The 277,174-nt window shown below is 41.3% G+C and overlaps 3 protein-coding genes across 6 annotated transcripts; 1 reads left to right on the forward strand and 2 right to left on the reverse strand.

Annotated features, from left to right (window-relative positions):
- The first annotated feature begins 24,212 nt into the window (after nt 1–24,212).
- Nucleotides 24,213–163,475, forward strand: MAN1A2 (mannosidase alpha class 1A member 2). 2 transcript variants are annotated; one of them, XM_061454184.1, is made up of 13 exons: nt 24,213–24,757; nt 54,668–54,923; nt 72,565–72,661; nt 88,840–88,958; nt 91,544–91,624; nt 115,770–115,864; nt 118,443–118,566; nt 118,987–119,080; nt 135,346–135,461; nt 140,420–140,639; nt 147,131–147,303; nt 155,086–155,201; nt 158,952–163,475. In XM_061454184.1, the coding sequence occupies exons 1-13, from the start codon at nt 24,450–24,452 to the stop codon at nt 159,082–159,084; spliced, it is 1,932 nt and encodes a 643-aa protein (XP_061310168.1). In that variant the 5' UTR covers nt 24,213–24,449; the 3' UTR covers nt 159,085–163,475. The 2 variants fall into 2 exon arrangements, with proteins under 2 accessions (XP_061310168.1, XP_061310169.1); XM_061454185.1 differs by lacking the exons at nt 24,213–24,757; nt 54,668–54,923 and adding an exon at nt 70,943–71,063.
- Nucleotides 163,476–172,693: 9,218 nt separating this feature from the next.
- LOC133269648 (3 beta-hydroxysteroid dehydrogenase/Delta 5-->4-isomerase-like) lies at nt 172,694–181,967 on the reverse strand. Of its 2 annotated transcripts, none has more exons than XM_061454186.1 (4): nt 181,901–181,967; nt 181,419–181,641; nt 178,133–178,297; nt 172,694–174,666 (listed from the first exon to the last, which is right to left on the reverse strand). In XM_061454186.1, exons 2-4 carry the CDS (start codon nt 181,570–181,572, stop codon nt 173,852–173,854), a joined length of 1,134 nt encoding a protein of 377 aa, XP_061310170.1. In that variant the 5' UTR covers nt 181,573–181,641; nt 181,901–181,967; the 3' UTR covers nt 172,694–173,851. The 2 variants fall into 2 exon arrangements, with proteins under 2 accessions (XP_061310170.1, XP_061310171.1); XM_061454187.1 differs by having other exon boundaries at nt 181,906–181,933.
- Nucleotides 181,968–186,513: 4,546 nt separating this feature from the next.
- On the reverse strand, nt 186,514–196,194 carry HAO2 (hydroxyacid oxidase 2). Of its 2 annotated transcripts, XM_061454189.1 has the most exons (9): nt 196,060–196,133; nt 195,611–195,946; nt 194,284–194,335; nt 193,257–193,408; nt 192,180–192,463; nt 191,591–191,806; nt 189,704–189,862; nt 187,980–188,049; nt 186,514–186,685 (listed from the first exon to the last, which is right to left on the reverse strand). In XM_061454189.1, the coding sequence occupies exons 2-9, from the start codon at nt 195,672–195,674 to the stop codon at nt 186,630–186,632; spliced, it is 1,053 nt and encodes a 350-aa protein (XP_061310173.1). In that variant the 5' UTR covers nt 195,675–195,946; nt 196,060–196,133; the 3' UTR covers nt 186,514–186,629. The 2 variants fall into 2 exon arrangements, with proteins under 2 accessions (XP_061310173.1, XP_061310172.1); XM_061454188.1 differs by lacking the exon at nt 195,611–195,946 and having other exon boundaries at nt 194,284–194,436; nt 196,060–196,194.
- Between the last annotated feature and the right edge of the window lie 80,980 nt (nt 196,195–277,174).

Consider the following 277,174-nt stretch of genomic DNA (forward strand, 5'->3'; position numbering starts at 1 on the left):
TTCCTCCTTTCCCAGTGCTTGCACTTGCCTCAAGTTTCGTCAAACAAACTTGCCAGTAGGGGAGTAGCAATTGCCAGATTCAGTTCTCACCAGGCCACTCTGCCTTGTTTGACTTTGCAGAGAAATAGAGGAGTGCACCCCTGCTCCAGACAGGTGATGGAACCAGACGATCTCAAGATCCTTTCCAACCCTAACTATTCAATGATTCTATGATTCTATGTCAGTTCATTATCAGACCTGTAAGTTGGTGGAGTTTCCTCAAGAGTCACTGTACAGAAGAGGGAATCCAAATGCCCACTCCCTCTTCTGAGCCTCCTACTTCTGCACAGGACACTTTGCCTGGAAATGGCAGCATGGCTACACAATGCAGTACAGGCATAACCTCAAATGGCAGTATCAAGGACACCTCTGATGGCAAGATATGTACTGTACACAAAACCATGAATCTGTAGTTGATTCCTAACTTATACCCAAACAATCCTAATAAGGATTAGCAGCCAAACAATACCTTTTATTTTCAGTCCCCAGGTATTATAACCTTTTTTTCAGTAAGTGTCTTTCAAAATCAGGTGGGCATGCGCCACAAACGTCATACTGCTTCTTAAACAGGAGGATCACTGAGCAGGAGCTTCTTTTTCTTGCAATAAATTAATCTCAATTATTAAATGAAGATGTGATATTCAGAAGTGCAGTTAAATAAGCCTCCTGCTCTCAGTTCAGTGCAAAAATCACTCTGGGGACACATACTGGGTTTCTCATAGTACTTCTCATGGCACGTTGATTTACAAAGCTAAGGAAAAGGTTTTGCCTCCTAGTTTTCAGTCCCTCCCTTCAACCACAATCATTACAACAGTTGGAAGGAAGGACCTGATTCTCCTATTTACTGGTGTAAATTAAGAGCACCATCCTTATAACGTGCATAATAGGAAAATGTCCTGCAGGTTCACTTTGGTCCTTTTGCCCAGTTTCTGATTATAAATGTCTTGCTCCAGTAATTCAGGAAATAATTGTGTCGATGCTACTACAGAATGGGCTCTGGCTCTTTCTGGTATAGATTGGTCAGCTTGCTCCAGGGAATAAGGGATGTGTGTGGAGCTGGTACAATTAGCAGCTGTGACTCAAATGCAATAGAGATCAGCTGTGGAGTCACTTTACTAAAAGCAACCACATTTTTACAAACGTATGCTCCTACTCGTTTATAGGAGCATGACAAACGCTTACCTCTGAAACTGCTCAGATTATTATTAGATAAATAAAGAAACAAACTCATTCAATATAAAGCAGTATCACAATTCTAAAGTATAACAAATAAGCAGTACCTTATTTCTTTCTCCAGGCTTCCCGTCTCAGAGGCAGCAAAATACTCTAATACGGATCTTGACAACAGAAATGTTCATTCTTTCCTCTGTCCTCAGTGCCTGTCCTCCACCATAAGCACAATGCCCAAAACACAGAAAAATAAACCCTTTCCTATCACAAATACGTGTGTGCTGCTTAAAGCAAGCACCCTGTGGTCAAAAGAAGCTTCCTCTTTTTAACTTAAAATTCCCCTTCTTTCAAAGTACATTGAATTCTCCCACAAGTGCCAGTGTTAATCACAGTGTCCCTGAGCTACTGTAGAGCCCTAGTCTTCAAGAAAACTTTTGCGTGGATTTTGCCTGAAGGAAATAACCCTTTTTGAATAAAGTTTACATTTCATGGCTGGCAAATTCCATTCACTTTTGTTTGCTTAAATAGGTCTTATATTAATAGAATGGGAAATAGATTTCTCGGCGAGGACGGAAGTTTCTCAACACAATTAGACAAAACTGTCTATCCTTCCCCAATACTCTGCTGCTGAGAGTCACCAAGTTAATTTAAGATTTGATGACACAATGAATGGATTGTTATAGGAGAACAGTGGTATCAGGACCTATTCCATAACATTTATGGGAAATCAGAGAAAATGAAGGCCATACCTTTACCACAGCTGCCAAGCTTGCCATGTTCTAATTGATTTTTCTGTATGACTAAGTTGTGCTTTTGTGTTTGACTATTCGTATGTATAATTCTGTGATAGATTGGTAACTTCATTTTTCTGTACTGCTAACTCATTTACATGGAATTTGATTTCTCCTGTAACCTCATTTTGATTCTGCCAGCTTAGTAACACTTGCAACTTTCTTAGCCATTAAGATCTAAGTTGGCTTATGAGCATGCAGTGAGCCTCACAAAAGCTCAGCTTAATGACTGCAGTTGTACTTGCCAGATGTAGATCAAACATTATTCACACCTAAGCCTTTTTTTACTGAATCACAGTTTATATATGGCATTCAAAAAGGGCTGTATGGGAACAAAAATCCATCCTGTATCTATTGCTCATTAAACATTATTAGAGATGAATTCCAAATCACTTTCTATACATGACTTTCTTTGCCCAGGACAGACTACTCAACAGCTCTGATTAAAAATAGAGAAGTAGGCTGTTAGGAGTGAAAAAGGGGAAGTATTTTTCTCCAGTCTCTAGCAATCAGAGAACTATAATTTGCATTTAACTCAAGTTTCCTGTGAAAGCAGCCAAAAGAATAATTTCTTCAACTAGGCTGATTAAAACCTAATTGGATCTAATTTAAGTGTTTTCCAAACAAGTTCAGCAAAAATCTCAAACCAAGGAGCTTTTACAGGCTTCAGGTTTTGTACTTGCTTACAACTTAGCCTTGTAGTTAACAAGAAAAACAGGAGGTGCCTAGAATTTTCAGAGATGATGGAGTATCTTCCCCCCACTCTAAGACGTCATCAAAAGTAACGGTGGATAAGACCTAAACATTGTACTGGAAATAATCAGATTGGAAATGCTACATCTTCTTTGTCTTTCTGCCTGCAGAGTATCACCATTTATACTCAAAGTCACATGAATTTGCTGAGTTCAGTTTTCACCTGTTCAAACAACAGCCAGCCAGGCTGATTGCAGTTGGATGAGGAGATAGTGTCCTTTGTAAGAGACTGAGTGACTTGTGGTACAGTGGGTGGGATTTGCTTCCTTGCTTATGGTGAAAGCTTTGCTATGCATTTATTGGTTAGCTTTACCTGTACTGTTATTGATTATAAGAGATATCTGATGCTGAAAGCTCAGCTTGCAATGTATTGTTTGTGATTCTCTCTAAAAAACTTGCTGAGTGGCATATTAAATAGGAACCCAATGTGGTTACATTGGAAGAGAATTTATAAAGTTTGGAGCAAGACACAGAGACAGTGTCTAGGCAAGGAAAGAGAAACTAGATCAGGCTTTAATTGAACATATGAAAATTACATCAGAAGACCACAGAGAGGCAGGGATTTTGTAGAATTGCATTAAGAGTTAGCAGTAGATCAGAAGGTTTTTAAGAAGAGGTTAGTGAGAACACGAAGAGGGTTAGTGATAAAAAAACTACAGTAGATCATGAAGAAAAGGTAAGCAATTATTCAGACTCAGGCTTAAGAGTGAATATTCGTCAACAGTTCAGTCATCTTTTGTTGTCTGTTGCTGAAGGAAAAACCCTTGAAATTGCAGAAACAATGTGAAGACACCAAGTAAGGATTGAAAACAGATCTCCACGTTAGTGTACATAGAACCGCATTCTTTGTTGAAATAGGTCACACTGAACATTGTATTGCTAATGCAGCACAGCCCCAAAAGCTGAGAGGTATCTGGAAAGATGTTTCCTTGGAGCCCAGATTCCAGCTCTGAAGAGTTTTTCCCTGGAGATATGTAGCAGCAAGGATAAGATGCTATGAACTTCACAGAGCCTTGCTGAAATTCCCAATGTGCAGCAGGGATGCAGGTTAAAATGATTTGCCAATCTGGAGCTGTTTGTGATACTGCAAAACACGTTACGGTAAGATGATATGCAAGAGATTAACTGAAGCGTATGTGGACATCTGCCTGCCCCCCACAGCATGGGTGCGAATGCTGTGAGCAGCTCAGCCTGCATCCCCCATGCTCAGCAGATGTACCAAGTTGACACAGGTACTACTTGCCAGATTAGTGTTAGAAGCAGATTTTACTTATAGTAGGCAGACATTTTGTAGATGCTCGCCAGAGTCTGAAAAGCATGGGATAAAATGGTCAAAGGCAAGAAATCTGGTGTACTGAATCATGTGAGGCTGTGGAGAGGTTTTCTCAGTAAGCTGGTATTTGGTTTCACTGAGAAGGAGGTAATGAAAGTGATTAAGTGCTGCCTTCCTTAGGAACCCCAGAAAGCTTCCAGAGGAACTGTGTGATCCATTGCCTGAGGCTGAAGTACCCACCTGGGAGACAGGTGAGAAATCATGAGCAGCCCAGATCTGGGGTGATGGCACCTATAAGCAGGAAGAACAACTCAGTTTACAGTGAGAGAACCCCCTCAGCCCTATGGAGGTCCTCAGTTTTCTGTTAAAGCCAAAAGGGGTGCTAGGACACTCTCCATTAGCACCAGTATATTAAATGCTGATGCAGAAATGATGCTCAACTGATTAAAAGCAAGATGAGCTCCAGAAAAAGGTGTGTTGCAGTAAACAACAGGGAAGTACTCAAGGTACTGTTAGGAGATATTCTGAGACTCTGGAAGTATGATTATGAAATCGTTTCAGCATAGTCCCTCTGGAGTCTTTGGGTACCACTAAGGACAAAGCCTCTGCTAAGTGGCCTGTGGGTACAAAAAGATTGGGAAGCCAAACTGTATTTTTTATACTGCCTGAGTCACAGCTCATGCCGAAAAATGAAAACAACTCTGGCATAGAGTATTTCCCAAATGGGTCATACAGGGCAAATTTCAATATCTAGGAAAGGTGGTAACACATTCTTCGCTATAAATTAGTAAGACAAGTTCTGTAAACAGAGAAGTATATTTTATTAGATCCAAATATTGGTGGAAAAAAGAGGAAGCGCTTGAAAAGGCTTGAAAAAGGCCTTACATCCTGCTTTCTTTTTCCTGTTACATGAGTTGCTCCAATAGCAAACATCATCTCTACAAATTTTGCTTCACTTAGACTCTCCTGGCTACAGCAAGACTGCTTTTCATGCCCACATCCAGAAAACAGGAGATGCTAAACACAGAGTTTGCACAATTCATGGGGAGAATGCAGTTCTGCAGAATGGAGATGCTGGCAACCAGCACACTGATGAAGGAGCCACATACATGTGTCTATGGGAGAATCTGGCTTTCTTATTCTGTGCTAATAGGTAACTACTTTCCCTCAGGATTCACAAATATTAAAAGACTAGATTGAAGTAGAGGAAAAAAATTACATAAAGAACAAAGAATGTGATGTTTTCATCGAAAAAAATTTTTACCCTTTAGGGGGTACTGTACTGACATATGGTAACTACTTTTGCTACTTTTTCTTGGAAACCCATAAATAAAGCTTTATATATGAAAACTAATTTTTAGAAAAAAAACCAGATTCATGTGACATTTCAAATGGTGAACTGCAGTAAAACTGGAAGAGATGTTCTGGAAAGAGATTTAACGTGACAAATTATTGAATAATGTAATTAAAATGAAAATTACAGGAAAAATAAAACATGCAGAATTTAACTCAAAGTACAAATACAGTACTATATAAATGCACATTAACAGAAAAAGCTGCTTCTGCTAATAATCATCTTCATCACCTCCTTTTAAAAAGCAGCATGCATCACTCCACCAGAAGAGTGCAAGCAAATCCTCTTTCTTTTGTTTAGGAACCAGGCCACTCAATCAGGACACAGGAGGCCCAGGTTCATGGTTCACATGAGAAAATTCTGATTTATTCACACTGCAGGACTACTTCATGTACAAGGCTGAAGGCTGCCCTGGAGTAGGACCAAAAACTTTCAAATCAGTTCAACTTTACACAAAAGAATTACCAGGTCTCTGGGTCAGAGAACTCTAAGGAGCAGAATGGCCTCCATTTTCCAGTGCTTCGTTTGGGACATGGGAGCTCTGGATTAATTTTGTTGCTCCCAGGACTGTATTAAGAGTATTTTGTTAAATATTACTATGCCAAATGCATTGGCAGTGGCTTGGGACTGAGAAAAGAAGACCAGGAATGACATCTTCTGTGACAGTGGTAAAGCAGCATTTCCTCTTTCTACTTCAGTTTCAGAAGCTGTCTACAGAGGTGTTCCATAACATGAGAGACATCTCACAGGTAAGACTGGGAATTGTCCTGCACCCTCTCCACCTCTGAATGAGGGCTCTAACCAGCTGTAAAAATAGTCCCAATCTAATAGGCAGAGAGAGACATCATCCTTGTAACCACACTTCAAAGCACCCACAATCCAGTTTTCTGCAGACTGATTCAATAAATGTGTTCTGAGACAACTGACTGTGTCAAGTCCATCAAACAAGACGAAAGAGAGATAAGGCTTTCTCCTGAGCCTTGGCTAGGACTGGGTCTCGCTAGGGCCTGAATTAGTAAACACTCTCTGAACATCTCAGATTTTGTCTCTAGGAAACCTGAAACCTTGGAGACCAATACAACTTGGGTAAGTACAGCCGAAAAGGGGCTTCATGTTTGTCAGTCTGTGTTTGGATGACTTCAATCCAGCCCAGGAGCCATCTTAGGTACTGAGAAACTTTGGTGGATTTAGCCCTAACCAGGCAGACTTTTCCTTCCTCTCATGGCCAGGGGCAGCTCCTCTGGTTAGGTCTGTGGTCTCTGGGGATTACCAATGCCTGCTGAAAATACCATCCCACATCTTCTCACCTCAGAGCATGGCAAAAACTTCTGGAGATTAAAGGAAATCTCATAGAAGGTACCTACTGTAGTTCCTAGGAAAACAGGAATGTCCAGCAGTGCCTGGGAAAACAGAGATTTAAAACTCTACTTATCCCAGGGCCCATTTCAGCAAGTCCTAACAGCTGTTCAGGAATGAGAGCTGCATTAGTGCTGAGGCACACCCTGTTTAGATTCAGATTCAGATTCAGAGAAAGTAGTTGCTGTTATGGGGCAGGGGAACTACATCTAAACTTCAGTCCTCAAGGTTGTTTAATTGGCTGTGTCCTACAGGATGTTCCAGTTAAACAGGGAGCAAGGTTTCTTTAACATACAATGCCCGAGTTTTGTGAAATGAAGTTTAAAGTATCAAGTGCACTTGGAGAGGATTTCTTTCTCATTGCTTCTTGTTTAGCAACTTGTTTAAACAAAATGTGATTCTTTGATGTGATACAAAGGAATTAAATACATAAAATTTGAATTCAGGCAATGAAATTACACTTAACCCTGTATATATGCTGAGGTAGTGAAGTGTTCCTGCCCATGCATCCTATAGACTCACTCTTTTTCTATATTATGCTAACTGGAAGAATTATGGCGAGTCCTCCAACTAAACATATGAAATAGAAAAATGTCTGCAAATGAAAGAATATGACTGTGGTCTGTTCTGCAGTGCAAGTGCACTGGCTGGAGATGTTATCAAAAGAGAATTGGCACGTGAAACAAAAGATTTTGCTCTTAAAGGGTTTGATTTTACATGTAACTTAAACTTGTTGCTGAAAAACAGAAATAATCACATAAGATGTTAAGATGACAATTTACAGTCACTTTTGTGTGGGTTTTCTTACAGGTATTGAGAATTACTAGTTTCTCTTTGAAGCCATCACTTGGAGGCAGCAGTGAAATAATAAACCCCTTTTAAAAGAAACTTGGGTATTTAAACCTCTCTTTCCATACTTTCCTATGCTATGCTCTGCTAATGCTGAGCATAGCATAGGAAAGTATTTGCTTAACTGAATTTCTCATTATTGGAACTAAAGACAATTCTTTTGCTGGGGTGACCTTCCTCTAGCTAGGGTGAACAAAATTACTTTACTTCCCTGACACTTACTGCTGATAGGAACAAGAATGATTGAAGAATCATTGAGAGAGTACAAAATACTGACAGGCTCACTGGGAGCATCAATGAAGTCAGAGAACACATTGGTGAATTAGGTCATCAATGAAACTGAGCAGGCAGAGGAAATGATAGAAACAGACATCATCTTCATCAACTCACTTCTATCCTATGTGGGATTTGATAAAAGAGCTGTGCAGTAATTAATCTCTTTCTCATCCTGAAAGCTTCCTATGTTGAGACCCTTCTATCTTTGTTGTAAAAGAGGGTGACAGTATGCAGCTGCCAGCACAAGAGTTCAGTTTTCAGGGTTTGACATGGGGCTAAATTGAGGATAATCCCCTGAATTCAAAGTGGACAGCAAAAGGAGAGGAAACAGCATATTTCAGAGACGCAAGATGGGACATCCTTCAGTGCATTTAGGGAGTTACAGAGAAAGAATGATCCCATCCATAAGAGTAAATAGCACAGGTAATTTCCTCTTGGACTATCAAGATGCACACTACTGCTGTCCTGAGGCTAATCCAAAGCAGACAACAGCTCAAGACTCTGCAAACTAGCGTATAGATAGCTTGCCTACTGGTGAGTTATTTTTGAAACCTTTAGAATCTGTGATTAAGCATGCGTTCACGGTAGCTTGTACGCAGCCAAACACGTAGAAATTGCTGTCTTCAATCATATTGCATTGTGAGGGTTGGAAACGGTGTTTGGAGAATATTAGCTTGCCAAAATGGGAAACAGGGTTTTAAGCCATTTTGAATGAAACGAGAGCAATTAGGTTGAATAATGGAAAATTGCAGAAGTTGCTCAATAAACAGCAATTTTGGAAAGTCTAGCAGCTGCCTCAAAGATACTGAAAGAAGCTTGTCATATTACCACTATTATGGATTTTTAAGGCTCAGACAGGTAATTTCACAATCTGAATCCCACTTGTGTTCATCTGAAATGCAGTTGTTGACTTCATACCGTATCTTAATATATTAATTCACTTTATTCCAGTTGCAATGTTAATTTGAGCATTATCTTGCTTGATTTTATTTAGCTTAGTGGGAAACACTGTTTTATTAGGATATGAATGCATTTTAAGTTTGTTTGTTTATTAATAGGTAATCATCCTTATAAGAGGCTCTTAGGCGTAGGGTTTATCGTCCTTTCAGCAATGAAGTAAGGTTACAAAAGCTATAGTCACTCTGCTGCTAAATATTTGCCTCTATCTCTTGGTGTGTATTCATGTTCTTCACAGTCCATTATACACTTCTTACTTTATCTTTTAAGACCATTACCATTACCTTAGATGACTATACATACCTTTGTGTGAGTGTGTACTATATTAACAGTTAACAGTATATTACATGAACCAGGAAAAAAAATCTAGTAATTTCTAATGATACATAACTTCAGAGGCTTGACGGACTGTTTGTATAGTTATGGCCCCTTAAAAATCTATTCGGTCCACAGTGCAGTTCCTATAATGTTCATCATTAGGATCTACTCTTCAAAACACTGTAACTTCTAGAACTCAGAATACTTCACCTTGAAAGTGCATTACATCTAACAGCCAAAGTATTTTCAAATTTTCTTCAAGGTTATTTAATGTACTTCTGTTATCTCATTGCAGTTCTGGCAAATTCTAGTGAAAAGCTGTGGAGTTTATTAGCAATATTCTGAAATACTTAGTCCATCACAATGTGCAAAAAAGGGATTATATAATCCGCAAACTATGTTTTTTTAATACTTACGAGATTTGCATTTATATTGCAAAAGCAAGTGCTTCAAAGCTCAGAAATCCCCACACACATCATACCTGCCTTGCCCAGTGCATTTGTTTATATAGGCCTGAAGGAGCAATGGACCAAAACCAGTATTGTGCAAGAATGGTATCATCAAAACCTCTTAACTGAGACAGATGTATCTGCCTGTGTGCAGTACCATTCAAACACCTCCTTTAATGCATTATTTCAGCTATGTACTATTTTTATCCTACAAAAAGACATGAGCAGCATTAGAGTACTTCGTTACTGTGGCATACTAACATTTGAAATAAGACATGTTTTGAAAGACTTTGTTTTTATGAAGCATTGGGTTGCAGTCTGGTGGGGAAAAGACCTGAAGAAATAGAACAGCCTTAATAAAAAGACATTTTAATGTCACTGACATTATCAATGATATTCACCTGCTCAAACATTAACGATGTGATTGTTAACTCCTCTGGTTATGATGTGATTAAGAAGGATAGAGAGGAAAAAAAGGAATCTTAGAGGTAGAACTATAAAGGGAAGATAAAATTACCTTGGTTTAGGGTAAGACTGTAGAGTGTAGAACCATGAATAATTTAGATTGGAATGGATCTCTGGGGATCACCTAGGAGAACATTCCTGCTCAAAGCCAGTTTAATTAGCTCAGGTTGCTCAGGGCCATGTCAGTTGGGTCTTGAACAACCTCCTGGGAAGGAATCCTGTAACCTCTGTGGAGAACCTCTTCCACTATCTGACCACTTTCAGGGTAAAAAAAAACCAACCTCAAACCAAACCAAACCAAACCATAAAATTCTGATGTATAATTGGAATTTCTCATGTTCTCAATTGTGTCTTCCGCTTCTTATGTTACTGCTGTGCACCTGCAAGAGGAGAGAAATCAGAAGTCAAGATTCACGAATGCCCAGAGAACAGTGTACCAACTAGCACTGTCTAAGAAAATACAACTGAGGTAGGAGGGTGGAAGGAGAGAATAAGAGGAATATGAAAAGGGCCAACCTTTTAGCTTTGAAGGGTTAGAAAACTAGCAATTCCACTGATGAGAAACCTAAGCAGGTTTCTCTAATGGACAGAATTCAACCCGCACTGTTATGGGGAAATTAAAAACTGGAAGATTTGCAGTTATCAATCAAGCCTCAAGAGAGTTTCTTGGTTTTGTTCAGGGAATTCTTCAGAATTCAGAGAGAAACAGAATTTCTGGTTCTTTGTGGCCAGAAGGGACCTCCCTGTTCACCTAGGCTGACCCTCCCTGTGAGGAGGCTGGATAATGTTTTCTCAGAAGTAGATCAAAGACCGTCTTTTAAAATGAGATCTAATGTTGTCTTTTGCATTCAAAGGGATGGTGACCTAACCACTTTGTTCCAAAAAGTCTGTAAAATGTCACTTACATAACTTAAAAGCCTTACCAGCATAAGGGAAATGTTTTGGATTTCTCTACAAGGAATAAAGATGAAAGTTGCTGGATGAGAAGCTGGTGGCTGCCAAGAAAGCATTGTTCATGGCCCAATTATATGTAGCATGGCCAAGCACACGAAAGTCCCAAACACAGACAGCCTCAAAAGCTTTCATTCTCAAGAAAGTCACAGGCAGAATCAGTTCAGGAAATATATCTGGGCAGAACAATGTAAATGGAAGATGGTGGCTTTTGAGGAGGGTTTATTAACTATCCAAAACTCACTGTCAAAGGAAAGAATATTGCTTGTACCATTTTCAGTTGCTATGTGAAAGCCGTGATTAGAAATAAATAATTTATAACAATAGAAAAAATGGAAATAGGTGGTAGGAACAATGAACGAGGAGCTACAAGTCCTGGAAAATTGATATGGGAAGATAAGACTTCCAAAGAAGAAGGTGTCCGGCTGGAAGGTGAAAGGACAATATTAAGTCATTTAAGAAAAGTAGTATTAAAAAAAAAAAACCCTGAACATAAACCACCAGAAATAATTGCCCATAGCTAGATGAAGCAGATAAAATTGCTTCTAACGGTGTAGAAAAGACACAACACTATTTTCTTTACTATATTTGGAAGAAAGCAGTGTGATAAATACATGTCGGATCAGACCAGTGAACTAGTTTCTGACCCAGAAATTACTGAAGTTGATCAGTGGCTGCTAACATTGTTAAATCTGCAGGCCCAAACTGTTTGCTGCTAAGTCACAAAAGAATTGGCCAACTGGACTTCTGCATCTCTGATAATTTGTAACAGATCTTGGAATGATGGAAGAACCCCAGAAAATCAAGTCTCAGTGATAAAACTGTGTCCATATCCAAAGAGAATGAGAATTATGCCACTAATTATAAGTTAGTTAGCCTGATTCAGTCACGGTAAAATAAGGGAAAAGTGGTTAAGGGATTAGCTGAGAAAGGCCTGAAGGGGAGGATTATAATTAATGTCAGTCAGCATATTTTAAGGGAAATTAGTCAGATGAAAGTTGTGCTGGGAAGACAGCAAATTACACTGATAAAGACAACAATGTGGATACAGTATATATGGCTGTTTATAGGGCAGTTGATTTAGTACCTCCACTACACTGATCAAAAAATTTGCACAGAGCAATGAGAAGAGAGCCCACATTAACTGGATTAACTGGCTAAATGACAGCTCCCAGTATCTATTTGCAATGCAGAACCTGTGGCTGGGCAATTGTGTTTTATTACTTGGAAGTGAGTATCAGCGGGCAGTGGGCTCCTCAGGTGGTGTATGGTGTGGGTTCCTTTCAATCTGCTTTTTGGCAGCCACGCTGTGACTAAGCACATGCCAGTAGGTGGGTTTGGGCTCAACAGAACCACATTGTGGTGCAGCTCCAAGTGTGCTGTGAGTAACTGTGAAGAGCCCGAGGTCTCCCACTGTGATAGCTCTAGCTCAAAGCCATACATAAAATGGTCCGCAGCTTCCCCTGGATGTTTGTGAAAGAAAACGTCCCCTTTCTTGGCAAAAGAGTGGAAGACTTTGGCTGATAGTCCATGCTCACGGACAAGCTTAGAGAAACCTGTGTAAATCAGGACAGAGGATCTGATCTAAACATGAGGTGTTTTTTCTTGGCTGGGAAAGCCATCTTTAATGCTCCCTGGCTGCAGCACAAATGCCCTGACTGCATACGTTTAGTAAGACATTTTCAAAGTCTCATCCCTTAATTAAGTCACAACTTTATTTTCAACTCGTTCAAGTTTGAGACACTTTGGAGATAAGAGTGTAACAAAGCAGGAATTCCCCCTGATTTCCTGATGAAAGAGGACAATGCTGGTTTTGCTTAAACTTAACAGAAGAAAATTCAGTAACTGGATAAACCAGGCACGGGAAATTTTTGTCAGAAGACAATTATGAGTAATTACAAACCAGGGATTAAAATTCAAACCCTTACGCAGCCTAACCAAAACGAGCATTATTGATTTGATGAAACTATATTGTTCCTGATGTATCTTTTGTTTAATCTCAACTTTTCAACCTTTTTTTTTTTTTCTTTCTGCCCCAAAAAAGGTCAGTGTAGGCACATACTTCTCTGCTTCCCGTAACTTGTGTCCTGAAGCACTGAGCAAAAGCAGACTAAGGGGTATTTTGGAAGGATTTTTCAGAATGAATCTTGGGTGCTTTCTTCTTAGGTGCATTTCTCTTTTAGTGATGATAAAGAAGTCCCACAGTGGAACATTTATTCTGACCTGTGGGCAATGTACCATTGGTTGTTGCCTGAAGACTGATGAAGCTGCTAGCATATGAAATGCTAGTTGTTGGCCATACTGACATAAAAGGCATTTGTAGTTTTTTAAGAGCTATCATTAACCATGCCTCGTGTCAGGGAGTACAGAGTGCAGAGGTGCCAGCACATTTCTAAGAAGGAGATGGCAGAAAGGGAAGTGGGAGTAAAGAATTATGTGTGTGACTGGCTGTGTTGCTATTTGATGCTGTGTCCTGGAGGCAGAGTGGGCTGGTGAAACAGGTAATGAGGATCAACAGGCAAGTGAAGATGAGAAGCTGAGCTGTGGATTTGGAGGGTAACTTTCACAATGCATATGCCTTTGGGAGAGGTGTGGAAGGTGAAAATAGGTTGCTTGCCCTAACTTTTCATTCCTTTGCTTCCTAGGATCCATGCCAAGACTATTATGTACCTGTGTACCTTAAAATTATTTTTAAAGTGCAACAAATTAGTTTCCTAATACATTTTAATTGTTAAACAATGTCTGTGAGGTATATAAAGTTGCAGTTGCTGACAGAGAACATCTAAGATTTATGTGCTGTCACCAACTGTATATGAAGTAACATTTGAACAAAAATGAATAGCTATATATATAAATGAATAACTATATATATAAAATAGTATATACATATAAATAATATATATTATATATATTAAATATATAATAGCTATATATATAAAACAGATGCTAGAAGACTTTAATCATAGAATCATAGACTGGTTTGGATTGGAAAGGATCTTAAGATCATCCAGTTTCAACTGCCTGCCATGGGCAGGGATGCCTCACACTAGACCATGTCACCCAAGACTGTCCAACCTGGCCTTGAATAATGCCAGGGATGGGGCAGCCACAGCTTCTCTGGGCAACCCATTCCAGTGCCTCCCCACCCTCACAGTAAAGAACTTCTTCCTCATAGCTAACCTAAACTTCCCCTGTTGAAGTTTGAACCCATTGCCCTTTTACTATCACTACAGTATGTCTTCATGAACTAGTTGGGTTCATTACTACAACTGCTGGGCTTTTCCTTTGCATTCAAACATTTTCTATTACAACTGCCAGCTGCTGTTTTGCTGACATTGTTTGGCATGTTTATTTCCTTTTCTATTTTATTTTCTCTAATCCTTACTGAACTTGTTTAAACTGGGTTGCTTAGTATCATGTAATCTGTGCCTTTTAAAGGTGTTTGGGATTTTACTTCAGTGGTCTTTCAGGTATTCCTTTCTTTAATGAATCACAGCTTTTCTTATCATTAATGAATAGTCCTGAATTAGAAAAAAAACCAAACCTAACCACCAAAAAACCCCCACAAACCAACTCTACCAACCAACAAAACAACCCCACAACAAACAGCAGAACTCTTCAGCGTGGGGGGGAAACTAATCCCTTTTTTTTTCTAACTCCTACTAAGAAAATAGGTAGCATTTCTTCATATGGACATAATGTTCTTCCTACTTTTGCGTTAGCATTTCAGAACAATGTTCCCCTTTATCTGCCTACACAAAACACAGCCAGTACTCCCCAGAACAGTGGGATTACTTCAGTTGTCGTCCTTTTTACTAGTCCTAATGATTTTCAGGTACAACAGAAAGTGCTGGTTGAATCTGAACTTTTGCAAGATTTTGTCAGCATCTCTCCTAATTTTTAAATTTGCCAGGTTATTCTGACAGTGTCACTCAGAGACTTTGCAATTCTGGTTTTATGATTTTTTTTATTTACTGACATTAGTAATTTTCATCCAACATCTTAGAAACATTGAATTATTTAGGTTGGAAAAAAACCCCAAACATCTACATGTCTTTTAAATACCTCCAGGGATGGTGACTCCACCACTGCCCTGGGCAGCCTTTTCCAATGCCTGACTACTCTTTTGGTGAAGAAATTTCTCCTAATCTCCAGTCTAAATCTCCTCTGGCACAGCTTGAGACCGATTCCTCTCATCCTGTCTCTTGCTTCTTGGGAGAAGGGACCAAACCCACCTCACTGCAACCTCCTTTTAGGTAACTGTAGAAAGTGATAAGGTCCCTCCGAGCCTTCTCTTCTCCAGACTAAACCCATCTAGGTCCCTCAGCCATTCTTCATCACACTTGGATTCCAGACCCTTCACGAGCTCCATTGCCCTTCTCTGGACCTGCTCCAGCACCTCAATGTCTCGTAGTGAAGGGCCCAGAACTGAACACGGGATTCGAGCTGCGGCCTCACCAGTGCCCGGTGCAGGGCACAAGCACTTCCCTGGCCCTGCTGCCACACTGGTGCTGATACAGGCAGGATGCTGTTGGCTGCTTTGGCCACCTGGGCACACTGTTGGCTCATATTAAGCCAGCTGCCAACCAACACCCCAGGTCCTTTTCCACCAAGCAGCTTTCCAGCCACTCTTCCCCAAGCCTGTAGCATCACATAGGGCTGTTGTGACCCAAGTGGAGGATCCAGCATAATTTTCCCCTGCTTTATTCTTTTTTTCTGTATTTACTAGGCCTTGTGATTTTCACTTTAAGGACTCCATTAACCTGCCAGCGGTTATTTTACTATCAGATGGAAAATGAAACTTCCATTGCAGAAGGGAATTTCCAATTTAAAGGGAGGCTGGATAGGCTTTCTGAGGCATGAAAGGACTAGCTATAAAACTCTGAAGGTGTTCAGGTAAGGTTAGCAGATTTTTATTCATGCTTGAGAGAGAAGGGATGAAGCTGGCTTCATTCTTCCTGAGGGGAGAGGGCTTGGTGTTCTTAGCTGTCAGAGGGTGTGCACATGAGCGTGTTTTTCTGGAAGGGAAGAGACTCTATAATGATGGTGAAAACAGATATATAATCATATATACAGTAGAGCAGAAGTTCCCAGTCTAATCTCTGTTGGCATATCCATAAGCAGTGAAAACACAGGTCACCTCGATCAGTAAAGGCAGCAGATGAAGAACCTTTCTCCCTCACATGTTGTAACATGCTGCGATTTCCCCAGAGAAGTTCTGTATTGGTAATCCAGAATTTCAGCCTTGGTGGAACTGGAGGATTTTAAGTGTATCTAGTAGATCCAGGTGGCTGCAAGTTTCCCGCATAGCTGCTCCAGCTGGACAGCTGTATGCCTAGAAGTCACAATGGTTTCAAACACGCACCTCACACAGTTGCTGCACACCCATCGAGTAGAGCCAATGCCATGAGGATGCACTGGACTCAATTACCTGCCTGCTATTCAGTCAGTTAAGCCTGACCAGCAGTTCCAGCAAATGCTGGGTTCATTGTGTATGCATGACTTTGATTCATACTTTAAATTTAATAAATGCAGCATCATCTAAAAAGCTCGGCCTTACTACTCACACATGCCTAAGTACATCTGAAAAAACCCTGACCAGCGTGGAAAAATACTCAGCCTCTCATGGCAGAGCTGTAATACAGGTAGGGATCTGCTGGGATTTGTGTCTAGAAAGCCTCATGCAGTGGGACAGGGGAGGGTATTAGAAGGTGTGTAAGGCATGACCTAGCTACTAACTAAAGGCACTTCGGAGACACCACGTAGGGCCTTTACTGGATAAATTTCCATTGCAGCATCTGCAGGGAAGCCTTGCAGTGCTAGCCTCATGTTTGGGTATGTGTAATTACAGACCCAAGCACAAACTCAGCTCAGAGACTGTGGGAAGGAAGAACAGTGGTGACCTGAGGGCTGGGTGGCTTTAGATGTCTTGGAGGGAATGATGGGGGAGAGGGAGAAAGTATTAGATAAGTGAGGGAGAAGATCACTGAAAAGCGTAATGGGAAGACTGATAAATCAAGAGAAGGTCTTGTATTTGGGTGATGAATATTATCTCCCATGGAAAGCAGTTCTGCTGGCTTGGCTTCCAACCTGCACAGAGGTGGAACGGAAATTCTTGTCTTACTGTTGCCAGTCCTGATAGGCACCCTGATGGCTTCACAAGGTAACAAGGATTAACACAATGCTTAGGACACAGCAATGCAGCTTTCCCTACTGCACATGTCAGTCTGCAGTTAAGTAGATAAACACAGGCTAGACAACAGAATGCCAGGAATTTATTGGCTGAGCATAGCATCCATGCAACAAGGTCAGGAATTTGCCCATGGTAGCTAATGTGCCTGTGATCTGGCTTTTTTGATTCATTTGGAACAAGGGAGCATTGGTACATGAATGTCATACAGTCCATGGCGTATCATGCTAAATGGCAGCTACTGTGTCTGGTCAATTTGCCTTGATGCTTTTAACTCCATCCTCAAGCTTGAGCTAGCCTACAAGATCCTGGGTATAATGGGAATATAGGTATAGCATGGGAGAGCTTCTGTTTGTGCAGAGCTTTTCTTCCCTCCAGACATATGGCTGGGCTAATGAAAGGAGCGGCTAATATGAGAGCTGGCTCTGTTATATACCACATCTGTGAATATACCACATCAAGTGGTATATTCTCCTTTAACAGCAGAATTCTTCACTGACTGTGCATGGACCAAGTCTAATTCAGCAGTGTGAGTTGAATGAAAATATTTTACCTGAAGATTATGCTTCCAAAGGACTGGCTTATCAGCTTGTTGTAGTTCTAAGGCTGTTTAGACTTGAATGTCCACCTTTCTTTCTTGGGTTTTTTGTTTTTTTTTCTCTTTCTAAAGAGAAACATCTTTCAAATGCTCTTCTAGCGTGGAATGAAGATAATACAGAACTATCAACAATGCAATGATAAAATGCCAAATGGCAATATATGCAAGCGCTGTTCAGTTTCTACGTATTTGTGACTGATTTTCTTATAATAAAACCCCATTTTTTAATATCTTTCAATATACAGATACAGAATAAAATCACTTGAAAGCAAAGAATAAAACTGGATCTCGACAAAACATGGAGTTAGTGAAATGGTGACAGACAGACCCTGCTGGGAAGGAGAAGATGACTGAACACGACTGGGAAAAGTTAGTGAGTTTGCAATTATAAAGCATGTGGCTTTGTAATTTCTAACCCTCAGTTCTGCAAAGTAATCAGTGAAGTTGGACCCATATGTCTGCAGGGAGGCTCACTGAGACAGGCATAAAGATCTGTGTAGAGGAACACGGACATGCAGATATTCCAAACCATAGCTGTAAGGAAGCAAATGTCTCTTCTAGCCAGAGTTTAATTTGCCCTCTTCAGAATGGAAGAAGACTTCACTATGAAATATGGAGGTGATTTGCTTGATTTCCTGTAGTGGTTACCAGACTGGAAGTTTAAGGAAAACATGAGCCTTTCAAACATTGATCGATGTGCCACTGTTACGTGCTGTCCATCCCGTGGCAATGGGTGACACGTTTTTAAATTACGTTTCTAAGAGGACTCTGACTTGTTTTTTATAATGTTGAACATCTTTATCTTGATTCGTTTCTGTAATAAATGTTTGGCAATGGGAAGCTATAATTTATTTACTTAGAAATTTCTCATCTCCATTATCATAAAGATGTCTCAGCAATTCTATTTTTAGTATTGCACAAATGGGGCATAAATCCTGTTTTTCTTTTAAAGCAGATTGTCCTTGGATGCAAAACATCAAATGTATGAGATCTGTGTCCATCTGAATTGATTTTTATTTCCAGGAACAACCTCAGTCATCAAGTCTCATCATATGCAAACCCAGACCACCATGCAGATGATATATTTAACTTGTTACACAATCTCTTCCATACATTTAACAGATTCCAGTGATTTCAGTATGGTCCTCCCAGCATACGCTATAGGCAACTATTTGATCTCAAGGTCGTAAAGTCATGAAGCTCTTAGCCTTTATTTCTGAGCATCTTCAGAAAACTTGTTTTCACTTTCTCAGCTAAAGAATGACAGTGCTGCTGCTGATCCTACTACACACTCATAGATCTCACATTTTCTTTTACAATCTGATATTTACGCCCGTTTTGTGTCTCTGTACAGAAGCTGCCATGAGTAAGTTCAGTTTTCATATGTGCAAATTTACTGGTATAGTCTAATACTCTTTCATGGTTCCCAAATTCCTTTTTGATGTGCAAGTCCTTTCACGCCTTAGGGAAGCACACAAGAAAGCATGGAAGTACTTCAAATATTAATAAACAGGTGCTGGAGGCTGGTATTATAGGCCAACTGGATGTAGGAGGAGGTGGTGTCTTAGTGATGAATCAGAAATGCTAGGGCAGGGGGAAGGCACATCAGGAAAGGTTGGGATGATGCAAAGTTTGAAGTGACACAGCAAGGGCAATTGCACCCAAAAGGTTATCTGTCCAGAATCACTTTGAATAGACTTGAAAGGTGCAAGACTGCCTTTGTGAGAACCCACAGATAAGGAAGCAGGACAATGCCTATGTGGAATAGTTTGGCTGAAGTAATGGCTAGGAAAGTACATATCTTTGATATGATATACAGAAGAAACTCAACAAGGTGTGATGTCAGAACTGGATGTGGGGATGTAAGGAGAGTAAAGAGTGTGAGACCATGCATAGGATCACCTTGCTATAGCTGCACTGAGGATGAGCAAGGCTAGTTTTCCTCATAAAGATCTAAATTAAAGGATTATTTGGAATAAAATGGGATCTAGAGAAGTTGACTTTTGAGTTGTCCACATAGAAATGATATTAAAATACATGTTTACCTACATTCAGCAAAACAGGGAAGAGGTATATAGAGCAGGGAAATGGGCCAAAGACTGAAGTCTTGTGACAAAGCTTGGCTGGGGTGGAGTCTTTTCCAAAGAAGTAATGATTGGAGAGATAGGATAAGAAACATGGAGACAATCACAGGAGCAATGAGAGACTAGATTTCACAAAGAGTATTCTCATGGCACTGCAGTCACCATTAGCTTCAAGAGATGTTAATGGTGTTTTGAGTTGCATCAGACTTTCCATGGAACCTGGGAGCCAGAGGAAAGACTGGAAAGTGTTTAGGAGAAAATTGAAGAAAAGGCTTTACAAATAATGATTGCAATTGACCTGATGCCCAGATTGTGATGCTAGAAGGGAGCACTGCAGTCATTTCAAGAAGAGGGAAATAATAGATGGATATGGATCTGTACTTCAACAGGACTTACTTTGTCTACCTTTGAAAGATGTGAACTACCCTAATGACTTTCAAAATGTTGGTTTGTAGAAATACAGTGACTTTAGTGCTGATGATCAAGCACTTCTGCACCTCGAGCTCCCATTTACATTAGTAGTTAATCAAAGACAAGGCAGGAAATACAGAAAGTTCCTGATTCTTGTGAAAACCCTTACGTTTCATCACAGGACACTTCTGAGAATGTTCGGGGCACCTCTGAGAAAGCACTAATAGATGCAGAATCTATATAGTGTAGCACAGGCCCACAGAAACAACTAATTCAATATAGTTCTATATTTAATGTGGTTCAGCTACAGAGCAACAACACTGCAGTGTGGAAAATCACTGGCAGACTTACAGGGATATGCATATTACCCAGTATGACAGAACCAAAGGATGAAAAATTAGTCTTGGACTTTGGTAAAGAGTAGGGAAGTCAAAACAAGCACAAAACTGAAGAAATACAAAACTTCATCATGGTTTAGACACGGATGCTTTAGAATTTGGAAAGGTCATCATAAACTACAAAACCTACAGAAATGTCACTTCCTTGCAATGAGCTAAACACAAAGATACATTTTTAAAAAGAAATTGGAAGCTTCTGCTCAGTCTTTTAAAGCAAAAGAAAAACTAGCAGCTGGCAGAGAAGAGTGAAGCAAAGGGCAAAAAGACTGAAGAACAAAAGTCTTCATGGACTGATCTTTTTTTCTTTTTTTTTTTTCATTGTGTGAAAGCAATTTAACAAGTGAAGACTTGAACATATTTGAAGATATTTTACTTTACCAGATCAAAACTATAAGGCAGCTGAAATGGCCAACAGACCAGTTGAAGCCTGTTGGTCCTGAGTAACAACATGAAATGTTAGGTTTAGTTGCTGTACTGGTTTGAGTGCACTGTAGCATCATTGATAATACAGTTTCAGATACATCCTCTCTTTGGTATCTTTGCTTCACACTGGCTTTTTGGTTTCTATTACCTTATGGCAGAGTTTCTCACTTTATTCTGATTTTTACTAGTGCAAGACCAGTGAGCAGGGCAGGGTCCAGCTACCTGCTGCATAGCATTATCATGGCCCTATTTGTAATAAAACAGGGAAGAGGAAGCAAAAACCTAAGCTGATGAAAGAGTTCAGCTGGCTGGACAGATGGGAAAGGCTATTTTCTCTGGTATGTTCAGCAAAAAGATCCAGCAAGGTGTGATTCATAGCTTGGATATGAGTACCGTATGTAGCATGTGATCAAAGAGAAAGTTAATCTCTTATAGAATACAGTTTCCTTCACCTTGATCAGTTAACTTCAGATAACCTGACTGACTCTAACAGTTTGTTAATCTGGAATTTTTTGCCCCACCCAGACCTGTGCCACTACATTGACCATCAGAGTGCTTTACTAGCTCAGCTGCTTTCCTTCCTTGGAACCCTCCCAAATTAGCCTCTCTTGAGGGCTTAATTTCCATAGTACACCATACTCAGACCAGAAGCGGAGCACTAACCTTCATTAATTCAGCATGTCCAGCTGGACTTGAGATGTTTTTTTCACAGGCCAGCATAATTCCCCTCAGATTCAAAACACTTAAAGGAATGTGTAAGACTGATAACAGACCTAAAGGCCTGGTATTACCGTTACCAAACCTGCTCTGGTCAGATACCAGCAGCTGCTGGGACTGCAATCAAGGGCACCCCACTCATGGGCATTGGTAGCATTAATGGCAGCCACTTTTGTCTCTGTGGCAGCTGTCTGCCTGCAGGACACATGCCTCGATGTCTTCTCTTCCACTTTCTTCGTGTATTCACACCTCTAGACTGGATTCCTCACCCTTCTGGAATGTGGCTGGGACATTCATCACAGGGAGCTGCTGCCTGCTGCCTGAATTCAGTTCTCATCCTATGACTCCTGCCACAGTCTGGGAACACTGTCTTGCCCCTTGGAAGTCCTCTCCATGCTCAGCAGGCTGAACTGACCTGTCCTTTCCCCTGCCTTTATGTTTACTTGGCTGGGATTCAGTCTTGTCTGCCAGGTTTGCTAAACACTCTGCTCTCCATAATCTAGGAGTACTCAAGGCTCCAGTAGTATCTTTAACAGGTGAAAAACACCCTGCTCTGAGAAGAGTTGCAGGTGTAACTTGTCTCCCAAACTTATTTTCTGCTTTTGTTCTTTTAACTCCTCTGAACCTAGTTCCTGCAGCTACCTTGACCAGGCCTTTACTAAACCTTTCCTTTCGCTTTTGCATGAAACACTTACAGACTGAGGAACTCCGCCTTGTGCATGTGTGCAGGCATCAACCATGACTGAGCAGGGTAAAAAGATCACATTTAATATTTGTAAGGGGTAATTCAGATACGTTTTCATAGAATTATAGAATGGGTTTGGGTTGGAAGGGACCTTAAGATCATCCAGTTCCAACCTCCCTGTCATGGGCAGGGACACCTCACACTAAACCATGTCGCCCAAGGCTCTGTCCAACCTGGCCTTGAACACTGCCAAGGGTGGAGCAGCCACAGCTTCTCTGGGCAAACTCTGCCAGCACCTCACCACCCTCACAGGGAAGAATTTCTTCCTTATATCTAACCTGAAGTTCCCCTGTTTCAGTTTGAACCCATCACCCCTTGTCCTATCACTACAGTCCCTGATGAAGATTCCCTTTTCAGCACCCTTGCAGGCCCCCTTCAGATATTGGGAGGCTGCTCTGATGTCTCCACTCAGGTTTTCTCCAGGTTGAACAGCCCCAACATTCTTAAGCTGTCTTTGTATGGGAGGTATTTTCTGCTTCCAACTCCATCTACACCCCTTCTTATGGCACTTCCGCGTTAACATCATCATCCCACAGGTTCAAAGCGGCTTGAGAAGCTGGGGAGCTCCCACGGTTGAGGTCACTAAAGCTGACTCTGCTGTAGTACCTCAGCTGTCCTAGGGCATTGCCCCTGGCAGTGTGCTCTGACTCCCCTCAGGTATACCAAAACAACCACACCGGGGAAGGCACAGCCTGATGCCTCCGTGGGGTATCAGGGTACATGCTCACACCAGAGCTGCGTGCTGCTCCCTTGCGACGTGTCTCTCCTGTCAGAGACAAACATCACTCCCTCATTGGGCCCTATCTTGCGAAGTCCCCGGGACGATTACGCGGACCCGCGCTACGCGAGTTGGGCGCGATGTTTTCCAAGGAACACCTCGACTTTTGCTCCCAGACTTTGGTTCCCTCACAGGGGTCGAAGACCCGGCTGAGAGCGCGGCCAAAAGCGACACCGGCCAGGCCGCAGCGGTGCGGCGAGACACCGCTTCCCGCAGGGGGCAACAGCGAACCGTCGGGGAACGGAGGGATAGGGACGGGACAAAAAGGAAGGCCAGACCCGGCGGTACCCTTCCTCCAGCACCCCGTCCCTGCCCGAGCCCCTGCCCGAGCCCCTGCCCCTGCCCCTGCCCCTGCCCCTGCCCCTGCCCCTGCCCCTGCCCCTGCCCCAGCCCCGCCCGCACAGCCTGCCAGACCCGCCCCTGGTCCCTCCTCCTACCGAGGAGGCATGGCTCCCTTGGCACCGGCTTCCCGGAGACCTCGCTTTGTGCACGGCGCCTGCGCAGCCGCCACCGGCGCGCCTGCGCCGTAAGTGCGGGCAGAGGGTCCGGAGTGGAATTGCGGTGGCCGTTACTGGCGGCGTTCGCAGCGGGGCGGCGCGGTGGGGATGAGCCTCCGCCCGGCCCGGCTCAGGGGACGCGGGCGGAGGGACGCCGCGGGCCAGGCCGGGCCTCCAGCAGCCTGCTGCTGTTCGCCACTGCCGTCCCGCAGTCGAACGGCTGCGGAGCTCGAGGAGCGCCGCTGACCGAAGCCGCCCGCTCGGGCCCTACCGGGCCCGGGGCGAGGGAGGGAGGGAGGGAAGGAGGGACACGCAGGTAGTGGGGCGGCCGCGCCCCAGCCCGAGCTCCTCGGAAGGCGGGGGGAGCGGTTGGGGCGGCCCGGCCTCTCTTTCCTCCGGTCCCGTCTCCTCCCCTTCGTTCCCCCGCTCGCTGGTTAGGCAGGCGAGGGAGTGCGCGGCCCGGCGCCCTCGGAGAGGATGGTGAAGCCGCCCGCAGCTCCCGCGCCGGGCCGGGAGGCGGCCGAGCCGAGCCGGGCCCGCGCCGCCGGGGCGCTCCGCAGAGGCTAAGGGATGAGCCGTACCCCGCGGGGTGGGCGCTAGCGGAAGGATGACCACTCCCGCCTTGCTGCCGCTCTCCGGGCGGAGGCTGCCCCCTCTGAACCTGGGCGCCTCCGCCTTCCCGCACCACAGGGCTACCTTGAGACTCTCCGAAAAATTTATCCTGCTCCTGATTCTTAGTGCCTTCATCACCCTGTGCTTCGGGGCTTTCTTCTTCCTCCCCGACTCCTCGAAGCACAAGCGCTTTGACCTGGGCTTGGAGGATGTGCTCATTCCTCACGTGGACACCAGCAAAGGGGGCAAGAACCTCGGCGGCTTCCTCATTCACGGGCAAGAGCACGACGAGCACCGGCACAGGTAAGAGCCTGGCTTGCCGGTGGAGACAGAGCGGGCTCCCCTTGGGAGCGGAACCAGGTGGAAGGGAGATCCCTTGAAAAAAGTCCTTCCCGGATCCCTGTCGCTCCTTTCCCTGACGTGCTTCTGTCGTCCTAACGAGTGTCAACTTCTGGGCTCTAGCTTTGTGTCCTCCAGCTGCCATATGTAGCTGTGGTTTCGTGTTTTCTTTACCACTGTGAATTTAACCTCCCGGCTAAAGAGGGCTGGGAGGATAAAATACTGGTTTGTTTTCTCACCCTAGCCAATTCCCAGGGTCAGTCGTGGGAAGAAGGGGGTTAAGTTATGGCATTTGTGGAGGCAGTATATATGACTGAAAAACCGCCGCATCTTTTCTATAGATGTTATGTGCTTACTTAAAACCAGCTGCTTGTTGCTGAATAGTGTAGCAAGAACTTTGATGTGACAGACTTCATGCTGTGACCCTGAGGCTGTCAGCTTGTGATGTGCAGGACACAGAACTAGTGTAGATGGCTCGGTCCCCTTTTCTGTCCCTTAAAATCACTGTTATAACGCTATATCCAGACAGCTGGAGACGCCGGTGTCTGAGTTTCCATAACTGTGTTTGCCAGTGTGAAGAAATTGAAGGTAATGAAGAGTAAGAAGGGTAAATGTCATGCTGCTGATAGCTTTTTGGGCTGCCTAAAGCTTTGTGCAGCACAAGCCTCTAAATGTTAAAGGCAAAGTTGTGTGAAGTTAAGCCTTCAACTCTCATTTTTTAAATCTGTTTTATACATTGTCTCCTTCCAATGTACATGAGGATGTAGATGCCCTGCAGTCTCCTCAATTTATCAGATTTTTTTTTTTAAAAACACAAGATTATCTGTAAAATAAAAATTGAGCAGACTTGCTTCTTTAATGATGTGTCAAGCAGCTGCTCTTTATATTAACTTACTTTAAACGCTTAAATCCTACCATAGTGCATGGGTCATAGTGAAGCTGACTGATCTCTCTTCACTGTCCAAGATGTGAAAATGTGATCATTATGGGTGATAAAATATAAGCTCTTCATACTCAAATTAGTAATACAGTGAAATTTAAAGAAAGGTGGCTTATGCTGATGGCATTTCCTTTGAGAACAGTTTAAAACATATCCTGTTGACTTAATTATTTAAAGGTTATCTGTGCTAGATTAAAAGGAGAGGGTGTAAGTGCCTCTCTGCTCATCTGTTATGAGTTATAAAGACTACCTGAATACTGTGGTATTTTTTCTTAAGGCATCTTTGCTGTTGGATGCCTTGTGATACTTATGAGCTCTTTCTCCCTAACTGAAGGGGTATGGATGCTTAATATTTAACAAGAACTTCTTTTGTCTATGGCATTAATTGCTTGTGCGGTTAAATGTTGCACAAAACATAGGTTTAGGGACTCTCTAATGTGCTCTTGAAGTTCTCATTCTTTTTTTTTTTTTGATGATCTGAATTCTTAGCTCCCCCCATCACTGTGGTACATGCATTCAAAATCAGGTTCTAAAGTAGAAGACAGGTGCAACAAAAGAAGGAAGAGTTCAGAAATGTTCAGAACTCCAGCTGTGACTGTTCTACCTTGTTGCTCAGTAGGTGGGCCACAGAAAATGAAGTTTACCGATACCGATAGTTCTGGAGTGATGCTCTTGATTAACCCACTTACATGTGTCCTTTTCGGGTTTCCTCTTTAAGTATAATTACTGGGGCTACAGCTTTAGTAGTGATATGCATGCTATTTTTCTGTCATACATGGATAACCAGTAACTTGCAACTGTTGGAGCTAAATGTGTTTTGCTTGTTTGGGATCTGCTCTTAAACAAAGTGGTTATCCTGTCATCAGTTAACTCTCCTGTGGTCCCTCCATTAACTATGAATGTGTGTACCTTCCCCTACCCCACCACCTAAAATTGCCCCTCTCATGTACAGTTTTTTGTTTTGTTTTTTTAATTTGAGCAAAAATAGATACTATTCCTGTTGTTTGAGCCCTGCAGACCACTGGGTTACTCCAGGGAAGTCTTAACTACTAAAAAAAGCCTGCTTGTAAGACACTTGTGTGAATGTCATGTTAATCAATGTGAACCCAGGTGTTGTGCTTTGTTTCTGGAGCAGCTTTTTTGGCTTATTACCACATAGTCTTATCAACAGGCCATTTGCTAGCTTTGAGATGATGCAGTGACTGTTTTACATAAAGGAAAATACGAATTGCCATTTTCATTGTTGAGTTCCTACTCCTGGGTTGTAGGGACATTGACAGACAGTATTTTGAGAAAGTATAGGGTCTTCAGTAGTGAATTCTAGGTTGTTACCTCAGTTTGAGAAGGGAAAAATATTCAGATTACCATCAAGGAGCAAAGTCAAGTGTCAATTTAAGTGTTGTTTTTTGAATGGCACTGAGGAGATACAGTACATAAGATCAAGAGAAATTAACCTACTGTGAATACAAAGAATAATGTGGTCTAAGATCTGTACCGTGATGTTGGATTGACAAACTGTATTTACAAGAATTGTAGACTTCAGAAGAAATTGGATTGAAGGTCATTCATATGAAGTATACACTTGATCATGAAATGACAGGTATTGATTTAGTGACTGGAGGAAAGTGTTTTCTTCTGTGAATGCTGGTTTTGACCTCTATCAGATTATTTAAACCCACATACCATTATTGTGTTGCTCCCTTGGTATATAGGCTATAATAATTTAATGCTTATTTTCTCCTACCCCTCAAATTTTGAGCTTAGTAGGCTATTGGAGCATATTCGTGTTTCTGTCTTCTAGCAAAATACAGCAATGATATAGGTAGAGGATTGTCATGCAGCTGTGATTTACTGTTGGGTGCACAAGCAATGTTTCTCACTGGATGTTTTCTGTATTCCTCACATTGCTTTCCCACCTCTTTTCCTAGGCCCCCTTGGCATTCTTGAGTGTTTTTATAATTATTGTTAGCTCTTGGCAACATTAACTTTGCATCTGCCATTAAGCTGTTGTTTTTTACTGTTCTTGTCCTTCTTTACTTCTCACCTTCCAGGCATCAAAAGGCAGGGAGATCCCACTCTCTTCCTGATAAAGTATTCTTTCAAGGATTACAGTGTCCTTGTCCATCATCCAAAGAAAAACAGCTTTCTTGTAAGAAGGTGGTTAAAATCTGGAATAAAACTGCAGTTTATATTTTGGGAAATGAATGGGCAGCAGTGCAAGTTAATACTCATTTTTAGCTGTTTCTTTCATGGGTAAGCTCTTCATTTACGCTTGCAGGATAATGGGGAATGGGTTAGTAATGTTGGGGAGGTGTACCACAAAATTTTGCCTCTGGGGAGAAAGTGGAAGAGACTAGTCCAGGACTTGTGAAGATGCGTGCATATACATGCTTTTTAAAAATCTATTGCACTTCCAGAAGATGAATTTCTCTTCATTTCAAATAGGATATTTCAGATATTCTGGAATGAGAGCGGCACAGTTTCGAAGACGCATCTTGCCAGGCAAACTTATGCATCACTCAAAATTTGTTACGCTGTTTCAGATAACTGTTACTTCTCAAAACATCTGCATCTCCCCTGCTGCACAGAAACATTTCAGGTGTTTCTCACTGCCCAGTTATTTTCCAGCTCTCTCTATGTTTTATTCTTCCGTGCCAGGTCTGAAGGATAGCTTTGGAAGGAGAACAATATATTCTTACGGTTTCTTGGCATCTAGTGTAAACGAGTGAGGATGTAGATGCTCTGTAATCTTCTCAGTTCATCAGATCTTATTTAAGAAATAAGATTATCTGCAAAATGAAAATTGAGAAGACTGGCTTCTTTAATGATATATCAAGCAGCTGCTCTTTATATTACTTGTCAAAAGTTAAGATCATTCCTGTGGTAAAAGTACATTAATCTTAGAGGCAACATAATTTTATGAGCTCAAAGCTGCAATGCCACTTTTTAACAGCACTTGGACTACTGTTGTGCCACCAATTCAGTCCTTAAGAATTTGCAGAGCTGTATCTTCAGCTGCTAAATTCCTCTGTATTCCTTTAAGTTATATCTCCTGCTTAAGCTTAAAAACAGCCCCCAGACTAACCCTCATCTCGTCGCATTGATAGCAGGTGCTGCTAATACAACTGGCCACCTCGACTGCCTTGGCCTCTATGTGTGAGTATGTATATATCAGTGTGAATCATGCCATTGACTTTGTTTCTGTGAAGTTAAGGAATATTGGCTCCTGTGTTATGCAGAGATAACTGCCAAGCAGTTTGATAATGTCCAGTTTTGGGTCAGCAGCGCTATGGCAGTAGACTAAAAGTGCTCTTACCTCTGTTGCTTAATACATGTTTGTCTCTACAGCAGTAGCAGCTGCTGTCTCTACTCTTAAGAGGTGAGGTGAAAGTAACAAAAATGATTCTCAAGAGCTTTCAGTTTTAATTTCTTCTTTTAAATCCTGTATTTATTTATTTCAAAGAAACATGAAAGACTTTATATGCTTCTTTTGAATACCTTTATCTTCTCTGGTCTATGACTTAATTAGCCATAGTAGAAATGGGAAGCAGAGATAATTTAACCTCTTACTCAGTGGGATCAGTGTCTCCTGTTATCCTCTGCCATGCCATCAAGTATAAAAGTGCATAAAACTCTGCCCTTCCTTTCCCACCTTTACTTGAGGCACAGCTCATTAGTGTAATTAAGACTATTTGCTATTCTGAGACTATTAAGACTACTTGCTATTTGTGATTCTAAGAACCTAGGTCTTTTCTGCTGAAAAATCAGGAGCCACTTTAGTGGCTGGGCCCCAGCTCCTACTCTATCCAATTTTTCATTGCATGAAATTGAGCCTGTCTTCAAAGTAGACTTCACAGTCTGTCTCTGGGCTCTGAGTTTAAGCTGAGGTGCCTGACGTGGAAGCAAGAGGTTTTTAGGGTCAACATGCATAAGATGCAGGTCCTCATGGTGAACTGAAATGGGCACGTATGGAGCTGAAATGGGCAGGTGTAGTATGCGCCAAGTCAGGGTTCAGAAATATCTGGTATGTCTAGGGCAAAGAAGATGTAGCTATTTGGTGCTGGTCTTCAACTGTTGAAGCTATTTCAAGAGCACTGCCCATCTCTATCTGAAGACTTTTCTCAGTTGGAGTTTTTAATAGCCACATGCCATTCTCTGTTCTGGAGCTCTCCATTCTTTTTGAGAAGAGGCTTGAAAAGTTATGCTGGTCCTTGAAGATTAATGGGAGTTTGTTTGCTCTCTATTTCTTCAGGAGTCCCCACGTTATACCCTTAAACTCAATTTGAATCTCTCCCAGAGTTGTATTGGACTGTGGGAGAGGTACCCTCTTATATTATTTCTAAGATTCTGCTGAAATGTGTTGTGTTGTAGGCTGAGAAATGCCTCCATCTTCAAATTGCAAAATGCAAATTCTAGACCATCTGTCTAGATGTCCTCCTTCCTCCCCCCCATCTGCTGAACAGCCTACATCATATGTAGAATACTGCTTGTTTCAAGTTATCTTGTTGCACTCCAGTTTGTCAAAGTATTTCCTGTATTATGAAAGAGAGGAGTTGAGAGCTGGTGCTCTCCATTTCTTATCCTTTCCAGTTAAAAATAATAAGGAAAAGTTTTAACTTGTTTTTCTGCATGATCTACGCTTTGTCTACATGCTGGAAAACAATCAGGCGTGGGAAAACTGCAGGAAGTCTGCTGGCTGGATTTAGTCCAGCTTCTGGTGGGTGGGAGGCAGTAGCACTTTGGTTCATTTGGAGTTTTGTAGATTAAAATCTCAAAAGAACTTTAGCATAAATGTGGGTTGCTTAATGATGGTAGCAGTGTAGGCAATAGTAAGCATCATGGCTAGTTGTGGGCATATTGCGCTGTAAGAGTTCCCACATCTTCTGATGTTCTCAATTTCCTCTAGTAAATACAAACATATTGATCCTACTCAGCTAGTTCTGAGTTAAGGGGTTTTTTGCTTTCTGATGTATGTAAAACTATGAAGTATGTAAAACTAATTGCAAGTTAGTGATATAATGTGTGTGTGTACGTGTTTTCATAACAATTGAACTGAGACTGAATATGGGCAAAGAGGAAAAGTTTTGTAACACTTCTCTTCTTATGTTCTTCCCTAAGATGCCTGTAAAGTCCACTTTAAGTATGGTTGAGTGTTGAGTCTGGGTGGATGGGTAGGCAGCTGTTTCTCACAGTAGTTATTCAGGCTATCAAAGTAGGAATTTGAGGGTATATGTTTGGATGCAGCATGTGAGATTTGTTCTTTCCCCTCCATTTCCAGTTGCAAGCGCTAGTGGGGACTGTCATCTCTCCTGATTCAGTAACTACATGATCACTTTGTTACTAACATTGAGAGTTTTGTTGCAAGTTAACAGTTTGGAGAGAGGAGTGTGTGAGGCCAGCAGGGTAGTAAGGGGGATGTCATGGTTTAAGCACTTTTCCCTTGCTGCCCGAAACCTTGAAATAAAAAGTCTGAGGGCTCCAGGTGTTCTGTATGATTCTAACTTTTCCAAAATACCTGCATTTATAGTGTATTTACCTTTTATTTAATCAATATGAATTCTGCTGTTTGTCTTCAAATTCAACAAATAGATTTTACTTTATTAACCTAATGCATTGAGAGTGCACACATTCATCAGGAGCAAATATTGGGAAAAGCTTTGAGAACTGCTAAGTTCTTGTCATATGTTTGCTTATAAAATTTGTAACCTTTGGTTCCTTTTGTCTTTATGTTGTCTGATCTAGTGTCCTCCACAGAGTAAATTATGTATCTTCATCTAATCTCTCAAAGATATGGAGGTTCTGTGCCATTATTTAGTGTTTGAAGAACTTGGAAATAACTGGTATTCTCAAAAATGCCTGGTAACTTCCATTGTGTGGTACCTGGTAGCCCAACCAGGTACACTGGTGTTTTTAAAACAGAACTTGAAAAAAAAAAATGAGAAAAGTTCTAGGCTATTTGTTAACCTTATTTTCTAAGAGGCTGCTTTTTAAAGGTAACTTCAGCCTTGTCTCCTAAGCCAGCAAAGTTTGTGTCTGTGCCTTATGTTTGCTTGCAGTGCTCACTGACCCTGTTCTGTTCTGTATTCCTTCTTTCTCCCCCATAACATCTATCAGCAGTAAAGGGTAATATGTCAAAATAAGTATGTTTCTGTATCTTGTGCATATCTCAGTGCTGGGTGAAAGAGAAAGACCTTAATTAGGGACAATGCTGAAGGAGGGATCACAGCTATGAGCCCAGGATACTTAGTCTGCTGCTTGGTCAATCTGCACAAGAGCTGCTCTGAACCAGCTACAGCATGCGTCCTCTGTTCTTCACTGATTGCTGGAGAAGGGTGATCAGAAATTAATGATGTGGCAGGGAACTGCTGGGTTTGATGGGATGCCAGTAGTAATGGGTGGATTACTGAGGTGGTAGGGCTCATTGGCACAGAAAGCTAAAGGCTGTTAACATATGAAGTATGGGGCTGCGTTAGTTCTGCTAACTTTGCATAAGTGTTGAATCATGGGATTTATTTGTCCAAATGTTGAATCATATGTATGACTCTCTTGCTGCCTTTATTTATGGTTTTTTAATATGATGCAAACCCATGAACTGGATCACCTTACGTATGTCATTTGGCGTTTGTTTTGTTCATGTTTTATGTTTTATTTACTTGTTAGTCACCTCTTAAACCACCAGAGGATTTTGTAAATGCTTCCCCAACTCCTTTCTGCTGTTGAGGCTTGCAGCGGCAGGTAGCTATTTTGTATGATTCTTTTTGAGAGAGCAAGTTGAAGGTTTTCATTTGGCTTAAAGTTATGTATAATCAGTATGGCATGAGCAAAATCTCAGCTTTGAGGGAGCTCATAAGATGAAAGTATTTTCTTGCTGTATAAAGATTTAAAGAGCTCTTAAATGAGATTACTTTGTGTCTATTAACACCAGCATGTAGAAATGGCAATTTTCACATTTAATGTGTGCTGGTAGTAACTTGGAAGGCTTTTGTAAGATGACATTCATTTCTGCTGAGGTTTAGCACTGTTTGTAGGCCAGCAAGGCATTTGAAGTTTGCACAGGCAAGCTGTATTAAGTAGTTTCTGTCTCCCAGTAATTTTCTTATCATTTTTCTGTGGACCTGCTGACGTGTTCTGAGTGTACAGTCAGGCCACTTACGAGCAGGTGACTTCCAGTGGTAGATCAAACTAATCCCTTTTATTTTTTGTTGGATCAAACTGAATGTGCTCACAAAGGGTAAGAAAAACATCTTGTCCGTGTGAGTGGCATATCCCTTAAATCCTTTGGTGTGATGGGGAAGATCATACCTGCCATCTTGCTCTGAATATCCTGCCAGATCAGTAAACTTGTGCTGAATACACTGGTTTGTGCTTGTGGTTTACGTTTGTTGGCTGGTAAGAATAGCTTTCAGCATGCACTGTCTTCTCAGCTGATTTTTCTGGATGTGGTGCCATCATTACAAATGTGTTGCATTTTTAAGTGCTGTTTACTATTTTCCCTGTTCAAGTTAGGGGATCGGCTTTTGCTTCAGAACACTTGCATCCTTTCTGATGTATATATAAACAAAATCATAATCCATAGCTGACTTTCTGGTCCATAGACTTCCTGCTTGTTTTCATTACTTTTATGAAATAAAATTTGCCCTATGCTTTAAAAAAAAACCTTGGAGAAAATTCTGTGACTCTCTGGGCTTATTTGAGATGGCACAAGTAGTGGCAAATATGCTTTTCAGAGAAGAGGGGAGTTATTTTTCTGTGTAAGATACAATATTCTCCCTTTCCTCCACCCCCCAAAGAAAAAGAAAATTCAGTCCTGAAAACATAGAAGTGTGAATTAGTTTGACTAAGAACCATGTTTTAGTGACCTTTTAAATCTCTTGTTAATCAGGTTTATCTTGGAAACACTAAAGACTGTTTAATTCTAAACTTAATAATCACAGATGATGCAAGCATGTGTCTGTTTTCCCAGTGCTGTAATCACACATCTTTAGTTCCAAAAGGCATCTGTTCTGCTGCTGTAGGCTTCTATTTGAGTGGAGAGTGCTCTCCAAGTTAGAGTAACACATGTATTGAATTGAATTCTCAATTGAAATATACAGTGCTCTGGAGAAGACAATACTGCAGAGGGGCAGGTGAGTTCTTCTGCGTCATGGATTTCTGATGTTATAAAGCATATTCAAGGAATTCAGCTTTCTACTTTTGTAACTAATTCCACCTTCTAGAAACAGTGGAATCCATGGCAATTAAAGTATTGGTGGGTCTGTGAAACAGCTATTTTCCAGTAAAAAGGAAAAAATCAAAACAAATGGAAAACAGTGCTAAGAATTAAAACATATGTTTGACTTTAGTTTTAGGACTGTATCTTGTACATTATTTTAACCTGTTGTTACTCTGGACTGTTAAAACTGATGTATGTACTTCAAAACTGTCAAGTTGGATCAATGAATTATTATACTTGTTAAACTGGTTCAAGTCAGTGCAGTTCATAGAGTATGAACGTTATACATGCCTATTTCTATGTGAAATTAATTACTAGTTCACATCCCAGATGATGAAAGGGAACTTAACTGCACTACTATAACTGTCACCCTGATAACTGAGAAATGTTTGTTTTGTACAATATCTGCAGACTTTCTCACTGGACTGACACCTGTGGAAGGATAACAAGGTATCTGTATATAGGACATCTATAAACTGTTCAGTGAAGTGGATAATCAGTTGCCCCTACTGTCATTCCATTGCTTGCAGATGAAACTTTAAAACCAGTGAGGTAACTGATATTCTACTGGAAATTTTTGTGAACAACTTGTTATGAAATTGGTTTAGTTTTTTCTTGTTGTAATGTTGGTGAGCACAACACTTGGGAATCATTCGTAGTCATTCAAAGTTGTATTGGTAACCAAAGGAAGCTGTTTTTATAAAATTGCCACCACAACTCACCAAAAAATGCTACCTAAAACCAAACAAAAAAACTTCCCATCAACTCGTCATTCTTGGTGTTACTTAATGTAAAAAAGAACAACAAAAAAACAGGGATGGGAAAGAACCTAGAATCTTTCTGGCTGGCTTTTACTCAGTCCTGCGCTAGCATTGCAACGTTTGACAGCGGCTAGCTGGCCAGAGTAGGCAATGGGAACAGTTTATTGACTAATGGAGTCAGATGCCTAATGGTGACTTTGTTCTTGTATAGTGTTGTGAAACAGCAGAATTTTTGAGATCATGTTACTACCGCTACATATGAAACCCAGGTCTTTGTTTTCTCTGGGCTTTTTTTTTTTATGCATCTGTAGTTTTTGATAGGTTTATTTTGGTTTCTATAAATCACTTGAGCACTAATTTTATTCAGCTGGATATGCTATTGCTGTTTGCTTGATACCCCCACTCCCCTCTTTAGATATATTTTTTTTCTCAGAGTAGCATCTGGCTGTCGCACTACAGTGGGACTAGATCATCCAGTCTACTGCTATTACAAAGAAAAATGAGGCTTGACATATTCATGTCAATTTGGCAAGATGCCTGAATCGTTATGCTCAATGAAATATGTGACGTTTCTAGTGGTAATGTAACCTGCAGGAGCACTTGCAGGAGAAACTTCAGGCGCTGCAAAGTAAATGCAACCTTTCGTTTGGACGGGGAGGTTTAGATGGTGATACAAGTCACCTGGTCAATCCGGAGCATGAGATTGCAGTTTAGTAGAATCGTAGAACAGTTTGGGTATGGAAGGACCTTAAGATAATCTAGTTCTAACCCCCTGCCATGGATAAGGACACCTCACACTAGACCATGTCCCCTGAGGCTCTGTCCAGTCTGGCCTTGAATACTGACAGGGATGGAACATTCACAACTTCCTTGGGCAGCCTGTATCAGTGCCTCACCACCCTCACAGTGAAGAACTTCTTCCTTATAGCTAACCTGAACTTCCCCTGTTTCAGTGAGAACCTATGACCCCTTGTCCTGTCACTGCAGTCCCTAATGAAGAGTCCCACTCCAGCATCCTTGTAGGCCCCCTTCAGATACTGGAAAGGCTGCTCTAATGTCTCTTCTCCAGGCTCAACAGCCCCAGTGTTCTCAGCCTGTGCTCCAGCCCCCCGCTCATCCTCATGGCCTCCTCTGGACTTGCTCCAACAGTTTTTTCAACACTTTTCATGGTCTAGAATTTGCTGGTTGTGATCCTGGGAGAATTTCAAATGCCTTTTGAGTTTAAAAGGAAAAAAAGTCTCAAGGAAATATCTGTGGAACTTCCTTTCGTTCAGTAACAAGTTAACAAACCAACAAGAAGCTTTATCTCCGAAGCTGCATGTATAGTTTTTGAGTAAGTTGCATTTACTTACTCTTCTTTGGTTCCCTAGCAGGTTTGTTTTGAACCTTCAAGGGTTCATAGTATGGAACTTTTAGAAAAAAGCAAACCAAGTAATATTGTGTAATGTTCTAGTAACTATAGAACATGTGAAAGTATAAAACAATGAAAATATCCCTTAAATTTCATACTTCACACATTCATTTTTCTATCTGACTTCTGTTACTAAGAAGAAACTCTGGAACCTCTGCAGACCAAATAGAGTTCTTCCAAGCTGCCTTGAAAAGTTGCCTTAAACTGTGTCAACCATAACCTTGCCTCACCACCTTTCAGGTGGGTTCAGTAATGCTTAAAATAGAATGCCCTTTGCAAATTAGAAAGCTTTATATTTACATCAAAGTGTTCAAAGCCGTTTGTGGTGGATGGTTTTTGGTTTTATGTTTTATTTTTAGTTTCTTCTCTAGCTCTCCTTTTTGTAAAATTGGTTAGTTATTTATAGCAATTTGACCCTACAGTTTTCAGTTCAGTGCTCAGCAGTTGAAATAAAGCAGAGCTGTAAAGGTGGCAAGTGCTGTCCAATTGTGACATCTAAATCTGCATCACCATCTTCTCTTCTGTGTGGAGACTAGAAAGCTGATGGGGAAGGAAAATATAGGAGGAGTTGGATGGAAGTGTAACCTCGAAGTTTTTCTTTTGTTCCTTTATGTCATGCTGTTCTTCAGATCACTGATAACTGTTGCCTCAACCTTTCTCCCACAAAGGTTAGGTGTGGTCCCAAGACACATTGTGCTGGTGGGTGGCTCATATTGCTTCATCTTCTTTTAACCCATTAAGAATGATTGATTGAATTTTAAGAAGTGAGAGTAAATAGAAGCCTCCATGAAACTTCAGTCCTCAAGAAGGAAAGCTATTTTAGGTTTTGACAGCTGTCTTAAATACCATGTTTTGTGTTCTTTATTTCTTCTTCCATCCCTTCTCTCTGGAATCCAAAATTGTAATAACTGAAGGTGTCATAATGTTTATAGGGGAGGGAGTTAAGCTTCCTTTTCCTAGTCTGTGTGCCTGATTTTGTGGTACCTTTACTTTAGGTTTGGAAAAAACTTCCAACTAATATTAACTTCTATGCATGACAACAGCTGCAAGGATGTGACCTTTTGCCACAGCATTAATCTTCAGAAATAGAGTCTTTCTATATGAAATTGCTGTGGGTATGTGTTTGGCATCCTCTAGCATACAGGGAGGTTCTTCAAGCAGGAAAACCACAGCAATTACTTGCTGGCTTGTGCAGAGCCTAGCCAGTTAGGCTATTTACTGTGGATTAATGTGTTTACCAGCTTAGTGAGTCCTTGGTGGCCTGAAAGGTAAAAGGTAGGAAAACATTTGATTCTTGGAGTGGATTGATTCTTGATCTTACTGAGTTAGCATATTACAACTCAACTGCTTTTTTTCTCAGATTTTATGCCTTTTTGATTTGCTCATGAATTAATATCTCAGCAATTTTACTCTTTTTTTTTCTTGCCTTTTGTGGCTTACGAGATTATCCTCTTGTAACGTAACAGTTTGGCTTTGGAGCTGAGCCTGAGCTCACATTGGACTTTGCGTCATAAAGAGTTGGAGCTCCTGGTTTATCTTGGGGCTGCATGCTTGTTTACTCTGGACCAATGTGTTTGAAAGTATTAGTTCTGAACTTCTCAAAATAAACGTGATTTTGTTGCCTACAGGCAGTGAAAGAAAAAGTTGTGCGTTGTTTTCTAGTTCCAGAGTTTCCATTAGTCAGGTGAACAATGACGTCTTGTTTGACTCATCTCTTTATTAATTATATACTGTTATAACATATTTGTTAAGGAAGTTGCCTCTTTTTCATGAAGAGGTAAGGAAGTTACCATAATAATTTGAGCTAATGAAACAGATTTTAATTTAATCTTAGAGGAATCAAACATATGACTGCAGCTGTCCCTGGGCTGCATTTTATTGCTGGGAATTCAGAAAGTTGACAACAGTGGTGGTAGACAAGGAAGAAATTAGACTTTACATGTTGGGTGTATATGTGATTGTATTAAGTAAATTAACAGAGACAGATAATATTGTTTACTATATGCTGCTCATAAAGCTATCTGAAAAATCTGAGATTCTGTTGAAGAAAATTCAGAGATCAGATTGCTGAGACATTTTATATCCCCACCTCTTCTATTATTTTAGATGCAGGTTTTGGGTTGCTGCATTTCATGTATTTTCTGGTCATGTCAAGAGTAGTTTGTCTCCAGCTCATCTGTTGTTGCATACATCTTAAAGCCTGAATATGTAATCTGTAAAAGATTTTAATATTAAAGTATTTCACCGATACTGGAAATGGCATTCATAGCTATTAATCAACATCGCGTTGCTTTACTTTAATGTGTTCGTTTTATTATAGGTTTATGAAAAACATCCATGATAGCTCTGGATGTATATACTAGATGCTCTACTATACTAGAGTCTTAGATGTATGTAATACTGAAACTTTACTTATTTGCTATATTTTGTTTCACTTGTACCCTGACAATATTTCTATTGCAGATGTATATGAAAAAAGATTCGCTTAGCAGTTCCTGAAGAATGCCAAGTCATCTTTAGCTGACTTCATTGCAATGTATAAGAGCAGTTTACACATCACAATTTCCTCTTTTATACTTTTTCTTGCATTCTGTTGTGTTTTCCATCATGATGCTAACATTCTTACCTTGTTTGTGAATCAGTCATTCCTTAGACTAGGTGCTGAATTTTTCTAACCTAGCTGGCTATCAACAGTATTGTTTTCCCAGTGGGAAAGAAGTTGCAGTTGGGAAGGTGTCTTTCACAGAGGAGTATCACTCATATTCTCTGCAGCTTGCTTATATACGAGGAAAGTCCACTGCGCAATATATGGCAATGATAGCTGCATCCTTGTAGATATTCAGAAGCTGTATGGACATGGTCCTGAGCAACTGGTTTTAGGTGGCCCTGCTTGAGCAGGGGGGTTGGACCAGATGACCTCCAGAGGTCCCTTCCCTCTTCACCCTTTCTGTGATTCTGTGACAGCGGCTATATTCTCTTCTGATGTGCAAAAATCTGCTTTCCATATTCATAAATGTACTGAGCAGCGTGAGCCTTGCATTGTTACGTGTTTTGGGTGAAGTTACTAATCCAGTATTGCTTTTTTTTCCTGGCCTTTTTTAAAAGGGAAAAAAAGCCCTGAACACCAAATTATCTGCCTCTTGAAGCAAAACTGTGTAGTTTATAAGCAGGGTGGGTTATTTAATGTGGAAACTTCTTAAAAGCACCTACCTTAAAAGGAAGGCTAAATAATTTGTCGCACTGTTGTCTTTCATCCTCTGCTTTATCGACAAGATTAAAGAACTCTGGGAATAAAGAGATACAGTTTTGCTCTGTTGTGCAGTGCAGGTTAGACCACATGTCATGATTTCCAGGTATTTTGTTGTGCTATCTTTAGTTACTATTTTGGCTGATTTTGCCAAGCAGTGGGATATAAAGCTTTGCTGCTCATTACTTGTTGCCGGTCCTAGTGGTGCTGTGTGAGAGAAGACTTTTATAGAGTATTTCTGTTTTAATTAATATTGCTGTTAAAAATATATCCACACTGCAATCCATGTCCTCTTGTATGAAATCCTTTTGAATCGCAGTATAAGTGCTATATGTATTTGTTTTTTTCCCCTGAAATAAGTAAGGACTGTGCTTAACAGAACAATGACTGCAGCTCCTGCCCTGCCAGGGATTATCTCACAGCACATCACAAAATAACTTCTGAAAGTGATTTTTATTCTGAGACTGAGTTCAAATTAGTTTTTTCCCCCTGCTATTGCCCTGTAATTCTTCCAGTTTTTGTGAAGCAGGCCTATGTTTTAAACTGCTACCACATGGAAGGACAGGAGCACTGCTGGCTATTGTGGTCCTGCTGATCCTGCAATATAAGGTGCTCATCTGTGTCTTTCAGACAAATCAAATGCTGCTCCTGTGCCATAGTAAAGCTGACTAGCACTGATGCTGTATTAGACAGGAGGGTTGTGCATAACTGTTTCTTGGTAGTGAGAGGAGCAAGTCAAGAGAAATTGCTGTAGATCTGTGTTTGGACTAAGCTGCACACCCCTAGTAGTATTGTTTCCCTATAGTGAAGAGATTGTATCAGTATCATATGGTAGATCCCAGGGTTTTACCCCTCTTCATTTTCAAGCCCTTTGCCATACATTTTAGTGCATGGCTTATGGTACTATGAGTGTTAACTACTATTTTTAAATGCATTGATAGGCAGGTATCAGGTTTTGCCATATAGCTATATGGTAACCGTTATAGGTGGAACGGGAAGATGAATCTGAGAGTCCGTGTGAATTTCCAAGATGGTATTTTAAGCAGTGTTGCTTCTGGGATGTGCAAAGCAGCTCTGGCTGGGGGAGTAAAATAGCATTAGGGAAATGTGGTAGCATGTGTCAACAGAACATCTGTGTGAGGGTAGTCGCTTCCTTACAGCTCTGTAGGCCCTGCCAGAGGGTTTCCTGTGCAGAGAAGTCTAGTACCATCTGCTTACCTGAAAGTTTGCCATCTCTGAGTCTACATTATCTGATATTTGCTACTTTCGCTTTGTGATGGCCTTTATCTCTTTATGTGTATTTTTGCTGTCGACTTATTTTATATGTGAACAATTGAGAACTTCTAGACTAAGATCAGACTAATACAATGCTTGTTGCTTTAACTAGCTAATTTTGTCCAGCTGTTTTTCTTCAGGTGGTGAGAGTCTGGGGTTTACTGCAGGATATCAGGCTGCTGAGAAGACTTGTGGTATAAAAGGAGGGAGCTACCATGCTTACTGAGTTGCCCCTTCTTAGCACAGACATCAGGAAGAGGACATTGCTTCAGTTAATATAATTCTCTTTTTTCCAGTGTAGGAGGTGGGCAAAAGGAAAGAAGTACCTGATAAGGAACAGGAACCTGGATGGGGAATTTAAGCCAGGGGAGGCAGAGAGCCTTGGTAGTGGTGAAGAGAAGCAATTAATTTCATTCTTTGAAAGCTGAAGATGGGAACTGCACTCAGAGCAAATTAAAAGGGGTTGGATGACTGTGAAAAGAGTGCCTTTTGCTTTCTTCCCTTTTTCCCTAAGAACAAGATTGATGTTGTCGTGAGGCATAAGAGGAGGTGGGTATTGGCTGAGTGAGATATCAAAAGCTAATCAGTGGCCTTGGGGAAAGGAGATATTTGAAGCAATTTGGTGCTCACTAAGGCATAAATAAAATTTAGGGTGGTAGGGAGTGATTTTTTACTTAATGGAGGAAGCAATATCATTGGGATAGACTAGAGAAGAGGAAATCACGTGGCTGAGTAAGGGGATAGGGGTGATGTTAAAGGAGGGAATAACTAGTTAATGGCCATGTGAGTCTGTGCAGAAAACATGCTCCTTATAGCTTGGGCTCTAATTTAACATCCCTGAACGTGCAGGTCTATAACACTAGAAGCTCATGCTCTGTTCTGCTGTGTCCCCAGCCACTTAATTTTGCTTATATCCTTGCCCCAACAGCAGCCTTTGGGCAGTCAGCCAGTTAGGAGACCTGATTTGGCCTGAAATGGTCAGTGATTGTTCAGCAGGCTCAGCTTACTGCTGGCTGACTGGCTTGTTGCCTGATCTCCAGAGTACTGGCATAAGGAGTAAGAGAGCTTGCTTTTGTAGGGTGACTAAAGCCCTGAAACCGAGTGATTTGCCACAGAGATGGTGACCCACACAAGAAATATAGAGTCATCCTTTATTCTGTAAACCAGTATTCGAACTATTATTGTTATTGTTATTAATGCTGCACTCATATACAACCAATCTTCAGCCTAATAAATCAGCAGTGTGTGTGGACATACAGCATCCTTCACATGGTGGTTGTCTTGTTTCTACAGAACCATTCATTTTTTAGGCATCAGTGACTTGTTGCAGCAACACCAGGGAAGCTGTGTTCCTGTGCACTATCTGACTGGTGATCAGGAAAGGGGACCCATGCTGATGGTGAGCAACTCTTACACATCTAGGTATATTCTCTTACCAGTCCACACAGGTGGACTTCTGTATCTCGGGTGTACAGTGAAGACAGTGTCATCTCTCTGACTGGAAGTCGCGTCTACAGATGGGTCTCCTCTGAGTTTGTCAGAGGAACTTCCCAAAGCTTAACCTGCCATGGCCTGTGCTTCTGTTGGTGATCTTTGCTCAAGGTGCTGTGTGCGTTGTCTGCTCAGTCCATTTATTTCACTGTGATTTTGGCCAGTAGTTCTTAGTTCTGCTATTCTACTGTTGGCTTTGACCTTGGTGCTCTACAGTTAGTTTCATTTTTTGTTATACAAGTCACTTTAAAGCTACCATTTACACATTGGTCTCTGGCAGATTCTGTTAAGGGAAGACTGTGTGGACTCAACTGTAGAGGGAAGAGTGCTCCTGCTTCTTTACCAGTGTTAGCTTTGGCTGTCATCTGACCTCACCATCAGCTAAGTCAGGGAGATAACTATGCAAAAAAGCCAACTGCAGAACAAACAAACACCAAGGGAGTGTTACCAGTCCTCAGATAGCTTGCTGTGGTAAGACACTCAATCAGGTCACCAGCCACTGACAAGTGGCAGAGCTGGTGCAGGCTGGAGTGGGAGCTTTCACTTGGCTGTAGCTAGGTATTAATCAGCTTAAATATAATGTGGAACTATAGCTGGAGTCTCTTTTTTCCACTCTGTCAAGGTTTGTTTTTGTTTTTTTTTTTTCCTCTGTTGTTGACCTACATAGTAACTGATAGAGGCTGACAGCCTCCTGCTATTAGCTCAATTGGTGAAGCCTCATATGGATGTCAAGCACCAGACTTACTATTTTGAATCACCAGGATGTTAAAACGATTGTCATATTTTTTTAGTGATTTCTGCTTCTTAGTTTCCTCAAAAAAACAGACTCTACCCTCAAACACACTTCTATAGAGCAAATGTTTTCTGGCACCCTTTTTTTTTTCTTTAGTGTTTCTAGCTCCGTTAAGGTTACTTACGTGACCCTTTTAAAACTCAGCTCAGTATTACCACTTGCAGTTGGTATTTAACTTTATTTTTTCCTGATCGTTGTTATTTGAATCTAAAGAAAACTTTCAAGCCCTGTTTTTAACAAAATAAAGTCAAGCTCATGATATAAATTGGGTTAATAGAGGTGTTTGCTTGTTAACTGTGTTGCTTGAAAAGTTTTCTTGTTCTGTTTTATGGTTCACTTGGTCTACAAGAGTAGACCAGGAGTTATCTTCTTTCTATTACTGTTCTTGCTGGACTTGCACATTTAGTGTGGTTTTTTTGGGCAAATTCTTTTCAACTATGTCCCCTCTTGTCCTTCATTCTAGAACAAGCTTATAATGTCTATGTGGAATGTCACAGAAGTGTCATGTCTACCACATATGAAGAGTGAGGCTATACTGGTATATTAAATGTTTAATACGTATATATTTAGTGCTTCTATTGCAAGGCATTAATGCAGCTTTCTCTGTGATGTTCTTGCATAGTGATTTCAGCAAGCCTTTGATATCTGCTGGAGGAAAGTTTTCAAGCTGTATCTTGTGAAGTTAAACAGGTAAAATCCTGTTTCTCTTTTGCTTAAATGTTCTCTCATATGTTGATGTTCCTGTATCTTGGGTGAAATGTTAGGAAACTCTTCATAGCTTGCTAGTCAGACTATACCACGTGATTTGTTATTAGGTTAGACTACCTGATGAAGAGCATGCTATAATCCATAGATGTGCTAAGAAATTCCTTTTCTTTGCCATTTAGGTGTGCAGAAGTAAAAGGAATTTCTTGGCTGGCTATTACTCCTATCTTTTTCAGTTTCTGGAGGCTATTAGGGTCCTTTCAGTCACTCCTGAAGATTTCCTGCATACCTCCAGAAACTTTTTTTTTCTCCTCTGGGAATGCGAAGAGGGGGATTTGTAATTCTGGGGGCAAAGATCAGAAAAGAAGGGAGAGCAGGGGTGCTGTGTGTAATGCAGGTTTATGATTGGTGTTCATTTGTTGTTGCTTCCTTCTGGTTTCTGCTCCCATCTGCTCCCAGAAGTAGTGCTGAAGATGGAATGCAAACTTCCTTAGAGCATACACTGAAACAGTTTCTGATGTTGTGCACAAATGGACCCATGACTCATTTTCTTGGGGTAAAAAATTATGTAAGAACTATATATTTAAAAAAAAACAATCCTTTTCACTCCAGAGAATGTTAAAATGTTAAGTACTGTAGGAAGTGATAGTTCTTCATTTGCACATACAACTTGAATGTGGCTTTTCGTGTGTTCAGAAGGGTGAGAATTACGGTGTAGCAGAAACCAGTAACATTCTTGGTTTTCAAGTGTTTGAGTCTAAAATTAGTCTCTTAAGTCTGGCTAATTTTAGGGTTTAATATTGGGCAGCTTAAGTAGGATTGTGATTTTTTTCTGGGAAAAGTTGCTATCAAAGCAAGTTTGTTTTATCATTGTAAAAAAATTAGCGTTTACAACTAGTTTATTTTCCTTTATTCTATGAAAAAGTCAAAAACTTCTGTAAAAATGGTAGCATGATGGACTCTGAGAAAGATAGGAGCTTTGAGTGGTATGGAAAATACAGGAATGCTTCAGACTGCAGCAATTTTTGCAATATAGGCCAAATAATTTTTTCCTTTCTGGCTTGTGTTGCTGGGTTTGTGTGGTGGTTTGGTTGTAGTAGTTGTGTATTTTCCTTCCTATTGGAAACTTAGGGCTTGGCAGTAGTAGTAGACTAGCCATAAAATAATATTGAAGAGTTTGCTGTATAGTGGAAGTGCTCTGGTTTTTGCATTTCTGTTTGAGCACATGCTTCAGTATCTGATTCATGCCATCAGCATCAGCAGGATTGCATTGTCCTATATATAAATGTGCTTATTTGTAGAAGTCCCTCCTTTAATAGGAAGCAGAGATGACAAATTGCTCTGGCATGAGAACCCAGTTCATTGCTTTCTCAGTATCACAGGACCAGCTAATATATTATTCTGTCTTGATCAAAATGTTTTTTATATCAGTGAATAATACAGTATGCAAGATGTTTGTCCATCCTTGGACTTGACTTGACTGTACATTTCTGTATATGTGTCTAAACTTGTACAGTATCAGTGTTTCCAGCAACTGAAGAGTGGTTGATAGTAGAAAATTCTGTATTTTGACATGGCTAATTGTAGTAGGCTTCTGCAGTTTTCAGTTAAAATTGTCTTGCTGGTTTTTGGTACTGTTGGAATCCTGCATCAAAATAAACTCTTCATTTCCATATGGGGAGTTTTATCCTACCCAATTCTCCTGACTAATTCTAATTCCTATTGTCGTACTCTATATGTATTTTCCAGTCTTGCTGCTTGTAAAGTTCTTCTGCCTTTATTACTTCAAAAAATGATCATAAACCTAAATCGGTCTTGGGGGGATACTCACTGGAAAGGAAGATCTGATGCTGTAGTCAGTTTGCTGCTGGGAGACAGGAAGCTATTTGAAATCCTTTTACACAGGGCAGGTGGCAACATTCTTATTCAGCTTTCTTGATAAGCATGAAGAGATCCTAAACATCATGAACTTTTACTAAGATTTTTAGCTTTTCAGTGTCCTTTTTTAGAATGGATTAATATTTTTCTCTCTAATTTAGCATGGTAAATGCTTTGAAAATCAGATTTAAGACCTTGTTCTGCAGAGGCTTAATATTCTGCACAACAGTATTAGCTGTAGCTGTTAAATGACGTTTCTTTAATCAGCAAAAATTATGAAATAATACCTGTTTTTGATTTTGTTAGTTCCTTGAGGCAAATGTAACTGTACTCTTTTATAGCATAGAAGCAGAAAGGATCTAAATGAGATGTATTTGACAGAGCTGTAGTGATTGAAAAATCTATGTTGTTGAACTTTATGCATTTGTCACTTTTCCTAAAAAGTGGTTTTTGTACCCAAATGACATTAAGACACTAAAAACTGAATGAGTTCGATTGCATGTAGTTGAAAACTTCTGTAAAGTGTTAGACGTAATTTATAGCATTTATTTGTTCCTCACTAATGAAAGCTGCATTCACTGCTGTTGTAGTCTTAAAAAAATTATCCTATTTCTTTCTGAGATAGTCGATCTGATTCTTCTAAAAAGTCCTTTTTGACTAATATTATGTAACTACAAAACTAAGAAAGCTCATATAAGCTGAAAATGCTTGTCTAGTGACACTTCTTAGTGCTGACAGATGCCTGGCTTCTATTATATATATGTATAAACATCTACTTTTCTTCAATAGTAAAACTTAAGCTGACTTTACCAGCTATAACAGTGCTTTCAGGTCCCAAGAAAGCCACTGACTTGAGCTTGGCTCCCTCCTCCTTTTTCTGTTGATGTTTGGGATTACATGGCTGCTGAAGGTGGGTGAGGAACCTTTGATTATGGTCATAGCACTTGACAGAATCTCAAGATAAATTTTCCCAGTTCTTCAATTCTTATCATATTAACATTCATAACATAGGAAGCAAATAATTCCCAAAGGATGACCTCTTGCCTGCATGTATTATTATTTGTTTGGATTTTGTTTAAATTCAAAAGTTATACATATTCCTGCTCGTGGCAGGGGGTTCGAACTGGGTGATCTTTAAGATCCCTTCCAACCCAAACCAGTCTGGAATATTCCACATAGGGTAATGGAATCTGTACTGTTTTATTCTTAACTGAAAGGTATGTTTTGTACTTTTTATTATCATTATGAAAGAAAGTGAGGGATGTCTTATGTGTTAGTGTATTTTACTAATGAAGTATTTAATTGGGTGTTGTTACCTTTATAATTTATGAAGATTCTCTCTATGTTCAAAAAACCTTATAAAAGATGCCTAGCAATAGTAAGGATTTTTTCTGCTTTCAGTTTCACAGAGGACTTGCTCTTCATGCATAAGGGATGTGCTTCAACTCTCCATACCCTTTTGCACTTTCTGTGTGCCCATTCAATCTCTGCTTCTGAAATTCTTGCTAAATGTATTCCCCAAGGGTTTTGTTTGTCCTTCTTCCAGAGTTGCTTCCAAAGATCCTGCCTCAATTACAAGACAAAGGAAAGCAGTTGGGTAGACACAGACCCAAGAAGTAGCAATCAGCATTGGCCTTCAGTGATCAGCATGGAAAACCATGAGTTTATGCATCCAGAAGTGGCTGTGTTTTCTTTCTGTTGTGCCTAAAAAATACATGTAATGAATTACAAACTTTGCAGGAAAAAATGCAGAAAGGAAATGTAAAGATGCAAGTAGTTCTGTGGACTGTCATCCTAACGGAGTTGTTGGGTGAACAGAATAAGATCTCAGGGCCTTTAGCTGTATCGGTTAAAAAAAACCCTGCATTAAATATAAATGGAAACGGAGTAGGAAAAGTTAGGTGTAGTCAGGTTTTAGGAAATGGGAAGAATGCCCAGACACTGGCAATCTGGGCAATGGAGAATTTTCCACTGCTGAACAAAAGATGTGGGAGGAAGATTAACAGTAAGTCACAGTTCATTTGGCTTGAAGGTTGACATGCAGCTACAAAGAAATGTCAAGAGACTGAGGTTTTGGTTTAGACAAGAGAGCAGATGTGAAACAGCACTTGTCAGGCCACACCTGGAATATTGAGTTCAGCTTTGGTCCTTGCTCTACAAAAAAGATGTGGACAGACTGAGATGGTCCAGAAAAGGGCCACAAAGGTGACTAAAGGACTAGGAAGCCTGCCAGATGAGGAAAGGCTGAGAGAGCTGTGTTTGTTTGTTCAGCCTTGAGAAAAGAAGACTCGGGGTGACCTTACTACCATGTTCCAGTATTTAAAGAGTGGATACAAAAAAGATGGAGATGTGGAGTCACATGGGGAAATGGACATGGGTTACTCCTGGGGAGATAGCAACTGGGCACAAGAGGAAAATTTTTCACAATGAGAGCAATCAGCCATTGGAATAAACTCCCCAGGGAAGGGGTGGATTTCCCAACACTGGACACTAAAATTCGGCTGGACAGTGCTGGGACATCTAGTCTAGGTCATGCTTTGCCTAGGAACATTGGACCAGATGATTCTTGAGGCCCCTTCTAATCTGATATTTTATGATTCTGTGATCTGTGAATTTCCATCATAGAGATGAGAGTTTGAGAGCAGTGATGAAGGTGGCTGAAGGCTAGGATTCTTGGTCTAAGATTTTGCTGCAGAAGAGATCAATCAGGGACATCATTATTGCACTGAAGTGGAAGGAAGTTTAGTTTGGAGGAGGTCTGTATGAAATTTAAGAGGGTGCATTTAGGAGTAAAACAGAGTGCCTGTGTCAGCAAGTTAATTCTCTCCTCTGTAGCATGGTCTAAAGAAGTTTAATGATGGGAAGCGAGGAGGGCTGGCATCCAAACTGGAAGCCATGCCTTTGTAGAAGACCAAGGAAGCAAGCTAGCGGAGCTTAAGCTGGTACAAGTAATAGTAAAGGAAGGCAGGAAATAGGAATGTGAAGATCAAGGGAAAGTGTGACAGCAAGAGGAAAATTTCCGATACTGGTTGGAGAGGAGTAAGAGGACTTGAATGAGGACTCTGTCTCATGTTCCTTGTATTTAAGAAGCCATACTGATGTCATATGCAAATGTAACCACTTCCTAGAAACAAATTCTCCTGTCACCTTTGTCTGAAAGAAGCCACTCGAGGAATTTGCAATTCAGGTTTATTTTCTGGGCAGTGAGGGGCATTACATATTTCTCCAGTGTCCTTGTGTTATATACTCTATATACTAGGAGAATATGATGGGATTGTGATGTGTGGATGTTACAAAATCGTGTATGCTGCAAGATTGGAGGGAGAAGCAACTTTTGTAGTTGACATGTGAAATGGTTTTTAGGCACTGACTCTACATTTTTTGGGGTGTTGAGTTTTTTGTTGGTTGGGTTTTTTTTTTGTAGTATTAGTGCCTACCTTTATTTCACTCTGTCTCTAAAAGTAGCCTCTGGTTGAAGTTTAAATTTGAGAAAATTCAGAATTTCCACAAAGGGCTTTATTTCTAGATGACAGACTTACACAAACACTTATGTGCTTTAACAGTTCTTGTCTATCTGCTGAAAATCCAAATAATACACTGGGGGTCCTTTCACTCTGGTGACCAAGTGCTCTGCTTTTTCATATGAGAGAGCAGTTACTGGTGGCCAGTTTTCTTGCCTCCATGCTAATTTTTGTTTCCTTTTTTGATCTCAAATCTCACGAAGTAATCTGAAAGCGTTTTGGGTTGTTTTACTTTTCTTGCTATTTATTTCTGAAGAGCCTGCTGTGTCACAGCAGATAGGAGACACGTTAAAAATCATTGTCCTGACAAGTGAGGCTTTAGTAGCCTTTAAGTTCATAAGGCTCGCTACTGCGTGCGTGATTAAAGCACATGAAGTTTTGGTTAGTGATTTGGTTATCAAGCATTATCATTTGTGGTCTTCTTTGAATGGCATTTAGACAGCTTTGGAATGTTATGTGCATAGTTCTTCTGCATAAGCAGCTGCAATGGTTATTTACAGGGTTTCTTTTAAAAAATCTTGAACGTGTTTCTAGTTTTGGATTCTCATTTAAGTCTATTTATGGTTCCTGCTGGCAAAAGAGAGTCTAATCGCAGATTTGTTTAACAATACTGCTTGTTTTAAAGTAGCTACTGCTGTTGTTTTATGGTACTTGAACCTTTCTGTCTTTTGAGACTTCAGAGTAAAGTGGGGGGGAAGGGGGGGCACTAGAAGGAAGCAGCAGCTTTCTGTTAGGTAAGGGATTTTGAAGATTTACTCAAAATACTCTATATCATAAGAGTTTGCTTATGTAGCCTAGAGGCGGGGTTGGGGTGGGTAGTTGAATAGGGAAACTGTTTGACAGATTTGGGTATATGTGTTTATGCTGGGATTCTTTCCAATCTTACATTTTTAGATGGATCCTTTCTGAGGTTGCCTTTCTTTCACTCTTGAGTATTTGAATGTGGTGCTATCTACATGCATTAAACTGTTGCTGACTCTTTCTTATGCTAGATGGGCAGCTTGTTGGTGGTTGGTTATGACTTGGGGGGATGTCCGCTGCTCACACATTTTCAATCTTCTAATTCTTTTTATTCTGTATTTTCAATAGTCTGTATTTTATTCTGTATTTCAGAACTACTTTCTTAGTTTTTGTTGCTTAAGAACTCTGAAGAAACATGAGTGGTGGGTGGCAGCGCTGAGGTGATGGCGGCACCCGCCATCTTGTGGGGTGGATAGGCTGGTGGAAGAGGTGGGATGTGGAGCTGCCGAGGCCACCTCCAGGGCAGCGCTCTTCCCATGGAGGCAAGAGCGGATGGTGTTGTCCTACCGTGGGGCTTCAGGCAAGCCCTACGAGGAAGGCAATCCTTTTGGCAGCGTCCGGGCAGAACCGTGCTCTGTCATCGCTGTGTAACAAGATCCCACCTTTCCATACTTGCAGGCAGTCATTTTCACCAGGAATGCCCTTCCTGCCAGAGGTAAAGTGCTGCTTTTCCACCAGGGAGCTGGCACCCTCAGCCCTTGCTCGTGCTAAGCCCAGAAGGTGGAAGAGAAGCTGCATGGAGACCTCAGAGCAGCCCTTCAGTATCTGAAGGGGGCCTACAAGGATGCTGGAGAGGGACTCTTCATTAGGTACTGTAGTGATAGGACAAGGGGTGATGGGTTCAAACTTAAACAGGGGAAGTTTAGATTGGATATAAGGAGGAAATTCTTTACTGTAAGGGTGGTGAGGCACTGGAATGGGTTGCCCAGGGAAGTTGTGAATGCTCCATCCCTGTCTGCTCAAAGACATAGTGTTGGGTGACATGGTTTAGTGTGAGGTGTCCCTGCCCATGGCAGGGGGTTGGAACAAGATGATCTTGAGGTCCTTTCCAACCGAAACCATTCTATGATTCTTTATACTTGAATATATTTGATAAAATATGTCTTCAGCTGGAATGTAGAATATGACATCTCCTGTAGTTCATGCTGTCTGTCTCTGGTAATTGCACAGAGGATATTTCTGCAGAAGCTCTTGGACAATCTCCTGTAAACTTCCTCAAATACCTGTTGACCTTTCTATTCATCTTACTGTTTTCTCATGTTTGTCTCAAAATGTCACTTCCTGGAAGACTTGGAGCTGCTCATACAATTAGTACTAGAGTTTTTCATCTCTATTGAGTCTCGGTGTATTTTCTTGAAATACTTAGTTCTGCTGAGTGACTGAAGGCAAGTAGGCCATCATTCAAATCTCCTTAATGACTCTAATTGTATTATAGTGCTGTAGAAATCGGCAGCTTTTTTATGTTTCTATAGCGGATCCTGCAGTGTAAATAGACATGAGTTGAAAACTTGTTTTCCTATTTATGGCTGTTTCATGCAGTTTGAATCTAGAAATAGATGAAGATGGCAGAGTGATAGAGCTTTTATTATTACTGTTGTATGCAGCACCTGGGACTGAAAATATAAAGAAAAGGTAAAGGCAAAATATTCATTGCACTTGATCTTGAAGGTGTGCAAAGCAGATCACTTTAGTGAGTCAGACTCACTATAACTACACATATGTAATGAATCTCTTTCATATTTCTGGGGACATGCATGTGAACCAGGGGTTTTACCAAGCCCTTTTCAATTTATGAGTAAAGCATGCTCATTGTAAAGCATCATCTCCAAATTCAGTTGATGTGGATATACCTATACCTTGAACATCTTTTTCTTAAGGTCTGAGATAGGCTGTTATCCTGTTTTTCTAAAAATTCTTTCTTTTGGAGGAAGAATTTCAATATTTATTAACAAAATGGTAGATCTGGTCAGAAGGTAAAGACTGACGCTTGCAGGAACTCTTTTGAAAATAAGAACCATACCTCCAAAGTACATTATCCCCACACTGAAATATTTCTGATTCTTAAATGTTCAGCAGTGCTTCGTATTTCTCATCCTCTGTAAGCCATCTCTTTGGCTCCTGCACAGCCTGCTGCCTCTTGATTCTGGGGAATGATGTGTCTCGTTCTGGCAACCTCATTCTCATTCTCTTTAGCTGCATCTTACGCAAAGCCCTCTGCTAGTGTTGAAAAGCTTTCCAGACTACACATTTCATGCTTTCAAGTCTTTTGCTTGATAGGAAATTTCAGCTGCTTTCGTTACAGAATTGAGCACTTTACTGCCACAGCGAGTGTAACTTCTGCAAAAATACAAGGAAGCTTATTTTCTCCTGTGAGTCATAGTAGAAGTAAAAGTTATCTTAAATATTACTCGTATTATCTCTCTTTAGAAGAGATAGTTGTTTCTTTGCTCTACAGTTGAGGGAGAGAAGCACTGCTACTGCTCAACAATATTAATGAGTTTGGATTTGATAGTCAAAGTTGAGGAGCACAGTCCTTTGTTTTTTGTTTGGGAGAAATGTGGATGTGCTGTGCGCCATGTTGAGAAAAGTGGCTGAGGAACTTCAGTTTCAAAGCCTTTCAGTCAGTCTGTCTGTCTGTTAAAAAGTTGCATTGTATTTCTAGTACGGAAATATTGAAAGGTAATAATGCTGCTATAACCTCTTAAAATTCAAACCTAATAGCACTTCAGAAAGATGGAAGGGCTAATAAAACATTCTGTGTAACAGCGCATTTTGCTGAGACCATTTATGTTGCGGTACTGTGGCTTTCCCCCTGCATGCTAAGCGCATTGACCTGTAAACTGGGAAGTTATTTTCTGAATGATGACAAGTGATACCAGTTTTGTCAACTTGAGAATAAAATGTGTGCCTAAGTGTCTTGGAGCTTTTGAGCCCAAGCTAAAGAATGGGGAAAAGAGTGTATAAATTTTACCTTAAAAATATACTGCATGTCCATGAGATAGCAGTCAGGGTTGGTGCGCTGGGGGTTTGAACTGTGAATATTTGGAACTGAAAGCTTGATTTATTGCATTTTGACTTAAAATCAGCTCTCCCTTGGCAGAAGACTGTAAGTCATAAACCTTGCACAAAATGAATCAGTCTGGTGGGATTGCTCTGATACAATAGTATCATAACTCTCTGCAAGCTATTCATTATTAGCTTTGTTCTTTGACCTTCTTTTTGTAAAGGTGAAGCAGTGCTTGTAAATGACGTTATATGATCTTGATCTGTGAGATTAATAAATCCAGTTCTGCTATACTTGCAAAGCTCAGTAAAATCTGTCCGTGTCCCCAAACAATCCAACGCAGCAGCCCAGCAAGCTTCTTAATATTGATTTCAGTCTCTGGAAGCATTAGCAGTTCACCACAGACTTTGACAACAAAATGAGGAATATATTATATAATATAAATTGGGATATTTTCCCTACAAAATTTGTTAAAAATATTTGACAATATTTGGTTAACAGTTATCAATCTTGGGTTGTTTTTCTTTTTTTTCTGTAAACTTTTGGATTGGCTTTTAATTGCAGTTGGTCTGGATGATCACTGGAGGTCCCTTCCAACTGAACTTCTCTAATTCTCACATATCAAATGGTGGTTTCTCTTCATTGGTATGTTTTCAGTATACTGGAAAAAAACCCCATGCAATGTGGGTCAAGTGATTCCTCCTGAAAGCAGTTAGGCTAAGCTTGATATTTATTACATGGCTTGCTGCTTGACTGCCTTTCTTTCCATTATCCACCGACTCCTCCCTAATGCTTTTTGAGGAAAAGGTATTTTTGCCTGGGGGAGGAACTGGGAGGGAGTGTGGGTGGTTTTGTTGTGTTTTTTTTGTTGTTGTTGGTTTTTTTTGTTTGTTTTTAACTAGTGCTTGTTTTAAATCCTTACAACTATTCTGGCTTACATTAGTCACTAAGCAACTTGATATTTTAAAGAAGCTTGAAAAGGTTAGGTTATATTGAGAGTCTGATGTGTAGCTTCCTGATGCCTTGAAATATTTTGAGACTGGAATGAGCCATTTTTGTCTCTTGTTTAACCCAGGCTCTAAAACAGTAAGCTTCATTTTGCATGTGAATCTCGAAATCTTTACTGATCATTAAAGATCGTGATAGAAGATTGTGCTTTTAGAACCAAGATGATGTTGGTTTTGTTGACAGTGAGTTTCAAAACCATGCTTTACTGAAAGCTCTTATGTTCCTAAATAGCTTTATAATTAACTCTGTGTTTAATGTGTGAGGTTTATGGACGCACTGATTGGAGCAATGAATTCTGAATTCAAGATAAAACATGCTGTGGTGGAGTTTGCAGCTCTTGCAGCTCCCAACTTATTGGCAGTAAAAGGAGTGGCTGTGAATCTTTTCTTTTAAATGGTGGTTACTGCAGATCTTGAAAAGTTGTGTACAATGTATTTATTGTGCACAAGACTAGGAAGAGCCCTTCTGATCTTCTTTCTTAAACTGAATGATTGCTAGATGTGCCTCTGCACACATCTGTAGTTGAATTACAGGGTGTAGGGCTTTTTCTCTCTAAATTCTTGAGTAGGTAAGCAAAGGTGCTTGCAGATAAAACCCAATGATACATCTTTCCACAATAACGTTGCTGGTGTGTGCCCTGTTCTTCTGGAGTTCATGGCAAAAGGACTGGAGGATTCTGAACAAGCATAATAAAGTAAACTTGTCTGAGTCATTGGAATTACTTGGAGTAAAGCGGCTTGGATGTGGGTTCTGTTTTGAAGCTGCGTTTTGTTTATAAGCAGTGTGGTTTTTATTAATGAGATGCTGACTAATATTTGTGTCTCTAGAGAAGAAGAGGAACGTCTGAGAAATAAGATCCGAGCAGATCATGAAAAGGCACTGGAAGAGGCTAAGGAGAAATTGAAGAAATCACGTGATGAGATTCAAGCTGAGATTCAGACAGAAAAGAACAAAGTAGTGCAAGAGTTGAAAAAGAAAGACAGCAAGCCACTGCCCCCCGTTCCTTTACCAAATCTTATAGGGATAAACAGTGGAGAACCAGCAGACCCGGATATCCGAGAGAAGAGGAACAAAATTAAAGAGGTAAAGATGATGATGATGTGGTTCTACCTGTTCTTGTATCTGATAGCAGTTATTTATACACTGTTCAGTTGCTGTTATGATTTATATTAAAAATGGGACTACAAAATCTTTTTGAATAAACAATAAGCTAAAAGTGCACATAAAGTATTAATGAACATCAGCATTATTGCATGTGTTTAGTTGCATGTTGGGGTGTTAATATTTCACTGGAGAACAACTTAAAAGTTATTTTAAGGGTTTATTAAACTTATTGGTATGGGTTCAAAGCGGGTTTGTCATTAACACACAAAACAGCAACAACTACATCTTTAAAGCAGAGACTGACTTTGTCAGATTCCAGTCAAAGGAAGAGATATGTTAGTGCGGCACAAGATACTTTAAAATGTTGAAAAAAGTGGATTGAAAATATAAGGGAAAATAAAGACCTGCTCCTAAATTTGCAAATTACTGAGTTATGACATGCTTTTCAAAATAAGATTTAAATGGGTCTAAAACCTGGGATTTCATTTAAGTAGATTGCCTTGTTTACCTGTAAAACATTCAAACTAAGATGCTGGCTTAGGCTTTTGGTTCTGTGGCAGATTATCTGGTGGAATTGCTGTTTCTGGTCTCACTCTTCCACTCCTGGTTGGCAGTGAGACTCATTGTCCTCTTTTGTACTGGCAATGCCAATTTCCTGTTATTAATGCCAGGCATTTTCTGAGTTTGTACTTCTAACAGGGATGTCAGGAACATTGTACAGCAGGTTTTTTTGTTTGTTTGATTGTTTTGTTTTTTTTTTGTCCCTGCAATCTTATTAGTTTTACGCCTAAAAAATTGGGTTCAGGCCAGAGATAGACAAGCCTGGGGTCTGTCACTAGAGAACACCCACGACCACAGCACTTGGCAGTTCCAGCAGCTTGATCTTTTATTGTAATCTATATTAGCTCATAAAATTAAACAAAAATAGGTCATTCATACCTGTCCTTGTAATAGGGAGAAGTTGCAGCTGGAGAGAATGCCATGCTGTGGGTAGATCACCCAAGTTGGTATTTTACTTTTGACTATTAATGATGACTAGATGAAATCCATCCTTACCAAATAACAAACAACTGCCTACGATAAGAGTGATGCATCATAGAGCTGTATCACTACTTGAATCTCTCAAGTAGCAAATCCTTCCCAGAAGGCATGCTTATTCTGTTTAGCAAAAGCACTTCTGACTGAGAAGTTGTATGTGATATTGGACCCCCTTGACCCTGCTTGGTTAGGGCTTTTCTCCAAAGTATGGCATTGAACTGTGGATTTCAAAAGGCTCTGCTGCTTTTCGAAACTGTGTCCTGTGAGAATATATAGAGGGTCTTGCTTTTCAAACTGTCTTGTGTAGGGTGAAGGTGAGCAGTGAATGGTATGGTCATGTAGTTGTGCAAGCTTCTTAATTTTAGCTGCTGATTACTGTATGTACGTACATTTGAGTGTGGCACTGATAGATTTAATGGGTGCAATAAAACTGAGTTGACCAAGTAATGTGAAAGTACTGAGTTCAGGTTCGGAAGAAATAATCAACTGAATTTCCTAGAGATCAAGCCTGGATTTGGAGGTAGGGTTGAGAATTAGCATTTGCATTTCTGATGTGGATTGGTCAGAATATAGACTGAGAGGAGATGGGGAGCTACTGGTTAATACAGAATGGCAATTTTCTTGGCAACATAACTATGAAGTTTAATAGCTCTTGCTGATCTAAACCTGAGAGTATAGCAATTTGTGAGTAAGGAATCCAGGGTAGTCTGTGAGTAAGGATAACCAGGTAGTAGTTCTGGTGATCCTTAGCTGCAGTTGCCACAAATCTCATGCTGTAAAAGGCTTACTTTTTTTGGCCTACATGTGAGTCATTTTGATAAGCTGGGTTTTTTATTGTGTAACTCATTGATGGCTCCTATTGTGACTTCTAACGTGTAGCTTTACATACACCAGATTTTTATGGGACTGTACATTAGGCGGGTACTTCAGTTAAGATAATTCTACATTTGTACTGATGAGTCTTCAGTAGTGTGACCACAATGCTTGAACAGTCCAGGATCACACTAGCACAATGGAAATTTGTCTTTGTTGTGTGAATTGCCTTCATTGAGTCAGTCTTGGTAGTACTGTACCTACCTACCAAGGGATCTCAAGAATTATTAATCTTTTTTGATGCAGGGCAGCAGCTTCTCAAATCTACAGCTAGATGTGTGAAGGTGCAGAATACAGGAGTGGAAGGTGTGCTAGTGAGAATGGACAAATGATAATGCTGAAGAACCTATTGTTCATACATTGTCATTTTTGTTTGGCCTCTGGCTCTGCTTTTGGATTTTGGCATCTGCTGTGTTGCAATGAATAGAGCAATGTCTGAGATAAATGTACATCTACAGTGTCATATGAAGAATATTTTGCCCAAAATCTGTTTTTGACAATATCAGGTATATCACAGAAGGCTGCAGGAATTCCAGAGATGCAAAGTGCATTTTAAAATATGTTACGACCATCACTGAGGTCTTCTGTCACTGTATTTTGTAACCAGTATAGAATAATATAAATAGTTTTTGTAGATAAGATAGACTTAGCAAAGGCAGAACAAGTTCTGGGAGACAGTATCTCTAACATAGGTCTACACCTTCCATATGTAACATTTCTGACATGCAAGACATAGTGATTTTGGATTGAGACCAGAAAAGTAGTACAGGGAAACTTCTAGCTCTTTGAAGGCTGCATAAATGGCTTCAGAACTGCAGGTGGTCCTGAGAAGGCATTTGGCTCATGCCTTGGTTGGCTTCTAAGTGTTCTGATGAAGTTGAGGAACTTGCTTTAGGCTGTTTAAATTGGAGAAAAAAAAAAAAATTAATTTATACAGCCTACTTTGACTAATATCAAGCAGTGGAAAAACTACAGAGGATTGGGTTGACTGTTGGGGATAGTTTGTAACATGCACATGGGCCTTTACAGTCGGGAGAAAACTGGAAAATATTCAAACAGGAAACCAGTTTCTGTACATTTTTACAGAAAATTTGTTGCTATTTTTTTCTTTCCAAAGCCCAACTTGGAAAAGTCCCTTTTTAACAGACCTCTGTATAAGAAGCAGTTTTGCAGCAGCTGAATATTTTAAAAGTGCATACTATGATTATTTTTTTAAAGTGCTTATAAAAGTTAAAAAAGAAAAATTGTAACGCTACTTGAGAGCTTTGTAAAGTGTTTGAAAGCTTTCTATAAGAAGAATGTTTACTGAACACAAAGAGGGGTGTTTATAAGCATCTTATGCTTATAGAATAAATCAGGAGCAGAATCTGCATGTCCTGTTTTTTGTCTTTTGGTTCTGATGTTTATATCTAGTATTACATTATTCTCAATTGTAGCTCATTCACAGTTTTGTGTAATTCATCTATATAATCATCTAGATCATCTAGTTCCAACCCCCCTGCCATGGGCAGGGACACCTCACACTAAACCATCTCACCCAAGGCTTCATCCAACCCGACCTTGAACGCTGCCAGGGATGGAGCATTCACAACCTGCCTGGGCAACCCATTCCAGTGCCTCTCCACCCTAACAGGAAAGAATTTCCTTCTTATATCCAATCTAAACTTCCCCTGTTTAAGTTTGAACCCGTTACCCCTTGTCCTGTCACTACAGTCCCTAATGAAGAGTCCCCCCCCAGCATCCCTATAGCCCCCCCTTCAGATACTGGAAGGCTGCTCTGAGGTCTCCACGCAGCCTTTTCCAGGCTGAACAGCCCCAACTTTCTCAGCCTGTCTTCATACGGGAGGTGCTCCAGTCCCCTGATCATCCCCATGGCCCTTCTCTGGACTTGTTCCAACAGTTCCATGTCCTTTTGATGTTGAGGACGCCAGAACTGCACACAATACTCCAGGGGAGGTCTCACAAGAGCAGAGTAGAGGGGCAGGATCACCTCCTTTGACCTGCTGGTCACGCTCCTTTTGATGCAGCCCAGGATACACTTGGCTTTCTGGGCTGCAAGCACCCACTGCCGGCTCATGTTCATTTTCTCATCAACCAGCACCCCCAAGTCCTTCTCCGCAGGTCTGCTCTGAATCTCTTCTCTGCCCAACCTGTAGCTGTGCCTGGGATTGCTCCGACCCAGCTGTAGGGCCTTGCACTTGGCCTGGTTAAACTTCATGAGGTTGGCATCAGCCCACCTCACAAGCATGTCAAGGTCCCTCTGGATGGCATTCCTTCCCTCCAGCATATCAGCTGAACCACACAGCTTGGTGTCATCGGCAAACTTGCTGAGGGCTCACTCAATCCCACTGTCCCTGTCAGAGACGAAGATGTTGAGCAAGACCAGTCCCAACACCGATCCCTGAGGGACACCACTCGTTGCTGGTCTCCAGCCGGACATGAAGCCATTGACCACAACTCTTTGTGTGCGGCCATCCAGCCAGTTCTTTATCCACCGAGTGGTCCATCCATCACATTGATGTCTCTCCAATTTAGAGACAAGGATGTCGTGTGGGACAGTATTGAACGCTTTGCACAAGTCCAGGTAGATGACATCAACTGCTCTACCCCTGTCCATCAGTTCCGTAGCCCCATCATAGAAGGCCACCAAATCCATCAGGCAGGACTACCCCTCAGTGAAGCCATGCTGGCTGTCAGCAAGCATCTTTGTTGTTTTTCATGTGCCTTGGCATGCCTTCCAGGAGAATCTTCTCCAAGATGTTGCCAGGCACAGAGGTGAGACTGACTGGTCTGTAATTCCCCGGGGCATCCATTTTCCCCTTCTTGAAAATGAGGGTTATATTTCCCTTTTTCCAGTCATCAGGAACTTCACCTGACTGCCAGGATTTTTCCAGTATGATGGCCAGCGGCTTAGCAACTTCATTCACCAGCTCCTTCAGGACCCATGGATGGATTTCATCAGGTCCCATTGACTTGTGTTCAGGCTTTTAAGATGGTCTCGAACCAGATCCTCTCCTACAGTGGGCCCAAGGTCTTAATTCTCACAGTCCCTGCATCTGCCTTCCAAGATCTGGGTGGTACAGTCAGAGCTTCTGCCGGTGAAGACCGAGGCAAAGAAGTCATTCAGAACCTCAGCCTTCTCCAAATCCTGTGTAGCCAGTTCTCCCGAGAGCTTCCAGAGGCAGCCTACGTTGTCCCTAGTCTGTCTTTTATTCACTGCGTACCTATAGAATCCCTTCCTGTTATCCTTAACATCCCTACCCAAGTTTAATTCTAACTGGGCCTTAGCTTTCCTAACCTGGTCCCTAGCTTCCCGAACAACATCCCTGTACTCTTCCCAGGCCGCCTGCCCTTGCTTCCACCTTTTATAAGCCTCTTTTTTCATTTGAATTTTCCTCAGCAGCTCCTTATCCATCCAAGGAGGTTTCCTGGCCCTCCTGCTGCACTTCCTTCTAGTTAGGTTGCAAATCCTTGAATATCAACCAGTGGGCTATGTCCCATGGAACCTTACTAAGCAGGCTTCTGAAGAGGGCGAAGTCTGCTCTTTTGAAGTCCAGGGCAGTGAGCTTGCTGCACGCTCTTCTCACTTTCCTGAGGATCTCAAATTCGACCATCTCCTGATCGCTGCATCTAAGGCTGCGCTGGAGCATCACATTTCTAACAAGCCCTTCCCTGTTGGTGAGCACGAGGTCAAGCACGGCACCTCTCCTTGTCAGCTCCTCTGTTACTTGCAGAAGGAAGTTGTCTTCCACACAATCGAGGAACCTCCTGGATTGCTTGTGCCGGGCCGTACCATCCTTCCAACAGATGTCAGGGTGGTTGAAGTCACCCATGAGAACAAGGGCCTGTGAGCGTGAGGCTTTTCCTATCTGTCTATAGAGTGCTTCATCCACAGGTTCTTCTTGATCAGGTGGTCTGTAACAGATCCCCCCAATAATGTCCCCCATAGCTGTTTTCCCTTTAACCCTGACCCACAAACTCTCTGTTAACTGATCACCTGTCCCCAGACAGTTCCATATTCTCCAGCCTATCCCTAACATAAAGGGCAACTCCCCCTCCCCACCTGCCAGGCCTGTCCTTCCTAAAGAGCCTATAACCTTCCATTCCAACACTGCAGTCATAAGAGCCATCCCACCATGTTTCTGTGATGCCTATTATATCATACCCCCGTAGATGTGCACACATCTCTAATTCCTCTTGTTTGTTCCCCACGCTACGGGCATTTGTATAAAGGCATCTGAGCCGAGCTCTAAATGAAACCGGCTCATTGGCTGGGGCGGCTGGAATATATCTACATTGCTCAGAGCGTTTATTATAGGTGCTGGCAACTGACTGGGTGTGTTGGGATGGAATGATGCTCCCCTCCCCCAGCACATCTAGTTCAAAGCCTCCTTGACCAGTCTGGCAAGCCTCCTACCAAAACTGCTTTTTCCCTTTTTTATCAACCAGCTCCACCAGCCCCCAGTAGACCTGGCCTACAAACCTGGGTCCCGTGTTCAAGACACCCACCCCCCTGATGATGACACCACCCTTTTAACCATTTATTAACCTGGCCAATCCTCCTAGCTTTTTTTTAGGTCCTCCCCTGTATCCTGAGAATTGACAAAAAGACTCTCTGAGCTCTAGAGCCCCTAACCACCTCTCCCAGGGCTCTGTAGTCCTTCTTTATGTTCCCCAGGCTACTACTATCTATATCCCTAGCACCCACATGTGTCACTAGAAGTGGGTGAAGTTTTGCATATGTACTCACTACAGATTTCTGGGTATGATTGTGAGGGACCTGGGGGCCTGGGTAGTGGTTTCCTTGGTCTTGCCAGTAAGGGGAAAGGGTGTGAGGAAGAGGATACTGGCAGTGCACATCAGCAGTTGGTTATTGAGTCAGTGGTGTTACCAGGGCCTTGGGTTCTGCTGCCATGGGATGCTGTTTTCTGTCTGGGAGAGAGGATCCACCTCACTAAGGCAGGACAAAGGCATCTTTGCCAGCAGGATGGCTGACCTTGTAAGGAGGTCTTTGAACCAGGAATGATGGGGAGGGAGAGAGTAATTAGCAGCATTGTGGGGAAGTGACTGACAGGGTGGATGAGCAAAGGGCCTGCAGTGATTTGACAGACAGGGATCACAATGTCAGCAAAATCGGGATTAAGCAGGGTCACCTAGTATTTGCATATGAGCAAGGGAAGTGCCTACTAGGGACCATTATGGAGAAATCCCCAGAACCATTTCTGGAAATCTGGGTAATGCTAGGGTACCTCTTTGAAATGCATATACAATAATGGATGAGGCATGGGGAATAAGCATGATGAGTCAGGGATCTGTGCGCAGTTGCAGAGCTGGGATCTTGCTGGGAGATGTGGAGATGGATGGAGATGTGGTGGGATGACTTGCATGACTGGAAGGTTGCACTGGAGGAGACTCTACTCTCTTGTTTTCCTGGCCTGCTGTAAAGTTCTCTTTTATGTGAGAGGACTGCTTGGAGCTCTGTCTGTGGATGGATGGTGAGCCAAGCGAGATCTTATGGGTAAATATTAAAAAGCAGGCTTTTATGGGTGACATGGTAGTGTGTGTCTGTTGTAGACTGCCTGACCAGGAATAACAAGTAGATGGGGTGCTGTACAGACAGATTGGAGCAGCATCATGTTTGCAGGCCCTGGTCTTTATGTGGGAGCTTCAACTTGGTATCTGCTGGAGATACAGCAAGCCATAAGCAATCCAAGAGTATTCTGGCATGCATTTGTAACAGCTTAGTCCTCCAAATGATATTACAGCCAGTGAGGAGAGGTGCTCTGCTAAACCTCAGGCTCACAAGGAAGGAGGGGCTTGTTGGGAATGTTAAGTTCAAAGAGTTCAAAGGCAGCCTTGGCTGCAGGGATGATGAGATAGTGGAGTTCAGAATCCTGAAAGTAGGGAGAAGGGCAAAAAGTAAGCTCACAATCCTTAACTTCAGGAGAGTGGGCTTTGGCCTTTTCAAAGATAGGCTTTGTATAATTCCTTGGAATAACGCCCTGGAGGGAAGAAGGGCCCAGGAAAGCTGGTTAATATTGAAGGATCACTTCCACCAAGCTTAAAAGTTGTCCATCCCAATGAGCAGGAATTCTGGTAAAACTGCCAGGAACTCTCTTAAAACTCAAATATGTAACGGAAACATAAAGAAGGTGGAAACAGGGACAGTTTGCCTGGGAGGAATATAGAGACACTGTCTAAGCTTGCAGAGAGGGGGTTAAGGAAAGCCAAAGTCTAATTACAAGTGAACCTGGCAAGGGATGTCAAAGGCAAGGTAAAGGGCTTTTATAAGTACACAGGTGACAAAAGGAAGATTAAAGAACATGTGGGCCTGCCACTGAATGAGGCAAAGGACCTGGTGACAGCAGACATGGAAGAAGCTGAGGTTCTCTTTTGCCTCAGTCTGAATTGGTAAGACTGGCCTTCAGGAATCCTAGGCCCTGGTGACCCCTGGGAAATCTGGAGCAAGAAAGACATGTACCCCTAATGGAAGAGAATTGACTGAAGAAATACGTAAGCAAACTGTAGGTACAGAAGTCTGCGGGCATTATGGGGTGTACCCAGGAGTGCTGAGGGAGCTGGCTGATGTCATTGTGAGACCTTTGTAATCTTTGGATGATCCTAGTGATGGGGAGAAGTGGCTGAAGACTGGAGGAAAGCCAATATCCTTCCTGTCTTCAAGAAGGAGGATACAGGGAAATAAAGGTTGGGCAGTTTTACCTCAATCCATGGGAAGGCTATAGGGCAGCTAATCCTGGAAATAACTCTCAGGCCCATAAAAAAGAAGGTGATTGGGAGTAGTCAGCATGGATTGGCAAAGGTGAAATCATGGTTAGCCCTTTTCATGAGCTTGTACAGTTAAATGACAGGCTTAATAAAGGAATGGTGAGCAGTGGATATTGTCTTCCTAGACTTTGGTAAGGCTTCTGTAACTATGTTACTTTCTGTAACTCCCGTAAAATCCTCACAGAGAAGCTGATGAAGTATGAGTTGAATAAGCAGACAGTATGGTGGGTTGAAAACTGGTGAATGGCTGGGCCCAGAGGGTGGTGATTAATTACTTGAAGTCTATTTGGAGGCTGGTAACTAGTGGTGTATCCCCGGGGGTTGATACTGGGTCCAGTCTTATTCAATATCTTTGTTAATAAACAGAATATACCCTCAGCAAGTTTGCTGAAGGCAGAACTGGGAGGAGTAGCTAATATGTCTGCATGTTAAATGCTGCCCTTCTCAGTGAATAAAGGGTTGGATTATAACAACCTTCTCTGGGGTACTGACTTGTGAATCTGTGTCTGTCTACCTTATCTGGCCATAGGTATTTTTTTTCTACCCTCCCTGTAGATCCCATAGAAGTCCCAGGTATCCGATTCCCCCAACTCTGTAGTCAGGTTTAATGAGAGAATAGATACAAATTCAAATGCTACTGCAGATGTATATGGCAAAAGATATATGTTCAGACAGCAAGATTTCATAAGCCTCATTCTCTTCAGAAATCAGGTTAAAACCAGTAAGTGTCCTTTTACCTGTGTTACGTTTTGTGTGCTTACTGAGAAAAGGGCTGTGCAGAAGAAATACTTAGTCATGTAGAGGTCTTTTTGTGCTGTGTAGTTCCTCTTTTCATAGTTACTATTCATTTATGTTGTGGTAATTGCAGTGTTTCTGACCTAGCCAAGTAGGCTGCCTTCTGGGACTGGAGGACCTTTTGCAGTATCCCAGACCAATCCAGAACAATTTTGTTATTGCTGACACTTTATGCTCTTTTCATTTACTTGATCAAACTTACTTGGATTGCTAGTTGGTTAGGACATCAACTTTTAGTAATACATGTCTATTGTGTTAAGAGTTTTACACTGTGTTTTGTAGCTCACTGCTCCTGGTACTGATCCCAATAGAAATGAAGCTCAGTAAGTAGTATGACCTATATTTTTCAGTATTTAAGATAACATACCCTGTTGTGTGTGTTTGTATAAAATATACACACACATATTTTGTGTCTAAGTGTGTGTTTGTATAAAATATACACACACATATTTTGTGTCTAAGTGTGTGTGTGTATATGTAAGTGTTTGGTTCTATACATACAGATACATAGGTATACATATCTATACATATATGCACACATTGTTTGTTAGGTGGTTTTATTTGCACTCTTTGAATTCTCTATGTTCTGGATTCTCAAATGTAATTCACCATGTTCACAGCTGCCAAGTTGGCTTTAAGTAAGTTTCCTTACACTTTCTTTAATGCTTATTTTTCTTATTTTTACCATGAGTAAAATGTCTGTAACGTAAGGATGGACTCCCTTTGATCAAGCCTGTTGGAAAATTAATTTTCAATGGATACAATAGAATGAAAATTGTACAGTTACCACTCTAGCCAGTCCAGGAAAGTTAGGAATAGATCTGCAGAAAGTTGTGAGCTAGCATGTTGGCATGATTGTGTAAAGAACTCACTTTACATTTATAAATCTTCAATTTTTGTCTATGAGAAACTTTGTAGCTTAGCATATTCATTTTGTTTGAACTGAAGAATGAAAATAAACCTCCTATTGTGGATGGGGCAGTATTCCAGCTGCACATTCGGATAGATTGCTTTGGTTACTAACTTAAAATGTGCTGCTAATGAGGAATGCAGGTTTGTATTTGGGGATATTTAAAATACGAGCCAGTTTACTCAAGTTGTAGGAATTACTGAATTCTCTGGCACTTGTGCATTCTTGGAAGCATGTTATAAATTCAGGAAGGTCTTCCTTATTAAAGATAGCTTTTTTCCAGACTATTGTGAGAAGAAGCTGTCTTTCAGCAATGAACTAGCACATTTGCAATATTTAAAATTCATAATTGTAAAATAAAGTCAAGAATACAAGGAAATATTTCAAGGGAGTTGGAACTTAGATGATCTTTAAAGTCCTTTCCTGCACTACCTATTCTGTGCTTCTGTTTCATTTCCCTGATAAAATAAAGAAAAATGAGCAAAACCCCAGGTAAATGACTTCTCTTCAGAACTGGGTAAATCCAATAGGTGCTGTGATATCTGATTTGACCTTGCTACAGAAATGTTAGTAGCAAAAATAATGAATTATGGCTAGATGGAAGAGCACTGTATATTAAATTATACAAGATCTATTACACAAGTGACAATGTTTTTTTGCAGCTGTGGAAATCTTGATGGGAAAGCAAGAACATTGTCTTAAATACAATAAAAAAAATCTACTTGTTAGTTATAGTTAAATAATTTCTGCTGCAGTACCCTCCATTTTCCCACAATTCCATGGAATATATGGCAGCGTGTCCTTTAACATATTTTTTCGATGATGTTACATCTCAGAGTTGCTGATAGTAATAATGTCATTGATACACAATGAGCTACTTGTAGCTGATGAGTAACCTCATATGGTGTGTTCCTTTAAGACATAGACAATACTGTAATACCTGAAACTTGAAACAGTTTACTCTTAGTTTGCGCTGAGATGTGAATTCTTGATTTGCACTCGTAGCACCTATTCTTACTTTCTGCTTTGTTACCAGAGGACTAGAAGGTGACTAACAAGACATCAGTTTTTTTAAAGGGGTTCAAGGGGAGATTAAAGAACTACAGATCCCTATGCCTGATGAATGAGCTGCAGATTAACAGAAACTAGAACAGGGAATAGGGTTGTTGAGCACAGAGATACGTAAGATGTTTTTAATGATGTCATGATGCACAAAGCTTTAGAAGAGCCCCGAAAGAGTCATCAAGCATGTAGACAAGGGGAGATATGGTTATATATATAACTTTTAAAAGCATACTTGGCAAGGTTCATCGCTAACAACAGCTGAACTAAGCAGCCATGAGGTGGAGGATTGCATCCCTGCCTGGAGAAATTGCCTAGAAGGCAGGAACTGCAGAGTACAGTTAAATGGTGCTGGAGACCACAGAGGATGTGTGTTGGGGATCCATGCTCTATATCAGACAAATTGATTTGTAAGTGGATAAATAGTGGTATGGTCAACTTTTGCTGCCAACATGTAGATTTGGAGAAAAAAAACAGGAGAACTGCAGAAAAATCTCATGGGACTGAATTATTATCTCCCCTTTTATTTCTCAGCTGAATGTAAAATGATACATATTTGGGCTGGAGAGGGAGGAAATTCCAATGTTATGCTTAATGTGAAAAGCTGTGAGGTGACTTATTACCACTTGAGAATGAGAGCTTGTGTTTATAATAGCTCTTTGGAAATGTCACTGTAATGCTTAATAGCAGACAAAAATTCAAATATTCAGTATTTTAGGAAAAGAGAAGAAAACAGGCAAGGTTCTTGCTGTAGCGTGTGAAACTAAGGTTCTTCTGCATCTTGCATGCTTTCATGTAGTTCTAGTCTCTCAGCTTCAGAAAGGACACAGTAAAACTGGCAGAGGTACCCGGATAAGCTGATGATGATGTTTAGATTGATGCCTAAGAAGGCAGGGACTGGAAGAAGGCAGGACTTGGAAGAAGGCAGGACTGGAAGAAAGGAGCTGCTTTCTGCTGGCTGATATGCAGTTCTGGTTGTTTACAAAGATGATCTGGGAGCTTTCTGAGCACCACAGGATCAGTCAAAACCATGAGTACCTGTATCTCTTGAAACGGTGAGAACATGCAAAGTTGGAAAAAGCACTTGGCTTTCTTGTACAAACTTGAGCAGTTGGTTCACTGCTGTAAGATCTCCAAGTTTTAGCTCTTTACATCTCCTGTTCCAGTTCCCACCGGCCTGAGAGTTCCATCAGGCATCTTAGACTTCAAGTATTTCCTGCCAACAAAAAAGGACAAGCTTCCCATTTTGTACACATTTGGTAACCAATTTTATTTTAGCAATTGATTTGTTACCAGGTTCATCAGTAAAAAAAAACCCTCAGCTTTCTGTGCCTGTTAGGAACATGTTCCAAATAGACTTTTTCATTGCAGTGTTCAGAAATGCATGAAGGAGTTATAGACTGATGCCTGAAATAATTTCTCTTTAGGTAGAGATTTGTGGCTCCCAAAAGAATAATATAACCTGTATGATTTTTCTAGGTTTCTTCATAAATGTGAGTACCTATACAAGGAAAAGGTCATTCTTTAATGTCCAAAAAATATTCTCTGCAAACAGTAGGAAAGTAGTTATTAATTTTTAATCTGCCAGTTGAGCAGTGATATTGTCTAGCAAGTCCTGGGTTAATTTTAAAACGGAATTTGAAGGTGGCTAATATAAATCTCTTGAAATCCTACCCTTGACCAGAAGACATTCCTTTGGAAGCAAACTCTATTTGCTGTCTCTTATGCACATTCCTGATGGAAGGGCAGGAAGAGGGTAAGCTTCTCGTTTCTAGGCACAACCAGTATATATTGCAATTTGCCAGTAAATTGTTTCCTTTGCTTATTTTTCAGGACTCTTATTTTCTGTTTGCTATGTGTCTGCCCTTTTTTGAGGAGTGGAAAGGGGCTTTTGAACCAGTCTTTGGTTTGAATTACTAACATGCTGTTGTAGTGATAGAACTCCCTTACTAAAGTCTCTTTCCAATTGCTGTAACCTCCTTTTACTGTTGCGATTATGATTTTGTCAAAGGCATCATTACTGCTCTGTCTCTATAAAAAAACTGATTTCCTAGTGACTACAGATCATCAGATCCTATGAACGTGTTCTGAAGTTAGTAAAAGCACCTAGATAATTGTGTACCTACAAAAGTGGTTTCATTTGGCATGCCCTGCTTCTTGCCATTTTGGCTTGCTTTCAGCAGAGTCCAAATTCATCTTTTTGTTGAACTATCAAGTTGCACATGCAACAACATCTTGCTGGCTGTTGTATGTGGTGCATCCCAATAAACATTTTCAAGGCTGTTATTCACTGGACCTATCCTGTATTTTGCTTTCAAAAGCAAAATCTGGCATGAAAAGCGTCGATAAAAAGTTCATCACTAAAATTATTTGTTCTCTGGTGGACAGATTGGAAGATCTTTATGTGATATGCCATCAAGCTCCAAGCACTCACTTTGACAGACTGCTGTTAGGTATGGAAATTTCAGTTACAGAAATCTCTGCTTTGCCTTTTTCATAATTATTGATCCATGCTTGAGCCAGCTTGTTATTCCCAATCTGCTGAGTTTAAGATGCCTCTGCATGGGTTCTTTAAGGGTTGGGGGTGGTTTTTTGCAAGTATTTTTGCTTTCTTTCTATTATCATTAATGCTGATGTTCCAGTCAGTTTCGAAGGCCTGTCTGTCTCCTCTTAAAGACCAGTTGTCTTTTTTTTTTTTGAGGAAAAGCCTATCTATACCTGCAGCTCTTCTTCAGCATTTCCACCCTTCACTATGCAAACGCTACCTGGCACATTCACAGAGAGAATCCTGTTTTTTCAGATCAGTAGTTCACGTTGCTTGTACTTCCTGACCTAAAGTGGCATCCTCTGTTCAATTGTTAACTGGCAGGTGCATTTATCATATTTTATCTCTCAAAAGCTTCTGTGTGCACAGCTGCTCCCAGTAGTATAGATGCTGTACCTATAGTGTATCGTGCTACCAGCTCCAGCAGTAACAGAAATCTCCATGTTGTTATAAGATCTCTTGGCAGGTCATCCTTACAAACACAAGAGCTGTGGGGTTTCTCACTTGCATGTAGCGTGCAATCATTTGCTAACATGATGCCCTAAAGTCTGCTTACTTGGTGCTGATGAGCTCTGTCCCAGAGTAATATCCAGTGTTCATCTGGAAAAAAATCAGTTGACAAGTTAGTATAGTGAAGTCAAAATATTCTTGAAGAGTTATAACACCATGTTCTTTGTACACCGCTTGGGGGAGACAGATGGGACAGGACAGAACATTTGTCTGTGTTTATCAAAGTAGCTTAATCTCAAAAAGCGATTTCCTATCTTAGAACCTTAGATGATGCAGTCACCTGGGTCAGTCTCTTATGTTCAGCAGTTTCTGGTCTCAGCAGTGTGTTCTTAAGTTACTTCTGCATTCATGAATCTGATGAAATTGACTCCTTTACAGTTTCTATCTTAATGGAATTTAACCTTAGGATAAATTTTCTCATAATGATATAGAAACAGACTGTGATTTAGTCTGTTTTAGCCCTTTGTCATTTCCATACTTTTCTTGGGTTTTCTCAGAACTAAATAGTCTGTAATAAAATCTGTACCTTCCTCCCAGAAGCAAACTGGGACAGTAAAATATTCCACAGTTAACATTCTCCCATGAGGAAACAAGTTGTTGTTCTTATTTTGGACTTAACTAGTTTTGGTTTATAGTGGAGTTTGCCAACACTTTGAGATTTTTAAAGAGATAAAATGTCAGTGGTCATTTGGTTATTCTTCATGAAATATCTGACACATCCAGAGGTCTCAGAAGCCCGGTTTCCCTTTTGTGGAAGCAAGTTGGTTAGATCTGCCATGTCATGGGCACCTTGTTGTGTAGAGCCGTTACCAAACTCATATAGAGCACAGAAGTCAGTAATTCTTTAGTTTCACCATCTAATACCTTCTAAAACTGTAGGTCTGTGTTTTCCCAAGTGGAGTTTTTAAGACTTAAAAGTGGACTGGCAAACTGTGAGTTAGAGCAGAACACTTCATGGAGGTCTTGAGTGTCCCATTCTGACTGGGTAAAACCTTGAGTAGCCCAGTCTGATCCCATAGCTGATCCTGCTTTGCGTAGGAGGTTAAATGGAAGACATCCTGAGGTCCTTTCCTGCCGAATGAGGCTGTGATTCTTGATTCTATGATCTTAAATTGATAAACAATACGATATAAAAATGTGTAGGTTGATTCTGGATAAGGTTAGCAAGAGATCTTGGAGGAACTTCTGCCTGTGATCAGGCTTTTATTGCATTTGTCACTCTCTAGTTTTGTTACCTGTCAAGAGAGGATCATTTTACCCGAGTCATCTCGAAGTTCTAATAGCTATTAACTGGTCACTTTGATACATGCTTTGTAAACAGTAAGGAATTTGTGAATGCTAATGAAATGGCTTTTCTTTCCTTTTTTTAGTATAATATTTGCATCCTCTTTTTCTTACATTGCAGGTTGATGACACTAAAAGAAACAATACCGTTTTATTGCCTAATCAGGTGTCAGAATCTTTTAGTGCAAATACAGAAAGCAACACGTGAGCTGACTTTGACAAGCAGTAGGAGTGGGACCTCTGGCATCTTGAGAGGGACATCTGTGCCTAGGTTGATGTCGGTTTAACACAGGAGTGCTCCCCAGCTGCTAGGCCTGTGCGTATACCTTTGCTGTGGTTCACATTTATTGTCTGGGCATGAGTTAACTGAGCCATGGGAAATTTAGAGGGGGTTTATGGTCAAAGGAATTACAGCTGTGTAGGTTGGGCAGGGATCTCTTGATAGCTGCAGGGAGACAGGGCATGTCTCAGCATGCAGTTTAGGTGCAGTTTGATGCTGACTTCCACTATATCCTGAACTCAGTAAGAGAACTGTGTCTATGTGAGGGAGTGCGGCTAAGGCAGCTGGCTGCACTGGACTTTTTAGCCAGCACTTCCTTATTCCCTCCTGTTTTCTATGAGCACGGTGACCCTGTGGTTAAAATAAGGAAGCTACAGTCTTGTAAATTGGAGAAAACTTTACTTGCCCTGATATAATCAGCTTCTTAAAAGGGTTAGTGTTGGTCTGTTAGTTATATTAGCATAGTTTCTCATCTTAAGAGATTATTTCTTAAGCTTGTGGAAATTGTGATTTAAGTCCTATACATATTCTTGGGTTTTTTGTTGATATTAACAATGTTTTAATACCATTTTGAAGCAGTAATGTAAAAAGTATGTTGAACATTGTGGATACAGCCACATGGCTGCTGTTTTAGAACTGGTTTATGACCAACTGTTCTTGTGTCTGGGGCAGTGTCTTTTGGAGTCTTTCTGTTACTTGCTTTGATCTGTTTAGGTAATCGATAATTTTATTTTTATTTTAATTGTATTTGCTTTGCAATTTGGTAGCCACTGAAATTCTGCTGTAACCAGCAAGCAAGAACTTTGAAAAGCTTTAGCAAATCCATAAAAGCACTTCTTAGCAGCCTATGTGCACAACTAGTGCTCGTGGGTCACGAAGACCTTTTATTTCTTAGATTTAACTTGCTTGCTAGGTGATGGCAACATCTGTTACAAAGAGTTGAGAATGTTTTGTGGAGTAAATATTGACAGCTTTATACTGCTTTGTTCATTATGCTTCCTAAAGAACAAAGCTTCTTGCATTTCTTTTGGTAGAGGCTGTAAGACAGTGTATCTTTGTCAAGTAAGTGTTGCTAATAAAAAAAATGTATTATGCCTTTTGCAAAATTATGTGGTTATACTTGGATGCACCAGTGTAAATAACTCCCTCATATGCTTCAGATATTGGTAGCTATTTTTTCCTTTTGGTTAGTGTCTTAGATGTTAGCCAGTACTTTCTGCCAGTACTTTCCACCAGTTCCTGATGCCTGAATTCTTAAATGTTTGTGTGTATATTTAAGGAAAAGAAAGAAAGAACAAGAAAAGTACCTAATACAGAACCTAATTAGGTTCTGTAGCTTGAGTCAAATAGACGTTGTTTCCAAATTTATTCATGCTGTATAATCTGATTTCTGTAACAGATGGAAATAGCAGCAAAGTAATTATCAGTGTGCTGGGATAACTGTGAAAGATAAAGTCTCAAGGAGTAAAATACTGTATTTGTACAAAGTAATTTTATAATGTAATCAAATCCTTTTTTTTTCCCCCCCATCTCTTAGATGATGAAGCATGCCTGGGACAATTATAGGCAGTATGGATGGGGACATAATGAGCTCAAACCAATTGCCCGGAAAGGACATTCCACCAACATATTTGGTAGGCTGTTTTCTGGTTTGGTGGGGAGTTTGGGGATTTTCTTTTGTTTGGTAGTTTGCTTTTTGGTTTTAACATTTCTGTCCACGCCACCCTCTTTGGAAGTCAACCCAGACTTCCTAACAAATTCGATTTTTAATATAAATCTTTTGAAGTGTGCATGGTAGAAGTGTATTGCTTATTTCAGGGATACTTCAGTGAATTACTTCACTAAACTCTCTTTTGGGGTTTAATATGTTCATATTGTTGCCAAAGCTAAACTGTGTCTGTCCGTTTATGAATATAAATGATTTTTTTTTTAACAACCTCATCTTACCTAGGTCTTTGTGTTTAATTCCATGAGAATGTGGTTCAAGACAAAATGCTTCTGCAAGATGCCAAAGCACTGCTAGGACCTACGTGAAATTTAAAGCAGCTTTTAAAACAAGATCTTGATAAAGTGGTGGTGACATTGTTACTTGATGTGTGACTTGTTCCTGAACCTGTAGACTGGAATGAAGGTGGGGGGGGGGGAAGGCATTCAAAATATAGAATTTTGATGATAAGGGCAAGTTTTGAAAACCTGCCCTCAAATAACTCCCTTCCCTCCAGCTCTCTGGTGTGCAGAAGCCTATTTAAATCCATAGGAGAATAATCTTAGCTGCTCTACTAACCCTACCTGTGGTAAGGACTGTTCACCTTTACTGCAAGCAAAGCCCTTAGATCCTGGTATTGACTGCATTTCGTCAGGTACTGGAACCTGGTTTCTTACACTTCAGTATGATGTGAAAGCTGATATTGTTAAACTTCTTTATATTTCTTTATAAAGACAATGACTGGGTCTGGGGGAAGATGATTAAGTTAGCGTGCTCAGGAGAAAATAAAGCATCTGTACTGGACAAGGAGTTTGAAGAGTGAAATTGAGAGTTGAAGATGTAGTCAGCACTGAGTGTAGCATAAGGAGAGAGTGTGAGGCTGAAGGGGTACTGGAGTTACAGGCTTCTGCCATGATGGTCAGAAGGAGATTTTAGATTCCCAGCAAGTATTATGTAGTAATTCTTAAGTATTTTCTCTTTGCTGCCTTTCACATTGGCACTGCTTTCATTTCTATTAGAAAAATCTCTTCTGAAGATCCTTGTGACTTAATTGTATGCTATCTTTAATTTATGGCTTTCTTTTATATTATAGGTCTGACAGTGTTCGCCTCTATGATCATGTAGCCTTTGCTGTTGAATTTACATGTAACTCTGTTGCTTTATGTGCCAAGTATAATTTTAGATCAGCCTTAACTTGTAACCTGGACTCTCTATGAAGTTAGGGTTTTCTCTTTATATGGCAGGAAAACATTTTTCCAATGTTTGTTTTTATTGTGACTAGCACAATATTTTGAAGCAATTTTGAATTACAATATAACTCTAGCCTTTTCTTTCCATTCCTTCTCTGATTGCTTCTCATGTGTCTCCTAATGAGTCTGGAGGATTTCTAATTTATTTTTTTTTTTTATCCCCTCTTTGGAATGTTTTTTCTTGGAATTTTGGCGTTGCTGCCTGAAAGAAATTGCAGTCTTCCTCCACATTTAACTTCTGTGATTCTCTTATCCTAGCTGACTCTAGCTGCAAATTCCCCAGGTGTTTGTCCTCTTAAAATCCAGATGCTATTTTGTACCATTTCATTTTTAGCCAGTCATGTCATGATTGCTCTGTTCAGGGCTATTTCATATGTAAAGCTTTCCTGAAATATATAGTCTTCAATATATACCAGGTCTAGAAATAGAATCAGCTATTGTTGATTTTGGTGGGTGGTTGGTGAGAAGGAGGTGGGGGTGAAAATTGGTCTTTGTAATGAGGAATGTTTAGGTTGGTAAAGTACTATCAATAACAATACAATTTCTGTTGCCCATAATGACACCACTCCTAGTGGTATTTGCCTTTATAGAAGCATTACATAATTCTTTTTTAAATCTGATGCTATTTTTAATAAGAAGCTGCTCAGCAAAACCTGTTTTTATTATTCACCTCAAAGATGATTTGCCCCAAACTATTTTCTGCTATTACTTCAGTCTGTTATACTTCCATTGCAATTCACAGCACGTCTGCTAGTTTCAGCATGGAGATGGTATCGTCTGTTGACACTGGAACCCTCTGCATTAATCTTTAGGAAATAGGGTTTACTGATAACTCTCAAGTGAGGTAAACAAGATTCAATTTAGAAGGCAAATAAGCCATTAATCTTCCCTGTAGGACTTTTCTTTCCCTCTAGAACAGTGTATATCTATGTCTATGCCAAGAGGAACATCAGTGTTCCAAACATTGCAAGATCTAGCAGGGCTCAGACTGGAATCAAAGAAGGGGAGAGAATGTGGCCTGCTTTGCTGTCAGAAATCTTAGTTTTAAGTCCCTAAAAAAATAAGGAAGGGGGGTAAACGTTAAAGCAAGCTGCTCTGTGCCACACTGAAGCATGCCAGTGGCCGCCCCAATGACTAGTTTCATGTAGCTAATAAAACCTGCTGGGTTTGCTTTAGGTAAGCTACAACTAGAAACTCTCACCAGTCTTTTTGAGATGTTGGACCAGGTGACTGTAATTTGTGAAGTCAAGCCTGCTAAGCATGTTGCCTAGCAAACTGCAGTCAGTAGTTAAATCATAATGTACCCTTCAACTGCTGGATCACAGCGTAAATAGCATGGTGCTGCTTTGAGAAAGTATGACTGGAAATTGGTGGGCTTTTAAAGATAGTTACATTTATTTAGATGACCTATAAAACAAACCTTTGTAGGTTCTGTGTTGGTGAAAACAGGGAATTTGCTCCTATTTTTTGTGAAAGTTGCCTCTTTTTGAAAGTGTTGGTAATCCCAAGATTAGTTATTTCTTCCTTCCCTATACATAGAATACAAAAGGCAAGTAGGAAGTGTAACAGAGAGCTCTAATTTTTCTTTCAAGTTAAAATTTTATTTGCAGGTCTGCTGTTGGCTGTAGCAGCTAAGCTAAAAATCCAACCCCAACAAAACCCCATACAGAAAACCCAACCAACCAAAAACCAGGTTAACTTCTTTGTTGGGCTGCTTAAATTGCTAGAATAATTTGATGACAGCCTCGGGGTATTATTGCAGAGGTGGGGTTGTAGAGCATCTGGGTCAAGTTCTCATTAGAAAAGGAAGGGTGAAGAGAAAAGGCTGATAGAATCTGATGCATGTAAGATAATGAGCAAGCATGGCAAACACTGTGCTTACTCCAGAAGATTTTCTGGGTTTAGCAAGAATCAGGGTAGTCAATACTATTGTTGGATTCTCTTTCTGTAATGAAATCTGAATAGATTTGCTTTGGAGGATCAGAGTAGCCATCTGAAACAGAAAGATGATTTGTCCCTGCACTTGTTTGGTGACCCTTAGGTGAACATCTTATACTTCAATATCTTACGAAGTAAGTACTGTAGCACAAGCTTTGAGGATGGTTTCTTGTAAGTTAAATAGCACAGCTTGTACTAGTGGGTTGGTATCAGTCTTCAATGTTTTATTTCTCTTAAACAGTGTTAATTTGAGAAACTGAATGACTTTAAGGAACAAAAAAGAGAGACCACAATCCTTGGGCAACTCAGAACATTGTCCTCAACAAAACTAGTAATTTTTTGGGCTGTCATCTTACCTGATGCTTTCTGAAATGAGAGTTCTGGAATTTGTGCTGTGTTTTTGTTTTGGTTGGTTGGGTGTTTTTTTTTCTTTTAATGTTAACTGTCTGAGAATAAAGTCAAGATGTGCAGTTTGTCAGGTAATAAGTGCATGACAAAGTGGTGATATACACTTTTGCTTAAACTGTAGACTTCCCATATTACTAGCAGTGCATTTCTAAACCTCACATTTGGATGTATTCTGTCTAGAGATGAGTTGCATAAGATGATCTGATAATGTATACATACATAAACAGATACATGTCTAGATACGTTTTGAAGGGTGTGAAGAGATCTTCAGTTGAATGATGTAGATACTTGCATACATAAGACATGCCTGTTCTCATGCACCAAAGATTTAATGAAATTATTCTTTTGTATTTTGTCACTTTCTCATACATCTCTAGTGCTGTCATGCCTCTCCTGTTCTCTCATCTCGCGTAGCATGCAAATGGTCAGTTTAAGCTGAGATGTCTTCCCGCTCTGTCTTGGGATCATGTCTTCTAAGAAGAGAGAACTGTCAATGAAGTCACATTGTGGTTGCATTTGTATTATGTAGTAGAGCCTTAAGGCTGCAGTGCAGTGCCATATCTCTTCCTGAACGTATGACCAAATAAAGTTTGTTCGTTCTGTTATGAGGGATTTTTGTCTGTTACGTTCTATGTCAATGTGATGTGCTGCTGCTTTACACGTATGGAAAGATGAACTTTTAAGGTGTATGTTGATTAACAGGAAAGATGTGTTCAAGGGAACAACTCAATAATTCAGCTGGGGTAGCTAGTGAGCCGAGTTGGTTTTTAACTTGAAAATACACTACTTGGTTCCTACCATGTTGTTCAGTGCATCCTATTGCCTGTCTTGCTGCTCAGCCTGGCTCAGCCTTTTGCTACCAGTGCTGCTTTTAAACCCCCAGGACACAGGAGAAAGTTGATGAGCCAGCTGCCAACTGCCCACTGCTGCAGTATGGGAAGCTCTTGCTGCAGAACTTTGTGTTGCTTAGCAATGGAGATCTGACAGTGTATTTCTCCACTGTGCTGGGGAGCAGGAGCAGCATTACTCCCAAGCCCTGTGGGGAAAATGCATTTGTCAGGCTGCAAGGGTGGGAGGCTGTTGCGAGAAGGAACTGAGTCGAGCAACAGATTCTGTTTTCCCAATACCTTTTGCAAGTACAGTATAGCTTGGGAGATTAATGGCATTTCTTTATCCAGACTGTGGTCTAGAAAAAAAAGAGGTAGGCCATTATTTTGTAAGCACTACAAGAAATTGCTGTGACAGATTATTAATGACCTTGGGAATTTTTTATTAGATACTTTTGTCATCTGTCATTGTAACAGTTATTGGGCTGCCCAAGCTGCTCTGACAATGTCATCAACAGCAGAGAAGTTGTCATCTGATTAGCTTCATTTCCTTTTGAAGCACACATAATTGAGTGTCAGGGTTGTCAGGCTTTGTGGGTCTTTTGTTTTTCTGGGGTTTTTTAGTTGCCAATGACCTGCCAATAAATTTGGAAACATGATGGAGGCAAACACTCTCACTGGGATGAAACCAGATGATGTACCCTAAAGACTGAGGGACAGGCTCTTGAAAATACAGCTAAAAACTTCTTGTGTCTTCTCATTGTAAAATCCTAATAAAGAGACAGGAGAAACAACTTCTGCTCAACATCCTCTTTCTGTGCATGGGTTCAGTCTCTGAATCCATGAAGAGGATAAATGACAACAAAAAAGGAATGCAAACAAATATGTTCTTGACTTCTTGTTTTGATGGGAAAAAAAACCCACCCCAACAACCCAACTCACTTGCTGGACAGTAGTTTTCATCTAAACTGTGTGTGCCGAAGTGTTCTAGCCATTCTTGCCTTTTTTCTGGGGCAAATGAAAGGGGAAAGAAAATCCTTTCATGCTAACTAATGAAGTGAGGTAATTTAATCAGCCCCGTTTCTGTACTTCAGGTTCTGTTCACCTTTAAAGTAGATGAAACCAGCCTTAGGACAGGCCTATACAGCTGTGTCCTCTGCAAAATCAGTGATGTGTGACTGCACTGAGACCATGTCGACTATTACATGTACATTGAACGTGTATTTTTTTGTTTTGGCCAATGACACAAAGTTTGGGAAGATAAGATTTTAGGAAAGAACTCTCAGGAGCTTCTGGCCAAATTTGGAGTTAGAACAATGTTCTGATACCTCGAGAAAAGTTCTTTAGGGTTGGACAAAGGATGAAACATGATCATTACTTGTTGCTCACGGCAGGTATCTAAGGAAGAAATATTAGAGTAGGAAAAGCCTGCAGTTAAGTGAGCGTTTTTCAGGGCACTTTTCAGGTTTACAGAAATTTGTGCAGTGTTAGTGCTTTTGTGGTCAGAGGCAGCAAGTTTTATTTACTCCTATAGTTTATTTTTCCATTATTTTGTCCAGTCTGGTTTTGAGTCTGAATTTTAGAGCACCTGCCGTATCCCATTACGAGTGGTTCCATAGGTTGATTCTGTATTGTGTAGTCAACTTGTTAGTTTTGATGTCTGCTCGCTGCCCAAGGTGACTAGTTTTGGTACTGGAAAAAAAATAGACCCATTATACATCTCTTCCTTGCCATTCATGAGTTAGAACTGCCTATGCCCTCACATGATTGCCTGTCTTACATGGAGAGTCTTGGTCTGTTAAATAATTTCTCATACATCTGTGTTTTCATACTTTATACATTATCACCTTTCTTTGTATCTTTTCAAGTTTGATTTTTTTCTCTTTTTTTCTTTGAGAGGATGACTAAAACTTTGTTCTGTTTCTTGTTTTGTTCACAGATTCTTTTGTAATTGTATTTTGCATCTTTCAGGGTCCTTATGGTGTCTAGAATCTCACACTAAGTTGTTTTTTCTGCAGTAGCATTCCTTTTCAAAGTTCTCATCTGAATTATTTATAAATATGGTTTATAAATGTTTCCAAATAAGCATGTGCCCAACAATTCATCTCTGCAGGATGCCACTGGTGCTCTTCCCTTACAATGAGAATTGGCTGCCTCCACTTATCCTGTTTCCTGTCTTTTAAGCAATTATTTGTCTGAGAATGTGATTTTTCTCTTACCCTGTGGCAAGTTAGTTTTCTCAAGAACCTTTGTTAAGGTATATTCTCACATACCTTCTGTATGTGTTCTCAGTCCTTATGCAAGTTCACTTCTTAAAAAGACTGTAATATTGGTGCTAAGATATGACTTCCCTTTACAAAATTCCTGACTTTTCTTCAGTTGATCCTATTTCAAGCTGTCCTCTGCTGCTGCTAATAGTTTTTTGTAAACTAGCAAGCTATTATTTCACTGACATAGATGTCATGGTTATTCATAATATGGTTGTTCTCTAAAACTTGCAAATGTGTGCAGGCAGAATGCAGCGTGGCTGTCTGTTTCCTCTGTTTTACAGTACTGGTGCCATAGACAAAGACAACTGTGTTAGCTAAGAATATTGTTTGCATGGTACTGCTATCCATCAAACTGTTACAAGTGTGCCTATGCGTATCAGGAAAATTCACCATAAGCAGCTGTTGCCTTCTGTTCTTTTTAATAATGCAATGTTCCCACTGAATTCTTCTCATCCAGTTTCTATTATCTCATGTACAACACATTTAGGTCAGTTGTGCTCAGTGGCTTTCTTATGTATTTCTGAACTGGTGTTTAATCTTGTGGCATTATTAAACACACCTCATTTCTGTAACCTGTCTTATAGTCAGGTAAATATCTATGTCAAATGGTAATGAAGAAATTAAGTCAGAGTTCAAGGCTCAGGCTCAATTTGAGAATTTGTATTCTCTCTAAAGGCATCCTTTCCTGTTTTTCTCTTACAAACCGGATGCTTTGCTCTGAGTTTAAAAAAAAAAAGTATTTGTTTCCCATTGGGAATCTTTAGACTTGTGTTTGTTTTGATTTGGGAATTATTTAGGTTGTGGAATGCTTTTTCCAAGTTCAAAATTGTTTCCTATCATTTGGAATTAAGAACAGGGGTTTTGATAAGGAAATGAAACTAAGGCTGTGCTGTCTGTTTTGGACTGTGTTAAAATATTAAGTAAACAGGCATGACAGCTAAAGAAGGATTAGCATACTGAGTTCCAAACCTAAATATACTAAGGACAACTCCATGGGCATGTGTGCAAGTGGGAGGCAGATGCAAGTAGTCTTTCCTATCAGATGAAGCCAGCAGATGTATGAGGCAGCTGTAATTCAGAAACAGTTCAACCACATGAGTGCAGCGCCGTGCTTGTGCCTAACACACCAATATTTTCGCTCAAATTTTGCACCATTCTAATGAAGTTTTATGGCTTCCATACTGGAATCGGCTCCCTTTCAGCTGTCTTAAAGAAAATTTAGAATGTGGTTCGGACCAAAATGTGTGGAAGTATCCCAAGCTGTTATCTAAAGATAGAAAAGCTTATGTGACACGGCTGTTAGAGGTGTGGGGTTTGTGATGCTTTTCCTACTGCCTAGCTGACAAAGTAGTTTAGCTTACAGTTATCTGTAAGAAATTGTATCTTTACTGTCTTGGAAAATCAGTACTCAGCTTGCTTCATACATAAGATTTCTGCACTCAGGCCACATAACTCTGCTTGAGTCCAGATAACATCTCGCTCTCATATTTACTGTCAAATATTAACCTTGCTTTGCATGCTGCTGGGTTTAGCTGACTGCTGCCTGTATTTAGGTTCTACATACCTTTGAGCCATCATTCACAGATACTCTTCCCATCAGTCTTCCACTTCCTGATTTCGCAAAATGGAGTGGCTCCAGATATGTGTATTTGGCTAGTTTTGATTGCTTCATGGGTGTAGCCAATTGCCATCACCATGTAGTTCTCACTTGTTATTCTTGCCTCCCTTCTGATACGCTTCTGTTCCCTCCTTTGTACTCAATTTAATGCCATCTCCTCTCCCTCATTCCTTTCCTACTCTGAAGGTTATTCTAATCTTTCTCTCATGACATTGTAGCCTTTCAGTTAATATTAGGTGTTAACCACTAACTCGGATCGTAGTTTCAGCATTAATCGCAATTATGGCTTGCACACAGTCCTCCTATCTACTATAATTCAGTTTTGTGGTTGTGCTTAAAACCAAAATAAGAAAAATACGGAGAAGACAACTGAGTGGAAATGTATAAAATCGAAACTGTCTGGAATTAGTATGTTAAGCCCTTCTGTGTAAGATTTAGTTGGAGAGCAAAGTGAAGCAGTCAAGTGAGGAATAGAGAAGGGGAAGGTTTACTGTAGTATAAATACTAAGAGTTTTTTGGGTCTTAAGGATGTAGCTGTTTAAGCAGCAGTTTGTTGTTAATAACATCTACCTGCAGATCCACTTCTTTAACAGAGACTGGCATACACTTTGGTGCTTCACTTCCATTACTTCCTCATTTATAAAATTAAGGCAAGCATTGCAGTTGATTATTTAATGTCATTTACATGCTAAAATACTGTCTGGTACAAAAGATTAAGAACTCCTTTTCATATTGTCTATTATCAGTAATTTAACAGAACTCGGCAATCAACATGCTTAGGTTTTTGTTCTGCTTTTTCAATTAGTCTAAAATGTTAAAGGTGATTGGTTTCTTCATGGGTACTTAAAGGCCTATTCATTGCATTTTATAGCCGAGCTGAAATACAGTGCGGTTTTATACGCAATGCATAGTTTCATTGACTAATTTTGAGGCACTTGTTTTCACAGTGTAATTAAACTCTTGTTCAAAAATTCATTTTCTTAAATGTTACCTTGTTCTTTGAGTCATTAAGACACTTTACAAGTGGTATGCTGCAGTACTGGCAGTTTTATTGCCAGAGCTTCATTGAATATGCAGAAAACTGGGTTGATAATTGTTTGCATTTAATTTTCATGTTGCATATTTTCCTACCACATCTGTAATTGTCTATCACATTAAGAAATCCTGTTGCTACAGTCTGAAAACTTGAATTCTGTGAATCTTTTTGAGTAGCAATTGCAATATTTTTCCTACATCAGTACAGTCTTGCCCAGTCTGCATTTTTCAGGCATTCTGAAGCTGGGCAGGCAGGAATATCAATAACAAGAATATTTATTTCTTTAAGAGTGTAATAACTCTGTACTTAATGTGAGGCTGAGTTTATCAAGGAAGCATTTTCACTCTGTTGCTAAGGATTAAAACACCTGTGTGAAAAATAACTGATCTTTTTAGGTTCAAAGTGTGCCAGGGTATGCTACTTTCATGAGGCTTTACATCTCCTATTCAGTTTCTCGAATCATGGTGGTGAAACAGGGGAGGAGCTGCTCTATGCTTGGGCTCATCCATTGTTGGGTTGCTCTGGCAGTAGTGCTGGATCACTGTCTGGTTCAGAACAGAGCAGAAATTCAGCTTAGGAATTAAGTCTAATTATCACTTGGCACTTTGTTCCTCTTAGATTCCTTTTGCAGAGGAATCTTCTTTCCACCTCCAGTTAATGAGCCCAGTAATCAAAGGTGTTTTGAACCAGTAGGAATAGGTTCTGCTTTGTGTAAATGATGTCAGTCCAGGGTCCTGAAAAAGAGAGAGTGGCTGAGATAATACTATTTCTTGTACACAAGGTCTGTTTGTATCTTATGGTTCTGTCCATCAGTATGATCATCCCATTGGCTGTGCTGTTTTAAGAGTGAAAGTGATTTCCTTACATGCAGATCTCTAGTCTCTATGCATAACTAACTATGGAGTCCAGCTTTCTTATGAAGAGAAGCTGGCTTTCTAGAGTGTAAAATAACTTATTTCCATAGCAAGGATTGCAACAGGCTTCTTACTATTTGTATGATATAGAGGCAGTTGCCTCTGTATCAGTCCAAATGCTTTTACTACACCCAACTTCTTGTTTTTACTCAAGCAGTCTCGGCAATTCCCTTAGGTTTCTTCAAAACATAGCTGCTGGGGTATCCATAGGCTGTCCTTATAAACTAGAATAACGGTCTCTTAGATTCCTCTGTGATTTTTGTCACTGGTTGAGGAAATAGTCAAACCCTACCTTGATTGTAAACAAACTGATGACCATACCACTTCAGGATCTTTAATCTGTCTTTTCTGCTTAGTAATAGAATATTTCCTTTTTGGTCACTGCATAAGGGAGAAGGGTAAGAATGGCTACGTGCACCTATTAGACCTATTGTATATGACTTCCCTTGGAGGCAGAGTGGCCTCATGGTAACTTTCCACTTCAGGCTGGTTGCCTTGACTTTGTAGTATCCCTGCTGTGACCTAGTGTGCATTTTGGTAATTAGAGATCCATTTGAACAGGCTGAATTTCCTTTGGGTTTGTTATTCCTCTAACTCATCTTTGGGTAGATGCCAATTGTGTTGTAAGACACTAACACACTTGTAACACAAGAGTTTTGAAGTACAGACAGATGGTGAAAGGGAAAGAAGGAGAATTTTCTCCCCAGTGAGAGAGGGGAGAGAATAGGAAAAGCAAAAGCAAGAAAGCCTACACACTGAGGAAAAGGTACTTTGCTAAGTGAAGGAAAGGGGTGAGAGGGGGAAAGTAATGCAAAGGCACTCACTCGCCACCTACCACAAGCAGTATGAAAACCCAAATGGTCCTTGACGAATGGCTGCGTGCCAGACTGTCCCCTGCTCTGCCAAAACTCTGGTGTGTTATCAACACTGGTTTAGTCATGAATCCAAAACACGACACCATATGTTCTGCTGTGAAGAAAAATAACTATATCCCAACCAGACCCAGCACACGTGCTCAGCCTTCAATTCAGGCTAAAGAAAGCCTCCATGGAAATGCTTTTTTGGAAGAAGTAATGAACTTGTCTGTGGTATATACCTGTTGAAGAAAGGAAGAGATATGGGATATGCATGAAGACATGCTGAGAAAGTTGGGGCTGTTCAGCCTGGAGAAGAGAAGCTGCTCAGAGACCTCAGAGCAGCTTCCAGTATCTCAAGGGGGCTTGTAAGGATGCTGAAGGGGGGGGAGCTCTTCATCAGAGACTGCAGCAATAGGACAAGGGGAAATGGGTTTAAACTAAAACAGGGGAAGTTGAGGTTAGATATGAGGAAGAAGTTCTTTACTGTGAGGGTGGTGAGGCACTGGAATGGGTTGCCCAGAGAAGCTGTGGCTGCCCCATCCCCGGCAGTGTTCAAGGTCAGGTTAGACAGAGCCTTGGGTGACATGGTCTAGCATGAAGCATCCCTGTCCATGGCAGAGGATTGGAACTGGATGATCTTAAGGTCCTTTCCAACCCAAACCATTATGTAATTCAGTGTGTCAAATATGGAAATTTCTGTGAAACACCTATTTGATGATTCCTCAGAATGCATGACCTCAGTTTGCTGGTATAGAATTTTAATTTGTCGTCTAGTTCCTTATTTGCATAATGTGTCTGTGTCTCAGATTTTCATGGTCTTCTCTGGTCATAATTGATCTGTACTAGTTCACCTATTTTCTATGGCACCTCAGTGCTCATAGCCTCTTCTGCTTCCATATAATAAGTATCAGACTATTTAAATCTCTATACTTACGGTACAATGGAAATGGGCTATTTATTTTCTTCATATTCCTTTAGTCATGGAACACATCACAATGAATTGTCTCCCTGTACTTTGATAGTCTCTTGTGAGACTTTAAGATGGTATAAATAAACCAGTTCTTCATCTAGTATGTTAGCATACTGAAAGAATTTTAGATAGGAAAACAATTTTTCTTTCAATGTCCCTGCTATTTGCACTTAATCATATGATTTGTTAGATATTTCAGACTGTAGATTTATGTGCTATCAAGTGAGTGTATTATTGGTCTAATCCCAGGAAACTGAAGTCTACCTAAATATAAATCTGAATTACTATTTTGCAGTCCTTTGGAATAATACTTTTGCTTAATGAAAGTGTGCACGATTTTGTTAATAGTTCAGCTATTTCGCTGCTAAATGCCTTCCATTAGCTCATGATGGATGTTCTGTTTTATTTAGAAGAATGAGCGTTGCATTCGTTAGGCAAACTTCATTAAATTTGGAGCTCAATCAACTAGAACTATAATTTTATAAAGAGGAAACTTCCTAATCTGACATTTGTAAAACTGAGCCCTTTTGGAATCAGTTATTACCTTATTCAACGTGACCAACTGAGCCTTTGTATTGAGCAGAGGCAGACCCTGGGAGGTGTGCCTTCTGCTAGGAGAAGTGTTATTTTCTGTTATAATTTAATTGTTTTATAGCCTTTTTCACCCCAATGAGACATCTGCTCTTTCTGTATTCAGAGCAATAATAGATCAGACTGGTTGAGGTGGTAGTAAGCAGTGAATAGTATTATCTCATTGTTCAGAATTACTTCATGACTTATAAATGACACTTTCTGCAGTTTAAGTCCAGGAAGACTTTCCTCTTCTCTTTTAAGGCAAAATTAGTGAATCTTAGTATGGTTATGAAAGGGAAAAACCCATACTCTATTATGAATGGAAAATGATTTCTCTTTGTGACTTTAGACTGAATGGTTTGTACCAACATCAGGAGGAGGAAGTACAGCTGCCTATCCGTTGTAGCCTATTTTCCCTGTAGCATCACATGTGACTCTAATGCAGGCCAGTGGTCACTGAACACTTGCTGTTTCTTCCTGCTTTAGTTTTTGCTATCAGTGCAGTGCATTTTTAAGATGGAGTGAGACAGCAATGACAACATCGCTTCCTGTTCTGGTTAAGTCGTGGATCTCAGCAGATACAGGTGGATTTCATGGAAGCCGTTATTTAGAAACAAATTAAACCTGACATCCTCTTTACATTGTCTTCCAAGAGTGAAGCTGAGAGCAACTCATTAATTTTACTCTCTAACCCTACCTTGTGTAGCCTGCAAATGGCTGTAAATTATACCTATCTTGTAACATAGGCCAGCCAAGGTGTTACTTGCATTGACTACTATTGCCTTATGTCCTCCATTCTTGTAAGCACAAGACTTCTGGGTATGAACTCTGCATTTTGGATTCTTCTCCCTCAGTGTCCAGAGGAGGGAATTAGCTTGCTTTGTGCTGCCTGATTGGCACTAAAGGAAGAAGACTGGGTAGACAGTCTGTTGCAAAATACTGGCTTGTCATCTCTTGGCCCTTTGGAAATGTGTTCAGCCCAAAAGGTTTAAAACCCAAAGATTTGTTCTGAGTCTTCCTCAAGGAAGACGGGCTGGTGTGCAGTTAAAAAGGAAAACCAAAGCAAATTTTTTTTAAATAGTCTACTTATGAGTAAGAACTAAGAAAAAATAATTTATTGTAGGTTATGATATAAATGCAATCCTTAGGAGACCATGGTAGGAAATAGTTGAGCTCTTGCATGGAGTCTAGAAACTAAAACCATACTGATCTGCATTTCAGAAACAGGCACCCATCGCTGCTCGCGTAAGAAGTGTGAGTGAGTAGAAGGGGCTTTGTTCACACGCACGTGTTTTGTTGAATGTTTGTGGGTCTAGGAAAGATGGACATAAAAGATGAGAGAGAGGGGCAAAAAGGCATCATCCAGGAGAGCCTGAAAAAAATATTGGAGTGTAGCCCAGACAAAATCTTAGAATATGTATCTATGCCTTTAATTGACTCTTAGGGACAAAAAATGCTGAGCAAGTCTGTTTTGCTCTACTGGACTGAAGGGGCAATGACACACCAGTCCATGCCATGCAGCATATTCTCTACACCCCATGCTAGATGTCAAATATAAGAGTTTACCGATGTGTTTATAAGTGTGTTTAATTCAAAAAGATTTTATTTTTTGAAACTATTACACGAGGAGCTTTCAGGATTATCCCTATTTGTTGAAACACCTTGTGTATTTGGAAATTACTAATATCGGTGTGACTCAAATAAAGGGACAGAAATTGCTTTGAGTGCCATAGCAGTATAACACACTCCAGCTCCAGGTCAAAAATGCCTTGTTGGCTAATACTGAGGTTAGTCATTGTGTCATGGTCTGATTTGTGTATTTAAAGTGTTTAATTAAATAACTGTCACATTAATACTTATGAAAAGGTGCAGTTAAATGCATGCTGTAGCTCTGCTCAAAGCAACCTCCGCTTCAGCACAAGCAGTAGAATTTGTCATTTGGACGAAGGCATTCAACCTTACAGTACTTACCCCACCACGCTGAATTCATTTCCTGAGAGTTATAGGTATGCCTGGTGGCCAATTTGTGGAAGAATGTGTGTTTAATCTTGTGAAAGGTAGTGTATCCTGTTCTATACTTGAATATTCTTAACAAACACCATGACTTTAGGCTTTCCATATCTAGTTTAATTTAAAACATATGCATGGCTGTTTCTGAAGACATTAGTTGGTGATTACTTTGTTACAGAGGCTGCTTAATTTTTACTATTCAGGGAAAGAAATCCCTGAAAATGAAGTTAAGCTTGCATGTAAGTGTCATTTAGGTGTGTGAAAAGAAATACAGTGGGGGTGATGGCTTCAGTTATTGTTATGCTTGAGGAGAAAAAAATACCTCTAAACATGTAAAAACCAGAAATGAATGAATAGAAACAAGAACCAGGAACACTGCACTATAGAGATTTCGCTATGGATGAAAAGCACATTAAAAAAAAAAAATTGGCTTGACTCGCTAGGAGACTACTGACATTAAATTGCTAATCATGAAGTTATTGTACTGTTTTATAGAATACTGGTGTGAACAGTAAAATTTGGCTACTTTTAGTGCATAGGGAGTTTCATACATACCATGAAAATAAATGCAAAAAATTGTATTTTTTGCTTTCCTCTAGAAACGAAGACCTCTGCCTACTACAGGCAACAGCTTAAGCTGAGATGGACTAGGGAGGTCAAGGCCAAAGCAGGCAGTAGCTCACCACCTCCTCATTTTGTCTCTTTTGCACAAACTGATGAGTCACTCATCAATCCTCTGGAAATTGCTGCTGTTTCAATTGAACAGTATTTTAGAGTAAAGCACCATTGATTTTTATTTGGCTTTAAATGCTACACTTTAAATGGTGGCAGTTGAGGAATCCATCAGCATCTCATAGTGTGGGTCCTTTGCAGGCAATGGTGCGAACATTTTGGAGCTTTGGCTTTATCAGTCAAGGCAGCTCTGGGTGTCCGTGCTCATCAGCCCATGCTTTAGTGACTAGGTAGCTTCTATAATTACTGTTTCAGTAGTCAGTGTTGGGAAGTGCAAGGCATTACTGCAAGTACTGGTTGCTTTATCTTGTGTGTGCTTGCCTTCTTTTTTTTTAAACACTTCTGTCCTAGAATTCCTGATAGCTTTTTGAAGCTGGATGTCTTTCTGTCCTTTTTTTGTGGCAAAGTAGGTGCTTATGGTCAGGTTAGGAAAGCAGATGAGGTGGTTTGGGTTTTTTTTTCTGTCTTTAGTTGTCTTTTTGTCCCCAGAAGCCAAACTGTGCCAGAGGACTTGATGTTTTGGAAGAGAAGTGTTATCCTCCTATGTAACTGCTAATTCCGTGCTTGTTTTGATTGTTCTTTGTGCTGTCATCTTTGTTGTAACTTTGCTTTACTACCGCTTGGGTTATTTTCTCATGCTTGTGAAGTTTAGGAAAAGTAATAAAATAATCACTTGTAATAGGAATCCTTCTTTTTGTGTGCAGGAAACTCACAAATGGGTGCTACCATAGTAGATGCATTGGATACTCTTTATATCATGGGGCTTCACGATGAATTCAGAGAAGGACAAGAGTGGATTGACAAAAACCTTGATTTCAGTGTGGTAAGTAGAGCTGTCCTTAATACTTCCCTGGTCTTTTTCACAGTGTTCCACTTCAGGGGGAGACAGAAGAGGTCTTTCAGCTGGAACTTAAAAAACTTGGGATTCAAAGTATCAGTGTAAGCTTTAGGGAAGTTCCCTGTTTGCAACATCCCAACCCTTTCACACTTTAAATTGTAAGCAAAGATATAGCTATATATTGTATTTCCAAAGGCCAACCTATAATTGGAAAGTGGAAGGGAGGGGAAGTGGTCAGTGAGAACCAACAAGGTGTCACAAATGAAGGCAGAAATGAGGCTTTACTAGGTCATAGTAGTTGGAAGTAACTGAGCTTTAAAAGACAATTTCCTCCCAAACCATAGTGTATAAATTGCCTAACAGTAAAATCTCTTCTTCTTTCGTGTCCTTAAGATGTTTTAACATGAAGAATGCCATCTGGATCATCATAGTTTGCCTGTTCTGAATCTATAAAAAAAAATTCCCAGTTGATCATACAGTAATTTTTTGTGTGTGTGGAGTTGGGAAGTGTTAAAATGGAAAAAAATGGCTCTATTTTATCCTTCTCAGTTCCTGTTACTGATTCAGGGACTTTCACCTGATTGTGGTGCAATTTGTATTTCAATCCTTGTACTTTTCCTGGACAATTACTGGACATTCCAATAATGCACAAAATGAAATGTAGGGATACAGTCAGAATTGAGCAGATGCTTCCTGTTGGGTTTATGCTATATCTTATGTTTCAGAAATTATTTATTTGGGTGTTTTCTTTTTGTTTTATGCATTGACTCTCTGGCAAACATTAAAGAAATTCTACTCTGCTTTTTGCAGTTAATGCCAGATAATTATTTAGTCTAAAACTGAAGATCTTATGTATCAGAGAACATAGACATAATGGTACTGTTATGAGGGTAACCTAAATTACTTCCATAACTTTTGTCTGATGTAAGGTTGTATCAATATAAACTGCAGAAATTCCCATAAAATCATAGATTCCCAAACTGGTTTGGGTTGGAAGAGACCTTTAAAGACCATCTAGTTCCAAACACCTGCCATGGGCAGGGACACCCTTCACTAGACCAGGAAGGTTGTCCTCAAAGTAGGTTTAGAATCAGACTGTGTATTCCAAGAATCTAAAGTTCAATGACAGCTTTCTATGTATCAGAGAACACTTCTCTGTGTTAATGACTTGTATACATCAGATTTGAGTAATTTCCTTACATGGCTTGAAGTTTATAAATAAATATATGTTTGTTGCTCTTGAATTCTTTTACTAGGAAAAATAAATCTTTTTTCACTCTACCCTGTACTATTGCTTCTGTGATTCATGACCTTCATAGGTATTAAATGGAATAATATGCTGCACTGTTGATACTTTTCTTGAGTCACCTATATGTGAATAAAACTGTTTTTTTTACTAAAAATCTGTATTTTGGAGTATTTCAAACTTCGGACTTCTAGTCATCAGTGCTATTTGAGGAACCTTTTAGAGTATTCATAGAATCTTTCTGAAATACATAACGTGCAAAGCACATTTATTTTGGATACAAGCAAAATGCACAACTTCAGGTGCCATAGAAATAGTGTGAAGGGAAAGATATACCCATAAGTTCGAACTGTGTGCTAACAGATGGGTCAACTTGTACATTGTATATTGTAGTGACTTTTCTGGATGAGAGAAGTCTCCCTTATCTCAAAATCTTCTAAGATAACTGCATTTCTGTGTTTAATGGCTTGAATTAGAAGTTTATGAAGGAGGCAAATAGGGTGTATGCAGACAAAGGAGTGAATGGGGTGCAGAGGGAGGCAGAAAGATGTAAGAACAAGCTAGTTCCTCTTAAATTTTCAGTGGTTCAAATGAGTCACAAGATACTGGTGAATTTAGCCCAATGATATTAATGTGGAGGAAGGCAGTAAAATGGTTTATTCTCTTGAGTTTCTCGGTGGTGTTGCAGTACTATGTGTCATATCGTTAAATACGTAAATGCTATTCCTAGACAGAGGCTATGTTAAAATAGAGCTCTAAATTTAAGATTGTACGCTCATAATTCAGGTTAAGAAAGTGCATTACAGGAATTACCTAATTATTATTTAGCTTTATCCTGTAAACCCAGAAAATTTGGTGTTAGAGAATCATAGAACAGTTTAAGTTGGAAGATGCCTTCAAATCTCATCTAGCCCAAACCCACTGCAATGAGGAGGGCCATCTTCAGCTAGATCAGGTTGCCCAGAACCACATCCAGCCTGGCCTTGAACATCTCCAGGGATGGCAGTGGTATGCTTAAATGTAAGAGAAAAGATGCTGTATTATGGAAATATGCAGGTCTTTTCTTCCTTCCCACTATTCCCAAACAACTTTAATTGCACTTTGTGGTGATGATAAGGTTAGAGAGCAGGAGAAAAACTAGTCTGATTTTTAAAAATCAGTTGAGGTTGTAATTAGAATTATCATTTGGTGTCCTGAAGATGTGCATGGGAAGTTCAGTATGAATCTAGATACTGAAATACAAACGCAGCCTCTGCTTTGACGGTTATTTTCCCATTGCTGATTAGGGAGTTGGTTAAATGTTGACTCTTTCTTTCTGTTCTAGAATTCTGAAGTATCTGTTTTTGAGGTCAATATTCGCTTCATTGGCGGTCTTCTAGCAGCATACTACCTTTCAGGACAAGAGGTAAGAAGACTTGAATGTATCTGTCAAATTTAATGTATTCTAGCAAATGTTGCATAGGAAGAATGTTTTAGACTCTTGGCTTCTCAGTAGTTTGCAAACTAATTTTACAGCAGTAAGTTGTCTAAAGTAACCAAATTCTTAGAGTATGGGAACTTTGAAGCTTGTTTCTGTGCTGGTTTCGGCCAGTTTAAGACCATTTCATTAGAGCTTTGAAATGCTTCTTTTATCAAGATGTTTTCAAAAGATATATCCACTCAAGTAAAACTGAAATGTCAAGTCGCTAGCTTCTTATGCCAATAATTCGGTTTGATATTCTGTAATTCCAGGATGGTAGAAATAACAGTTTTGTCACTTGTCCTGCAAGGCTGTAGGTTTACTTCACAAAAGAGCTTACAATCTTACCATTTTCTCAGGGACAAACTGAGAAACATCAAGCCAATTTTATCTCACTTTTGAAACTTGTATTAAAAAAGATTGGATACTTCTACTTCTGAGTACTTATTCAAAGACATGCTTAGATTGAAGGTTGCCTATACCCAAAGACCTGCAACTATGGACTTCTTTGGTCCAGCAGTAACATTGCTGTGACCTCTTCACATACTTTAATGTTAAAGGCTGGAGCTCGATCCATGCTATAGATTAAGTCATAGGTTTTTTGATGTCTTTTGATATGTTACCTATGTCTTTGATTTGTTTGGGTTTATCTTTTATTTTTGATGGCCCTTCTAAAGCCTAAAATGTCAGGCTTCCAGACATACTTCATAGCTTAAGGTTTAATGCACTTTCAGGTGTTTGTATCATAGAATCATAGTGGTTTATGTTGAAAGGGATGTAAAATATCCTCTAGTTCCAGTCCCCTGCCATGGGCAGGGACACCTTCCACTAGACCAGGTTGCTCCAAACCCCATCCAACCTGGCCTTGAACACTGCAAGGGATGGGGCAGCCACAGCTTCTCTGGGCACCCTGTGCCAGCGCCTCACCACCCTCACAGTAAGAGTATGTGTCTTTGCAACTTTTTTAGGGGAGTACCTTATACGTATCAGCAAATTCAAGGGATTTTAAGCCCACAGCTCTAAAGATAACCAGGAGAAAACCCCATATATGTTGGCTCTTTATATCTTTGGCATCATTCTGGGATCTGTGAATTTTCTGTAATAGGAGTGTTTTCTCTTTGAAAGAACAGCTTAGTGGCAAAGCAAAAAAACCACTGTATATGTTAAAAGAAATTGCTAGTTTATTTTTCATCAAGTCCTACCTGCTTCACCTTCTTTACTGTCAACACTCTTCAAGCCCCCCACCTGCAGTGGGATCAACTGCTAGCAGTCCTTTCTGCTAGTGATTGGTGTGGTCTGTTACAGGAGGCCCAAAGGGAAGGAGAAGCACATAATTTTGCCCTTCTCTCTCCTTTGTAGCAACTGAAGAGCTGACCTTGCGTTGATGACAGTGAGCCTTTCTCTGCCTCCAGAGTCTGCCAGGTTTAGGTCTTTCTCTGGAGTTTGCTCATAGCTCAGTAAGGGTTTTACCTTCATGGAGTGATCCTATTCCTCAGTCTTTTAAGCTGTTGCTGTTGCACCTCTTCAAGGAGGCAGTCATTGTAGCAGCTATTGCTCATTTCAGAGTAGTGGTGAGATTTAAGTCCTGTTACTTTACACTTCTGTCCTAACAAGAGGCGGCGTAAATATCACTGAATGATCAACCCAGATATTAACTTGAGGCAGCTTCTGAATTTTGTCAAGGGCAGCATTATTAACCTACAAGTTTCCTTTTGAAGGCCCTCAGAATATAGCTTTCTTATGCTCCCAGACATAAGAAAGGGGAAAAGTTTGTGTGTTTCTTTAGCAAAGAAGTCTCACAAGAGTGGTCAGACCTGTATGTGTTTTTCAACTTCTGCATGGGAGCAGCTTACGTAGCTAAGCTGGAACTGCTAGGAGTAGTCATGGTAGTTCCTAGTGCAGTGTAAGTGAGCCCAGCAGCATGTTGAAGGATACTTTCTTTTCAGAAATCTGTATTTCTGTTGCTTAGAGCTCTGATCACATTAGGAAGTACTATGTGATCACTGAAGCCTTCAAGCATTGAGTAGAGCAGTGCCACATCATCTTTTCAGGTAGGAACATTGATCCTGTCTCTGGATAACTTACTTGAACTGGAACATGCTCCTTGCAGTCATCTACTGTAAATAAGAAGAACCTCAGAGAAAGAGCAAAGTTCATAGGTCAGTAGCTGGATTGTTTGTGTACATCAATACCAAACCTGTGCACAAGACCCTTAAGAAGAACATTTTTGACCCAGTACGCAGATGAGTTCAGCCAAACACTGTAAAACAAAACACGTTTTGCCTGCATTTGTAAAGCTGTGTATTCCTTTTCCATTCAGTTGTCTAACTGCTTTTTAGAGTCAGACAAGCTCCTTTGCTTAGAAATGTGTTGATGAAAATTCTTTTTCTTTCCTTCTTGGAAAGCTTTTACCCTCTGTCTTTCCTAAATGCAGTCACTGGGCTGACTTTTGTTTTTAAAAGTATTTTTATGGCATCAAGTCTTTCCAATGAACTTCAAATGCTTCATGAGTTGTAGAAGATTGTTCCTGTCAAGTGTTTCTATGTGTTATGTTTTTTTCCAAAATACTCCTAAAAATACTCCTAAAAAGAGTGTTCAAGCTGCATTGCTTTCAAAATAGCACGGCAGATAGAACTGCTTCTGGTACCTGAGGGACAACAGTTGCCAAGTTGGATGGTTTGTCTGCGATTCGTCAGTGTGGGTAAGACAAGGGAACTTGAGGCTTTTTTGGTAATTGAGCCCAGGAGAGACACACCTGCCTCTGTGAGAACTCTTTAGAGTTTCCACTGTGGGAAGGTGTTCCTTAGCTCAGGATTGGGGTGTGCATTCTGACATGCAGTAGCTACCAGTATGGATGTTTTGCCTAATCAGGTTGTGAATGTGCACATGGGTTGAAAACGACCTTAAGATCATCCAGTTCCAACCCCCTTCCATGGGCAGGGGTGCCTCACACTAGACCATGTTGCCCAAGGCTCTGGCCAGCCTGGCCTTGAACACTGCCAGGGATGGGGCCAGCTGCAGCTTCTCTGGGCAGCCTGTGCCAGTGCCTCACCACCCTCATAGTACAGAACTTCTTCCTTATATCTAACCTGAACTTCCCCTGTTTTAGTTTAAACCCATTTCCCCTTGCCCTATCACTGCAGTCCCTGATGAATGAACAGGCTGCTTGGAATAAGTTTTCCCCTCTTTATGTAAATTCTGCTTAGGTCTGCAACAGCAGTAACTGCTGTTTGGTGACAGTTATAAAAGCTGTTCTTATTTTCTTTTGACTCCTATCCCTTAGTGCTGTTAAAGATGCTATAGTGACAACCATTAAAGAAAGTGTCCAGGACTCTGCATCAGCCGTGAAAGTCGAAGCACTTTTTAGTGGCCATATTTGGAGAATTTGACAGTCAGTGTGGCTTTTGCCCTTTGTATAAAGCGGGTAATTGTGCTTGATAGGATTTTATCTGTTTATGGGTCATAATGATCATAGTTTTTAAGTACAGCTGGCTATCAATTTAGATAAAATTGTTCTACTTAACACTTTTATTAGAAACATGTTAGCTTTTAAAAACTATTTAGGGTGTCTAGTGTCATGACTCTGTGGTCTCCATGCTATATTTTTAGCTGTTGTGTTACTGACATTTCTTAGATGAGCATGAACTGTGATCCTGGGTTTTATGATGCTGATCATATTTGACAGTAACATTTTGAGTCTTTCCTATTAAGATTGTGGGTATTGCTGTCCCTTCTTTAAGTAAAAGTTCCCTTTTACTGCAGTGGTTGAGAGAATAATGAAGTATATCTTAATGAAACTATAATTATTCTGAACTTTTCATGTCAGAATGCCTTTTGAATAGAAGAAAATCAAGATATGTCTGTGAAACTTGACACAGTGGAAAATGTTCCCATGCACTCAGTTTCAGTCTTCTAAAGTTGACACATCACTAGGGTTTATCTGATGGCCAGGCAAGTAGGTCTGCAGTCTGGGAGGCCCTTGTTTAAATCCTCTGTACAGTAAGTTTTTCATGGCTTGTTGTGGACAGGCCATCTGGTGTCTAGCATGGTGTATATTATCAGATCTAAGAGTGTGCTGCCTTTGTCTCTGCTGCTGTATTGGAGCGAGGTCCTAATCTGTCCTTGCTTTTGAAATTCTTAGGGTGGTTTCTGGGTTTGTGTCTTTTATAGCTTTGAGCTTTATATCTAGTCCAAGCTTTGGCCACGGGCAGAAACATCTTTCTCTAGGTCAGGGTGCTCAAAACCCCATCTGACCTGATAGGGCATCCACAACTTCTCTGAGCAACCTGTGCCAGCTCCTCACCACCCTCATAGTAAAAGGATTACTTCTTTATATCCAGTCTAAACATACTTTCTTTGAGTGTTAAAACCATTGCTCCTTCTCTTGTCACAACAGGCTGTGGTAGAAAGTCGCTCTCAGTCTTCCTTTAAGCTCATGTTACAGTTTGAAAGGCCACTATAAGGTCTCCCCTGAAGTTTCTCTTCTCCATGCTGAACAACCCCAGTTCTCTCAGCCTTTCCCCCCAGGAGGGGTATTCCAGCTCTGATTGTTTTCATGGCCTTCCTCCGGACTTGTTCTAACATGTGCATTCCTTTCTTGTACTGGGGACCCTAGCGCTGGATACAGCTTGTACTGGGGACCCTAATGTTGGTGGGGTATACTGGATTTTTTTTTTTTTAATTATACTGTCAAAACAAAGAAAGCAAGAAGAGACTTGATAAAATATCAGGAGAAAAAAAGCAGGAGATCTCTTTGGGAGTGCTGCACGTCCAGGGAGGCTCTCTTGTATTTTGCTATATGCCAGAGGCTTCTTCACAGTTTCCACTGAGCAACCAACACAAAGCGTTTATATCAGTCATCATTATTCCTTGCTAAGTTGCATGTTAAGGGACATAATCTCTAAGTACTTAAATCTCCAAATAGGAAATGCAGAATTCATATACTCAATCAGGAGCTACTTAAATGTTTTTGGAGGTATGAGGTTTAAGACTGTGGCTTAATAGAAGGTGCCTGGGGGCCATACTGTGGAACCAGGCACCCGTTTTCTCTGCCCCAGGCTATGATGGAATGGATATAATATTTACATTTTGAATTTTTCTCAAAAAGGAAGCATGATCTTGTAATTAAGGTGTGTGAACTACAAGGTTTTCACCTTCTGAGTTCACAGGTACCACCCTACTTCCTCTTTCCCATCTGGCAGATGGAGTTAACAGGGCAAATTCACATACTGGTGCTAAAATATATAATGATTTCTTATCTAAATTGAGCCAGACTGTTTCTCAGTAATCCCTGCAACAGTCCTTTAACTTCTATAGGAACTAGACATGGTCTTCATTATGCCTGGGGGGAACTGTTCTGGAGTTGATAATGTAACAGAAATAAGTAGAAATGAAATGTTCTATATGCCTAGTTTGGAATAAAATTGAGTACAGTAGTTTAGGATGAATATAAGCCTTATGTGAGTTAAAAAAAGACCCAAACCCAAAACAAAAAACCAACTTGTGTGTGTGTGTGGCTGCATTAAGGGGTTTGTTTTCTGTCATTCATCATCCTAACACAATACAATTTTTATCTTATGAATCCACGGGTTTTATGGTTCTTGATGCCTATCAAGGCATTATTTAGCATTGTACTTAGAACAGCAGGTTCCTTTATGCTTATTCCAGTTCCCTAGACTTGCTGTATAAGAATGCTCAGTGTACTTTGTGGTTATCTTCAACTTCTTATCCAACACTAATAAAATAGCTTGATATCACTTTATTGCACATAATAGCACCAGAGTAGAAATGTAGAAATGCATAATGGAAGAGTATCGTGTATGCACAGAGGTCAGAGTGACATAAAGCACTTGCAATAGCATCTTTTTTCTTTTTGTGAAATGCAGGTTACACTTTTATTATTAGATTGGAGCTGTTCATACAGTCTAATTTTAAAGTCTCTTCCTCGGGAGGTTTCTCTGTTACCTGGAAATCAGCTATATTTAATAGCTGGTTTCTCAGGATGCAGCTCTGGAATTCTTCCATGGTGTCTATGCAGTTCTCTGATTAAAGATTTTGTTCAAGATCATGCTTGGTGCTTGCTTTTTCACTCAGTAACATGAGGTTTTCTCTTTACTATGTATGTTGGTATTGGTAAATTATTCTTTTCAACACAAATTATCTAATTGGTCTTTATTTGGCATATGATTGATTTACATGTTCTTCCCCTTCTTCATCCTGTTTGTGGATCTGGGTCTCTCTGGGCATCAGGCTAGTTGATACTGATTGCTGAGGAGAACAGGAGGCCTGATGTATAAAATCGCTGCCTGTCCATGATGCTCTCAGCTTCTGGTGCAAAAAAGCAACAACCAGGCAAGCAGTGAGAATGAATGGCACCAAGTAGAAAAGAGCTGGCTGATCTTTCTGTGCTAATGCTGAAACAGCAAAGCTTGCCAGCACCATAGCTTAGAAGCTGCAGTAGAAGTTACAAAACTGATCCATGGTAAGTATGCCTGAATGTTTGATCTGCGAGGGTAGGCTACCAGGAGACCAGGAATTACAATGTCCTCAAAGCCTAAGACAGTAAAAGTTCAGTCAGATCCTGAGGTAGGGTACCACACTGGAATCTTAAGCAGAAGTGGTATTTTCTTCTGGTGTGCTGAATCGAATGGTCCAAGAGCTATAATTTCCATTGTGCTGTCCCCACACCTGATTAGTGAAGGAGCAATAAATATAAAGAAGACATCGCAGACCAACAATGCCAGCAGAAACAAGGCGCAGTTCTTAATATTGGCTATGTGAAGTTCTTTGAGCTCCTCAAGGCAGGTAGGGATTCTTAAAGGATCGTGCAGGATCCAAGCCCATTGTTACTCATTTCTGAAGACCATCCAAAAGGCAACAGTGAGTTGCCGAACCCTGCTAGGAGTGGTTTCTTCACTTCCAAGCTTTTGTGAAGGCACTATAACTGAACTTTCTGCTCTCTAAATGGGAGTTTGTTCAAGGAAGAAGACAAACAGCTGTAGAGCCCAGGTGGTGCATACATGCAGAATAATCCTGTAATTAAACACATTGTTGAATGTTCACAAATTAAGCAGATAATGAAATGACCATAGGAGCACTAAAGCATAAGCAAGGTAAAGAACAACAGTGATATTTGCAAAAACATAAAGATACGAGAGTTGACTGCGGTGTGTTCAAAATCTGATTCCTTTACAGTTGCATTCGATGAATTGCAGTTGCTTCTCTTTGGCTCCTGCCCAATAGCCTCCAGCAGTGCCTGTACCCACTGCTAGAGTGAATGTGATACTTATATTACATTACATGCCAAATGTCTGTTCAACTTCTCAAAGAATAAATAAGTAAAGTCCAAATTTTTGAGGAAATCTACAGGAATGGTAGTATCTTCACAGTGATCCCAATCAAAGGAATGTCTGCTGTTTCTGGATACTGTGGCATCTCCCTTGAGTATTATCCTTGAGTACCATTTATTTGTTCCTTGGAGCATTAGAAGACGTTTCAGTGAGGCAGTTCTAGTGATGAGGCCCCTGGCATCACCATCATCCTCACCAAGGAAGGAAGACAATATAAAGGCTGAGAAGGTGAATTTCCTAGGGGGCTGGAACCAGCCTCATAAATAAATCTGGCTGTCTCTGCTCTTAAGGAAGCAGCCCCAGTGAGAAGAGACTAGGAAGCAGTAATAGGCCTGCTCTGTGGGTATTTCTAATTGTATTATGGGCTGTAGAATGAATCTTTTAAGGTGGTTGTTCTGAGTATGCGTTTTCCCCAAAGCAGTGTGTGTGCTGACTACTAGTACAGTGCTACAGCCACTCCTCTGTTCCAGATCCAAGATGGTCAGTAGGTCTCAGGGTGCTTAGGAGGTATTGCTCTGTCATGAAATGCAAACCCAGCCAGGGGGAAAATCGCAGGAGAGGAGCTTCTGTGCAGGAGTCTTGGCAGGTGGCTAACACCTAACACCTATGTTTATGCACCCAGGATGAGCATTCTGTTCTTACTCTTTTCTATAAAACTGTTGGGTATGTGTGCTGTAAATGTTCATTCATGAAGGTTTGCAGTATTCTTGTGAAAGTACCTGTTGTCATGCTAATCCCAGACATCAGTAATTGGATAGACTTAAGGATAAAAATACTGGAGGTGTTCTCTGGAGTTGGGGTGCTTTAATGAACAGAAGTATGATTTCACCTTTACTCAGCAGTTAGCACCCTGAGTGTCTGGGACCCTCACTGACAGATTAGAGTCCTTAAAACTCTGAAGATTCAGAACATTTCCTGAAGCCAGATGAACCAGACAAAGGAATGCTGCAGTGAGCAGTGGATTATGAAAATCCAGGTGTAACTCTCTCGACTGGCATCTGGTAAAAACTGTGTTGAGCCCATGGCTTCTGGGTTCCTCCTCGCAAAATTTCACTGCAGCTGTTTGCAGCAGGTGTCAGCGTTTGGTTCCAGTTATTGCATATGTTGTGGTTTGTAAAGCAAGTGATCGACAATTAGGATTAGTAAGGGACACTTACATGCTTTGCCTTGAGCTCATTTGTTAATAGTCCGTAAAGAGATTTGTAAGGTGTTCAAGGAGTGACCCTGTCTTGCCTTTAGAGTAACTAAGCATCTCATCTAGTATGAACAGCATTTGTCTGTGGAGAGAGTGCATAAGCTTCCTGTTGACTGCTTGCTTTTTTCCATTAAATGGAGCTTCACAAATCATTAAAGCTCCTGGTGTGACTGGTAGTGGCAAATAAAATACTCCTGCTAGAGGAAACACACGGAATGACAGAAGATGGGTAGAGGGTCAGTTGTGTGGCATACGTAGCTGTGCTTGAGTAATGGTCTCAAGTAAGAAAACAAAGTGAGTATTATGTTGTGTGATAGTGGCAGGAGGACACTTACACCATTATGATGAAGTGTTCTTGTCTGCGGCTGATTTATTAATATAGTAAAAGGGGTAGATTACTGTTTTGTTTTTTTGTTGAACAAAGTTATTTATGGTATTTGCAATTTCATAAACATATATATACAAGAATATTTACTGTGTTTACCTTTGCCAGCCTTAGATATGAAGCAGTTGCTTTCCTTTTGATTGCCTTTATCATCTTTATAAGCACCATTAAAATGACACATCTTTCTGGACAAAGTAATAATAAAATATGTGGATAAATCAAGCCTGAAATCTCATTTAAAACGGAGCAAGAGATGGTGGTAAGTGCCTGGTACTCTATTAACAGATAATCAAACGAATCCTTTTCAGCAAACTGGCAGGCACCATCTCTTCAGGAGACTCCCTAGTAAAATTATATTGTAAAATTATAATATAGTGTATTGTGCCAACAGATGTCCCCAACAACTGACCTATCTATTTAAAGTATAGGTTTTTGGTAAGTAAGGCAATGTATTTTGTGAACTGGTTTCACAGAGGTTTTGACTGTACCTATGAAGGGGCTTTTCTAAATTAAGTTTTTCTTCAAAGGTTTAAAACTCTCAGAAGAGATAACAGTATTGTGTATGTGCTAGCCAATGAAGGTTGGATTTCAATTTGTTGCCAGAAGCTGAGCTGCTTATTCATAAGTAGTCATGACCGCTCCCTGGTCCCTAACAGGACACAGCCTGAAAAAAGAAATCCTTTTTTCTCTGGAGTGTTAAAGCATTGTCACATATTGGGCAGTGCCACTGCTTGCTGCAATGCAGATAGTAAACCTTGTAATGTGTTTACTAGGCTGTAGTAGGAGAAGAAAAAGAGGGTAAAACTGACTTCATTGCAATTTAGTTCCCTCTACTTAAAGTCTGATTGGAAAAGCATGGCCTTTTAGTATAACATGCTTTAAACTGGTGCAAATAAAGGACAAGCTGTTAGAATTAGAAAATACATAAACTGTGCAGTGGTAGCCACTCTTAAAGCGTACTCTTTGGTTGTGTTCATGTAGAGGGCTACAAAAGCTGAGAAAGACAAGGTCTTTTGCAACTACTTGTATGCCACCTATCTCCTGATGACCATGTCTATTATTTTTTGGCTCCCTCTTCGTAGTTAAACCGGTCATACTGATGCTGATGGGCACCAGTCACAGCAAGCACAGTATCCAGACATTCATTTATTGGCATTACTGTTGACACACTAATACGTGACTTTCTACCCAATGACTTTTCCTATGTTCTTTCCTCCTAAGTGTCTGCACGAAGGATTTTCATGCTTGAGCTGATCCAGAGAGGGAGCATGGCATTCTCTTTTGTCAACTGAAAATGCTGCTCTTTCAGTAGGGTATCTTTTCACTTTAAAACAAAACAACAGTATGACTCTGGACATGATACCACTTTAAAACCAGGTGTTTTTGGCTGGTGCTGCCTTTTCAATCTTGTTTTCATTCAGTGCTAACTATTACGTTTTCCTTTTTAAAAGGAGCTTTAGAGACAAAAACAGATAGTGTGAGAGAAAAATAGATGCCGTGAACGCTACAATGACTCTGAAGGAAAATTATTAAAACCTAGCAAAAATATTAACGCAAATCACATTGCCTCTAATGACATGTGCAGTCATCACAGGAGAAAGTGGGTGCACTCTTCTAGTCTCTTGGAAGACAAGAAGCTGCTGTCTGCAGTAGGATTGTGTTATCAGTTATGAATTGGATAATCCGCAAACAAATCTTTAAAGAAATGACCAAGAAATTCTCAAGCCTTTTAACATTCATCTTTAAAATTCAAAATACAAAATTGCAGATAAATGCCTAAGAAAAAGAACCTAACTGCATATGTCCAGGTTCAGAAAAGGCCCTTTAAGGTGACCTAGGTATCTGTGAGACAGTTTGTCTGATTTCACACTGACTTGACAATAAATATTCTCAGAAGAATTTATAGCTGACTGTAGAGTTCTCATTCTGAGATGACAAATAAATAGAAAACTCCAGAGAAATGTAATCAATTGTTCAACTTGGTGTGTGTAGATTAAATCCATTTTAATGTTACTAATGGCATAGATGCAGGCTATAACTTACAAGAAGATCAAACAACCCATGTTGTCTAGACCAACATGGGAACAGGACCAGGGAATATGTCTTGAGTATCTGTAGCTATGAAGAGTATGTGGAACTTGGAAAAGGCAAGGAGGGCAGTTTGTATTTTGGAATGAAATCTTGTGGCAAAAGACCTATGAGCATTTGGATTTATAAATAGGAGTTCCGACTACAACAAGGAACTTGTTTTTGCTTGAGACTTCGTGGTAATCATGTTCTTAAAAGGATGCAAAAACAGCAGAAGAGGTAGGAAAATAATGAAAAGGTAGAGGACTGACAGTTACGCCTCCTGGACACATGAATAATCAGTATGTGGTATAAGACTTGGTCCAGATCTGTCTCTGGAAGCAGTGCTTTGCTTAAATACTACTTACTGAAGTAATTATCAAGGTAGCTTGATAATTATACTTTATACAGATGATCACACTGTTGCTCTGTTGAGCCTTTGATTTATGTTTGCATGGCATAAAATAATCTTTGTATGTTATTTCTGGCCCCGAGACCTCTAAATTCTGCTGTAGGAGATCAGGGTGTTTTTCTCCTCATTTCTCAAAAGAAATGTCTGCTTTTTCAAGTGCTTTGCAGAATTTATGCAGCTCTGAAGATTTAGTGCTTACTAAGTCATTGCTCATTGCTTTTACCTGCTAACTAATTTTCTATCAGAGCTTGGTCCTAATATATAAATTAACTGTAGATAAATTAATATGTCTGTAAATCTCTGAAAACAAACCTGTTCATTAAAAACAAAACCAAACCAAACAACACACAAACCACTATTTACGCATCTCATCAGTGCAGTGTAAGGCAACGTATTCTGTGTCTGATGGTCTGTAAAGGATCTGATTTTGAAGAAGTGAAAGCTATGTGATTTTTTTTTTTTAAATAATTTCTTTTTCTAGATTGATTTTTGCATTGTGATCTGTCACATCAAGTCATAAAATAGGGTTGGAAAGGACCTTAATATCATCTAATTCCAACCCCTCATCATACCAATGAGAGGAGGGAGGCTCTGTGTGTAATGAGTGCACGTCATGTGAAACAATGTGTAATTTCATCTCTGTTTAACTGGTTTTGGGTAGGCAAATACAGTCTAAAGGGGACTAAGTGATTTCTGGCAATATCTAAAGGGGAAATCAAGATTAATTTAAAATGAAGAGCTTGGCAGCACATTCAAGAGAAACAGGAGACAGGAATAACTGAGAAAGAAAGTAGAAATTGATAGAGTGTAAAAAAAGATGACATGGCAGAGAAAAATATGTGGGGAATTAAGGAGAGATTTGACATGAGTGAAGAACGTTTTAGGAGAGGGTATTACCACAAAGAAAGCCAGTGTCAAGAGTGATTAATAATCAGAGAAGGTAGATAATTTTTATTGCACAAAAATGATTCTCCTAAGGCTTGTAAGTATAGCACAAACAGCTTAATTACTTGTCTTCAGAACCGTTTTCTAATGCAGATTTTCCTTCTTAAAAACCATAGAGGGACTAGATCATCGGTTAGGTTGGGACCTTCAGCCACATAATGCAGTCTGTTACTTAACTCAGTAGAGCAATGGGTAGTACCAAAATGCCAAATATCACTGATTAGAGAGATTCATTTTTACCATTTGATTTGCTTGGTTGTGTTTGGCTATGAAGGCATGTTGAAAGGCTGATATATTGGGGTCAATTCTAGGTCCCAAGAATATGTTACAGAGATGAAAAGCATTCTTTCCCTATCAGATTCCACAAAATGTTTCTCATGCTCCCATTCCTTACAACTACACTCTTGGCATTTCCTCCATGGTCCCTTGCTATGCTTTGTCTGCTTTGGCCTGCCATTCATTCCCTGTCCTTCCTCCTCATGTCTTTTCTTTCTTCCCTTCAGCTCCTATTCATGCTCTCTTAACAACTTCCCTGACACTTCCCTTTCTGTGAGGTGGGAGACTGGAAACCCTATCTTTTACTGCTTCTGTTTTCCTGCTGACAAAGCTCAATTCTGATCTTCTGTCCCTTGATGGTGCTTTTGTTTGGTTTCCTGATGGCCATTCAGATTCATTTTTTCTCTCCTTTCTTTCTGCATTCCTTCTTTCCACACTTTAAAATCAATCTTTCTTGCTGCCAGCAACTAGCAGGAAAACATGTGAGCCAGATGCCAGATATTGTCTGTGCTCTCACATCTTGGTTTCCTGTGCTACCACAGCTCCCACAACAAGAAGAAATTGTCTGAAATGAGTCTCTTTTAAAAGCCCTCTTCCACCCTTAGAGCGCGTTTAGGCATGAGTGATGGTTCAGTGGTAGTCTTGGCAGTCCTGGGCTAATGGGTGGACTTGATCTTAAAGGTTGATTGTATGATTGGTATGTTGTGCAAAATCAAGATGGTTGCTTCTAGTCCTGAAACGATTTACTTACAAATGTAACTAATCTGGCAGGTTAATACTGCTTGTGCGGGTAAGCTCACAGTGAAAAAGTTAGAGATATGAAAAGCCGGAAAGAGGAAGCATAAAAATTGCCTCGGCTGGAAGCAGCTTTCTAATAATAGTAATAATAATAGAAGAGCAAATAAACTTGAGAATGCCGTGGGTTTTGACTTAGTTAGGCAGGAGGGGAACCAGTGCAATATATCTCATCTGGGAATGATCAGCTTGAGGAGGCATTTATATGCCAGTTTTTCATTACATTTATTCTGAATTTTAAGGGATCTGTGGTGTTGACTGACTGGTGTAAAGTGCCTCCGATTTGAAGTCCCTTTAAAAATGGAGAATGTTTAACTTTTCTACTCAGATATGCAAGAAACCCATGCCAAGGAAGCTGACACAGCTATTAAAGTGAACAAAATGATACGGTTTAATTGAGATGTTAATAGCCAGTGCTAGGGAGTTAAAACGTGATTAGCTGGGTGGCCAGTATATGCCAAATTTTTATAGTTAGGGCTTCTAGAGCAAAAATTCCAAATATTTCTGATAAGTTAATACATGCTCAAACTTTCTCATGTGGATTTAAAAAAATAATCAGTAGTGTGAAAACAATGAATATTTCATTGGATCCTAAGATGTTTCAGTCAACAGGAACTAGATTCTTCATGTCTGTTGTCCAGGAAAGCAGCTTGGGAAAACTTTAAGTAAAAGATAAAGATAACATCACTTAAGAATTCTGTTTGCAATTCTTTCTCTGCTGGTGGTAGAAAGCCACCATAGTATTTATTGTATCTAAGAAGCAGCATTTGAACATACATTTGCCAATTTGTAAAATATAAATAGGAAAGGTTGTATTCAACCAGCTAATCTATCTTATCTGCATGTAACTGATGCAGTTCAAGTATTCGAGCAAGTCCAGAGGAGGCCACGAGGATGATCAGGGGCTGGAGCACCTCCCATATGAAGACAGGCTGAGAAGGCTGGGCACAGAGAAGAGAAGCTGCAGGGAGACCTCAGAGCAGCTTCCAGTACCTAAAGGGGGCTACAAGGATGCTGGAGAGGAACTCTTCATCAGGGACTGTACTGACAGGACAAGAGGTGATGGGTTCAAACTGAAACAGGGAAGTTCAGGTTAGATATAAGGAAGAAGTTCTTTACTGTGAGCGTGGTGAGGCACTGGCACAAGTTGCCCAGAGAAGTGGTGAATGCTCCATCCCTGTCAGTGTTCAAGGCCAGGCTGGTCAGAGCCTTGGGTGACATGGTCTGGTGTGAGGTGTCCTCACACTAAGAAGGTGACCTTTGTTTTCATCTCAGAAGTCTAGAGTCTCTAGGAAAGAGGAGAGCTGGCAGCTTGGGTGTATGAATGGACCTGTGTGGGCTTTACTGAGCTTTTTGTTTCAGAAGGAGAATGTGCACAGCTGCGGCCTTTTTCTTTGAAGTCAGAATAATTCTGATACGTGGCATTAAATCTATTTTACAAGTTGAGTCTCTGAATTTCAGACAGACATACTAACAGACATCAGGACTTGCGTAGCCATTATTTTTAGATCGGAAGCAACTGTTATATCGCCTAATTTCATGCATCATCTGAAACTGAACAGCCTTTCTTGCCTTCCTACCGTTCGTTCAAATTGTCATTCAAAGCGGATCTTTCAGGGAGGTACCCAGCATGATTCTCTTTGTAGAAATCTGATTGTGATCTCACTGGCTAAAGAAACCATCAGCCTAGTCTGCATGTTTTGAAAACTAAAGAAGTTTCAGAAAAGCGCTTCACAATGTTTTTTTTTTCTTTTGGTGGAAAAAAATACCTGGTTTGACTTTGGAAACCTTTAAAGGGAAGAGAGGTCTGGATCAGTATGGGTGCAGGAGGCAGTCATAAATGTTCTTCAGTGTTTAAATGTTGACTTTCTGATGTTTTTGGTTTGCTTTTTTTTAATTTCGGTGTTATTTCTTTTTTATTTTGAAAGAAAGAATGTTTCATGAAGCATTTTATTGTCTTGTGAAACAAGTAAATCAGCTAGCTGTGTAGTATTGATGTATGAAGTAATGTCTGCTTTATCCTGTTGTTCTTGACCAGAATTCTCCTAGCATGGGAGGACTCTGCAGCAACAGTTGCATGAATAGAATTAACTGGTCCTGTACTTCCATCAGAGTGAATTTGGCAGTGTTTAAAAACTTTGGAGACTGTTAGAATTAAGGCATCGAGCCCAGTTTCTTTCTGTCTGCCTTTCTACATCTTCTGCGTAAACAGCTGCATGCCTTACAGAATTGTACATTAAAAGGCTAAGGTTTAAATTGGTGTCATTGGGTACCAAAGCTAATACACAAGATGAATGGCATCACCCTTAGATCACTCCTACTTTCAAAAAGGGCAAGAAGGAGGACCCAGGGAACTACAGGCCAGTCAGCCTTACTTCAGTCTCTGGGAAGGTCATGGAACAACTACTCTAGAAAAACTACTCTGTTTCCTGGACTATGAGTGACAAAGTGATTGGGAGGAGCTACCATGGATTCCCAAAAGAGAAGTCATGCTCAGTCAACCCTGATAACCTATGATGAAATGACTGGCCTGGGAGATGAAGACAGGGCAGTGGATATTGTCTCCTTAGACTTTAGTAAGGCTTTCAGCACTGTCTCCCATGACATCCTCAAAATGAGGCTGGTGAAGTGTGGGCTGGGTGAGCTGATAGTGAGGTGGATTGAAAATTGGCTGAATGGCCAAGCCCAGAGGGTAATGATGAGTGGTGCAAAATATATTTGGAGTCCAGTAACTAGTGGTGTACCTCTGGTATCAATACTGGGTCCAGTCCTGTTCAGTATCTTCATTAATGCGTCAGAGTGCACCCTTGGCAAGTTTGCTGATGACAACAAACTGGGGCCGACTCAAAGGAATCTCAGCAGGCTGGAAATATGGGCTGACAGGAACCTTATGCACTTCAATGAAGTCAATTGCAAACTCCTGCATCTGGGGAGGAACAATCCCATGCGCAAATATATGCTGGAGGTTAACCATCTGCAAAGTAGCTTCACAAACCAAGTTGACTATGAGCCAGCAACATGTCCTTGCTGCAAAGAGAGTGAATATCCTGAGCTGCATTAGGAGTGTCAGGTCAAGGGAGGTGATCCTTTCCTTTTGTTCAGCGCTGGTGCAGACCCACCTGGAGTGCTGTGTTCTGTTCTGAGCTCCCCAGTAGAAGAGAGACATCAACATACTGGAGAGAGTCAAGTGAAGGGCCAGAAAGATGGTTAAAGGACTGGAGCATCTTTCATCTGAGGAAAGGCTGAGAGAGCTGGGACTTTTCAGCCTGGAGGAGAAAAGGCTTGGGAGGGACCTTGTCAATATATGTACAGGTATCTGAAGGAAGGAAGTAAAGAAAGCAAAGCAAATTGACACCACAACCGTTTTAAATTGACACCATAGTCCAGATTCAAGTCGATTCCTCTTTTTTTATTAGCTCTAATCCTAGACTGATGAGATGGAGTTTGATTTTTAATTTTCATATTACTTTTTTTCTGTCATGAATCTAAATTCTCAGATCATCCATTTTCAGGATATGTCTTCTCTTGTTTAAAGATTTTCAGTCTTTTAGAAATGCTAAGTATTCAAGTACTTTGGTAGTCATTACAGCTCACCAAAGACAGAAAAAGTACTTTAGCTATGACGTTGTCTTTACAGTACCTACAAATACTCCTTACTTGAACACCTGCTGTGACTCAAGAGACCTACAATGTCAAAGAGGTGCTGTTGTATTTATGTAATTCTACATTGTTTTGGCGTTATAGGTGGTGTAGTTTGTAGCTGCCTTACTAAATCTCACAAGAACATGGATTTACATTCTTTGGGACCAATTCTTCAATCATCACTCACAAACATCTATAAAATATGTCCAAAGTGCTCTCCCACTCTCAAGGCATACTATGATAGCTGAAATGTTACCAGAATCTAAATTGCATCTCCTTTATCTCACAAGATGCCTTTGTAATTAAATCAATTAAATTTATTAGAAGCAAATATGTAAAGAGGGAGTAATTTCTTCATTTCATGGTAGCAGGGTGGTCCATGCTTTGTAGTAGGGAATGCCCTGGGAGCACTGTAGAACACGGGAGTGTTTGTGAACTTGTGCAGTATGTCTGTTTTGTCTGATGGTTTCTTGAGGATCAAAAGTTACCAAACTTACAGAACCAGCTACATTGCATAACCACACATACTCGCTAGTTAATAACTCGGATTAAGCAGAAGTCTGGTGTTTATTACTGTGTAAGAAAAATGACTCAAAGACTGGTCTATGCACATGAAAGAAAGAGATTCATTATTTGTATAAAACATCTATAATCCCCCCTTAGAGTCAGAAACAGAGGCCAGTCAAGGCTGTTTGCCATTCACAGTGCTGGAAGGGAACACCTAACAGCAGTATTAAGCATAATCTAGTCTTCTTAGAGATGCAGCCATGCATCTCAGCAGTCACTGGTTACATCAATAAGGCTTTTGAAGACTCATCTTTAAGGCCTTTTCTGCTAAATGTTTTTGCCTTACTTGGATTAATAGACTCAGAACCAAGCTTTCATATTGTGGGGTGGGTGGCAGCATCAATTTAGTGAATGAAAATGATTCAGGCCCTCACAACTGGTCTGCTGTAGATACTGACTGACGGTTTCATCTTAATGAAGGATTCACCCAATTTAAGATTTAGGATTTGCTGCTTCTGATAATTTTCACTCTCTTCCATTTTACCTGTAAACAGCTTGATTTGTATTTGATGTGGGAAAAATTCTTCCATTGCTTTACAGCATTTGCAGAAAGAAGCATTAGCCTACCTAAGACCATGTAAACTGATAGATTTAGTGTATTAGATTTTGGTGTGTGAAATGGAAATACATCTCCAAGTCTGTGGTGGCTTCTGAAACCAATGTCTGTACGTTGAGACTGGACAGAACAGCTCCCCTGGGATTAGTACGCATGTTTACCTAGAACAGCAGGCCTGCATCCCCAAACTAGGATGTCTTGCTAGAGCTGTTAGAGGGTCTTTACTTTAAGAAAACTCTGATCTGTTACCTCCACATGCTAAATTCTGTCGTTAATGCAAGTGGGAATGCACGTTTGAAGACAGATGGATTTAGCCTGCAGGAACAGCACTTCTTGGAGAGCAGTTTCTGTAACGCGCCTTCTCTCTTACAGTGTCCTGTACTCTGGAGCACATAGCAAAGAAACTGGCGGGTGGGTGGTCTCTATGGTTTATGTACCAGTTACAAAGGTGCTGTGTGGGTCTACGGAGTAAGTAGTAGATCCCAAGAGAGACAGAACACTTTCCTCTTACATGCATGGAACAAGCCATTTGATTCACTGGTGGTGGTTGATTCTGGCTGGACACCAGGTGCCCACCAAAGCTGTTTATGACTCCCACTCCTTGGTTGGACAGAGGGCAGGAAAACAGAATACAACAAAAGGCTTGTGGGTCAACATAAGGACAAGGGCCATCACTCACCAGTTACTGTCACGGGCAAAACAAACTCCACTTGGGAAACCAGTTTCAATTATTACCAGGCAAATCAGCTCAAATAAGAAAACAAAAATCTTAAAACATCTTCCCCCACCCTTCTCTTCTTCCTGGGATTAACTTTACTCCTGATTTTCTCTACCTCCTCTGACACAGTGGTGCAGCAGACTAGGAATGGAGGTTGTGGTCAGTTCATCACAGATTGTCTCTGACCCTCTTCCTCCGCAGGGAAGGACTCCTCACACTCTTCCCCTCCTTCAGTGTGGGGTCCTTCCCATAGGAGAGAGTGCTCCATGAACTGCTCCAGCGTGAGTCCTTCCCACAGGTGTATTCTTCAGGAACAGGCTTCTCCAGTGTGGGTCGCTTCCATGGGGTGCATCCTTCAGGGACAGTCTGCTCCAGCATGGGTCACCTGCAGGGTCACAAGTCCTGCAGCAAACCTCTTCCAGCATGGGCTCCTCCCTTCATGGGGACACAGGTCCTGCCAGGAGCTGCTTCAGCACTGGCTTCCCACAGTTTACAGCCTCCTTCGGGCATTCCTCTGCTCTGGTTTGGGGTCATCCATGGAATGCAGGAGGATATCTGCTCCACCATGGACCTCCGTGGGCTGCATGTGGATATCTGCTCCACATGGACCTCCATGGGCTGCAGGGAGTTATCTGCTCCACTGTGGACCTCCATGGGCTACAGGGGCAGAGCCTGTCTCACCATGGTCTGCACTGCAGGGAGCATCAGAGGGTCCTCTGCTTCATCGCCTGGAGCCACCTTCTCCTCTTCTCCCTCACTGACCTTGGTGCCTGCAGAGCTGATTCTCTGTTTTCACTCCCCTCTCTATCTGTAGTTGCAGAGGTCTTTTCCCCTTCTTGAACACGTTACCCCAAAGGTGCTACCACTGTCAGTGATGGGCTCAGCCTTGGCCAGTGATGGGTCTATCTTGGAGCCAGCTGACACTGGCTCTGTGTGACAAAAGGGAACCTTCCATCTGCTTCTCCCAGAAGCCACCCCTGTAGCCCCCCGCTACCAAAACCTTGCTAGGTAAACCCATTAGAACAGTATAGCTGGAAGAGCAGTTAAGGAAGCTGTGTAGATCTTAGTTTTCCATTCCTGGGCAGAGTCAAATCACATCGGTCTTTATAATTGCATGCGTTGTAGTGTGTTTTTACAAGCTGTATGGATGACTCTGCAGCAGAGTCATGCTCCAGTATTAGTTATCCTTATCACCAACTTTTTTTTCTAATAACTGATTTACTTTTCCTTGCTTCATTTTGGTGTTATTTTATATTCTTCATGTCCATAGAAAAACAAACAAAATCCTTTCTTTTTCATTGTATTAGCCTTTTATATACCAGAAAGTCATTATCTTGTCCTCTCTTGAACATCTTTTCTCTGAACTAAATAACCCTGATTCTTTTACTGTTTCCTAATGAGATCTATTTTCTAGGCATCCATTCATTTTGTTGTTCTCTCTTCTTCCTGCCAATATATTTCTTGAAATGCATTGCCTGCCAACAGGAAACTGATAGGGGTGAAATAGAATCTATCTGTTCAACCTATTAAAACCAAAAAAGGGTAAAAATCTTTCCTGTGCGCTCAGCAACCTCTTTGCCTGATGCCACCATGTTATTTAAAAGCTAAAGCTCTTATGGTAAGTCTGAAACTCAGTAAAAGAAGTCACTGTAATGAGCTTAGCAGAGCACTCTCATCACATCTGCAGTCTCCCATAAAGGGCATCTCATCCGCTGCTACTGGCCGCATTTCTTTCTTTACATCTCTCCAAATATGCTCTTCTGGTCACTTTGCTCTGATAAAAACATATGCAACTGTCTCCCAGTTCTCACTCCAGTCTGCATTTATTAATAGTGGGTTAGGCACTGGGTGGTTTTGTTATCCAGAAACAGCAGTGAGATGGGACTGAGGTGGCAGTAATAAAAAATTGTCTGAAGACATATCTTTACTTTTTAAGTGTTTCTTTGCATTCAGTCTTGTATGGGAGGGTAGGGTTTTAACTTCTGATGCTGCATGGCGTCTTCAAGCCAACAAAGGTGCCAGGAGGGCACAGCAAGTTTTTGCAGGTTGTCTGAACATGGTTATGTGAAGTAGCAGCTGCCACTGATGCTCTGGTTTGCTCACATGCTGAAGTGGCATATTGATTCCTTTGCTTTAACTGACCTTGTCTAGTTTCCTGCGCATTTAGATTAGCTCAAACTTTGTTTCATACACTCTTACTAAAAACTGCTTTTAATGCTATAACTTGTTTCCCAAATATCATAGTATATTTCAAATTGATTAAAAGCCGGAAAGCAGTAGATAGTTACTGATTAAGAATATTATTCTAGCAATGAATTTTCTAGGGATGTTCTCCCATTGAATATTCTTACCCTAATGCTTCAGTATCTTTTATTAATGAATAATGCAGTAATGTGTAGCACTTCCAGAGGGTGCAGGATCCAAAAGCCGAAGCTAAACAAATGTCTTTCCAAACCAGAGGCCATTAACTGGGAGTCGACATTCTGTTCTGGACTAGGTGTTGAAGCTTGTCTGAACTATAGAAGAACTCCCTTTGGATGAGTCTCTATAGATTGTTCTGTCTTGTCTCGACCCATCTAGTACTTGCAAATCTAAAAGTTCAGCATGAATTTTTGACATGTATTTATGTATGCACATCAGGTAATTTATATAGAACTGAGCCAAGATAGAGCTTCTAGTTCTCTTCAGGGTTTCTTTCTCCCCAGTTACCATAGACTCTAGCTATATTATACTTCTTACTTATATTATGCCTTCCTATTTTGACTTGGTCCTGTATTCAAGGTGAACGCGTTATCTTGATTTTACTGCTAAATTTATGCATATTTTCTCAGAGATTGTCTTTTGTCAGTATCTTTCCTAAAAATCATTCAAGCCATATTGCCTCTCTTACACAGTTCTATCAAACTCTATTCTGAGGTGTCCTCTTTTTCAGTTTAGACATATCCCATCTTACAATTCATTTATAGTACCTCTGTAGAAGTTCTTTTTCCTGGCTCACTGCTTTCAGATCCACCTCCATCTCTCCATACTCCACTGCATCAAATACAATTAGATGTCAACTTCAATAGTCTTTTCTGGTTTATTTCATGTCTCACTAGTCATCTCTTCAAATATTAAGATATTGATCTTTTCCCACCTTCATATGAAATATGAGGATGTTCTTGATTGCTTTTTTTCAGTAACTTTTCAGCTTGCTTCTTCAGTGAGTATCTCTTCTGTTTTCCTCCATAGACTTTAGAAAAGGGAGAAATCGTTTTTATAAATCTATTCTTATAGTCCTTCTTAAAGCTTTTATTCTTCTTGCTTACGGAATATTGCTCAGGTAGTTGATAATAATAGAATCACAGAACGTGTCAAGTTGGAAGCGACCCATAAGGATCATCGAGTCCAACTCTGCTCCTCACCGGACTACCTAAAACTAAACCATTTCACTCAGAACGTCTTCCAGACACTCTTTGAACTCTGACAGTCTTGGTGCTGTGACCACCCTCTCAGTGAAGAACCTTTTCCTCTGTCCAATTGAACCTCCTCTGATACAGCTTCATTCTATTTTCTTGTGTCCTGTTGCTTGTCACCAGAGAGATGATGTTTCTATAGTATGTCATAGAATCATAGAATATTAGGGCTGGAAAGGACCTTAAGATCATCTAGTTCCAACTCCCCTGCCATGGGCAGGGACACGTCACACTAAACCATCTCACCCAAGGCTTCATCCAGCCTGGCCTTAAACACTGCCAGGGATGGAGCATTCACAGCCTCCCTGGGCAACCTATTCCAGTGCCTCACCACCCTAACAGGAAAGAATTTCCTCCTTATATCCAATCTAAACTTCCCCTGTTTAAGTTTGAACCCGTTACCCCTTGTCCTGTCCCTACAGTCCCTATTGACGAGTCCCTCCTCAGCATCCCTCTAGGCTCCCTTCAGATACTGGAAGGCTGCTCTGCGGTCTCCACGCAGCCTTCTCTTTTCCAGGCTGAACAGCCCCTATTTCCTCAGCCTGTCTTCATACAGGAGGTGCTCCAGTCCCCTGATCATCCTCGTGTCTTTCCTCTGGACTTGTTCCAACAGTTCCATGTCCTTTTGATGTTGAGGACACCAGAACTGCACACAATACTCCAGGGGAGGTCTCAAAAGAGCAGAGTAGAGGGGCAGGATCACCTCCTTTGACCTGCTGGTCACGCTCCTTTTGATGCAGCCCAGGATATGGTTGGCTTTCTGGGCTGCAAGTGCACAATGCCTATGGTGCATAAGTTATTTGGGGGCATGGTAGCTCTTTAAGTTATATGTTCATACAGTGCTTCAAACTGATGAATAATGTTATCTCCAAAGAAAGAAGATACTTCTGCAGAAATGGAATGAATACTGAAAATGTATGCTAGCAACTAGCTGGTAAAACCAGTTTTATGTCATGGGGATCTACTAAATAATGCATTCTTTGAAAAAGGTGCTTCCTATAGGCTTAGAAGGAACTTTCTCTCAATTGTTCATTTAACTAATAAATATTAGGCTATGAATGAGGCTATTACGGACTTATGGCCCAAAAGTAGGTAGAAACAACACTGGAAATGAAAGACGTTTCGTCCCATCAGTAATTTCTTTGAGCGTTCAGACTTGAGATGAAGATGAAGCCTATAATCATTTTTGGATGCATTATCAATGAAGGAAAAGCTGCAGGGAACTGTGTATATATGGTTTTGCACAATGTTCGTAAAACAATAGAAACTCTGTCTGCACTATATGTATGTTTCTCGTTAAAGAGAGATTGGAAGTTTGTAAAAGTTAAAATACTTGTGTGAGGGGTGGGAGAGTTTTCTCTTCTCTTGATTTTTAGCTACAAAATATAAAGTATGGTTTAAAGACTCCTTTAGAAAACACTTGAAATTCCTAATACTGGTGGAGGGAGGTGGGAGGAGAATTTATATCCTTCTTTAATTCAAACCTAAGCACTGTTGCTGGTGAATATGGAAGGAAAGAAATGAAAATGACAAGTTTTCTTTCCACGTTCAAGTCTTAAGAAAATTTATAAAGTGAACGACTGAAAAAAAAAATGTAATTTACCATGTTTTTTACAATGTAAAGCTTTTTAATACGAAGAGGTGGGTGGGGCAAGGAGATTTCAGGCTTTTTAGTTCTTGGAGGTAAACCAGGCTTTGTAACTCTTTGCAATTGGTCCTACTATCTTAGGTTTTCAAGATCAAAGCAGTGCAACTGGCAGGAAAACTTCTTCCAGCCTTCAATACACCTACGGGTATACCATGGGCAATGGTGAATCTGAAAAGGTAATGAATTTTCTTTTGTGGGGAAGTATTTTCCTTCTTCTCCTTCCCAACTTACAATGAGTAATGGCATATGTCAGTTTTTCTTAGTAGTGGGACTGTAGAAGATGCTGCAAGACAAATTGGCATTCCGGGCACTTTAGAATAGTTCAGAGCATACTGTCTCCTTAACTGCAACAAACTGTGACCATGTGGGTTTTTTCCTCCTGATTCTGCAAGAAGAGTTCAACACGGCATTGGAACATACCCAGTGTGTTATTCCACGTGTTGCCTTAGAGCTCAATCATTGGTTCTTTAAAGAACCTGTAGAAAAAAACAAAATGGTTCGCAGGCCATGGTTGAACTTCCTGGGGTTTATGTACTGTGTGAGCTGTATGTTACCTTTAAAAGACTCACAGTGTTTGAGAAAACAATGGGATGCTGCAGATATTCATCCATCTCACAGTTCAGCTAAGCTATAAAGGCTAGTGTGCTGAAATCCACAATGATGAGTGGAGGAGAGGTTTCTTTAGATGGCTGTTTGGGACTGACACTGAACTTAGATGGTCTTGCATTGCCCTGTGGAAGAGAATTGCCTTGGTTAATTTGCCCTGTATTTCTTGTTCAGTCCTGGGATTTCCCTTAGATTTTGAGAGTGTTTTTGATGCAAGGTGTTTTTAACATCTTTCTTATGTACTTAAACAGTAGCTGAGTTGAGATGCATGTCTAGATTGTATGTATACTCCTAAGCAATTCATGATGGTAAATAGCAGAGAGCTTTGAATTGTTCTGAATTGTTTTCCTTTTAGGAGAGATATTTGTTTGCTTTGTTAGGCTGTGCTGAGGTTTGAGATGACTTTGAGAGCATTAGCCTTACATGCCTTTTGAAGATCAGGAAACATTTCTCCCTTTGCTGTCATTCCTCGGGTGAAGACCATGGAGATGTGGTTTGCCTTTCTGTTGGCGCAGGGTGTCACCACCCTCCCCTGGTTTTCTCTGCTTTGCCCGTGCTGCATTTCCCCCTCTGAGGCCATTTATTGGATCTCTGTGCAATTAATTACTGTTGGGTTAAATTTCCTTATGTACTTTCGGCACAGAATTATAGTTTACTCAGTCTTGGGTTCTTCCTGCAGTTTCATAGGGCTTGAAATTCCTCTGTGCATAAGTTAGGGTTTTCTTTTTCCTTTGTTTAGCAAGCACTGCACCGTGATTCCAGTATGATTGAAAGGCCCCAGTGGCCATCCTCCTCAGGCAGCAAAGGCATCTCCTTCACAGGCTCAAGCAGCGCAGATGGTGAGGTTTAGGAAGCTGTAAGCACTAGATGCATGGGTACTTACCAGGAAAACGTGGAGGCTAAGCATACAGAGGACATCAGAAAGGCTGGACCAGGGAGTAGAATTTGCTGTTGGTGAAAGGGAAAAGATTGGAGTGGCAGAAACTTCCTGTTTGATGGTATTGTTTGTGCATTTACTGCATCAGTCTCTTGATAATGTATAGAACCAGCCAGCATCAGACATGACAGCAGTGCTGGCATGCCAGAGGGCAGTGACAGTAGCAGGCATATATGAGAACATTTATCATGAGACTCATGTGCAATAGAAGACAAGACCTTAAAGAAATAGTTGGAGCTTTATTGTCCTGTGGCTTTTTTAGCTTTTTGCATTCATAATGAAACACTTCATTTTCTCTTGTTACCAGACCTGTACCAAAAAAATACTGAGACAAGCTATGGTTTTGTCTCTCTACGCTCTAGTTACTCTATCATAAAAAGGTGGGGTCAGAGCTACAAATACTGCTCCATAACCAACATTTTTCCTTTACATTTCCTCTTTCTAATTTTTAATTGAAAAAACAAGAAGTCATTCCTAATTGATTGTAGTCTTACTGATAACTGAAATTTTTATGAGAAAAAGTAGAAGTCATCTCCAGGAAAATTAAAAGACCTAATCCTGAAAGGTGTTGAAAACTCCCAAATTAAGTTAAACCAGAGATGGTTTAGGAGTTATGACTTACCAAGATGGTACCTCTTACAGCGAAAAAGATCCGAGGTATATGATGCTTTCTGTTGATTCTTTATGTCAGCCTGAAGAAATCACAATGTTCTGCCTATAGTAAGCCTACTGGCTTATGTAGATACAGATAGGACCCACTCCCATCCTACTAGAATGTCTAATACTAGCTTGAAGCACAACTCGCACAAGTAAAGGGAACAGAGCAGATGTTTGGCAGAACAAGGAAGCAAATGCTGCCACCTTTGCAAGTATACTCATCTGATAATTGCTTTTGAGTCTTGTTCTTAAAAATATCTAATGAATAAGCGATTGAAATTGGGCTCAGTGTTAAGACATTATATTTCTGTGGCATCAAGATATTATATCTTTTAATCACAGGACTTTTGGTGATGAGGTTATGGTATCTTTTTTCCACGAAGACACAACCAGTGAAGCAACTGATCAATCAAACCACAACTCTTGTATTCTTAAGTACGGGTTAATATTTTGCTGTTACTTGTTTAATGTGCTGTGGTGGTTGATACTAGTGCTGTAACTCTGATTCTTTTGTTGTTTTCTCCTGTTTTCTATGCATATTTGTTGGAATCCAGTGGTGTAGGTAGAAACTGGGGCTGGGCCTCTGCCGGCAGCAGCATCCTCGCTGAGTTTGGTACTCTGCACATGGAATTTGTCCACCTCAGCTATTTGACAGGGGACCCTGTATACTACAACAAGGTGGGTCTCAAGTTCAGGGTTTTTATCATACAAGTGTCTTTTACACTGTTTCATGATAAATTGTGTTAAAGGGGATGTACTTCTGGTACTGAATTCTATTTGCATTCTTGGTTGCAGGTAAATTTTTGCATGCAGGTATTTCTGTTAACAAATAAACATCTTTTTCAAGTATAAATTTATGACAAATTTTCTTACTTGTTTCAGCATACATTTAAAAATTGTAGATTTTAAACATGTTTATGTGAGCAGTCCTTTACAAACAAAAACATACGAATCTGCAGGGAGCCCTCAAAGCTTAGGGGTTCAGATTGAGAAAATTTACTACCAAAAAAAAAGAAAAAGAAAACGTATGAGATTTCACTGTGTCCAGAGTGCAGATGAATGTTGTTAGTAGTGATCATGATTCTTGATTTCATTTAGGTCATGCACATTCGGAAGTTACTTCAAAAAATGGATCGTCCTAACGGACTTTATCCAAATTATTTGAATCCAAGAACGGGCCGATGGGGTCAGCGTGAGTATTCTCATTTTATTCATTCTGAATTCAGGCTCTGCTTCTTACTGTGTTGCTGAGTTGGAGAACAGAAAACTGATTCTGTAAGGGTAAGAACAGCACTGCTTGAGAACAGGCAGCGTAGAAGGACTACTTAGACTTGAAACTTCCCAGAACTAATTTTTGCCTGTCACTCTCTCTGAAGTCATGCAGCTTGGTTTTCATGATACTTTCTGAAAGCAGCTTCGTACTAAATCTGATGCCTGCCCTTACTTTTATCAGTCAATAAAATCTTCAGTAATAAAAAATGAGGCTGGAAAGAGTTTCCTCGTTTTGACTTTGTTCCTGGTTTTGTTCTGCAAACCATCTGCAAAATGGATTACTGTAAGGCAGTCTAGAAGTAATGTATGTTTGTGGTGGTGAAGTTTGAGCTCCTTCACCTGGTGTTAAGGACTGACATTTACAAACATAGTTATACTTAGTGCCATGTGACGTGGCATGATGACTTTCCTTATAGGTCCTGCTGGTATCAGTGTGTGTCTCATATGAAGAAAAAAAATGCTTTTGAGTGAAAAGAAAAAATTGGTTTTTTTTTGTTGCTGATTCTGACTATGTTAGAGAAACACAAAGACAGACACACAAACATGATTTCTTTAGGTGTTTCTTCCAAGAAAAATTGAGTAGTGTAGTGTTTTCGTAGTGGTTGTGTTAGAAGAGAATCTTTCTCTTCAAGGTTTTTGTTCCTGTTTCTTTTACGAATTCAAGTTCATTTAGGAAAAATAGGCAAGACTATCTATTTCTGTCCTGTTTGACATCATTGACAGGTTTCAGGGATTTCAGTGGTTGGCTGTAAATACCCAGCAGATCATGTTCTGGCTTGCAAACTAAGCATTTGCTTCTGACTTTGAGTCTGGTGTATGAGGGAAGTGAATGCAGCTGCCACTGCAGTGACTGAAGAGCGTTGTCTAATCCCATTGTTACAGCCAAAATTCTCTGCAAAGCGCCTCATATCTTTGCATGAGTAGTGACACCTTTTGAGACAGACACATGGATTGAGGAGAAAAATTCTTCAGACAAATTTAGGTTTAACAATGGATTCAGGAAAAAAAAAGTGAACAAACACAAATATTCACTTGCTATTTATAGAAAACACAATTTTATGTTGTTGTTCTGAAATATTTTTTTTCTATTCCTCTTTTTCTGTTCCTAACCAATTGCTCCTGCTATTTTTGTCAGAAGTAGTCTAATGTGGCATATCACAACATCATAGTGCTCAGAATTACCAGCTCTGGGGAAGAAAAGAATCTTGGTCTCCGAGAATAAACATACAGTGAGAACTGTAACTTTGCAGAAGTTTGATGGAGCTCAAACATACCCATTAAGTGCATTTTGAAAGATAATAGGTTCAGGACGAAAGTTTAGGGTAACAGGCTGAGAGTTAAGTTGTTAGGATAAAAAGAAATACCACTTTATTACAGAGCCTTTAACTTTTCTGTGCTCCTCATGAGTCACAAACTTATTTCTTGGAATTTAGCAATTAGGGGGTTTGTTGGGTCGTTCAGCAAGCTCGTTTTTACCTATTATGATTTTCCTGTAAGTTTAATTCACTCATACTCACAAGTACCAAGACATGTTCAAGTTATCTGGACTCAAAGAAAAAGAGACACTAGCTATCCAGTTGTCTTTACCTATGCAGGGTTCTTGAATCATGATGATGAGCTAGCTTTTGAACAGATCTTTCAGGCCTGAAAAGCAGCTTCCCGTGAAGCAGCAGCAGGCAGGGTTGGGGGCTGCAGCAGGAGCGCTTCGCAGGGACTACCATTCTAGCCCATCTTTTCTTTCTATTTGAATGGCATAAAACCCAATCCTAAAATCTGGGTGAATGGCATACTGGTCATCGCTAAATCTCCATAGTTTCCAGTGGACATGCATTGTAATGCAGCTATACATAACTGGACCCTTACAGCTGTGTAGCAGGAATGGAGTTCATTGTACTGAGGAGGAAAATGATTTTATGTGTAGGCTAAATATTTGTGTTTAAGCTTGTAATGTGCAGATATTATTACAGCATGAGTGGCATCACAGAAAGGGTGGTTTAGTTCAGGATTTATCAGCTCACTGTGGCTTTTGCTAGAAGGCAGAGCTATAATGCCCACAGGAATGTTGACAGATGCAGTTTTTACTTATGGACTAAGGTGATGGTGCAGTAGGAACAAGTGATTTAAAATACTTCTGCCTTGGGGTTTCCATTTCTGTAAGACTGAAAGGAAAATAGTTGGCAAGAGGCATTTTCTACCCTCTCACATTAACCTACAGTTAACTTTGCTAGCTTTCTGTTCGACTTGGTAGGTAGTTGGTTTGGTACAAACTCAGAACTTTGAATTTAGATTATTTTCAAAACCAATGGCAGTGCTTTCTAGAGAAGCCTGCTAAGCAGATAGAACAACTAGAATTTTGATTAAAGCAAGAGATTTCAGAATGATGGAAATGAATTTGTACTGAAGAAAAAATATTTATTTTTAATGAAATATGTCGAGAAAATTTAAATCTAATTTGCATTTGCAAACAGCTTAGACTAGAATACCAGTTAAAACAGCAATAGCAGAGAAAATGCCAATCTGCATGTTATTGCCAAGTCAGGACGTGCCGCTCATGTTTGCACGTGTCTGTAGATTGGGCATTACTTCTTTCCATTTTCCAATACTGAGAATAAATTCTTGCATTTCATCAGGTTCCAACATCTCTTGTAAGTTACTGAAATGGAACTCAAATAACTCTGCCTTCAAATCTCACTACCTGCACCTGGGAGTTACCTGGGTTGGAAGTTGTCAGTTTTACTGGTTTCTAGGCTATGTATGGCTTCCATGTGCAAGTAAATGAGCAAGAAATAATCCATTCTTTATTTGTTATGTTTTAGTGATATGTGAGCATGTAAACTAGTTACTGTAAAGTAAGCTGGTATGTGAATTTACGGTGCATGTGCTGAGCATTGGTATTAGGAATGTAACAGCAGATACTGAAATTACAATCAATGTTGATGTGATGAGCATTCAGAGTTGGTCTTTCTACAGTGCTTTGTTCATGTCTCCTTACTGAAAGCACGACCCTTTCGTCAAATTTGCAAGTGGATTAAGTTAAAAGCCCAATGAGGGGCACTCTGTCAGCACTTTTACAAAGACTCACCAACCCTGTGATGTATTTAATGCACTAAATTTAAATGCTGTCAGTCATGTACTAGTCCTCTGAAGACAAATAAGGGGATTTACGTGCATGTTCAGCCTGCCTTGTTGCACACACTGCCTTAGCACCTTTTTGGTGCTTAAATGAAACCAAACCAAGCACTTTTAATTTTAAAATACTTTTTGCAGAAAGATTCTGTTAATTTAATTGAATTGGATTAGAGTTACACTTCTGTTAGAATGGTGCCATTTCCACCATATAGCAAAACCAACAAAACCAGTTTTCAGTCACTGGCATTAAGTAAATGCACATACTGGGTGAATATTCATCATTTTTTATGCCTGCCTGTACAGCTGGGGTTAGGCTAATGCTCTTGGGCTGGGCTGGGTAATTAACTGAACTGCTTAATTTAAACTCTTGCATGTAATAGACAAACCATGAGGAATACACCCTATCTACTTTCATTTGTGATACGACATTTTATCAAATACATAGCACCATATGTCTGTCTTTATTTGGCAATATTTAAAGGACAATTTTAAATAAATTTGATCTAAATGCACTTTGTTAAAGATGTGAAGAAAACCACTGCATCCAGCAATCCAAGATCTGCATATTCCTTCTTCCCAGCTATTAAAGTCCAGAGAGGTACAAGTCTCTCCATTCCAGTCCAATGGATGTGGCTGCTGCTTTTCCCATTTGCAGGTTGGCCAGTAGAGGGGCTGAGGATATATCCTAGAGGTACACACATACACCTAAGAGGACACTAATGTGGCTGTCCACGCAGACTGCCACTGACAACACTGCCTTTGTAGCACCCACATGTAGTACTGCCACAATTCACATAACACATACGTAGAGGTGGCCAGGTCTTGCTCCTTCTCCTGATGTTCAGTCAGCTAAATGCACGCACTTGCACTCCCTTCACAAGTGCAGTCACACAGATCTTTCAAGTATTAGCAGAGGCTCTCGGTCTACTTAATACCTGTGCTTGAACCCTGGACCAGGGCTATGCAACCATCAGGCTTTTCAGATGCAGGTCTCCTCCTGCTCACCTTCAAGTTTGCTGATGTGAATTCCACGTACACACGTGCACTCAGGATTAAATTCACTGGGAAAACAAACACACGTGGGTCTTTCCAGTTGTTAGAACACAAACCTAGGGCCCTCTGACCCACTGTCTTCTCTCCAGCCACTGCCACCCTAACTTGTTGGCCCCTGTGACCCGCCTAAGGCCCCGTTCTCCAGTTGCTGATGTTCCAACCTTGCAGCATGCAATCCCAGTCCCTCCAGTTACTGACACCCAGACCTCCGCTGCATGCCACGTTCTCCAGGTTCTGGCACTTAGGTCTGCAGGCTCTGCTACCTGTGGCCTCTCCTCCAGCTACTGATAAGATAGTGAGTAGAATTACATGCAAGAACATAAAGGACTTAATAAGAAGATGAGGCAGACTGTGCTCCTGAAGGGTCAAGGGTGCAGGCAGACAAGTGTGGTAATCCCCAGCCTATTTACATGTGATGAAGTACTTTTAAATCATCTTCTCTCCATTTTTCCTTTGGTCATTCTTCTGTAATTGACCTTGATCATTCCCTTTGCCTTCCTTTGGCCCTAAATAGCCCATAGTAAGTTTTAACTAAAGCCACAGCCCTGTTCTGCTGTTCCATAAATGCATTTTGCATAATCCTGCAAGGCCCCTGAAATACCTCATAATGCTCGTGACAATCGTTTCCCCCTTCTTATCAGTGACAAAGTTCAGATTGGCTCTCTGAGGCTGTGCCAGAGCATTTCCTTTAATGGCCCATCAATCAGTAGCTGAAGAGTTCTGGTCTGTGTTATTGTCTGTTACCACCTGCTTGTTAATGGCTGTGTGTTTAATTTACCAGTTTCCTTGTCATTTATTATTTCTTTTATACTGAATACTCCTTGCCCAGAATAATTCTTTATCTTTGCTCTCACATTCCGCATATCCCTGCATGGGAGAATGCTAATTCTGAGAACAGTAAGCATGTGAGCTGAAGAATGCTGTCCTGGCAGTGGGAGCTCTATCTGACATATAGAAAGAGTGGATCTCTTGAATACAAACTTTCAAACGTGCTGCAGATGTTGATAAATAAACCGCTATGCAAATTTCTAACTGGGACTTTCATTGTTAAAATGAAGCAAGAAACCCTTTCAGTCTTTACATCGACCTCCGGGAGATTAGGTGAAGTGAAAAAGACTGAAGAATGAAGTGGTCTTTCAAAAGATTAAAGAAATATTGCAGATACATATTTCAGATAAAAATATAATTGTAGCATAAATTAAGAGGTTGATGGTCTAGTTCTGGGCGGTGAGAAAGATGCTAATGTTGGAAAATTCCTCTCTTTGCCCACTGAAACTGCTAGTGTTCTTTATCTATTAAGGTACTTTGCATTTTCTCCCTCCCTCCTTACATTGTTTGCTCTAGACAACATTTAAGAAACCAGCATTGCCAAGAGTAGCTAAAAATCAAGTTGTGAAATTTAAAGTCAAATTCTGGCAAAACATCCATAACCTAGAAGGAAGCGAAAGGGAATAGTGCCAGGTAAGCCTATATTTTCCAAGTACTTTACAGAACTCTTGAGATAACTACCTTCAATTTGGACTTGTGGATGATAGTTTCCAGCGCTTTCATTTTTGGGTGATTTTTCCCCTTTGGCATAAGGAAAGATTTTCTTTCTCTTAAATAGAACTGGGGCAGGATTGAAATAATCAATTTGTCTGTTGTAGAGGTAGTTCCTGACCTGACTTTGATACAGAGGGTTGACCAATGTACAGGGGGGTAGTACAGGGGGGTTGTACGGGGGTTGTACAAGGGGGTTAGAGGAATTTGTTTAAACAAAAGGACTGTCTATTGTAAATGCCTGCTAAGCAGAACAGAGACCTCTGGTCCTGTTAATAAGCAGATGCCTGAATCTACTGATAAAGGGGAGAAGTAGAGGATTTACGGCTGGGACACTGATCAAACTCTACTGATAAAGGGGAGAAGTAGAGGATTTACGCCTGGGACACCGACCAAACTCTTAAGGCCACACGTAAAGACTAATAAAGGTGAAAAGTGCAAGAAGAGGAAGACTCATTTACTTCATCTTGAAGACCCCTACCCACAGGAGGAAGACTCATTTACTTCATCTTGAGACCCCTGCCCATGACCAGAGGGGGCACTGCACAGGCGCAGAGGACCTTCTGGCTCATTATAATATGAAGCGGGGATAGGACATGAATATGTATAGGCGTATTGTGCAACCTTATGAATATATATAACTTTAGAGAATAAATGTAGAGGGAAACAACACTGAGGTACGCATATCTTTGAGGAATTATCCCTATGCGTCTCAGCGCTGAATAAAAGCATACCTACTTTACAACTTTTAACGAGTTGTGGAGTCAATCCGCACATCAACTTCATCATTTATTTGGTAGAGCAAGTAAAGTTCTGCTTGGAACATCAGTTGTAGAACTCAAGCTATGTGGTCTATGTGGTGGTTAGTTTGGAGGTAGGTGCAAGTGATGCGCGGATTGACTCCACAACTCGTTATATATATTCATGAGGTTGCACAATACGCCTATACATATTCACGTCCTATCCCTGCTTCATATTATAATGCGTTAGAAGGTCTTTGCGCCTGCGCAGTGCCCCCTCTGGTCATGGGCAGGGGTCTCAAGATGAAGTAACTGAGTCTTCCTCCTGTGGGTAGGGGTCTTCAAGATGAAGTAAATGAGTCTTCCTCTTCTTGAACTTTTCACCTTTTAGTCTTCACGTGTGGCCTTAGGGTTTGATCGGTGTCCCAGCCATAAACCATCTGCATCTTCCCCTTCAGGCGTCTGCTTTTCCTTATCAATAGCTGCTTATCAGTAGAATCAGGCCTCTGCTTTTCCTTGTCAATAGAACCAGGTGTCTGCTTTTCCTTATCAATGGTTAGTGCCTTTGTTCTGCTTAGTAGGCATGATAGGTACAGACAATACTTTTGTTTAAGCAAGGAGATTCCTCTAACCCCCCTGTACAACCCCCCTGTACATTGGTTAACCCTGTATCAATAGCAGTTATTGAGGTGGGGGTTTTTTGCTTTGAATCTGCTTTCAGTTGAGTACGTAACAGACACAACTTCAGCGTGACTTCCAGCAGTGGGCAGGCAAGTACCAGTTGCAAATGAGGAGGTGGGGGTGGCTTTCTGCTGTTTCATTTTCTTCACTGTCTTGGCGGATGTCCTTAATTTTTCTCTCCAAAATATTCTGTCGTGTTCTGTATTTAGGAAAGTGCATGTGTTTTGAATAGAAAATAAACTCTGTCATCTCTACTGGGGAATTCCCCTTGCCCTTTTGCTTTACAACCCTGTACAAATGTAATTAACTGTGTTCCAAGAAAAGGCTGCATTCAAATTTGTTTATTCATTAGAAGCCAAGAGCAAGTTAATCTGTTAAAACTTTGTTTTAATGAAATACAGCAGAGCTGTGCGTTACAGAGAATGTGCTTTTATAACTCTACAAGGTTAAGACGTTTTCCTGGTCTGTTGAGCAAGATGCTGCAAAAGCTGAACAATTAAAAGCTTTTTTTAGTGTGTTAAAGATTCTGGAGTTACTGGAAGGTTAAACATGTATATGAGTTAAGGATTTGAAATGTAGTGTCTGTAAAAACTTCCTAAAGAAAGGATTTGGATATGGCTAGGTTTTGAAAGTGCTTGCACACATTTCTGTGGCAAGTGGTGAATATTTTCTTTTGCTGTACCACCAAACCATACTTTCAGACCATGATCTTGGTGGGGAGTGCGTCAATACCTAGAATTTTAAATCTCTCCAGCAATTCCTTTAACATTTATTCTCCTCGCAGAGCCCATGTCTTAGGGTACTGTCTGATATTCTTGAGAGTTTAATTTGTTGGCTTTGAAGACAGCCAACTTAAAATGATTGGCATCCTTTGATGTGCTCTGTGAGCTTTTAAAGTTTGAGCTCCTGTGAAATCTTGTTACTTCTTTAATAACTAATATTGGTACTTGGATCTCTATCTACGTAAGCTGTATTTCTGACCCATTCTTGACTTACTCATTTCTTATCAAAGGGAAGCCTATCAAAGTCCAGTTACAAACATGTTACAGCCTGATTACAGTTACTCATTTTTATTTTATTCGTTCTGTATCACTTGTTGGAGGCTGTGCACCTAGGTGTTTGTATTGGCATTGGTCTCTCAATCATGAATAGATTCAGATGACACATAACAGTCCGTTTCTTTTCATTCTGTCATCAATGCGTAAGACTTCATATTCTGAGTTACTTGTGGAGATTTACCTTCTGGTGGTCACATAAGAATTATTTCCATTTTGGTGACATTGAGGGGACAGGATCTATCATTTTGTTCAGTAGACATTGAAGATAGCTTCATGATAGTTTCTTTTAATCATGAAGTTGCACTGGAAACTGGACTGTCCTGGTGCTTTAGCACTTTTAGTTACCTTTAGCAGCAAGCTAAAATACCATCTCATCTTGGAGATCTATGTGAAGTCATAGCTGACTTTTGATTGCAGATGACACTGTGGAACTTCTTGGCCTGTATAGTCAAAAGTAAGAGAGAGATGGTGATGAATGCAGTCAAAATGTAGGGTGTGGTAGCTCAGTCTCAGTCACAGAACATTGACAGAGTAAGTCTTACAATTAGCACAATTTCCTTGCACCTACAGAGTGACCAAAACTTCAGCTAGCTGTATGTTCAATTTCAGGCATCTGTCATAAGAAGAAAAATAATACATACATAGACACAAGTCTAGGAGAAAGAAAACATGCAGAGTAGCCTGGATTTATACTGCATGTGGTGTAATCTGTAAGTACATCAAAAACAGGGAGTGTCTTTCATTGCTTCTTTGAATCTTTTTTGACTGTCAGCATTCATGTGTCATATATATACACACATACATATGTAAGTATGTAAACTGCTATGGTCTTGATACAGCTTGAAAGGAGAGGGCAAAGTTGTTGACAGTGGTTTTGCCAGTTAATTTTGCATAGATGACTGTTGGGCTAGACTTAATCTAATAAAGGTTTTTTCCTCTCTCCCAGCTTCTTGGTTTTACTCTGCAAGAGGAGAGTTGAGATTTCATAGGAAGACTAAGGTGAATAAACCGAAGGTTGTAATGATGTAATGACCCTAAGAGCTTGACAATCCCCCTAGGTAGAAACTCTTACTCAAAAGGGACTCTTTTGCATTGTGGACACATACCTACAGGCGTATTGTTTGTAGTGGGTGTTATCATCCCTTAGCTGTTTTTTACAGCCACCTTGTCAGGTGAAAAAAAGGCATTAGGTAAACATGTGTATGACTTCCCATGAATCCACTGCAAATTCCAGCAGCTTAGTTAAAGCTGGCAGCACAGGTGGGTTTTACACTGACTCCAGACTTGGCAGAGAGGCAGGCATACTTCATTCAGGTGGTTCTTTTGGTGAGTGTAGTAATCTGGAAAGACAACTTCAAGTGATAAAAGGCCACTTTTCAGTAAAAGCACCAATGTAAAGGTGTAATGTGGTTTTGATTTTTGCATGTGGACTTCATGTGTTTGAATGGCTGGATGGTCACATGCAGAGAGTTGCAGTGTCCAGCTGAAGACCGGTAATGAGTGGTGTCCTTCAGGGCTCAGTGTTGAGACCAGTCCTGTTTAACATCTTTGTCGGTGACATGGACAGTGGGATTGAAGCACCCACAGCAAGTTTGTGATGACACCAAGCTGTGTGGTTTGATTGATACACTGGAGGGAAGGGATGGGATCCAGAGGGACCTGGACAAGCTTGAGAGGTGGCCATTGCCAACCTCATGAAGTTCAACCAAGCCAAGCGCAAGGTCCTGCGCCTTGCATCGGTGCAATCCCAGGCACAGCTACAGGCTGGGCAGAGAAGAGATTCAGCAGCCCTGAGGAGAAAGCTTATGTTTTAGTTCAGATAGTTGTACTTGCTGGTCTGTTTAAAATTATTTCTGCTGTCTTTGCACACACTTGAATTGTGCGAGCTTGAGAATGTTAATCTTTTGTTTGATAATCACTGCAGTTCTAGGAGGCCATTTTGCTTAGTTTTATTTTTAAAGGAACTGGTAGCACTTACAATTAAGATTGCTCAACACTTTCCATTAAGTGATTGTGTTTTCAGTTTTTTGTAGCTGCCAAACTTCAACTCTTCCAACTGGAATATTCTGTCTGCCTCAAGCTGTTTTGTTGGGGTTTATGAAACAGTTTTGAGAAAAATGCTTCAGCCATATCTCAGTGAAGCTAGAGGTGGAGTGTGATTCTACCCAGATTAAAGCTTGTTTTATTTTAAGAACCTCAAGAACCATCATGTTTTGGATATAAAATACTATGGGAATTATTTGTTTTAGGACTGGTTGAGGAGAAAACTCTCCATATTTTTCCAAGTCTTTAAAAAATACATCTACTGTCTCCATATGGAGTCTTCAGAGTTGAGCTGCTACGTTCTGTAGAGTGGTGTGTGCTGAGCGGGCACCATCGCACATCCCCAGGCTGGGAGGAGCAGAGTTGGGTTCTTCTTGTTCCTAGAATTTTCTGTGGCACCAGGCAGTCGAACAAGAAGCAGTGTCTGTTCAGCTGTCTCCTAACTTAATAATGCTTGGCTTTGCAAGCTTAACTCTTCTTTTAATGTAGTTCTGTTATGTGACAACCTGCATGTTTTTAGAAAAATGCTCATGCTGGTAACATGTTTGTTAGTGATAAATGATTCATAGCTGACTAGAAATTGTACCTCCACCTGCTTCTATCAGGGCTGCCTCTGCTACAGTTAATCTACAAGTGTTTGCACTTTTAAGCCATCCACTATGGTTTATGGCATCCTTAGGTTGAATTTCCACTGTGAATTGCAGCTGCTGCAATTTCCAGGCCCCCGGCTTTCTGGATTAAAGGATTAGAAAGGGAGCTTGCACCTATTTGGAGCAACTCAGGGGCACTAAGCCTAGCTACATGAAGTAAAGATTGAACTGAAATTTAATCAGAGCTACTCTAAAGACAAACCGAAAAACAGTTCTTTAAGAGTTTCCAATACAGAGAAAGAGGGCTCCTGCAGTGTAAGGTCAGTTGATACCCAGAACAACCAATGGTCATGGAGCGTGTGGATTTCTTAATGAAAGTAATATTAGCTTAATCACTTCACTGCCCCCTCCAAGTCATTTATCTTTTCCACTCTTAACTCCTTCTCTGATATATTACAGTAGCACTTTGACAAAGATTATGTGTTTGTAACCCTTAAGGGAAAACAGCCTCCCTTTTTACCCCTTTGTTATCTTGTTGCAAAGTAGTTCTGTACTATTAAATGATTTAAATTAATCAGTAGTTGGTTCATCTTGGTGTTTTCAGTCTATTTGGTTTAACACGAGGCAGGTTTAAGTTAGTTTTCCTTTACTTTAGGGCCATAACTAACAACTCCAGTTCTAAGACTTGAGTTTCTTTTACATATTGCCAAATTTCTAATTCTTTGCTTGGTTGTTTTCTAGCTGTCTGTACTTAAAAATATTAATTCAGTATTTTAGTTACAAATTCATGAATTAAAAATAGTATGGGTATAGTTGACCCTCATCTCCACCTGCTTGTGCTTATGTGCTGCTATGTTATCTCACCATACTGCTTTTCAGCACAGCAGCCCATGCGCACTAAACATATTTCTGCTCAGCATTTTATTGCATCTTTTCCTTCCATCTGCAGTAAATGATGCATGACCTTTATGGGCACAGTGGAAGGGCAGGAGGACATGCCCTCGGGTCAAGAAGGGACAGCAGCTCACTACCCATCTGCTCATGGGTAACAGGAAGCCTCACCCTCAGGTGTTGTCACTGCAGCAACAGTTCTGGCATGATGTGCTGCTTTTAAAACAATGCCTGGCTTCTTTCTTTATTCCTGCTCATTGCCAAGAAATGACAATTGAACAATTAAGGCACAAAGCAGAGAGGGTTTAGCAAATCGTGAACTGTTTTTCATTTGCCTCATTAAGCTGATGTTAACTACTTAAAGCCATCTGCTTAAAAATAATTTACCCATCTTAAGTTTGCTCTAGAGAGCAGGTAGACCTTCGTTAGAGCAAGTTTTGTTATTAATGTTATCTTTAGGGGGCTTTCAGTTGTTGTGGAAAATACTGTGTTGCTTACTGAGCTGAACTTTCCCTCTAAACAAAAGGAAGCAGCACATGTTTGTAACATGAGAATGAGCTATGTGAATGCCTACTGTCCCTATTATCTACTGCCGTCCCCAAAAATGAGTCTTGGAGAGGAAGAGCAGCCAGATCCATCACAGTGCTTCAGCTGTAATTGCGAAGGGGGAGCCCTGCAGCCTGTTCCCTGAACAACTAGCTGTGGAAAAACAAGTTGATTTGTCTCCCTGGATTTGTAAAGAAACAATTTCACTGACAAAGGACAAATCACCAGAGACTCTTCCTCCTATCTTGAACTGAGATTCATTGTCATTTCAGTTACAGAGTATGTACACTCCTTTCTGACCTGCTCTGTAATTCTGTGGTTTGCTGGGTTCCTGTAAGAGGAGACTGTTTCAGCAGTATGCTAAGATCATTTGGAGTGAAAGTAGCTTTAGAAATATTAGATAACTGATGGTGTGAGAATTGAAGACACGATCCTCCATTCAGTCTGTGGGAAAGAGGTGGACGTGATTTTTTGAATATTAGCTGAGACACGATATATGACTAAAACTTGATTAAATATTGATCTTTTAATCAATAAATTAAAACCTCATTAAAATAAATATTGCTATGAAATTGATTTTTTCCCAATTGCATGCTGTTTATGGAATATGGCAATATTGAACAGGATACAAAGCTGTTAAAGTAGCTGAGCAAAAATGATGCTGTGAATGTTAAATATCATTGTTTTTCTATTAAGATTTTGTTTGGCTCTTTCTGGCGAGGAGGAAGCCTTCAACTGACAGACAGACTACAGACTAACAGCACAGATTTGCACAAAGCATACTTTCAAATGTGTGAAAAAACAGGGCTTTTGGGGATTACTTTTGATGGCAATAGATGAAGGTATTCTTTGCCAATGCGGCTACTGTGCATTCCAGTTTAAAGTATGACTTCCCAAGGAATCCTTGACTGGAATCCTTTTATGTTTGCTCAGTCACCTGGGCCTACGTTTGAAAAAGTGGGGAATGAAAAATGTATCTTAATTTGTCTTGATTGGAAGGAATGAGTGTTATAAGAATGTGTACATGTCATTGAAGAGAATATGTGGCATCTGCCGTATTTGATATGCCCCCATACTCTGTTCTCTTTGCTATATTTATCTTAATCTGGAAAGTATTTTGCTTCAGGATTTCACTGTGAAACACTTCTTCTAGTAAAAACCTATAAATTACATAGAAATAAGCAAATAATTCCTGTAGATCAAATATATAATAAAAATGAAATCCATTTTTTTAATTTGCAAAATACAACATTTTAAATATGATTACCTTCACAGCTGTCTACTGAAGAGTACCCAGTTCCAAGATGCTATTGTAAACTCAGTTATTCAAATCACGAGGTGTTCCTTCTTAGTACTCTGGATTGTCATACAAGGTTAGCACCGATTGAAAAACTTTTGTGAGCAAAACATTTTGAGTTAAGCTGAGTTAAATCTCTGAATCCATCTGAGCTGTAGTTCAATAAGCAGAAGAGTGATAAGTACCATGGACCTTCTGGTGATAAGTTTGGGTAGGGGCCTTGTTTATAGGAGAGAATGATACGTGACGACCCAGATCTACGGATTTCAGCAGCTATGTATTTGCTATGTCTTTAGCATGTCCACTGCAGGTGAGAGCAAGTTGTCAAAGTCCTGCAATCTGTCACAAAAAGACTGCTTTAATTTTCAGTCATTTCTAGTTACAGTCCTTACACAGAGTGCAGCAAATCCTCCTTCAGCAACACCTTCTCATGCTATCACAAGACCTGAAGGAGGCCTTGCAGAGTGCAGTTAAATCAGCTGTAGAAGCTGGAAACCTTGCTGTACTTAAACCTCAAGAGAGGAGTCTTGCAAAGCAGTAGTTGAGAGCTGGAATCAGGTATGCAAAATGGGAATAAAGAAGGCACTGCTGCTGTGAGCGGCAAGGCTCTCAGAAGCCCTTAGCCTTACCATATTAGCTTCTCACTTCCTGAGTAGGAGGAAGATCTCTATCTGAGATGCTCGTGCAGCTCTGTTCTCTGAATGCATCAAGAAGATGCAAAAAAGGCTGTCTAGAAGATGGTTTGAGTCCTTTGTGTGCTGATGCTACTGATTCCTGTGTTCTCTGTACTGCCGTCTAAGGTGAGAAGCAATGTGGAGGAAGAGAAGAGCTGCTGACAGGAGGGACAGACAGTTCTCAAATGACTGCCTGAAGGAAGTAGACATGAAATGGGGTGTGTTTCTGATAACTGACTTTGGAAACTCACCTGGAACATGGATTTCTCTGATAGGAAATAAAGCTTTTGCACTCATCTTCCTGCTCATTCCTGTCCTGAGCCCAGCTGGAGCTGCCACAAGATAAGCCCTGCTTGAGGGTTCAGCAACCTTGTCCTGTCTGGGGACTGTGTGCATCTGAGAAAGAAACCTGCAGAGGAGCAGTGCTGACTCCAGTGACAGAGTTGAGCTGGGGAGGAGGCAGCAGCTTAACAGGAGTTGTTTTAAACTGTCCCTGAGCAGTGCTGACACCAGTTGTAACTTTGAAGTCTTGGCGTGGTTTGTTTATTTTTCCCTTAGTTCTTGTGTCTACCTGTGAATGTAATTGTGCATTAGAGGAGTCATGTCTAGCCCTTGCCTTTGTGGAAGAAAGTGACTCATGACCTGCTACAGCTCAGAGCTAGAAAGCTTATAAAAACTCATTGCAGCTAAATCACTGAGTAGCTGGGTGTGAAAAGGCTGTCTAGAAGATACTTAGATAGATGAGCATGAAGTCATTTGCTGCAAATTCACAACCTGAAGCCAAGTGGAAAGGCTACAGGCTTTCCATTTGGTCCTTCCTTTGTTTAGAAACTCATTGGTGAGTAAAGAGGCTAGGAGCATCTACCAGCTCTAACCTGCTATTCACATCTTCAGAGACAAGCAGGCATGCAGGGACAGGACAGTGCTTGGTCAGAAAAGGCACAGAAAGAGAGCTCCAGACCTCTTTTGTACACCTTCATCCCAGAAAGGCTGTGAATGATACTTTTTGGAGGTACTTTGAAAAAGGAAGTATCGTGTCTTTGTTTCACCCAATAAAAGGGAACTTGCGTGAGCATAACAGCTGTGTTTAGGGCAGTGAATTTCTGGTATTGTGACAGAGTTGGTCTTAAATGTTTCCTTTGCCTAGGTTGAGCAGACTAAGACTGTTCTGGTGCCAGTGTTTTGTGGGCTGTAACTTTGGAAAGAGAAGGTTATGTGCTGTTCTGGTTGGAGTCACTCTCATGCTGTTGAGTGTATTGCTTTTTGAATGAAGGGTGTACCGAGGGAGTACTTACCGTGGTTGGCACAGGAGCTCTGAGGCTGACTCACCCCATCAGTAGGCTTTTTGTGGGAATGCATGATAGTTCATCCAGAGAGGAATGTAGGTAGTCCTCACCTACCCCTCTCTGTGTAAGAACTACCTACATGCGTGAGCTATTCTGTCAGCACAAAATGGCAATGTCTTTGCTTGTGAAAGTAAATACCTTGTTGGAAATAAAAAGCTCCTGGAAAGATAGGATTTGGTGTAGTTCATGGCTGTTCATAGCCAGCCACATGACCTAATTGAATCCTGGATACAGAGATCTGACGGGGGGGGGGGGGGGTTGCATATACTTTTTTACATATATAAAAGATTTTAAGCCGCAGCAGCGAAACAGTCAAGTTCTATGGAATGAAGGAAAAACAGAAAAACAGAGGTTAAATTAATTTTTGATGTGAGGGATAGTGTGTGCAGAATGGCAGCGAACACATAAAGCAGGTTCCATACCTAGCAAGTTAAGTTTGGAGAGGAAAGGGGATACGGTGCCACTTTGTCTTGCTAAGCAGGCTTGAAATACTGGTAGCGCTACAACAGTAGACCTTAACACCGTAAGTTTCTATTTCGAATACATTCAAGATGTTATTATATAACAAATTCAACTCCTTTTTTTTTTTCTCTTGCAGATCACACATCCGTGGGCGGGCTGGGAGACAGTTTTTATGAATATTTATTGAAAGCCTGGCTTATGTCAGACAAGATGGACACGGAGGCAAGAAAAATGTACGACGATGCCATTGAGGTGATTATAATTCGTGGAGTTTTCCCATCCAGTTGAACTACAAAACCATCTTTAATACTTTAAAAAAAAAAAACACAAAACAACCCAAAACACCCCAACCAAAGCACCCCCAGGACTGGTTTTGATTATGTAAGCTTTAAGAAATCAAGTGGTGAATAATACTAGCTTTCACTCTCAGTAGTTTAAGAAGTGTTATTGTGGAATGCATCTGATGCAGATTGTTGTGCTAAAAATAATCAGCTTGTCCAAAATTGTATAATCTAAATGCCCAAGCTATAGTTTATTAGAAAGAGATCAAACAACCCTAAGATGTCTGCAGAACAACCAAGTCACTTCTTTCCAGTGCTCAGAATCACTCTAGGGCTTGAAGTTCTGAAGTGTTTTATTCTTTATTTTACAAAGCGTGTAGAGGTTTTATTCCATATTTATGTTGTAAAATGTAGTTCATACCCATTCCTTGCTCTGTGGTTCTTTTGTGATGTGATCTTGCTCCCTCTCACAGAAGAAGTAGTGCTTCCCCAAGCACAGCAGCACTGCAGGATAGTTCAGTGGGATTTGGGGCTGTGGCCTTTTAGTGATGGCTCTGAGCTTTATGCTGCCCAGCTCTTACTTTCTTATAATTTCCCCATACACAGGCATCTTCTTTCATCAGGCTTGCTTGTGCCAACATGCTGGTGCTACAGTTAAGACATGTGAGTAACTAAGCTGGTTTTAATCAAGTTGGCTGTGGTACTAATAGCAACAGGGACTGCGAAGTCTTGTCCAAGTGCACATGTGCGCTTGGTGCCTAACTTGTTCCATGATCTGTGTATGCTGTGTTTCTTCAACGCAAGCTCCTAAAGCAAAAAACACCAAAAAATTCACATTTTAAAAGATATATAATGAAAGTTCTAGTCTAAAATTGCTTTGAAGCTGTAATATATCTTATTCTTGACCTGAATTTGATTCATTTGACTTCCAGATACTTGACCTTTTTCCTCCCCTACATCGTTTTCCAGGGTCATCTGCATTATGTAGCTGGTGGCTAACCAAGGTGTGACACACATTCTCTCATAAAAGAGATGCATTATTTTCTTGAGTCTCACAATATAAAGCAGATTTTGAATTATTTCTTAAGCCTTTTTTCTAAGTACTTTCCAGTATCTTCAGTATGGAGACAAGAATGTAATGTTTCGACACCTGATTTCTTCTCCATATTCGCCTCTTCATCCAGCCAAGAGCTGTGTTTGCACTCTTAACCTTTGCCTCAGTGTCATCTGCTTTCCACTTGGTTTTGCTCTGAAGTTGGTTATAGTCATTTTGATTTACTGCTTTCCTGCTACTGTGATTTCCATTCATGATTCCTTGATGTGTGATTCTTACTAAAACACAATAGTTCAGGCAAAACCCACTTTGTTCCCTGTTCTGAATGATTTTACAGGACTGACTTTTCCTTTATTACTATCTATAGCTCCATCAATTTTTGTGTCATCTGCACATTTCTTTTAGCATTTGTTTCTTGCAGATTGTTGGTAGAAATGCTGCCTAGCATTGTATAGAAGTGTTTTTGCAGAATCTTCATGGGATGAGGACTTTTCACAGTTGTTGGTTTCACTTTGAACTGTTCTAGCACACCAACTTTTAATCCACTTCATATGTGCTGCCTTGAATTCATTTAGGACTAATACTTTGTACAATACCAAGGAAATTCCCGAAATTCCTACTATTCCTGATCTCAGTATGCACTTGTCAAACAAGCATTCATTCTATATGATTGTTCCATTAGCCTTTTAAAATACTGTTAAAGCACCAGCTATTTCCCAGTCCTTTTGAATTTTCTTTGCTTTCCAGGCTTTGTTAAAGTCAACATTAGTGGTTCAAAACATTAGTTGAGTGCTTTTAATAGTCTAAAATACAGTTTTGGGTCCCGTTGGTTTACAAATATATAGCAGTTGGTGTATAACATCATTGTGATTGTTTCATCTTCTCCATTGCAAGCCCAGTCTTGCAAACATTATGTATGGGCAGATCTCTCTCTCTGAATGGAAACACAGCAAAGCAATCTGGGACCAGGTAAAACACACTGTGGAGAGAAGGGAGAAAGAGCTGAGCTGTTCCTGCTTCATTTGTGATATGACCTGCAGTGCAAACCACTAGATGGTTTCCTGTTCAGCTTTCCCTCAGCCAAACCTACCCATTAGAATCTCTACGAACCATACTGATCTGTGCATTGTGGAACAATGTGTTCATGCCTTGTACAAGCCCAGGTAGATGAAACCAGTCACTCTTCCCTTACTCACCAATGCTGCAGCCCCATCATAAAAGGCCACCAGACTGGTCAGGCACGATTTGCCCTTAGTGAAGCTATGTTGGCTGTCAATAATCACCCTTATTTTCCATGTGCCTTAGCATAGTTTCCCGGAGGATCTGCTCCATGATCCTGGTGAGACTGACTGGCCTGAAGTTCCACAGGTCTTCCTTTTTAACATTTTGAAAAACGTTTCACCCTTTCCAGTCAGTAGGAAGTTCCCCAGACTGCCACAGCTTCTCAGGTATGATGGACAGTGGCTTAGCCAGTTCCCTCTGGACCTGCAGATACATCTCATCAGGTCGCAGATACATCTCATCAGGTCCCATATACTTGTGCACCTTCAGGTTCCTTAGATGATCTTGAAACTGATCTTCTCCTACAGCAGGCAGTTCATTTTCCCAGTCCTGCCTTTGCCTTCTGCAACTTGGGTGATGTGGCTGGAGCACTTGCAGGTGAGGGCTGAGGCAAAAACGTCATTGGGTACCTCAGCCTTCTCCACGTCCAGGGTAACCATGTCTCCCATTTTCTTCTGGAGAGGGCTCACATTTTCCCTCATGTTCTTTTTTATCCCCATTGTACTTATAGAAGCTTTCTTTGTTGTCCTTGACATCCCTGGCCAGATCTAATTGTCAGGTCTTCAGCCTTCCTAATCCGATATATGGCTGCCAGCTTACTCATTGGAGTGGCTGGAATTCCTTTGTGCTGATGTTCTGGTGCCCTCCTGCTGATCCGTGACCCCTCTGTAAGCTCTGGGCATCTCTTACTGGCAATGCCATCAAACTGGTAGGAGCAGGATTGATTGAGATTCCCCTGCCCCAGCAACTTTAATTTAAAACCCCATGTTTCTCAAAGCAGGTCCCATGGTCTAAGTAGTTGAAACCCTGTCTGTGGTACCAGTCCTGTAACCATTGTTGAATGGCCTGATTCGACCAGCCTTTTCAAACCCCTTCCCAGTGACCAGCAGGACTGATGAGGAAGCTCCTTGTGCTCCAGAGTCCCTTACTGCTCCTCCCAGGGCTCTGTGGAAAGCTGTGGTACCCGATGCCAATGTGCATGATTGTTGGACAACCACTCTGGCAGCTGGCAGAGATGGACTGGGTTCTGCTCTGTCAGTTATTTCTGTGTTCTCTCTGCACCGTGCACCTGGCTGAAGGACTTCCATGTCCTTCCGTATCCACCCAGATACTGATGGGTTCAGTACAGCTGCTCTAGCAGTCCTGTATCACTGAATTATACCTACTACAGTCACAGAAAGACCTTGAAACTTTTCATTTGTCCATGTTATTGTAAGCAAAACAATCTCATGTTTTTTATTTTGAGGGAAAAGCTATTTCACTCTCTGCTTTTGAACCTGAATTACAGGTTGCAAGCTGATTAATCTATATACTTATTGCTTGAATCTTTATTGTAGCAAACTGCATAGTTGGCACTGTGTAGATAATAAGGAGACAAGGGTGTGCAGCAGACATGACCTCCACATCCACAAAAGCCACTTCAGTTACATGCAGGATCCTCTGCCTGGATGTTCTCAGTATATCAAGCTTCAGTGCAAACAGTTGTGGGCATTTGGGGTGTAATTTGTTGTAGGTACCAGAAAGTTAATGAAGAGGGATAGTAGTTCACTCTTGTGAGTGAAGTAGATCTTGTGGATGGCAAGGAGAGTGGAAAATGCCTTTTTAAAGGCACTTTAATCCTTCAACTCCAATCAGCCTTGGAGTACTCTTACCAGCCATGTGCTTTGAAGAAAGTTGTGAACCCATCAGATGGTTATGTGTGGAAGTACTAAGGAGATTTCTGGAAAGAAGATAGGAATAATGTCTCCATGGTAAAAAGATAATTGTCTTTACTATTATAGATCTCAATTGTAACAAGATTCTAGGTAAAAAAAAAACCTGTCTAATGCTTAAGATAGTGTTTCAGTAGATTGGTGGGGATTGTGACCCTCCCTGGAAGAGGCTTAAGTAGATATGTTGTTTCACATAGCTTGCAAACTTTGGAATGTTACATAAGCTATTCTCCTTGCTGCTACGAGAAGAATACCATTTACAAGCCACAGGCAATAATATAGGTACAAATGCACCAAGAAGGCAGCAGTTGCCTCACCTATAAAATGATACTTATTTTTTTTTCAGCAGTTACTCTAACCCTCACCCATCCTTTGACCACATGTAATCAGAAAGCTGCCACGGAGAAGGAGCAAAAAGGTGGCTGGATCATTCCTGTCACTTCCTATTAAAGACTGACTGAAAGTACAGGTGCTACCTGTACATATATTGCTGACCAAAACATTCCAATGTGGATGTATCTTATGAGTACACACAGACTGTACTGCAGAACATATAGGTACTTCTCAGAGTTAACGGGTAGACGATCACTGTTTGAGCCATAAAATACATGCTGAATTCTCAGCTAAAAGTGCAGTTTTAGCTGTGTTGTTATTTTCCTGTGTTTGATCTCATTAGCATCTTTTAGCAGTTAGGGTATTTCTTGTGTGCCTTGAAAAAATGTTCTTATAGCTGTTTGCTCCTGAAGTGCTAAGAAGTGAATTTGAAAGAAGATTTTGTTGTTGTTGGCTTAAAAACAGTACTTTATTCTTTGAAAGAGAGTTTAGTTACATAAAACAGTGCATATGAAACAGTATTTGAAAGTTCTCTTAATCTTCTTGTAGGCCATAGAAAAGCATCTCATCAGAAAGTCCAATGGAGGACTGACCTTCATTGGGGAGTGGAAGAATGGGCACCTTGAAAGAAAGATGGGCCACTTGACCTGTTTTGCAGGGGGAATGTTTGCCCTTGGAGCAGATGGTTCCAGAGATGATAAAGCTGGACATTATTTGCAACTTGGAGCTGAAATTGCACATACATGTCACGAGTCATATGACAGGACAAGTAAGGTCTATTCCTAATCTAGTTATTGGTTGTTAAAATAGTTAAAATACAGAGTTATATATATAGTTATATATAATTATATATAACTATCTGTAGTTATAATACAGAATTAAAATACTAGTTAAAATACATGAATTGTTGTAATTATTTTTTAAGATGTGTTATGGACCTATGCCTTATCTAACGTGCAGTAGTTTCTATACAAGTATAAATTTTGAACATCCACGTATTTAATTGTGATCTACATCATGGTGAGTAAATGTAAAAACAGATTGCATGTGGTTCCTTCCTGCATGTTTATCCCTATTTTTTGGATCAGTCAGCTAAGATAGGTTATATGAGTGCAGGGAGGAAGGACTGTGTGTGGACTCTTGTCTTCCCAGATATATAGGGCAGTTTTTCATTTCATATATACTGTTCTTACTGTTATGTAGAGTTAAAAATTTGTAAATACAGCTTTTACTAGTTTTAGTAATAGTACATTCTGGGTAAGTACAATTAAACTAGAGAGAATGATGACTATTATGCAAACTGTGAGACAGCCAAAGACCTGAGTAGTGGGGAGGCAATAACAGGCTTCACTGTTGAGCTGGAAGGTTCCCAAGTTCCATCTTTTGGAAGAGGTTTATTTTGCATTTTTTAATCGTGACCTCTGCATGAAGTTGGAGTGTGCTGACTGGAATTACAGTGGCCATAAGAGCATAAGACACAATTAAAACAGAAGAGTCTCACAGTAGCAAACAAAATGATCTTGAGGGCTGGACTGTCAGAAGTAAGTTCACTACTAAAAAAGGCAGGAACTCTTTCTCTAAACTGGGAGTTTAGAGGAACCTGATCAGTGCAGTCCTTGTCTGTATCAGGTGAGGAATTTTCAACAGAGATTAGGGAATATTAACACTGCCTTAGAGGACATGTATCGTTTGTCATCCAGAATGTGCTATACAAATTTGAACTTCAAGCAGAACAAATGCAAACCAAGAACCAACAGAATTATTAGAGCAACAGAGCTTTTGTTTTGCAGTCAAAAAATATGACAGCTTGGCCTGCTCAGCCTCAAAAAATAATGCCAAAGAAGGAAATAAATCAGTTGTCATCTCAAGGGGTAAAGAGTGAAAAGAAAGAGTTATTTTAAGATATGAACTACACAGTTGTACCAAGAGCAAGATTTGTAAGCTTGCCATGAATAAATGTAGGTTGGAAATTGTAAATAGCTTTGTGTAGCCATCAGAGAAGTGAGCTTCTGGAATAACTTCCTAGTAGAAGTAATGGTAACTAAAAATCAGTTTTAAAATGAGAATTCATGTGTTATTCACAGGATTATGTAATATCACTGTATAATTGCCTGTCATTTTAAAGAATTCAATCCCATGAGTGATGCTCTTACCTGGGTAGCAACAGCATTAATTAAAAAAAAAAAAAAAGAAGGAAGGAAAAAAGTAGGAGAATGCTTAAGGGAAAAGGTAGGACACAGTAACGGTTGTTGCATTCTGAAAACCTTAATTTAAATGTTTCGTTTGACACTTAAAAGTAAGCACCGCCAAATTTACAGTTTTTTGTGCCCTCCTAATTTTATTCCTTCAGGTGTTTCTTCTGTACCCTAAATAAGTCAAAAGATGGTGAGGGGTGGAAGTTAGGGTTGCATATTTAATGACTGAATAAGGACACACACATGCAGGAAGCAGCCTGTACAGACAGCTATACGTTTGCAGTGCCCTAGTTTTCTTTTGTTCAATCCTGCAATCTCAGGAATGTGGGCTTTTTTTTTTCTCCCTGGACTGATTTTTCAAAGCAAATAAAGAATTGTTACGTGCAAAATATCAACTTCATTATGCTTTAACAGCAGGATTTGAGACAGAATTGTACACTTCAGTGCAGAGCTATCTGGCTGCAGAAAAACACTCTCTTTCAGAGGGTAGAGAGTCATCCTGATTCAAATGATACCTTTATGTTTCAGCAAAGGGGAGAGCCTGATCTCTTTCTCCTAGACTTGGAAGAACTCTTTCCCTATTCATTGTCCCCTGAGGAGTCAGCAACGTGCTGAGGCTAGAGAGCTCTTTTCTTCAGATGAACCAGAGCTGTCCTTTCCTGTGTCTTCCCAGGGTTGCTTATAATAAACTGCAGTACATGCCTGGTGTTATAATATTTTAGTATAAAATTACTACATTATGAAACAGCTTAAATTTCCATGCAGCACTAAGAAACATGGCAAAGGCATAAAGTAACTGCTGATGCAAAATCCGTGAATGGTGAAAAAAGAAAAAGATATCCAATGAAACTGAAAGAACAGAAAGACCATTAACAAGTCAGTGTGAATAATGAGCTTTCATAGGTATTGTAAAGGTTAGATTAATTAGCAAAATTATTTATATAGATAGCAGCATGTACTGGTTTATAGCACACTCTGTTTTTAGTAAAAGATATCATCCCTTACACATGAGAATTTTCCCAGCCATTAGCTGACAGTCAGTCGGTGTTTTACGTACTACAGACGGATTATTTTAGGATGAAGATTTTTGCATGTCTTTAAAATTTCTTCAAGAACTGTCCTCAAATCTGGGTACAGCTTTAGCTGGTTCATGTATGTTCATGTATTCCAATGCAGAATAAGCCAGGTGACTTGAGATTTCAGATGAGACATGGTAAGGGTATTAATAGATGTTGTCTCTGTCCCAAGACTTTCAGTAAGCAGCTAAACAGGGAAAGATGGAAGACACAAGATAATTGAGAAGTATAAAGTAACAATGTATGTTGATGGAATGGTTCAGAAAGTCTCAATAAAAAAGGATCTTGGAGTTTCTCATCCTGCAATTTTATATGAAGTAAGCCTTAGAAACTATTATTATAATATTCAATAATAGTAGTTATTATTATTGTTATTATTATCATTACTTTCAGGAAAATTATTGCTAGATTGACTCTAGTCTTAAAAGATCATGCAAAAAAATTACACTGTTTTCAACATTATTTCTACAAGGAGATATATAGATATTTATCCAGAAGTCTGAGCATTTGCCCTTTATTTTTAGCAGTTCTAAATACAGCTCTCATTGAAGTGTTACATCAGTTAAAATATCTTTTAAAATGGTACTAATTAGCTTTGTAGTTTTGCACTATAATGTGAGATGTTCTCATCTGCTCTCCCTGCCCAGCCTATCAGCCCCATTAATGCTAAAATACCTCTGTTAAAGTGTGACCACTATAGCATTGTAAAATGGCCTTAGGTAGTTGTTTGCTTAGAAGAATACTCTCCTGAAAGGTACTATGTTCACAGTAGCTTCTTTACTTTAGTCAGCTGTTGGTAGAAGTGCTGTGATTAATTTTTCATCCTTGGTTTCAGGTAAAACTTCAGTGAGATTGTCACAATATATAGGGGTCACCCATCCTTGGATGGTAGAATTTCTTGTAGTGCCCAATAACATTAGAAGTAGATCTGAGTAAATAAGTAAAGATCTAATGCACCATCAGGCTACAAAGCAAGTGAAGGTGTCACAAGGTTATGCATCACAAGAATTGCCTGAAATCCTGCTTCTTTGGTGGATAAGACTAATACAGCTGCATGGTTTGCCGTATTTCCAAAAGGCTTTTTCACAAGGCCCTTTAGGGATATTAAGCAGCCACTGCATAAATAGCAAGTACCTGCATGGAGAAAATAAATGGTTGTAGTATAACAAATAGGGTAGAGGTAAATAGTCAGGTCTTGCCATGGATAAATGGTAGTTAACCAGTGGTACTCTGATATATATTTATACACATGTGTCCATAGATGTCTATATATGTATAGTATATTTACATTTTACATTTTAATACGTGCATATATGTATATATAAATAAAAATATATGCATATTACCACAACATGGACTTACCCACAGCCACAGATGCTTCAAGGTGTACCTTCACCAGTGTGGATTTATCCTTGAGCCACAGTCCCTTCAGAGGTGTAACTGCTGCAGATCAGACATAGCTATAGTCATAGATGCTTCAAGATGTACCTGCTTTAGTGTGGACTGTTTCATGGCCATAGATACTTAGTGACATGGTTAAGTGGTGGCAGTGCTGGGGAACAGTTGGACTTGATCTTAAAGGTATTTTCCAACCTGGTTGATTCTATGATTCTATCTACAAACATATAAATAATTAGGAAAAGGGCAGGAACAGTATGACAAAGATACTGATAATAATTCAAAAACCTATTCAGGATAGCAAGGATGAAAGAAAGCAGAGAAAATGCACAGAGATTTTATGAGGTTGAGTAATTCTATAATAAATCACTAAATTAATACCTATGCAGTTAAATGTAGAGTGAGGCACCTGCAAAAAAAACTGCTTCCTAACCTCACATACAAAATGATGAGCTCTGAACTGGCCATTACAACTCAGAAAATTGCTCTTGAGATTACGAAAATGCCAGCTTAGTAGCAGTCAGGAAAAACAAAGTGAGAAAGAGCAAAATAGAAAATGTCATTATGTCATTATATTAACCTTGTCCACACTTTTAGTGCTGTATTCAGGCTGGTCCTCTCATTTCACAAATGATATAGTAACATTGGAAGAGTTGCAGAAAGAAAGGCTAGGAGGAAAACCAAAGATATGGAACAGTTTCCATTCAAAGAACAATTGAATTAGGTAGTATTCTTCAGTGTGGAAAAGGCACATTTTAGGTAGGATGCAACAGATTTGCAACATCACCAGGGACTGGAGAGAGTGGATGGGAATCAGTTGTTCACTCTCTTCTCCAAGGCGAGACCTACAGACTATTGAATAACTCTAGCAGGTACCAAGCTGAAAGTAGAAAAGAACAAAAAACGTGGTTCTACACCAAAGAGATAGTAGACATGTGGAATGCCTTAGCAGAGGTGTGTTTGGATGCTTAAGGCGTACACAGGTTTAAAGAGACACGGCTTGCCCAGAGAAGCTGTGGCTGCCCTATCCCTGGCAGTGTTCAAGGCCAGGTGGATGGGACTTTGAGCAACCTGGTCTACTGGAAGGTGTCCCTGCCCATGGCAGAGGGGTGGAGCTGGATGATCTTAAGGTCCTTTCCAATCCAAACCATTCTGCGATTCTGTGAAACACCAGATAAATATTGGAAAATAAATCTGTCAAAAATTACGCACCACATTTAAAAGTATGTTTAGTTTGGGAGAAGCCTTGAGCTCAAAAAAAGTGCAGACTGATACAGAAGGTGAAAAAGGTCTCTCATATACTTGGCCCGTTCTTTCTCTTCCCCATCCGTATCTGATTTTAGCCATAGTTGGAGAAATGATACTAGACCAGACAGAGCTTCCATCTGGTCCAGGATGGCCATTCTTACCTTCTTAATTTTGGATAGGTAAAACTCTGTATCTAATCTCATTGATATTGCAGTAAAATTTGTACTTTTTTTTTTTTACTGAAGCTGGTAAAATGGCCAATTTTTAAAGAAGTACTGTAACCATTTCTTGATGGAGTTTTCCTTTGCCATGCGTGTAGCTGAAGTGTGAAGAGTAGTTCTTTTTCCGTATTGGCATCTGGAGCTGTACTCCCTTGAAACAAAAAGAATAGGGAACTCTTTGTTGGAGATTTTCTGCTGGGGCACACACTGGGGGTGCTCAGATTTTTCATTGTAGTATTCTAAGGTTCCCCTCTCTGACTCATGAGACCAAGGTTAATTGGAGCCTCTAGCCCATACGAATGACACGATTAATGGCTTTGATAATATTTAAAGTTTGAGTGCAGCTTCAAAGTTCAGCACCTTATAAACTCTGCTGAAGTAAAGAGTGGAGTACAGCTGTAGATAAGGGTGCATTTTTGAGGAATAATGTGTAGCTGTATAATAAGAAATGTATGTAATTGCATCTTCATATTATAGACAGTTTCTCTACAGGTGCCTCCTTAATTGAGTAGGCTTCCAGATGCTGGCACAGGGCTGTTAGAGCTTCTTTAAGGGCTGAAATAGTGAATCTCTTAGTTCAGAGATTTATGTTAAGGCATGGCTATGTTTTCATTGGCTAGTTGTAAACCATTTACTTGAGGATCACATTATGAAGCACATCAGTTAGCACATCACTAGCATAAACCAAGAGAGTTTGGTTAAAGATGCAGGTTAATTGAGATGGTGGTACCTGGTTTTGTTGTTTTCCTGCTGAGCTGGGTGGGATCAAAGGACATCAAACCTCTGCTGACTTTTTTTCCTTTTGTTGGTAAGAAGTGGTGTCAGTCACTTTAATTTTATCCTAGAATTGAATGTGTTAATGATGAATTTATATTCTTAGTGTTTCATTAGGTTTCAAGAGGATTACTGTGAAGATAGGTACTTTTCTCCCAGGAATTGGATAAATTATTCATAACAAATTATAGGCCTCGACAATAGGAAATACTTAGGAGACTGCTTAAAGACAAGCTCATTTCTGTTTTCCTCACATGCTTGGGATTTAGCAGTCTCCTACCCACCCTTCCTGCACAGAGTGGTAAGGAATCATTGAATCATTTTTTTCTTTTCTTCTGTCCTTTGCAGCATTAAAGCTGGGTCCAGAAGCATTCAAATTTGATGGTGGCGTAGAGGCAGTGGCTGTGCGGCAGAATGAGAAGTATTACATCCTAAGACCAGAGGTGATTGAGACCTACTGGTATATGTGGAGGTTTACCCACGATCCCAAGTACAGGCAGTGGGGCTGGGAGGCAACACAGGTAACTGTATTAATTATCTGTCCATAATTTAATTCCATGTATTTTTCTTCTGTAGCCACTTTAATCTCATGGTACTGAAACGCTTCAAATGGTAATTGATTTTCACAAGTTCCCATAAACCAGGATACATATGGGGGTGTGCACAGTTATTCCTGTTTTTCAATTGCTGAACCAGATGCACAAACGAGAGATGCATTCAGCATTATACAGCTGATGAGGTTTAGGCATGGAAATAGAATCTACTGGTTATGACTTCTACTGTTATCTGTAGTCCACAGCCCGCTGGGAGAAGTAATTTATCTTGGGAAATGAAAGTGTATTATAAATAACTTTGCTAAGCATGTGTTCTCACTCAGATTAAAAACTAAGCTATTCTTACAGTTTCTTCTTTGTCAGCTATCACAGTGGCAGGACTGTTCTCAGATGGCTTGTAGACTACATGGCATGTACATATGTATATGTGGGTTGGTATCATGGCTTTTTTCTTTTCTTAGTTGTCTGACTGGAAGGAAAAAAAGAATGCCAGTCATTTTAGATTTACTTAATTATAACAAAAATTACAGCATTATAAGAAGTAGATCATAAGTCAGTAAGTAATGGCATATAAGCAGAACTTCAAAATCGTTGCTAAGGTACTTTAGAGACTTTTTTTAATCTGATTTCCTGGGTTTAAATGTGGTTGTTGAATGTTTTTCCTAAGTGCAAAAATGTTTCTGAGTCTTTCTCATTGGAAATGCTAATACTGATCTGCAGAAGCCTAGATTCATTGTTAGACACAGATCTGTGCTCATGGCCTTCCTTCATTCATCCTTTGTACTTAGATAATTCCTTCATCTGCCACTCATTGGTTATGTTCTATATGAATAACTAGGAAGCGTTTTCACATAACAATGTAATATTCTAATTGCAAAAATTGTTTGTAATCCCCAAAAGAGTTTGCTTTTTAAATGCTTCCGAGGATTCAACTTGTGAGCCTGTTTGGTCTCATCTTTCTCACTGCTTCCACCTGCTGGTCTGTGCTGGGCTTGTTCTAAACCGATTTGCTGGCCAAGCAGTTTTCTGGTCATCTTCAAGATCTGTGGATTAGTACAGCTCCTCTACTTCCCTGCTACAGCTCCAGCCATCTGTGAAAACACAGGTCAAAGCCAGTTTCAGAGATGAGAGTAAACATTAGAGATATAATGACACTAATGAAGTATTTTGACTACAGCCAAAGGCCATGTGGGAGAGCAAAGGAAGAGATGAACTAAGTGCCTGGAGAAACTTTATTCTGCAGGTTAAAACCAACTTTGTTCCAGAGGCAAGAAACCCAAAAAAGTACTTTGAGGAAAAGCTCTGTTGAGAAGCTTGTATTCATCAGGTGAAAGATAGTTAACAAATTAGGGTATTTAGCTGAGCTCATCTCTGTCCTTTCCTCAGTGCAGTCACAACCACATAGAGAGTTCAAGTATTTTAACATTGTGTCCTAGTCTGCATTAGGTTTTTCTTTATAGGCTGTTTTGATATAACTAACATTATGTTACTCTGGAGAGAGGTTCAACATTTGTCACATTTCTGTTAGAGAATGCATTGCCTCCCTCTCCAAAGCATCAAACATGGAGTCAGATCGTCCCTCCTGCCCAAACTATGCATGTCTGTAATATGACAAACAAACAGATCTAGTAACCTGCTCCTTGCTGGTGTGGGTACTACAAAGGCTTGCCAATAACTATGGCTGGATGATCCAAGCAGAGATGGGGTCCTTTGTACTATGTTAAAGAATTCACAAATGTAATTTTTCAGGCCAGGATCTGTCTCTTAAGGACACTGCAAAGCATGTCTTTGAATTGTATTTTGTTCACTTTTCTCCATTTGCCTTCATGCTTGCAAACCAAACCCTCCCTCCCTCCTCCCAGGCCTGCAGTTTTCTCTGTGGGAAGGTACGATTTTGTTTTATCCTTCTGTCAAGCTGTATTGAAGTTGTGTAAAGCAAGCAACCCATGGGCAGAGCTACCTCTGTCCTTACAGAGGGCCTTTTCTTACTTGCTTCCTCAATAAAAAAGTTTCTTTATCTAACATAGCCATGAAATATTTTTGATCTCTTCAGATATGTTTTTGCGTACCCCTCCCTCCCACGATTACAGAGTTTCTATCCCCACCATCATCCTAACACAGAAGCTTGGGAAGCTTTTTGTTCCCCAGGGTTTTCTGTTACCTGCATTTAGATAATAAGTTCCTGTGCTTACTCCTCACACCTACTCACCGCTTTTCCTTTTTCCCTACCACGCACAGCACTGGTTGTGCTTATTCCTCCTTTTATAAACAGAGAAGAATCTGGTATGCCACACAGAGCAGTTGGCCTGCTGCTCTTGTACAACACTGTGTTTGCTTTCCTTTTGCCTCAACCACTGAAGCATACTTTGAAATCTGTATTACAGACTTCTTGTGGTGAATGATAGTTTCCTCATCAGAAGTCTAGTTGCTCTTTTAAACTGTTGTGGAAACAGAGTTTTGTTTCTGAGTTCTAAATGGTCTTATTTTTCTACACTGAACATGGTCTAACTTGTTGTTTGATGCCTGAGTTCTTGGTGGTGTCCCTTGTTTGCTGGTTTGAATGGATGAATACATCCCCACCCAAATGGGTTTGGGTTAACTCACTGAAATGTTAGATGTCTGCTTCTGCCAATTTAAGAACTCTTCAGAGATGATCTGGGATACATTGCAGAACCACCTGGCTTTTAAGTATACTGCATGATTGAGCTTTTGTTAACATTCCCAGCCGAGAGCTCTCTCTGCCTCTTACGAATGGGGATTTGCACAGAGGGCTGGATTGTGTGTGTATGCAGAGCTTTGTACTGTACTTTCTTTATCTCTTTCACAACTGGCAGCGTCTTTTTAGCCTTATAATCTAGATTTTTGGACAAAACCTGAGCATTTTAGTACAGATGTGCTTCGACCAAGGCCTGTTTAGTCACATCGCTCCAAATACAGTGACTGTGGGGAAGAACCAGGAAGCTGAATCTTATATTCCCTCAGTCAAGGGAATCAAGGCTCTCTATCTCTTTCTGGCTAATTCTCCCTAATACTGTACTTAGCTAGAGACAGTACTACTGTACTAGAGACAACATCCATCTTATATTGGGCCAGCCAAATCGGATGGTGGTATGCTGGGGGGGGGGCTGGCTAAAGTATTACAGAAATATGCATGCAAGATATTCAGGTTAAATACAGAAAATTACTAAAATTCTTTTTAGGCTAATTATTTGAAAGCAATAAGAGCCGCCACTTTGCATTAGGTATGTAAAGCCAATTACTAATCTAAGTTGTGTGAATGAAGGGTTCAACTGTTTGATGGGGACTTGCATGCCTGACAAAGTAAGGTTGCACCATGGAGGCTGCAGAGTTCAGTCAGTTTCTGCTTACAGTGAAAATAATATAGAAGATCTCAAGTTCAGGCTAACTTCAGGCAAATTGGGGATTAACAGCAAGATGGAGTGGAAAGACCTATAGCTCTCTACTTAGTGAAGCCAAGAAGAGAGAAAAGAGCCAGGCATAGATGGGAGGTGAAAGAAACACAGGTTCAGAGTTCATGGGTTGGAAGCCATGAGTACCACAGCTGGTGAGAAAGTAGCACAGTTTTTATAAGCATATTGTTGGCGTAGTCAAGAACCACCACACATGCAACCACAAAAACACCCTCAGAGGAGCTGAGAGCGCTGGGGTCTGATCTAGAGGCACCTCCTATTTTATTTCTAAATAGCATAGATCATCTGGCCTCCCTGTATGTCATAGCCCGTGAAATACCACTTTGTGCCATTTTTGAGCTGAGATACATGTATTTGGCAAGAGTTCACTGTCTCATATTCTGTTCTACTCCTGATTTCAACAAAGGGAACTAGAAAATCCACTTGTTCTCATAGATGTTTCCATTAATTAATTTGCTTATTATCATATATTATTTAATTGCTGTTAAAAATACATGCTTTATTTCATATTTGAATTTGTCTAGTTTCAGCTGTCAGTCACTGGATTTTCCTATGACTTCATATCCATATTGAAATGTCTTTTATTCCTTCATGTTTTCTTTCCAAAGAGTTTTCCTAGATTGTAATAAGCTTGCTACTGAGTCTACTTAAGATGGTAAACAAATTGTGTTGTCTCTCACTGTGACGCATTTTCTCCTCATGTCTGCACCCACGCCAGTTCATCATCCTTGTGTGAAAATGAGTGTGAAAATATCCATTAGGAGCTCAGACTGAATTGTTTTACGTGGCCACTGAATTCTTCGAAGTGTCTCCGTGTCTTGACTTTCCAGACTAATCTGGTTCTAAATCTGGACGCCTTTCTGTCTAGATTTAGGGCCGTGTGCCTGATTATACGAAACGCACTTTGTTTGGGCTCCAGTTGCTAAGTACAAATTACACTGTCTGCTGTTATTTACCTATGTCATTTTTGCCAGCAGTAGTGTTGTAGTGGCTGATAAAACTTCAGACCTCTCCTCGTGGATCTCTGTGAGAAGCAGCTCTGTTTGGTGATGATTTTATATTGCCAGTGTGTTCTTAGAGCACTGTCAGTCAGTTTTAAATTAAGATAGTGATATTGCTAGGGTATAGTGCTGCTTTGTCTTAACATCTCTTGGTACCATGTCAATTGCTTTAAAACCTTGTCAAGTTTATTATGGCTCTGCAGTTCCCTTTATCTGTCAATTTTGTAGACCTCAAAGAATGAGAGCAAGCCTGCGAGCAGGATAGTTTCCTGTAGAATCGTGCTGATTAGTGTCAGTTGTACTCTTATTCTCCTGTATTTTTTACATGTGTTTCTGTAGTTGTTTGGAACTAACATCAGGTCTGGTATCCCAAAATTATTGAGACTGCCAATGCCACATAATCGTAGCATTACCTTGATACCCTCCCAGTCATCTAGGACTTCTCTGTATTCTAGGGTGCAATAACATTAGCACCATTTTATCAAGCAAAGTGGTCTTCAGCTCTTGAGTGGAAGAGTATCTAGGTGGCAAATCAGATGCCTCTGCATTAAGTACTCTGAGATCTGTGAGAAGGCAGAACACTGCAAATTTTAAGTGCTTTTTTAAGTAGCTTGTCTACAGCACCAGGCTTTTCAGCCAGTGTCCTAGCACCTCTGAATCAAGGACAGCCTGTTTATGCATTGGTAAATGAACACCTGTATAGCAATCTTTCAGAGAACGTTTCCTCTGCAGTTCATTACTACTACCTGCAGTGTCTGGATCTCTCATAAACTAGGATAAAGCCTCAACCTATCCTGAGTGCCAGTCTAGCCAGAGGCTGTCTCCCCAAAGAGAAATTTCTGAAGATATAAGGCTACTTTGTAATTGTAAGAGGGAGGGAATCAATATAAACCACACATTTCCTTTCTTCAGGTTCCTAGCCTGCTAGCTTCACCAGTCTTTCACTTAGTTATCCAAGTATGAGACCTGTACAGCACGGAGTGAGATCTCAGTGCTATCTGTTATCTACACTTTCCAGAATAAACAAGTTGTGTTTCCTATGCTCATCTGAGGATGTAATTCTTGAGGGGGAAGGAGACAGTGTCCTAACAAGGGGGCCATTTGTTCCTTCTGTTAATTTTGCCACCATCGTTGCAAGTTTCTCCCGTCTGAGCTGTGGCATGCGGTGTCAGGGTTGCCGAGTCACTGACCAGAGGAGCACCTTCAAGGTCAGACACTGCATGCTAGAAATGCTGGCAGGATTATAACCATTGGAGCTTTCCCCCCTTCTTGCTATGCTCAGAGCAGAGGCAAGGTCACATTCTGCAGTTATTATAAACAAGGGGATAGTGACAAGAGGAGGCCTTCATTTCCTGCCTAGAAAGCAAAGCACTTTCGCTCTTGTTTATTCATATGACAACTGCCTAGCAGCAGTAGGACTTGTGGGAAGGAACATGCAAATGGTTCCACAAGCAGCGTATGCATTAGTTCTGCAGAAGTCAGCCAAGCAATTGCTTTTTGTCCTTTTCCTTCCTTTTCCTTTTTTTTTTTTTCTTGTTTTCTACCATGTGATATCCAGCATCAATTGTGCTGTGCACAAGCCTGCAGTCAAAGAGATCATCACGCATGTGATGCTGTTGAGCTAGGTGTGTCACGTACGCCTTTCTGTCCAGACTGTAGAGAAAAACCTGGTCAAGCCAAATCCCAGCATGGGAATAGTCTCAGTGTAGCCTGGACTGCACCAGTAACCACATCTGAAAAGAATCCATCCAAACACTTTTTCCTTTCAGGCTCAAGTCACAACAGAAAGGGAGCATTGCCATCTGAACTTGGAGAAAGCTCCACTGGAGATAAGGAATTACTGTGAGGATTCCAGCTCACCAGGGAACACTGTACCTTTCTTGGCACAAGCTCAGGCTCTAGAGCCACAGCCATTCCAAGTAACATCCTTTTGCCAGTGTCTGTTGCTTCCTTTTAAGGAAGATTTTTAAATCTTCAGAATTTTGAAAGAACTCTGTACAGTCTGGATTATTCTTTGATCTATGAACAACCTCACATTTCCACAGGGTGAGCGTGGAAAGTAAGCAACCTCCTGCATACTAGCAGGAGGTTAGCTGTAGTACCTGATGTGCTGTGACTCACTGCCCTAGGTGCCTTCCTCAGCTGTCTTTTCACTTTTTCTCCTGATTTCAGTAATGGCATGTGCCCGCATTCTTTGTGTCTGTATTCAGTAGAAAATTCTCCTTTGTTTCCCAGTATTTCTAGTATGCAGAGGTTGTAGTAAGGACCTTGAAGAGTTAAGTTTGATTGAAGTTGTTTTCTCTGCCTGAAAAGGGACATCACTCAAAACTTATTTGTTCCCCTGCCTTGATTCCCCTCAGCTTCTGTTGAGTATAACTGGCAAAAACCAGAATTAATTAAAATCTAGGCCTAAAGCACCATGCAAAACAAACTTCATACAGGCTAACAGGCAGAATCATAGATTACTGAACTACATGTAGCTGTGTTTGGTAGTTGGTAATGACAGACATCCTGAACCAAATATTTTCCTTCATCACTGTGCCTTTTCTGTCCCTGCATGAATCTATTAAAAGAGTTGGCGTCTGCTGAGGAGGCACTGCCAGAGCAGCAGGGAAGCACAAATAACCTGTGAATCATTTCAGAGTTGTTTCTTTGGAGCTGGTTTTAATGGCTGATATCCTTGTGTGCTGTAAGGTCGTGCATGTGAGTGGAATAATGAAAGTGTAGGCGAGGGGTCCTCTGAGCTACTAACGCCTTCTTTCCAGTCTCCTCCTCTTCCATTGTGCTTTTTGCAGTACTGCCTTGCAGCTGACTAGCTGGGTGATTTGTGAATCATGGATCCATTGCCCAATGTTTATGGATTTAAGCTTTATGCTTTAAAGATTAAAGAGCTCTCCTGCAGTCCAGCTCACAAGCTGACTAGAGTTTCCACTGTATAAAGGGGAACAGGAGAAGAGCACTTGTAAGAGATGGAAATGTGGGGAGAGAACAGCAGCTAGAGGAGTTTATAAGATGAGATCAACAGTCCCTAAAGATGAGTACAGTATGGTTGGTGACAGCCAATGTGGCTTCACTAAGGGCAAATCATGCCTGACCAATTTGGTGGCCTTCTATGATGGGGCTACAGACCTGATGGATAGGGGCAGAGCAGCTGATGTCGTCAGCCCGGACTTGTGCAAAGTCCTGCACAACATCCTTGTCTATAAACTGAGAGACATGAATTTGGTGGATGGACCCTTCATTGATCAAGCCTGAGCCTTTCATGTTTCCAGATTTTGCTCTACAATTAAATTCTCCTTTTCCTTTCCTCTTTGCAGGCAATTGACAAGTATTGCCGAGTCAGTGGTGGCTTTTCTGGTGTCAAGGATGTTTATTCCTCATCTCCTACATATGATGATGTACAGCAGAGCTTTTTCCTTGCTGAAACTTTGAAGTAAGTTCTCTCCACTCTTGCCTCTGACTCTAAAAGCTAGCCACAGGATTCAAGAAGAATGTAGTGGCTCAGGAAATAATCCCTTGTCTTGTTGGGGTGGTTTATGCATTGGGCTTTCTTTTTTTCCCAGCTTTAGGTCCCAGATAGCCCTTCTACCAGCAGGAAATGAAATTTCCCAAACACAAGACACTTATACTGGGAGAGCTTTAGTTTTAAAGACAGATACACTGACTTGACATGTCACATACAAGTATGTGCTATGCTCTGATACTGTAGAACATGTTTCTCCTCTGTGTGTCACTGTAAAGGAGTAAATGCATAGAACAAAAGTCCTTCATGCCCTTGAATGACTGTATCCCATAATTTTTCTAGAATGCTTTTTAGTGTAAGCAAGAGTTTCAGGCCTATTTTATAATCTCTTACATACTTACATGCATATTTTTCATTTTAGTCAAATCAGTAGGGCACCTGTGGTCCACCCTGCATAAGCTAATGCACTCTATTGCATATTTGATCCAAGGTAAAAATGTTCAATGTCATTGGTCTTCCACCATGTTTCTCTTTAATAACAAGAAATGCTGTCGTAACCTCTGACTTACAGACATGATACAGCATAAAAAAACTAGCATAAAGATAGGCATATGTTAGGGGGATTTTATTAAACCTGAGCTAGCGTGTACTCGTCTCCTCCATCACTGACACAAACCAGCCATCAAGAGCACTCTTGTTACGTGTTTGGGATCACTCTGGGGTTTTGCCTGTAAAGCAATGCCTTCTAATGTGTGACAATTTTCCTGATACCTAAGTTACATCGGTGAATTTAGTTATATTGTTCTGGCATTGAAATCTACCAGGATTGCTGAATTACCTTCCTGAAACCTTGTGAATGGACTGCTTCTGGAAGAAAAGTGTCTGAGATGGCTATATTCCCTACCCTTTTTTTTTCCTCCTTGTGTAATACCTAGGAAAATGTTTTAGTTGGGTAAATCCATAGCCAGAAGCCACTGCTGGCAGTGTGAATGAAGCCAGAACTGCTATTAGGAGTTGTTGCCTCTGCTTATCTATCTATACCACTTTATGCCAATGTGTGATGGAATGGATGATTGTCGTGGTTTAAACCCAGTCAGGTAATTCGTTCGCTCACTTCCCCCCCTTTCTTGCCCTCCCCCTGCTCCTGGAGGGACGGAGAGGAGAATCGAAAAGAATGCAACTCCCACGGGTTGAGATAAGAACAGTTTAGTAACTAAGGTATAACACAAATCACTACTGCTACCACCAATGATAATAATGATAAAGGAAATAACAAGGGAAGAGAATACAACACCTCAGCACCAGCTGACTGATAACTTGCCCCCCAAGCCCGACCAAGCTCCGACCGATACCTCCTCCAACCCTGCCGTCTCCCAGCCCTTCCGGCTAACTCCCAGTTACATCCTGGGCATGACGTGCTGTGGTATGGAATAGCTCTTTGGTCAGTTTGGGTCAGGTGTCCTGTCTCTGCTTCCTCCCAGCTTCCCCTCCTCCCTGGCAGAGCATGAGGCTCACAAAGTCCTTGGCTAAACCAAAACATCTCTATCAGCTCTGTTCCCGAGCCGAAAGTCAAAACACTGCACTGCACCAGCTACCAAGGAGGAGAAACATGACTGCTACTGCTGAACCCAGGACAATGATATATCCCTTTGTCAGCAGCGAAGATGCATTAAGGTGCCCTTTCTGTCTTTACAACACAGTTATATGACAAAGAAACAGTTGTAACCACTTGGCAGTCTTGCATGTCATGCAGGCTTGCAGAATAAACAGGGTTTCTGTACAGAGTTTACAGTATTGGCAATCTCAAATGTTCAGGCTTTAGCTGTAGCTGGTGTACGTGAAGATTGATTTTGGGTATTGGGAGCTCAAAATGCAGCAGGGAGAAAGCAGGTCCTGAAAGCAGCAGTATGGGTGTCTGCTTCAGGCAACCACATGTTTCACTGGCAAGATGGGGCTCTGAGTTCATCATGTGTAAAGGGAGAGTCTGGCTATTCTGTTCTTGTCTCCTTACCAAATTGCTCACCATGGTCAGAATCCTTTGTTACCCCATGTTATCGTTATAAAAAAGAAAGCCACTGCTGCTTCCTCTGTTGGCTAATTTTATTTCACTTACTCTTTCATTTTCTGGAGACAAAAAGCTGTACTCCCACAGAGAGAGGCAGCAGTTTCAAATGGGTTCAGTCAGAGAAGCAGGACCTCCCCAGGAGCTGATCTGATGTGATAGATCTGCCTATAAAAGCTAAATTGGAGAATGAAATCTGCTCCTAAGGGACTTCTGTGGTGACAAGGCTGACCTTTGAAGTATCACCAGAATCCTGTCTGCATCTTAAATAATCACAAGGGTATCTGAAAGTTCACTGATGCATCGCTCAGATGTACTGCAGTGAAAGCATTGTAGAAGAAGACAGTTCTAGGAAAGAACTCAGAAGTATTTATTGACTTTTGGTTTGGATCATATCCTATTTGTGAAACAAAACAAAGTTTTATGGGAATGACACTCTAAAGACAAATGAAAAATGTAGAGAAAGAGACTAGACATGCAGGACAAAACTGAATCATCTCAAATAGAAATTTTCATCTCTAAGCAGTTAACTGGGGAGGAAGAGAAGGAGAAGTAGAGCTTCACTCACTGAGTTGTTCTGCAGATACAACTGGTAAATAAAGGCCATGGGAAAATGATCAGGTAGTGACACATGGCTGCAGACAGTAGATATTATGAGCCCCTGATTGAGAGAGAGCAAAGTAAGAGCAGCCTCAGCAGAATGAAGGCAGAACCATATGTGTGCACATTCTGAACGTGACCGAGTCCACTAATGGGAATGATACCCTTTCCTGGTCACATGCTGCAAGACCTGTCATTTTCTGGACAGCAGGAAAGCAAGCTACAGCAGGAGCTGAGAAATCCTGTGCACCCATGATATTACACTTGCACAGTCGGGTTTTCTGCAACAGGACAAATAAATGTTGTTTGAATTTTAGCAGTTGAGTTTGGAAGCCTTGACAAAGATCTCTTGACAAAGATCTCTTGACAAAGATCTCTCCACCAATATCTTCTACAAAGTTTAGCACAGCCACATCAAAAGGGTGTATTAAGAAAAAAGAACCAAGAAATACTCTTCATCCATGTATGTCCAGAAACCTTAATCTTGTTCCATGCTTCATTTACTCTGCATTGCTTTATAATGTACGATGTTTATGAATCCCCTCTGCGCAATATATTGGCCCATTTCCTCCCACCAGAAGTTGAACCATCTTCCAGCACGGCATTGGCAAGTCAGATACCTGGCTTCTCTTGTGCTTCTTTGAAATCTTTGATTTGGATTAAATCATTTCCAGGTGGGTTTACTCTATTAAGAAGACTTTTTTGCCAACTTAATCTCTGTTCCCCTGTCCCCCAAATCCTTTTGCTTGGTGTCTTGATGTTTGTTTTACATTGCAAGCCTTCAAAAGGAGTCTTGAAAAACAGAAGTTACTTGGAAAGATTAAAATGCTGCCTTTATAACAACTTTTCATTGAAGGGCTTGATCATGCTGAAAATGACTCTTCAGATCATTATAATGAAGAAGGTTGTGTAGGTGCTATACAAAGACTGAAAGCAAGTAACTTGTTTATAGCTTTAGCTGCTGACTGGTGGGGCCTGAAGCTGCTGCTGTGTTGCCCCTGCTTGTCTGTTGCTCTGCTTTAACACCCGCTGTTCTTCCTTTCTCTCTTAATGTCTAGGTATTTGTATCTGCTGTTCTCCAATGATGACCTTCTACCATTAGACAACTGGGTTTTTAACACAGAAGCTCATCCTCTGCCTGTTTTACATTTAGCCAACACCACACTATCAGGAAACCCTACATATCGATAAAAACAGCTCTATGAGGAGAAAGAGAGACTGTTTTCAGCTCTGTTTTGTTTACATGGACCACTTGAGACTTTTAAGCAGGAGAGGAGACAGACGCTTGATAAAACTAGACCTCTGAGTCAAGCACGTACCAGCGTGAGAAATGAAGCTCTTCAACATATAGATAAGTTAAACGTTCTGTTTTATACATGACCAAAACACATTAGTGTGGTATTTGCAGGACAGAGACTTCACGCGCTTTGAACCTTAGCAAGACATGGAATCTGTTGTTTAATAGAAGCACAGCAGCATAAGGAAGAAGAGGTTTTCCCATCTAGGGAGAGGAACTTGCTGCTGCTGCTGTTCTGAACAAGGAACACACACCAGTCACCTCTTCAGATCAGGTGGCTTCCAAATACCTAGATTTTCTTTTTCTTTTTTCTTTTTTTGTTTGTTTGAGGATGGCATGAGCAAAGCAACAACAAAAGCAACATCACTGCACCAGCAGCAGCAGCAGGATTTGAATTGCTTTCTGTACCTCTCTGAATTCCCTAAGGAGCATCTGTTTGTCCAGACTGGCAGCCATTCTCAGGGCCACAAAGCTATTAAAACTAAACTTTCAACTATAAAAACTATTGCCTCCTCATTTTCCCCTTTTCAGAATAATGCTGAAAGATCTGTGTTGTATGCTTGCAACCAAAAAAACCCATTTAGTAAGCATTTGCTTTGTAGCTCTCTGTCAGCAACATGGGCTTTGTTCATTTGGCAAGCTACAGTCAGAATCTGGAGTGAGTTGCAGGGTTAGGAAGGAACCTGAGCTTCCCTTCCTCAGAAATCATGTCACATGGGAAAAAACATTCTCCGATTAGTCTTAGTTCTTTTAGCTAAAAAACCAGAGATGACAAAATGAGGAAAACTGTCTCTCATGATTTCTATAGGTGGATACAATAGATGGCACTTAAAAATGCTCTCTCCCCTTGAGCTAAGCAGCAGGAGTTTGTTGGTTTATATTTTGCTAAACAATCTAGATTTTTCCTAAGAGTTAAATTTCCTCAGTTGGATACTATTGACAGAACCTTCTTTGCAGGTTTGTGTATGACAGAAGCCCAGAGCTGCCTTTGATTTCATTTAGAAAACTCTGCTACCAAAGCAGCGTGATCTTCTTTGGAAACATCTCTGACACAGGGGTAGAAAAAGAAACTAAAGTCTCTTTTGCCATTAGTTTATGAGAAATGAGATGCTGCTACCTGCACGGGGCTTTTTTTTATCAAGAGCTCCTGGGCTGTGCTGTGCATCACTTACATGGAGTCTGCTTCAGTCTTCACTTAGTTACTAAAAGAAATTTTAGTCTCTTCGGATACATCTCAATATCTTTCTTTTTTTTTTTTTTTTCTTTTTAACTGTTTTTCCAGAATCCTTACAGCTCAAATTGTTCTTTCTGTTCCCCTTTATAGCTCTCAAATCCTTTTGCCATGGTGACCGACCCCTTTGCTGAAAAGGAGCTGTGAGGTGCTCCTTTCCCTCCTATTTAGCGCACAGGTTGAGTCTTTAGAAGATCTGGATTGTGTTTTCATACTGAGGTGAATAGTAGAACTCTTCAGTGAGCTACAGCAGCACAGCATCAGATAGGAAGGGAGTGAGTGCTATTTTTCCCTTCAAAAGATGTTTTTATATGAAGTTTTATATAGAAAAGCTTTTCTATCATATCTGACTGTACATTATAGTAGAATGTCCCCCATAAAATTTTCCTTCACTCGTCTCTGACACTAACTTAGACACAGAAATCATGATCTAAGAAAAAAAATGCTATCAGATGCTTTTTTCCAGCCAGTTCCTTTATTTTCAGAAGAGGAAGACACAGCGCTTGGAAAAAACTCCAGTCTCCGTGTTTTTACCTTAATACCAGTTGCTTAGTTATTCTAAGCTGAAGCAGTAGCATAAAAATAATTGAAGAACCAAGAAAGGAATTGATATAGTAAATAATACTGAATCAAGTAATTGTTTATCTAAAATCAGAAGTCACTTAATAAATGGATTCTTCTTACCAGTCCCACAATAACTTATTTTTCTAATTGGTATTCAGTGGCTTACTGAAGAGCTGGTTATTTTCCATTTCCCAAAGTTCAGATAGGTTATGTTTTCAAATTGAGTTTTTTCCCATTACTGGTTTAAAACTGCACTTGATTTCCTTGTTCCCCTCAATTTCTCCAGGTACAAAAGAGAAAGAGGAAAAGCAGATTCTTCTGTTTAAAAAAATAAATACCAAAAAAAAAGGCACTTTCCACCCCATAACACCCGTTCCCATATATCTCCTGATGAATGCACATGTAGAATGGCTGCCAGTCTGTTCAGAGGAAGGGCAAGGACAGAATTTTGGAGTCTCAGAAGCATCAAACTTCTTATTGCTGCTCCTCTAGCCCCTGTCATGAATTAAAGAGCAACCCTTCAAATTAGTTCCTCCATAAATCCCAGTGGATTTAACTCATTGTCACAAGCATGCTTGCATTGAGGACCTAAGCCCTTTCATGTTCTGGGATGGTATTTTTCTCAAAGCAGACATACAGCACTGCTATTTCTTCTTTGCGCAGACTAGCAGCAGGTACCAAATAAAGAACGCTTGTTTCCCATTTTCCGGTTACCCCAATGACTGTCACTTTTTGTGACAATGTCTGTCACTTTTTAAAACACAAACTACCCTTTTCCTCCAGAAGCTACTGATGTGCACAGTCTATCAAAAATAATGAATTTTAAGGACTAATTACTGTGTCATTCATGAATCTCATCCTGAGATTTCCCTAGAGCAAGCTGAGTTTGGAGGTAACGGGTTCTGGGCGAGTTGTGTGCGTAATAACCAAGCAGTGTGGATATTGAAATGTCTGACTTGTTCTTGTCCTGAGTCCTTCACAGAGAAGTAGGTTCTGATGCACAGAATGGTGTTACAACCCAAAGCTCAGGCTGTTTCCCCTCTGGGTACAGAAGGTACAGTGGAATATTGCCATTTCATTCTGTTGCTGCTGTCTGACTTTCATGAAGATAGAGTGTAAATTTAAGCACAAAATGACTTTTTAGTCCTAGTTGTTTCCAAGTCTTGCACTGTATTCTCTAAGAAAACAATCCTCCTTTTCTTTAGGTAGCGGTCCCATTTTACCAATTTCTACAATACTCTCTCCCCTTACAGGATGAAATAAAGAACAGAAAATAATGTACGGTTTTGGCACACTGGATTTGGGCAAGAGCCTGGAAATCCCAGAATTGTCTATTTCCTGTTTGCATGCAGTCAAAACAAGGATGTTCAGTTCTTTTCCTAATCCAAGCCTTAAGCTTGCCTGTTGTCAGGATCCACAGTAAACTTTTTCCTAAGACTTGAGCTTGAGTTTTCAAAGGAGCCAGATTTCTGCAGCTTCCACTGACCACCCTGGAGCTGTGTGTCCTGCAGTCAAGAAGTCAGCTTCTTAGCTTTGTCCTCGTAGCAGAACAAATAACCCTGAATATGTGGGGTGTTCATTTTGCTGCACAATGTAGTCCTTAAAAATGGAATGTTTAAGAAAAGTATGAAAAATAGTAAGTACCCTGGAATAAAGGGAACAAACGGTAGTTCCCTGGGCCAGTCGCAGCTCTGAGGCTTCTTTATCCCCCTAATTCAAATCTGTGGGTCACTGTCTTCTACCTCCCAATCACTGACGTATTCCCACCCAGTGTTTTACAAGATTTGAATGTTGAGTGTCTTGAGTTCTGAAAAGCAGGACTACAAACTCCTTATACTACCATTCTTGAAGGTTAATGGTCTACCCTATGCTAATTTACATGTAAGCAAAGCCCTTTGGCTTTTATGTCCATGTTTTTAAGGGGACAAATAAGAAACAGGCTTCTTGTTACCAGAGCAATATGAGAGTGAGCTCTTGATCCACACTGTAGTTTGGAGATCTGTTCGCCCTGATAAGACATCCCTTTTCCACTCCTTGTATGTTGAGAAACAGTCTTCTGACTCAAGAGTTTGAGTTGCAATCCAAAGAGGAAACCCAAGCTCTTTTGCAGGTTATGTGCATACAACTGTAGTAGCGATGATAAGCACTAGCTGCTTTGGCTGTCAGCCCCTTCTAACAAACTGCTCTGGAATTGCCCAGGGAAGTTGGGAACCATCAAAGTCAAAAGAAGACAGCCTGACTTGTTATGGTGAATTGTTGCCTTTAATCCTAATCGCTTGGTGGAGGTTGGATTTGAATTCTGCCTTTATTCTTGCTTTGTCTAAAATGGACAGATTATTTTTCCTCCAAAATAATGAAAGGGCAAAAGTCTGCCTTCTGATGTGGAAACCTTCTGCCTCTGACCTGGAATCCTGCATATGTACTTTTTACAGATTAAAAATAATATTGTATATAAAAAAGATTGAATAAAGAATGTCTTTAAGTGAAAAAGGTGCCATTTGTGTCCTTTGCCTCCAATAGCAACCTCCTGCAGCACTGGGCTGTGAAGTTGACCTGATTTCATAGGCTTGATGGTGCCGCAGCTTTTCTTTCCCCTGCAGCTCTCCTAGGGACTTTGTCAAACACGTATCAGGTCTCCCTGTTGCAAAATTAAACCCATATACCCTGGTTTGCCTTGAACAGGTTGCTGTACTGCTCACATTTCTCTCAATAGCGAGTTGAGGATCTTTCTATATGCTGTTGTGAAAGCCACCAATTCCCACAAACAAATCTGCCCTTCTGTTACATTTGCGTGGAAGTGGCTAAAAAGTTCAAAGATTCTAAATGGGGCAGGCAGAAAAGATGTTACTAAATGAACTTAATTCTCCTAAGATACCTGGTTAAACCCCCAGCTTTTCTTGATATTAAGTAGCCCAATGGTGAATTGGGCAGTTAATTCTGTCCATCCATTCCTCTGCCTTCTGCGAAAAGGAAGAAGTTCATAGTTGTTTAATATTGTTCACAGGGAAATTGCTATGAGGAAATGACTTTGCATGAGCCTATTTTCCCCCTTGCACCTTTTGCTGATATATCTCTCCATTTTGCAGTGCAGCAAGTGAATAACCTGATTTGCTTTCTGCTTTGCATTAGCTGTAGATAATGCTTACTGCCTGACATCAGCCATACTGCTCATATGCAGTGCCTTGTTTCCATGGCGTGCCATGACTGCCATCCTGTCCTGTTTTGGTGCTTTGTATCTGGTCAAAGAATCATCTTGGTTGGAAAAGACCTTTAAGATCATCAAGTCCAACTGTTCCCCAGCACTGCCAAGTCCACCACTATCCCACATCACTAAGGGCCTCATCTATCACCCTTCTGGTGATGCTCAGACTTCCCAGGGTGCTTCTGCCTCAGGATGCATGAGCTCCTTCAGAGTTACTTCATAAGAGAAAATTGCTTATGAAGTGCTGTAACTCAGTGCAGCACGTAACACAAGGTACATGCCTGCCCTCCTGGTGCGTCATCCATCTCCAGATCCAGTTATGCCTTCAGCTTTCTACACAAGCGCTGCGTGCTCATGATGCACCCAGTGTCCTACCGCAGTGCCACTGGCAATGCAGTGTCTTTGCATCCACTGAACACAGCCACCTTGCTGAAAGTCACTTCTTGTAACAAAGCATGTTTGCTGTGTCTATCAGTGACATTCTGTTTCAGCCACTGAGCACTGACACACTTGGTCCAGTACTACCAAGCTCTCTCTCCTTCTATACAACATTTTGGCCAGTGCCAAAGGCTATCCTCACTGCTCTTCAAATGGGATCCTTTGTGGTTGCACTGCATTATCCCTGCCTCTTCAAGTTAAGCGCTTCATCCCTCTACTTCTGTCTTTTCTGAAACACACCTCTTTTTGCATGTCCTCTATCCAAGGATACATAGCGAATATCCTCGAATATCCTCTTATTTCTCCTTTGGTGCTCTGCCTGCACGGCACCCTCCCCCCTTCCTTCCCTCGTATACTCCGTGTGTGCTCCTTCCTGGAGACCATGCGCCTTTCCTCTGCATGTTAATTAGCTTTATTTTAAAATCCTAAAATTAATCCTTAATGGGCTATTTTTAGCTTTCATCTTGTAGCTCTGGGAGTTGGCTTCTCTCCTTGCAAAGCCATAGGCATTCTGGGGACTTTGGAAAGGAGCTATTCCTCTGTTGGTACCGGTTCACATGCGGATGAGGTTGTGTGCTTGCCTACGTTTTCAGGTACCTGAATCAAAGATACAGGAGGTCCCTTCCTGTCCCACATTTACAAAATCCCCTTCCTTTGTGCTGTTACCTCTCTTTCTAGTAAAGGTCAAGTGTAAAATGCCATTGGATCAGAAAAAAACCCTTTCTTATCTACATGGATGGGAGTAATTGGTTCACGTTTGCTATGCTGGTTGAGTAGAATAGAATATAAATGAATAGAAAATCACCAAAATACTTGCTATGAGGTTTTTTAAAGTGGTTATCTGATGAACTTTCACCACCAGACTTGCTGTGGCTGAATTAGAAAGAGATTGCAGTGTGTTGAAACACAGCGCTAACAACATACGACACCAGTCTCTTTTATCTGAAGATTTGTTATTGAACAAGAAATGAGGAACAAGGAATATACTAAAATAGAAGAGTGGTACAGACCACAAATAGTCCTTTGTGTAACGATTCTTGCACAGCAAAGTAAGTAAAGATCATCAGTACCCTCAGAGACAAAATCTCTGAAGGTGCCATCTGTTGCATGCTCTTACATTCTATTTTACCCATACTTGCATATGGTTCATCTTGTCCTTTATTTGGATTCATATCCCGTTATTACTTGAGGTGCTTTATGGGTTATTTCTACACTCATTTATATTTACATCAAGGGATTTCCCTGACAGGTCACTGGGATTTTTGCAAGTGTCCTTAGATCTGTATTGACACACTTACAAATGTTTAAACTTTAGCCAAGCGAATCATTTCAAAGAACCCATACATTATTGGTGTAAGTATGATCAAATCTTAGAACCAGTGTTACTTGAACAACCATTCCTATCAACCTAATGCTATAGTCTGCTAAAGCCTTATGCCAAGCCTCTGTAACCTCAGACGCTGTAATCCGACTTGTACCACAGCAAAGTTAGCTTTTCAGGTTCTGTTTAGATATATTTCAACTGAAGTGGAAATTTCCCCCAGGAAAAAAACTCCCACCAATCTTTGCATAGCCACCAGTCATCAGCTTGTGGATTAATGGCTTTCCTCAGAAGCAGACTTCGATGAGTTCAGTGACAACAGGGGAAAATTTACTGCCACATTCAGGAGACATCGTTCCATCGATTTCTTTATTAACCTTAATAATGCTGCTTTTCCAGGTGTGCAGTCTGAGTAAACCTTTCTGTGTATTACCTCTGATTCCCTCCAGTTCCTGCTCCTGCTATTCCTTAATAAAGCAGAAGTCTATGAGGAAAACATCAACTCCTTTGCAGAGCACGGTGCATAGCCCTGGAGATGTTCCCTCTGAGCAGGTTATGTTCAGTGCCAGATGCTTGTCGGCTGCATCAGAAAAATGCTCTGCCCACATCCGTATTTTATGCCTGCAGTAGAAACCTCTTTGCCAGCTTCAGCTGTCAGTAAAAGGCCACTGATACGGCTGTACTCCAGTGCTGGTACCACCTTGTTCACCCCTCTGTTGACTGATGTGCTCAAGATACATCCAGGCTAGTCTGCCCAAAATTCGAAAGCTATGATTTGTTTTCGGTCATGGTATCAGACTGACTTCCAAAATGGAGAACATGAGGTTCAAATGTCAGGCACTCATCATCTGCCTCCCAGATGCTGAACCTCCTCTGTGTGTGTAACACCTACTGCAGCTGCCTGACCAGGATGTGCCAAGTGCCCTGGTTCAGGAACCAGCAAGGCTCAGCAGACCCAGCCGAGCGCAGGGGACACTGCATCATGTTCTGAACTGATCAACGCAAAGGGCAGTGGCAAGTTTGTGATGTGGGACATGAACTGTGACCATGAGGAGCCTTATTCCTGGTTGGGGGCAAACATACATTATGGGAGGGCTCGGTAACCTCTGTGGGTACTGTGAGATTGCAACTGGTTCCTGCTGAGGAAAGGCTGTAGTTGAGTTTTTAGCTGCTTGACAGACAACACCTATTTTTCAAACACTGAGTCCGGCTGCAAGAATCCTGAGAGTGCTTCTAAATAACACCTTTCAGGATCTTTTTCCATGCCTTCGGTTGTTTTGGGTTTTTTACCTTGAGCCTTTGGGTCACTCGTAGTTTAATATTTTGGAGTTCTTCCCTTCCCTTTTCTTTCAGAATGATGAGAAACGCTTCTAGAAAGAAAAGAAAAAGAAAAGTTGTCACATCTCTGGTAGAGTCTGCAGCCTCAGGAAATGATCAAGGGTGGGCACTGCTGCATTAAGCTTGCCCTGAGCACTGCTACAGATACTAAAGGAAGGTCAACTTGCTGTTTGGAAACCAAATGTTTTTTAACCTCACTCTGATACAGACACACATTTCCATTCTCCAGACAGAGCAGGCAATTTCTCCTATTTACTGCTCTGCTCCAAATGCAATTGGCAACATCCTGGTTTTAGTGAGATGGCTCTCAGCAACCAAGTACAAAACACAACACTGAATAACGTGATGTCCCAGTGCAATGTGAGCCCCACAATTATTGTAGGGTTATCGCACTGGTCCTTATACAGGTAGGTTTATTTTTCCTCTCCAAAGTGACTAATGAATGGGATTCATACGCATGACCTTTATCACTTATAGTTTTTCCACCACTCGCTGCAGGAGTGCTTGGAGGGACAAGGGAAGGGAGAAACTTAGCATCGCAGCTACACATGACATCACTCCCACTTGAGCAGTCTTTAGAGGAAGAACAAGAGATCTTTTCTTGAAATAGATCCATCACATCAAGCATCTGTTTCAAGCTACACTGTGAAATTTTGCTTTGTAAGTGGGGTTGCAAAGCACCCAAGATTGTTAGCGGGAGTGGAGGGAGGATGAACACTTGCATGGATGCTGGACATGATATATCAGTCTTAATCCTTTGGCTCTGTTTGTCGGAATCTACTGTACTTGGTAGCAGGCAGCCTGCCCCAGCAAGCTTGCACTGTGTTGTCTGTGATAAAAGTGCAGGTTCTGTGAACACAAACTCAGCAGCCAGAATGTTCAATTGAGCACAGAGTGAGTGAGGGGAAACTATCCCTTAAGATACCATCTTGTGGTAGTAAGAGGCATAGACCGACAGCGCCAGCAGAGCTGAACTGCACAAAACGATCATCACTCCTATCCCCTAGCTGATCATAAATTCCTACCTTTCCAGTAAGAGGATGCCACCGAGGAGTAAGCACTAGGCTCAGATCTCACTCTGACCAGTGCTTCCTAGTCCAAGAGCTGCAGGAAGGGAACACATAAGAAGCAATTCACCCACCCAGCAGTCGGTCCATGACATTCCTTGTGAAGCGTGTGAGCCTGGTCCTTACACTGGGATGTCACCCACACCTCCCCAGTGGCCACTTCCCACCAGTCTTTCCACTACAGCAGGAAGCTTCGCCCTTGATGCCTCTGCCCCCAGCAGCCTGGGCCCTGATGTCCAGCACAGCTTTCAGAACACATCTTCCTGCTTCCCTGCCCCAGCAGGGAGACACTGACAGTGCATCCAGGTACCCACTGGGGTCTGTGTCCTGCAGTGGGACCTGGTCGCTTTGCAGCCTATCACAACGCTTACGACAAAGGGTGATTAAGCTCCCGTGGTGACATTTTCTTATTTCCCTTCCCTTATTTATAGCACACCATGAACAGAGTGTTCCAAGTAAATGAGATCATTGTAAAAGTAAAGGTTTTCCCTCTGTAAATATATAACTAGTAAATTTCGGAGGGCTGAGGAAAAATCCACCTCAACAACTTTTTCCAAGGTAAAACTTACCTCGCTGTGCTCAGCATCAAATGGTTTTCATGTCTTCTGGTGTGTATGAACCATTTCTTATGTCATCAGCATTTACTAGTAGAGCATGTAGAAAGCCCAAGTGCGTGTAAAAATCCAGTGTGCTTTTGATCCAGTTTAATACAAACCTTAAATACCTAAAGTTGCACGTGGGATTAGTATAAAAATGTACATCTAGCTTCCAATGAAATCATCACATTGAAAAACATGAGGTGCAAGAGTATTTGAGAAAGAAAACAGCTTGTGATGAGAAACTGAAGATGCTCCATTCTGGTAGTTTTTCTAAAAAGAAATAAAAATGAAGGGATGAGGTGATTACAGAGTATGTAAGTACCTTCACTGGGCCGAACATCAGCCTTCCAAAAGCTTTTTATCCTAGTGGAGCAAGCATAGCAAGAATCAAAAGCCAGAAACTGAACCTTGACAAATCTAGACTGTAAGCTATAAATCTGTATTTATAAATACAAAGCCATAAATTTATAAAAGAAAATAAGCTATAAACTTTTAACAGTGAAAAGGCCTAATCACCAAGCAAAGTGATACATTCTTCTTCCCTTGACACCTAGAGATGGGGTCTGGATGCTTTTGTGCATGATACGTTTCAGCTGGGGCCAAGTTACTAGGCTCGTTGGACATAAGGGGATGAAAGTCTCCAGACTACATTATTCAGGCAGTAAGAACTCACCATGCAATTGTCCCTTTAGCCTTGAGAGCTGTTGCAATGATTTTTAAGAGGCTTGGATGACTTTATGAAGAGCATCACTTAGTAATTAATCTGAGGAGAAAGTGCTACAGCATCACTTCTACAGAAAGATCTTAAAACCAGGCTGAAGGAGAAAGTCCTTGAGAAAGGTTATGGGCGAGACCATGGCTTTGGAGTGTTAACCAGCTGGTCAACAAGCTAGGGGAACTCTCCTGTGTATTGAGACCTTAAAACTCCTTGAATCATGTCATCTTTGGCAAAAACTGAGGCACACATATGAAGACTCGCAAAGGCAGATGTATTGTAACTGCCTTTATACAACCGGGTGCTGACCTGAGCCTGAGGTCAAGGCTTCTCCCAAACACCTTCCCTGCCTTGGTGGTGCTGGAGGCAAGGGCAGTGCCAAGGAGGCTGGTGCTCCTCAAGCACTCAAGTTCATCAGGAGATGGGATGAGGGATGGAGGAGTGATCAGGCTAAGAGGTGATTACATGGGATAGCCTATAGAGTGGAGAATATCCTTCCAGCACTGGAAGGATATGATGGTGTGGGAGGTGGTTACTGTTGCTCTGCAGCCTCATTCAGGATCCATTCATTGGTGGTCTCCAGATGGAAAGACAGGAGCTGTGCATGGCCATTTTCAAGGAGGCTGTAGGAAAAGATCTCCCCAGGAATATCTCCAAAGGCAAGGAATACACCAAATTAATTCAGTATCTCCATAACGTAAAGCCAAGAAATTCAGTTTGGTTTTGAGTTTACAGTCAGAACCAGGTCATCATTAGTTGTCAGGGATTAAGGATGGCAGCAATCCTGAATCCCTGGATGAGGGAGGGGTGTTGCCCTCCAAGTCCAACCTTAAACAAGTGTAGTGAAGGCTCACAGTCTCTAAGTCCTTTTTGTTATCTTGCTATTTTGCTGAGCTTTCATATTAGCTTCTCTTTCATGAAGTTGATGAGTAGGGATGAAGACGATGGTCCCCTGGCAGATGATCCCTAGAACATGAAATACCATGAGACATTACCAGAGGCATTTGAAGATAATGCTTTTCAGAAGTGTAGCAAGGCAGAGGCATATGAGAGCCAGCCCGTGTCAGAAATGCACCAGAGGGACCTCCCTGGGGAGAGGCAATATGACAGCATTCATGCCCTTGAGGGCTTCCATGGTATCCTTCTCCACCCAAAAGATGCTCTAGGAGACAAGCACTCTGGATACAGGAGAAAAACCTTCCATGTGTCCTCTGCAGGAAGTGCTTCCAAACCAAGACAACCCCTGTAAACTTCACCTATGAGCACTGGTGCCTTCCCTTAAAAAAAAATCAGTTATAAGTTCTATAGTGTGATTGAATGAAGGAAGAAACCACTAAGGAGAAGCAAGGTCCCCTGTCACAGTAAGTATGGGTTGCTGATGAGGTGTGAGGAGGGTGACAGGATAGGGACAGAAGTGGGAATAAGCTTCCTGTAAGCAGGAGTAGCTTGTCGTGGAGACTGAAGGAAGGGATGTGATGATAGCAAGAAATAGGGAGGAAGTTCAGCAAAAGAGGAATTCGATACTTAGAAATCTGATTGTTGGGAGCATGGCCCTTGGAGAGATGAAGATGTCCCACCGTCCTACTGAGAAGGCAGAAATGACAAAGTAAGCTCTGGCAGTGGGAGCCTGTATTCATGAAAGGAGTCACTGAACTGCAGAAGAAGAGTTGGTTTATATTTGCTCTGGCAGCGTATGTAGGTATTTTAGGAGCTCTGTTAAACCTGGGCAAAGATGTCCCAGTTTTCTGGTTCGTGTTGTAATATGCCAGCTCTCTGATGTATTAAGTGCTTTCCCCTATTAAATAGCCGCTGTTCTTCTCTTGTTCTCTCCACTCCTTTCCTGCTCTATTTCCATGTGCCCGAATTGTCCTTTCTACTCCTACTTCGATGACAGAGCAGCCGTGGCTGCACCCATCATTACACTGGACTGTAGAATGAAATATCACTAGCCTAGAAAAACAGTGGGTGTTACTGGTTAAACACTTCTTTGTGCTTTTCTAAGCAGGGTTTGATAACCTCCTTCTGCAGTATTTTGTCTTACACAAAAGAGAAAGACCCTTATTCCACCCTGGAGGCAGCGGAGATAACCGTGTATATGTAAGTATATGGAGCTGATCAGTAGCTTTACGAGCAGCACTCAGAGGTCTGTGGATTTTACATACTTGGGAATCTTTCAGAGGCTTATGGCCAGCTCAGAGCCTTCTTCCTAAGAACAGAGTGAAAGCAGGAAACGGGAAGGGAGCGGAGTATGAATGGTGGTGACTGGAGGGACAAAGACTGCAAACAAAGGGCCCAGGTGGGGCTGGAAATGGAAACAGAAATGGAGGGAACCCAAGGGGAACCGAGTATGTACAGAGGGGAATGGAAAGGAGCCATTTGGTGAGAAAAAAGCCAACAGTGTAGGGGACTGGAAGGGAAAAGAATGTGAATGGTGAGGCTCAAGGGAAGAAGACATGAACAGAGGGGCTGTAGCTAAGCAGATTTATCACCAGGGAGGTCTAGACAGAATAAGAACATGAAGGGAGAGGAAAAGCACTGATGTAGGGAGCAGGAGAGGAAGAGAGCTCCCATCAGAGGGCAGTAGGACATAGGGTTAGTGCAAGGGGGCTAGACCCTGGAGGTTTGACTTCTGGTGGTGTGAGGGCAGAGGGCAAAGGGGCTGGGGATGGGTCTCTTTCAGGATGGGATAGATTCGTGTGCTCACTGATAAGGGAGGAACTCTGATGAAGGTGTTCAGCATGCTGTTTGCTCGGTGGAGCAGGATAGAGATGTTGACGTGGTTCTGTGTGAAAGGATGGCATTCAAAGTATTAGTTTGCTAAGTGTTTACACAGCCATCAGTGGGAGCCTGGAAAACTTATTTCTGGCTCCCCAAAGTATGAGCAGAAGTCCTGGTGGCTGGTGTTCTTCTGCTTCAGATCTCACATACTTCACCCAACATGTTAGTAAAGAAAATGGCGATATTTGCACTGGGAGTATCCAATGTCCAGGGCACTGAATAATTGAACACAGACTTTAAGCTGCCAACATCTCTGGAAATGTGATTTATTTACATTAGTACTGAGTCAGATAAAATGTTTCTGTGACACCATCCTGAACAGAACAGAGAAATTCCCATCTTTCAGAGCCGTTCTCAACAAGTGAGCTCTATGTTTAAGAAGCAAACAGAGGATCACATCTATTTATTCAGACAGGTTCTACATTTTTGGTCTGAAAGTCAAGTCACACATTCTGCAGAAACTCATGTGGCCATCAGAAGAGCACAGGGACAGCACCCATGCAGCTATCAGCTGAAGGTAGCCTTTGTTCCCAGCTGAAACCCAGAAATAGTGTGATTTTCTGCTTTCAGCACTGTTAATTTTTCTTCATCGTTCACAATTGCCATGACTCTGCAGCCGAACCTCTTCAGAAACCAAGGTGTTGCCCCGCAGTACTTTTCTCCTCTTCATCTTGTTGAGGCTGTTGTTCTTCTGGGCAGCCAGATCTGTTGCAATATTGGAATTGGTAACTAAGAAAATGAGAATGGATGAGGAAGCCCTCATCTGACCAAATCTCTCCCTTCTCTCTTTCCATACACCATACTAACTAAACCTACGTCTCATTTACTTTGTACTTTAGGCCTCGCAATGCTTACAGGGTCCAGATTTGCTCTCAAGTTTGACTGTCAGGTGAATGGCACATGAAACCGGACAACGCTCTTGAAAAAGCAAGCAAGATTTGTAACAGCTTTTGCAATCAGGTGGCTTCTACCTACTCTGTGTTTGGTGAGGCTGGCAAGAGGTGAGCGCACAGGGTATAGCTAAGTAGTATATATTTGTAAAGTGTAGTCATAGTTCTAGGGTAAATAGTGCTTTACAAAAGCCTTAAAGGTGGCGTGGTGTGAAAAGAAGGGCTGATGTGTTCACACCGTGGATTGTGTGTAGTTGTACTAAAGCGATGTCTTTGTGCTGCACAAGATGTTGGAATGGATATGGCCCGTGCAGTAAGGTCACCCTAGTCAGCCTGTACTCAACAAACAAATGAAAGATTCACTTCTATTTGCCATGGGTTGGGAGGGGGGATGAGGGGGCTGATACACAAAGTCTCCATTTAAACACTTTGAGTTATCTGCTGCTGCTGCTGTTCACTCAGCTCTCCCCTGGCTCAAGGCCCTACGTGTTTAGCCAGGTCTCAGCTCCTCCTAAGACTTAGGCAGCCTTGCTTTTCAAGTACAGCCTTCTCTGGGGGACGATGGAAGCAATCCACTGACCAGTGCTCTGCTTTGCCTCTTCCCACGTGTAGCGGGGCACATAGCCAAAATCATTCCGTGCTTTTCTGTAAGAGAAGGTGAATGGGGTGTTCAGTAGAGTGACCAGGTGACGGTTGGTGGAGGGGATGTATCTGACAAAGGGCCGAAGCAAGAAGCTCACGATCTCCAGTAGCAGAGAGAAGTAATACAGCATTGTCAGAGGCATGGGGAGCTGGGGCTCAATCCCAAACCCTAGGTCCTTGGTAAGCTCGTAATTCAGATCTGCATAGCTTATATGAGGAGTGTCATCCGAGATGTAGTAGAACTGCCCCCTGATGTGCTTGGCTTTCTGCGGGTCTTGCAGGGCTCTGGCTGCCTGCACGTGTGCCCAGGCAATGTTTCCCACATACACGGGGTTCACCAGAGCCTCCTTCCTGGAGAAGCGCAGGTAGACGTTTCTGTTCAACAGACACTTATCCAGATGACCTAGAAGAAATGGGCATCCTTCTCCAAAGATGTACATGGATCTCAGGGCACAGGTCATCAGTGTGCCACCGCCTTTAAGCACCTGGCCATCTGCTTTCAGCACAGAATCTTCTGCCAGTCTCTTACTCTGGGCATAAGGAAATTTTGACACACTCTCATAAGCTGTATCTTCATCACCATTAAAAATTGGGTCACCTTTGCAGTTGGGGCCTGTCACCTCTATAGTACTAGTATATATGAAGTGCTGGATGTTACAGCGGACACATGCCTCCAGCAGTAGCTGTGTACCTTCAAAAGAGAAACATGCAAGTCAGTCTAGAGCCCCCCAAGCTGAAAAAAGTGGGGGGTTTAGGTCAGAAACTGCATCTATGGCCTGAGCTTGGCTAGATCGCCCCTCTCTGCAGCTGGAGATTGGTTGGATTGACTTGGCTTAATGAAGAGAACCTTCAGAAGTAGTCTCCAAAATCAGCTTTGCCCAGTGCAAGTCTATACACTGTTTAATGGGGTTCAATGCGGGGCTTGAAGAGGGAGATCTTATGAACAATGCACAACACCATGCAATAAAAGAACACAAAGTGCAGTGAGCAAATTGATGCTTGTGTACATATGCCTTGTTTTTCAGCATATTCTGGCTTTTATTTGCAGTAGTACAGGATTTCTTACTTTTAAAATCCTATCACAATGCTTTCATCGAGGGGAGTAGAGGTAAACTGGCAAGTTCAGGGTCTTTCAAATAGCCAAGAGGGTTAAGCTAGGAAAGCACATTTAAGGGGATATAAATACTTGAATAAGTGTCTGCTGATTTAATTGCAAGTAGACTCTTCTTCATCTGAGCTTTGAGGCACAAGTTGCCTCATTTGTTGTGCATGGTGTAAGAGAAATTACGTGTAAAAGGGCCAGTGACTTGTGAACAGAAGATGCAAAGACTTTGGCAAAGGAACATTAAACCCAAATGACTGATATGATATCACAAGTGCATGGCCTAACATCTAGGGGATAAAATCAAACACTAGCAGTGAGGCATAGGAATGATCTAACAAGTCTGCTCAGTCTGTCACAACTCAAGGCAGAACGATGCAGAGCAGGCTAGCGTTGCTAAAGAGAATATAATGAATAAAAGAGGTTCAGAGGAGCAAGGAATATTGGCAGCAAAACATGGACCCATTAATGAGTGGAAAATGCAAGGAATTATTGAACTGAATACTGTCAGGGCACCAAAATTCCATTTTCTAAGCTCGAAAGAGAAAAAGTTTAAGAAACACCAAAGAAGGGCAAAGAAAAAAAGGTTACACGGCCAGGAATAAAATATGAAGGAACCATGCAAGGAACTATGTTTAGGTGACACACAAGCCAGGCTCATCTGGAACATTAATTAACAAAATATATTCTTTTAAAAACTAATAGCTCAGTTCTTGCCATCAATGCTGTTTAAAACGTGAGGGCAAGTAATAAAGTGCAGAAGAGCTAGATAAAATCAAATGAAGCAAACATAAAATTATCTTGACAGTTGGTATCTGTTCAAGATCAAATTCACCCAAATAAAATGTGTTTTATTTGCAGCCTGAAGTTGTATGTGGAAAATGAAAAGGTTCTTACAGTAATGGGAATTTGAGCATCTTCCACATATTCGCACATAATGAAGTAAATCTGCCATGGAGCAGGTCTCCGAGTGTTGCTTGAAGCGAAGCCCTTCTGGCTGAGGTTCTGATTCACACAGGGTACTTTTATTTGGATTATATTCAATTATTTTCTTAATTCCCTTCCAACCTAAAAATTCACTCCCCTTCTGCAAAGCTATTTTTGCACTGAGGCCTCACACGTGTGTGGTGTGTGAGGCAGAGGAAAGCCCTGCATCACAACGAGTTGTGCTTGTTTGCTTCTGTTCTGGGTTGTGAACATTGACAGCTGATTTCTTGACACATTTGTGTTACAAAAGTTTTGTTTTCTAGGAGAACCAAAACATTTTTGCTGCAAGTCTATGTAGTACATAGTGTCTTGGCTGGTCAGAAAGGCAGAACATCAGAATGGAAATGGAGGCAACGAGGGAAGAGGACAGCAGCATTTACTGACTGATCTTAGGGTCAGTTGTCTCTAGGAGCAGGTCTGGTGTGTGCTTTCGTTCTACCGAGTGTTATCAGCTAACCCTCACTGGCCCAGTGGGCTTTACTTCATCCACAGGTACACTCCATGTGGGGAGATCTGAAGGGTTTATGTAAACCTAGATACTTTGTGCTGAAGCCTAAACCTGCCAAAAGAAATGATGGAGCACACTCAAACAGCTCTGACTCTAGCTCAGAGCTAGAGAGCTTTCTGCTTTAGGGACATTTTAATATTTGTTTAGGTTTAGGTTGTGGTTTTTGTTTCCCCCATTAGGTTTAGGCAACACATTCTGCTGTGAAAGCCAGACAGTAGCAGAAGTATGTTCATAAAGAAAGACGTTCACAAGTCCTCTTTCTGAGCTACCACCCCAGTATATGTATTTGTCATAGTACCCAATACACAGGTTTACAGGAACTCACCTTTCTGCTCTTCCCTCCTGGCAGGGAGCTAAGAAGCTGCCTGCTGGGCTCTAATTTGTGATGACTGACAGTTTGAGGCTTTGACTGAGCAGAAATGAAAGGGTCTGGAAGCTGAATGTACCGGGTGAAAACAGCCAGAATGCCAAGCTGCTGTTTTCAAGGTGCCTTTAAGAGACAACTCAACTACAAAGAACACCCCCTTGCTATGAACGCTGGTGCCTAGCCAGTATTTGTTATGTGGTGGATGTAGAATTATGTTGCTTATTTTTCTGTGAAGAAGCCCTGTATCAATGGCAGAGAGGAACAAAGAACCAGGAAAACTACTCACAGAAGTAAGAACATTGTCCTCAGATCTTCACCAAGGAACTGAAGCGGTACAGCCAGGGAGGTCAGCGTGCATGCAAGTTAGGCAGCACCAGTTCATCGAAAGGCACAGAGGGATTTGGGATCACAGGGAGTGAGATGAAGTTGTTCTTTTAAGACATATAAATTTTTTTGGCAGTTGATGCCACATTGCCTAGACAAAACCTTCCCCCTTCTTCTGAGCTGATGGGGAACAGGGGCTCCTTAGTAGAAAGGTAGGTCCCATCACTGGCTGAGAAGTTACTGAAATCCCTTCCTCACACAGCTTTGAGTTTGGTGGGGGATATTTAATGATAAGATCAAGGTGGGAGAGCACCTGCTTCTCTGAACTGCATTCATGCACACACAGACATAACGGTAAAGGCGAGGAAGAGAAAGGGTAGGACGCAGAGAGCCACAGGGGGTGGGATGTTAGCAACACAAGGTTGCTGTAATTGCAGCCAAAGCCTGCAGTGTTTGTAGCAACTGATAAATGTACACAGGCAGGATGCTTCATGGGGAGGGAGAATAAGAACTGTTTTCTCGGATATGCACTGGGATTTCAGAAGGTTAATTGCTTCCAGAAGGGTCCACTGAGCATGGTATTGTGGCTATCCCCACTGAAGGCAGATCTGTGCAGATGTCAGGATGGGCATATGTGAGTGCTCACTAGAGTAAATAATCCTGAATGGAAGACCAGTGCACACTGGGTGTGGAGAGGTCTGTATCTCCATAGGGCTGCACAAAGGCATGCTTTTCACTCACAGGTATGGTGTGCAAGATGTACACGGGTAATCTGGCTCAGAAAACCAGGCCGGGTGCTCCCTCTCCTGAGCAGATGATGATCAAGACACAGTAGACACGGGTTTGGGAAAGCTGCTTCATTCACTTACCTGTCACATTGACTTCCCAGAGCAGCTGCTTCTCTACGAGGCCCAAGGTGTCAATGATGGAAGCCGTGTGGATGACAAGGGAGATGCCCTGACAGGCACGGTGCAGGAACGTCACATCCCGGATGTCCCCTTCCAGGATTTTCACCTCAGTCTTACCCTGGAACTCTGCAAGGGCAGCAGAAAGCAAAGCAAAAGACCTTGCAAGCATCCTCAGAAGAGCTCTGAAGGGAGTGGATATTTTAAGGCTAGCAAAACAGAAGGCATTTTCCAGTGCTATATTGTGCAGTGCTAACTATAGTGCTTTAGAAGTCTATGTTGAATTACCTACCACATTTTTGGAGCCAATATTCACCATGGTTCTTTCTCTTTTGTTGTTTAAAAGAAAACCCTTTCCCACTGCTACCAAGGGCCTGGAGCTTCCTTCAGGTGTGACTGTTCTAAAGTTCACAGCAGGGATAGCTTCACTTGTGCCTGTTCTGGTCACTGCCTCTTTATAGAAGTGATAATCCAAATATATCAAAGAGCCAGGCACTGCATTCTCCTGTCTTCAAGGTGATGAATGATCTCTCTCCTCCTACAGCATGTGTGAACAGAGCTGTGTTCACACCTATTTTCTGCCCCTTGACCTTGCCCATATTGCAGCTCCTTTAATACATTACTTTCAGTTCTGACGCATCTTTTTTAGGTATCTTGGCCAAGATTTACTGTGCCTCTTCTACATCCAGCTCTGGCTTCATTTCGGTGTCTGTTCTGGGGGTCATGTTTAGCATGCACATCTTTCTGGTCCGAACCTGAACTCCCAAGGCTGTCCTGAGCTACCTCAACCCTGGCTTGCTTTAACTCCTGCTTTAGAAGCCCTCCCAGGACCCAGTGTGTGTGATCCTGGTGGAGCTCTAGGTCTCAGAGCCATCCCTTCTGCAAGTTTTGCTGTGCAGAAGCATCCTTTAATACAGCCCCAGAACTGCATTAATAAAACCGAGGCAGCAGAGGATGACCTCCTGGAGGCCATGCTGCTCTCCTGGCCCATCTCTGGCCTGGCTGAGGACTTTCTCATCATGTCCTACAGGAGGTGGTGCCATTACAGCAAGCTCTCTGGCCAGCCCCTGCTGTGCTGCACTGGAGGGCTCCCCAGGCATGAGCGAGGAAGTGGCTGCAGCAAAGCAGCATCCTCTGTCTTCTCCCAGCACAATCAAATGCCCGCTGTAGAACCTGATTCATTTATGCAGCTTTTAGCCTCAGCCCTGACTGAAATCATGCTAGTGCTGTGTCACCAGCTCCAGAGCAGGCAGGATTTCATCCCATGTCTTTAATGGAGAAGAGAGACAGCTGCTGGAATCTGGAACTGAGCGGAGTAGCTTTTACAATGGTTTTATCCCATGATCTCTGTAGCATGCTAGAATGTAATCCTGTATTAATTTAACAATTATTCTGAGGCAATAGGCTCAAGGGTCCTTTTTTCTCATCACAGTTGGTCTGATACGTAAAATCTGTGAAACATTTACAAAACTCTTCCTAAACCTAGATTTACTGCCCAGCACGGTCACCCAGTCACTGCCACATGCTCTCTTATGTTCTTTTGTTTTACAGAGTGCATTCATTTCCTAGGGCTCTGTTTCCAGAAGGTTTACACTGACCTCTACTTGCATGGATACAAAAGAGTCAGATTATGGGGCTAGGCTTTTTGTTAAGCACCTGGCAGTTAGATTTGCTCTAATAAACGTCGATCTTTGTACAGCCCTTAGGTTGATGTCCTCCATGAGTAAGGCTTTGCAGGTTGCAATAATCCAAAGGACTGACATACATAGTTCACAATGTAAATGCTCACATGTGGCCCCTTCAGAGTGGCCTCTGTGCCTGGGCAGGAGTTAGAAAAGTGGAGTTTCTGTACATGCAGACCAAAGCTTTCAGGAAAAATTTAAAAGAGATACATCCCTTTTAAAGCTCATTAGAGGCATAGTTGGTATCAGTCACCAGAAATCTGCTGTCTAGCTGCTTTGTGCCTTGTTTGAGCTATCAATTTAAGTTGTGTGTGATATGAGGTAGGAAAGCTGCTCCTCCATTCCACTTTAGCCAGCAGAAGTTGTCATGCTAAGTACAGTATAGGCCTAGTTTACTTTACCAGCATCAGCTAGTTGTCAGGAATCAGCAGATTGATCTTGTTTTGCTCTGGGGAAGAGGAAAGCTGCAGGTGATCTTGGAAGCAGGGGGAGGAAAGAAGAAATGATGGACAGAGAGTGGTTTCAGACTGAGATGAACAGCAGAGAGAAACTTGATTTCCATCTGCACAAACCATTGCCCAGGGATCAGAACAAGCATATGTGTAGGGGAGATACCAAATGAATTCATCTCAGGTCTCCATTGCTGCCTACAGTGATTATGAGAAAGTACCCACTGGGAAAGCTGCTTCTACTTCACCAATGGTTTCTGTGCCCTCTGAGCCATAAGCAATGCTCCCTGCTTTCTGTGGGATAGTTTTTGCTTGGAAATGAAATGATTATTCAGTAAGATTCAGTGTCCTGTTGTGAGCAGTGTCTGACTCAGCGGCCAGTCCAGTCAGATTATTTGCCCTGAACTGTCTTTCTCTTTTCTATGTGTTGTTTAAAGTTCAAGCAAACAGCAGCGGCTTGTGGGACTTAGCTTAAGTTTCTTAGTGCTGTTTTATAGAGGTCCTAACAGCCATGGGGTAGATGGTGGGAAAAGGCGCTCCTCGTGAGAGACCTTCACCTCCCTGGTTAATTGGATGGTTCATTCAAATGCTTTACTTTGTGTATTCATAGGAGAGAATTACAAATTACATCCTATTTTCATTTGTAAAGGGTAAAGCAATTTACTGGCTTCTTTGGCCTAAGCAAGCTACTGGCTGGTCTACTGCTAGTCTGCCTTTCTGTTTGGAATACAGTGATAAAGGCAAATGAACGTCTGAAACTGAGCAAAAAGCCAGGAGGAAGATTCCCAGAGCAGGAACTTTCTCTCAGCAAAAGTCCTGGGGAAAAGACCCATATTCCTTCTCCTCTACTTTCCGTCTCCTTTGGAGCAGTACTGGATTAGCAGTGCAAAAACACTCAATGCTCAAGCACCAAACGGTCTATAAATGTCTGTTTCTGAAAGATGTTTTATGCCTGATTTCTTTGCTGGTGCGAGAGGAAGGGATAAAGCAAGACTTCCTTGAAATAAAACCTCTACCTGCAAAAACTGGTTTGGATGAGAGGTAAAGGCTTCCAGGCAATCCACACGAGACAACAGCACATACACCCGCAACACACAGCCCTTAAGAGAGGGGACTTACTTCCAAATTCCCCAAGTACTTCCTCACTAAAGGCTTTGTCCAGCAGTCGGATCTCAGCCAGCGCCTCCTCTTCTTCCAGCAGCAAGCGCACAATCCTCTGGCCAAGAAATCCTCCTGCTCCTGTCACCAGGCAGCTTACCCCAGCCAGGGACATTGCTCTGGGCTGCTCCTCGGAGGCAAACTGCCTGCGTCTTGAGCTTCTACCGGCTGGTTCTCCTCCTGCCTGAGGAAATGAACACACGACATCAACCTCTGGAGGCTTTACAGATCAAAGGCTGTTACCAGAAAGAGAGACTCCTGGAAAACAAACCCTCATGCCTGCATTAAACAGCAATTCTTAAAGCATGTCTTACTTTTGCTAGCTATTCCTGTTCAGAAGCAGCCTACACACTTCTCCATGCAAAGAAAAAACTTCACAAACTATTACAAATTAAAGAAACAAATCTGAAAATGTCCCAAATCAACTTCAATGCCAAGCAAACCCCACTAAAGTCTGCTTCAGCCCTTGGTTCCACCTCTCTAGAGCTCAAAAGCCTCTGGGGGAGACTTGCCTGTATTTATATACCGCAGAGCAACCCCTTGGTCATTTTGCTTCCCCTCCCTCTCACGTACAAGTGAATGTGGTGTTTCCACCTCCCCCTCTCAAAGAGGAAGGATGCAGCAAGGTCTTGTGTGCCTGGGTCCTTGGAGGGTAAACCTCATGCTGATAATTCCCTGTATCTGGACTTGCTTGTGTAACACAGTGTTAATATGAGGGTAGAGGGCATTACAATCAAATATAAATAACAGGAGTAGCTGTTTATAATGGTTTGAGAAGTGGAATCTGCTGCTGTACTTTTTTGGATACTGGGCTCCCTCATTATAGCATGTGTTTCTTACTTTATACAAGATCGAAAGCTAACCTCTGAGACTTTGTATTTGTTCAGGACACTTGAAGCATTCAAAGTCATGAAAAGGTCTGATGTACCACTAAAATTACAGGAGAAAAACATTCCCCTCTGCAATGTCTGGTGTGAGGGTACCTGGTTAAAGTAAGGCTGGGGCTGGCTGTGCTTTTCCAGCCAGCTGTGTTGTTACCTTTTACATCTCCAAAACATAGGGAAAATGCTCTGGAGTTTCTCCTTAGGGTTTCACTCCAGTTCTAGGAAATCTCTGTTTTCTAGTGTGAGACCAGGGCAGGGCTTAGGTCTTAGCCTGAAGCTCCTAATACCTTCAGTGCCTTCATGGGTCTTTGTGCACTGTCAGGACATGCTGCCTGGGGATGTATTTCCTCTCCCTCTCGCACAGGGTCAGGCAGACATCCCTGCTGAAGCAGGATGATAAACCCGTAGCTGCTTAAGCAGGAAGGGAGTTACAAAGAAGCCCAGCAACGCAGCAACTGAGGCTGAAACCACTGGGAAGGGGATCACTGATTCCAGGCACAGCTGGAATGGATCTCAAAAAATGCTTTGCTTGCACTCACGTGAATAACTGCTAAACTCCCCTTTCTTTAATTCTGTCATGAATTTTGTTCCCTCATTAAAGAGAAAAACTATAGAGGCAGCACCCCCACATTGTTACTTTTTTAGAGCAAAACTGGGCCCACAAGTGACAGAAGAAAGCCAAACCATTTCTGTAGGAGGAGAGAAGCATTCTAGCTGACACAGAAGGCAGAGTTGTGGCAACTGTTTCAATCACAGAGTCCTTGAGAATCCTTTCCTTGCCCCCACAAAGCTTTAAACGATTTGTTATCAGTGCTTCTTTCCTTGGCTTCCCTCAGTGAGAACCTTGACACTGTATGTTCTTATCAGAAGCTGCTGCAAATTAATTGTGAGCAGCGCATGCATTTTGCAAGGGAAAATAACTGACCAAAGCCTGCTGCTGCAACCAGTGTTCTCTGAAACAGGGCTTCCTTTTTACTGGTAGAAAGGGAATGAAATGCCTTAAAGAGGCATTATAAAAACAGGCAATACAACATAGCCTCTTAGGATAGAAAATAGTCTCTTACACCAAGCTTGCTTATTAGAATGGCCAAGTTTAGCAGGAGTAGTGCTTCATATGAGAATATGCGTGGAGACCTCAGAGCAGCCCTACAGTATCTGAAGGGGGCTACAAGGATGCTGGAGAGGGACTCCTTATCAGGGACTGTACTGACAGGACAAGGGATGATGGGTTCAAACTGGAACAGGGGAAGTTTGGGTTAGATATAAGGAAGAAGTTCTTTACTGTGAGGGTGGTGAGGTGCTGGCACAGGCTGCCCAGAGAAGTTGTGAATGCTCCATCCCTGTCAGTGTTCAAGGCCAGGCTGGACAGAGCCATGGGTGACACCATGAGGTGTCCCTGCCCATGGCAGGGGGTTGGAACTGGATGATCCTGAGGTCCTTTCCAACCCTAACTAGTCTATGATTCTATGAGTGCTACAGCAGGGATGGTAGGGTGATTTAGTGCTGGTGTGCTTTTGTCCTCTTAGGCACTACTGGGCCAGGTGCCTGGCTCAGTTTGAGGGAATTTCATACGTTGCTACATAGCAGCCTCCATTTGAACTGCTGCTGCTTGTGGATGTCAGGGATCAGACAGCAGCAGTTTTCTCAGTTCCAGAGCAGACCTGCTGGTGCTTCCTGTGGCCTCACCTAAAGACAGCATTTCCACCCTCTGTTTCTTGTTGACTTTGCCATGTGGGGATGCAGGGTGGTGTGACAGCTCTTCTGTGCCACAAACAAGACTGGCTCTGGTGTTCCCTGAAGGACATAGAGGCGGATGCTGTACACCCCAAAACAGTGTCAATGAGCAACAAGTCCGAAGTCCACCAGACTCCTGAACACCAGGAACCCTGATATACCTACAAGCTAAAGATGCCTACGTGCCTGCAGCTCTAGGAAAGAGGTTGTACTTTGAGATGTCAATTTGGTCAAGCAAAGCTTCTGCCCTTCATGGTGGGAGACACTGTTCCCTCCTGGAAACACTTTCTTCTCTCTTCTGGTTACACATTGCCAAGAGGCAACAAGACTTAAATGATTAACTTTTGGACAGCTGTGCTGAATCAAACTCTGAATAAACACAACTTCGTAGAGTGGGGAACAGTTTTAAGATATTTTAACCAAGGTATGAAGATAACCACCTTAAGAGACCTCAGTGTTTCTATATATTCAAACCTGGCCAAGAAATACTTCCCATTTCAGTAATACCAAAATTCTTCCACTAGAAGGGAGAAAGTGATTGTAAACTTTTCTTATATGATCTTCAAGATCTGAAAACCTTGTAGGATCCTTTGCTATATTAGAGAACACATGAATTGGGCAATCAACTAAAACCATTTAGTCTCATTTTCCCTTTATCATTAGGCAGAGCTGTGGTTCCTCAGCTGAAATTGATGAGTGAATTATGTATTTAAAGGCTGTAGATATTTGCACCATATGCAAAGCAAAATGCTTATATTTGGATCTACTTTTTAGATAAATAGAGTGATTCCCTGGCCCTGCTATGTCCTGCAGAGATGCTGGGAGGCAGCAGGGTTTGATTAGTCCTTAAACTACATGTTTAAGATCTCTTTGGGCAAAATTCTTTTGAAAGATTTGACCTTACTTGAATTTGTGTTAAGGACATTCACAATAACCGAATACAGAAAGCAGGATGGGGGGCATGAGACTGGTACATGTCGGTTTAATCCAGACCATAGAAAACTTTCAGAGTCTTGGAAAAGCTGTAGGATGGCTTTGTTCAATATACTCTCAGCCTGGTCAAACCCTGTGAGCTCTTCTTTTAAGTTCACTCACTAAATAGCTTTATTTTTCTCTTAGAAAATGCTTTTTGCAGCCTTTCCACAGAGGGAAAGGTACTGCCTCTGCAGCTCCATGGTAGTTGGCCATGGCAACACACCAGTACAGCAGGGTACAGATCTGATGGGTGGCTCTGATTTTATAATTCTTTGATGTCCCCTAGCAATTTAGATTGAAAGGAGGCTCTGGAGGTCTCTGACCCAACCTCTTCTCAAAGCAGCCTCAGATCAGATGAGATTGCTCAGGTCCCTGCCCAGTCAAGCTCTGATTATCACTAGAGATGGGTGTTTAATAAGCCCTCTGTTGCAGTGTCTGACCACCATCATGCTGATTTTTTTCCCACTAATTTCTAGCTGGAATTTTCCTCATTGCAACTTGTGCCCATTACCTTTCACCCTTTTACTGCACACATCCAAGAAGTTGGGCTGCATCTTTCCTGTTTCCTCTGACTCAGTAGTAAAAGACAGCGATGTGATACCCCCTCTCCTTGCCTTTAGCCTTCTCAGGACTGAGCACACCCAGCTGACTCAGTCTCTTGTACATCCTTGAAATCCATCAATGTGTGCAATGTAGCATGATTCCTGAGTCTTATCTGCTGGGCTGTCAGTCTGCCAGCAAGGATTGTTATTACTGGAGCAGAGGGAAGGCCTCAATGTGAAGGCCTCTGAAAGATCACTACAGACACTGTTATCTCTTTGAGAAATTCAGGTCTAAACAGAGTGAGCCAACAGGGCTCAATCTTCTACCTCGTTAAGGCAAATTGAAAGCAGGGCTTCTACAGAAGGTCACTTCTTGATAACGTGGCTCCTCCAGCACATGGCAGGGAAGTGGGCACTGGGGTGTCTGCCCCACTGTGAGCTGCCTCTTTGCCCCAGAAGTGGTACTCTGCCACAGGGCATGGCTTGCCCTCAGAACCTCACCTGAAGAGAGCTTTATTATTTGCCCCAGGATGCACATGCACAGCTCTGTAGCAGTTCCCCATGGTAGTGATCCCTGCAGCATCACACTCGCACAATCCTGGCCGGCAAAATCTTCCCTGCCTCTTCCTCCCAGGGGCATGCAGAATTAACCATGTGTACAGGCATCAAAATACATGCTGATCTGAAAGGGGAGAAGGGACTAGGAGGATATTCTATATCAAGGGACATAGTTTTCCATGTCTGGCTGTTGCAACAGAGCTTGGGAGTAAGGCCCAATACAGGTAATGCCACAAAACATCTGGTTTAAAGAAAATGTATTAAAGCAAGTAACAATTACTCAAGGTGTTGAAGAACTCGTTGATCTCAGTAAAAGCAAAGGAGAGCCTTTGCAACACGGAGCCTTTCCCTGTCTCCTCCTGCAGGCCATATCCGATAGTTTTTACACATCTGATGTCTGCACCTCCTTTTTCTCTCTTCAATCTGGTTGGGACCCCAGCGTGAAGCACCTTTGTTTGATGGGCATTGCAGGAGGCCCTTCACAGCTTTGGGAACTGAACTAGGTGTCGACCAATCTCTGAGATGCTGGCACAGCCTGAAATAGAGAAAGGAAACATCCTGGTGAAAGAGGAAGGTCTGTGGGTGGAACTTGGAAGGCCCCCACTCCAGTCTTGTATGAGCCATTTGGGGATGGATTAGTACTTCAATAGCTCCCTCAGCAGAGCCCTACTCCTCAATGGCATCTTCAGCCTTGAGGTTAGGCATTGGGCTTCCTGCACAACAACAGTATGAAACTTGAAATAAAAAGGCTCCTTATAACAAGCTGAGCAGGAAGCCGTCTGATCCATCCAGAAGTGAAAGGTAAACAGAGGAGACACAGGGATTGTTCTGTGTCAAGCGGCCAGAGGTAGAGATTTGCTATTTCAGTTGGTCAAATCTGGGTGGAATTTCACAGCACTGCCAAGAAGGTCCCAGCCTGCTACACTTGCAGAGTTTGGTGCCCTTTTGCATCTAAAGAAGTATGAAAGAATCTGCAAAAAACCCAAACTTGTAAGAATCTTTATAGTTGAAAAAGTAACCCCAAAAACCCAGCCTGTTAAGAAATGCTCAATGGGATTTCAGTTCCAGTCTCCCAGTCAACGTTTCTATCCACTTGAGTTCAGGGTTGCTAGAACATGAAAACCTTTAAAACATGATCTGAAGTGGAATAAAACATGATCTGAAGTGGAATAAGATCCTTTGCTGATGTCTGAATACTTCTGCACTGGATCTGCACATTGTACTTGTTCATGTATGAAACTGGAGTTTACACTGGGCTGTGTAAATTTGCTGTTCAGTGAGGGGGTCAAATGTCACAGCTACGGGTAGGAGCAGAAAGTGAGAAATGCAGAATGAGGAGAAACAGTAAAAGCTTGAAGAGACACAGGGGATTTTAAGGGACGCATGATGTAGAGATTAGAACCTGCACCAACAGACTGTGTTCTCTAATACACAGAGAAAAAATTGCATCCATTTTTCCTGAACTTTCCATGCAGAAAGAAATTTGGTTGCATTTTACCCTGGTAAACGTTAAATTAAATACTGAAAAACACATGCTGCAATTACCAGCAGAACAGAAATTCCACGTTTTGCTCAACTCCAGTAACAGTTTTGCATCTCTTTGGTTGGGGTAAGAAAGCTGCTTGAACTTTCTCCTTGCAAGCTTCATTGCTAGAGCACCTGAATTGCCAAATGGTTTCATAGGAAGCAAAGAATCATCTTAAATATAGCAACTAGAACCAGCACAGTTCATGTGGATTCCCTTTTTGTGACCCATCCATCAGATTTGAGATGGCTGGCATGCAGAAACCTCTGTATCAGCAATTACAAGCAACCTGCCAAATGCTTACCAGCTAAGGCCATTGACAAACGAAACTCATCCTGCAAAATCCGCAGCACATCTTGAAGCCCCTCTTCACCCTGCTCCAACAGAGAAAGCAATCAGGGTAAATGGAGCACTGGCACAGAGCAATACAGCAGGATGCTTGCTCTGTGAGAGCTGGGACAGTCCTTTCAATCCATGCCAATTCCAGTCTCTCATACAGATGAATGATTAAAATGGTATGATGGATGTGCTCAGTTCCTCCCAGATTAATTTAGATGCTTTTCCTCTCATGGCAGGGGGGTTGGAACTGGATGATCTTAAGGTTCTTTCCAACCCAAACCATTCTGTGATTCTAAGATTCTATGAGCAGGGAAAGAAAACAAAGCTGGTTTTCACTGCTGACATTTTCTAGCTTTTTTTTTGTTTGGTGTTTTTTTCTTAGGTTTTAGTTAACCCCCACCAATGGGCTTGTTTTAAAATGTCAAGACTTCTAATGCTGACAGTAATGAGAGTTTTAAATATGGAACAGCTTAAAAAACTTCAGTTTACTCAAACACCAGACTGAATCTTTAAAAAGAGTACACTGTGTGTTTTCCTCTGAGCAAGTGACACCAAGAAGCTCAAAATCCTATAAAACGTACCTATGGTTTTGATCTTACTACTGGAGAATTCTTTCTTTTGTCTTTTTTTTTCCTTATTTTTTTTTCCTTAATTTCTTGCAATAACGAATGCTTTGGGAGCAGCCAATGTCAGTGCTTGCTCATGCCCTTCCTCTCTTGCGCTCTAGGGTAATGCCACTGAGATAGGATGTGTTGCAATGTTTAGGATATTCTTCTCTATGGCTGAGCTCAAAAACCCATCATCTCCTTCCTGTATGCACTGTAGAAAAAAGCAGGCAACTCACAGCAACACCCTTTTCATGTCAGGCCCTTTTTCTCTGCTGGCAACAGAACAGTGCTGCCAACTTACCCACGTTTCTCAGAAGATATAGGTGATTTCTTTCTCAAAGCCTAGCTACTGGAACCCACAGCAATCACACCACTGGACAGGAGTCTCATTTAAAAGATAAGAACTATTTCTAGACCATAAAAATAAGTATTTCTTTTCTTTAGATGAAAGCTCCAATCTAGGAGCTAAAAATGAAAAATGTAGCAAAGCAAACAACTGGTATAATTACATTTTAATATTAATTATATTATGTTAACCATCTGCATCAGAGGCCTAATTTGTGACTCTGGATCATAGAAAGATGATGTCAGGAAGAGCAAAGCTTGAGCAGTGGCTCAGGCACCTACAGGACACGGTTGTGCTCGGTCTTGTTCAAAAGGTTACAGACATCAGTGGGATGGAGTTCTGGATGGATTTCTGAAGAATTCTCAACATGGCTGTGAAACTGCTGTATCGAAACCGTAGATTGTTATCAGACTGATCTATGTAGCAAATAAGCCTGCCTCTAATTTTCCGAAGCACTGATGGTCCTAAGGCCTACAGTATTTTAGCACCAAACTACAACCCCAAGAAAGTCCCACAAAACAGTATTATCAGCTTCAAAAATCACATGTGAAACTGTAAAATTCAGTGGTATTTTTAAAGGACAGAAAATGTGTGGGTTTGATTAAAAATTTGGCATGTTTCCACTTAAAATTCAGCAAAACAAAAGAGTAGGTCCTTCATTGCTGAAAACTATCTTTATAACAACAGGGTGTTGGAGAGTATGAGAAGCAGACATACAAAATCAAAGCTCCTTACCTTGTAAGCCAAACCCCATAAAGCTGGTCTTCCAATAAAGACGCATTTTGCTCCCAGTGCCAGTGCTTTTAATACATCACTTCCTTTTCGTATTCCACCATCTAAATAGACTTCGATTTTGCCTTGTACTGCATCCACAACCTCAACCAGAGCATCAATCTGCAAAGAAGCAGCCACTCTCATTTTGAGGCCAGCTTTTAATTCCAAGAGAAAGAGGAGATATTCCAAAGAGGAATGCTGGATAGCATACCTGCTGGAAATTAAATGTGCATCACAAATAGCTCAGCACCAAAAGCTGTAGAATAAAGTGCAGTTCCCTGTCCTCTTTGCCAGATAGTGAGTTTCATTTTCCAGTGCTTTGCTTATACTGATATTCTTTGCTAGCACTTCTGATAAGTGAAAAAAACAACTTTTTTTTCAGTTTCTTCCTGAAAGATTTAGAAAATAAATTTCTAGGGAAATAATGTTCTTTAATATCTTACTTTCATTTGAGACGATGATGAATGATGCAAATGTCTGTAAAAGAAACTGATGTCAAACTTCACCCTGCTGCTTACATTTCATTCTAATCCTGGTAACCACATGTCAAAAGCCTCAAACCCCTAAGTCATCTATGAAGGATTTCATTTGCTATGTGGTATGGTCAATGTAACACTTCCTCCAGGCTGTCTCCTGATTCTCTAAGGATCCTTTTTGGTAGAGCACAGTGCAATGCCAGGCCGGTAGTACAGGGCAGTACCACACAGAAATGGTAGCTCTGGTCCCAAAGGCAGTGTAACCAGTGACAGAACATTGCACTAGACATAAATAACTCTACTTCACAACAAACCCTTTTCTGCAGTGTTTGATACTCTTCTGCCTTCTTTTCATCTTTGTTAGTCAGAGCAGCTATAACTATGATTACTGGGTAGATTTTTCCAAACAGTCCTAATTTTTTTAGGATTTCAGATTGAAAACTTTCGGGCTGAAATTTTCCAGGAGCAGCTCAGCAGGAGAAGGGACAATAGCTTCTGCTGCCAAGGTTGGTACCAGAGAAGTAGCACAGCTGAGCTACATATGTACTGGTTTGTCCATATATGTAAAGAAACTTCGAAGATAGAAGAGCACTTCAATGTGTATGCCATTTCCATTATTATGTCCTTAGCATTTAGATTAATACATTCTTAATTCATTATTGTCAGTCTTGACATAGAATAAAAGAGAATTGACAGAGGAAAATAAAGAAGAGAAAGTCCGTAAGAAACTGCAATGTAAAATAAGAACAACTGAGAAGAGTGACAGAAGGCAAATTAAACCAGTGAAGCATGCGTATGTCCAAACAACCCATGATTTCTTTGTACAGATGACTTTCTTCAGATAAGTTATTCTTTTTCTGGCTCATGAAAGTCAACAAATTCCCATTTAAACTTGAGTCTGTAAATACGCAAGCAGACGTCTCCCTCAATCTAGCTGCATTGTTTGTGCGTGTTTTGGCAGATGTGAATAACGAGAATACATTCTGCTCTCATTTGTACATTTTTGGTTCCAAAGCTTCATTTTATTTTTGCTGCAGTGCACAAAGAGTATTTATTCACTGCACCGGCTACTGAAGACATCGGCAGAAAACTATTACTAACTTCGACCATTAGTTTATCTGCAGCTGTGTGGGTTCAGTGCTGCTCACAGGACCCTCTCAAGAAGCTGAGAAAACACTTCAGTGGTAGCACATGCCAAAGCATGCATCTTACCAGTTTAAAGCTAAAGCACATCTGCACACATCCATAGCCACACAATGAACACACAAGTCCACCACCAAAAGCATAAAAACAAAGACAAGCGTAGAGATATCCACATTAGCACAAATACGCGTACAGTAAACACTCATGGGACATCTGTTCTCTCACTTACAGTGGCAGGTCCTCCATCCAGTTGCCTTCCACCATGATTGGACACAATAATTCCCTGAACCCCATGTCTCACTGCCAGCTCTGCATCTTCTTTTGTCAAGATGCCTTTGATGATGATGGGCAGGCGGGTCAGGCTCCGCAACCAGTAGATATCATTCCAGGTTACTGAAGGATCCAAGCTGTTGGGTGGCAGTCCATACTCAGAACAGTCATCCCCCTACAGCCATAGGACAGAAGGAAACCTCATGAACTGTAGCAATACAGAGGCCCCTTAGAGTCTTTCCCTGCCATGAAACAGATTAATTAAACTTGCTAACAGATATGTTCACCAGCTCCAGAAAGCACATGTCTCCAGAAGAGAATAATTACAGTGGGGATGGAGATCAGTGTTTCTAAGGCAGCTGGACTGGGATTTTGGAGCCTGAAGCCAGGCTGGCAGGAGGTCAAGCCAGGACACTGGAGAACCAGAAAGGGAGAAGATACATCCTGGATACAGCAGACGCCAAAACAGCAGTTATCTGGTGGGGCTTTTTTGTCTCATGTGGTACACATAAGCACAGTGAATGAAAGGACAGGCTCATTTTACAAACCTCAAAGGCTCCTTCCAAGTTCTTCAGTTTCATGTGGGGAGGAAGGCGGAAACCATTGCGGATATCATCACGTCTTTTGCCCGTGTAGGGCAGATCTGCGGTGAGGACAAGGCCCTGGAAGCCCAAGGCCTCTGCCTGTTGGACCAGCTGCTGGGAAACTCCCCTGTTGCGGTGGATGTAGAGCTGGAACCATCGGATGCCACGGGGGGCAGCCGCAGCTATCTCTTCCAACGTACAGGTGGAGTACGTGCTGGCGATGTAACAGGTATTCATCGCTGCGGCCGCTTTGGAAAGCATTGGAGAACAATCAGAACCAAAATTATTTGAACAGTCTTGCCAGATAGCAGGTACAAAATTATGTCCTGCTTACAGAGACTAATTGGCAGTTATCCCCCAGGGTTAAAAATGGCCATTTTACTACGCGCTGTTGTAGGATCATGGTTGAGAAAGTGATAAGGGATGTAAGTTGCCAAGTGGTGCTTTCATTTTGCAACTGTTTATTTTAAAAGCATCAGCTTTATCTTTATGACTGTGTCCTTGTAGGAATGCATGTCAAAGGCACTCACTGGAGATGGAAACACATACAGGAAAAAAAAACAAGCCAACATTTCTAGGGGTCAGCCTCCAAATCTGCCACAGGAATTGGGAAGAGAGGTTATCCCTTTCTCCAATGCAGACACTGCTCTTAACCAATAACAAGGAATTTACAGGCTGAGTCCTATCCACCATATTTACATGCTATCTAGAGCCCCCAGGACTAACAACCTCTTATGGCTCTTCATGTAAGTCAGAAATGTGTCCACTGCTTCTGCCTTAAGTTTGCAGCAGCCTCAGCAAGGCGGATCTCACAACAGTGGTAGCTGGAGCATAAAAGCAATGTCTAAACAGCTTCCCATGCACTCTGTGTCACCAGGCCCAGTGGGCTACCCATGAAAAGGGGTGTCAGAAAGTGGAAAAGGAGTTTGCCCCTTCAAGCCTGGAGAGTCTGTTCAGACATACTTCAGGTCATCCTAACAGCTTCTTGAGGCTTTTTCCAGAAACCCATTTTTGGTACATGACAATGAAGCAGAAGAGTACCTCTGGCTGTGCTTTTCTCTCCATCAGGCCATGCTAGCTGATGGAAGCCAGTAGGGGCGATCCCTACAGGAAAGCTGATTTCAGTCCCCAGGAGCTTAGTCCTAATGTCCATCACGGATACATCCCGCAGCATACGTGGCCGGAAACGAATTCTGTAATGCAAAAAAAACCCCACCCTTCAGGATAATGGCTGTTCAGTGGCATTTCTGAAGTTTCATGGAAACCAGGTCTTCATTTACCTGTTGCAATGCAGGAACCTGAGCCAACAAAGAAAACATCATATAACCAAGGCTCTTTGTCTTTTCTCTTTGCTTTTAGACATCAATTCAGCCAGTAGTTCAGCCTTCAGCCACCCTCACTTTTCTTTAACCTCACACTCCTGCTTACCGACCACATCACATCATTTTTGCATTTCCCACCTCAGCTCACTGGGTCTTGTTCTCCCACTGTCCATCTCACAGATTCCTTTGACTTGCAGCCCAGCCCAGGTCACAGCCAAGACTCAGGCCTTCCACCCCACTGTTCATACGTCTGTCATCACTGTACAATGTGCTTGCTCTCACTCTCTGCAGCACATTCCCTAAGTTCCATCCTACTTACAGGTAGGCTTCCTGCTGTTTAGGGGATGCTCCTGATTACACCTAATTCTATTACACCTATTCATCCTCTTTCCTGTCCTGCCATGCTGTCCCATGCCATGCCACACCACGCCACACCACAACCACACCACACACACCATACCATACCATACCATACCATACCATACCATACCATACCATACCATACCATACCATACCATACCCTACTGTTTGTTTGTCTGAACCTCAGCATCTTTTACACCTTATACAACCTGTCATTTTCAGCCTAGTGTCAGAGTATATTCTGTATGTCATTCCGGTAAGTGCATTTTGCTTCAGGGCCACCCTGAAACCACAAGGTGTTAGGTGTTTTACTTGTGAAGCCCTAACACTTGCACAAAAAAACATAATTTTAAAGCTTCTAGTACAACATTTCCTCCTCACATTACCTTTTATATGCCAGGATGTTTTCATCTCGGGTGCTACAGTCATCTGCTCCAGCTGCAAAAAAATCCCAAGCAATCTTGGGTAGATGCTTTTTAGCATAAACTTCAAAGTCTGAAAGACACACCATAGCCATTGCCAAGAGAAGCTCTGGAAACCTTCAAGAAAAGAGTAACATGGAGCAGAAGTTAGATTCTTCATCTCTCCTTCTCTCTTCCAGGGGCTCTAATGTCACTTAATGCAAACCTCGGACCCATTTGCCTCATAGAAAAGTTGCTGAGAGGTCGTCTCAGTCTATCTAGCCATGCATCCTCTCCCCTAGTATGAGGAAAACTTGCAGAGGTAGCCATAAGACTAGGAAGAAGCTTGAATCTTTGTGACCCTCTTTATGCTCTCTGTGTTAGGTCCTCTGCTATTTTAAGACACAGCAATTCTGTAATTCTGTCAGAAATCCCATCTTAAAACTAGCTGGGCTATTTGTTCCACTAATTCTCCTCAAAGGTTGTCCCAGAATATCCTTTGCTGGATTACCCCTTAGGATGCCTCCCTGACTGAACAACTTGTTATAGAGCACAGTGACTAAATTCAAGCTCATGAAATCTGAAAGCAAGTAAATAGAGTGTCTGCATCTAGCCTGCTCCAGCATGAGCACATTGTAAAAGTATGCCCAGACTCTGAGTGCAAGTCATTGTCAAGGCCAGTGCTGTGGAAAAACAAAGCATTTTCTACAGATCTTCATTTCTCTATTGTAGCAAATACCTTCTGGGTGTTTGTATTACATATTGGAGCGCTGATACATACTGAAAAAGGAGCATACAGAATTTGGGCAGACTAGGAGAAAACACTGTCAAAAAGCAAATTCCACAACAGGAAACATGGTTCTAAAGTCCTCAACCTCTCAGGGAACAGAAGTGGCATTGGGTGACCCAAATGTCCAAATAAACCAACATAAGTGCCTGCACCCCGATGCTTTTGAACGAAGCAGGCCTAAAAACTATGCAAATGAATGTTTTGGCCAACCATGCCCGTGTGTGAGGCAACATGTACAAAGCACAGGCAAAATCAATTTGCTAAATCGCTTGTTGCAATGACTTCCACAGCTCGGATTAAAACGGGCATTGCGCAGAGTGTCTGAAAACATGATGGTTTAAACCAGTGTGGTTTGGTTGAACCCCTTAAAAATGTCCAGGAAGAAGTAAATATCCAAGATTTCAGGGTTAGCCTCCCACCTCTGATTAGCAGGGGTTGCAAGGGAACCAGAACCTGTTCCATGTGTCCAGAGTTGTGCACTTCTGGCACAGAACACATGTTACATACACAGATGTTATGTACACAGATCCAACCTGTCAAACTGCAGACATGGGTATGTCTCACTGACTGAGGTCTCTTTGTACATGCTTGAAAATCAGGGTTCTTGATTCTCAGCTAGGAAAGAACCCAAACTGAGGGGCCCTCTGGAAGATGAAGAAATGTGACTCTCTTCCGTAGCGTTTTGTCTCCTCCGACAGGCATTAGGTAGTAGGTGATAAAAATATCCCAAACCCTCTCTGTATGCCTTCAAGACATCAAGCACTGCTGACAGCACAAGTTTTTGTATATCATGCATCATGATATACCATAAACCACATATCATGACTTCTGCTGTTCCAACTGCTAGGAAGGTCAAAGCTGGCAATCAGAAAAAGATAAACCAAGTCCTCTCATGGCAAATAAATGGGAAATTTAAAGAACCCAGGCCCAGACCTCATCATCTCTCAATTCAGATTTAAGCTCAGACTTACTGTGGATTTCAGAGAGAGCTGCAGGTGGTAAGATCCTCTCCTTCAAATTCACCTGCAAACAGGATGTAGAAGAGCTCTTTTCGCTGAGTAGCTGCTGTTTTTAACGGAGTCAATAAGCAACCACCAGAGATTAAAGCTCAACCCTGCAGTCAACTTTGTACTGTTTGTATAACACTGGCTTTGTTTTGCTATCAGGTGATTAAAAATTCCTTCCAAAAACATGCATCGACTTGTCAGCAGCACTGGAGCTGTGCTCCTTAGCAGTGGCTGAAGCCTGTGTGTTCCTTTAGGGAAGCAGCAGGATTTCAGTGGGTTTGACTGCATTTCTACACTGTTGGTAACTTGCTGCTGAATGGGTTACAAATCCCACCAAAATGATGATCCACAGGCAGTGTGAGTTGCTACAGCCCACAGCTGCAGAGCCTTGAATCGTTACCACCATTTGTGGAGGAGGCGTTTTTCTTCCTATAGTATACGAGCAAATGAGGTACCCTCTTGTCTTCTGCCATTTTTAAAGGACCACGAGTGCTCTCATGATTCAGTTTCTCTCCCACTGAGCTTGCAGATTCCCTCCTTTGGCTCCCCAACCAGTCCTCTCCCATCAGGACCACCCATCCTCTCCCTTTCCTGTGCTTGGTGAGACTTCTCTTAGCTTACCTCCTTTTCTCCTGCTAAGCATTACAAACCGGGACTGAGGTGACAACAGATTTATGACATTGGCTTAAATTTGCAAGATATGAAAATCAAACACTGGACGGTTTTATTTGACTTTTGTTTTTCTTAGTTTTTAGGGTTCATGTTTTCAAATTTTCCATGAGAGCTTGAAACTTTGATTTTTACTAACAGACAATGAACGTATTTTTCTCATAAACGTATGATACCAGCTGCAGAGGGTGAGGCAGAAACTCCTGAAAACATTCCCAAACTCTTACCAGGATTATTGCTCTCCCCATCCAAGCTGGGCAAGTGAGTGAGCCAAAGGACTGGGAAAGAGCTGGAAGCTGAACAGAGCTTCAGCCTCAGGACCTTGTGTCCAAGAGGCTGATCTGATCCAGGACTGAAGAAATCCTAGGTCACTGACACATATTCTTCTGTTGGGTGTATTCATGAGGCTCTGCCCAAACTGTGCCAGGCACGACCATCCATACAATTGCTTTTGAAACTCTTCAGACTTCAGCCTTCAGGGCTCATGCTCTCCATCAGCACTGTGAAGCCTGATTCTGGCATCTAGCTATGGATACGGGTGTCACTCAGAAGACAAGGTGACACATAGCTGGAGTGCTCATGAACTCCTTGGTTCGCTTTGCTGCCCGTGCTGCAGACAGCCTTCGGGTCACCTCTGAAGGGAAGAGCGAAGTCTGGCATCCCTGCGAGGGGAAGGAAAATCCTGCTCTCATTCTCCGTCCACTAGATGTCAGCTTTGGGTCGTATATATCCATCTGTGATGTTAGTAACAACACAATAAAAAAATCAGTACTTGATGGCCTGACAGCCACTTTGGCCTTAAAACTGATATGATCACGTCCCAAGAGTGCCTGCTAATATGTTTGGAAATCTTCATTCCCTGTGTTTTATTCTTAACATTTTCTGGTGTAGAGCCTAGCAATAAATGCAGCTACATCTGGTCTGGCCTGATCTTCATCTCAGCCTACAAGTTATCTGCAGGGTCTCCTGTTGTATATCTCATTATGCTGCTCTCAGCACTCCTTTACTTGAGGGATTCAAATTGGAGCCTCCTCACCAAACCATAAAGTTTATGGTTTCATGGTTATCATAATTTTACATGAATTAAAAATAGACTGTGACTACTGTATTTTGGATCAGGAGAGGGGGAAAATCTCTACTTTTGTGCTGTGGCTTTTGAGAGACTGTACTTTGCATCTAGCTATATTCTCTCCCTTCAGCCACGGACTCAATTCAAAGTAGAAATGACTTCTCGGCATTATGTAAGGAGTATTTTCTTGGATACTGGTAATACGGATTTAGCTGTGAAGCACTAAAGTTCTAAGGAAATCAGAATTTGCCACAGAGACAATAACTTTTACTGGAGCTCCTGCTATATACTTGAAAAGAAAGTGGTCAACTTTTCATTAGAGTACAATAAGACTTAAAAGTACTTTCTACAAACTTCACTGGAAGCCTTGCTGCCTCCTTTTGAAGAGTGAAGAAAACAATATAGGATATACTCACACATCTGCTCCAGCCTTGCAGGTAGCATCAAGCACAGCCAACAGCTTGATTTTTGCACAGATCAGCATAGCTGGGCTTTTGCAGTTGCTTATTTTTCAATACAAGAATAGTCAAAGGCTCATGAGCCCAAACACAAAGATCCTGTGTAAATCTGTGCTCCAGTTCCTCTTAGAATCACAGTGCTCATTACTGTGGTGGGTTATATTTTGACTGCCTTCTCACAGATGGCAAACCAAACCACCATGAGTCAAACTGACATTTACCTCACTGGTGCACCGATGTCATGGGTTCAGCCTGGGACTTTACAATGCTTCAGTGAAGAATCTGGTAAACTCTAAGCAATGTAAATAACTCGGGTCATGTAACAGTTTGAGTACAGCAACCATTGTTTTTCCTTATCAGATGTCTGTCTTGGGCCCATGCCCCATGTTTGGAAGGAAAATGTTTTTTTCTTGCATGTCAGTCATGCAAGAAAGCTTTCCCAAAATTAAATACTTAAATAGCCATTCATCATAGGTGGAGATGGCAACAGATCTTGTATTTAACATTGCCTAACACTTTAGATTATAAGATCCAATTTTCAGTTGCTTTTAATTTTGTCATATTTTAATCATTCTAGGCTGAAATTTTCCATCCTCAATTTTGGGCTGAAGTTTTTTGGGAACGTTTCACTGAAAGCCAGTCAGCAACATCCAAGAATGAGGTTATTGAAAACTATGGTGGTTGGCCCATGCTGGAAATGTCTTACAGTGGTTTCCCTGCAGTTCAGTGCTTCATGCAGGGTTTTGAAACGAGCGGGGGCTGATCCCTGGGGGCATCAGCCTGTACTTGCTGGCCATATGAAAATCCAGCCAGATCTGACCTAGCTGTAAATCACTGCTCTCTGCTTGCACATGCTCAGCAGAGCTTGTCTGAAATCCAGATGTTATCTTTACTGAAGACTTAACTAGCACAGAGCATGGTTCTGCCCACAGTCAGAGCAACTCTGAAAGCCTCAGATAGGAGCACAGGGCAGAGAGCAGGCCACCCTGCACTCTCCCACACTCATCCCCGCCCCATGCCACTGGTGTTTGGTTTCATCCTTAAGGAAGAGGGGAGAATGAATTAAAAAATAATGGCTCTAAAGAGGAGCTGCTGGACAGGACCTAGGGACAGGCACGGTGGGATATGCAGAGGTGATAAGGTCAGAGACAGAGCAGATTGGAGTAAAACAGGCAGGGACATGGCAGGATGACAGGACTTCAGGGGGATAGAACAATCAAGAGAAGGAGAGAGGTTTGGGGAAAAGCAGAAGGGGACAGCCTGTGCCACAGTGGGCAGAAAGAGCCCTAGGACACTACCAGATATTTAACCACCTCTGTCTCCAAAACCCAGAAGAGAGCTTGGTTTATTCGCAGCATTACTCTGCGGAGCAGCAAATAGCTACAGAGCCCTTTGGGAAAATGGGTCTCATGTCTCTCCAGCGTTAGAGTCTCAAAAAGGACAAGTGTTTCCTGCTAGCAGATGACTCCTCAGAACCATGCAGTGGAGCTCTGTACTGTGTCTTTGCAAGTCCAATCATATAAAGTAAAGTCTCACATCTCTTGTGTACTGTCACACGTGTTAAAATGTCCATCTCCGAGCCTTTCCTTCTGGCTTACCTGACATGCCAATGTCACCTAACTACAAGCCTTCCAACAAAGTTGCTGAATCTCAGATTGACATCTGCATCGGCATTAGAAAAAGGGTCAGAAGCAGATGAAGTTTAACTACCATGCCTCACAGAGCACCAAGCAAAGATCTGCTAAACCGGTAACAACAGAACACAGTGAGACTGATGGATGCAAAAGCGATTGGGTGTGGAAAGAAACACTGAGGCTGCTAGACCACAGCCAGTTTATTGCTGGTAACAATGCATTGGCACAGCATCCCTGCTTCCAGTCTCTGAGCATTCAGAGCTGCTCTGGACATGATCACCTTACTGGTACTCACCTCTGTGCTCTGCACCCTTGGCTGTAAAACAGACATTACTTTGCTAATATGTCCAGAACTGGTTCAGCTGGAATCAAGCCAACAGTTTGGGAAGAAAGATCACATCAGGATTTGACGCATGAGACCCAGTTAGTGTTGTGGGAGGAGTCATGGGCTGCAGGTAGGAGGGAGGGAGGGTAGCAGGGGCACAGGCTGAGCACACAACTGTGCAAAAGAGAAGTTCCAGAGTCATACGGCATTGCTCATCCCAGATATGTAGCAATGATCACTGTCAAGCAAATAACTGCACAAGTACAAGGTGCAAAATAGGGGTAAGGGCATGAAGTGAGTAAAAGTTAGGGAAGAAGAAGCACAGATGCTGTGCTTCCCAGAACACAGATTGGTTCTTGCTAGCTGCCAAAGCTGCCTCCAAAGACACTGAGCTCACACAAGGTGGAGCAGCAGAGGAGCTCAGTCATGACTCAGCTTTGAGTTTTCCCCTTGATTTTCATGTGCAACTGTTCCTGTTAAAGTCATGGGGTCAGAGGCAGCTGGATATGACATTAATCATAACATACCCTTATGTAGGTTCAGCTACAGTTTATTTTGACCATAACCTTACCTGGCCTACTAGGCCAGCTAGGCTGGCACAACTGTCTAGGCTTTCTCTTCCCTTCTCTGCCTTGTTTTTAAAGACCATAGTACCCTGTCAGTAAAAGAAGCAGCTCACTCAAATCCATAGTGCAGAATAGAAACAGAAACAAGAGGTACCTGGGACCTGCACCCTCTAAGATGAAGAACATTATGGTCTCGTTGTCCCACTTCCACTTTATAAACTGGGCAAAGTCCTGGTAACTGCCACCTGCAGTAGCAGTGTTGCTGCTGTATGACCACCACTTGGGAATCAGTGAGGGCTAAGTCTTTATCTGCCATTGCATAGCTGCCATAGAGGAACAGAAAAGTAGGGCTCAGAGGAGAAGCCATCAGGAAGTCCACTCCTCTTCCTGAAATCAGAATCAGCCACACTTGTGCCCACGTCCATTTGTGGAGATGCCATGACCTCCAAAGAAAACCAGTTTCATTGATTTACTACCCTCAACACAAGGAACATTTACAGATGTTTCACCTGGATCTCCCTTTCCATAACTTAAGCTGTTACCTTCCCATAGTGGACACAGAAAAAGATTCACTCCTCTTCTCTTTATGTCTGTCTTTAAAATATTTAAAGATCATTGCATGGCCACCCCCTCGATTGTCTCTTTTCTAAACCAAACTATGCAAATTCCTCCAGCCTTTCCTCTTGAGCCATGTTTTCTAGACTTCTGGTCATCCCCAGTTCTGTCCCCTGACTCTCCAGCTGTTCCACATCCTTCCAGAATTAAAGCACCAGAAACAGGACATGATCCTCCTGCAGAATCCTCTCCTGCCCTTACCTGGAACAAAGCAGAAAGAATAGGCCAATACGTTCCTGTTTCTACAGCTGTAATGGTAGGAGATTGGTTTTGTATTCATTACTTAGTAGGATGTTCCTTACTCATTTCTTCAGATGTGCCATTCCATCCTGAGATAAAGAAAGGAGCCAAACACTTTTGCTCATCTTTTTCAAAGGAGTAGCCTTATCTCTTTTCGCAAAAGGATAAATGTCAGGCTAAGGATAATGGAAGTCTCAAACCCCAGACATCAGTCACCTAGTAAAGAACTCTCATTTTTTGCTACAAATGTTCAGAGGAAATAGATGTCAAAAAAAACCCTCCATTCCAAATACACAACAGAGACACCCTAAAACATCCAGGATGTCTGCTCAGAGAAACAGAGACAGAGAGAACCTGATGGAATATATGATATAAAAGAGGCCTTTGAGCAACAATGTCAAGAACAGTCTCTATCATGAAAAATCCACCTCAGCCTTCAGGTTTCGTGGTCATGGAGGGGCAGAAAATAAAGGAGATTTTCATGACTCTCCATCTGAATGAGAACATAGACTGAAAACTATAACTGAGGGGCTCCTCTAAGCCTTATGACTGAATTAGTGTTTAAGCTGAGCCTAGGACTCTGGAATCCCAGAACTGATGCCTGACAGTAAAACTGTACTGGTGCCTTGGAAGCTGACTTGTCTGTAATGGCTAACACCTAGACTTCCAGTACAGATCCAGTCCTCTCATGAAAGCAGAGGACCTGCTCTTTTGAGGTCACAGCATGGGCTCAGAGGGCTGCCCTGATCCCACTTCAGAGGCAGTTCTCTGGCTGACACTGAGAGCAGGGAATTCGCTCAGTTGAGGCACCATGACCCTGTTTGCACATTGCTCTATGGCAACTTTCCACTGAGAGGAATGTAGTTTTCATCTTGGGACACACTGCAGCCTCCAGATTCCTCCCTGCAATGCTGCTTTCCAGCTCATACTTAGCTAATGATTGATAGCAAAAGGCAGAAGATGTTGTTTTCCTAATAAAACTACATCCTAGCTTTTCCAGTCTAATTCTCTGGTCTGTCAAGGTCATCTAAAATAATTTCAAGCCCTCCCAGTTCAATATAATATGGAAATATAATAAATGTATTCTCTAATCTGTCATCCATATGATTAGTTAAAAAGTTAGCAAAACAGACCTCAATCCACATATTCTTCCAGGCTAATAGTGAACTATAAAGGACTACTCTCTGAACATACTTTTCAACCAATACTGCACTCACCTGCTAAAAATTGTACATAGCCAATATTTCCTTAGCTTTTTCTGAGAAGCTTGTGAGAGACAATGTTAAAAGCCTTATGAAAGTTAAGTTGCATCATTTTGCTGTTCTCCCCTCTCCACAAGTTCCATCACAGAAGTGTATTAGACTGGTTTGGTATGATTTTGGTAGGATTGGTTGCCAGTCACCTTGTAGTTAACTTCTGGAGGCTCAACGATTGCTTCTCCTGCCCTCTCATTATTGAAAACAATTGTGAGGGACAACCCCTTTATCACTGTACTCCATGATTCCTCGAAGATAACAGCTCATAGTTCTGGCTTTCAGACTGCGCTCCCAGTATCCTAGCAGGAATTTCACTGATTTGAAAACAGGATCACAGAATAGTTAGGGCTGGAAAGGACCTTAAGATCACCTAGTTCCAATCCCCTGCCATGGGCAGAGATGCCTCACGTTAGACCATGTCGCCCAAGGCTCTGTCCAACCTGGCCTTGAACACTGCCAGGGATGGGGCAGCCACAGCTTCTTTGGACAACTTGTGCCAGGGCCTCACCACCCTCACATGGAAGAACTTCTTCCTTATATCTGACCTGAACTTTCCCAGTTTCAGTTTAAACCCATTCAACCCTTGTCCTATTGCTACAGTCCCTGATGAAGATTCCCTCTCCATCATCCAAACATATCTAACACATCTAACATACCTCTCTTCCATGATATTGTTTGATCTTGCAACAATTGAATTTAAAACATTCTCAGACTTTCTTAAGCAAAATGAAGGCCCTAGACAATCATTTTGAAATTAAAATATTCCCTAACATTCTGGAAAGCACAGGTAGTTGGGGGAAGCTGAAAGGTGTGGATAAGCCCAGGCTCACCATGATTTCTACACAATGTTTGATAGCTAAAAAATAAGATGAGGAACAAGAATGTCTGATCTAAAATGCAGACACGGATATACCAAACATATTGGAAAGCTGGGGAAATAGAGAAAGTCATTGGAACACTAAGCCATAAAGTACATAGTAAAGATAAACTGTATCAGAGGCAGATCAGTGCTCTACCTTACTTAAAGTTGAGCATCAAATCAACTTTACAAGCCCACCAACTCAACAAGTATGATAAAGTCTGTAGAGGTTGAAATTCCAGACCTAAATAGGAAGAATATGGTTACGACTATGTTCTTCAGATAATGTTACTGTCCCAGGAGAGCAAAGTGCCTTGAATTTGATAAGCTGAAAGAGATCAAAGCAGGAAAAATGGTAGTGGGAGACATCAACTGCCCTCCTGTAGATTGACAAATGTCATGCAAGGACATGAAACAAATATGACATTTTTGGAGCCTGTCAGCAATTAGTCCGTTAAGTAGCTGATTAGAGAGCCCACAGGAGCAAAGGCAGTGCTTGGCTTTATGGCTCTAGCCCTTCCAGTGGAAGCTCCACTCTGTGACAATTACTGTAGAGCTGCTTCACCAGCTCTACAGGAGCCAAATACGCCACTGCCATTGTCCTCAGCTTCAAGAAAAGCTATGCAGAAATGAAGAAGCTTGTTAAAAAGAAGCTAGAAAGGTCAGCAAAGAGAAATCCTAACAAGCAGCATGGAAACTTCTGAAGAACACCCGACTGGAAGCATAATACCACTGTGTATGACCTATTGAGAAAGGCCGGAGAATGGATTAAAGGAGGCCAGCACACACAAACAGCCAAATAAGCAAGTTTATTAGCAGTAAGAAGGCATTTTTCAAGAAGATGCCTATTGTATCCAAACCAATAAAGTGAAATGAATAGTGTAGTCAGGCAGATTAAAAGCAAAATCCTAATCTCCAGGGATGCTGGAGAGGGACTCTTCATTAGAGACTGTAGTGACAGGACAAGGGGTAACGGGTTAAAACTTAAACAGGGGAAGTTTAGGTTGGATATAAGAAGGAAATTCTTTCCTGTAAGGGTGGTGAGGCACTGGAATAGGTTGCTGAGGGAGGTTGTGAACGCTCCATCCCTGGCAATGTTCAAGGCCAGGTTGGACGAGGCCTTGGGTGATATGATTTAGCGTAAGGTGTCCCTGCCCATGGCAGGGGGGTTGGAACTAGATGATCTTAAGGTCCTTTCCAGCCCTCACGATTCTATGATTCTATGAATTAGGAAGGACAAAAACGGGTTTGGGGAGAACCAGCTATAGAAATCAAAACAAGTACTTCATCAAAAAAGTCAGGAGTGAATAAACTGCAAGGGGCTGTGCATGGCCAGCTAGTGATATGGCAAAACTTAGAGACAATGAAGCCATCGTGCATTGTTGTTCACTGGAAAGAAATGGGGGAAATCTTCATACAGGGAAAATGCAGAGGATATGTCTGGAATCAAAGTAATTGTGTTTCAAAGAGATACAGTGAAAATTAACAAATTGCTTAAGCCAGATGGCACCTAGAAGAAATAAAGGATGGAAACACTGAATTACTAATCACTGTGTGCAACCTCATACTTGAAACCTTCTTGGAACTTGAAGACTGGAAGGTGACACATATGAAGCCAATCTTTAAAACAGGTCATGGTGGGAGGATCCAGGGAAACAAAGGTCTTATGCTTTGTGCTATTTTTTAAGCCTTAAAGAGTGAGCAGTGCAGCTCCAGGAGACCAGGTGGTGCATGTGTGAGAGGGTAAATTCTGCTCTTGACAAATCATAACACTCACTAGAGAATTTATTAATACGTGAAGAAATAGGATATATTTCAAAAGAGTAAAATTTGCTTGTGTAAAGGAAAGTCCTGTGTAAAAGGCTTCCTTGGGTGTCCCTGAAAGGATCAGCGGCACATGTGTGACGATGGCCCTGCGGACAGAACCTGCCTTGAGAAGTCCCTCGCCAAAGGCTGCTGAGTACCCGAAGCAGCCAAAGTATAAGAAGAAAAATGCTGAAAAACAACTAACTGAAATCAAGGAAAGAGAGAGTAGGGATAAACATTTTCAGAACAGACAGATGGCACCAGGAGAGTTGCACAGGGGTCTGCGTTCAACTTATTTGTAAATGACCTGAAGCAGAGTGTGAGCAGTCAGGTAACAACATTAGTAGGTGGTACAAAGATACTGTTAAGTAATAAAACTGTGGAGTACTTTGCCTAAGGATATCATGGATGTGAAAAACATACATGGTTTCAAGCAGATACAACTTCTAAACATTTAAAAGCAAATGTTTGGAAGTGCACTACATCAAAGGATATTAGAGAAAAAAAGCTAAATTTGTTTGATGGTTAGGAGAGTGTCATTGAAGCCTTACCTGTTCTTACACTTGTAAAGGCATCTGCTATGTTCGTTGTTGCAGAGAAGCTACCAGGCTACAAGAATCCTTGATCAAAACCAGGAGAGCAGTGTTCACTTATCTCTTTCTTACACAGAATCATAGAAACCTACAATCATCTAGGTTAGAAAAGACCTTTATGATCACCAAGTGCAACCATTAACCCAACACTGCCAAGTCCACCGCTAAAACATGCCCCTAAGTGCCACATCTTCACATCTTTTAAATACCTCCAAGTCTGGTGACTCCAGCACTGCCCTGGGCAGCCTGTTCCAATGCCTGACCACCCCTGGGGAATTATTCCTACTCTCCAGTCTAAACCTCCCCTGGTGCATCTTGAGGCTGTTTCCTCTTGTTCCATCGCTTGTTACTTGGGAGCAGAGATGGACCCCAGCTCCCTGCAACCTCCTGTCAGGCAGCTGTAGAGAGCGGTAAGTTTCCCCTGAGCCTTCTCTTCTCGAGACTAAACACCCCCAGGTCCCTCAGCTGTTCCCCATCACACTTGTGCTCCAGACCCTTCATCAGCTCCGTTGGCCTTCCCTGGCCCCGCTCCAGCACCTCAATGTCTCTCTTGTAGTGAGGGGCCCAGAATTGAGCACAGGATTCGAGTGCAGCCTCACCCAAGTACAAGGGGCAGTCACTGCCCTGGCCCTGCTGCCACAGTGGTGCTGATACAGTCAGGATGCTGTTGGCTTCTTGGCTGCCTGCGCACAAGCTGCTCATGTTCAGCTCCATCAATCAGCACCCCCAGGTCCTTTTCCATGAGCAGTTTCCAGCCGCTCTTCCACAAGCGTGGAGCGTTGCATGGGGTTGTTGTGGCCCTAATGCAGAACCCAGCTCTTTGCCTTGTTGAACCGTATACAATTTGCTCTGCTGTATAGAAAACTTCTCTGTTCTGCATTTTTAAACTGAGAGATAAACAGTTTTTATAAACTTCAGCTGCAAAACCAGTGACTAGTTCACATCTAGTTCTTTAAATAATGACAAATACTTCCACAGTTGTGCCCAGGCACAACCGCACTTCTTTGTGATGCCTGCATTAGGCTCAGTTCTGCTGTTCAGCCTCTATTTCTCATTCATCTGATCATGCCAAGGTGTCACCAATGCAAACCCAGTCCTAAGCTCCCTTCTACTTTGCCATCCGTCTCCTTTTTCATCCAAACCTTCCTCTTCTCTTCAAATTTATGCATAGTGTTTATGCAAAAAGAAAACTGGCTGTCAAATATGTATTCTTTCATGCTATGCCCCAGTGTTAAGCTATCAACCCTGACAGAACAGAAAGAATTCCTTGGATGTAGTTTGGTTGGTTGAATTGATTTGCTCCATTTAAACAGGGAATGAATTGCTCCATTTGGCCGACTCTCTTACTAGATTATTAAAGAATTCTTTAGAATGTAGTATCTACTACAATGAGAAATTGGAATGACTGCAGCGTTTCCAGGGTGGTTTGGTTTTGGGTTTTTTTTTACATGCACCAGTTATTTCTCATCATTTTATTATAGGGCAAACGACAGCTTGGGAAAAAAAGTAAAAAAAAAGCAGTCAGTCTTCCTTCATTAAGGGATCTCATTCCTTCTGGTGAACTTGTGGAGAGCAGGGACAGAATGAATTTCTTTTCATTTCCTCGTTGGGAATATTAAATGCAATGCAGATAATTTGTCTGTGAATGAAGTTTCCAGCTTTTTTCAGCTCTTCGGTGCTGCTCTTATCTCTTATTTTCCTGTTGCAGGGGAAGACGCAGTCCTATGCTAGCTGAGGGACAGTGGAGGGGAAAAGCTTTGTATTCTGTTTGCCTTTTTTTTTGTTATTGAATTTCTTTAACAAAGAGAGGTATATGCAGAAAATAACACATGCGCTTGCTCTAGGAATCAATTTCTCATCAGCCTCCTCAGCCTATTGAAAGAAACAATCTCCTTTAGACAGTGACACTTAGGATGAGGTTGTCTGACAGGAATTTTTGTTTTCCAAATGTAGCATCATTCCTCCGTTTTACACTGATTTCCTGCTTGTCCCTTCTGCGGGCTCCTATCAGCCAGGAAGGTCTACAGCAGCAGTCTTAACACCAGCCTCTCTCAATGCATTTCCATGCAGGTCTGGAGCCTCCACAAGGGTTGTGTGACAGGGCTGCTTGGGACACATGTCAGTGGCTGTGAACGGGATCCTCAAGCTGCTCTGAAGGACACCAGAACTTCTTTGCTGGGACTAGATTCCCTCCAGCACCTCCAGCCCTGTTCCTTCCAGAAGCAGGGGCAGTAACTACCCTGTGATCAGCTGTCCTGATGAAAAGGATTATTTCTTTAGAGCAAAATCCCTTACAGAGAAAACAGGTTTTAAGCCAGCAGACCAACATATCTGCTTGCAGACAGAACCCGCTGACAGTCTTGTGCATTCATCTTTTCTTTCTTCCTCTTCTCTGAGGGCTTTTTAACTGTTCAATATCTTTTCCAGCTGTGTCGCTTTTGAAGCCTGAGATTTGGCTGTTGCCCTGTTAGTTTGGAGGTTCATTGGGAATGTTGCTTACTTGTTGGCTACTGCATTGCTCTCCTGCTTACTTTTCCTCCAGCAAAGCCAATTCTTTCCCCAGTGAAAGCATTATAATCTCAAGTATAGTAAATCATCTCACTAATAATGTCACCATAAAATTATTGTATCTCATTATTCCTAATTCATTTGCAGTGTTTCCACATTTTTCCCCAAGTTCCATGCTGGAGAGAAGAGGATATACAGCCTTTCTCAGAGAAGAAATAAGGATGTACTCCATCCTTAACTTAGGGTAAATTTTAGTTAAAAACAAGATCCATTTTTGTTCCTAATGTCCTATGTTTGGGCTGTGTTTTATAAGTGGCAGAGTGGACATTGAACATGTTTATATCAAATTTAACAACCAGGTAAGACTGAATATGTTTGTTACATCTACATTTCTTGCCTTATTTACTGTAAGAGCTCATTAAACCCTATCTTGATATGGAACTTGCTATTTCTGTAAGGAGCCCTTCTATGGTCTGCTATTCCACTTTTCCATTACACCTGTATCTGTCTGCTAAACATCAATGTGTGTTTATCTATCATATTATATGTTTGTAGTTTTACTTGAGCTATGGTTCTCCTTGACAAGCTTTATTAAATGGCTGAGAAAAGCAAGCACTCTGTGACTAGGAAAAGCCTATGAACCATAGGTTGTGATTTCCACGCTCTCCTCAGGCACCAGCAGGCTAGCTGACCTTTAGCAATCCACTTCCAAGGATGCTCTTTCACTTGGGACTTTTATTTTTATCAAGAGACAATGTCATGCAAATGTGCTCAAATGTCCTGCAAATGTGCTTTGGATTACTCATGTAATCCAAAGAATGGTGTAGGAAGCTTAACAGAATGCATTTGTCATATATTGGCAAGTAGTTGTGTGATAGGTCAAGATGTTAACTTCTCTCCTTATCTCCAGAAATGTTTCCATGTATCCATCCTCCTGTCTGGCCTGTCCTAGACCCAGCACACCCTAAATCTGAGCCACTTTATGGGATGGAAACTGAGGCAGTACTGATGGATGGTCTGCTGGTGAAGCAATGAGAGCACAGATCTGTCCTCATCCTTCTGGGCTTTTGTGCACTGTATGGTCTTGCAATGTACTGGAGGTGGGGCCTCTCATAAAGCCTCGTGACAAATGAGGAAGAAATTTCCTTTTTGCATTTTGGAGGAAATGAAGAAAGAATGAAGGGTAAGGCCGGTCAGTAGTGTCCTGCTTTGGGGGAACTTGAAATGGAAAGTTGAGGCTGCTCAGCTTGGAGAAGAGAAGCTGCTTGGAGACCTCAGAGCAGCTTCCAGTGTCCGAAGAGAGTCCACAATGATGCTGGAGAGGGACTCTTCATCAGGGACTGTAGTGATAGGGCAAGGGGTGATGGGTTCAAACTGAAAGAGAGGAAGTTCAGGTTAGAGATAAAGAAGAAATTCTTTACTGTGAGGGTGGTGAGGCACTGGAACGGGTTGCCCAAGGCAGTTGTGAATGCTCCTCCCCTGACAGTGTTCAAGGCCAGGTTGGACGGGGCTTGGAGCAACCTGGTCAAGTGTGAGGTGTCCCTGCCCATGGCAGGGGGTTGGAACTGGATGATCTTAAGGTCTTTTCTAACCCAAACCATTCTATGAGTCTATCTTGTGCTGCTTAACATCTGGTAGAACGGGAAACCTGGGTGACAGCATTGGATCCAAGTAACATTTGCATGTACTTGGGTCAAATGTATTGCATATATTTGAACTTGTTGGGCTTTGTGGCTTAGACCAGAGGAAGAGCAACAAAAAAAAAAGAAAAAGAAGAAAAAGAATGGAGCCTGTGCCTCCACAGCACACCGCATGTAGCAGTCTTCTCTTTTTATGAGAAACATACAAGTATTTGAAGTCCTTTTCTCCACCTATCCTTTCCTCAAAGAGCCAGGGTCTGGGTTTATCATTTCCTGCTACAAGCAGGCCTACGACACAGGAACAGGGGCTTAAGAATTCTGTTCAGAAAATAAATTAAAAATGCTTTAAGCAATCCCCCCTCCACTGATTACAAGGGATCCATATGCCCTGAGGTAGAAAGCCAGCCTCTTCCCTCTTCTGATTCACTCAGAGGAGGTGCATAGGGACACAGCTTTTAGATAAAGTGAACACAGAAGTACAACAGTGGACAGCTAAGGGCCCAAATCTGTTTTGTGAAAACATATATAAACAACATAAAGGTTACAGCACAGGAGTTAATATTGCTTAATACAGCACAAGCCTACTCCCAGAGTCTTTTACACCCTTAAGCACAGCTTACTTTACATTCGCACAGCTTGACAGTATGAGGACAACTGATGCTGGAAGAATATGGGCTCAGTATGTCAGCCCAGCAAAAGGAGATGAGTAAGTATCATACAGATGGTGTGTGCTTAGAGGAGAGGACAGGATGGAGACACTCTCCTTGTAGCTGGCCCAAAATTTAATCATCTGTGCACCTGGCTTCAGACAAAGTCAGAGCAGAGATGTGGTTTTGGTTAGGGATGTAAGCTGCATCACAAAGGCAGAACATCTATTAGTTAATGGCTAGTATCAGTTTTCATGCCTTTTAAGACCATAAATATTTTAAATATCAAGGCCCTTTTCTTTCATGTGTGTATCTATTTCTCCTAAGTGCATTCCGCTGCTGTCTGTCCCCTTCTCCTCTGTTCTGCTCTGAAAAAGATTAGACATGATTTTATCTGATGGCCACCTCCAAGCCCTTAGTCATGAACGGTGTTCCTGCTCACCACAGGCCATGTCAGACTAATCCATCATTATTTTACAGTTCCCATGACCTTTCAGAGAGGACTTCACATTAAAAGGATGGGCACTCATTCTCACAATGAAGTTGGAAACTGTGGCTCCCCGCAGGGATCAAGCACTGCTCTAGGAAATACAGATTCATTCAAGAAAGGTAGTGTGAAGCTGTGACATAGCTAATAATCCACCTGCCTATAGGTGTCTGGAACTGACAGAGAAGCACAAAAGCAGGCCTGTCTGACATGGTCAGGGCACCTTCTAAGAGCTTAAAAAAATGCAGGGTAGTGTCTGACATCCGTGCCTGTTTGATATGGAGAGTTACTGTTTGATTTGCCAGATGTGCCCTCCCCATCATCTCATTTCCTCTCTGTCAGTTGTTGTGGTATTTAGAGTGTCTTTCTACACACAGGGCATTCTTGTTTGGTTCTGTGCAGGTTTATTAATAGGGCATACTATTACTTTGCCTCTATGATGGGGAATACACTGACCTCTCCTCTGCCTTGTTCAACATTGGTTTTTTTTCCACTCCGCAGTCATCTGGCATGAGAAGGATAAATGGTCTCCTCTTCTATGTATTTATTTCACCTCAGAATTCCACTACCCTTTTTTAACCCATGGAATCATATGGTGGCAATAGAACATGACAGAAACCAAGTTTTCACCATATGAAGTTTATCTGTCTTGAACACACTTTTTTGAGTGAATACTTCAGAAGTTTTGTCATTTTCTGAGAATAAAAGCCTCCCTGATTATACTCACATTCACCTGTGTATGCAGTGTGGATCATCTGGGTCTCTGATGGTTAAGAGGTCAGATTCTCTGTTTAGGCAATTCAGCACTGAGACTCTTCTGCAGTATGATCAGAGAGGCATAGAATCACAGAATGGTTTGGTTTGGAAGGGACCTTACAGCTCATCCAGTTCTAACTCCCTGAAAGGTTGGCCTTCTGGGCTCAAGCGCACGCTGAAGCTGGCTCAGGCTGAGCTTCTCATCGACCAACACCCCCAAGCCCTTCTCCACAGGGCTGCTCTGAATCACTTCTCTGCCCAACCTGCAGCTGTGCCTGCAACCCAGGGGCAGGACCTTACACTTGGCCTTGTTGAACATCATGAGGTTTGCACTGGCATGTCCATGCTCAGGCATGTCCAGGTCCCTCTGGATACCATCCCTTCCCTCCAGTGTGTTGGCCACACCACACAAATTGATGTCATCAGCAAACTTGCTGAGGGTGCATCAATCCCACTGTCCATGTCACTGACAAAGATATTGAACAGGATCAGACCCAATACCAACCCCAATCATCACTAATCACTGTAGCATGAAAAATGTCAACTTTTATCAGGGTTAATGAGTAAGTAAACCTGAAATCATTTATCTGCTCTGAGGCTCATGTATCCAAAACTAGATTAACTTCATGGCCATATGTCTAGAGGTGCTTAGCTGAAGTTAGGTGTTTAGAGGTTCTTTAGATACATCAGTTGTTGCTTTCACATTGTCCTTTAGGACCTCAAACAGCTGGGGTCCAGATTGGAAAGAAGATGCCTACAGCAACTTAACATGTCATTTCACATCATAAGCTTCTCAGAAGGTGTTAAAGGGAGCTGGCATGCATGCTATGCAAGGGACAGAGGGATTCAATCACACGCTGCACAATTTCAGACAATCCAATTGGAAAAAAAGAATGAAGTGAAATTTGTGGTGGTATCTAGGAATGGTCTGAAACACTTTGAAGTCAATGGAAAGATTTTCGCTGACTTCCAGAACTCTGGATCAAGGCCTGGATAGTCTTATACAGAATGACAGGAAACTTTCATCTTCGGGAATTCCTTTCAAGGGACATTACAACAAATACCCTTTACTAGCTGTCAGGGTCAGTGTATCTTTAGATAACGAAATGGAAAAAGTCTGAATCTTCATGGCAACTTCAGCTGTTGTCTTCTAAGGAATCCAAATCTAGACCCTTACACTAAGATGTATACATCTATATTTAATATCTGTATAACTGAGGTTAGACATGGAGAGAGAACACTTGTCATTGAAGTTCATAACAACTATGGGTCCTTATCAGATCTAAAAAAACCTGGTCTCTTGCTGAAATGCCTAAATACAGAATAACCAGTATGATGAATCCAGGAAGGGACCCTCTATTTAACAATGGATACCCATGTTTGTTCACAAACGCACCTTTTTTCTTGTGCAAATGTCTGCAGTCAAAGACCAACCATTCCACAAAAGGTCCTTGGGGACCATGTACTAAAGGGCATTATAGCTGCAATCAAACCAGCCAGCTGTTTGGAATTTGAATAAATGGAGTTTTCCCAATATCTGAACATTTTTCGTCTACAGTTTACTTAATAATTTCTCTCTATATATACATATATATATTACATGTATCTGTGTATACACGTGCTTACAGGTGTCAGCCTTACCAGCTCAGTCATCATTTTTGTTTCTTTCCACTGGATTCTGCCCATTTGTCAATAACTCTCTAGTAATGATGCAGCTATAACCAAACCCAACAGGCAGATGCTCAGCTGGTGTTCACTGGCACAGCTCCACTGTCTTCAAAGTCCCTGAAACTTTCAGGTGTGGTCACACCAGGCCTGTAGAGGGGGGGTTTATTATCATGCTCTCTGATGTGGTGCCTTTGTGCGTGCATCCCAAACCGCACCACTGGCACACTGCAAACTCATGGCTAATTTACTGTCTGCTCTCAGGCTCTTCAGCCTACCTATTTCCACGGCTCCCTTGGTGAATAATGTGCTTTACATCATTTCCCCATATGTTTTAGTTTATACTTTTTCCCCAAGAAGGATTCAATTTTGTCACCCAGTGACCTACATTCTGATTCTTTGGCTTTTCCAGTTTTGCTCTATTCACGTTAGCCTGAGTTAGTGCCCTCCTGCCTGCAGACACAAGGAAGTTGATTCTTACCCTCTTTTCCATTCTGAAAAACTAGAAAACATCAAAATTATCACTCCGCGTACAAAGTTCTGCAGAGTTCTGGAGAGCTATTGACTGCAAGCTGGTTTTCAGGCAATTTTCAGCTTGCCTGTTATGGACAAAGCATTTTAAATTGTGCTATTAAAACTGAAGGCCCAAGTCTAGAGTTACAACATGATTGACACAGCCCTTAAAATAAGGCAAGGCAAAGCAGCATAGCACTGTGGTGCCTTAGCAGCAAAGCAGTATCAGCACTTCCCAATCTGCCTTCCAGTGCCTCCTAAAAGCTAAAACTGCTTGAAGGCTGCTCTCACTAACCTCAGGCAAGTGGAAGCCAGCCACAGCAGGGACAGGAAGAAGGTGAAGGTGACATGTCTGCATTAGAGACCTGGAGAAGGGATAAAACAGGAGGCAGTGTGGCTGGCTTGCTGCAGTGCAGGACAGGAAGGTAGGTGCTCAGGGGACCGTGTAAGGCACATGTGAAGCTGGTTCTGTTCCAAAGATCTCAGCTTGGACCTGCTCCACCTGCTGTTCTCCCTTTTCCCATTCATCTCACATGCTACTAAAATCTACTTTAAAAGCTTCTGTCTGACAAAGTCTACTTTCTGTTCACACTTCCATGACATAGATCCTGCTGCTTACATATCCCTTGGCAGGTGAGATCAGATGCACAGGATGAGGGCTCAAGGACAGCGCTGCGTTTAGGCATTCAAATGATGCACACACTGTGGGATCATGGCAAACAAAGTTCTTCATAAGGTACCACAAGTCATAAGGTGGCACATCCCCAACTGCAAAGCATGGCTATAGCTTTTCTTCCAGACTGAATCCATATTCCTGGTGCTTCTGGACTGAAAAATTGCAGAGGTTGTGGTGCTACACCACACGTGACTGGCATACAGGGCTCATGAGTAAATGCTTTTAAAGGGAATAGAAATAAGACATGCGGGATACTTTCTTTGTTTTTAATAACATTATAATTGCTTTCGTCCGGTTCTCCAATATTGCGCCTGCTTTTGTCAATCATGCATACAGCGTAAAAACTGCATTTGCAAATGGAATGGGAACTTGCCTGCCAAAAAATTATAGCCTACATCTACCGTAGTATCTACCCTGCATACTAAAGAACGGCCAGGGCTGGGTAGCAGAACTGGTGCTCTGTCATCTCCCTGTTAAATCACTGCAACTGCCCCTTGGTGGAGCATTGATGTAGAAACCTGTAGTGGAAGGTGAGGTGAAGGGACCTTCTTTTTAAAGAAGGGACCACAGAGTGTATGGGAAGCTCCCAATGTTCCTGAGTGGGGGGAAGCATTGTGAAGGAATGGCGTGGAAGGCAGAGGCAAGACAGAGGCTTCTAAATACAGCAAAGGGCAGAAGAGTTGGCAAAGCGTGGGGGAGCAAACTGGGAAAGCCAAGTAGATGAGATCTAGACAGGGCAGAACTCTGTAACTCCTTTACATTGCATAAGGGACCAAACAGCAAGTTGTGGCCAAAGTGTGCTTGGAAGTCCAATGCTCCTTGGCTCTTGCTTTTTTACCCATTGCAGAGCTAGGCCCTGGGTCAATCTGCAATAGGATCCCCTTGTTTTAATGCATAATACATCGCCCTTTATTGGATTCTATTTCCTGGTTAGCACATGTGAAATATCCATGAACAAAACTGAAGTCATTCATTCACAGTAGCAGGATCCATAATTCTCTACAGTGTCATTCAATTTTGCTGCTGTCTTGATAGGCGTTTTCTTCTACAATGGCAATTGCTTTCACAATTCTAACTCTAATTCATGTTCAAGAACCTCTTTGTTGAATGTTTAGCTGAACAACCTTTTTAAAGTATCACAAGCAGCTATCTCCCCTTCTCATCTCCCACATCAGAAGTTCAGTGTCCTTTCAAAGGCTTTTGGGTGCCCAGATATCCAATCCAAGAATTTTCTATGCCATTTTTCCTTTCCTGTGGCTTTATCAGATGCTCGTGACCATAATTCACCATGAGCAGAGTGTGACCTGTCAATGCTGTGGGACCAGTGGCCTGGGTTCGCATCTGCCTGCGTCCCACCTTGTCCCATGCATGCAGAAGAGCAGACGAATGGTTCCAGAACAACTTTGCAGCCCCACCAGGGCAGCCAGGACAGTCAGGTAGCCAATGAGAATACTTGCAACTTCTGGCCAGTCAATCAGAATACACATGACTGGCCAATCAGAACACACATTGCTTCCAGCTAGCCAATCAGAAAGTATGTACTGGATGGCCATGCTCACCAAAGTGGCCCAGTGTGGTCCTCAGGCTCAGGTTTTGCCCCAGGGACAGGGTAGGACAGGAAAACTACCACAAATCTTAACTCAAGATAACTGAAAATGTTTTCTTCAGGTGCTTTCGTAGGTGCTGGTTTGCTTTCAAGCTGAAATATTTCATTTAATTAATGCAAACTCTCTGCTGTGTATTTTAGCGAAGGATAAGGTTTATTATTATGCTTTTATTAAAATATTCTCTTTGATAGAACGGTCTAATAATAGAAATTGCCAAGTGAGCAAATCAAAACAGTATGACAATTTATGCCAGTGAAACTAATGAGGCCATACAGACTTTTATGCAGTGGAAATAAAAACATCAGCCTAGGAAATAATGTTAGTTAGCTCCAATCACATAGTATGCAGTAAATACAAACATTATACCAAAAATTCTATATAGAGTGTAGAAACTCAAGCAATAGTAGATGATGTAAATACATTGCTGGCCATCGAGGGAGGTAGGAAAAGCAGGATTCACATTAAAAAAAAAAAAAAAAGTAAAAAAAAAAAGCCTTATAATATAATTAAATAATGAAATATAAGCAAAAGGCTGTGGATGAGTAACCTCTATTGTGCTATTGTGTGTGTTGTGCCTGGATCCCCGACAGCAAGCTTCTGCTATTTGCAATCTCTGCTTCTCCTCCTCTTCTGCTCTTTATGGGCATTTGGATGTCATTCAAACTCTTTCACTTCTCACCTGCCCTATCTATTTTTCCAATACAGCATTCAGTGAATCTCGTTCTCACGACCACCTCCAAACCAACCCCTTACTCAACCCCCAGTTTTCTGTTGCCTACTTTTCTTCTTGATCACTTAGTTTTATATCTCTGCCCCAGCTCACAATTCCCAATCAGGCTGCTCATACCCTGTATCCCCTTCTAATCCATCCCAGTCACACACTTTACTGTGCGGGTTACCCACTTTACCCCCTTCTTCTTAAGAACTCTTACTCTCTCTCTCTAGGACATGTGTTTTGAAGCAGCTCAGCAGGTACTATGGGGTGCAAAGCTCTTCAAACACCACCACCATCCAGTGTCCCTCCTCCCCACACCAGAAATTGTGTCAGAACTGGTCAAACAGATGCCCAGCAAGCAAATCCTTTCAATGGCTATTTCTACATTTAGGAAGCCTTAGACGCAAGGGGCATCTAGGAGATGCATGGCACAACAGGGCAGATTGTGCTGACCAATGTGATCTACAGAAAAATTCCTTTATGACCCTAAATCTGTCAAGTGGTTTAACCTTGGGTGTGCAATCAAGCCTGGACCCCGAGAGATCCATCAGTAGCCTCAAGACTGCTAGCAGTATAGGATCTGGAGCGTATATGCATTTCTTCCATTCAGGCTTTAAGCCTGAATATGCATGTCAGCAAGCACTTTTGTCTGAGTCTGGAAAGTTCTGCCCTGTGGATTCACAATGTGGATGGATGAGCGTGTTACCTACTAAATACAATTATAAATACAATTCACTTGTACGGACTGCCACCTCTGTATCTCAAATGCAGTGCCAGTTGCATCACCCTACAACTGTTCACTGCCATTCTGCACGAGGATGCAAAAAAATCCTGTGAAAATATATGTAAAACATCACTGGATAAACAACTTGTAGCTCAATGTAACTTACATCTCTGCATTCCCAGATCTCAGTGCGCCCGATATCCTGCAACTGCAATACCATAGGCAACAGACAATTGTTTTAATTGATTCTTATTGGCAGAATCCCCATCTGCGGGTTGAAATTCCTGCATAAATGGTAAAACAGACCTCTTGGCAAAGGACAGAAAGGTTGATTTAGCCATTGGGAGCTAAGAAAGAGGGGAAGAAACTTCCTCTTGAGGGAAGAGAACTGGGAAACAAATCTAAAACTACATTAGCAAACTGCTCTCCACAGGTACCAAACCAAAAACCAGTCAGATGTCCCACCTGCCTCCTTCCTCTCCCCTCTCCCCTGCCCAGGACTAAGCGGCAGGTATGCTCACAGCAATTAGACTTAGGCAAACAAAACAAATTGGAGAGGTCATGAGTGTGTTACCCGAGTGTAAAGAACAGGCGTCTTGCATCAGCATTTAGTGGGCCAGCATGTGAGAATGATGGATGGAGAGTCTGGGGGAAGGGAGATAAGGAAGTGTCCTCACTGTTGAAGCCCCCATTGAGTTTGATTGGAATATGTGAGCAGACTTGCAAGGAATATGGAGCTGATAATCAAAAACATGACAGGGAAACAGATGTTGCCTGCTTTGGAGACTCTCCTTGCACATTCAACACAATGGAAAGGGCTCAGATAATAAAACAGAGAGGATCCCAGCAAGAAATATAGCGTGCTGACACTTTTATGACCTGAGATGCTTACAAAATACAGAAATGGCGTTTTGTTTGCTTTCCATGCGCAGCTTGAGATCACATGCTCAGCTCTCTCTGCTGCCACTCGGAGTCAGGAAGGACGATATATTTTCCTTTCCAGATAAACCTAGTGATTCTAGTCAGGTGCAGAAAGCAAATAAATTACATAAGAAGACTTTCTGTATCTATTAATCAAGAAGCTTGTCATTTTCCAGGCCTTGATCCACATGAAAGAAAGTGAGGAGGGGGAGGGGGACCTAGGAATAAAGGAGGATGTGGAAGGGAGCAGAAAGAAGATACTTGCTGGAGCTGCTCGAGAGTTTTCTCATAGCACAAAGGACCACAGCTGAGACAAGCACACCGAAAAACAACTTCCTACCCTCTTCTTTCGGTTTACCCTGCAAGCCAAGGGGACACAGTCCAAAAGAAGGAATGCACAAACCAGGAATATTCCATTTTGCTTTCGGGGCAGTTACCCTCACATTTCCTTCTTCTTTGGAATTCTAAGAGGAAAATACCCAGCTCCTGAAAAAAAATGAGCCATGTTCAACACCTTGTCTTCAAGAATATCCCAACAGGCTGTGTCACATACTCGAAGGCTCTTTTCCAGCACATAGCTAGGTATCTGTGGAGTATAGCAAGGGAATCATGAAGCAACAGGGTTGGTTACTTACACAGATAAAGGAGGAGATAATTTTTAATGCAGACTGCAATAATTCTAATATCAAGTAGAGAGATATGATTGACTCTGTAGCTTGCATGAGAAACTGGCTCTATTTAACTCTCAGCAACTGATTTCACATGCAGCATTAAAACAAGACACAGAATAATCTTATTAAGGCCATCATATTTACTTTTTTCCTTGAATTGCTGTGAATGTAAATCTATGAATATTTATGACATTTTTGAGATCTTCCAAGAAAACAAACTAGAAAAGCATAAAATTACTGTATGGAAGGACTGAATTATTGCTACAGCCCAAACATGAATCAGAGTAATATCCCACATGGAAAACTGTCAGGAAAGTTCTTGAACCAGGAACCTGGTTCATGGCCAAAGAGTAAATCTGGTTCTCTCTGTATCAACTGCCTGAGAAAATCTGTCTACACACTGCTAGATAAGGATGTATCAACAACATGGGCAAAACCATTTTCTCTCCAAGGCTTCTGACTATGGGTAGCCTTGGCTTAGGGAAGCTGGTCTCTCTAAGTTCCTTCTCTCTGTTACAACAGAATGGCTTTTCCCAGTGGCATCTTGGAGGACTGGAGCTCAGGTTCTTCTGCATTGCTATCAGGAGCTGCCTACATAACCATCTGTCTCCCATCTTTCTAATTTCTGCACAGAAACAGGCAATGAAACAGTTAATGCCCACAGTTAAAGTATTATTGCGATTGGCATGGTGGTTCCACAGTTCTGGTGTCCACACCCACAAGAGAATGGTAGAAATTGGAAGGGATTCAGAAAATAGTTTAACAACTAATATGAGGCCAGGAAAATCTGTATAGTGAGGAAGAAAGACAAACCTAGCTTATCCAATAGACACTTGAGAAGGGATTCAAACCTTACCCACAAATACCAATGTAAGGAAGAGATACCTGATAAGAAAGAGCTCTTCATCTTAGCAAAAAAATACTATAAGAGTTACAAATCTGGATTAGAAAGCATTTCTAATTCAACACTGAAATCACCTGCTGAGAGACATGAGGCATTTTCCATTATAACAATGCTTTACATCAAAACTGCAAGGATTTGCAAAGGATAGGCTATAACTCAAGCAGAGGCTACTAATGTCACTGAAAAAAAAGTCTAAACCCTTTTGTTTTATGACTTTGATCTTAAATCCTGTAGAAGCCTACCATTTTTTTTGCAACTCTTCCAACAACCCCCCTGCTTGTTGGCAGTCTCTGTGCTAGGTAATATTATCAATATATTCTAGATCAACCTAAAATAATACTGTAATTTTTACTCCTACTTTAACATCTGTTGTCAGGCAGTCACTGGGAAAATACTGGCTAGCAAACATTTCTCTGGCATATCTCTGTTGGAAGCAAGTCCAAAAGACAACCATCAAGTCTTTAATCATTAATGGTAATGCAGTGACATTTCTTAACTGGATACCTTAACTCCTCAGACAGGGGATTCACCTTCAGATTTACAGGGTGACTTGCTACATGTATATGTGCTGCCAGTCCTGATAGTTAGAATAGCAACTACAAAACTTTCTCCTTACTGGAGCTGCTTGCAGAGATATGTTTTTATTGACTTTTAATTCAGAAGTGGTGCACTCACTTTCATTATATTTCATGTTCTGGAGGAATCGTATTGCTTAGTTTACAAACTTCTCCTTTAACCTTCTCTTAAACCTCTCCCTAAACCTCTTCTTCCACCTTGGGAAGGTCATGCTGAAGCATTCACTCTAATATGATGTCAAAGTATTTGCAGCATTAAAGTATACCCTCCCAGTTCCTTTTCTATTGAAGTTCGTGTAATTTTATCAAGAGGGGAACTGAGAAGCAGTTAATCACTGCGTCCATCTGGGTTTTAATACCCTTCACAGAAGGTAGCTACAGCAGTGTCCAAGGAGAGCCAGCAGCCATGCATCCCTTGGAGCTGGTTCACCTCCCAAGACAGCTCTGCGTGAAGCCTGCCCCAGCGATGGAATTCTGCTTGCAGAGTACAATCAGACTGTGTGGTCTGCATTGCCCAGGCTCAAAGTAGACAACAGTGACCCACCTTTCCCTCAATATGCTGGAGATGTTCTCAAGATCCTTAAGCATGCAACTTCTCCATTCTTCATTGAGGTAATTACTGGTAAGTCTTGAAGCACCAAGTGTTGTTCAATAGTAATAGTAGGAAATATTAGGAAATAGGAGGAAAGTAATATATCCACTGTGGGACTCAGTAAGGCCCTCAGTCTAGAGATACCTATTTTTCTAGTAATCCCAGCTCCTCACTCAAATTTGCTTGCATTTTCTGTGCAGCTCCCAATTATTCTGAACATTTTTAAATTAACTAATAGGTGTTGGATGGGAAGACACATGATTTGCAGCATTAAAATTTCATCACTTTGTAAAAACGTGAAGAATTTAGAGATATGTGACAGAGCAACATTACAATGTTAATGTGTCAGCACAGTGCACATCAGCTTTCAGTGCTGACCATGCAAACTGGGGCTTCCTTCTGGTTTCAGCTGTTATTACCAGTGATTTGCAACAGAAGATGGCATTGAGGGTAGTTACACACAATCACCTTCTGTTCCTGTTTTGTCTTCTGGTTGGCCATAATGGGACCATCACACACCTGCAGCGATGGGCTGGGAGACACCATTCAGCTGTACATTGACGATGGGTGGAAATTCTGCTGCAAAATGAGGCTCAGATGGAAGGTCTGTAAGAACCTATGAATAATTGCCAGGCTTTGGGACTGTGGGTGCTATACCCTGCTGAGCCCACACTGTTCCTCAAGCTCAAAACTGATGCAACCACCTGACAGAATCAAGCTATATCACAGAATACAGCTTTCAATTCTGCACATTGCAAAGATGCCCACCACACTGGATACAGCTGCTTACAGCATGTTTTCTTTCACTTTCTTTGTTTTATACACTAGGTACCCATTGCTGCCTAGACATAACCCATAAAAAAAAAAAAACCAAGAAAATCCCTAGCAAGATTTTGTTCTGTATTTTATCCCCACCCTCACTTTTTCTTCCACTCTAAACTTCAGAATCACAGCAAGTTTATTCAATCTGTATGTACTGTATGGTCCCAACAAATGAGGTTTCCTCTTATCCTTTTCACTTGTAGGTTTTACTAGAATGTAAAGGCAAACAAACTATCCAAAACATTTCCCTCTGCACCGGTCCTGATATTCACCCTTTCCATACACTCAAAGGCTTGATTTAAAGTCTTCAAGTACTGGAAAATCCACCATGTCATAGAATCATAAAATTGTTAGGTTGAAAACGACCTTAAGATCATCCAGTTCCAACCCCCGTGCCACGGGCAGGGACACCTTACGCTAGACCAGGTTGCCCATAAATAAGTTGCTTCAGTAGTTAACTAACTCCACAGCAATGTGTATGATTCACATCCAGTCTCAATCTGACCAGATTTAGCTTTCAAACACTGGGCCTCTTGTACCAGAGTTGTAACCTATCCTACAGTGTGTACCTTAAGGTACATGTCCTATTGATTCTTAAAATCTAGATGGTATTGTTCTGGCTCAACACTTAAAGTAAGCCCTTGGAAGATTCAGCACCTCAGCTATAAATATGGAGGTTGATGCTTTACTCAAACAGACTAACAGAAAACTTTATAGAAGACTCATTTTTCCAGTGAAAAGCTTCATAAATTTTAAATGGGATTGGGCTTGTGCAACTCTGGCTGTCACAGGTGTCTATTCATGCAGAAAAGATTTCCAGCAAAAGACAGGTAAAAACAAAAGGAAATCCAGGGCCTAGAAACTGAAGGAAGAGAATTTCAGAGTATAAATAAGAAATACATTCTTGTCTATCAAAATAACCATTAAAGTCACTTATTCAAGCAACTCTTCATCAGTTGAGACTTTCAAATAAATAATGGAATGTATTTCTGAAAGCTAACTCAGAGATAAAGCAGAAGATACTGTTCTACTGATGGAACCACCAAGTGCAATTATTTGGCCTATCTTATGGAAAAGCTTAGACTACAAGTACTGTACAAGTGGTTGCTCTGGGCTTTAAAATCTCTGGAAACATCATCAACGCCTTGTGTTTACAGGGGTTTAGTCTTTGTTTTACCTCTTCTGTTTTTAATAAGCTGTTTTTCAGCTTTTAGCCACATGCAGCTTCTTTAGGTCTAAAAGCATCTCCTTTTTTGTGCTGAGCAGCCTCCTTCTTTCTGCGTACAGGGCACCATCAATGGAAATACTGATCCAGACAGAGAGCAAAATATGGTTCTGTTTTAGCCCACTGAGATGATGACTTTTTCCTCTCACAAAGCTTTCTCAGTAAGTGATGTTTCAACATCCCCCTTTGACAGAAGAAGGAAAACAAAATGTCAGAGAACCTACATCTCACCAACTGGCAGATACCCACTGTAAACTGGGTTCGAAAGCTCACTGTGGCTTCCTTGATCTACAAAAGGACTGATGGATGTGGAAGTTCTGAGTGACTGAGGGTGTGTGTTTTATGTTCAGAAAACATACAACATGACTGTGAATATGGGGGTAAGGAGTGGTGTCTTTATTAACGTCTGAGTGGGTTAGACATTAAAAGAACTGGGAGTCGCTATCTGGGAGACAGAACCTGCAGAACCAGCAAAATCAAAGTGTGGGCACTTCTTCCCAGCAAGACATATAATTTTTAAATCAATGTGCACTTTTGAGCTTTGCTGGCAAGCTCAGAAGAGGCCCTATCTCCCAATAATCCAACATCTTATTCCCTTACATTTATTGTCAATGTTCAAGACCATGTGAAACATGTGTAAATGGTGATCACTCATATTTCATAGAATCATAGAATCCCAGACTGGTTTGGGTTTAAGGGACGTTAAAGCTCATCCAGTTCCAGCTGCCTGCCACAGCAGGGGCACCTTCCACTAGAGCAGGTTACTCCAAGCCCCTGGGTCCAACCTGGCCTTGAATACTGCCAGGGATGGGGCAGCCACAGCTTCTCTGGGCACCCTGTGCCAGCGCCTCAGCACCCTCACAGGGAAGAGCTTCTTTATAAGGTCTCCTCTCAATCTCTCCTCTGGCAGGTTAAAGTCATTCCCCTTGTTCTGTCCCTACAGGCTTTCGTCCAAAGCCCCTCTCCAGGTTTCTTGTAATCCCTTTAGGTGCTGGGAGCTGCTCTAAGTTCTCCCTGTGGCCTTCTCTTCACCAGGCTGAACAGCCCAGCTCCCTCAGCCTGTCTCTAGAGCAGAGCTGCACCAGCCCTCTCCTATGAAGCACCTCCATGGCTCTCCTCTGAACTCGTCCCAACAGCACTTTTACATGCTTGAATTTACATCCCAGCTTCAAGGTAGCAATGGATGGTTCTCCATAGTCTAAAGGACCTTTTGCAAAAATAAAACCATTCTTCTTTCTCCCCATTCACCCCCTACCTACTAATTTCTCCACCTAAAGATTCAAACAGTAAGCATGTGAGAGAAACAGCTTTTCTGACTAGGTGAGAAATGTGATGTCCAAGTTTTGTTCCATTTCTGTCGAAGTCTACAGCTTATCTAAACAGTTTGCAATTACCCCAACTAACACCTCTGGGAAGCTGGAGCTAAGGTTGCATATGGGGTCTGTAATTTAGGAACTTGATAAAAATACAGATAATGTTGTTTAAATAAAATGAATCTGAATTGTAAGAAATGGGAGGTAAGATTACAGATAAAAATATGTTGGAAAGGACAGAAATGCAGGACTAGCAGGGAATGCAGAGTTCTCTGGAGTATGCCTTTGAATAGTGTGTATCTATGCAGATCAGAGCACCTGTTAAATTTAATACATATTAAATCTCATCATATCTTATATATCTGGGCAAATGTAGCATACCTTCATATTTTGCTGGCAGCTTACAACTCCCCAATTTCAGTTTAAGTTACAGAAAGTATGTAGTCAATTCCCAGTGAAAAGCTGATTTAAAGGGCACCACTGGGGATTGTAAAGAGATTAAATTGTTTTAATATTTTCAGTACACGGAATGGAGAATTTAAATGGGAAGCTGGGAATCTTTGTTCCTTATGTGATGCATAAAGGTCAAGACTTTGCCATAGATACAAGAGCTGGAAGATAGATTCTGTTTGCATAGATGTCCATTTGTCCTGGAAGGGTGCGTAAGACATCCTTAAATCACATACAGTGCACACTGATGGCTCATTTTGTCAATGAACAGAAGGACTGCAAATCTATGTGGAGTTTTTTCATTATTATAAATAGAAGATGTGCATTGAGATGAAAGCAGACTAAAGTTTGTTCCAATCTTGAACTTTTTGTGGGTTTAGATTTTTTAAGTTCCCTTGCTGAATTTCCCATTAAATCTACTCATATTAAACTCTAGTCTTTCACCATTATTTTTCATTCCTCAGATATGAATAATATTTTTTGATATTAATTTAATTTAGATGGCTAGAGTGCTGGGTTTTCTGTGGAAGAAATGTCACCCCTTTCTATAATAAAATTAATCTTGCACCAAAGGCCAGCACAGAACCCAATTTAAATACCAGGGTGTGACATGAAATCTGTGCTGGCTGCTGTGGTCCTATTCTGCCCTTGCAGTCACACTGTTCTCCCAACAGCACTGCATCACTCTGCCCATCACTGCCAACTTGTCCAGCATAAAAAAGTCACGCTAGCCTTGCTTCTACCTTAACCCCTTACAAAGGTCTAGCCATATATAGCAGGTTATATCCATCCTACTCATGAATTCTCAGTTTTTGTATGAGAGAAAAGGAGGAAAAGGGGACCAAGAAAAGGCAGAGTTTCCTCTCCACTTTACTCACTCCCAAGATAAACTCACATTTTGTACTATTATTTTATGCTTTATTTTTTAACATACTGAGTACCCTCTAAAAGCACAATTTCCTCTGCTTCTGATAGCAACAGATCATGCAAGAAGCAAAAACCACACTCATAGCTTACTTGTGCACAGGGAGAGAGCACCTGAGAAGCCTGAATCTTTGGATTCCTCCATTATCATGGAGGAAAACTGGATATACAGAGCTTCCAGTCACCTCTTCAGGGCTTACCACTCCTTCACCAATGGTTAATTCCATCACAGCCACTGAGAATCCAACATATGCTGTATCCAAGAAGAGAAGCTACAAAAGAACTTAAATATGTCATAGCTGGCTGGGGTGGGATTCCTCAACCTCATAAAAATCAGCAAGCAAAGTTCTTAGGCATCCATAGGTGGTTTTTCAGCATACTTAATGAACTTTTACCAAACTAGTCATAGACACCAGCCATTCATGAGATCATCACAGGAAAAAAAAAATTAATAAGAGCTCCAAAAGATATTGGTGTAAATAATTAACATATTTTCCCAGAAAAAAAAATAAAATTATTTGGGTTTAATCAAAACGATTCCAAAATTCATAAAGAATTTTGGAATTTGAAGTCTACAGAGAACTTTTCGAAGGACAGAAAAAAAAACCAATTTCAACATTTTCTTTATAAATACTTTGATTTTTCCACAAAATATTGTTTTGAAATGTGCCTAAAGGTAATTTTCTGAAGATTAAAAACAATGCACAAAATTGAAATTAATTATCTGCTTTTACACTGAACAAAAAAAAAAGACCTCTTGAAAAAAATTGTCTACTTTGCTGGGAGAAAAAAATTGATTTGTATTAGTCCAAATCAAATTCAATGTTATCAACTCAGAATTCAAGCTGAAAAAAACACGTATTGATAAAGTGCTGGTGTGACACCTTCAACAACCAGCATTCGGTAACCATAAAACAGGTTGACAATGAACACATATGGACTCGGCTCAGTTTGGTTGGGTCTTTCCCTGTTTCTACATTTGAGATGCAGTGGGCAAGTCCACAGGAGATTGTCCTTCAGTGCCCATTGCAGCTCCTTCAGGCAGGGAAGGGAGAATACATCCAACAGAAAAGGACTGCTCCTTTTACTCATTTTCCCCTCTGGACCCCTAGAAGAACCTGAAAACCTAGAGTCTATGGAGAAAACCCATGGTATTGGCACATCTGGAATTTTCCAGCCCGTGTTGCTTTTGAATCATGACAAGCCAAAAAAAGAAAAAAAAAAAATGTGTGGAAAAAGGGGAAAAAAAAACTGTTTAAAAGAATGCTTCAATTTCTATATGAATCCAAAAATGCCTCATCCAATTTGTCTCAAATTTTCCAGAAAACGTCTGCTCTGACATGAGATCATACATATGAAATGTAAGACAGGCTGGTTTGTAGTGTTGGCAAAGCTGGGAAAAAAAAGACAAATGGGATTGGTTTTTTTAAAGAAGATTAGGGTCTCATCATTGATTTATCACCTATTTAGGCAAGTCCTGCCACTCGTGACACTTCAACCATTAGAGATTATTAAATGAGCAGTAAAGATGTTACTGGGAATGACTCTGCACTGGCAAAGAGATCATAAAGCATGTAGGAGGAGAATGAGACATAAGGAAAATAGGGATGTGTGGGGAGACCACAGAGAATAAAGAGGAAGGAGTTACAAATACTTGTGAAGGCACTGCATGCAAGGAGGAGCTGTCAGTTGTGTGGTGTAGTAGGATTGTAAGGACCACAGGGGACTGTAAAGTACAGAGAGAACAACCAAAGAGATGTTGAGAGACTGGGGAGGTGAAGACTTTCCTAAGGAAAGAGAAAGAAGTAGAAAGCCATTTTCTCAGATAGGATAAAATAACAAGAGTTCTCTTGATTGGAGAGAAGGGAAACAGTTTATGGCATTGCTGGAATAACACATATATTACAAAGTAGACGGGCTGGTCACTTGGGTGGGCTTGGAACACTCATCTTCTCAGCATTTGTAGTGCAGGAGAACTCCAGTACAACATCACTCACTTCTTCTGCACAGCAAGGGAACTACCATTGCTGCTCCAGAACACACCTATGCAGACACTATGAAGAGGTAAATTCAACACAAAACTTCAGTTAGCAAACTGTGTTCTCAAAATGCCTCAGAAGCAGCTCTCACGGTTTGAAAGACAGACCTAGGCTATACAAAATGTGGTAAGATCATCCAGTGATGCTTTTGGCATACTGAAGGTCACACCTTAAAGAAATAGAACACTTCAAGATAAAACACGTGAACTATAGCACCCGGTAATAATCTGCAACAAAATAATTCTGCACTAGAAACCCTCCCAAAACTCCTGTCTTAAACTCCTTTGGATGCCTTGGGATGATGGCTTTTATTACTTTTTGTCATGATTTCATTTTCCCTTTGCAAGGAAGAAAACCTCTGTTACTCTTGGAAAGATACAGGAGGGAACCTGAGGTGTCATACAGCTTGCTGCCAGAAACACATATGAAGGCAGCCTACTTGGCAGAAGGAAAACAACTGGCCCTGCCTGTCAGCCACATATGTTTCCTGGTCTTTATTCTCCCTAGCATTACCACATGTCACAAAGTTCGTTACAAAGCATTAACAGGAATTGCAGGCTTCCCACCCAACAAAACCACAAAAAACAATGCTACAATTAGGTATCCGTAACAAATTACAAAGCCTGAAGATGAGTTGTTGCTCCTGAGTTGATTCCATTCATCAGGACTTTTGCACTTCTTTTTAGGGGCAAGGGGAGGAGGTTTGGTTGATTTTTTCCCTAATCACTCCTCCTTTTGAGGGGAGAGCCAGGACTATGGGTATTTAGGTGATGTCATCTGCTAGACAGCAACCATATGGACCACATAAAATTGAAGTTTTCTACCCATCTCCTGGCAAACCTGTGGCAGATACTGTGTGACAGCTTGAAGAAGCGCACTAAGACACAACAGCCACAATCTTCATTGTTTAAAATGCGCAAAGAGGCCACTGGCACAAGCCATGCAATTGATCTGTGGGCAGACAGCTCATCTCAGGACCTCTCTTTTAGCCCTTTTTTTCCTCCAAGGGCTGGTTTCCAGGGAAGGACTAAGTTGGCTGAAAGGACATAATGAACCTCCCGAGTCACCAAGGCCAGCAATCACATCATGTAATCCTTTCAAAGTATTTACCAGCCCTGTCTTAAAGTTTGTTCAGCTTCCAGTTCCCATTATTCCTACTGATGCTTTTCCCCACTCTCCCAATCCACAGCACATTTGCACAGAGCCATCTGTTCTCAAGCCATGATGGTCATTCAGCTTATATTGCTCTTCTGTACCCTGTCTGCTTAGCCCTGGATTACACATAGAGAACTTCAATATCTTCTTCCTGGTCTTCTCATAGCTGAGTTAAAAAAGACAAAGCTTCCTATTCACAGACACTCCAGCAAGCACCCTGTACAATTTTACTTCCAGTTTAGCCTTTACCAGGCATAAACTGTTCTAATGGAACTCTGGTATCATGAAATTAGAAGTCAACCTCTGTTAAAAATGCCTGCCTCAAGATAGTGTAGGATGACATTTGTTTTCTCCACAGCCATATCATACTGGCAACTCGCAGCCAACCTGCCATCAAGTAAAAACCTCTGTTCTTAATCTTGTTCTTCCCCTTTCTATGCACCAATATTCACAGCCATCTGCTTCTTCTTGTGTGAATCATGACCTTTTCTGTACTGATGATGTCCCCAGCTCTGTGCCACCAGAAAAGCTGCCATTGCTTTCTCATGTTTTTTACATTACTGAAACCTTCCATCCCACCTTTATATGCACTTGCCATGTTGCTCCTTTCCTGAGGAAGCTTGTCCTGTGAATAACTAGATTGTGGGTACATCATGGAAAGGTGTTGTCCAGCCAGAGAATCCAACGCTGAAGAAAGAACAGGAACTTAAACTACAGAGCTTGTAATGCAATACACAAGCTTATTTTAGTAATGAAATATGGTTCAAAAATATCAAAGGAAAACATGATTCAGAGTGTTGAGATATCGTGGTTTAGGTGAAGATGTCAAAAAAGTTTACCTTTCTGGGTAAAGCCTTCCAGAACTTCCACTCTGCTGGGAAGTGGATGCTCCAAGTAAATGTTACCAAAATATTTATTTCAATTCATTACTACAATTAAAAATTAAAGTCACTTTCGGATGAGCCACATAAGACTCAGAGATCCAACTATAAGACAAGTGTTAATATATTGATGCACTGAATGATACACATGACACTTTGCATAGTTATTTCATAAGCAAAACCAAGGTAAAAATGAACGTTAGACTTCAAGGTTGCTAATCAAGAAAAACACTCCCTAACAATTATATGGATTTTATAACAAGGAGTAATAGGTGTTGGGATAATGGTCCTACTCTAAGTCACAGTAGTTGAACTTTAAACTTGCTGGAGCAACTCGAGAAAAGACCAAACGTCAGTACCTGTCATACCACTCTTTATTGCTCTTGTTTGTAAAACTCAGGGAATTCAGCTGGTTATTCTCACATCTGCCTGTGTTGTCAGTGTGGTGTTCCCCACTGTTGTTAACATGGTTACCTCACTCTGGGTGGGAATCAGCCATGATATCATCTTGAATTTAAAATAATACAACAAAAACAAGTACATGAAACCATAGACGTGGGAGAAAAAATCCATAAGTATGTTTCCTGCCTGTAAAAAGTCTCAGGGTTTTTAATCAAACCTTTCCAAACCAACTTTGCAGAATAATCCTGCTATGCAAAACACATCAATTCGGCCTCTGCAAAATAAAGGCAAAATGTCTTTTAAATGGGCAAGTTGGCTTCTTTTATTTTAATTTCCCATGTTTTGCTTTTTCTTTATGTCAAAGTGAAAATGCTGTATAAATCATAGACATGATCTATGACGCAGAACAATATATAACATGCCTTTAAAGTTATGTAATGCTAAGAACAGAAATGCAATTAAAGTAGAGGGGAGAGCAGAGGAGAGGAGAGGAAGTTCTGCAGTCTGCAGAGCATTCTGTCTCATCTTTTAAACAATGCAACATGATGGAAAGCAATAACTGTTTCTGCAGAGGTGACTGGTTTCTCATATGATGTATTGAGATGGGAGGGGTTGATCTCAAAGATGTAGTTTTCCAAAATCAATTTTTCAAATTTATTTGGGGAAAACAATGACATTTTCATTTTCTTTGTAAGAAAAGTACGTGTTATCTTCCCCATATGTTCTCATAAGAGTCCAAGGAAACGTGGGCATTTGGGAGTTATTTTCTAGTTTGATCTAAAGTATTTCATGTGTTTCAAAAATAAAAAGCCATGTTTATATGCATGGATATATTTTAAAGAGAGACAGATAGCTTCTTAGAGATAGAAACCCAAGATGACAGTGGCATCTGAGACTTGCATATGAAGACAGGCTGAAAAAGTTGGGGCTGTTCAGCCTGGAGAAGAGAAGTTGCATGGAGACCTTGGAGCAGCATCTGAAGGGGATTACAAGGATGCTGGAGAGGGACTCTTCATCAAGGACTGTAGTGATACGATAAGGGGTGATGGGTTCAAACTGAAACACAGGAAGTTCAGGTTAGATATAAGGAAGAAGTTCTTTACTGTGAAGGTGGTGAGGTGCTGGCACAGGTTGCCCAGAGAAGTGGTAAATGCTCCATCCCTGGCAGTGTTCAAGGCCTGGCTGGACAGAGCCTTGGGCGACATGGTCTAATGTGCGGTGTCCCTGCCCATGGCAGGGGTTTGGAACTGGATGATCTTAAGGCCCTTTCCACCCCAAACCATTCTATGATTCTGTCAGCTGCACTGGAGAGGTCATTTTTTTTCCCACTGACAGAGTAGGGGTCATTTGTTACTTCACTTTTACAAGCAATATTATTTTTATTTATTTGCTTTTCATATAGCAGCTTAAATATTTCCCTCTCGCTGGTTCCCATCTGCCATATTCTGCCCCATGCAACTGTTTGTGACTGATAATCACCAGAAGTGTACCAAGTATTCATTTACGTAAAATGCCCACTGGATAACAGGTATCAGAACCATTAGCCCTTTTCAAAGCATATTGAATATAACTTCAGTGTCATTTCCCCTAAGTCCTTTGCCACAAAGCTGCCTATAGGGTATCTTTGCCTTGTAGTGCTCCAAACAGAGGGCAGATTGATCAGAAAAGCTGACTAAGCAGCCTCATAGTCAGTACTGCAGAGCAGTACCAGCAGCATTAATGACGTTTCTATTGAGAAATCTTAGCTTGCATCTATGAAGAGTTGTTGTTTGGGTAACTCATGTCACTGTGCCTCTCTAGTAGGATGTCCCAAGTAACTTCTGCATGCTCCGCCACAATGGTGCACTAGGAAAGACTGATGGTGAGAGAGATGCTGTGTGAGACAAAAGTCTGATGACTAGGGAGAAGAGAGGCATCAAGTAAACCATGTAAATGAGTGCATTTACCTTGCAAATCTTCATTTCTGGGGGCATGCTGTTTTTTTCTGAAAGAATCTGAATTCCCTGGGAAAATGCCCAAATAAAGCAAAATTAAACACTTCTCAAACAGCTCTAGTGTATAAACAAAGAGGGCGAAAAAAAAGAATATACATCAAACTGCAGTAATTTGAAAGTGGTTTATGCTCATTATTACCTCATTTGCTTGGTCTTCTTTGGGAGACTTGATATGTTTGGGGAATACGAATTCTGCCTTTCCCTGTATTAGAAGAGTAGGGTATACATGAAATAGAATGCAGATCAAAGCCTGAGGACACTTAGAGGAGAGATAGCACAGAAATGGAGCGGAGGAAAGGAACGGGATAAGGCATACAGAGTCAAAGTTGAGAAGGCTGCTAGCTGTAAATGCCAAAATCATACTCAGCAACTACAATCTAAGGGCTATAGCCTGAGGACATCACCAAAAGTGATGGACAGAGCACTGGGGATCACAGTCTAACTTGGTTGTCATTTCCTCCTGATCCATTTATCTTCCGAGACACAACAGCAGCAGGTGAGAGTATTGCATTAAGCTTGGAATCCTGATCTAGAACATTCCCAAGTACTGTTTTTTTCACAGCAAAGTATAACAGAAATTTCATTCTGCTAAGTCTCTGTGTATATAATGCACAAATGCATTTTCCTAAGAAAGGGCTTCACAGATAATCCTCTTCTGTTTTAAATAAGGAGGATCCTGAAGAAAGTTCATTAAGATCTTGTGTAATCAGGCCTGTTTAACAGGAGGGAGATTACTGATGATCACAAATTCAGTGGTGAGAGAGCAGCTCCTCACACAGTTCAAAATGTGATCTTTCTGTCATGACACCCAGATACAGTAATCCTGACCCCTCAAACCCAGCCATGAGCACTCGGCTGTAGCGGTGCACCATACTCAGTCATCACCAATGGCTCCACTTGCATCACAAGTGGACAGAGACTTTCACAAGAATAACTTTAGAAATGTGAACATTTCTAAAAGAGACTTGATGGGAGAAAGCAAAATTAAACATTTTAGAATGTCAGACAAGCCTCACATAAGACCCTCTTAGAAATAAATATAAATGCATCAAAATGGATGACTAATAGTAGAAGGCCAATTGTGACAAAAAATGTTCTTGTTGTAGTTATTTGCATTAAATCTTGATTTTGAGCAGGATCTTATGAATTCTGATCTATTTATTCCCTTCTCCAGCAAAGAATATGCCACACTTAGAACTGGGATTAGGCTAGTTTCTTAAGGGTATAATTGGTTATTTAAGGAGCAAATGCAGAAAACAAAGGTGTTCTTCCCCCTGAAGCAGGCTTCAGGGACACAAGAATTAGCAAAGCGAAGACTGAGATATGGACATACCCAGTTGTACCCTCTTACTAGGCAGGGAGGTGCCAGAATAACATCCTGTGCTCTTCCAGGTGTCTGGATATAAACCAGTATCTGTAGGTACAGAAAGACAAGCCACATTTCACAGATTTGAGCTTACCCCACCATGCTGCTGAGGCTTTAAGTCACGACGTAGCAACAGACGCATCCGGTGACTTGGAGTTTGAAGTCAGGACTGCTGCTGTCTTAGGCCTGCCTCATTAAGTCTGTGCTGGGAGAGCATAATATTTCTAACATCTCCTTTTTAAAAGCCTAGAACTGAGAGAGAAAAAAAAAAAAAAAAAACCAGAAAAACACACACATTTTTGACCAACTGACAAATCATTGCCCCAAAGGACTCAGAAATAGCACTCTAACATTCGGGGGTTAGGTTTTAAGACGAACATGTGAACATCTTAAAACTCTCCTGTTGTTTTCTTACAAAGTAAAGTTTGGATGGAAATTCTTTTAGCTAGCTCTGCTTGCAATCACATACATGTCATAGGTCCAAGACCAGACACATTGGCTCATAGGACTCTAGTAAAACATCAGCTCTTCTTTGACTTCACAGGTATGACAAGAAGACAACTTCTTATGTTAGACTTTCGTTTTCCACCTTTTGCTCTTTGGGACAAGGGAAGAGTTCTGAGAAGTGAGTGCATAGACACAACATGTGTGCTGTGGTTTCAGAACTGTAGGTCACTCATCTGGTAATATCTCCCAGAAAACTTTAAAACAAGAGTCAGAAATCTTTTTTTATCAAACACACCATTTTCTGCATTGCTCTGTTCCTGCTAAAAAATATGGATGTTTGCGTAAAAACTGCCTTGGTTCTCATCTTGTTCTATTAAGATGCACACGTCTTGCTGTTTAGTTCTCACTGGGATTCACAGATGTCTTCAGAGCAACCAATAGCAATGTGATAATCTTACAGTTATGACACTCAGGCAAAGATCAAAAAACTAAGAGGCTATTTTCTTGCAAGTGGAATCATAGAATCACAGACTCACAGAATCATAGAATGGTTAGGGTTGGAAAGGACCTTAAGATCACCCAGTTCCAACCCCCTGCCATGGGCAGGGATGCCTCACACTAGACCATGTCACCCAAGGCTCTGTCCAGCCTGGCCTTGAACGCTGCCAGGGATGGAGCATTTACCACTTCTCTGGGCAACCTGTGCCAGCCTCTCACCACCCTCACAGTAAAAATCAAAGGTAAGATGGTAAATGTGTTTAAAATGTAACTTCACTACAAAACTCAATCAAACTTTTTCTTAGGTCTTGCATCCGGAGAGAATGAAACAAAAATAGGATCTTATTCCTTTCCTACAGCAGCCCTTCCTAGCACTGTATTTAATATTGTCCTTCAGGTTATTTCCAAACTGAGTTAATGTAGAGCTGGTTCCCAGATGACCCCCTTCTCCCACCAAACCAAGCTGGAGTTCTCTGTCTACAGGGCAGGTGCAGCACCACCAGATGCAGCATGAGTTTCTCCAGATCGCACTGAGCACAGCCGTGGAAAAAGGCCGCTGTTCACACAGCATGCAATTACACTGTGGAACTCATTCCTCCGGGAAACTGGCACAGCCCAAAACCTAATAGCAATAAAAAAGGAACGGATATTTAATGTGGTTTTCGAGAACATTCATAGTTGTCACAGGCAACAATAGCAAACACTTTGTATTTGAGGGCTTATGGCACTTCCTAACTCCTGGAAATCTCAATGTCACTGGACAACAAGGTCAAATTAAGCCTCTTCCCTTTTCTCACCCACCGTACCACAGGATCCTCAAGCCTCTTCAGATCTTCTAATGACTTTGGTCTAGATCACGTGGGATCTGGACCCTAGACTGGATGGGCAACAGTCCAACAAGGCCATCAGTTCCCATTTATCTCTACCACAGAAGAAGGAAGAAGGGAGTTCAGTTGCCTGATGTTTCTCCTTCTTCACCCCTTTGTGCTGAGATTTGATAACAGCTGTCATGTACTTTAATGACAAAGCTCAAAATACTCTCTGTAGAGGTATGTCCTGTATCATCAGGCTTAGAAAGGGATGTCAAAAGAGCTGAAGTGACTTTTGCTAAGTGTCATACAGCAACTGAGAGCAACAGTCAAGAGGAAAACCCCAGTATGCTTCTAGACCTCCATAACTTCGCAGCCATGCTGGTATTTCCCACTTGAGCTTCACATGCCATGGTTGCACCCACTGTAGGCTGGCATCCAGCCTGCTGCTTTCTTCTAATCAGTCTCTGGCTTCTCACATTGGGATTGTGGTGGGCTCTGCTTTGAAATGAGATGCCTGAAAATGGTTGACACCTGCAGTCTTCTGGCTCTCGGGAAAATTTGTTAACCTTGAAGCAAAGTCTTGGAGAGGAGGGACTTTCAAGTTTTACAAGATGGTGAAGTTCTCTTTGGTTCCTTTAAAAAGCATTAGCAAAGGTCAGATTAACAAGTCAACACTGAAACTAGATACGACCAAGACTCCCAAAATTGATGCAGAAAAGAAAAGAGGTGGGTGGGGACTGGGTGTGGGGGAGAAAGGCCCACAACACAACATTGGCTCTGATCCTTTCCCCCTTGTTGGGCCTGGGGCACACTTGATAAGGTGAAGGGAAATTGTAAAATTAGACCTGGCAACCTACACAGAGAGGCCCAGTGCAAGGCCCTTGGCCTGAGGCAAGCTGAGAAAGTTGAGGAATTGTGGGGGAAAGGGGACTTGGCAGGCGAACTTCCTGTGGCTGCATCCAGGGCTAATTAGTTTTCAGTGTTCTGTGTGTGTTTAAATGGAAACGAGCCAGCACTGAGAGGCACGGGGTGAGGAAATCAGAAACACATGCACCGAGGAGGAAGGGTTTGGGGGGGGGTAAGAAAAAAACCCTGTCCTTTTTAGCTACATTTTCTTTTTCAGGAGGGGATCTCATCATTTTGTTCCATGAGCACTAAATCACTCCAGCTCCCCTGTCTATCACATCTCACATCTGCTTCAGAACTCATTAAACATCAAAAGGCCTGCCCTATCAGTTCTGCTTAGTTAGAAGTCTGAGTTACTAGAGTCCTAACCAGGGAAGATTTTGTATGTTTTTAATAATAGCTTAAGGAACTTCTTAGCACCCCATAAATTACTTAATGCAACAAACTCTTCCTGTGGACCAGCAAATGTTTTACAGAGGAGCTGAATGCTGCCTTAACATGCTTGTGGTCAGTCCAGAGTTACATAGCAACCTGCTTAAATGAACCTTTAATCCGTGTTTCACTTTAGGAATTGTTTTCTCATGTATCCTCTCCTGCCGCTAGCCCACTCTCATTTTTACTGCTGCTCTAATTTTATATAACTACATTATAACTTGTATTTCCATGGCATTCTGATCCTCAAGAATGCCAAAGCAATTATTATAACAGTGCTTATAGTGCTACAGCACCAATGAAATCTGCCTACTTCTGCCGTATTATTTCCCATACTTCAAATACACATGCACAGTGCCCTCCACTACTGCATATGCCAAACAGTTCATGAGAATAATTTATATATAGGAAACACAATGAACACAGTAAAGGCTCCAGTGGGCGTTTGTTATTAGAAGTACCACAAGAGCTCTTTAAAATGAGCTGAGCCCAAATCAAGTATGATTTCTGAGTGCTTCTTATTCAGACAAAAGCAAACCAATTTTCATCAGGACACTCACAAACTTTTGCCTTTGGGCAAGAAGTTTTCTCTGCTAACTGGAAGTCTCTGTCTGCAGCTGTATGATCACTAGAGCAGTTCCGTCGCTCTTTCTAGAGTCAGCAAGCATGGGCTTTGCACTGCTCCTCATGCTCAGGAATTACTACCTCCCTTTTGCTCACACATCTTAAAACACCTGGTCAGTGGTCAGACTGGAAAATGTGAGTCCCATAGGTGAGAATTTCTGACCGTGATGGGCAAATCGGAGAGGCTTTGAACTGAAAACAAAATCAATTTGCAGCTCCAGCTTCAGCAACTATTCCCATTCAGCTGCTACCAGTAAGCTTTGTCATTTAGTTGCAAATGTTCCTTCTTCCATCTGAGGTTGAGGGCACATCCACACTTCAGACAGGCTGAGGCTCAGCAGCATCCTTGACTCCTCAGGGTTCCACTGATTCTTGGTAAAGCCCTAAAACTCAGACCTCAGGCCTGGGAGTAAGAGATCAATATCTCACAGTGTGGAAGGAAATGTTACAAAAAAGAACTACTAAGGAATGTTGGTCAAAAATATCAAACCCCACAATTGTGTGTATGCTCCTTTTTATTTGCATTTACCAGAAGTGGCATTCTATAAGAATCTCTCTTCCAAAAAAAATTATAAATCAACAAAATGCATTTTTTTTTCCAAAATGTCAACATAAATAGAAGGAAATTAAAAATAAAGAGTGTGACCCTCAATCTATATTGAAGTAAACTTACCATGAAGCACAAGCAGAGATGTGTCTTAGCTCATCCATTATAAAGCCCTATGCATCCAGTGGCTGCCTAACAATCACCTTGATGCAGGTGAAACAACCTTGGACATCAGAGGTGCAATTAGACTAGAAGTCAAGTGAAAATTAAGTCAGTGGCAAGTTACTAACCCTTTTCTAAGACTCCTATTGCTTGTCAAGGAGCTGTGGATACTGCTCAGCAAGGGAGACTTCCCTTCCCAAACACAGCATGTCTTTTTTCTTGCAATTCAGTGGAGAACAGTCCAGCAGAACAGTGAGGAATCCTACACCTGCAGTGGGTGTAGGACAGCCTCTAAGGGAGCGCATGCTCCTCACGTTAACTTCTCCTTCGCACAGAGCTCCCAGTGATGTCTGACCCCGTTTTAAGGGAAAAGTACAAAGTTTATTCCAACACGATGCACCATTAAGGAAGAAATGACCCAGTTCAGGAACAAGTATGAGGAAATTAATAGGGAATACCTAGTCATTTAGCTCCCTTTCAGGTTCTGCGTGGCACTCCCTTCGATGACACTGCTGATAGGACAATTTCACAGCTGTCAGAGCTGCCAGCTAAATTCCTAGGTGATCCATGGCCTCAGTTCATTGCTCCTCTGAAAAGGGACCGTTTCTAGGATAAGCTTCCCCTAGGAAAACTCCAAAGTCACCAGAGGTCCTGTTCAGTGTATCTGTGCCTCTGGGCACTGTCTGAAATGCTTCACCTTGACAAGTAATGTAACTAAGATGTCAGCTTATAAGAGCACATCAGTGAAATGCAATCAGTCACAGTATTAGTCTCTCTTATACTATGTTTTTTAGGAACAAAGCACCAAGCTAGTAAATAAACAAACTCCTTTGTACAATGCAAGGCTGACACCTCCTACACAGCATGATGTTGGGGATTAAATTTAGTCATGGAGAGCTCACAGATGCTTACACACAGAGAGGTTCAATGACATATGACTCCAAAACTATTTACTACACAAATACTTAAATGATAGAGAAGAATATAGTTTACTACTAGATCTAAATAGAGACTAAGCACATCAAGAAACTATGACAACCTGAACGTAATTCTATTTATTATATTATCATTTATTATATTTATTATAGTATATTTATATATAGCAAAATGCTTCAGTAACAGCTCACTGTGTTTGGGAGCCCATGTCAGACCATAAACATTCCAGAATCACTGGAAGACTATGAATAACACTGAGACAAAAAGTACCTAGAAGGTATCATTGGATGGGCAAGTCATTCAAACAGGTAGGCCGTGTTCGCTAGATCTGAAGACAACTATGTTCAGCCCTTAGCTGATGTTCTCCGATAAGGCATTCAACAGCTCTGGTCTTCATCCTGTAACTGTTTTTGCCCTCTGCATTCAAGATTCGCATCCTGCACCAGTTTAAATTAAGCACCCCTATGGAGGAAATGACAGGTTCTGAGTGAAAGAAGCTCTAGGGAGTGTGTGTGCTTTCCTACTCTTTGATTTCCCCCTTCATGTGGAGCTCACACTGCCTTGGGATGATATTTACTCTTAACTTTGAGTCAAAGAACATATTTGCTTTCTGTTTTTCATTAAATACAGAGGGTTTCACAAAAGAGGCCATTTTTCATCCAAAAAATTGTTTTCAGGTAAAAAATATCTACCAGCTCTACTCCTGACTCTTAAACAATTCCTGGCCTAGAAGCCCCAGTTCATGGAGTATGACTCAAGAAATGAGAAAAATGTTTGCAAGAAGTTATCATAAATATTTGTTTTAAAACAACCAATGTATGTGTACCACAGCTAACAGTCCAGCTGGTAGCCTGCATGCCATCTGAGACAGCCACAGCATTCACTAGCATCAATCTTGCTCCTCTTTTTGATGATGGGGTCTACATTTGCTTTCACTCAGCCTCCTGCTTCCCCCTTCATTTTCTATCACTTTAAAATCATTGTCAGTAGAATGATAGAAGCTGTAGTTTTTGTCCTCTGCCTTTCTCGTCTTCCTGTATTTAAAGATGTCCTAGAATAAGGACAGCTGCCTAGTTTGAAGGAGATAATTGAACAGAAGGTATCTGAGACATATCAGAGTCATAAATTGAAGGTGCTTGTTGCACTAATGTACCAAATGGGACATGAGGGCTTGCTCTGCGTTAATGCTTGAAGGGGTGAAGTACGCCTTATTTGGGTTCTAAAAACTTTCAGAAGACGTTCTTCATATGTGCTCAAATTCTTTGCGGCTCCATCAAAGCAAAATCTAGCCTGTGTTCAAGCAGGCAACTTTCTTTTTTTCCCCTTTGCTTTTCACCAGAGACTTCCTGTGTATCTTTCTTCTAAAATGACAGAAATCCCTCCCTCGTCGAACCAATGCATACAGCATACTTGGAGGCAGCTTAGAGAAATAAAATGAAATTATGTTTGTTAGCAGAGCTCAAGTCAACTGATCTGAGCACTACATAGTATAGTTTTGCACCTCTAGGAGCCAACAGCAAAATTTACCCTTTAGTTTCACACTAAAGCATTGCCAAACACAGAGTTCAGAGACTCAAATGCAAGAAAATTATGTGACTCACTTAAAAGTCATGAAATATACTTAAAAATAATAGATTTTAATATTTTTATTGTCTTTCTATAGACTTGTAAAAAATAAACCACTCTGCTTTTATGGGCAAAGGATGAGATACACAATCCCTTCTGCAAAGCGAATAAAGTGTTATCTATCACAAGACACACAGGTAAATATTACGAATTAGCAGCATGAAAAGAGGTGAAAAGGCACAGTGGGAGTTCAGTCTGATTTTAGGACAATCCCAATGCTCCCCTTTTCCAAATCTGAGACAGACTATAATATAACAAAAATAAAAAGACATCTGCACTCAGAAGAGCTGATGATGCATTCTGTGTTGCAGGACACTGTGAGCTAGCTACTACATGCCAGTAAAACAGTCAAAGAAGGCATCATTGCCCAGGAAGAGACAAGAGCTGAAGCGAGGAGGGACATGCTAACAATACAACCACAAAGTTATAACTGTGCATCGTGATATCTCCAGAGAGCTAAGGAGAAATAAACCTGCTGCCTCCTCCGATGGAGTATATCCAAGGAATGCAGATGCAGTGCTGTCTGACATCTTTAGACTGAGTCCTCCCAGTAAGAAGGACAGTGAATATAGAAAGCAGGTGTGATGTTTTTAGCATTTCTGTAACATCCATCCATCTAAATATCTAAGCATTGGTAGCACATGTATCACCACAATAGATAAAAGTCCCTGAGTTATTATCCCAACAACATAAAGCCATAGTCCAGCAGCTGTGGGAATTTTTAATGTTATTTCTTCTCATTTTCCATTCTCCTACTTGCTTTCATTTGTTGTTGTTCTGTTAAGCTTCAATAAAGACAAGAGTTTCTACATTTTATTCATAGAATGCCAAGGTCCCATCTCCACTGGAAAGCAAGCCAGTCACTGGGGAAATTTCATCTACTGCTCTCATGCCATTGCTTTCAAGTCTGGTGGTTTCATAACAATTCCTGTAAAATAATATAGAAAGTATATGCCTTTTATGCCTGGAAGCGTATAATTCCACCTTCGTTTATTACTTAATTCATTTCTTCATCTATGTATTATTGCTCTTGCAAACTATGTGGCAGCACACGCTGTCACTCAGCTGGAAAGAATGACAGTTTTAGCACAGAGCTGGAAGGTTAGGAAAATCCTTGTCTGCATGTACTCTGGATCAAATCTATTACAAATCAGTCTCCTGCAAATCATCAGCACTTTGTTTTGGCCAGACCAAGGTCTTCTGCAGCAAGAGGTTTTTTTTACCTTAATGGTGGCTCTTACTCTCAGATATGTTCACTTCAGCTTTGCCCACTAAAGAGTGTTGACTCCTGAATTGTGTTCTTGGCTCTTACTGGTTCTTTCTCTGAATGTGCTAATTAAATCTCTGCCTTTCGTCCCACGGAATAAGCACACTGTGTTTTCATTTCCCGTCTAGAAAATGCCATCCATAATGCAAGAAATAAAAAATTACATTAAAAGTTACCCATTACCTGAAATCATCTATATTCCTGGGCAGCCACCCTTCCAAGGGCTATACTTTGAGACCTAGTTCAACAACTAATGTTCCCTGAGTGGTTTGTCCTTCTTCCTTCCTGTCCCTTTGAAAAATTAAAGAATCTAGGTTAGGCATTAACCCATTCTTCTTCCTTTGCCGATCTCCTCTCCCTTTGACCGTTTTTATCCCAACATTACCAGGTCTTGCTTTGACGTTCTTTATCCCAACATTTTCATTTACAGATCAGTTGCGTTTCAAACCTCCTGTCTCAGAACAGCCCCTCATTACATATGCTGCCTGCTTTTTGTTCTCTGAAAATGTTTTTTGCATAAAGGAATGCTAGCTCTTTGTGATGGAATTACAATGGGTCTGCAAGAGAAGGCTCGGGGGAAAGGCGAACTCTGTGAGGATGTCTTCATGGTTCTTTTTAGGAGGGCTGTGAGAAGGACACAGCTGTCCCAGGAAGGAAAATGGTTCTTCTCCCAGAGCACAGGAATCCTCAGGGATATACTGAAGGCAAGGCCATCTGCGTAAAAGCTCTGGATTTCCCTGCTCTCACACATTTAACACTAGCACGAGGGTGTAACATTGAAGACACTGATGGGAAGAACTAATTTATTGTCAGGCTCTCTACGTCCATTCAGAAAAGGACAATACATATGCACATGGCTGCCATTACTCTTCCACTGAGGAACCCAGTTTTTTTCCGTGCTTGTTCTTTCATCTGTTAGAATCAAAATTGCAATGCCCCAATTCTGCTTTACCGTGGTTTTATTCCTATAAATTCCCATGGAAGTCAAATGGAGCTAACTTAACTAAATTAAATCCGATGAACATTGGATTGAGGGTTTGGTCCTATATTTCCTAATCTTCTTTTATCCCCTCTATTTTTTTCATTACTTTTTTTTTTTTAACTTTCTTTTACTTCTTCACTCCATTGGTGAATTCAGTAATTTGCTCCATGTCCTCTCTCAGCAGAACCTCCTGGATCCTGGTGCCAAACTACTCTCTGCCTCTCCCATCCTCTCTGGCTCTCTCAGATGGCAAAACAGATACCAGACAGCGTCTTCACTGACTAGACACCCTTCTGAACAATAAACTTACTTTTCCCATTCAGTTTAGGAAACTGTTTAGTCCTTCTTTGACTAAAGGGAATTTCTGACACTTATTAGCATACATAAAGTTTATGCTCCTCCCTAAACTTGGCATTTTGTGGCATTTGCTGGTCTGAGAACATTTTATTCTTACTCTCTTCTGCCTTGGTGGTTAGAAGCAAATGCACGTTTACATTGCTTCCTATTCTTGTGTCCCCACTTAAATACCTGAATGTACGTTTCATTGCAGTGTTGCAACCAAAAATTGCTTCTTTACCCTCATCTGTTCTGTGTATCTTGTACACCTCATGCTGTCCTTCAGTTTTAAGTATCTCTTTATTAAATTTCAAGGTTGGTTTGTTGCATTGCAATACATATCCATTAGCTCAGCCTTAACCTCAGAACTACTTATCTGATTCACAAGCTCCTTGCACATTAGTACATTCAGATGTTCCCATTTTGAATGTTTAAAATAACTTCATCTTTCAGCTTTTATTTATCTTCTGATGTTAGGAGAACCAGTAAACTATTTGTGTTAAGCAAAAAAACTTGTTTTTTCTTATCAGGTTTAGACACACACTGGAGGAGCAAACTCATCCATCATGAATCATTTACACCTGTACATGTCACCAACTCATGATCATTCACGGTGCTTTGGTAACACGTGCACATAATGCCAAAATGAGATCATCTCTTGCATGTTGTTTCCACACATGCGAAGTCTCTACATGTGAAAAAAAGAAATGCAACTATTAGTTACAATTATAATTTTGCAAAATTGACCAGAGGAATTAACACCAGGCTGACAATCAGGCCCAGATCTTCCCTTTGGATCACTGCTGACAGGAATATTTTGCTGAAATCCCCAAAGTCAAAGCTCAGCTATACAAATAAATACTGTAGCAGATCCTGACAGGAAGACGTTCAGCCCAATCTTTTCCAGATGGCAGTGATGGATGGCTGTGTGCTTCTATTTATTTGGTTTCCCAGGCAATGGTGTCCTGCTTTCACTGTCCAGCTTTGGCTTACAGATCGGCACAACAGTGGTGTATGCTGCCAGACAGGTATTCTGGTGGGTTTACTCATTGCTTGGATGTCATGACTGCAAAAAAAAGAAGCTAAATTTTACCACTTTGCTGGGTTTATCTTTTCTATAAACTGCGTGTCTTTAATTTGTGACAGACTCTTGGCACAGGACTCCAGGAGCTCCCAGGTAAAGCAGAGACCAATTACATGTAACTTGCTGAGATATGCCAGTTCTGAAATCAATACAGTGACCTAAAGAAGAGAGACAAAGAGAGGGAGGAAAGACATCGAAATCCCAAACCACATTGACTGAATATGTGGCTGTCACTATTGTTCTGTTCTGTAAAACACATGGTACTTTACATAGGGCTATAAAACAAATGTCCATAGATCAGGGACTTATGTTATAGAATAATGTGTAGGGAAAAGTAAGAGCTGGGATACAAAGGCTTCTGAATCCAGACCGTTTTGCCTGGGTATGCTTGAATACTGAACCATAGTTATCAGCAACAAACACAGGTTTGATGGCCTAGGTAAAATCATCCATTGCTTCCAGATTATGTTGATTTTGAAGGCATCTATACCAGGGAATAAAATGAGAACTGCTTGCTGCAGGGATATGAGGCATGTCGTGCTAGCATATTGCAAGCAATTTGGGGAAGAGGCTGTATTTTCATGTGTTCATATAACATCAAGCATAACAGGGACATATTGATGAGTGGGGCATTTGATGCTACTGCTAACATAGAAATGGACAAATGCAAATTCTTGATGCAAGAACTTCCTGATGAAACCAGGCGATAACTGAAATGTGGAGACACCGGGACCGAATGCATAATGGGAACAGACACAAAGAAATGCATACCCTTCCCATGGTCTCAATTCACAAACTTACACAGTCATTTTTAGGAGGGCAACACAGCCAATTGTGATAAAGCCTCCTTCTAAATAAAAGCACACACACCAGCATCAGTAAGTGGACAGATTAGGGGAAGGTTTCTTAAAAAAAAAAGCTTTATCTGGAATCCAAAGACAGCAGGAAGTGAATGAAATTGGTTGAGGCTGTGGGGATGTGGTCACGCTTCTCTGTGTAGGCGAACAGATGGGCAGCAGAATTCGGCATGCGTTGGTTTGGACAGATGGGATTCAGGGAAGCCATAGAAAGAGAATGATAAGAGTATGAGAAAATGAAGGCAGACTGAGGATTTCAGCAGAGGCTGAGTTGCAACACCAGCATGCTCAGGCAGAAGTCTTGCAGAAAGCAGTCACCACCTACTAGATTAGAGACTCGGGTTATCTGCCAAGCTGAACCATACTAGTCAACAAACTGAAAGATGTTGTTATAAAAACACTACTAAAAAAACAAGTGGCCGTTGCAATGACAGATAATGAGAGGTCAGAAATAATTAGTGTGCCTTCTTTTATGCTGCCTACATAGTGTGGATGCACACTATGGTTCTACCATTAATTACAAAACCATATGACATCTTTTCTTTCAAAGTTTCACCTTCACACTGAAAAACTAGAACCACAAAAGCGTGGCACACTACTGGCACATGTATGCTTCATCAATGGGAGTAAGAGATTCAACCAACATGCTCTAAAATGTGCTGTCAAATACCTGATAGAGAGTAAACCCTCTCACAGTATTATTCGCAGGTAAGAGACAAAAGCAGGAATTCATGATTCTCAGTTCTCAACCCAGATCCTGTAAATGAATGAAGACACTTCCTTCCAATTTGGTCCTTTTAAGCCATCCTACTATGTGTCTCTGTCCTGCTTCTTTCTCACCTTGGTCCTTCTCTCCTCATCCAGTTGTTCACAGCTGCCTGCCTCACAAATCACCTTGGCCCCACACCACACCAGAGCAAAACCTAGCTTCAGCCTTTCAGCCAGCCCCTTTGATTCCCTCTTTCAGCCTCCTGCTGTCACATTCCAAGTCACAGTCTCCTGCCCGGGTACACCCAGTCCCTGCCAGAGCTCCAGCCTGCCATCAGTGGCCAAGCTGCATAAGGAGATGCCATAGCTAAAAAAAGAGTAAGGATTTCTAAACAGCTCATGGCAGTAATTTATTTTATGCATATTCTTGGCAATAAATTCATTGCTCACACACAATACACTGTTGAGTTCCAAATAATTATTTTCCGAGCTGCTCAGCACCCACACAACAGCTGCAGTTGGCCCGAAGAAACTGAGGAGTGAGGTGAAGACACAAGCAGCAGCAGCAGCAAGATCCCAGTTATTTGCCAAATGCGCCGTTTTCAGGCAAGAGCAAAACTGAAATCAGCATAGGCAAGCTTCTTTGTTTATGGCGAGAATCTGAATAGTGAGCCCAGTGACTTTAATTCACTCTTCCTGTAGATTCTTAGTAGAAAAATGTCTCAGCTTTCAGGATTGTGCTCAACTCCCCAACCCCCCCCCCCCCCAAAGAAGAATAAGCAATCCCACATGCTAAATAAGCAGATAAGCAGGTAGGCACATAGATTTTATGGCTACAGTAAAAAACTGTGAGGTTATCTTGACTTCCAGTGCGGTAAGAGGCATGGAAATGTTCTATAAAACCTGAAAACCTCTTGCTAAGCTGGAGAACATCTCCTGGGCACGCAGACAGCCATAACGTAAATTTACCTGGTCACTTCTAGTAATGAAAAATACGCTGCATTTGCTGATGAGTTTTTTCAGGCAACTCTTTGGCCCCGTGATAACTGTCTGAACTTGATTTTCAGTGTGGATTTGCCTATCTCTCAATACGTAAACTCTCAGTCTCTGTCATTTGTGCCTTCACCTAAGCTGTTTGATCAAAATCTCCTGTCCACACAGTTACCTACCACCACCATTGAGCTTTCACCTAACTTCCACTTGAGCTGCTCTCTCATTATGAAGACTCCCTTTGCAGTCATATTTGTAATTGTTTCTAAACCCTTGCCATTTTTTCATCACCTTTTTGAAGTGTAGACAGCAGAACCGGGCACACATCTAGTGTCAGATACATATCACCAGTGCTGTTTGCAGAGGAAATCTGATCTCTTTATTCAGTGTTGTCTGTTTATACACTCAGTGACTACCCAGCCATCACTCACTGGGGTCACTCAGCCATAGCACTGCACCAAAAGGTCGTACAGTCATTCACAAGCTGGACTTTCCTTTCTGAGTTACTGCTTCCCAACCAAGAGACTTCATCACACCAGGGCTACACTCTTTCTTTGTCCTACTAGAGCATAGGATTCCATTAACTCAAAATAGGGGAAAAAAACTACTTTATTCCATCAGAGTAGAGGTAGGTATGCTGTGTCAGCCTCATGCAGAACTGCACAATAAGAACACTTTGACAGCTCACTACCTATGGGATTTAATAGATCAAGCCAGTTCTTTTTCAGACCATATATTTAAGTTGCACCTCCTACAATCTCAGGAACATCTTTTGTGTGACAGCTAAACAAGGATTCTGCAGGCTGTAACATTTACATCCTGAAAGAGAGGGAAACTGGACATGAATCTAAAAGGAAGAAACCTAACAGGTAAGAAGGAGTCTAGGAGAGATCCCAGTATGGTATCACATAAATTGACCACATTCTGCTCAGTCATGATATTCATTGACTATGGGTTATATTTGTCATGGAAATTATGTTTATTCACCTGACTTTTCGCCAGCTACAGATACAGCACTTTTCACCACCTAAGGATTTCCACTTCTATTGACACTCCAGATGGGGACTGTGGAATTTCACCCAAAGAGTTCACCACAAAGGGCATGCTCTTTCAAAACAGAAGCAAAAACATAAAGAAACTGCCTTCTAAATACCTTATTTAACCTTATGTAGGGTGATGCATTTTGTCTGAAGACAGTGTGTTACTAGCTGTTGTTAAGTCCAGCATCAGCTCTTACTGTCCATTTTCAGCGTATCTGAACATGCTTTTAGCAGTGGCTGAAAATACCTTGGGATTCTATGACTGATGTTCTACTGTTTCTGCCAATACACTGTAGAAAAACAATTTTATTTCATCCAACTGAAGACATTTTAAGAGGAAACATACACGGGGAAAAAAAAAAACAAAACAAGAAAAAACCAAAACCCCAAAAATACCCCAACCAAATCCCCAGAGATTTAAATCAGCAGTTCCAGAAATGGAGAATCAAGATTTCTCTATTTCAGAATTTATTGAACCAGAGAGGAAGGGCTCAAATTTGCACAACTTTTGTGCAAAGGGACATAAACTTGGGGAACTCTGTGCTGCTGACACTCTCAGCAGGGGCTGAAGACTGTTTCTGGCTGAAGTCCACACTGATTTACAATGCTCAGCATCCTACCAAGACAGCAACATGTTATTCCTATTATCTTGCATTCTTTCCTTCCACTCAGTTGTAGCATATCAATTCCAATGTCATCCAGTCCAGTGCTAGGAGAGATGGCAGTCACTAAGAGTTGTATTTATATTAATCTAACAGTGCAAAGGACTCTTTGTTGCAGACACATTTCCCTGATCAAAATCGTTGGTTTCAGTTTTACCCATGTAAAATCTAATTATAGAGTCATAGAATCATAGAAAAGTTAGGGCTGGAAAGGACCTTAAGATCATCAAGTTCCAACCCCCCTGCCATGGGCAGGGACACCTCACACTAAACTATCTCACCCAAGGCCCGGTCCAACCTGGCCTTGAACACTGCCAGGGATGGACCATTCACAAATCCTTGGGCAGCCCATTCCAGTGCCTCACCACCCTTACTGTAAAGAACTTCTTCCTTATATCTAGCCTGAACTTCCCCTGTTTAAGTTTTAACCCGTTACCCCTTGTCCCATCACTACAGTCCCTAATGAAGAGTCCCTCCCCAGCATCCCTATAGGCCCCCTTCAGTTACTGGAAGGCTGCTATGAGGTCTCCACACAGCCTTCTCTTCTCCAGGCTGAACAGCCCCAACTTTCTCAGCGTATCTTCATAATTACTTCAGCTTCTTTCAAAACACAATGCTAGGTGATCGCTAGGTGACCTTTGGAGGTCCCTTCCAACCCAAACTATTCCGTGATTCAAAGATCAGCATTGAATGGACTTGCAGAACAGTGGAGAAGGCACAATAGGGTATGTATATGAATGCATGTACCTATGAAAGCAAACTAGCTCCAGCGAAAATCACCCAGTCCTGTTGTGAAAATGTTAACATCCAAGATGAAAACAGTTCTGGCACACTGTGAAGAGCTCTGCTGTCACACAGCTGCAAACAACAACAAATGCAAATGATAGGCTACACAACTGAAAATCACAGTTTATGTGGTAAAGCAATACCATCAGGTTGTTACAGCTCAGTCACATCTGCACTGTTATTGGCTAAAGCACCGTGGCTGAGACATCCAAAGATCCAGGAAATACAAAATTACATTGAGAAATGACTCTTCCCACTAACACTTAGGCCATAGGATAATAACAGTATAATAATAAACAACTCCCAATTCAGTATTGTAATACAAAATGGAAATTCTTATGCTTCCCTAAAAAAGGAAGTTTCAAATGAGGCTATGTTTTGATCTGCTCATACCAGTGCAAATACAGAGTAACTCCAGTGACTTCAGCAGAGCTCCAGAGGATTGCCACACCAGCACAGGTGACATCAGAAACTGGTTATTTGTCCTTTTCATCAGTGAATTATCAAACTGTGGCAGAAAAGACTGTTGGGTGCTTTTGCCGCTCAGAGGTTGAACTAAAACTGCTGCCTGAGGAAGCAAGGCTTACAAGGACAAGTGGGCTGTTGCAGAGGAACATGGAAGATTGTGATGTTAGCTTGCTTATAATTTCTTTTCTATTCTATTCATTCTTACAGTGTTGCTTGAACAGGTTAGCCAGTTTCACCTAGAGCTGACACAAGTGACAATATTTCAGAGATATTAACTCCAGATACTCATCATAACAATGACTAACTGTTGAGGAGACCCCCTTATCAGTGCTTCCTTGCTGATGGGGAGATGGCAAGGTAAGCTTAAGCTCTTCACTAATCCCCGAGAATTCATTCAAGAAGCCACTTTTGAAGCCTATTAGTGGAAGAGCCTCAGTTCTTTGGTGTCATTATTAGACACCAAAATTAAACTACTACAAGATACCAATCATGTTCCCTTACTTGCAGAATTCATTAAATTATTTGTCTTCTATTGTCTTTACTCCTATTCAGACTATAGTCGTCTGTAATCATTCACTCGTGATAGACTTTAGCAGCGGGTTAGCCAATTCATATAATAGGTCTGCAAACTGGAACTGAGAAAACAACAGCTTTTATTCTTCCAGTACCTGAAGGTGGCCTACACGGATGCCAGAGAGGGACTCTTCATCAGGGACTGTAGTAATAGGACAAGCGGTAATGGGTTTAAACCAAATAGGGGAAGTTCAGGTTAGATATAAGGAAGAAGTTCATTATTGTGAGGGTGGTGAGGGACTGGCACAGGTTGCCCAGAGAAGTGGTAAATGCTCCATCCCTGGCAGTGTTCAAGGCCAGGCTGGACAAGGCCTTGGGTGACATGGTTTAGTGTGAAGTGTCCCTGCCCATGGCAGGGGGTTGGAACTGGATGTTCTTAAGGTCCTTTCCAACCCAACCCATTCTAATTCTGTGATTCTATTGAGGGAATGCATTTCCAGAACTAGCAACAGACTGTAAATTCTTAGATATCATGAGATGTAACACAGTGCTTTCCAGGGATGCCACAAAGAAGACTTTTCTTCCTCTACCAACAGGGAAAATTTCCTGGCTTTCTTGATGGCTGAATGGATTGTACTGATAGTTTCATGTTAGCAAGAGAGCAGAAAAAATACGGTGGGAATATGGCTAACAGGCTGTTGGAGAATGGTTTGAACAGCCTATTCATCTCAGATTTTATCTCCTGAGATGCAGTTCCATGTGTCCATCTTGCCTTAACCTAGGAACCAGTATCCTTTGCCTAGGTTGTCTACAGATTCTACCTGCTCCGAAGACCCTTCGAGAAAGTTCATCGATCAAATGTCCTGGGTTCTTTATGTTGTTGAAGGGCTCAAAGAATATACAGAAATGGCTGATCAGTCAGAAAATACTAAGTACATCCATTGTCCAGGCAAGCATATACTTGGATGTATTTCAAAGTGTAATAAGTGCCTAAGAGTTTTCCTTGGCTGTAACACCTGAATGAGCCCACAGCCAGCTATTTCTAAGGTCACCGCCATAAAGAGGGTGGACAAATGTTGGAATTGAGCTTTGACTCTCAAAGCTGTTCCTAAAATGTAGAGTATGTAGAAGCTCATCCACAAAGTTCAGAGACATGGGAACCAGAAACTTGCAACAATGACTATCTTGTGAAGGCGAAAACACAGTGGCACTTGGATTAGGAGTATGACACGACTCTCATGAAGCTGGGAACTTTGACATATATATAGAGTTTGAATAGTTTTTTTCTGTTAATCAATGGTAGCCTTTATTTATTTATGGCTTTTTACGTGTTAGATACCTTGGACTCTACTTAAGAACATTACATTCTGACAATCAGCTACAGTTACCGCACTCTTCAAAGGATTTGTGTGCAATGGCAAGAAAGGTGAATGCTGCAATCTGACAATGTGGAGTACAGGGACTGGGACACTGATTGTTCAAACTTCACCTTTTGATTCCAAGCATAAACACAGCTAGAAGGAGAAACCTGCCTGACAGATGACTGTGGGCACTTTCTACTAACCCCAACAATTAATTCAGCTTCTGGATCACTCAGCTGTAGCTGAGCTGCTGTGCTCTCTGACTTACTCTAATAAATGATAACATTATGTTAGAAATTGATTCATTTATCCCTGCTATAGACAAAATACAAATAATATTAAGATCTGGTGGAATCAGTTTGCTGGTTCAATGGCAGGTGGAAAGTGGTACAATGGCAGGTGAGGGAAGCTTGAAAAAATCCCATATCTGAATAAAATTACCAGTACAAGGTTCATGAATAGAAACTAGACTGAAAAGAAAAAAAATAAAAAACAGCAACAACAACAAAAAACAACCATAATTAAAAGAAAAAAATACACCATAGTTTTGAGACCAGATAAATCTGCACAACTTTATTTAGACGTCAAGTCCATTAAGTCCATGAAGTTAATGAAAAAGATATGCATTCATTCATACTGTGTGTGTGCTTGACTATAGTAGCTAAATAGTATTCCTTATAATCTTTCATCAACACTGGCACAGTTTGCCCAAGGAAGTGATGAATGCTCCATCCCTGGCAGCATTCAAGGCCAGGTTGGACCCTTGGGTGACATGGTCTAGTGTGAGGCATCCCTGCCCATGGCAAGGTGTGGAACTGGATGATCTTAAAATGATCCCTAGCCCTTTCCAACCCAAACCATTCTATGATTCCTCATGAAAGAACAAGTGACAGTTTTCACATTTCTTGTTTGGGAATATTGTGAATACATTTATCTTCTTTGCTCAAAGCTTGACTTCACCTCTTCTGCCCTACTGCCAGTCTGGGGATAGTATGAGAAGTGCTTTCTTGAATGAAAGGTGAGTGGAAAGATTGGACTTGGATGGGCCAACTGAGATAATAGCAGGGTTATAGCTCCCCAGAAATTTATCAGAACAATCCTCAGTCTTGTTTCTGAGTATAGAGTAAGGCAACAAAACACCTTGGAGATGATGATTGCCACAGTGAAATCAAGGTCTGATTGAACAAGGCCCATGTTTCTAGATACCTGCAACTAAGAAATGGAGTTATTAGTATGTGTTTTGGAGGCTGTTCAGGAAGAGAAAGGAATCCAGAAGAACTGAGCATGTCTACTTACATGATAATTTGAAGTCAGATACCATTTGATGAAGCACACATCCTGTTCTGGAGAGGATGAGATTTTCAAGGCGGAAATTCCCCCTCAGATTTCCTCTATCCTGACATGCTCTGCCTGACCGTTCTTTGCCCGGATGCTGATGTCTTCCAGGTGCTGAAAACAAGCAGATGATGCTATTTGCATATGAGGTTTAAAGATACAGAGCTGAGACTTGCTCATCCTGCTTAATTCTCCATTCATTGTGTTTCATGCTCCAACTGAGTTTTACTCAGTTGCAGCAAGCACAGCATTGTCAGGAAAGCAAAAGTTAATGGGATGGAGACAAACTTCTTCATTTTAGGGCACCAGGCAAATGACTCTTGACCTTTCAGGAGTCACTTCAATATAAACTTCTTTCACCTTGCTTTTCTCAATGGGACAGCACCTGCTTTGTAGGTACTTCAGGAACATATGGTCACCTTCACCAATATCGTATGTAAAATACATTAGTATAAAAGCATGGGCCATGTCTGGGCCTCTTGTTTGGTTCCAAAACCATGCTTTACTTGCATGGACCTTGTTTCAAACTGGGAGTATTCTGGGCTCTGGGACTGGTTTTGTTTTCTGTCTTGTTCAACACAGAGCACACTGAGACTGCTTAACACATAATAGAGTAAATAATAACCCTAAATGAAGAGGAAGCCTTGAACTATGGAAAGAATAAAAGCATTTTCAGAGGTGTCCTGACAATGTTATACGGGTTTCAAGCAGCAGTTTGATGGCTCATGATCAAGATCTGCTCTTTCAGACTCTATATCTCTCACCCCAACCCCCAACAACACTTTGAAGTGCATCTGAGCTGAAACGTTTTGCTTGCTGCTAGTGCTTGTGGTCACAACAGCAGCATCCCCAGAGGACAGGAGCCCTTTGTCTCGCAGCACATTCTGCCACGGTAAGCACAGGGGTGAGACCGCACCTCACCTCTTATCCCAATTTCACACATTGCCTCCACAGCATTAATAAATTGGTTTCGTTTGCCACACATTTGGCAGGAGAATTTTCTAATAACATTTTTATCCCCTCTGAGAACATGAATCACTCACACGCTGAGTATAAAATTACTTCCCTCCCTCTCCTTATTAAAGGCACCGCACGTTAGCAGGGGTCAGGCACTCAGCCTTGCCAGTGGCAAAGTCAAAACCAAGGGCATGGCTGGGAGGCACGGTTCTAAAGCTCACTGCTTTTCTTTCTTACGGATGGCGGATAACCTATTTAGCGCTTGGAATAGATGCTTTTCTCCAGCTGTCAATCCTACCTGCTTGGGGTCCAGATTGAGAAAACGTGTGGGATTCACCGTGCCGCTCACACGGCCGCCCCGAACAAGATACAAACCAAACGTGCGCTGCACATGTCCGCCGCTGCCACCAGAAGCTCCCCGTGAGGACACAGCCGCCCGCCCGCCCGCAATCACCGTCGCGACAGGGCCGGGCCGCATCGCGCCACCAGGGGGCGGCCGGGAGCAAACGGGACCCGATCCCCGTGCGGGGGCTTACACACACCGCTCCCCCCCACACACACAAAGCTGTGCCCCAGGGAATGATCTCTTCCCACCACGGGCTCGTCGGGCTGCATTCGGGTTTTGCTGAAACCGGAGGAGGGTGGAGTGACAGACCGAAAATCACCGCATTCATGGTGATCTGGGTCTGATGTCTGGTTTAAAGAGGGGAAAAACACACTTTTTACCATTTTCAAAATTGTTTGTTTTTAAAGGTAGATCTTTGTTTGAAAAGACACTTTAGACAGCAAGCAGGTCACGCTACCAGAGCTGATTAAGTATACGACTTGAGGACCATTTTGTTCCAAATCCACACCTGGGTCAAAATGTGCCCCTTGAAAATACTGCAGATCTATTCTCAGGTTACCTTTTCTCCTGAATTCTCTGCAGACACATACAGGAAGGTGAAGGAAACATCCATGGCCTACAAGAAATCTGGAGAGGGACATTTTACAAGGGCATTTAGTGACAGGACAAGGGGAAATGGCTTTAAACTGACAGATCTAGATTAGATACAAGGATTAGATAGTTCTTCCCTGTGAGGGCAGTGAGGCACTGGCACAGGTTGCTGAAGAGAAGCTGTGGCTGCCCCATCCCTGGCAGTGTTCAAAGCCAGGCTGGTCAGGGCTTGGAGCAACCTGCTCTAGTGGAAGGCATCCCTTCCAACCCAACCATTCTGTGATTCCATGAAAGACAAGTAAGAGGTGGCAAGGGAGCTACGAACTAACCTGCGCTGCCAGATGGGATCACCAGCACAGGAGGTGACAGGACAAGCTACCTGAATTCCAGGCATGGATTTTCCTTGTATCACAGAAACCTGAAGGGTGCGCGAGGGAATTCCCACTCACACCACACTGATTTTCTTCTTGAGGTTCTTCAGGTTACATGCTGTGCTATCTAATACAGTCAAGATTTAAGCACTCGGCAGCAGACCTTCAAGATCACACAGAGCTTTGCTGGCAAGGGTATAGCCCTGTGGGGAATTTAGACATCTTCAGGCTTGGCAGCAGCTTTGCTGCCATTCTGGCATATCGTTGTGTGATCTAGGTGTTGGCTCTGAGTGGTGTTTTCTGTCTTTTTAATGAGGTCTCTGTATTTCATTTCTGAATTTTCACAGGAATCTTCACACAGGAGCTTTACCCAGGTATAGCTTGAAGCTGTTACTTCAGTGAGGATGTCATGTGTCCCCATGTTACATGAGAACAACACTGTGACACCAAGTGTCGGCAGATTTTGCACCATTTTGTCCAAATATGCTACTTCTTGCCTAGAACTTGTCAACAGTCCTTTTAATGATTTTGACTCAATTGGGAGGGGGGGTGGATTTCATATTCAGTACAACATGCACATTGCTGCCTATCAACATATTCATATCTAAACACAGAAACCAAAGCCCTATTTGGTGAATACCACCAACAGGCAGCTGCTCAGTGAGCTCCAGGTTTAGTGGCCTCCTGTGCTTTTCACGTTGGACCCTTCGAGGCAGGTTGTGCTTTTTCTAGCTTCTGAGTCATCAGCAAGAAGAGCCAAGTGACCAGCTCACAACAGAAATACAGTCATCCAAGGCGTCTGCTCTCTTCTTCTGCCACAAGGAAACAGCAGCCAGCAGGAGAGCCTGCGCTGCAGCTGTCTGGGTTAGGTTTGATTGGTCAGATAAATCACATTGTATTGTTTCCATTCCTTTGGCTGGGGGAATGTGTAAGCACTTCAAAACTGAATGCCTATGCATGAGAACTTAAAACTAGTTTACTTAAATGCACACATATGTACCTCTGACATTGACTTTTTACAGATTTTCTTGTCAATAAAAGTAATCCGCTTGACTGTTCACAGAAAGTTAACATAAACAGTCAAAGTGAATTGCTATTTTCAAACTGTATTTTAGCATGTGACTGCGTTCAGTGACAACTTTGTCAAGAGAGTTGATAACGTCTTTACTGCTGTGACTCCATGCCAACCACTGAAGTCATTTCTCTGATCGAGAGCCGCGAACTTTAAGGAATAGCAGCTCAAACACTGAATGCTTATTTCAGAGCAGAGGACTTGCTGATTTACGGCAAGTTGTGGGTAATGGAATTGTCTCAGTTCATCAGAGGACCCAGACACTGCCCAGTTAATTCCCAACTGTGCAATCGCTTTTGTTTTGGGGATGACAACTCTATACCTTTTCACCACTTCTCAGGTCCTTCTTCAGGTTGATGGAGAAAGCCTTTCAGCATACAGCAAAAAGTCATGCCTCGCAATCTCTCCCAACTCTCACACATCCTCAGGAAGCAACCACAGCTGCTCCACAGAAGGGGTCCCAGCACCTCCTGCCTACCCACCCCCTCAGCACCATGAAGACATTAAAGGAACAGGGAAAGAGAATCAAAAACCTGCAGATTTAGGAGAGTGGCTGGAAGAAAAGGAGTGAAAGATAGAGGATCACAAGTGGTGTTGGAGTTTTTAGGACAATTATCAATAAAGCATGTATGGGAGTACTCATTAACTCATGGCAGAAGTATCAGTGGGTTTCTATTCTCTCTGTCTTTGCCAGGAGTCCCAGTTGCAAGAAGTCTACATGGCAATTCCTCCTTCAGCAGACTGACCCCATGGGCACCGTCAGCTCTCCACCAATCCTGCCATACCACTGCTGCTAAGTGAGCATCTCCAGTGCAGTGTCCCTCTTTGCACTGCTAGCATCACACCCTGAGTGATCCCCCATGGGTTAACCGTGACCCAAGGCAGCTTTTCTGTATGTGTCACTATTGCTACCACAGGGGCCACTAAAGGGACAGAGCCAGGTAGGAGCTGGTCCATTTGTGACATTTAAGATCAATTATTTTTGCCAGGAGACTCTCACAGAGGTGACTGACGAATGGGGTCTCATTCATGCAGCTATTGTAAAGTTACCTCAGTCATGATCTATCCTTGATCAACATGGCTGCTTCAGTCTCTGCTTCCCTTCATGTGTGAAGCAGCTGCCCTTGTTTTCTGAGGATGTGGGGTGGAACTGACACAATTAAAGGTCATCCTCCATCTGGGAAGAGAAAGTTCTGGGCTGCAGTGAAGCGCAGGGGCTGGTTTCCATTTTGTTAGAGTTATGTAATCTCTAAATAAAAAATCATTCCACTGTTCACTACAAGATCTTGTTGCTTAATGCTCCCTAGCAATGGCTGCCAGATTGCTGTGCAAACGCCGCGCAGCACACACGGTACTTGAAAACCTACCGAGATTGGATGTTCTTTCAATTGTAAATGCAAAGCGTTATTTTCTAGAAAGGGATCTGCTCCTCCAACTGAAAAACATGAGTGCCTGATTTTCAGAGGTGCTGAATTCCAGTGGAAGCCAAAGGCATCTGCTTTTGGTTTTGTGCTGCCCTGCTGAAAATTGAGTCTATAGTACTAACACTGCATGTTAATAGCAGGCATGTTAGGTTCAGATGACAGACATGGAAATAAAGTAGGGACACACAAGATACAAACAAAAGGAAAGCTAGAATAAAGGGTACACAGTAAAGCCTTTAAAGAAAAGCATCAATAACAATCATCTGCCACTTCAGATTTCATCATTCCCAATTTATAATGCAACTGAACTATGTTGCAAAACCTGAGCCTAAAAGCTTTGTTTTTTCCAATTTAAACACGTATGCTCAAGATCCTGTGACAAAAACTGCATTTCTGTCCAGCATTAGGTGGGTGCAGCCTTACTTATTTTAGATAACAAGATTTAATTAACAATTTTTTTCCCCTATCCTCATGTATGTCAAAATGCACTAACGCTCAATAAAATGACCAGGCTGCAACATTATTTCTTCATTCTTCATATCTGTATTTCTATCTTCAACTCAGATGCATCTCTTAAGGATTGAGGGTTTTTTTCCTTTTATTTAGAAAAGTATCTTTTAACTCCTACTATTTTTTTTTGTGCTGATTGTGCTGAACCAGCATAGCTTAAAGTGGGGGGAATCCATGTACAAAAACTGTCTGTGTTGCACTGTGGCCTCTGTACCAGCACTGGAAGAGTGGCAGAACTAACGATCCAGAAATCCCTACGACTCAGAGGATACCTGGGCCATCCTGCCTGCTTGAAGAATCTGGCACAAGGGCATGGGCAATGTGCTGAAGGAGGCACAAGGTATGGCTGGAGTGCATTATGCCCTGGGAAAGCACTGACTCACCCCTTTCTGCTGAGGTGGGCCCTAGAGCCTCCTATGGAGATATTTTTGGGTTGTTCTCTTCAGTTTGAGTCTTTGTGTTAAGTTCCCAGTATGCATCGTGTCCTGATGTGTCCTATCACATGCCATCATGTCACTTACATGTCTCTTTGGTAATGGGGACTGCATAGATTACTTGGTGTCAGTATGCATGAGAACAACCCACAAAGCCTATAATCTCCATACACATGCCTTGAGGACCTTCGGAAGAGTATGGGAAGAAATGGACTGGACTTACCAAGTGTCAGGAAATACTTATTTTTCAAGAGACAGTTTGGCCATTCTTGAAATGTCTTAAAGAAAGGAAGCTCATGGTCCTCCAGAATCCATCAGGTGAAGTACAAAGGTAGCAAAAAGAAATAGGTTACTGCACTGAGCTCTGTTTGTCCAGAGCAGGACCTAAATACATAACAAGTATGTGCAAGCCCAAAGGAAACCAGCTATTGTCTGGTTCCATTTCAATTTGTTGAAATATAGCTAATATGCTTAGCTAATGTGTGTTAATATACACAAGAGTGCTCTGGCATCATTGAAAGACAAACTTGATCCCATCAGGGAAAATTTACTTAGTTTCCAGTTATAACTAAACCTTAGTTTCTTTCTGTACATACATAGCATCCAGTATCTGTGGATATCCAGGATCAGTTAAGGTATCTAAACTTATAAAACTACAAAATTGTGAGTATATATTTATGTGGAGAATCAGTTAGGTGCATCACATTGTATACATATCATAATACCTCATATTACTGTCTCATAGTGACTGCGGAAAATCACATGGGTAGGTTGTCTCTGTGGTCAGCATTCTTCATTGGTGAGGATTCACTGGTAGATGGCAAAACTACAGTCTGGTTCTCCTGCAGCAACAGAGATAGCTAAGCTGAGTGCAGTTTACTGAGGTTTGAAAGGAGAAATTAAGATCTAGCTACAGGTAAGGGTGAATAAACCGCAAAAGCAGCTGTTTCTAGAATACAGCTAGCACAAACAGACACACAATCACAGGCTCTGAAGAAGTGCTGAGCAAAATTATGATCAAAGGTTGACATGGTGGCTGAATGAGCTATGGTGGCACTTTGACCGAGACAGGATAGAAGAAAGAAAACACAATGGAGTGTCCTTCGAAGGGATTAAATAGGATCTGAGTTAGAGATCAAACGTAACTGATTTAAAGACATTTGCACAGGATCAAAAATGTTTCACCTCAAAATCCAGGACATGTTTGCATCTCTGCCTACTCCTGTTAAACAGGTAACCTTCAGTCTTTGATGTCAGCATCTTCCCTGTGCATGGGTGTCATGTCCAAGATGTTCTCACACAGGAATCTGGCCCATGCACAGTACATTTCAGTGGCAGGGAACCTATTCCAATCTAATAAGAACACCCCTTGTACTGTGCATCTACTGACATAAGGACAATGGACCGCATGGGAAAAGCTGAGAAAAGTAGTGGATTAAAGATTGAGAAAAGAAAGGTACAGTGAGCCAATCATGTAACAGACTGGTAAACATCAAATTTGCTTTTAAAATAAGGTTTGCTTTGTTTCCATGTATGTGCTCTTATTGTAACAGGAATTAGCTTGAGGAATCTCAGTTGTGTAAGTCAGCCCTCAGGAAAGACTCAATGGTTAAGTTACTCCCTCCCTTGTAATACCATCCCATCACTGGCATCTGTACACATACTGAACCCCTCATCCTCTTTACTCCTATTTACTGGGAAAGCCACATTAGGGAAAACAGGTTATGCTTAAAGGACTTCACCAGGGGAACAAAACCATTGTGGCTGTCCACAAAGAGATGACCAAGACAGTAAACATCCAGCACTGTAGAGGGAAATCTCCTCAGTCCTTAGGCAACTGTACAGCTGTCATTAATGAAAAGGAGAGGAAATCTTTTCAAAGTGAAAATATGCCTAGATCTGCGCCTGTACATTAGAGAGGCAGGAGATCTAAGCATCCGTTTTTAATGAGGGAGAGCCTGAAAAGAATTCCATATACGATAGGTGATGTAAGAAGCATTCTGTCGCAGAACAGAAAGTGTTGCAGCCACGCCTCGCTGCATGAATCACATTACTAAAAAAACAGCCCGAATCCAAATGTGGAAGATACCTCATCATTTAAGACTGTTAAAATAAAACATGCACTGCCGCACGGAATCTTGCGCTGGCAATCAAGAAGTGCACTGAATTATCTGATGCTTGGGTTCTCATTCATATACATTTGTATTCTCAGAGATGGCATATTCATAAAGGCTGAATCTAAAAAGTCACCTTCATATTGCACTTCTTCTCATCCCTAATGTAACTTTCACTAAGCAAGTGATTCATTTACCCATGCTGCAAACATGATGTTTTTAAAGTGCGTAAAGAACCTATGATATGATCCATCTGATACTGCTTTGCTGCAAACATTCCAGATATCCTGTACCCCAGCCTGCTGCACCCTTTAGAAATTGCCACCTTTGGTTTATTGGACTCAAAGTGAGATAATTCATCTTAAAAAACAGTGGAGAGGTGTGGGGACAAGAGAAAGAATTTATCCTATTTAAACATGGACATTTTGCTTCTCTGTTCTGACAAAGGATAAAAGATACAGTACCTTGCATTGCCAGTGAGGGCTCATTAAGAAAGGCTACCCTATGTGGCTAAAAGCATAGGTGACTGTACAGCCAGCAAGAGACATAAGCATCTAGCCTTGAGCAACCTGGTCTAGTGGAAGGTGTCCCTACCTGTGCAGGAACTGGATAAGCTTTATGTTCCCTTCCAACCCAAATCATTCCATGATTCTGTGATTCTAAATCCAAAAAGAACCACATTAGAAATCAAAAGTATTGAAGTCATGAGCCCTGGCTTGAACAGAGGCTGCTCAGAGTGTCACAGCATCACTCACAGAAAGGACTCAAATCTCTCCTAAAGCACAATATTTGAGTAGGGAAATCAAAGACTAATTAGCAGTGACTGCATCAGGGAATAGAAGGTAGAAATGGGGCTGAGCACAGTGCAGGGATACATTTCCTTTTCACACAGACCCTGTACACTGACCCCCAGTAGCCACCCAGAGTTCACCTTCAGCATCTGACCCAGACCTCCAGTCTTAACCCAGGTCTCAGAGGGAAGGCTTAACATGAAGCTCTCTGTTGTTGTTGCATCTCTGATAGATGTGCTGCAGCATGTCACTGAAAGCCTGACAGTCACGTTCCCTAGGGACACCCAGGCTTCCAGCATCAGCGAGGTGAAAGGCAGCTGCCATTTGCCCCAGCACCAGCTGGAGAAGCCACAGCAATGTGTAAAGAGTGTCAGCAGCAAAAGCCTCAGGGGTGAAGAAGGAAAGAAACGACGTCACTGTAATGGAACCCTTCCCTGCCTATCTGTCTGTCTGTCTGTCTGTCAGCAAGGACTTCTGAGTCAATAAATACCAGTCAGAATGCACAATTCCTGCTGACCTGCAGTCCCCCCTTCATCTCTGGAGAAAATAAACATGGACTGTGGGTGCTGAGCTGCTCTGCCTTCTTCAGAGCCTCCATTGTATTTGTGTTTGCAGCGTTTCAGCCAGGAGCACTTGCAACATTCACCCGGTACTCCCAGGAACTTGGAGGAACTCCCTGGTTATTATGAGATTACCCCTTCACTGCAGAATAAATGGCTTTTTACAGATACCCCTGTCAGGGGTGTTCCCTTACAGATGTCCAGGAGTCAGGAAGGGTCAGGACAGGAGGGATTTGTCATTGTGTATAAATTCTCTCAGTGCAACTGCAGCTCCCAGAACAATGCTATTCTCTGTCCAAAGCATCCATGGGAACAGGAGCTGCCTCTGGAAAGCCTAAAGGAGGCTCTTGCTCTGACATCTCAGCCCAAATCAGCACCTTACATGTCTGCAGGCAGCTCAAAATTGGATGCAGAAGGGAAGTCCTCATAGAATCACAGAATGCTTTAGTTGGAAGGGACCTTAAAGCTCATCCAGTTCCAAATCCTTGTCACGGGCAAGGACACCTTCCACTAGACCAGGGTGCTCCAAGCCTCGTCCAGCCTGGCCCTGAATATTCCCAGGGATGGGGCAGCCACAGCTTCTCTGGGAAACCTGTGCCAGTGCCTCACCACCCTCATAGTAAAGAATCACTTCTGTCTGAACAGAAAACACTAGCTGCCATATCCCAGTTTTCCCCTGTTCCTAGGTAAAAGTGTTTTGGTTTGGGATGCTTTTGCTACCTTATTCCGCATCTTAATAGAGCTGTTTGTCCTTGCTATCAGTCAATGTTCACAGTGTAGTTGTTCAACTACTGATTTAATAACAAATGGCCCAGCACCCCTCATGCTTGCTATTTGCTTGGGGGGATGAAAGGACAAAAATGTTTGTTTATCAATTTGCTAGTAAACTGCCCTTTCATATTTGTTGTGGCCAGTCAAGGAGGTGAGGCATCCGTTGCCATGGGCTTCACAGGTACTTGATGTCAATGGACAGGCTGAGGACTGGGATCTGACAAGCTGCTGAAGCCATGTACAAGTTAACTCCTTCCCTGGCACATACCAGAAAAAGAGTTCTGGGCTGTGCTTCTTGAAACAATACTTCCCTAAGCAAGGCCCTGACAATGGAGATAGATTGCCTGGAGACATTGTGAGGCCAAAAAAAAGATAAAAGCTTTCTTAAAAGAATGGTTGAAAATATTCATTGCCATATTGTGTTGATGACTATTTTCAGCAGATATGGGGCACAGCTGCACATGTTTGTGTGAAGAAAGGAAGACAAAAATGAATGGATTTCTTTTATATCATAACCATTTGCTCCCACTTCATTCCACAATACACAGGAGCTGGCTTTGCAAAGCCTTCTTTTGAATCCTTGTGCCTTGGAGCCAGAGCTAAGGTAAAGAGTGTTAATTTAATTTGAGGCATTGATGAGATACAGAATCTAACTCACTTTACAGCAGTATGGGTCCTGGCCTATATGCTATCCCAGGTATTACTGTATAAATAATGCTATGTTAAGAAACTATTAATGTTGCAAAGTCAAACATATGGATGTTAAGGATCCTCAGCAATAAGCCTGACCTTTTTTCAGCCCTATCTATGAGCCATCTCACTGTCTTAAATTACATAAATACATAACAGTTTCCCATTGAATCTCTGGAGAAGATCCTGTACATTTGAGGTCTTCTTTTACACTCACCGTTCAGTAAGTGATTCATGTCATATCTACTGCACATCATCCAAACTCTGCCCTAAAGCCTGAATCGTTCATTTCTGGGGGGAGAGGGGGGGGTGTTTCTATTTCATTTTTGTAGTTCAAATGGAAAATTCCTGTTCAGTTCCCTGAGACAAACACCTGAGGTCCATGCCTCTCCCCTGTCATGTTTCCAGTCCTACCTGTAAGCCCCCCACTCTTACCAAGAACTTCAGGATATTGACCCCAGTAGCTCTTTGTCCCAGTGTCTTTGTTCCTAGTACTTTGGTCCCAGTTCCCTATCTTCTGCAGTCTTATGTTGTCAGCAAGTTTTCTTCTTCTCTCCCATACTCTGTCAGTCAAACACTGAAACCACATGGGAGGCAGCATCACTGTTGATCTGCTGTGCTCTGTGACAAGCCACACCATGCAACCCACTGCTGCAGTGGGTTAGAAGGTTGCCATTCACTACTGGATTTGTGAACAGGCAGAAATCCTTCAGAGAACAGACATTTCTAATGTCTTGGGGCGAAGTGGGACTTTCTGAGGCTCAGAACATGAGTAAATGTGGGAAAGTTTCCACGGAAACAGGCAAGTTATACATTTCTGACATCAGAGGGATCCTCTGCCCCAACTGCTGATCAAAAGACAAGTCTTTCATCCAAATTAGGCAGGGAATATTAATTCTTACCGGTGTCCCTTTCAGGGGTTTTTAGCATATACATTAGAATAAAGTCTCCCTAACTTTCTTTTTCTTAAAGCTCAACTATTTTTAACTCCCTTTTTCAAAGAAAGGGGAAAAGAAGGATGCAAGGTAAAGAGATTAATCCCTGACATGGCAAATTTCACCCTAGCTATTTCAGATGCAGCAAAGTTCACATACAACTGAAAACTAGGTATTATAATAACATGGCCTAAATTTTGAACGTACTTAATCATAAACATTTCTTTAGGTTATTGGCTATATTGTTGGTTACAACAATCAGTTATGGTATTGTTAGCTATATTGTTGGCTATATTGTTGGCTGTAACAGTTTCCAGGACTTCCTGTTACATGGAAAACAAAACTCTGGTTTACTCTCATATTGATTAAAAGGTGTGTTTAGATGTTGCAAATATTTAGTCAAAAGCTTGTTAATAATCCTTGTGTTGAAAACGTTTGGCTCAGTCTGACCAACCGCTTCAGCTGAATTCCTACAGCCAACCCACAGCCATCATAATGTAGAGTTTTACTTTCCTGGCCCAATATATATGATGTGGACAAAGCTAGAGTAGTACAGCAGGGTGCCCAATGCCGATTAAACAGAAGGTCATTAAAGACTTCAGGCTATCAGCTTGGGGACTTGCCTTCCTCTCTTTCTCCTTGCAGCAGCCCATCCACCTTCCCAGTCCTCCCAGACACTCTTCTTCAGCCTCTTGCTCCCACCACCATGCACACCTTGGTCTCTACCTGGGGTGGGCAGCTGGCCAGGGCCCATGATATGCAGTTCGCATGGAAAATATGCTGCAGGACAACAGGAAAACACCGTTCCTTGTGCTAAAGAAAGGAGTGAGCAGAAGTGAATGAGCAAAATTCTTATATGCCCAACTCCTGTGACAACTGATGGTCAGGGTGAGCTCTGCTTCAGTTTTTTTATCAGTCTTAGCACTTAGCACAATTGAATTGCCTTCTCCCCAGAAAGGCCAGAGGACCTTCTGGCTGGGGTGAGGTGCTTTGAAAGGGGATCCCAAGGCACATTGATAAGGGAGCTGGCAGTTCTGCTGCTTCAGTGGTACCTGTTTTGTGGACAAACGACTTCAGCTTCCAGTGTTGTAAATCTGGAAGCTCTCATCACCACCAAATTAATAAAAACGTTTTTAAGAAGGGAATAAAACCATGTAAAAAGCACTAAGTAGTCAGCAGTTTGGCACTTGAAGCCCAAGATCAGATGGTAGAGAGAGAGCAGGGGGTCTCTTTCTCACCTAGGTAATGATTATACGAGCCCCATAAGGACATAGTTAAATCAAGTATTAAGAAGACTGCACTTAAGAGGGGGAAAATATGTCAATCACACTTTGCCTTTGACAAAAGGAAATTCCTTGAAACTGAGAATGGGGAGAGAGCGGGAGGGAGAGTGTCTCGTCATGTGGGTGGCCAGGAAACTGGAGGCCAGAAAAGTACGAGAGAGAGAAAGAGTAAGAGACGGGGTGGGGGAGAAAAACCCACCAGACTGAATTCTAATCCAAGTGCTGTGAGGCGTTCACACCAGGCCTTGTGAGAATATTAACAAGGTTACAGGAGAGGGGCCTTTAGCCTCGGGAATTATTAGTGAATATGGAATTATATTTGCGCAAACACAACCAGATGCAAGCAGCTAAATGCTCTGCAGATGTGAAAGGAGACGGAGTGTGTTCCAAATGGGCAGCAGCTTCGTATGTTTTAACCCTCCATTGTGGTGCCTGCTTGCCGGTCAGAGAGGGCTGCCTTTCTGAAACAGCAATGGGGCAGGAGGGACAGGGCCTTCTTCTTTATTAGCAATTCAAACATAAGTACACATTAGTGATTGTTTTTGCCAGAGCCACCAGCATCTCCCAGCTGACTATCATGCGGAAGAATACAGCCTGACTACGTTCTTCTAACTCTCTGTGCCTTAGATTAATGCCCTGTAAATTGGGATTTTTCTTCCATTTTACCATATCTTTTTCTAAAACCTCCCTCTGTCCTCCTCACTCATTGTTTTTCCTCATTGTTTGCTCTCTCTGCATTGTCTAACTCCATCACGGACTGAGCAGTCAGCCCATATGCACGACATCACAGGCTGTTTCCATTAGAATGAGAAATTGATTACAAGAGCCAGGTATTCCTTTGAAGTAATCCTGCTTTACTACAAAACAAAGTCCCACTTCTTGAAATACAGTAAGATTGAACAAGAACCCATTGCTTTGCTCAGGATCCCAGTTCTGCTTGCAGTCAAGGCTCTGCTCAAAAAGCTCATTCTCCTGGCTTGCTTTCAAGGCCATTGTGTATTCACTTCATTTCTTGAACCATGATTTTTGGGTTTGCTCCCTGCCTATTTCATCCTGCTTTCCACTGTTTCATTCACTCTAATCGATCCTCTAACCCTGCATGCAGTGTTTACTTTGGGCAGTAGCCTCCATTGTTTCTGTTATTACTAAACATGGGGTGTTCCTTCTTCTGGCAGCATGGAAGTCAGCGAGCACACCTAGTACCCCGAGTGGCATATATGGATTATAAGAAACCCAAAAAGCTGCCTCTCAGCTCCCAGACGTTATTAGGAGCGTAATGCCAGCAGCTCAGTGTCACACTTGAGAATGCAGCTTCATCACTCTAGATGACCTGCTACTTCTGAAGTAGTTACTTTGGAGAAGAAAGAGCACATAACTGAACCTTTAAAGATCAACTTTATCAATTTAAATACAAAGCCACTGAAATGGCCGTAGGCATAATTATATGGGGTTTGCTTTGCCCAGGGAAGTTGTGAATGCTCCATCCCTGGCGGTGTTCAAGGCCAGGTTGGACAGAGCCTTGGGTGACATGGTTTAGTGGGAGGTGTCCCTGCCCGTGGCAGCTCTGAAGACTTATGTACATGGGATTTTAACAGATTACAGTTTGACTTGGGTGAACATGCTAACTGTGATTTTAATTGCTTGAACAGTTTGAATCCTATTAAGTAAGATCTTTATTTCCTTTTTTTTTTTTTCATTTATTTATTTTCCATTTATTTCCTGGAATCACAATGCTCACTTTGGAAAGTAATCACAACCCTCTTACACCACGACTTGTGCGAAATTATGATGTATGCCCTCAAATTTCATCATCTTTGAAATATTTTCTATCACTGAATGTATGTTTTAGAGGCAACTGAAGACTCTTGAGTTAGAATTTTCAAACTCAGGCATGCTACATAGATTATTCTTAACTCTCTTTACAGTACACCCTTCTCAAAAATACAATACGCATGATTTCATTACCAGACATCTTCTGGTAGTTTCAAAGATGTATTTGAATATATTAATTTGCTTAGAGATTAAAAATCAGCCATTTTAACACACAGACCACCCATTATTAGACCTCTCTGTCTCCTGTCTTGGTAAAAAGAATACAGTCTGCAGTGACCCAAGAGTATATGAGGCAAGAGGCTGCCCAGTGAAAAGGAAGGGTGGAAGGGTGGAAAAATATTACATCTTCATAGATGAAATGCTTATTATTCTGTGACAAAAATCATTTCCTATTAAAACTGTCAAATAAGATTTTTGTTCTCTTAGTACTTAAGGGGGAGTCAAGACATCAGTGGGAGAGAGCAGTAAAAAAGGACTTCAGTCTCCCCTACAAACATGGCTAAAAGCTCTGCTAACTCCCACATAAGAGGAATTCATTGTAACCTTGCATGAAGACTTTATTTCACTTGCTTCTTGTAATTAAGCTGGTTTTGTCTGGGTATTTTTCCTATTGCATGGAATCGTGTTTTTCCCTCAGGCAGGGCCCAGAGGCTGCTCAGTAGACCACCACCTCCCCTCAACATGGCTGTGCTCTGGATGGGCTAAGAGTGGTGGCAAGCCTCAGCTGGTGGCCACGTTGAGAAGGCTTTTCCCCATTGTTCCCAATGGGGTCTGCATTTTATGATGCCTCACAGTATAGGCAGCCACCATCTCCCCCGAGGGCAACGGCAGTTTCTGTTTCATGGAGAACAATGGATGATGGTGGCCAGTCCAAAAGGGAACAATTCTGCATGGGGGAAAAACAAAAACAACAGAACAACTTTTAGTTAAAAAAATAAAAGCTCAGCAAGTATGGCCATTCACAGGAAGCACGTGGGAGGAAAGCACCTATTGTGCCAGATCCTCTTCACAGACAAGCTGAGAGGGAGGTTGAAGGCAGCGTGCTCATTTTTCGCACTTTTCTGGGAAACCAAAAGCACCCTCCCTGGAGAAGTGATGGAGAGGGAAGTAGACACATGTAGATGCTTGGCTCCAGGCTTGTAAGCAAACTATTTTTTGCTGCTCGAAGGGACAGAGTCACTTCTGCCATGAGATGAAGAAAAGGCGAGGAGCTGAGGCAGAGGGCTCAGCTGTGAAGAGCTGATCAGTTGCTGTCACCATCATCAAGAGGCCATAAGAGCTGGCGACATGGAGAGATGCTGCTTGGTGAGCCCAGCAAGAGCTCATGGCTACGCAATCCCTCAGTCAGCCTGGCTATCTGAGATGGTGGCCTAAGAAAAGCAGGTGGCAGAGCTGTCACCCCCAACCAATCTGATGCTCTCAGCCTGGGGGATTTCATACGTTCACCTGATGAAGCCAGGCTAAGGGAATGCAAACAAGGAGGTTGCGTATAAAGAATAACTAGTGGTAGGAGGTTGCAAATCAGCAGGCATTGGCATTTGGAGTGCAGAAGGCAAAGGATGCAAAAAGCAAAGAGTGCCAGAGTCTGAGCAGCCTTTCATTGCTCTGGTGAAACAAAGCAGCTGCAAACCCAGTTAAAGTATCCCATAAACTAGAGGTGTTCTGTGTTCCCCAGATGGCAACACAATATTCAGAGCCTATTCATACCGTGAACTTGTGCATAAATGGTAAAAGAAAAAAACATTGAAACTCTTTCTCTGGGAGTGTCATTTGATGTTACATTAGCACATGGAAATGACTTTTTTAGAGATAGTTATCTCTAAAGTGCAGATCTGCATTTTATGTACTTCAGTCTTCCTGGTATCTAGAAACACGTTCAGCTGTGCCAGATCTGCATTACTGTAAAGTGTTGATTTTGGTATTTCCCGCCAGTCTTATTTTTTTTTTAATGAACAGTGAAATAATCAGTGATGTGAATATTGAACTATGCATTCAATGGATGTTGAATCAAGAGGTGTTAAGCCCCTGATCCCATTTTAGCAATTAGTATTTAAAAGATGAATGGAAGAAAACATGAAAGCACTGCTAGTAACTCTGCAGATGATGGGCAGCTTGGTGGAATGATAAGCAGGATTGAGTAAGAGGCAGTTCTACACAGCAGAGTTGTTTGGTAGGAGGGGAACTCATTCAAGCAATGTGTCTGAACACACGTAACTAGGGAAGGTCACACACCTGGAAATAAAAACCCTGTGTCACTCTTACAAGTTGGGGGACTGTGGAAACCAACAGTTGGAAATTTAAAGACAGAGATCAAATAGAAGGAACCTGAACTCTCAGTGCAGTACTGCAGCTCACACTTCTCAGCTATATAAAGGCTATTTACTGTTCTATCAATCTGTGTATCACCTGCAAACTTCTTTAGCAACACTTGAGTAGAAGCAGACAAACTGCACTGAGAATTGCAATAGTATGTGGCACATTTTGGTGCTTGCCCTCACCAGAAGAGCTTGAAAGACTGAAAAGATGAAGGAGCCACAACTGTAATTTCAAATGTGTAAAGCCTATTTCATGATGGTTTTGAAATCAGTCCATGCCATTTCTTAAAGAGAATGAAAAAACCAAACTAACACCACAACAACAAAACACAACCCACTCTGATAACAAGAGGAGAAGCAAAATTTTGCTTAGCTTAAAAGGTAATAAGGATACTGGAATGTTGGAAAGTGAAGTAAGACTTAATTTAGATTGTAAATAGGGCATATTTTTAGGAACTGGAACAACATATAAAAATAAACCATAGTTTTTACATAAATAACTTTTCAAAAGTGTCTGCTGTGTAATGACCACTGATCTAAAGGTGAAATAGGCAGGCAGGTATCTTTGTACCCTACTCTCACATCTTTAAGATCCTTATTCCAGTATGCAAGTTGAGGGATACACTTCATTATTCCTTGCAGAATCTCTTCTGAGCACCTTGGACAGACAGGTAAGTCATAGGCAAATGTTCACACTGTAATATATCCTATAGAGAAAGAGAGATGTCATTGTAAAAAGGCAGCTGAGATTCTCTTACTAAACTGAACCACCAGAATTACAAAGCAGAGGTTCAGACTGTGTGAATTCCTATTCACAGGTATTGAGATGTCACCATCAGCCAGGTATACCTGAAGAAGGTTTGGCAGATGGGGGAAATGACTAGGAGAGAGAAGACCATCCTCACTAACAATGTTTCCCAAAGTAAAACTCTAATCCCTGGACTATTACTTGAAAATGTGCTTCCACTTCAGAAAGGAAAAATCAGTATTGCACACCAGCAAAAGTCTCCTTAATGCCCAAGAACCAGTTCAGATGATGATTTTATAAACAATTTCCCAGATTTGTTCCTAGTTTTGCGTAAAACTTAACATTTTTGGGTACAATGGCATGAGCAACTATATGAATCTAGTTAAATGTATTTTGTATTTTGGGTGGTATTTGCTTTAATGCATATTAGTTATGTTGAAATTTTAAAAGGAAGGCATTTATGTAGCAGGTATGAAGGTCTCAGGGTAGCACCTAAACCAATAAATTTCCTTCTTTCCAGAGCTAAATTCCTGTAAGAATACCAGAAAATATAAGAAAGTACTGTATATCTGGCCCCCAGTGCTTCCTATACTATATTTTCTCCCCTTTTCCAGACAGATATGGGTGACAGGCCAGCACTACTTTTTTTTCTTTGTGAAGTCCACACAGACTTAGCCATTTCTTCTGCTGGTGGATTTAATTTAACTCACAGAGGGTAAGTATGTCCATTCACCATTTCTACCGGCAGTCTCTAAGAACACTTACCTAGACAGCAGTATTTGCATATAAAACTGAGCTTCAGTTACAAAAGACAGGAGTCATTAAAAGCACTGCTTAGGTTACACCCAAAAATATGTGAAGCATTTTTGAGATCTAGAATAAGATAGCTCTCTGCTGCGAACAATGATCGAAGGTCTCCTCAGACACCCAGGCTGGATTAAACACCGGAAATAATAGCAGAATTGGGTTTTCTATTTACTGTAGTAAAGCAACCTTGTCTATAAACTCCTTATTGATGCAAACCAAAGGTGTGTGTCTGGGGAGGGCAAGCTTTTCCCCTTGATGTTCCAGGACATGGAAATACAATCCTTTTTCAGACACAGATGTTTGCAATAGAAAACTTTCACTCTGCTCTCTTCTGTTTTTAATCTGCTCATGACAGGAAACACAGATTCAAAATGAATGTAAAGAACACAGCCACCATAACTGATGATAATACAAAAGAACATCTAGGAAAGATTTCTTTTTTCCACAGTACATTACAGGGAGAAAAGGTTTACAGATTTCAGAAGATTCTAGGTGTTTTTCTTTCTCAGTGGCTACCAGTAGAATGTTTTTCCATGAACTTCACAGGATATAGCTCTCTGCAATGCTATGATACTATCAACGGTTTCAGCATACAAAAGATAACACAACACTTCTTCATGCTTTCTGCCAGATCATCAGTGATTTCAATACTACCCCGCCAAAGCTTCATTGAACAGACAGATGTATAAAATGGGTCAAAGATTCTTCCATAGCATGTGTAAAATGTAAAATGAAACAGGTAAGAGTAATTGATTCACCCTCTTCAGCCAGTCTTGCTACTAACACCTAGGCTCCTGAGAATTTCAAAGCTGTGCTTTTAAACTATGTCAGCTTATATGTCTCAAGTGAAGTACTTTTATGTATGACAATGTGAAGGGTTTGACTGGACTCTTCCCTGTGCTTTTCGGTTGTCTGCTCCAACTCCTCCTATTCTCTTCTTTAGCCCCTACCCTATCTAATCTCCCTTCTCTACCAACTGCAGTTTACCTAAATCGCCTTTCCTTGGTCTTTCATTCAGGTAGTACCTTGCTAATGACATCCTTCATTTAAAAAGCAACAGGAGTCACAATATTTCCATGGCAAATTCATTTATCTCACTGTGTGTCACACACTGTTTGGTCTGTGCCCATTTTGCCCATTTAGACTATGAGCTCTTTGGAGCCAGAACTATCACTCGGTGTACGCTTGAGCAATGTGTAGCACAAAGGGATCCTATTTTAAACAGTACCTGAGCAATACCGTAGCAAATAAAGACATTATAATTACCCCTCCTCCGAGCTACATTAAAAAATATGATCAAGCATTCAGAAATCGAGAAATGGCAGCATCAACTCTGTGATGTGATTTTAATTCATTTCTTGCTCTTCTTCTCTGTATGTACTAGCATTCTGTCTCTAGCTATATGAAAGCACACTATTTTTTTTTCTGCAAGGCTCTTGTTTCATTGATTATTGTTCAGGTTTTTAAATATTTTTTATTCCAAATGGTGTCCTAAAATTTTCATACTATAGGATTTTCTGTCACAATCCTTCTATTAAGTAGAAATGTATTAATTTCTTCTACATTACTCTTTGTTACTTTTATTAGAGAACGTGAATTATTCAAGAGTATTAGTGAAATCATTTTGACAATGCTGACTTGAATAGCTGTTACTCTGTTTTGAAGATGGGAGCTAAAGCCCAACTATATGAAGCATTAAACATAAAAATTGCGTGTTAAATTAACAGAGGTTCTAATATTTAACCTGGTTTATGTTTTTAGCATGTGGCATATTAAAAGTACAGTAGAAAAAGATTAGTTTTTATCTAGGAGTGCACAGAATTTCTGCTCATTTTTCAGGAGGAACAAAAACTGATTTAGTGCCCATGACTTTTGACATTGGCAAGGGATAAAGCCAGGTTTTCAAAATTTAGTCATCTTCTTTAACCAGTCTTCCTTTTTGCAATCTGCTGCCAACAACCAAATGACTTCTAATTTCTACATTAAATAAGACAAGGAAATTGTGCATAAAAACTCTCTATTCATCCCTAACTAATTCCCAGTACCCCATTCACATTGTAGATCAACCAAGGCTGGGTCCTGGGTAAAGCACTGCCTCTTCAAAGCTTCAAAAAGTTGTGGGGGCCATAGCCCAGCTGTAGAGGTTTTTCTACCCATAGGAAAAAAAAACTGTATCACAGAATTTCTGTTCTGCTCCTTTTCACTAATCACTTATTTGAGCAGATGCGTACATTTTTTCTTCAATACATTTATGGCTATCGCCTGTAGTTTTTTCCTTGATTTTTTCAGTATTTTTTCTTCTCAGTATTTTTTCCCTTGATTTTTCAATGAATCTTTTCTATATTTTGAAGCATGGAAACCCAAAGTGGACTTCATATTCACTGACTGGTACCCCAGTACTAAAAATCACTTAAATGACCATTTCAGCTACAGCACTGCACTAGCAATAGAGCTGCTTGTCCAACACAAACTCTAGATGTTTTGCAGAATCACTGTGTTCCAGGGGGGACACACTCACCTGAAAGATAAGGATCTAGAACTCTTGTCTCTAAATCAAGTCAGTTTGGCTGTATTAAAAGCAAGAATTGCACAGTGATATTTTGACTGAGTTCTAATCCATGCTCATCTTTTACTGGTAGAGATTCTGCTCAGTAGAGACTCTGCACATCTAAACAGTCTTGCACGGATTCACAATGTGCATTGGGGTAATATGGGTAGGGGAAGTGTTTAGGAATCATACATGAGAAAAGTCAGAAGACTTTTGGCAGCAGCAGATTTCAGAAGACAGTAAGTATGAGCAGTGAATCTTCCTCCTCATCTCACGAGGCCATCTCTCAGGACACAAGCAGTATTTTCTTATCCAGGATTTTAAGCCAACTTCTTCCTCTGCTCACCTACCTTGTCCATTGACACCACTCTCTCTCTCTGCCTGCACCAAGAATATCCCCTGCTTATCCTTCTGCTCCTGCTAGATTTCTGTCATAGTAGTGGGCTCTACTTGTGTTAAAGAGCTATTGTGAATATTGCATTGAATTTTTTGTTGTTGTTCAGCTTGAGTTTCGGTTCAACAAAGACTTCAAAGTAATAACTCAGGCTCAGTTCTGGTTTAAAAAAAAACCCTAACCAACCAACTTGAATTAAAGTTTTTATTTTAGTTTCAGTTTGATTTTAAAACATGCTCTGTTTTAAAACACTCCTATTATCAGAACAGTCTGAGTGATCCCCATGTGTTTAGTGTTATTTAGAAGTCTGACAATATTCGTGTCAAGGGCATATTTCAACATAAATTATTCAGGATCTATTTCCATATTACTGGTAAGAATACTGATTAGGGCAAAGTTCGAGTCATCATAGAACTCTACTAAATGTCCCCTCACTCAAATTTAGCAAGTACTTTTGGAGAGCGGTCAGCTAATCAGCCCTTCGGCACTTAATGTGTGCTTCTCTGGTGCAGTTAATCAGAATGCTCTGTGGTACTAAGCCAAAGGTATTAAAAAGTCTAAGAAGCATCATCTTTTACTGTTCCATTTACTAACTCAAGTTCTAATAACCTTGAAAATTAACACTAATACTGTTAAACTAGTATTAATTATACCTTAATTCCTTAGTCTTTTACCACTGAATCTTACATAGCTTTTTTTTCTTCATCATTGTTGTCTCAAACCAATGTCCAACTTACTAATTTATAACATTATATTTTTATTTGTCAGCATATATATATATTTGTCAGTAGATGCCAAAAGCTTTCTCTTTGGTACTTACATTCTGGAAAAGAGTTTGGTTTTAAATTCTTAACAACTGAAATATTGTCTTAACATTTAATCATTACATTATCTCAATTTTCTTTACAACTTTTGGAAGCTTCAGTTTATATTCCATTTGTCTCTCCAGAATTGTCCTCTTCACTGTGTTAAAGACAGCTCTACCTGCTCTAATTAGTCTCCAGCAGAGAACAGTTCTAGTTGTGAGGCAGAGGTTAAGCTTCTGTGCATCCCTCCCACCATCAGGGTTGTTGCCTGATGGACCACTCAAAGCATGCCTTCAGTCTTAGCTTAGTGGAGCAGTCACGGGCTCTTGCCTAATATCTTGCAGCCTTAGGACCAGAAAATCACAAAAAAAAATCACCTGGATTTTTCCATTTTTCATCTTCTCCCCTGATGTTTCCCACAATTCCACCAGCTCCACATGATTTTTGCCTAGTTATGTTCTCAAAATTGGCTGACATTATTGCTGAAACATAACACTGAGTAAAAACATCAGACAAAGATGAACACTGCACACTGAAGTTTTCAGCTCAAATTATAAGCAATATCTATAGCGATGATGCAAATGATGAAAAAATTGCAGGTACAATTTCTGACTTCAAAATAAAGTTATTATTGACTATGCAAAGTAGATTTTTTACACTTTGTATTACAGTAGTGTCTGGGGAGCAAAATGAAGATTAGGCTCCAGTGTAGTAAGCATGGTACAGACAGACTTTTAACATTTTAAAAATGTTATAACTAATGCATCAAAGTGAAAGTAAATAGTTATGGAAACTTACAGCATTTTCAGCTATTAAAATTACTTCAGGAATTTACAGTTAGGAACATTCTGTGCTAATATCCTCAGTGTCAGGGTTTGGACTACTCTTGCTCAGTACCGAGTTGGCTACTGGAAATAATCACCCATACGATGCATAGTGCCACTGCTAACAGATCTACAAGTGCACCTCCTTTCCAGATTGCTAGTTTGTTTCCCCATCACCTGAACATGGGTAATAAGCATTTTGTGTGGGAATTGAAGTGGGTAGAAATTAACCAGGAAGAAATCTGGCACCCTTCCCAAAAGAGCCAGCACCAAGAGTTGATGTGCAACAGTCTTCAGAAGCATGTTAGACCTCA

This window comes from Pezoporus flaviventris, unplaced genomic scaffold, assembly GCF_033815535.1.
Source record: "Pezoporus flaviventris isolate CSIRO_AGI_PZ_B2104156 unplaced genomic scaffold, CSIRO_AGI_Pfla_v1 ptg000015l, whole genome shotgun sequence".
NCBI lineage: Eukaryota > Metazoa > Chordata > Aves > Psittaciformes > Psittacidae > Pezoporus > Pezoporus flaviventris.

Excerpts from the sequence above, each read along its gene's own strand:
- HAO2 (XM_061454188.1), bottom strand. The coding sequence starts at position 194,414 with ATGGCTATGGTGTGTCTTTCAGACTTTGAAGTTTATGCTAAAAAGCAT. Across the intron at positions 192,464-193,256 it reads AGAGAAAAGCACAGCCAGAG|CGGCCGCAGCGATGAATACC; the intron begins GTACTCTTCTGC and ends TGCTTTCCAAAG. Across the intron at positions 188,050-189,703 it reads TATGGGGTTTGGCTTACAAG|GGTGAAGAGGGGCTTCAAGA; the intron begins GTAAGGAGCTTT and ends CTGTTGGAGCAG.
- MAN1A2 (XM_061454184.1), top strand. The coding sequence starts at position 24,450 with ATGACCACTCCCGCCTTGCTGCCGCTCTCCGGGCGGAGGCTGCCCCCT. Across the intron at positions 24,758-54,667 it reads CACGACGAGCACCGGCACAG|AGAAGAAGAGGAACGTCTGA; the intron begins GTAAGAGCCTGG and ends TTGTGTCTCTAG. Across the intron at positions 91,625-115,769 it reads ACTACCTTTCAGGACAAGAG|GTTTTCAAGATCAAAGCAGT; the intron begins GTAAGAAGACTT and ends CTACTATCTTAG.
- LOC133269648 (XM_061454186.1), bottom strand. The coding sequence starts at position 181,572 with ATGTCCCTGGCTGGGGTAAGCTGCCTGGTGACAGGAGCAGGAGGATTT. Across the intron at positions 178,298-181,418 it reads AGTACTTGGGGAATTTGGAA|AGTTCCAGGGTAAGACTGAG; the intron begins GTAAGTCCCCTC and ends CTGCCCTTGCAG. Across the intron at positions 174,667-178,132 it reads CTGGGAAGTCAATGTGACAG|GTACACAGCTACTGCTGGAG; the intron begins GTAAGTGAATGA and ends TCTCTTTTGAAG.